This window comes from Phocoena sinus, chromosome 5 (assembly GCF_008692025.1).
Source record: "Phocoena sinus isolate mPhoSin1 chromosome 5, mPhoSin1.pri, whole genome shotgun sequence".
Classification (NCBI taxonomy): domain Eukaryota; kingdom Metazoa; phylum Chordata; class Mammalia; order Artiodactyla; family Phocoenidae; genus Phocoena; species Phocoena sinus.
The window spans coordinates 70,509,493-70,797,850 of NC_045767.1; the positions used below are offsets into that span (position 1 = coordinate 70,509,493).

The window sequence follows — 288,358 nt, forward strand, 5'->3', positions numbered from 1 at the left end:
ACAGTTTCCCTTGCTCTTTGGAGTTCTCATTTACAAATGAAAAACAATGATTATTAATTAATCTCCAGGAGGTACATCAATTGACTCTGACTCTTATTAATCTCTCCTACCCAGCTTGTCACCAGGTGATCATACTGCTTCCGATTCCTCACACTCATCTAGCAGTTTCCGGCTTTCATGCCTTTGCTCATTAGCTCTGTCTTCTCAGTGCTCTCTTTTTGTAGAGCTAACAGCTTCTCCTCCAACCCTCAGCTCAAATGTCTTTTTTTTTCTAGGAAGTGTTGCCAGAATCCCAAAGGTGCTTCCTCAAAGCACTATTAACACCCTGTGGATTTCACTATCAGAGCATAAATCTCTTTAAAGTGAATCCATGTCAATATTCTTGTTTTAACCACTATGTTACAACTGATTCGAAGTCAGATTCTGTGTCTCATTCATTGTTACATCAATGAATTTATGCAACAAATTTAATGCTCAGGAAGGCATTAAATAAATGTTAATGTGGCTGTTTATTTTGGTGTAGGGATGTTCTATCCAATACATTCATTCAGAGAATCTGTAATAAATACCTGCTGAATACCTACCAGGTGCCTGGTACTATGTTGAATAAAAGAGCACACGTTTTACAAGCAAATAAAATAGTTCAAAATTATTATGATGGGGTAAATGTAAGGCACACCTGCAGCACACAAGAGATATTTCTAATCAGTTTTGGAATACAGGAAAGGCTTTGACAAGAGGGAAATATTGAAGCTAAGGTTTAAACTGTAGTACAGTTCATGATCCCTTTTCTGAAATCCTGTAATCAGATGCATTTCTGACTTCAGAATTTTTCACATTTTAGGAAGATAATATGGTGCATACTTAATATATTATGTAACATCTCTAGTGAGATTTGGGGTAGCACACCAGTATTCAAAATATTTATATTTCAGCAAAGAAATGAAAATATACACTTTAATTTTGTAAACAACATAATAGTATCACTTTAGTTCAAGTCATATCTTGTATCCAGATAAGCACAGGGTTAGGGTTGATTTTCTTGCCAAATAAATTCCAAAACTCTTTGTTTCTAGAGCTTTTTGTATTTTGTAATAGGAAATAGATAATTTTGGACCAAAAATAAGAGCAAACATTTATCAGGTTCTTACTTTTTGCCAGGCACCATTGCTTTATATGTTTATGATTGAATCATGGTTACAGTCTTATAATGAATGTACCTGTACTACTTTATGAGGCAGAGAGGTTAAGTTCACAGAGAGACTCAAAGTCACACTGCCAAATGACTGAATCAGATTTGAAAGAAGGCAGTCTTGTGCCAGAGTCCTCCATGCCTTTAACCATACACTGAAATGTTTTCTGTAAGTTATGTAAATGAAGGGAGTTGACAATGGAGAAGCAGGAACAGGAAAATGAATGAGGAGAGAAAGTAGGGCAGAGCACAGTACATATCAATATGCCCCAGGTACGGCACAAAAGGTTTTCTTTATAAGGCAGGTAACAGAGCTAGTATCTTGTAATTTATTTGGCAATGAATAGGCAAAAGGGCAAAGGAGTGTTAGGAGATAGAGTGTGGAAGAATTAGCTCTATTCTGAACATTGTGCATTATTCCAAGGGATGTGTTCCTACACAGTTGAATAAGTGTGTAGCTTGGCAAGGGGTTGTACGGTGGATTTGTAGATATGAGGCTATTAACAAAAGGATAGAAATTAAGCCGTGTGGTTGAGTAATACCTAGGAAAAATATACTAAGAGAGAGGCAGAGAGAGAGAGAAAGAATGAAAATAGGAAAAATAATAAATTCATCAGGAAACAATTATGTAAAAGAAGATCAGAGGAGCCTAAGAATAATGCAAAGAAAGGAAAATGATAAACTAGAAGACTGTGATGTTCTGGAAGACTGAGAAATACAGCACAATACAGTAAAAATAGGAGTTAATTTAGTAAATATTAAATAAAATCTAAAGTACATAATATGAAGGTGTTAGATATATCTTCTTTCTTAATTTAAAAAAAGAAAAACTTTGGTCAAAATAAAATCCCTAAAACTGCAGAATAACTAGAATGTACTAACAAAACATTAAGAAGCAAAATTGTATAAGGCTAAAGAGTACAGTGGAAAATCCGTAAAAAAAAAAAACCTATTTTTTATCAAAAAGTAATATTATATTGGAATTTTGAAATATTCTAAAACTGATTTATAGTGATGAATGTACAATATGGTCAAATCAATAATTGTTGAATTTTTACACTTGAAATTGTGAATTTTATATGTAAAGTATATCTTAATAAAATTATAAAACAGTAATACTATGATGAAGTAATAATGTAATTATTATGAATTAATATATTATTAATATAATATTATATATTAATATATTAATATTATATGAGCTAAACATCTAACTCAAGAAATTGGAAAATAAAAAACCCACAAAACCAGAATAATATTAAATATGAGCATAAATTAAGCAATTAGATATATAAAATCAGTAGGCAGAAGTTAATCTCAAGGGATATTTCTTTTTTTTTTTTATTGCAGTACGCGGGCCTCACGGCCTAAGCCCGTGAGCCATGGCCACTGAGCCTGCGCATCCGGAGCCTGTGCTCCGCAACGGGAGAGGCTGCAACAGTGAGAAGCCCGCATACTGCAAAAAACAAACAAAAAAAACACAAATATTTAGATGTGTCAAAGAATTAATGCACAAAAGGCAAAAAGAAAAAAAATACAGGAAATAAAGCTGTAAAAGCACTTGAAAAAAAATACACTAACCATATATATTGTTCTCATATTATTAGAATCAGGAAAGCTTAATTAAACAAGGCACAAATCCAAAAGATTGAGAAAATTGAGTTTACCTAAAATATTAGTATATCTTTAGAAAAACCTTCGTGAACAGACTCAAATGCAAACATTACACTGAGGAATCCTGGGAGAATTCTGAGATGGCTCCCATGATTCCCTGCTCCTGATAACCACACAGTTGTATAATTCCCACCCCTTAAGTGTGAGTGGAATTTGTGACTTGCTTTTAACCAGTAGAATGTAGCCAAGGTGAATTAATGTTACAGGTATAATTAAGGTCCTAGATGACTGACTTTCATTAATCAAAAGGGAAATGAACCTGTCCTGATTTTAAAGGTGAGCTCTTTTATAAAAGATACAGACTTTCCCTGAACAAAAGAGACACAAAGCAGCAAAAATTCTCCTTCTCACCTTGAAGAATTAAGCTCTCAGGTTGTGAGAGGACCTGGGAGAGAGCCATGTGGCAGGGACAATGGGCAGCATCCAGGACCTGAGACTGAAAATTTTACTTTGGGAAATGGGACTGAGACTCTGAGCTATAATTAAAAATTCTTTTAACCTGTTTGAAATGTTTATCATTGCATATATTACTTTCATAATGGATTTTAAGAAAACATACTTGAAGAGGAAAGTAACTAGAGTCAGTGCCTATGGACAACAGTGTGAGGAGACTGTGAAAAGAAGATATTAGATAAGGCAATAATAAGATAGAAATGAGAAATTGAGGGTTTTCTTTATGAGATATTTAATGCTGTTAGAAAAGATACAGAAATTTAAATAGTTTGGACATAAAAGAAAGTAGGAAATGATATAATGAGAGCTCCAAGAATGAAGAAAGTAGTGGGTATGAAAATACAGTTGACCCTCGAACAACTTGGGTTTTAAGGATGTTAACCCTTTGCACAGTCAAAAATCCCCTTGTGGGACTTCCCTGGTGGTCCTGTGGTTAAGAAGCCACCTTCCAATGCAGGGGATGTTGGTTCGGTCCCTGGTCGGGGAACTAAGATCCCACATGCCGCGGGGCAACTAAGCCTGTGTGCTCTAGAGCCCGCGTGCCACAGTTAGAGGAAGCCCTTGCACCGCGACGAAGAGCTCATGTGCCACAATGAAAGATCCCGCATGCCACTACTAAGATACGACGCAGCCAAGTAAATAAATAAATATTTTTTTAAAACCTCATCTGGGTTAAAAAAAACAAATCCACGGGCTTCCCTGGTGGCGCAGTGGTTGAGAGTCCTCCTGCCGATGCAGGAGACACGAGTTCGTGCCCCGGTCCGGGAAGATCCCACATGCCGCGGAGCGGCTGGGTCCGTGAGCCATGGCTGCTGAGCCTGCGCATCCGGAGCCTGTGCTCCACAACCGGAGAGGCCACAACAGTGAGAGGCCCGCGTACCGCAAAAAAAAAAAAAAAAAAAAATCCACTTGTAACTTTTGATTCCCCTAAAATTTAACTACTAATAGCCTACCATTGACCAGCAGCCTTACCAATAACATAAACAGTGATTAACCCATATTTTGTATGTTATATTTACATGTAATTAACTATTCTTACAGTAAAATAAGCTAGAGAAAAAGTATTAAGAAAATAATAAGAAAGAGAAAATACATTTACAGTACTGTACTGTCTTTATCATTACAGTAAGTTTATGTCATCTGTTTACAAGATGAATCACCTGTCAATACCTACATCAATATTGTCTTATATGATACAAAACACTGTAGATGTTATGCATATTACTAACACTAGACATTAAAAATTAAAAGACAACGTGAAAAATAAATTAATATTTATTTACAAGTATAACAATTCATGCATTTACAATATAATGAGGCAGCAATATGATTACTTCATGGCTGCCTAGTATAATTGATGTGATTGCTTCACTGTAGCCTAGCCTATACACTAATAAATAGGTCATTATAAAATTTTTATGGCATACAGTATCACAGTCATATTCATAATAGAGTATTAGAAACATTACATTTTTAAAAAAATACTTATTTTGATGGTAGACTGATATGCATTTTCTCTAATTACAAGACAGAGACACATACTGTACAGTAATGTAATTCTTTGAAAGCAGAGTTATAAAACAGTAAGAAAACTTACACTTTATTAATTTTATATTAAATATCACTCACCTTATGCCTATGTAAGGATAGGCTCTCCACTTCAACATGAGTCTTGCACACGATGGTCTACATGGTAAATACTTTGATGATAATGATGGTGACACCAAAAGGTCTCATAGAGTTCTTGCTGTACAGTTATTAGATTTTCACACAAAAACACATATGACACAACAGATAAGTTTATTAACTGTAGAGCATGGTGACAATTTACTCTTCATTAGCTGAAAGTGGATCATCATAAAAGTCTTCATCCTCGTCATCATCTTCACATTGTGTAGGCTAAGGAGGAGGGGAAAGAGGAGGGGTTGGTCTTGCTGTGTCATGGGTGGAAGAGGTGGAGGGGGCGGAAGAGATTGAAGGGGAGGCAGGAGAGGCAGGCACACTCATTGTAACGTTACTGAAATACATCATAATTTCTGTCTGGATTTTTTTCACTTTTTTATTTCTCTAAAATTGTTCCTAAATGTTATCAAGCCCCTCATCTAGAAGCAGAATTAGAGACATTGTGATTGGGGGCAAGTAGATCAGTTCAGTGTCTACAGGGTTGAACGCATGGGGTTCTGGGTGGCCAGGGGTGTTGTCCAATACCAAAAGAACTTCAAAAGGCAGTCCCTTACTGACAAAGTACTTCCTGACTTCAGGGGCAAAGCATCAATGGAACCAATGCAGAAAAAGGGTTCTGGTTGTCCAAGGCTCCTTGTTGTACAACCAAAAGACTAGCAACTGGTGTTTATCTTTTCGCTTCAAAGCTCGGGGCTTAGCAGCTTTATAGATAAGGGCAGTCCTGATCATGAACCCAACTGCATTTGCACAAAACAGTAGAGTTAGCCTATCCCTTCCTGCCTCAGATCCTGATGGTTGCTTCTCTTCCTTTCTAATAAGTGTCCTTTGTGGCACTTTTTTCTAGAGTAGAGAACTTTTGTCTGCATTAAAAAACCTGTTCAGACAGATATCCTTTCTCTTCAATGATTTTCTTAACGGCATCTGGGAACTTGCCTGCTGTCTCTTGGTCTGGAGAAGCTGATTTTCCTGTTAACGCTGACACTTTTTAAGCCAAATTTCTTTCTGAAATTATCAAAACATCCTTTGCTGACATTAAATTCTCCAGCTTTAGATCCTTAACCTTCCTTTTGCTTTAAGTTGTCTTATAATGACTTTGCTTTTTTTCAAATAATATTAGAGTCTATAGGTATGCACTTGTTATAGCAATCGTGCACCCATATAAAAGTTTCATTTTCATTGTGAGATAAAAAGGTATTTGAAAAAAATGTTCAAGGCTATTGCACCTGCTGGCATAGCTGCAGTGATGGCTTCTTGAATTTCCTTTTCTTTTTTTTACAATGGTCCTTACACTGGATTCATTGATCTTGAAACAGCAGATAACCACAGCTACAGACCTGAATTTACAGTACATATCAAGCAACTTGACTTCTTCTTGTAATGTTGTGACTTTTCTCTGCTTCTTGGGAGCACTTCCAGCATCACAAGTGGCACTTCGTATGGGTCCCCTGGTGTCATTCAAGATTTGCAAAGTTGCACTAAACGTGGTGAAAAACACGGGAAAACCTCGAGAGATGACTTTTTACCTTGATATGCGATTTACTAGAGAGAAACTGCTCAGGCAGAGATGATTACATGACGTTTTAAGCAGATACACACAGCACTTGTGTTCACCACAATAGGAACAGGAGGTGGCTACAAAACTATTACAGTAATACAGTATGTACCACAGTTAATTTTATGCAATTATGATTTAATACTGCATCTTTATGTTTGTTTACCTTTCTCTCAACTGTGACATGTATGGTCTGTGTTTGTGTGTGTAAGTTTTGATCAATTTAACTTTTTTATAATAGATTTGTGTGTATTTTATAGTAGTCAATGATAAGATAGACTAGTACCTACATATATTTTATACATTCATGGCATAACCAACTTTCTCTTAATTTTTCTATATTTCTAGGCTACTTGGTTCATCTGTAAGTTTTTTCAAATTGTTACAAATCTCCAAAATATTTTCCAATATTGTTATTAAACAAAATCCACATATAAGTGGACCCACGCTGTTGAAACTGGTGTTGTTCAAAGGTCAACTGTAATTCAGTGCTTCATCATTTGGCAATCAATCTTACTACTCAGGGGAAATTCATAAGACTTGGAGAGATTAAACCAATGACACACTAAACCATCAGAAGACAATATCTTTAAACTATTTTCCAGCATTTTCCTGTATGCCTTTTTTCCCCTAACAACGTCATTAATTTCTTCCCAAAAATCATAGCACCGAATCAGAAAGTAGCCTAGAGAGTATGTAGTCCGGTGATTTCCATGCTGTGTTGAAGAAGGAGACAAAGAGACACAGTGATTCTCAAGTGAGAAGAAAGGTCAGAGGGCAGAGTAACAGAATATAGTTGTGGGGAAGTGCTCAGCAAGAGAGAAGATATTTCAAAGAGCTTTCACATTTATAATCTAAGTTTATCCTTAAACGTCCCTGAGGCAAGTAAGCTAGGGCTTATTATTTTTATATTTCAAAGGAGGATCTGAGGTGCCAAAAGGTTAAGTGACCTTGCTATATGTCGTTTTCTGCACATAGTTTGCTGATTTCTATCTATAACACCACGTGAAAATGAAGGGGCTTCAGTGGTTCTTCTGATGATCAAAACACCTTTTGATTGTTTTTGAGAGCTTAAAGGGTTTTATACTCTCTAAACTTTCTTCTCTCTTACCATTAAGTGCAATTTTGTTTTGTGATCCAAAGGTTTCTTGACAGTAGTTATCTCAGAAAAGAAGGGATTATAAATGATTTTTTATTTTTCTCATCTTCATTGTACTACAATAAGCATGTATGAGATTTATAATCCCTAAATTATAATTGTTATACACTTTCAAAATTTATTTTAATGCATTTAAGAGACTTCCTGACTAGACAACCATGTTTGATTTATCCTTAAAAATATATAATGCGACATGAAATAACTTTTTAAAAGAGTGATATATTTCTATTGAGGACTAGAGTAAACATTTAAAACCAGAGAGGATGTCGCTTAGAGTATGGGTTATAAGCACGGTCTCTGAAACCAGACCCTTTGGGCTCCTATTCAAGTTCTGTGTAACGTAACAAAACTCAGTAAACATTTGCTGCTGATGACAATTAGGTAAAATGGTTAAGGTGCATAAACTTTAGCATCAGTAAAATTTGTAATGAAAAACTGGCCTCATCATTCTTGAATTTATTACCTTCTACAGAGTACTGAAGCTCAGTGTTAATTATGTGTAGAAGAGGAAATATAGCACTTTGTTTACAAAGTTCATTGAACCAATAATGATTGCTATTCATTATTAATTAGATTGTCGATAACAATAAATTATTGCTATCTTTAATAACTGCAAAGCCTAATTATTTTATGTAACATAATGATACTTATGTAGAATAACTTTCATTATGCTGACTAGGTGATTCTCTGAACCAGCATAATGAAAATCATTAGAGATGCCAGGGATATAAACATAATTCTACCAGGATCAATTAGATATTGGAGAGAGAACAGTTTCCTTGGTGAGCCACGTAGGTGCCTTACGTATTTTTTTAGCTTTGATGAGAAGATCCACTGTCTTCTATCCAAAGGGTATTTCAGGGGAAATGTTGAGTTCATTGATCAATTTCAGAACTAGCTTACATACTAAGAAGGACAAATATCAGCTTCTCTCACCCACATATCATTACTGTCTTTTTCATTCAACATATATTGACTGTATACTTACCATATTCCAATCATTGTTGTTGGGCCTGGAAACACATCAATAAATGAGCAAGACAGACAAGCTTACTTTCCTTGTCAAGCGTAGAATACAGGGAGGAGAAAAAACAAATATGTAAATAAGATCATTTCAGATAGTTTAAGTACCATGAAGGGAAAAAAAACCAAACAGATAAATTAATAAACCATAATTTGATAGAGAGTGACTCGGGCAGGGATGAAAGCAAAATATTACACAGGATGGTCAGGAAAGACTTCTCTAATGCAATGACATTGGAAATGAGATCTGTATGACAGAAAGGAAAAACGCATGAACAGATCAGGGACAAAGAACCTTGCAAGCAGAAGGGAATACCATAAGCAGTGTAGTGAATGAGACTGAGAATGGTATGTAGTGAGATTGTAGCAGTAAACAATGCCCAGATTCTGCACAGCCTTATGGAATTGGTCAGGCCTACAGGTACATTTTCCTTTGTTTCTGAGCAGCTTTGGGAAGAGTTCGCCTGTCAGTGGTGGTAACTAGCAGCTAGGGAATTCCACACTGGCTCTGATCAGCAGTGCTGTAGGGACAGGACACAAATCAAGTACAACCACATGCATTTGTTTGAATCTCAGACTTTGCTTTTTAACTGCTGTTATAACTAGTTTAAAGATGTCAGATATTTTGCACTGCTTACACTTTATTCTAAGCAAAGTGTATTATTTTAAAATTCAATAAATAAGTAGCTAATGATCTCTCTTAAACTAATTTTGTAGGTTAATGGCTCATTTTGAGTCTAAAAAAGAAATTTTATTGTTTTCCTAAGAATCCCATGATCAACTATACTCCAATATGAAATAAAAATGAAATTAATTTTTAAAAAAGAACCCCATATTTGTACAATAAATATAATATTAAAAAATAATATACTCTCTCCTCCTATGTTAGGGATTTAAAATGTTTCCTTTAAAAAGTACTAAATCTTAAATTTAACTCTTTAAGAAAGATAGATTTACCTGGAATGCCCCAGGAAAAATCAGAAGAATATGGTATAGAATACCATCTCTTATTCTCTATTTTATGATCCATTCAGCTGTGTCATTCAACATAAGCACTAAGTATCGTAGCACTAAGGCAAGGGACTATTCATTGAAATGTTGGGGGAAAACAAGGCAATAGCAGACTGATTCTTCCCCTCCCCACAGTTTCCCCAATCTCCCAAGGCAAGAGCCTCTTGAGGAAAGAACATCATCCCCTACAATGGTGTTTGCCAGCAGTAGATGCTGGGGCTCTAACACATTTTGACTGCTGCTAATCTCTCATTAATGAAATGAGGCTTGCTGTATGTGGATAAGTTTTCTTCCTCTAGTTATAGTAGGAAAGCATGGACTAATCCTATTCTAATTCTTTGCCCTTGACAGTTTACACTGTAATTTGAGTTCAAGAATGTGAGAGTGATTGGCAGTCTTACTTCTCTTTCCTTGCATGCTTGTAGACTATCTTTCCTAGTTTACCTTGCGGATAGAGTTGGCAGTTTCACATATTGGTAGCCATGGAATGTAAGCAAAAAGTGGCATCTATCACTTTCTGAACTGACCTATAAACATCTCCTATGTGCAGCTGGCCACACTGTTGCAAATGTCAGATTGATGAAGGCAAGCACTGCAGACCTGAAAGCCATGTATTGAAGATGGTGCAGCCACAGGCGAAAAAGCCTCGACCCCAAATCATCTCATGGAGAGCCATTGCTGGTCTGGAGCTTCATGTGAGTCAGAAACATGTTTCTCTTGTGTCTGAGCTATTTTCTCATACATTGGTCTTGACAGTTATTGTTACCTTAGGGAAACAACAAGTATTTTAATTCAGAGAAAGAAGATATGGAGAAGTTAACTCTTTTCTGCAGCATCAAATGAAGTGGTGTAAACGAAATCAGAAAGTATTTCTAAGAGGATTTGAAACATCTAACATATCAGACACATAATCTTTCAATGAAAGCCTTCCTTTAGGAATAACAAATCTTCCACACTTGCTGGAAAGCCATCTTATAATTATCAGGCCACTGATTGTTGAGAGATTTAACAAGAACAGATGAAATTGGGTTATCAGAAAAGAAAAAGTAAAATAAAATTATTAATAACATTTGTTTGACTAAATAAGAGAAATATGTTCACATTAACTAAAAAATATATATGTTTTCCTTTTAACCTATGTCTAAATTCATGGAACCATGATTTTACATTTTGGGATAATAAGAGGAGTTTAAGTCACGTTTATCTCTAATTATATTCAATAAAAATATTGCATGTGATATTATAGGCTTTGCAAGGGGTGTTTGTGATATTCAGTGGAGCACATTATATAAGTGCTTACCTATTTGGCCTCTGAATTGAAATTTAGTCTTAATTTACAGCCACACACACTTCTATCTAAAAGCTGATATCTTATATAAAGGCAATGGAATAACATAAAAAAATCAATAAAAAGAATGAAGGTTACAAGGGGATTAGAACCATAGACTCCAAATCAGGCTTTCTGGCAAATATACAGATGTAATATGGTTCTTCTTTTCTAACTAGCATGTCACAATTTCAAAAAATAGAAAATTAAATTAAAATTAAATTAAACAGTAATTCCACTACATCAACCCTATTCACACCACAAAGAGCATAATCGATTGACACAAGATTGTATTATTTTATTTGGGAGAAGGATTGGTGAGGTAACAAAGCATAGCATAGTTATTAACAAAGTTTTGAAATTTGAATGGTCTAGATTTATTCTGTCCTTTAACAATTTATTTCACATCTTTGGATTTTACTAACCTCATATGTAATATTGACTAGAAATGATACATATAATACCTGTGAGATTTAACAGATAAAATGCCTGCATGATACATCACACAACATTTGGCACGTTGCAAGCTCTCAATAAATGTTAAACATATTTTCTAAATAATCTTTATTATTCTTTTTTTTCTAATTACAAAGTAATACAGAAAACTTCATACAAGATGGGGAGTACATAAAAACACAATACAATAATAGCAATGAATCCTTGTTGAACATTTTCAAATTACCAGGTTCTTTTTAAAGAATTTTCCATGTTTAATTCATTTAATCTTTAAAAGACATTCAATACAAATAGTATTCACTTTGCATCAGTGAGAAAACTAAGGCTCAAGAAAGGTGAAGTACATTGAACAAAATCACAAAACTAGTATCCAGATAAATTTAAATAATTTTCAAGTGTAAGCTTTTAACCAACACACCACACAACTGTTCTCCATAATCCCAGTAACCAGAAATCTCACTGTCCACTTCTAAACCCTCTGACTAGAAATAAGCGCTAATATATTTGACATATGTCTTATTAGTATTTGTTCTGGTCATATTGTTGATGATGATTTTTAACATACCCTTTGTACTAGTTTCCTAGGGCTGCCAGAACAAGGTACCGCAAACTGGATGTCTTAGAGCAATAGATATGTTTTCCTCTCAAGGTTTTGGAGGGTAGAAGTCCGAAATCAAGCTGTTTGGTGGGGCCGTGCTCTCTTGAAACCTCTTGGGGATGGGGGATCCTTTCTTGCCTCTTCTAGCTCCTGGTAGCCTTAGGCATTCATTGCCTTATAGCAGCATAACTCCAAACTGCCTCAGTCTTTACATGGCTGTCTTCCCTCTGTACCTGCTTCTTCATATGGTGTTCTCTTTGTGTATTTCTTTCTTCTCTTCTTATAAGGACATTAGTCTATTGGATTAAGGGCCCACCTCAGTTCCTTATGACCTCATCTTAACTAATTACATCTGCAAAGACTCTTTCTCCAAATAATATCACTCTCTGAAAAACTGAGAATTAGGACCTCACCATATTATTTTGAGGAACACAAGTCAACCCATAACACCTATAATAATAACAGAAAGTAAACTAGTTTCTTAATTTACATACTTTTAAAGTGCTATCGATCATGTATCTGTTAGGAGAGTGAAAAAGAAGATTCTAATGTTTAGGAGATTGTTTTAGACCAAAAATATGTTTTGTCCTAAAATATACCAGAAAACTGTAAACTGTATTAGTGTATGGATATTTTGATTTCCTATTTTCATGAGTTATCTGGATATATACTTTGTTTTCTCTTGGACTGTCCAGGCTACAGACTTTTGCTAATAGAATGGACTAGAAATGAAACCAAAACAAGGTAAATTTCTATCCCTTCGGGTATGAAATTAGATATTAATCAGATTAGAACATAAAAATCCTAGACACCTTTCTTCAGCCAAACCAAAAGTTGCTGAGGAAAGAGAAAATAATTTGAAAGCATTTTTACATTTGTGGAAGTAAGAGAAACAGGTGATAAGGCTGTTCATTAAGTAAGAACTGGTGAGTCAGCATTTTCAGATCAGGCACACTTTCTGCTCTATATTTCCTTTGTAACTTCGCTGAGATGCTTCCATATAATTGCTGTAGAACAGGAATATCACAGTAAGCATGGAACCTTGATTTTTATATATCTACAAACGATGAAGGATCAAGAGTGTCCTTCCATTCACTGTCAATGATTCATTAAAACCTATTAAGCATACGGCATTATACTAGGTACAGGAGGTGATTCCAAAATTAAGAAACTTTCCTAGATCTTAATAATCTAGGAAACAAACTGAGTAAAATTTCAGTCTTGTATCCATGTAATTTCATAACTCTGTAGATTTGTTTAGTTTTATACCAAAAAAAGGATTTATGGAACTCTTAAAATACATATTGTGTAGTAATATTTTTAAAAAATAGTCTTTGGAAAAATAATCTAAAATGATAGAATTTGAATACATTTTAATGTATCACAAATATTCACATGTTAACTATTTCACAGATATTTTTGTTACAGGCTCTAGAGCATAGATTATCAAATGTCTTTCCACTAAAATATAGCCATGCATATTTTTTTCATTTCTAGAACAAATAATAGACCTGGAAGTGATTATGTTTTGAAAATTAACTAGTGCTTAGTATTAGAATATTTATTAAAAGGAAACAGCCTACCAGTGATTTTAGCTTTGGTGAGCATTCATTACTGACTAATGGGAAAGCATATTTCTCAAAACTCATCAATTTTATCATTTTTACCTATCTTTAAAATAAGATCCATACATCCAAGATATTGAATATGTATATGTATATTTCTTTAATGTAATTTTTTTCTGAAGAAGAATATACATACAGAAAAGCACAAATCACAAGTGTACAGCTCAATAAATTTTCACAAGTTAAATACATCTCTGTGACCAGTAGCTAAGCCACAGAGAAGACTAACAGATGCTTCATATCCTTTCTAATTTATAATCTCACAAGTGTAAATACTTTTAGCATAATGGGTTAGTTTAATCAGGTTTTAACTAATGAAATCGTATGTATTTATCCATAGTATAGGATGTAATTTTGTTATTCTCAATCTATATATTGCTATGTAGTGTTATTCTCAATCTATATACTGCTATGTATTTTGTATATATTTGCTATATGTACAAAACATATACATTATAATACTACAATTATTTTATCCACTCATATTTGAGTATTGAACATATTAGACTTAACTCTCACAACTCTGATTTTTAAAATAGTTTTTAAAAGTTAAAGATATATATTTAATGAATACTCTTAAAAACCATGAAAAACTTCATGTATGATTTAAAATATACTCAGTAAGCAAATCTATTGTAAATAGTGGAATGAATCTTGACAAATCAGTATTTTGACATGTGGAAATCAGAGTTCTGTTGTACAATCTTCTATTTCAAACTTTTAACAAATAATTGTAAAACTTCTCCAAGGTATTACAGCTTAGAAATTTGCTTGACTGTTTTTTTTTTAACATCTTTATTGGGGTATAATTGCTTTATAATTGTGTGTTAGTTTCTGCTTTATAACAAAGTGAATCAGTTATACATATACATATGTTCCCATATCTCTTCCCTCTTGCGTCTCCCTACCTCCCACCTTCCCTATCCCACCCCTCCAGGCAGTCACAAAGCACCGAGCTGATCTCCCTGTGCTACGCAGCTGCTTCCCACTAGCTATCTACCTTATGTTTGGTAGTGTATATATGTCCATGCCTCTCTCTCACTTTGTCACATCTCACCCTTCCCCCTCCGCATATCCTCAAGTCCATTCTCCAGTAGGTCTGTGTCTTTATTCCTGTCTTACCCCTAGGTTCTTCATGACATTTTTTTTTCTTAAATTCCATATATATGTGTTAGCATACGGTATTTGTCTTTCTCTTTCTGACTTACTTCACTCTGTATGACAGACTCTAGGTCTATCCACCTCATTACAAATAGCTCAATTTCGTTTCTTTTTATGGCTGAGTAATATTCCATTGTATATATGTGCCACATCTTCTTTGTCCATTCATCCAATAATGGGCACTTAGGTTGACTCCATCTCCGGGCTATTGTAAATAGAGCTGCAATGAACATTTTGGTACATGACTCTTTGAATTATGGTTTTCTCAGGGTATATGCCCAGTAGTGGGATTGCTGGGTCATATGGTAGTTCCATTTTTAGTTTTTTAAGGAACCTCCATACTGTTCTCCACAGTGGTAGGATCAATTTACATTCCCACCAGCAGTGCAAGAGAGTTCCCTTTTCTCCACACCCTCTCCAGCATTTATTGTTTCTAGATTTTTTAATGATGGCCATTCTGACTGGTGTGAGATGATATCTCATTGTAGTTTTGATTTGTATTTCTCTAATGATTAATGATGTTGAGCATTCTTTCATGTGTTTATTGGCAATCTGTATATCTTCTTTGGAGAAATGTCTATTTAGGTCTTCTGCCCATTTTTGGATTGGGTTGTTTGGTTTTTTGTTATTGAGCTGCATGAGCTGCTTATAAATTTTGGAGATTAATCCTTTGTCTGTTGCTTCATTTGCAAATATTTTCTCCCATTCTGAGGGTTGTCTTTTGGTTTTGTTTATGGTTTCCTTTGCTGTGCAAAAGGTTTTAAGTTTCATTAGGTCCCATTTGTTTATTTTTGTTTTTATTTCCATTTCTCTAGGAGGTGGGTCAAAAAGGATCTTACTGTGATTTATGTCATAGAATGTTCTGCCTATGTTTTCCTCTAAGAGTTTGATAGTTTCTGGCCTTACATTTAGGTCTTTAATCCATTTTGAGCTTATTTTTGTGTATGGTGTTAGGGAGTGATCTACTCTCATACCTTTACATGTACCTGTCCAGTTTTCCCAGCACCACTTATTGAAGAGGCTGTCCTTGACTGTTAAAGGGCTTGTTCTGACATCTTATTCAGTGATGCTATATTATTCATGATATGTGTAGAATTAATTTTCTTTGCCCTGGGGGATTTTAAAGAATCATGCATCATGACTGAAGAGAAATTGAACAGTTAAATCCTTAAATACATGTGACAAGAAGTAAGACTACTCCTCTACATTATCCAGGCTATTTGGCTGGCTGCCAGTGATGTTCAAACTAGAGGGAGACCTCTGACAAGATGCACTGTCTCTGAATTAGAATGTCTATATTATAGCTGATGATGAAAACACAAATGTCAGTTGAAATGACCCAAGTCTTAGAAACTGCTGACATTACTTTTCCTTTATAATTCAAATAAAATTAATATCTCTTCATCCACTCAGTTGGACATCCAAGACCCTTCTTTTATCTTCAGGATGCCTGGCTGCCTACTGCAGACTGAGGGGAGGAACTGTTTTTCTTCTCATCACTTCTGGCCCCACTTGTCTCTCCTTTTAGGCCAAATTGGGTGCATCAAAGTATTTTGCTTAAACACAAGTACATTTAATTTAAAAGGAAAGAACACTTTGCATTTGTCCTGAAAACTGATTACGTCAGTTGTAGTTTTAAATTGCCATTTTTCTTTTTTGCTTCCTTTCTCCATTGCATTGCTTTTTCATAATCCTTTATATTAAACAAAAATCTATAATATAATTCAAATTTTGCCATAAATGTATTTACTACTTTCTTTTAAGGTTTGTTTAAGACCTATCTCCCAACCCCAGGATCGATTAACTCCTGTGGGGATTTAGTTCTGTGCAAACTTCAAAGATCTAAGAACTCCTAGAATTGTTTCCAAAATACTGTAGTAAATGTATTATTTTTTAAAATTTTTATTTGAGTATAGTTGATTTACAGTGTTGTGTTAGTTTCTGCTGTACAGCAAAATGTATCAGTTATACAAATACATATATCCACTCTTTTTTAGATTCTTTTCCTATTATAGGTCATTACAGAGCATTGAGAAGAGTTCCCCATGATGTATAGTAGATCCTTATTAGTTATCTATTTTATATGTAGTAGCGTGTATATGCCAATCCCAATCTCCCAGTTTATCCCTCACCCCCTTCATTCCCCCCTGGTAACCATAAGTTCGTTTTCTACATCTGTGACTCTATTTCTGTTTTGTAAATAAGTTCCTTTGTACAACTTTTTTTAGATTCCACATATAAGCAATATCATATGATATTTGTCTTTGTCTGACTTACTTCATTCCGTATGACCATCTCTAGGTCCATCCATGTTGCTGCAAATGGCATTATTATGTTGTAGTAAATGTATTATTAAAGAGGTCCATGATCCTGACATAACGTACTTGGATTGAATGTCAGTTTTGCTCTTTATTAGCTGATGACCTTTGACAGATTATTTAAACTTTCTTCCTTACCTAAGAAATGGAAATAATAATAGGATCTATTTGATAGGGCTGTTGTGAGTTGATTTATGTAAGTTACTTAGTGCTTGGCACATAATAAACACTTGTGTGTATTGATTATTATATTAATATTATAATTATTATTAAGTGGTCCTGAAATTCCATGTAAAAATATTAGCTGTGAAATTCCAAAGTAAAAGAAAATCAGAGTAATGTGGTCTTGGAACCAGAAAGGTTCTGAATCCTACCTCCTTTACACCTGTGAGACTTTAGGCTATAACATAAGCCTTTTGGGCTTCAATTTCCTAATTTGTAAAATGGGCACATTATTCGCACCTTAAAGTGTTGTTTCAGGGATCCAATGATGTAATTAGAGGCATGTTCCAGCACGTACATACAAAACTCCCAATAAGTATGCTTCCTTTACTCATTCTGTTTGCTTTGATACCTGAGTGGGGCTTGTTTTTTATAGCCTACAGTCACTTGACAAGGGTAGAATAACCAACGTTCAAGGGGTGGGTAGATTACAGGTAGAGAGACAAAATGAATCATCCCACTCTCACATGTCACATTTTATTTCATACTCCTGCTCAACAAAGCAACAGAAAATCACAACAGTATGGGATCTTTAAAAGAATGAAATCTATTACACAAATAAAACATGACACATTATATTCCTGACAGTTTCTCTACCACAGCAAGATTTATTTTTACATTCAACCAAAAAGATAGATGTAACTCAGGTTAAGATTTACAAGCACTGTGAGACTGGATTAAAATAAAATTTAAGCAATGACTTGTAATCACAAGGATTAAACTTATTTCATATTAGAAAAAGATAGTTGAAAATATTATTTGATCTTCCAATTATTTTCTTTACTGATAGTTGCAGTTGTTGTAAAAGATATGATTGGAGAGAGCCAAAGAATGGTAGGAATTCAAAGCATAGTATTTACTTGTTCTACAATAATATTTTTTTAACTAAAAAAATATACATTTCTAGATATTTCAAAACTTTTATATATCTAATCATTTGTTGGTTACTTACACTAATGGAAAAGAGGGAGAATTATACCAAATTTCATCTAAAACCTCATTTAAATATTCATTTTTTGCAAGAGAAATAAGAGGATAACCAAATATTCACAAATACACATTTTTGATATATAACAGACAGATACAACTGAAAATCAGGCTCTGTTGTTTTTAAAAATTCAAATAAGTGAATGAATAAATGAATGAATAAATATAAGCTAAGAACCACAACACTACCTATCCCTTTAAATTTCTAAAACTATAGCTAGTGTCATTTCTAAATGAGAGAAACAAAAGCAAGAATTAGCTTTGGGGCTCTGAAGTTTCTGAAGATTTTGAATAATGAGAAATCTTTACATATATGTAACATCCATACAATACATCATTTTTCCTTGAAGTATTTACCACCAAATGTAATTGTCATTCAGATATCTTCAGATTGAAACTCATCTGAGCTTAAAATATAGAAATTTGACTGCCTTGATTCTCATGTATCAGGGCACCAAACCAATTTGTAATTTCAAACTAATGGGACTCTTGTGTTCTAAAATTGTCCTAGATCTAGGTTCTTTGGAGTTGAATCCAACATATAAATTCCATTTTCTGTATGTCTTCCTGAAACTAGCAAAATTAACATGTTTGAGTAGTATAATTCTAGAACCAATCCACCCACCTAGGGGGAAATGTCAACTCAAGAATGTTGGGGAAGTGGAATAACTTTACTATCTTAAGATTTTTCTATCAACAATACATTTGTAAAAGACTTAGTGACCACTCTCAGTCTGGTTTTTGTTGTTGTTGTTATTAGGAGGCATCTATATTTATGTCCCTTTTGTAAATAACAGTGTTCCCCCATGTTAGAACTTGAGAATTCACTTCTGTCTCTGACATATCTTCTGATGTCATCCACGTCTACTGCTTCAGGGAACATCCATTTTCTGATTATTTCCAAACCTCTATCTCTAACTAAGATCCTTCAGACCCTCACAGACCTCAAACTCAATAAGACCAAACTCATCATTATCTTTCCCTTCCAACCTACGCCCTACTCCAATGTCCTTGCCTCTAGGAGCCCTTTCCTGAATATTGTTCTCCATCATCCACATCAAAGTCAGTGGTACAAGAGCAGAGTGGGAAAGTTCAGTACACAATTTGCCTTAGAGGGCTATTGCAAAGTGATTAAAATGACTGCCTAAATTTACTGTAAATAGAATATAGCTAAAGAACAGAAAAATCTTTCTGCAACTTGAATTCAGTTTTATCATAAAGTACGATTTTGCTAAAGAGGAGTCACCATTTTTTTCAACATACCAGGTAATAGAACACTTATATGATTATTTAAAGTGAATCAAATATCATTAAGGCTGAATTACTTGAGGAAATATATATATATATATATATATATATATATATATATATATATAAAGGCAGAGATGTTAAGTTCTAGCTATTATTTGCCAGATTGGTTTAAATTCCAACTTCAATATTTACTAGTACTATGAATGTAGGAAGTAACTTTTTTTTTTTTCTTGCGGTACACGGGTCTCTCACTGCTATGGCCCCTCCCGTTGCGGAGCGCAGGCTCCGGACGCGCAGGCTCAGCGGCCATGGCTCACGGGCCCAGCCGATCCGTGGCATGTGGGATCTTCCCGGACCGGGGCACAAACCTGTGTCCCCTGCATCGGCAGGCGGACTCTCAACCACTGCACCACCAGGGAAGGCCAAAAAAGGGATAAAAATTTTAAAACAAAATAAACCAGGAAGAAATATTTAGAACACAAGTAGCAGGCAAAAGGTCAGTTTTTAAATCATAAATGTGTCATTCAGGTTAGTAAGAACAATATAGTTATGTAAAGAATGAATAATGCATCAGAAATATATTTAATATGTAAAATAGCCAGCAAAAATTGAAATTTTTGGCATATGCTATGCTGGAGTACTGTGCATTATGCTTTACAAACATTACTTCCTTTAATTCTTCCAATAATCCCATGAGGATAGATATCATTATTAACTCTATTTTGTAGAGGAGGAATCTGAGGAACAGAGAGGTTAATGAATTTGTTCAACATTAGATGACTTTAGCAGTAAGCCTAGATTCAAACCAAAAACTGTCTGAATAAAAGATCTAAATTACTATGGTAGATTGACAATTCCAAATTAGGGAAGTTTATAAAGGAAAAAAATACAGTTTTAAAGAATGTCCCTCTTTTCTGTCGTTACTTTGACACACTTACTTGGGAATCCACAGCTGAGTTAAATCCAACCCTCCACCTGCTCTACTCCTTAGCTTGTGCAGCTGAACACATTCCTATCAACATAGAAAATGATGAAATTTCTCCCATCATTTCCGATTAGTTGATGCCTCATTTATTGGTACTTTTTTTGAAACCAAACTCTGAAGATACTCTTTGTATCCAATTTCTTCTTTAATGTTTCTCTCATAAATTTATTTATCCAGCTCTGACTTTTCCACTCTTCAGAAACTACTCTTATTCAGGTTGACCATGACCTTTACTTGGCTAAATTCAGTGGTAAAGTTCCAGTCGTCGCCATATTAGACCAATCTGTAGCATTTAAAAGAGAAAGGTACTCCTTTTCTACATGAATTTTCTATACAGACTTGGCTTTCAGGATACATCACACTCTTGATTTTTCTACTGCCCCCAACATTATTTCTTCTAATTCTCTTTTGTTGTTTGTTCTCCTTCTTATCACTCACTTAATGGTTGAATGCCCCAGGGCTTAGTTTGGGAGCATTGTCTTTTCTATCTAAATTCAGTCCCTTGGATATCCCATCTAGCCTCATCATTTATATGCTGACAACACCCAACTTAATATTTCCAGTCTAGACCTCTCCCCTGGATGCCAGATCATATAAAACTTCATTATCTTTACTGAGATATCTCATGGCTTTTCAAACTCAACATACCTACAACTCAAAAACAGTGATACCTTCCTTAATTTCCATATCAGGTAAAAGGAATTATATCCTTCAGTTGCTCAGATAAAAAAATCTCAGGGTCGGGCTTCCCTGGTGGTGCAGTGGTTGAGAGTCCGCCTGCTGATGCAGGGGACACGGGTTCGTGCCCTGGTCCGGGAAGATCCCGCATGCCGTGGAGCGGCTGGGCCCGTGGGCCATGGCCGCTGAGCCTGCGTGTCTGGAGCCTGTGCTCCGCAACAGGAGAGGCCACAACAGTGAGAGGCCCGTGTACCGCAAAAAAAAAAAAAAAAAAAAAAATCTCAGGGTCAGATTAATTCCATTCTTTTTTTTTTTTTTTTTTGCGGTACGCGGGCCTCTCACTGTTGTGGCCTCTCCCGCTGCGGAGCACAGGCTCCGGACGCGCAGGCTCAGCGGCCATGGCTCACGGGCCCAGCCGCTCCGCGGCATGTGGGATCCTCGCGGACCAGGGCACGAACCCGCGTCCCCTGCATCGGCAGGCGGACTCTCAACCACTGCGCCACCAGGGAAGCCCCCTAATTCCATTCTTTAAAAATTTTTTTGGTATTTGTTTTATTATGTTAAGAACACAACATAAGATTTACTCTGAGTGTATTTTATCAGTGTATTTATTGTTAACTATACTTACAATGTTGTGCAGCAAATGTCTGGAGCTCATTATGCTTAACTGAAACTTTATGCCTATTTATTAGTAATTTCCAATTTCCCTCTTCTCTCAGCCCCTAGAAACCTTCATTCTACTCTTTGATTCTATAAATTTAACTATTTTTGATACTTCATCTAACTGGAATAATGCCAGTATTTATTTCCTGTGACTAGCTTATTTCAATTAGCAAAACATCCTCAAAATTCATCCAGATTGTCAGTAATTGCAGAATCTCCTTTTTAAGGATGAATGTATACATTCCATTGTATGTAAATATCACATTTTCTTCATTCAGCTGTTGATGGACATTTAGGTTTTTTCCACATCTTGGATATTGTGAATAGTGCTGCAATGGCCATGGGAAAGTTAATATTTCTTTGAAATCTTGATTTTGATTCTTTTGTATAAAAACCCAGAAAGAAGTGGAATTGCTGGATCATATGGTCCTTAACTCCATTTCTCTCAAATCCCACAACCAACCTATCAGGAAATCTACTTTAGCTGTACCTTCAAAATATATCTGGAGATTTGGGACCTGTGAATTTACAATTTTCATCAAATTTGGAAAGTTTTCAGTCATTGTGTCTTCAGTTTTTTTTTCAGACCCTCTCTGTTTGAAGTTATCCCATAGCTCTTCTTCTCTTTTAATTTTTAAATTATTTTTTCTCTGTATGTTTTATTTTGCATAGTTTCTACTGCTATGTCTTTAATTTTGCTAAGCTTTTCTTCTGCCATGCCTAATTAATCCCTGTTATCCATTAATGCCCTTAATCCCATTCAGTGTATCTTTCATCTCAGTCATTGGAATTTTTATATCTAGAAGTTTGATTTGGATTTTATTTATACCTTCTGTTTCCCTGTTTAACTATTTGACAGTATGTAACATAGTTATAATGTCTCTTTCTGCTGATCTAAAATTCATTTCAGTTTTTATTGGTTGATTATTCTCCTCATTGTAGGCTGTGTTTTATTGCCTTGAGTAATATTTGATTGAATGCCAGACTTTATGAAGTTGTTAATCAAAATTTCAGAATCAAAGACCTGATCAAAATAAAGAAGCATTTATTTGGGGTTTGTAAGGACTACAGCCTGGGAGACACGGATTCAAGAAACACTTGAATTATGTTCTGCTGGACTACAAAATGGAGAAAACTTATAAAGGCAAAAACCCTAAGGTCACACTTAGTTACTTGAGTTGTTTATAAAGAATTGTAACTGGAACTAGCAAGAATTAAGAGTGCTTGTTAAGCAAGGATTGGTTGGGGCTTAAATGGTTGCATAGTTATAAGAGGCAACAACCTTGAGGCCACAGGTCGAAGCTAGCAGATGTTCTTTTAAAAACGGTTGGTAGTGTCCTTGAGTTTGGTACACTTCACAGAAAGTTGGAGTTCTCAGTGGTGCAGGGACATGTCTGAGACCAGATGCTCAACGGCCATCCAGCTCCATTTTGTATGCCCGAACTATGATTACTCCATTATGATTTCAATCTGTCTAAATTTTACCTTGTAGAGTGCTGGATTTTTTTATATTCCTATAAATCTTAAGCTTTGTTCTGGGTTGTAGTTAATTTATTTGGAAACAGTTTAATCATTTCAGGTCTCGCTTCTATGATTTGTTAGGTAGGTCCTGAGCAGAGATCAGCCTATGGCTAATTATCCCCAAGTACTGAGCCAAGACCTTCCTGAGTTCTCTATTCAATGTTCTGTGAATTATGAGTTTCTCTAGTCCAGCTCCTGAGAATAGACATTGAGATCATCTCTGTGTGAAAGCTGGGAAGTGTTCCCTCTGTCTATTTGAATGGTTCTGTCCCTAGACTTGAGTAGATTCCTCATACATTTACTCTGATGAGTAATTCTCAGAATACACCAGACTACCCTCTGCAGATTTCCAGAATTCTCTCCCTCTGTGCAGCTCTCTCATTTCTGGTATTCTATCCGATGAACTATAGTTAGCTTAGTTTCTCTGGAAGCTCAGCTCTTTCTCCTCAATTCACAGAATCCTCCAGGTTCAGCTTTAGTGGTGCCTCCTGTACTACGGCCTGTAAACTCTCTCAAAGCTATAGAGGTCACCTCATTTGCTTCCCGTTTCTCAGGGATTACAGTCCTCCATTGCCTAATGTCTAATGTGTTTAAAAAAATGTTGCTTTATGTATTTTGTCTGATTTTTTTTGGACCTTTCAGATATGGGAGCAAATCACATCCCTGCTACTCCAGTTTCAACAGAAGCAGAAGTTACCTTGTGACTTTTGTAAAAAGAGAAAATAAAAAGAGGGATATAATATTTTCAAATATAGCCAAATAGCACATATATGTGTTTCTTCATACAATACTGACTTCTTATACATTTTTAAACTATTTCATATAGCTTCATTTTCAAAGTTATTCTTACAATGTTTATATTATTTAAATTTTGCTGAATTATATCAAAAAAGTTACATTCTTTGAATAAGTTATAGTAAGTTAGAAATAAAAACAATTACATTTTCTTACCTTTATTGGATAGACTAATTACATTTGCTCCTTAAGGATAGAAAGGAAATATGTTATCACTTGCAATCTGAGATATTTAGATAGAAATAGTTTTTGAGATAATTAAAATTAACCTTCATCAAGAAATGACTCTTGTCACCTAATCTAGATATCTAATATTGCATGGCATTTGGGCAATTTACCAAAATCATGCCCAATTTAAATTATTTTGTCAAATCCCAGTTGATACTGATATGGACAAATATGAAAAAGGATTATTAATTTTAAATCAGCAACAATACTCCAATGTCTTGCTTCATTTGGCATGTTATTGACTCAGAAAAAAATTAAAAATGACTTCAGATAATTTCCTCATTCTTATGTAAGACTGTCTGAAAAATTATAAAAGAGCTAAACAATACAGGCAATACAAACAATACAAGAAAATGAAAGTTAATTACCTACTTTGATTGGTGTTGTTCAAACAAATTAATATTTTATGAACTAAAAATGAAGTGCTTTCTGGAGATTCAGTGGGAAGTCCACTTAACTTGGAAGAGAAATATAAATTTGGGTACAGCATGTGTTTGAGCTTTGGCAGATTACTTAAATATTCTGAGCAGAAGTATCCTTATCTATAAAATCACATTAACTGTTTATACAAATTTGCTGTGAAGATTAGATGAGGTAGTACATTTTGCAGAGCTTTACACATGCACATTGATATAATCATTTGTATTATTAAATATTTCAATATTTATATTATAATATAAAACATTAATTAATCATACTATGAGTCATAGCAGCCTGAAAGTTTATCTTCTCAGTGAAAGATTCACTTTAAATTCAATTTCCCTAGTTAAAAACAATTCTTTATGATATGAAGATTCAAATGTCATTCTTAGTGTCAATGAGTATTAAAGTACACATGTTGTTCCAGTATTAAACTGTCATTCATAATTTAATAAGTAAGCAACCAATGTTCAATATTCTGCAGTGTACACAGGAAGTTATTTATGTATATATACGATTTATACCACTATAGACTGTAATATATTTTAAGTTATTGTTGAATGTTTCTAGATGCTAAAACTACAAACTTTGCTCAAATAGGAATAAGGACTTTAAAAAAGAAATCATTCACAAAAGACAACCAATTCAATATGGGACAAAGTTGCCTGGGAATATGATAGGCTAGGAAATCTGAAGGGAATCTTAATATAACTAGATCTTACATAAAATATTTTTTTAATGTGTGCCTGGGCTCCCAAGAGGGAAGAAAATCCCTATGTGACATTTTCCCTGCTTGAAAAGCAAACACAAATAAACAAAAACCAGTAAGCTAAAAGGTGAGGTAGCCTAGAAGAAATACAAACTCAGAGATTCAACTTGAAGCTGAGTTAAAGTGATGACATTGAACCTATGTATCCTCTATTTAGCATCTTTAATAGGACCAAGGTTATTGCAGGAAAGTAGTACACTTGGAGGCCTGCAGGACCAAATACAAATTTTCTCTGGAAAAAAGGATACCCAACATGGTTTCTCTGGATTTCCACAGATTAAAATGAAAATTGTTGAACTCATAAACAAGATCACCAAACATATAAGAGAACATGGAACTATCAGGGTCAGAGAAACAAATTGAAGGAATATTCCTAATTAATTTACATCTTCTATAACACTTCAGATAACAGAATATAAAATAGGTAATAAAAATAATTATATAGATATTTTAAAAATATTTTAATTAATTAAATATTAAATATTTTAATTAATTAAAAAAATATTTTAAAAATATTTTAAAAATAAAAGATAAAAATCACACAAGAAGTAGGAAACTAGTAAGTATAAAAAATTCCCAGAGAGATATAAAAATGAAATGAGAATTTGAAAAACATAACCCATAAATATTGATATAAAAATATTAATAGGTGAGTTAAAATGATACAGTTGAAGAATGATTTAGTGAACTGAAAGATCTGAGGAAATTACCCAGAATGCAATGCAGAGAGGTTAAGAGAGGAAATTATGAAGGGAAAATAAAAGAATCAATATAAAGAATAGAGTGTTGTATTCTAATGTATATCTAATCAGCCTATTAGAAAGGAGATTAGAGAAAATGGGAGAAATCTGATATTTAAAGAGAAAATAACTGAGTAAACTCTACTGATGGTGAAGGATAAGAATCCACAGACATAGCACAAGATATTCTAAACAGGGTGAAAAAAAAACATAAAAAACCTGTATAAACTATAGAACATTAAGTACAAAGAGTTGATCCTGGAGAAATAAGTAATACTGAAGTCAGACTTCTTACCAGAAAGAGTGTAAGCCAGAGAACATAGGAAAGATTATAAAGGTTTTGAGAAACTTCTTTTAAGGAAAAAAAATATACTATTAGAGTAAAGGTGATAATAAGTATACTTTTGGGAAAGTTACTACCAACAGAAATATATGAAAAGACATTCTACAAAATGTAGAAAAAGAGGAAATAAATTTGGAGAAGATGGGAGATACATAGATAGAAAGGATAGATATCCACTAAAAGAATAAAAATAGAATGTGTAAGGAAATAAAAGGTATAACCTCTAAACATATAAAAAAGAAAAAATATATGAAAAAAGAAAACTTCAGGTATTGCCCCCAAAAAAGAAAAGGGCAGAAAAGAAAAAAAAAGCATAAAAAGGGAAGGACAAATAGGAATCAAAAGAATTCACATAGAAATAACTCCAAATATATTTTTAAAACTCTCAATAAACAAAAATGAATTAAGTTTAATATTTAAGAACGAATTGACAAAACAGATTTAAAATATCCAGATACCTGCTGTTTTAAAGCAACTTATTTAAAACATAAGGATAGTTTAAAGTATAAAGTAAAAAGAAGAAAAAAGTTAAATCAGGAAAAACTATTTACACAAAATTATATTAAATTCAGATAACATATTTAAAAATAACCTTTATTAGGGATAAATAGGATCATTACAAAGTTATGCTTATTTTACCAAGAAGATACAATATTTCTAAATCCATGTGCCTCTAATAAAATAATCTCAATTACAGAGAGAAAAATTGATAAAACTAAAGGGAAAATTTGTAAATGCAGTGATAATTTTCTCACTTATTCTTAGATCAGGCAGAGAAAATTTTTTATAAATATTTATAAATTTTGAATAATACAAGTAACAGTTTTGTTTGAAAAGGTTGAACTCCCCATCCAGTATTTAAATAACAAACATTCTTCTTACACGCTAAGTCATAAAGCAAGTATCAACAAATTTAAAAGAAATCTGTATTAAACATAATATATTTTTCCTTAACTTGTTAGAAACCATTCCCCATTATTTTGTAAATTTTTAAAAAGTATCCTTCTTAGTAATTATGAGTAAAGAAAGAAATCATCCTAAAGGAAATTTAAAATTAATTATAATGGAATAATAAAATTATTATACAGAAAATTTGTGAACTTCAGTAAAAGCGATATTTTTAAGGTAATATATGACCATCAATGTTTATATTAAAAGAGTGGAAAACCTTAAAATTAAGAAGTCCAGTGTTTAAATGAAGAAGGTGACAAAAGAACAAAAGAATAAAACCTGAGAATCACTGGGAAAAATATTGAAGTTAATACAGAAATTAACAAAAAAAAAAGAAATATAGTCGACCCTCCAGTTTCGGCAGATGCAGAACCCCAGATATGGAGGGACAACTGTAGGTATATGCATATAAAGAGATATCTTCTCCAAAGCCAAAAGGTATTTGTTCTTATAAAATATTAATAAAATTAGAAAACTCCCAGTTAGATTTCTATCGTATTAGAATCCTCATTACTGGCTCGGGACTTGGTTGCCTAGAATAACTGCTACATTTTTCAACGTCTCTGGCAGCTAGTTTTGCCCATGTGGTTAAGTTCTGAGCACTTAGACGAAAGCGGAATCTTCCTTATAAGGCATGAGCCACATCCTTTTTCTTTCTCCTTTTTGCCTTCCTTGGGCTGGATGGAAACTTGATGGCTGGGGATGAAGGATTCTTAGTCCGTGAAGTGCTTTTGGGAGTGGAGACAGAGGAGTGAATAATGAGCTAGAAGGGGATAATGCCTATAGACTTGGGGAGCAAAGCCCTTATATCTGTGCTGATCTACCTGCCTTCAGACCTAAACAGAAGTAAATTAATATATTTCTATCTCACTTGAGCCACCTTTACTTTTAATCATTGCTAATTTGCTGAAAAAGAATTTTGCAGGAGGAAAAGACTCTCACATGAGATACCTTCTATTACTTTTTCAATTAAAATAAGGTGAATGATTAATTGAGAATTAATTGGGTTGGGGGGATGAAGTTGAAGTTGTGATCAGAGAGGATAAATAATCATTTCAGAAAGTAAGCATATCAGGAAACAAGTTAGTATTGTCGTCCTGGTAGTGGTGACAGTGATTTAAAATTGTACCAATTTGCTAAGTAGTATAACTTTTCTCCAAGATGTTTCAAATGTTTGGGTTGAAGTACAGAGAAGGGTGATAGTTGGAAAGAACCAGGTATGGGTGTTGCCAGGAGAGTATTAAGGCAAAAAGTTGAGGGTGTTTTACAGATATTTATTATAATAAATGGGGCACAGGACCTAGATCAGTCAAAAGGAAAAATAAGTGAAAAGTGAGGAAATGATGGATCTTAATGCATTTTAAGAATTTTGTAGATAACTCAGGAAGAGATATGGAAGTTTTGAAGCTCATTGTCTGAGAGTGAAATTATTTCACTCACGATGTTCTAACTTCTCTCCAAATGTTCAGTTCAAAGACCGTTTTTTCTACACTGTAACTGGTAAAAACAGGACTGGATGAAAGTTGGGAAAAATTGCCTTATGCAGTTACAGGTAAAGGCAATGTTGTTTAATGAGAAAATTTTAAACATTTAAAAAAAAAAAGAAAGAAAGAAAATGGTCTTCAGAGAACCCCATTTCCAATGGCTATATATAAGATCTTCATGAGGTATAGAACCACTCGTGCCCTAAGAATTATCCTAGAAATTAGTATGAACATACAAAATGCTAATAAAAATATAGGCATTCTCATTATCCAAACTCTCATTAGGTGAACTAGATTTCAATGTACTTTTTCAGATTCTTGTGGAGAAAACCATATCCCTTACCATCTAAATTCTTACTACTTGAACTCTCCTAGATATTTGAAATGGGAAGCCAAATATATCCTCGTAGTAAGGGAATCCACTTAGGTATATATGTTACATTTGTCTTTCAATCTTCAATCTAACGTTTTTATTCCAAATAATTTGGACTGTGTTATTAATAAACTTTATAAAAGATTTTAACATTGTTCTCCACAGTTTTTTGTCACCACTCCATTTCTTATACCTGATTAATTCAGTGATATCCTGCTGGCTTCAGTCTTAAAAGTTTTCTACCTCCTCAAAAATTTTTAAGCCATTTCACTTATATTCTTCATTAGGGTTTTTTTAAAAAGGCAATCTTGAAAAAAAACATTAAAAATACATAGAAAATCAGTTTCTGAAATTTTTTTATGCAAAACAACTCATCAGATTCCAAATAGCCACATATGTCAGAAGTCATATTCAAAGAGTGGTGTTCAATGTTCAGAGGTGGTCAGGCTTGGCTGAGTTTGCTACTATTAATGGGTCTCTTTTGTATTTCCCAGGTGGGGTCCACTAACATTACCAGTGATTTAAATTGGAAAGGTTATAATGAGCATAATTTCAGAGGGTTGAAAGTCGGCAAAGGAAGATCATAAATTGTAATATATGACTGTGGGAGTTAATTTCATTCCAAGTGGAATCAAGATTCTTGAAACAGACATAAGCTTTAACCTTGTGTTATTTCCGTTAAAAAGAGAAGTTAAAAAAAAAGCCATATCAGTATAATGTAAAGATCATGAAGAATTATGGATTTTAAGAATTTATTAAAGGCATGATTTAAAATGAGCTACAGAAATCACAGGCCTCCATAGGCTCTTAGCCTCGGACATATTAGACAGAGCCTAAAATATAAAACACAGGCCATTATCACTGATGAACACAGATGCAAAAATCCTCAACAAAATACTAGCAAACAGAATCCAACAGCACATTAAAAGGATCATAACGCAATGAACAAGTGGAGTTTATCCCAGGAATGCAAAAGGATTCTTCAATATACGCAAATCAATCACTGTGATATACCATATTACAAACTGAAGGAGAAAAACCATATGATCATTTCAATAGATGCAGAAAAAGCTTTTGACAAAATTCAACACCCATTTATGATAAAAACCCTCCAGAAAGTAGGCATAGAGGGAACTTACCTCAACATAATAAAGGCCATATATAACAAACCCACAGCCAACACTGTTCTCCATGGTGAAAAACTGAAACAATTTCCATTAAGATCAGGAAGAAGACAAGGTTGCCCACTCTCACCACTATTATTCAACATAGTTTTGGAAGTTTTAGCCACAGCAGTCAGAGAAGAAAAAGAAATAAAAGGAATCCAAATCGGGAAAGAAGAAGTAAAGCTATCACTGTTTGCAGATGACATGATGCTATACATAGAGAATCCTAAAGACTCTACCAGAAAACTACTAGAGCTAATCAATGAATTTGGTAAAGTAGCAGGACACAAAATTAATGCACAGAAATCTCTTGCATTCCTATACAGTTATGATGAAAAATCTGAAAGAGAAATTAAGGAAACACTCCCATTTACCACTGCAACAAAAAGAATAAAATACCTAGGAATAAACCTACCCTAGGAGACAAAAGACCTGTATGCAGAAAACTATAAGACACTGATGAAAGAAATTAAAGATGATACAAACAGATGGAGAGATATACTGTGTTCTTGGATTGGAAGATTCAACATTGTGAAAATGACTATACTACCCAAAGAAATCTACAGATTCAATGCAACTCCTATCAAACTACCAATGGCATTTTTCACAGAACTAGACCTAAACATTTCACAATTTGTATGGAAACACAAAAGACCCTGAATAGCCAAGGCAATCTTGAGAAAGAAAAGTGTAGCTGGAGGAATCAGGCTCCCTGTCTTCAGACTATACTGCAAAGCTACAGTAATTAAGACAGTATGGTACTGGCACAAAAACAGAAATATAAATCAATGGAACAGGATAGAAAGCCCAGAGATAAATCCATGCATATATGGTCACCTTATTTTTGATAAAGGAGGCAAGAATATACAATGCAGAAAGACAGCCTCTTCAATAAGTAGTGCTGGGAAAACTGGACAGCTACATGTAAAAGAATGAAATTAGAACACACTATAACACCATACACAAAAATAAACTCAAAATGGATTAAAGACCTAAATGTAAGGCCAGACACTATAAAACTTAGAGGAAAACATACACAGAACACTCTATGACATAAATCAAAGCAAGATCCTTTTCGACCCACCCCCTAGAGAAATGGAAATAAAGACAAAAATAAACAAATGGGACCTAATGAAACTTAAAAGCTTTTGCACAGCAAAGGAAACCATAAATAAGACGAGAAAACAGCCCTCAGAATGGGAGAAAATATTTGCAAATGAAGCAACTGACAAAGGATTAATCTCCAAAATTTACAAGCAGTTCATGCAGCTCAATATCAAAAAAACAAACAACCCAATCCAAAAATGGGCAGAAGACTTAAATAGACATTTCTCCAAAGAAGATATATAGATAGCCAACAAACACATGAAAGAATGCCCACCATCACTAATCATTAGAGAAATGCAAATCAAAACTACAATGAAGTATCACCTCACACTGATCAATAAGAATGGCCATCATCAAAACATCTACAAACAATAAATGCTGGAGAGGGTGTGGAGAAAAGGGAACCCTCTTGCACTGTTGGTGGGAATGTAAATTGATACAGCACACGGAGAACAGTTTGGAGATTCCTTAAAATACTAAAAATAAAACTACCATATGACCCAGCAATCCCATTACTGGGCATATACCCTGAGGAAACCATAATTCAAAAAGAGTCATGTACCACAATGTTCATTGCAGCTCTATTTACAATAGCCTGGACATGAAAGCAACCTAAGTGTCCACCAACAGATGAATGGATAAAGAAGATGTGGCACATATATACAATGGAATATTACTTAGCCATAAAAAGAAACGAAATTGAGTTATTTGTAGTTAGGTGGATGGACTTATAGTCTGTCATACAGAGTGAAGTAAGTCAGAAACAGGAAAACAAATACCATATGCTAACACATATATGTGGAATCTATAAAAACAAAAACAAATGGTTCTGGAGAACCTAGGGGCAGGACTTGAATAAAGATGCAGACATAGAGAATGGACTTGAGGATATGGGGAGGGGGCAGGGTAAGCTGTGACAAAGTGAGAGAGTGGCATGGACATATATACGCTACCAAATGTAAAATAGATAGCTAGTGGGCAGCAGCCTTATAGCACAGGGAGATCAGCTCGGTGCTTTGTGACCATAGGGGGTGGGATAGGAGGGTGAAAGGGAGACGCAAGAGGGAGGCGATATGGGGATATATGTATATGTATAACTGCTTCACTTTGTTATAAAGAAGAAACTAACATACCATTGTAAAGCAATTTTACTCCAATAAAGATGTTTAAAAAAAAAAGGTAAATCGTATTCAGACACAAAATGAATATACTTCACATCAGTAGGCATAGTTCTATGCTTTTAAACATAATAAAACTTATTTAATTTAAAGTTCTAATGAGACTCAAAGACAAAAGTAACTCTGGGAAAATGTAAAAATAATTCACAGAAGAGGCTACAGGCAAAACTGTGTCTTGAAGTCTGAAAAGGGTTTCAATAGGCATAGATGGATGGAAGGTAGGGCGCATGGCAGGGGAAAAGGAATCCCATACAAAGTCGCAAAGAAGGAGTACATACAACCCATTTGGGGGTCAGGAAATACTCCACTACAGACAGAGGATAAAGTGCTTAAAGGAAAGAGCAAAGAAAAATAGTAAAAAAAAAATAGGGTCTGTAATTTAGGATATGGTCATATTATGAAGGACCTTCTATGCTTTGAATTTTTCCTTGAAATGATTAGCTACTGAACAGTATGCTGGTGCGATTAGATTTGGATTTTGGAAAGAAACCTCTGCTGAGGAGATGGAGTGTGAATAGGAATGGAGAGAGACAAGGCATGAAATTTGTTCAAGAGACAAAGGAAGGAGAGGCCTAAGGGAGGCAGCAGCATTAAGGGTGAAGAAAGGGGAAGGTCCAAGGGGCACTTCAGCAAAGAAGCAACAATTTCTTTCAACTGGACCCAGGGTATTTTTGTTGACAAGAACTGATGAAGGTTTGAACATGAGGGTGGGGAATAAAACAAGAAAAACAGGACTATAAGCATTCCCTTTTGACCAGTAGTGTGGGTGCGGCCTCCCAGACTGTCAGTAGATCAGTACCTCAGATACCTTTCTGAGTGGATGGGTGGTACACACAGGTATTTGTATGGTGGTGAGTATAAGAATTTTCTGGATGTGAAGGTGTTAATGCATATGTTTCCACAGAGGCTTTCAGATGCCATTCTCTTTGAAATGGCTTCTTAACAGATAACAAATGAGACTAAACAAAACAGAAAATAAAACTAATTGGGGAGAAATAGAGTGAATTCAAAAATCACTTTACGTTCACTGGCAAACCCTGGCAGTCAATCACATGTTGTTCAGGCAAATCTATTTTGTTAAATGGAGACATTGGCTATAAATATAGAGAACTTTAATATATATGATTTCCCTCTAACTCCACCACTATTACTTTATTAACACAATTATTTCTAAAACGCTCACCTGGATATAAAATATTGGGGATTGATCACATAAGTTATACAGACTACATCTTCCAGAGACTACTAAGGTGAATACACTTATGAAAGAACCAACAGCCTTCTGAAGTGTTTCTCCTCAGTGAGTTTGGCACTATTCACCTGGCATTTATTAGTGACCATGCTGGAGGTGGACATTTTTTGGTTGATTTGTAAATAAGGTACCTCATGTAATCCATATCAAAGTTTACTGATCCAAAATCAAGATGTCAGATCAATTATTGGCACCATCTTCACAAAACCACAAATCAGCTCATTATTTTATGATCTTCACCCATTACGTGAACTCTGGAAATTACCAAAATGATAGTGCTACAGAGTAATGCAAATATCCCTTGAGAAGGAGATGTCTAATGGGTGAATCATACACCTCAAGGGAACCACAAATACCCTTAGCTTATTAGTCATTGCTTTATAAGCAATTGTGTCTCTGTAACTTACAAATGATTTTTATTGTATACTGGAAATTTTTCTCTCTTTATACTGTAAGATGATATTCATGAATATAAAACACAAAATTAGATCATCATATTTACATTTGTTCCCAGGTTTCCTTAACCTCCATATATGTGTGCAAATAAATCTTGAGAGTCTACTAAAATGCTTTTTCTAAGAGGAAAAGCATTTTAATAACATCACTACATTTTTAAAACAACTTCCAGTGTACAGCTAAATAAGTTAGTCCCATCAAACAGGAGCACTTTGTTAAATATTTATTAAAAAGGAAGACACAACAAAGATTATACATTAATCAGGAACTTAGGCAAATCAGTAAAAATCAGAATATTTTATATATTAAAATTATTCAATAAAGAATTCAGTACAATATGTGGTTGTAAGAATCTAGTATATTAAGTTGTGATTGAGTTTTAACTTGAAGTATTTATCCTGGTGTTTTCTGTACATACTTCCTCTCAGGCATTTTCCCTTGTACCCGTTATATATTAGTAGAGTTTATGTATTCACTTCATATGCAGTCACAAAGATTGAAATCCATGTGTACAGAAGTTTGTGTACAGAAAATCCAAGATTTTCCACCCTCAGAAAATAATCAGTCAGTGCTGCATGATGGTAGAGCTGGTACTGAGGTCCCTTTACCTCTTCCTGATCGTGTGACACTGGGAAGCTATTTAACTTAACTGTGCCTCAGGCTTCCTACTGGTAAAATGGGCATAATATTACTACTTGCCTCAAATTTTCTATGATAATTAAATGAGTACATTCATGGAAAATTATTTGTGTAAGTGACTGCTAGAGTGAATCTAGCTTAATAAATGTTAGCTACTGTTGATAAGTATTGAACTACAGAGGAAGGAGAGAAAATGAGATAGCCTAAAAAGCAAATAATGGAATGGATAACTTCCTATTAGACCAGGAAGACCTCTCCATCAATACTACCTGAGAGCAGAATAGGAAGTCTACTCAGGGCCAGTTGCTTGAGGAACTCATTACCAAACCAGAGCCTGGAAATCAGATCCTGTGGATAGCCAACCATGTGATGATGGAAGATACCCCCAAACACTTTTGATCAGTGCATGATCCTGGTAGAGGATCATGGTACATTAGATCAACTTCATCCTGTGATCGAAGTAGGACTAGAGATGAGCAGATAGAGATTTCCCTATGAACATGAGCCAGGTCAGCAGTAGACGCCTCACTTCTGTTACACATGGTTGTGATTTGCATGGTCTGACACAGTTCTTCACTTTTCAATTTGGATATCAACACATTTACACACAGTACAAAATAAATAAATAAGTAAATTTTATCACAATAGAAAAGGGTCTAACAATTAACCTGTTGCTAGTCTTTAAAAGGCATTTTTGCTAATTGCAAGGATGATAGAACTTTATTTTAAAATAGAACATGGACCATTTATACAAGTCTGCCTGCCACCTGAAAGCAAGACCATTTTTTCCTCTACCACTGATATCTCCTCTGACTTAGAGATAGAAAGTCTATACTAATATTATCTGTCTGTAGAGGAACTCCCCAGAAAGTTGGTTGAAAACTGGGAAATGGAAATGACCCTTGTACATTGCACCTTGAAAAACTTAATTCCCAAAACTTAACTGTTGTGGATGAAGAGAAAAAGACCTGTTGTAACTGTCCCTTCTGGTGATTGGATTTAAAATAATAACAATAACCATAACAATGCCAGTGATTTCTAACATTTATTGAGCAGTCAATATGTACTGGGCACTGTATGTTACCTAATTCAGGGAGTATATGGTAATGAATATAAACTGGATTAAATGTACTGAGGAAGTACAAGGAAGAAGTAATGGTATTGTGGTTAATCTCAACCTGGGAGAGAATAAATGTGTGACTGTTCTCTTCCTGATACAGTGATATAGAGGTGGGGGAAGTCCAGTGGGCTTTCCTCCAGAAAGGACTCAGGATTTCCACGTACAAACTTTGTAATTTACCTATATCCAATGTCTGATTCAGAAATAAGACATTTCAGCAAATCATTGAAAGTTCTTCTCTTGGTGACAGACTCATAGTAATCTAAATGTGAAAGTGATTTATAAAATCAGAACAACCATGATGCTAATCTGTAAAAACAAAAACTATTTATAGAGGCAAGAACATTCCTAGTCTATACACCTAGCACATTGTCTCACTGTAGGCAGACCTAAATGAGAAGCCAAATACTGATGAAGAGTTAGCTCAGTGTGTAAGTGTGATATTGTGATGTATAAGAAAAATATATGTTTGGTCTTCAGATGACCAAAATATATTTCTCACATATATTTGGTCTTTTCCCATGGTTCCTGACTCACAACCAAAAACCCTTAGAATTTCCTTAGTGCTGTGCGCGACAGATGTGTCTTTTGTTATGTTAATGAGGTGACCTAAGGATGGGAGCTGGTTGCCAGGGGAGCCAACCCTGTGATTAGAGGGTTGGAACTTTCAGTCTTATCTCCCTGAGCTCCTGGAGGGGAAAGTGGGCCAGAGAGTGAACTGATTGCCAATGGCCAAAGCTGTAATCAGTAATGCCTATATAATGAAGCCTCCAAAAAAACCCCAAAGGAGAAGGTTCAGAGAGCTTCAGGCTTGGTGAACACATGGAGATTTGGGGAGAGTGATGCCCTAGGAGAGAGCATGGAAGGTCCCTGCCCTTTCCTCATAACTTGCCTTGTGCATCTCTTATATATCTGGATGTTCCTGAGTTATATTCCTTTATAATAAAACTGTTAATCTAGTAAGTAAAATGTTTCTTCGAGTTCTTTGAGCTGTCCTAGCAAATTAATGGACTATGTGGAGGAGGTCATGGGAACCTCTGGTCTATAGTCAGTTGATCAGAAGTGCAGATAAAAAATGGACTTGGAACTGGCCTCTGAAGTCCAAGGAGGGGGTCATTGGAAACTCCAATCTATAGCTGGTCTGCCAGAAGTACAAGAGATAACCAGAGCTTGTGATTGGCATCTGAAATATGGGGACTGGGTAAGGGGGTAGTCTTGTAGGACTGAGCACTTAACCTGGGGAATCTGAAACTATCTCTGGGTAAATAGTGTCAGAATTGAGTTGAATTATAGGACACCGGCTGGTGTACCAAGTATTGCTTGAGGGTGTGTGGTGAAACCATGTCACCGCTAGCACACAATTTGGAACTGGTACCAAAACACCCAATTTAGTAAATAATCAGAACACAGGGATATGATAAATTGAATATTAACATAAATTAGGCTTACTTTGCCTGATGCAACGATCTGACAGTAGGGATGATTTTGTCCATACTCAAGGACCAGGGTATTCTGATGTATTTGCTTAGTCTCTCTGTTCTGGGGCAGAACTAGGATGGACACTGTAGGTGCTTGCTTCTAAGAATCTACTTTTGTTAGGCTTCTGTGGCCAGCCAACAACACTCTGATTGACATTTGTTATTTTGAAATGTTACAACTTGTAATCAAGTTATAATCTTGTCCATATGATCTGGAAGATATTTTGTCTGCTAAATATGAACTTGAAACTTCCTTTTTGACTTTAGGGTTTAATTCTCAGAGAGAAAATTTAATTATTTGATTTCTAGTATCTAAGAAGTTGGCATACATACCTAATTGAGTTTTTAAATTTTTGATGCAAAAAAATCTGGACCTAAAATAGAATATTAAGTCAATCATCTAACTAGTAATATGCCTTTCAACTGAGAAGTTTATTGTGCCATATGTGAGTTTACTATGCAATTCTTAGAATAGCCTAAGAATAATAATTGCAATCACATAAAAAGTGAAAACACATGCAGCTGTGATCTGCTTCCTTAGAAGCTTAGCAAGACAAATCCCATTTATCTTGACTTTCAGTCTACAATTGTTATACCATAAATAACTTCTCTTTCTTTGTACATTAGCTTTAAATATGCATATCCAATTCATCCCATTATTCTTAACCTGCATGAACAGCTGGATTCATTACAAGAACAGAACTTTCTCTTTCTTCCACCCAGAATGAGATGAGAGAATAATTTTAAACATTTACAACAAGATTTGAATGAAATGGCAAATAGGCAGGATGCGGATGCCTTTCCGGGCTTTCTGTTCCAGCAGCTACTTGTTTTCCAGTCAGCAGAGTGCTGTGCTCTTTTTAATGAAACCCAAGTGTTCTGTATTGCTTGCCCTATAATTTTCTGGACTGAGTGAGCTGTTGTCTGTGCCAAGAAAGAACTACACACTTCATTATCTTTTCAATAGACCTGAAAATTATTTGTTTAAAAATATTTCCCACTGTCATTTTTAGAGGTGTTTGCAAGAGTGATTGTTATAGAGGTCCCAGTAATTATAATTTAAGAGTTGCTTCATATTTATTCTCTCCTATATTTCAATAAGAAACAACGTGAGATTTAAAAATCACCTGTCTTCCATGGCTTTGTTTCTTTTCCCAAGAGTTGTCCGTTCTTTATTCATCAATATTTTGATTCACAAACTACTCCCTTCTCATGAATTCATTATTCCCTTTTCATTCTCATGAGAGCACTTCACAGTACATCTTCTAAGGGACAGATTGTACCATGCCCTTGATTTCTCTCTTCACTACCCACAAAATCATCACATAACAGTGCTGGAAATTTATCTTGTATGTACAGCATTTCATTGCTGATGTTTTTTGAGCTTTTTTCCCCACATTTTCCCAGTGTACTTTTCTAAGGTACTTCATAACTCAATTCTACAAACATGTCTACCATTTCAAGAGTTTTATAGAAATTCAACCATGGTCTGGGCTAGTTTTAAAAAAACTAGCCCAGAGCTCCCAATTCCCTCTTTATTCTAGATCTACATAACTGCTAATGACAAAGCCAATTTGAAATACTATTGATTCCTGACATTGTCATATTTTAATATCCAGTACATTACTTTTTTTTCACCAGATAGATTCCACTTCCTGCTATTATCCTTTCTTTCCTAGTCTTTCCACACAGTGGCAGATAAAAGTTCTTGTCCCTGCCTTAAAGAATTGGCATACATCATCTCAAATCACTTTCTTTTTTATACCAGTTTACATTAAAGAGCTCAAAGGCAATGCCAAACTCACCCATCTGCATTAGGAGTAGCAGGAAGGCATCAGGAAATGAGTAGAGATGTAAGTGAAATCCTTTTTCTGCTGCTTAACAGCTTTTAATTAAAAAAAAGACCTATTTGCATGTAATTGTGATTTTTTTTTGGTCTGTTTTGCGGTACGTGGGCCTCTCACTGTTGTGGCCTCCCGTTGCGGAGCACAGGCTCTGGACACGCAGGCTCAGCGGCCATGGCTCACGGGCCCAGCCACTCCGCGGCATGTGGGATCCTCCCGGACCGGGGCGCGAACCCACATCCCCTGCATCGTCAGGCAGACTCTCAACCACTGCGCCACCAAGGAAGCCCCTGTGAGTTTTTTAATGTCATGTTTTATTTGGAGCAGACTTTATACTATATTAAAAATTAATGCTTTATCAAGAATTCGGTGGAATGGTTCTCAACAGCTACTCTACTATCTTCTGAGCATCTTCATTTTCAGACTCACCTGCAGCTAGAGTTCTAGATTTGATTTAGATTCAGACAAACAGATAAACTCACACAAGAATTGAAAAGTGAAAAACAAAAGAATGAAAGGCATCTTCTGGCTCTGCTCTTTACTCCAGTGAAGCACAGTCTAGGAGATGTGGAGTTTTCTACAGTAATATTAGCAGTAGTCCCACTCTTCCATCTCCACAGGACTTGAAAGCAGGGCACAGGTATTTTCCTGATAATGATAATGATAGTGGTAATTAATGATAATGGCAGTTACTTGGTTATGATGGTTGATTGTGGCAGTGGTGTTAGTTCTGGCACTGGTAACTCTCTGATTATACAAGAGGTAACAACTCCCTTGACAGCTGTTCTGCAGCACATATTTGAGAGAATTTCCTAACCTAGAGCTTCTTTCTGCAGTCTTCCAATGAGTCTCTATACAATTCATATGGTATAAGAAATCCATTCTTGTTTTCTTTGGTCTGCATCTTAATGATGATTTTTAAAATAACTGATGGCAAGATTGTTTGAAAGTAATAGATTCTTAAGAGAATGAAAATTGGAATTGATTAGATGACCTGGTTTAGTTTTAAGTTGGCAATGTTTCTACTAACATGAGATGGGCTATGGGTAGTCTATGACATGCAATGTTAAATGGGTTACTTGAATTATGAGAGATAGTATATGAGATTGGTTGAGGTCATAGACTTTAGAGATTTATGGCTTATGATTGAATTCAGGTTCTACCATACAATTAGCCATGTGGTCTTTGGCAAGTTATTTAATTTATCTGCATCAATTTCCTCATCTGTATGATAGTACTAAATTAAAACTTTGTATGAAGATTATACATATATATATCTACCTAAGTGCCTAGAAAGATGTCTGAAAGGGAGTGCTTTTTTGTTATTTGTAAGTATTATCATTACTATCATTTTTGGTAGTTGTTATTTGTCAAGAACTGTGACGTCTAAGATTATATCCTACATGTAATCTAACAAGTTAGCCAGCCAGGTTTTCTGAATACTGGCAGGGGACCTGAGATTCCTGGTCAGAGACAGCTTTTTTACTCAAAGCAATAGCAATAGCCAGCATATCATGATGTTTGCATATATTTCTTGAGCCCTAGTTCCTACAGAACAACAAAAAGAGTTTCAAAAAACACCTGCTCGATGGGTTACATTATAAGAGAGGAACTTCAAGCTTAGAGAACCTGAATTTTTTATAATGGGCAATAAAACTACCTGACTTATGCCTCAGTGAAAGACATTATCATTATCATACTGGATTGTAAACAACTAGACTTTGCTGCTGTCTTTATCTTCCAAGGCTGTTTGTTATACAAATGTATTTGAAAAGAGTCTGGGACAAAGGCAGCCAGTGCCTTTGCTGATGAGATGTACAGAAATTTGAGCAACTCATGGAGAATTGTTTCAAAAAGATCTACCTCTTATTCCTACACTATCTTGGCTTCTGGTGAATTTTTCCATGAGTATATGCCACTTTATTGATTCTTCTGGTAAATCTGACTGATCGAGGCTTGGATTATATCTGTTCAGCTTGTCTCGTACATCATTTAACTAGGGCTATCATCAATTCCTACTCCAAGACGGAGGATGAAACAAACTGCACTATTGACCATAACCATGGTCTCCGAGGTTCTCACACATATCCAGCTGAACAAATCCCATAAAACACCAAGGCCTAACTTAAGAAGCCAGGAATTTTTCTCTGTAAATCTTTGTACTAACGTTTCCCCTTGTCCTGAGCCATTAATCTATGTAAAACAGAGTGTATTAACAATCACAGACAATGGCCTAGCCCTCAAGGAGGAAATCTAGGATGGTTCTATCATTCCTAACATCTCTGGCCAGTGAGTTAAAGATTATCTGAATGTCTTCATGGGTCAAGGCAGTGTCATTTACCATTTCAGATAAAGTTAGGAAAAAAATTTCCTACCACCCTTTCTGATTGTATGACTCCCATTATAGGGATAAACTGTCCTCAGGATATCTATAAATAATGAGTCAGTTATCCCTGCAGGAAGTCCCCCTGAATAATCAAGGATAACCTTATTTTGGAAAGAGCTCTATAATCTGAGGGCTAAATGATCTACTGGCAATGGTTCCTTAAATACTTGAAAGTCTCTAAAATGCAATTCACCATGTTTCAAGCAGGAAAGGAAGTTAGTGTCTGGTTTCCATGCAAGAATTACAGTCCTGAAGCACATTTGTTCCCTTTGAAAAGAAAGTGTTATTTGCAATTATCAGGGCCCTCCAACTGGGACCTATATAAATTGAGGGGCACAGGTTGCAATGTTTCCACTGTGGCTGAGAAGAGGAAAAACATGAAATTGTTAGAGGAGGAGAAAAGATATAATTATGAAACATAGCTTCATCATCAGTTGGAAAACAATGGACAGAAGTGTTTACTCATCATTTCTCCCTTGCCCTATTATATATGGACTTTTTTGCTTTTTTTCTCTTCCTTTTGTCCATACTTCACATAGCCTATGGTTGTAGGCATAGGCTTTATGTCACCATAGAATGTCAACACAGAATTGTGATTATACTAATGAATATTGAGACTGAACACCTCCCAGAGAAAGATTCTATGACTGCTAGAATTTGTTTTTGTTTTTTTTCCCTTTTGGAGAATTGCTGAAAATATTTTTACTGTTCAGTGATGGTTTAATTATGTTTAATATTAGCTTATTGTTATTTCTGTTGTGGGATTTTTTTTTTTTTTTTGGTAAATTTAAGTATGGAAAGAAGGGTACTTGTGGAAATACAGTAGTCAAATGGGTAAACTGACAGTAGGGTGACTTCCTATATTTTGGAAGTTTGAAAGATAAATATTATATAATTCAATTTCTGGCTGATTTATGTTTGACCAATCAGATGCTATTCTGTGAGATTTGAAGACCGATGCAATCTGAAGACTGTGCTTCTGTTGTTTCAGCTGTTTCTGCTGGTAAGGGTGGTAATGGCAGTTGATTTTACTTTGGCAGCGTTAGCAGATACTCCAGTCACTAACCTCATAGATATTAAGAAGAAGGACACAGCATGAATCTTCCATTAAAGACTGTATGTGGCACAATGTGGTTCGGGACCGAGGAACATCATACTAGCTTCCTGATTGGGGGGGGTCTTCTTTTTTTAACATCTTTATTGGAGTATAATTGCTTAAAAATGGTGTGTTAGTTTCTTCTTTATAACAAAGTGAATCAACTATACATATATCCTCGTATCTCCTCCCTCTTGCGTCTCCCTCCCACCCTCCCTATCCCACCCCTTTAGGTGGTCACAAAGCACTGGGCTGATCTCCCTGTGCTATGCAGCTGCTTCCCACTAGCTATCTATTTTACATTTGGTAGTGTATATATGTCCATGTGGTTGTGGTGTTACAGATCTTGGACCAGTCATTCCTTAATTATAGAAGAGAACAGCCTTGCTGGCCTGGTCCACAGTGAAGATATTTTCCTGTAAATTCATCCCATATTCTATTTTACTAACCTTCCTAACAATTCTGTAGGCTCTTTTTAAAACTCTGTAATAAATTATTTCCTGCTTAACATGGGTATAGTGGGCTGTTTTCTGCAACTGAAATCTGATTGATATAGTACCATAGGTTTACTCTATAAAAATAATTATTTTTTATGAAGTAGACAGCTTTAATGCCCTATAAATTGTGAGCACAACTCATATAAGATAAATTCCTTCAAGTTCCTGTATATTTTCTTCTAAAGTAATCTGTAGTCATTCTAATTCCTTCGGACCTAAAATCAAAATCAATCCGTTTACATTTGACTGCTTTGAGTTACTGTATTATGCAGGCACTGGATTTTTTTTTAATAGTTTCTTATTTCAGAAGTATGCACAATGTTTCCAGAGACACTTGCAGCTTTTCCATAAGTAGTTAATTACAAAGAATTTTTTAATAACAAATACTAATACGATGGCCACAGCTGCATCTTGATGTATGCAATCTTAAGATGTTTTCTAGGCACTTATCTCTTTAATAAGGTGATTCTGTTTTATTATTCAGTTGAATAATAGAAGATACAATTATCACGGACAATGATGGAAGATTGAATATTGTCACCACATTATCAAGATGAAGTCATTCCCCTTTGAGCTTTCAAGTAAAATTTGGCTGAAATCAATTGCCAGATTTTCTTTTTAGAAACTCATTCAGTCAGGAAATCTGTTATACGTGTATTGAACATTTAGTGTATACAGAGAACTGAAGTCTGCAATAGAGCACAGGAAAAGCAATTACCAGAACATTATTTTGAAATGGGGACACTCACTTGCCCATGTTGTTTTATATGACTGAGACCACATGCAGAAAATTAATCAAACAGAACCTCAGGGGTAGGATCTGAAGACATCTACTCGACTCAGATTCCTGGGGTTCCTTCCCTACTGCTCTGCCACAGAGCATGGAGTTTCATCCTGGAACTTCCCAGTGGATTAACACGTGATTTTTGTAAGGTCTTACTAAATATCTAAGTAACTTATATTAATTCCTTTCAAGGCAAGATAATTATAGAATTTAATGAAAAGACTATGCAATTTGAAATTCAAAATATTATAAATATGGTTTTAGGAAAGTTATTTAGCCTTAGCCCAAAAGAAATTATCCAGAATGCAGCACAGAGAGTTAAAGGCATGGAAAACATAAAAGGGAGGCTAAAGAACATGGAGGATAAAGTGGGAAAATCTAACATATGTCTAATGGACGCTCCAGAACAAGAGGGGGAAGAGAATAGAAGAGAAAGAATGTTATTTAAAGAGAGAATGATTGAAAAGTTTTCAGCACTGATAAAAGAAACAATCCACAGATTTGACAAATCTCACTGAATTTCAGTCAATGCTGTGAAGAAGACGGGCATAATCCCCATAAGTAAGAATATTATAGACTAAAGGGGAAAACAAATATTGAGTAATCCTGGGTCACATAGGAGCCCAGTGATGAGCACAGCACATGCAATCAGGTACAGGTTTTCCACAAAGGTGACTCGGATTTTCATTCAGAGTCTAGGTCAGTGGGAAGGATGTGGAAATAGTACTAGCTTCACTAGATAAAGAGTTGGGTATGAAACAGGACTTCTCTTCTCCAGTGCAGTGCCTATTAGTGGGATAGCTGAGAAAGGCAAACAAGAAATGATGTGGAGCCTAATTCTGCTCAATATAGGTTTACAAAGTGTTATCAAAGTTTGTCTATGCTTTGCTTAAATCAAATAATAAATTATAAATTATTATCTAGTGTTCAGTTCTATTGTTATTACAAAATTAGCTATAACTCCCTCAAATTTGAAGTACTGAAGTTCAATATTATAGAAATTATAATAATGTATGTTCAATAACAAGTCATTAATAGTGACATCCTGTATAAATAGAACTTCATCCTTTTGTGCAGAAAGTGAAATTATAAAATCATTCTTTCAGAAATTAGTACTGTACTACCTTGAAATACACTAATCAGATAAATTAAGCTTATATTAAACATGTAGGATGTGATCACTATTCCTGTATCAAAATTTCTTATATGGTATAAAAAGCACCCTAATTATAATCTTTGAACAAAGAAGCAGTAATATACCAAATACACATTTAGCTGTAAAATTTATATTAAGGGTAAATGGCAAGTCCTAGTTTGTGGAAACAGGGAAGACCAAGTCGTCAAATCTTGATTGCTACTTATCTTTTCTCAAATTCCAACTTTATTTCATTTTTGTCTATTATACCTATTACTACTGTTACCCAGCATGCATTATGAGCATAACGGGTAATGAAGATAGGAAGATATTCTAGTTCCATTCTTGGTCATCAACAGGGACTTGATTTCCATCATTTATAACACGTGTTCCAATTCCACATCAGTTCTGCTCTTCTCTTCACCCTTTTGTTTTGATCTTGTTCCTACAGTTTTGAATCTGTTGATTGTTTGTAACTGTCCTGGAATATTATTTGCCAGAATAATTTCTGTTTGACATTAATCCTCAGTCTCCTTCCAGTCCTGGATCATTTAAGATAGGAAACAAAGAAAGTAGAACTTCTAACTCCATAGAACATCCTTTGGAACCTCAGTTCCTCCATTTCTGAATCTGTTAGAGCAAAGGTGATGTAAAAATTGTCTTGTATTTGGAATCTAAAAAAAATAAAATAAAAAATTTAAAACTGAACTTATGGTAATAGAGAATAGAATAGGGGTTACCAGAGGCTGGGACATGGTGGAAAAGGGGAGGTGAGACAAATAAGAGTGATGGTTGCCAGGGGTGAGGGGCAAGGAGTCATGGGGAGTTATTGTTTAATGGATCCAGAGTTTCAGTTTTGCAAGATGAAAGGAGTTCTGGAGATGGATGGTGGTGACGACTGCACAACAGTGTGGATATACTTATTACCACTCAACTGTACACTTAAAAGTGGTTAAGATAGCAAATTATATGTTATGTATATTTGACGACAAAAAACGAGGAAAACACGGACACTTATGGAATATTCCTCTCCTACATCTTGTGATAAAGACATACTTTGTTTTCACTTTTCTAATAAGAGGCACTTTTTCTATCAGAATATAAATTCTAATAAATTCCTTCGGTGATAAAAAAAAAAACAGTTTGTCCTCTAGGAGGACCCAACTTGTCAGTCATGACACATTTACCTGAGCCGCCAATCAAATTACCTCCATACTTATTGAGACACTGTGCTGATGAGGCAAACGCGAATGTAGTAAAGTAGATGGCCTGTCAGCTCAGTGTAAACTAGACATGAGTAACTTTGATGATAAAGATGTATATAGCAAAATATATGAAATACATGTGCTCTTTGGGCTTCTACATGTTAGTTTGTCTTTTTATGTTATATACACTATACAGACCTATAAATACTAACAGTTCAATTATAAATTATATCATCCTTTAGTCGTTGAATTCTATCAAGTGGAAAATACAGTCACTTACATGAGTATTGAGTGTGATACTCTTTTTTCCCCTCTTTTTTATATATTTTTAAATTTTATTTTCATTTTTGGAGATTTTCAAAGTAAAAAAAAAACTTGCTTAAATGTAATAGCCAATGTTTTGAGGTATATGCTGAAGCTTTGCCTCTCTTCAATGGGCACAGCCTCTCTTCCTGCAGAGAGGTGGGCCCAGCAACTGTGCTTATTATCTTTTTTACTCTTGATCATATAACTGATTGAATGAAACTGATCCTATCAAATTATTTTACTCAAGAATTTGAATTAAACTGCATAGGCAGTGAGTCTTGTTACTCCAGCACATTGGTAAAATCCAAAAGCCAGTCCTAACTTCCCTGAGCTCAGGGGCTTTATTGCTCACTATGGGACATCTTATATCCTTTCCCTGAGTTCCTTTTGTGCTCAGAGTAGTTGGAAGTTGCTCATGTTCTTAGTCAAAGAAATTGTGGCTAAGATACTGACTGTCAGTAAGCAAGATACGATTTTCAGTAAAATACTCTATCTTAACTTTGAAACTACCTTAACTTACCTAAAAAAAGTTCAATATAATTACTGGATAGGATACCAGAAAATGAAAAAGAGGAATGCAATGATCAGTATGAGGTAAAGTTTTTAAAAATTAGAGAATTATAAACATGTTTGTCCTCTGGTACAGATTCAGTTGTCTGGAATGGATTGGACTTTGAGAGAAGCCTTAGGGTGACCCTATACACACTCATTGTGAAATCTTCCTGTAAGCTGGTTTAGGGGACAGGCATAATGACTTTAAAATATTGATAAACTCTTTCATTTTTCTATTTATCTGGCATTCCATGTGTATTTTAGTTAGAAAGTAAAACTAGCTTTCAAACAGTAAGTTCAAGAGCAATTCAAAATTGATATGCTTCAATTATTAGTTTACATTTTTTCATTATTCTACATCTTAAGACATGATTTAGAAATTCTCCATAAGATTATTTTTATTGATTCATGGAAGAAATGTTATAACATTTCAAGCTACTTATGGAATAAGCTGTTCCACAGGAGTGAATTTTCCAGGTAAATGAACCCTAAGTAATTAAGCTCCAATTTTTAATTAAATTTTAAAAATACCCATTTCCCTGATTTCTTAAACCAGAACACTGGATATAATTCAACATTTTCTCAAGAGGCAATTGAGGGATTTAGTGCTATTTTTACTACTTGCATCTGGCTTCCCATTTTTCTAGTTTTCTATCTGTATCTGAGAACTTCCAAGAGTTAATATTGGCCCAAGAATATAAAACCTTTTCCATTTGGCAGTGCAACAGTCTTCAAGAATTACCATTTTTGAGTCTTACTGCTTTCTCAGCAGTTTCCTTGGTTTTACAATTTAAAGATGAGGCAAAACTTCTAATGCCGTAGAAAACCATTTGAAACCTCCATTCCTCCCTTTCTGAATTCTTCAGAGCAAAGATGACATAAATGCTTCCATTTATAGAATGCTTTCATTTACATGAATTTGACAAAGCCTGGACTATAAATTGATATTGGGGAAACTAGCTGAATGGTGCTGAAGAATGTGGCTTTGTGGCTATCATTTAACTGAGATGTGAATTTGAAGTGATAAATATTCACCTCATTATTTAAGTGGAATATACTTCCCTCCAGGCAAATAGTTTAAAAAATGTTAGAATACATAATTTTTTAAATATTTGATTAAAAAGTGTAGGCTGAAAATGACAATTAGAGTGTACCTTTTTAATACATATACTCACATTGTTCATAATTAATTGCAGGTCTATAGGGTAAAAATTAAGAGTAAGAGTAATTTTAATTAATTGATTAAATAGTAAAATTTCAAGAATGCATACTTTATTACATAAATTTGATAGCTTCACTTAAATTCACTATATTTTGTAAAAAACTAATTTGTTACATTCATTTAATTTTATGTTTGTTTCTTTTTTTCTTTACTAAGACTAAACTATAGACTAAACTAAGAGCTATAGGAAAAGCAAGCAGAAGTCTCCAAGAAAGAAACAGATTAGATAGAGTCCATGATAGGTTTATAAAATGAAAACATGTTGACACATGGCTGTAGAGTAGAATTATTGGGGGAGTTTAAAAAATTTCTCATAACCCCTCTTCTCTCAAGATTCTGACTAGGGTAGGACGAATGTTTTTTTTCTTTTTTTTTTTGGACGAATGTTTTTGTAAAGTCCTTAGGTAATTATAAACTGTGGCTAGGGTTGAAAAATACTATATGAGAACTTACCATGTTGATAAAAAATTGCCTTGTTATTATACCTTTTTGACATCCAAAAGCATTTAATTTCAGTGATATTAGCAATAATAGCAAAGGAACTCATGTCAACTATATTGCGTTAAGTTAAGAGAATAGATCCAACGAGAAAACTGCAAGATTTCTGCTTAATAAATAGAATGATGAACTTGAGTCTATCTAAAAAAAAGAAAATCTTGTTTATTTTATTTAGAAGTTCATGTAAATGTGACACTTTTTATGATAGAAGGGAGCTAATTTTCTGGGTGAACTTTTATATTTTCCATAGCACCACTTTCTTAAAGTGTTAAAGAGATCAACATTATCAATTTGTGATACCCCCCTAAAATTTCAGGGTAGGTTTGGACTTTTCCTCTCACCCTATAACCTTTTTATTTTAAAAAGAAATTTAAGAAACCAATAAAATTTAAAATCACTATTACAAAATATTAGTGTTATATCCCAATATAAAAAAAGTCACATTTACAATAAATTCAATTCTTGTAAGCAAACATGTAATGAATGATTAGAGTATAAAAAACACAATTTTCAGATCAAATATATTTAAATTAATTTTAATAAGTACAAAAAGATAATGGTTAGCATTAATCTGCCTGTGATTAATTAAGAATGTTTAAACAGCAAGCATACTGACACATTCAATGAGGGTCAAGTTATCTTACATACATAAAAAATGACTTTTCCCAATTACAGCAAGGTCACAAATTACAAATATAATTAGCTTCAGGATGATTTTTTCAAACAAGAAAACTTACCATACAAGCGTACTGTCACCCTGAAAATTTAAAATTAATGAATACTCAAAGTTTAGTTTTGGAGCTTTATCATGCATTATCTATGCATGTGATTGTATTATTAATGTGTAGCAAGAGGAAAACATTCCTTTCCTTTTTGTTTTTTACTTTTCTAATTTAGCAACAAGTATGAAGCTTTCTTAAGTTTCCATGCATGTGACCTCTAAAGGGAATATTTCATGAAAGGTCACATTCCTCTGTTTGGAGCACCCTAAAACCTGAATTTGTATCTGCTCAAGAGAATCTTGAAAAAAATGAGATACCAATAAACCTGAAATCCATTATGGAGCAGGCACCCAAGATCAACAATCAAGGACTTATCCATGGATGGCAATGTTTAATTCATGAAAACTGTAACTCAAAGTTCAGTTTCATTTAGGCCTTTCCAATCATACATTAAACGTGTTCACATATTATGCTGGGTTTAAAACACAGCCAACTGCTTCAACTACTGTGTTGAATATTTAAAAATAAATAATTGGGAACAAATCTTTAAGCCATTATCCCTAAAGTAATTCTGTGTCTAACACCTTTGTTTTGCTTTCCTAATACCATTTGTTTTCATAAATCAATTTTGTTGGAGTTACACTTATCTATCCAATAATATAGGCTTGCATTTGGCAACTTGTTGTGGTAAAATAAGTCTTCTAAAACAAAGCATGAAAAACAAATTTTTATACCAACTAAGCTAATTTTTATACCAACTAAGCTAATTTAACACTTACAGTGCCAATACTGGTATTTATATGGTGTCAGATTAGACTTCTTTCTATAAACAGTAATTTGCAACAAACTAATGAAATCAATACATAATCCTTGAAGTTCATGTTTTAAAAGTTATAAAACCAACAATATGGCAAATAAAAACAAAATCTCTCCAACCCCTAACACAAAACTGTCAAAAATATTTTTAAAGAAAAAGGAAAAATAAAATAAAGAGGGAAGTGCTTATTATTTTGTGTGCTTAATCAACTGTAATCATTTTTTATACATTATTATACCTATGGACCAAAGAAGAAAAATGTAATATATTCCCAGAAACTAAATTGTAAACAATATTAGTGAATAGCTAGTTTTACAAAAAGGGATTCTTGGTTGCTGTACAATTCAAAAAGATATAAAATTAACCAGAGACAAATATAGTAGATGACTTGGTATTTGCAAGTGATCAACAGGATATTAAATTTAATGGAGGCTTTCACAAACCTCCATTGAGAAACTTGGAATTCAAAGATTTTTCTATCTTACCTTATCAGCACAATTGTGATATCATTTTGAATTTAATGGCTCAAAAGAGCCAACCAGAAATACATCAGAAAAATGTTTACACCTTTGTAGGAAGGATATTTTTTAAGAATATACGGGGCTCAAGACTAAATTCCAACGAATAAATTGGTTGGATCTATTGAAAAAACACTATTCTATTGACTAAATTAATCACTAGTTTAATAAGAGCTATGTTTGGAATTAGATCCATTATAAAATAAATTGTTTAGATTTCATAAATTTCTCAAAATATTCTTTTATACCTGGAAAATACACACAGATACACACAGACACACACACACACCTACTTCTAATCAAAGCTAAGACCTTATTAAAGGTTCTTTGAAAGTATTACTTTAAACTGACACACAAACCTGTTCTTCGTTCTTCCCTACTGGCAATATTAACTGATGTTATGTATTAACTTCAACGTAAAGTGGTTTGAAGTGGGGTATATAATTACATGTATTTTAAAAAGTTCATCATAAAAACAGGCAAAAATACAATATTTTACCTAAATAAGGTTGAAAACTGTGGTCTAAATATGTTGGATAATTAAGAATTTTTGAGAAAAATGATATAAAATTCTTATAAGAAATAGATTTTCATTACCTTTCCCAAATGCCTTTCACATGAACTTAATCTATCTTAGTATTTTAATTATGATGCTTACCTTGATAGAATCATGACTGTTAAATATCTCTGTATATACTTATGTATGTATAATTTCTCACCTTTCTTAGAAATTAAAAAGGGGAAATGCCTCATTAGGTTTAACTAGCAACAGACATTTTTCAAGTGGGTTTTTCTCTTTGATTTTTTCCCCTGTTTTTGAAGTCTTGAATTTGTTTTTGAATTTGATGAAAATATGAGTGCATAAATATTAATGGAAAAGATTAGTATCTTTCATATAAATGTTGATAACACAAGATTATGGATATTAAGAATTTTATTAAATGCTGAATTTCATTTCTTAAAGCATGAATTCAATAGAGAAAAATATCATAATTTGTCTTGTCCACACTGTTATGATTTTGATTCAGTGTCTCTGGTTCCTAAGCATGCAAATGTTAAAAATAACCACACCCCACCCCAGTTTTAATTTTATGCTTCTGGATACTTTGGATTAAGAAAAGGTAAGCCCAAGCTTCCCATAAGACCTCAATTAAAAAGAAAATAAGTGCACTACAGGGTAGCAATCAGTCAACTCATAATTCTCTTGAAATTCTGAATCTTTTTATAGGAAAAAATCTGAGAATTACTTCAAACGTATGCAGATGGATATAGGAATGCCAGAAGACTAATAACAAGAACACCAGTATAATAAAGCTATTAATATGGTCCCAAATTTCAAAATAAGTCATAAAAATGTTGATGTTTCACAGGCATTGTCTGAGGGTAACAAGTATGAAGCATTTGAAAAAAAAATTCTTAATAGATAATGAAGAACCATGACTTTGCAGAAGGTGGACCTGAGCTACTTCCCTTATCCTCCCATTGGGATGATGACAGGCTGTGTCAAAGTACAACATCCATAGGCTCCACAGAGCTTCTCTGCCCTTTTAGAACCTATGATATTATGGCAGAGTTGAGTTCCTTCAACCAGCAATATGAAAAGAGCCACATCATAAAAACTTTATATATATATATACGCACACATATATATATATGTATATATACCAAAAACTGTGAGTAAAGTAATAGCTTTTGTGCTCTTTTTAAACAAACTATGAACTATTCAAAAAAACTGGAAATGTGGCTCAGGGGGATCATTTATCCAAACCTGAGATAAATTCGAAATAGAGAGATCCCTGAAAAGACTGCTAAACATGAAGATTGGCACTTTAAAAATCACTGAAGTTTAAAAAAAATTATTAGATGGTTCTATATTAGTTCCATTTTATATTCAAACAAATAGAAACATAAATAGAAGAAAAGAGCAGAACAGTCACCATCTTAGCACACTCGTGATCTCATAGCTCAATAAACAACTCTCAGTGCTAAATTAAGTTATATATTACATTTGGTCTTTTATTTAAAGTCTTTATAAGAATGAGATGCACTTTGATTTTCAACTGAATTCTGTGGATGTGATGTGAGTGGTAGTGACACCATCCAGATGGCATGGCTAATAGTAGGAGGTAAAAAATTTTTGTTGAACAAATATTACCTTAATCAGAGCAGTAACTATACAATAGTGAGATTATATCTCTATATATGTACATGTATTTATCTACATTTTGTACATACCATAACTCTTTATGTCAATATACAGCTGCATAAAATAGTCATAATATTATGGGCCAAAGAGACCATTGTTAGTTTATTAAAAATGTTTCCCAAAAGATTAATCTTATTTTAATAAATCCATGTAACTTTTTTGTGTTTTTAAAATGATTTATGGAAGGGAGAATAATTGTAAAGACTCTGCTTCTATAATTTAAAATCCTTTTCCATGGAGCATCCTCCCTCTCTTCAGCAAGATTAAAAGCTCCTTTCAATTTATATAAACTTTAAAAGATTAAGAAGTGTGTAAGAAAAAATTCCACGAAAGTAAGAGAAATAATAGAAAATCCTGATCCACATTATTGGAATATCTCAACCATCAGGATATCATTAGGCTCAAATTAGATTTTAACAGTTGAAAGTAAAAATAAAAATAACAACAATGATAACTTTTCTGGTCAATCTACCATAAATTTTAATAAAACAGGTACCATCAATGCAGGTGCAGCCTTTTGCCAAAGGTATAGATGAGTCTTTTCTGTTGTCCTACAGAAACTGCTATTCACAACTACTTTTACATATGTACATATTTATAAATTTATAATGTATAGTCACACATTAAGGGGGAAATGCAGAACTTATAAGAACAATATTTAAAGTGTCTAACAATACATACCATACAAAGCATTTTTTTATTGCTTGTCTTCAGGCATTGTGTACTGTCTTAGACTACCACACCCTTCCCTAAACAGCCCAGAAGAGCTATGATATATTTAAATGTGTAAGAAAATAGGATATCTTCCATTCCAGTGTATGAATAAAGTGCACTTTTAAAAACAATTTAGATGACAAAGAAGGTGCTTTTGGAAGGGAATTAAAGAAATACATTAATTGGCTCATGTAACAAATTTATTTTATTAAGGATTATGGATTACTTTTCGTGAGGGAATTTTTAATGTCAAGGCTGTCTTCACCGCAAATTCTGTTAATAAGATGCATTTATGACCTTGGTATTAATACAATCATGCAAAGCACATAACAGAATCACACTGAAACAAAGAAAATGAAAAAAAATAAAATTTAAACGAGGCAAAGAAATAGCAGTTTTGGTTGTGATTTTGCTTATTTCCATAAGATACTCCTTTTATTGATTTTATGAACATACCTATTTATGCACTATACTGAACTACTGTACAAAACTGCAAGAAATGCCACTATTTGACTACTTACGTTTCTACAAAAACACCATCATGTAGGTGTATCTATTAGTAAAAGTCAACTAATAACTGCTAATGTATATGTGAGTCAAAAGGATTTTAAGTTTGCCCAAAATGTTGAATCTAGGCATGAGACACAACTATTAATTTCTATTAGCATATTTCAGGGACATAAAGAGTACTTTTTAAATACTGAAAGGAAAATGAATTTTACTCATTAATAATTAGTAATTATATAAAATTGAAAATTGTGGTTTCTAATTTAGCTACATGTTTGTGTGTGTATCCTAATTGAGCTAATTGTGTGTGCGTGTGTGTGTGTGTGATGTCTGTGCATGTGAACTAATCCGCAATCTGTTGGTGATGCTTTAAAGTTTCAGTTTAAAAATGTTCAACTCTTACCAAAACCTCTTCAGGTATACAAAGCTGCAAATTTGAGTCAGAGAAATTTAAAGTTGCAATTTACAAAAGCAGATTTACATTAATTCTTATCTGAAAGAGCTGCTTTCAAGACAGAAAAATGTGCCAATTAACTGCCCTTTCCTTTGTAATTAGTGGCTTCTGAGTCCTGATGAAAAGAAGCCTTAAGGCAGAATTTGCAGTAAACAGGAAAGGAGAGAATCATATAAGTGCTTATATATATTCTGTGACACCTATGAATTCTCATTGATGGGAGTTTTTGGCACAATTTTCTAATCCAGTATGAATGTTGCTCCACAGCAGCCAAACTGGATGTTTTTTCCAGTCTCCAGCACCAAGAAAATTTAGCTGATCGATTTCAATACAACACATACTGGAAAGAGTAAGACCTATTTATTGTCTTTTTTTTTTAATTTAAGGTAGTTTCCAATGATTAAAATAATCTGTAGGATTTCAATTATTACTTTCAAATAAACTCTAATGCTAAAAATGTCATGTCCACGACATTCCAATAGCTATTAAATTCTAGGCATAATGAACATCCTGTCAGGGTGACTCATAATTATTTGAATTTGTCATGCTGTAATATGTACATGGCTATGGACACTATACAGGGTAATTAAAAGCTGATTTCAAATCTCTAGTTTTTCTTCTGATGTGTACTAAGCTTCCAATTATACTAGCAGGGATTCTGAGCACTTGGGAAGGGAACTGATGTTGCAGATATGAGGTTCTGTTATTTAGAGGAATTCATCTTGGAACGACAATGTTACCTTACGTTATAGTTAGGCAACAGTAGAAAATACTCCTGTGTAAGACCTAAATCAAAAGAGTCCATAAAATGTGGTGTAGGATCTCCATTTTCATCGCTGTTAGGAAAAGAGAAAATAAATCAGGTCATCTGAAATCCACTTTAAACCAGTTCCTAGGGTAAATCTTTTAAAAAGGCAATGGCTTTTTGGGCATGGGGTGCTTTCTGCCTGCAGTACCACAAGTTAGCAAATGCGTGTCTCTATTAGAGGTCTATAAGCTATGTTGCTATATACATACTGTACATGTTGGTTCACAAATTAGCAGTTATTAGTCAGACTGTACATGGCAAAACAAACCAGGTTTAATGTTGCTATACATCCCAAAGACAACCTGTGTCTAGATTCAAGGACTGACCCCTAATACAGGTTCTCTGTTTAAGTATGTAGCCCAGTAAACTAAATTAAATGTACCAAACAAAACTGGGAAAACTATTCTAGACATTCTGTCAATTTTGCTAACACTGTTGAAGGTTTTCTTGGCTTCAGCTGGCTTGTTTTCCGGCTTCTTGTTGGGTTCTGGCGTGGTTGCACTCTTGGAGATGGTGGAGAGAACTGGGTCTTTTGAGAGATTCGGGGCATAATTGGCAACTGCCACTGCATAAGCATTGTTCTGTATCATGACAGAGGCTTTTTCTTTTTTCTATTGAAAAATACAAGAATTAACAGAATGTGGGTTGAGACTGCTTCTTAATATTTTCCAAACTCCAGTTCAAATTCTGAAGTATCTTGATAAGCATCATTATCCATTAGAAAGAAGGAATTTAGGGAAATAAATGTAGTTTATTAAGTCCTAAAACCATGAGGGAGAGGAAAACCCCAGAGTAAATCAATGATATCATTTTCCTGGAGAACCATTTTCTTGTTGTTTACATGGAACACTGACAATCAAAAATACGACTTTAACAAATGACGCATTTTTGACTCTTACAACTCACTCAAATATTTGTTGAATGAATGTGTGAATGAATAAATGAAATGTAGACATAATTTAACATGAGGAATGATCATCTACAGTGAATGACCTCAAATTTTGAATTAATAATTTAATTTCTTTAACTTGATAACAGGATTTCTCCCCTTCATGTCAAAATCATACAGTAATGTTTTACTCAGATGGTAGGAAATTGTATCCATATACAGATGTTAGTGTAATAAATACTAAGAACATAGATGGAAGATGAAATACAAACTTTTGGATTTCTGCCTAGCTCATCCACAACATGTTTCTCCTTATACTTCCCAGTTCAGTTCTCACCCACTTTAGTCTGGGTCACAGTTTTCTCCTGCCTGGACCAAGCAGCATTCCTTTGTACTCTTCCACTTGGCTTGACCTCATCCAATCATTAGTCAAACTACAACCCCCATGGGGACTTTTTAAAGACATAAATTGGATGGGGTCACCTGTCTGCTTAAATCTCTTAAGTACCATCTCATGGAACTTAGAATAAAATCAACACTTCCTGCCATGGTGTCTTTTTTTGTTCATTATATACCAGTCTCACTGAAATAACTTGCATTTGGAGGACTTCTTTGTTTGATGCCTTTGGCTATGCTACTTCTGATAGGGCCAGAGTAAAGGGACAAAGTAGGTAATTAAATAGTTAATCCCACTAGGGGACTGTAAGTAAAGAAAAAATTATGGGAGACTCCTGTAAGTTAATGAACACTCTAGAAAGTAGGTTTGCTTAGCCACAAAACCAAGCAGGCTTGCTTAGCAACAAAACCATGAAACAGAAGCACGAGACATGCCCCAAAACAATAAAACAATGGTGGCATGAGACCCACATCCTGCCCAGTGAGCTCAGTAAATTAATGTTTCCTAGGACACATTCCTATATGGACACTAAAAACAAAAATATAAGGAAAGGTGACATACTAAAACCTGAGATGATTTCACATTTTTAGCACAAGTTACTGCCTTTTTGCTCATTTCCATTGAGGCATGACAGTCCCAGCTTGACCATGTAGGGACAAGAAAACCCCCCTGTCTGACATGGAGGAGGAATTGATGATAGAAGCATGACATCTACTCAAGAATGAGGAAGAAGGGGTTTTTTCCCCCTCCCACTGTTCCTTTGATTATAAAACTGTAGCCTGCTAAGTCCTTGGGGCACAGCACCCTCTGGCCTGCCTGCTTGTAAGCCTCACAAGCATCCTATTCTAATACATCACGTTTTATCTATCTCTTTGTCTCTCACTTAATTCTTTCTGCACTGAGACATAAAGAACCGGAGCTTGGAGTCCCCTGAAATGCCACCTAGTGGTTTCACTTCCTCTTCCTGGAATGGCTTCCCTGCATCCCATTTTCCACATGATCAATACCCTCTCATGTTGTGGTCTTGGTTGAAGTGTCATTTCCTCAGAAAGTACTTCCTAACCACTCTATCTAATGTCATCCTGGCTCCCCATCTATACTCTTTTAGAGCACCCAGTTTACTTCCATCATGTCATTTTTCAAAATGAGTAAATTCTTTCTTTAGTTGTGTGATTATTTGACTGACATCTTCCTTTCCTATTAGAATCTAAGTTCATTGAAGGCTGGTGCTATTTCTGTCTTGTTCACCATTATAATCTTAGCATGATTCCTTCCAGGAAGTAGGCAGGTAATATGTAACCAAATTAACGAAACCTGAAAATATTTACTCAACATTAAATAATAATATTTAATGAAACCTGGAAAACTATTTAACTGCACTTCTGTATTAATACAAACTCATTGCTAGTTATCTAAATGCAAACAAATTTGAGCCAGCAATGAATTATCCAAAATAGTGAATAGTGTAAATCAACAGATTTATAGGACCAACTGACCTAGAACAGAATTTCAAGTATCAGTATCTCACAATGTCCAAGTAAAATAAGATAACAAAGGGCCTCTGAAAGCCCAGGAGGGTCTGTAAACAGGCCCACATTTCCTGTCCTTCACTGACACTGGGTTTCTCCCTCACCTCTTTCCCTTGCTGTTAAGGCATTCTTCCAGAACTGGCTGGAGCAAAAAAGGAAAAGGGGTAAGGGATTACCATTTGTAGCTTTATGAAAGCTATAAAACAGCTTTTCCCATGTTACACATGGAGGGTAATCCTCAAGCATCTAACTGGTAGCAATGATAACTAACACCCTGTGAGCCCTAGGATGTGTCAGGTTGAGTGTTAAGCCTAAGGGTGTCATTGCTGACAAAATTCACTACTGGATAAGAAGTAAGTTCTATGTTGTAACCCCAAGTTACAAAATCAGAAACAGAAGCTAAAGAGGTTTTGTGACATGACCAGGTCTCCTGTCTACTAAATGGCGAAAAAAAGCACACAAACTCAAATGTGTGTGGTTTCCAAACCTCTGCTTGGAGCATGCCTCGTGACTACCTCTGAGGAAGCTTGTGAGTATCTTTTTCTCAAGATTTTCCAATTGAAGTTTATATTACTAGGTCAACCTTCTAAAAGGACTTTTTAACCCATAAAATTCTGACATATAGTGTTTATATTGTTATTATTTCAGTTATACCTAAACATCACTTAAACTGATATCGAATTGCAGAGATTGGGCAATGCAGAATTCCTAACAAAGTTCCTGGCACAGGGCAGGCTCAGAAAATGTTTGCTTCATGATAAATGAATGACATCTACTAGAATGATTACTGTGATTTTATATATATATATATATATATATATATATATATATATATATATAAAATGTATATAAGCATATAATGTATTTTATAGAATACAATAACCATTTATTAGATTAATAGAAATAGATTCTAATAGTGTGTTCTGCAATTCTATTATGTAATTATCCCGAAAGTCCTCAATTTCAACATCTATAGATGTAGGAGACTGAGAAATAATAAAATAAGCTCAACTGAAAAACATTGCTGCAGAATTTCCACGTTTGTGGAAACTGTTTCACTTGTGATTGAGACATATAAGAGGGAAGTGGGAAAATATGACTGTACACTAAAACAGCAAATGATTTATTTTTATACATTATCTGGGGAAAAAAAGTAAATTATGCTGCTTTAGAATCAGTGGATGCTGTTACTTAAGTGGAATGAAAAGGGAAGATAACCCATACTAATTAAACTTTCTTTTTTTTTTTTTTTTTGCGGTACGCGGGCCTCTCACTGTTGTGGCCTCTCCCGTTGCGGAGCACAGGCTCCGGACGCGCAGGCTCAGCGGCCATGGCTCACGGACCCAGCCGCTCCGCAGCATGTGGGCTCCTCCCGGACTGGGGCACGAACCCGTGTCCCCTTCATCGGCAGGCGGACTCTCAACCACTGCGCCACCAGGGAAGCCCTAAACTTTCTATTTTTTAAATGACATTTTATAAGAATCAGAATATTCTGAGGTTATTACTTTATTAGAGTGTCCAAATATATAATTAAAATTTTAAGTCTGGAAAATTCCTGATTACAGAAATCAAAACATCTTACATCATCGTGGCAAACCAGTTTTGGCCTTCTTGGAGTATTAGATAAAATGAAGTGTTAGTAAATTGAGCAAACGCTTTAGCTAAAATATAGACACCTAGTAGTGAAGTGACCTAGGATATAAATGAAAATAACAATCACATAGTTTCAGAGTTGGAAAGAATCTCAGAGACTGAATAAGGAAATGGAGCTTAGAATAAGGAAATGGAGCTCTCATAAATACAACACTAAATACAACAGTCTTTGGAGAAAACCCCAGGTTTACAAAGTGGCAAATTTATGCCCTTTCTACATACCATGTTGCTTTTTTACAGTCATTGTGGCTACTAGAAAGCCCATTACTTGTAAAACAACATGCTCCCTTGTCAGATGCTATTGTTAACTGTCTGCTAACCATCCTGACTGAGAAAAGTGATACTTACAGAAGATTGTTTGAAGGTTATACAGTCCATCCACTTCTCTAAGTACTCTAAAGTCTTTCCTTGGATTAAACTGGGCCATGAGAAAGCTATATACTTGGACCATATTAGCTTAGCTCCTTGAAGAATTGCCTTCACTGAGTTGTATATTAATGTAATGCCTTCAGCTTTTATTGAAGGGGACTACAAGAAACATCAATATAAAATTCATTACTGCTTTTACTGGGAAAATGTTGACATTACTTGCAATAGCACCCAACTTTCCCTAATATAAAACCCATATGATATTGTTTAAAAAAGATTTTTAGTATAGGACAGTCGTTCTTTCTGAGGAAATTTATACATCCATTTTTTGGTTAAAGAAAGATAAGTTTCCCCCATGGTTTACTCTCATAGCCAAGAAGCTCAAGATTTGAATCTCAGCATAATCTAGCTGTGAACTACAGTTCATGTTCTGGCCCAAATGGTGGACTTATTTGCAGTCTATTTTCCTTCATCCTGATTTTCTACTTCTATTTATATCTTATTATAATAATTTAAGTACATGCATTCTTTTGGTAAACTGGCTGAAATGCTTTTGGAACAAGGCATGATGTTTAAAAATGCATATAAATGAATAAAAACACCTGAAATACAATGTTTTCTATGAATTGCATGGAGTGAATCACAAAACAATGGCACATTTCATGTTAGTTTGGATATTGCGGTGCTATGCCTATATTTCAAGTAATTTAATATATAGTGTATTTCCAGAGAATATGCTTTTCTTGGCCAGTGTAGAACCACTGACTCAGATTTAGAAATAAAAACAATCTCGAGACAAAAGGTATTTTTAAAAATTTAATTCAAATAAACTATGTGCTAAATGCTATGTCAGGTATTGGCAGAGAAATAATGAATAAGACAAAACTATTATCCTCTTAGATCAGGTAACCTACTGTTAGAAACAGATTTGTTTATAATAAAAGTATAATTTAATGAGGTTACATAAAAGAAATTCATGCCAGGTACTGTAGAAGGATAATGGGGGGATGGCAATTAGATACAATTGGATAGATTTGAAGGAATAAGTAGTTCATCAGTTAGAAAAGAAAGGAGAGGGCATTTTAGCAAGAGGGCTGAACACATCTAATGCCATGGAGATGTGTAGGGGCATGGAATTGGGAGATGTTTTTAATGGCTAGAGGAAGCATATGAGCATGGACTTTAGACTTGTGTTCAATCTTGGATTCACCACTTATTAGATGTGTGATCCTGAGCAAGTAACTTTACTTGACCAATCTTATATTTCCTCATTTCTAACATGGAGATATTCCCAGGCACATAGTAGTAAGTGCACAATAAATTACACACACACAAAATTTCTTATTATTTATTATGTAAACAAATATATGAGAAGGCTATATATTTGGACCATATTAGCTGAGCTGCTTGAAGAATTGCTTTCAAAAATTCATTAAAGAGCTGAAAAATTAAATGAACAGATTTCTGTTTTAGAAAGATAACTCTGGCACTACTGTAGAGGATGGATTAAAGGGAGACATGATTTAGAGATAATGAGGAATAAAGAGTCTCAAAATAATGAGAGAGGCAAGGGCATGGTCTATGACATATAGGTAGGAGAATGGACATCATTCAATGACTGATTAGGTCTTAAGGGTAACTTCCAAGGTGTTGGTTTCTGAGATTAGGTTTTGCCATGAACTGAGGTATATATGAAAAAAAAAATGTAGGCATTTAGGAGATTTTTTGCTTGTTTGTTGTTTCTTTCACCTTTTAAAAGAGATATGTAAAAACTGAAATGTCATATTCATGTAGAAATGCCTAGGGAACAGGTTGGATATATGAGATTGGAAGTTAAAGGTATGGAGTATAGCTGTAGATAATAACTGTGGAAGGTAAGATAAAGGTGTTGGCTGTAGTTGTGATTTGGTTATACTTCATTAATTCATACCATATTTATTGAGCAACTAATATATACTAGGCCCTGTGCGAAGGGACAAGGATAAATGATTTATTAAAATAAACATGGTCATTGTTATCATGATCAGTGAAGGAGATGGTATATAAGCATGCAATTACAAACTGTGATAAAGAATTAAATGGAAAAGAGCAGGATACTATACACACTTATAAAGTGATCTAATTATTCAGGGGTGTGGGGAGCAAGTGTTCAGAAATTTCCTGAGGATTGGTATATGTGCCGAAGATGAGTGGGTTTTACCTATTTGGATATAATAAATAATGAACAGTGTGCTTAGTGTTGCTGACATTCCTACAAGTATTGTCAGTAAAATCCTTAAAGTGAGAATCACATATGAATAGTAAAAACAAAAACAGAAAATAAATGTAAATGACTATTTTGGGGATAAACAATAGCAGATGCTAAGGAGATTGGATCTACTCTGAACTCAGGCAAAGACTCTCAAAGAACAGAATGAATAGTGGTAGCTGCCAAGATTTGAGGAAGGAAGTTGATATTCTAAGGCCTGTTTTAAAGGCCTAAGAGAAGAGAAAAAGTTGCTGACTTGGACCTGAAATGGAACCTTGGAGTATAACAGTATTCAATGGATTCAATGGGGATCCCTTAAGAATGGAAAATTATCTTACCTGAAAATGTAGAGGTCGTTGCTGTCCTTCAGTTATAGGACAATGAATGGAAAGAATTACAGTGAGCTGAGAATTAAACTAGAAGTGAGAACATACACATTATAAGCAATGTTTTCAAAAAGCTTGAATGGAGAAAAAGAGGGTGGAATCTGATAATGGGGAAATGGATGACATACAATCTGGAGAGAGTTTTGGTTTTGCCTTTATGATAAATTAAACATATTAAGCATCTTCAGAAACTTAAAGCAAGGAGACGGTTGAAAAGGAGAAGATAGCTTTGAAGAAGTAAGAGAAGAAAATAATAACTGATGCTTCAAGATTGAAAAAGGAACAAGAAGAAAAGAATCAAGAGATGGGGTGGAAGTCTTGAGGAAGTGGAAGAACACTGGGTGTAAGAGAAGGTTCCGGAAGAACTTGGGGGGTTGCATAAGTAGATATTTTCTTATATGGAAGGGCATAAGTGTTTGCCCTTCCATATAAGTTAGATTATTTGATCCACCACTACATTTTTAGAATGATAAAATTTTGTTGACTAATTTCACACCTTAGGCTAAAGGTATAGTGTACACACTTGTGCAAGATCACAGAGCAAGGTAGGCTTTGTCTTCTAATAGAGGGCTCAAATGTGTCTTGAATATGAAGTGAGTGGATTTATTTATTTATTTGCAAAAACTAACGTTAAAGATCAACAGAGCACAATCTACATGAAAACTGTATGTTAAATACGTATCTCTTTCTTTCAAACATATAATATTAATATGAATCTCTGAGTGATTATTCTTATGAGACAAATGAATACTTGCCAGTTAACAAACCTTTAATAACTTTTCATATACTCTTTGGATTGACAGATAATTTAAGTGCATCTACTTATGTTTACTAACTTCAAAAAAGAGGACTTCCTCCAGTCTGGTTAAACTGAAAGGATGCCAATTTGGCTGATGGATAAAAACTTTGTATTTCAGGAAAATTATTGTTCTCCACTTAATTAAATCTAAGGATAACTAAAGCAGAGGTAAATTGCACTGAAATATCTTTTTTAGGCATATGTGCTAGTTTGGGGCACTATACTAGATTTCCTTTTAGTTCTAAGGACCTGGTTACTTCCAAGGTAGGTTTAGGAAATACCTCCCCAGATTCATTTCAATCATGAAAATGGATTGAGTACCCATTGATAAATTCACCACTGTAAAGTTTTAAAAGTCTTTCCATGAAGGCAAAGAAGTCTTCTCATTGGTATTACATTGCCAGATCTAATATCAGAAACTTATTTATTCTCTTATTCAACAAAACTTTCTGAAGTGCCTACTAAGTGACTGGCACTGTGCTTGGCACTCTAGCTGTGGAAAAGTGATTAAGAACAAACAAGTTGCCTGATATAATGTTCCCTTTAACTTATCCACTGAACTTGAACCACTTATTACTGAAATAATACAACTTTGTTAGTTGTTTTCCTGCAAATTAGGTTGGAACATAAATGATTTCAACCTAGATTTAGCTTCACTATGTGTGATCTGCTATGTGGGTGGAGTTAAATCCAGTATTCACCAGTAGTAGGTTATTGCTTTTAGAATGCATTATCAAGAATGTGTTTTTCGCATTTATAGGTACTTCTCTTTTCCAAGTTCAGGGGGTGAGAAGGCATATTATTTGATATGCCAAATCACAATATCAATTTGATTGACACCCTCATCGCATTAAAAATAATATATCAGTATATTTCTACACAGGGCATTTACACTACAAACCACTATTTATCTTTTGTGACATATTTACAAAGCATTTTATCTTCAAAAAAAGTTAGTATGAAAGTGCATGTGTAACTAATATAAAAAGAAGTAATTGCATAGATAGCAATGGAAAAGCAGTATATTTTATGGGGAATGACAACATCAATCAACAGTAAAATGCAATGGAAATGGTAAAATAACCTAGAAGTTAAGCATGGAAAATTAATCAGATTCCCTTTAATATTTACTCATTGGCTATTAGTATACAAAACATAGCTTATAAAATGAAATAAACCAGCAGTCTTATGAGAACTTATACAGTTTACAAAATTAGGGAAAAAGAGCAAGACTTTTAAACTATAACATCAACTGTTTGTATGCTTTAACTGCAATATTGTCATAGAAATTTGAAAAAAAATTTATATTCAAATAACTGAAAAGGAAAATCAGCAAGTATGTTATTCCAAATTTAATGGAAGGGTATTCAGGTAGATATTTTATTAAAAAGGAGCCCTCCAAGTAGAACTTTTTACTATTATTAAGACTACTTTATATCTCATTGTGACATATACAAAACCTCCTCTTAAGACAGATGAATAATAATCTATAGACTAAGAAAGGAAATGGCTATTTATCAATGCACAAAACTCCCACTTCCTTCAGTACTTGAAACCTAAAAATAGACACCTGAAATAATTACCAAAGAAGTTAATCTTCAAAACAAATACTTTTTCTCTTATAGACTGCAGGAGCAACTTAAAATGTCTAGGCATTCCTACCTAGTTACTTATTCCATACAACATGGGAGAGATTACGATGCTGCCAGTCTCTTACATCCAAGCAACAGAGATGCGGGTAGGTGAAGAGTAACTCAGCCCACTTGATAGGGCCTAAAATTCTATAACTGGGAAAGTTAATGCCCACTTTTCTTTTCCAAATCTTTTTCCTATAAACCAGTGTGGTTAAGAGCATGGATTTAATGGTCAGGCAGATCTGGGTTTAAGTATACTTATTAACTTGTGTGAGCTTGAGCACGTAAATAACCTCACTAAGCCATCCATAGCTTCTTCATCAGAAAAAAATGAGAATTAAAAAGAAACCCTAGTTATAAAGTTGTAAAGATTACATGAGAGAACATATCTAAAAAACTTAGCACAGTGCCTGACACACAGAGCTCAAAAGATGCTAGGAAGTGGTTTTAACGGAAGTAATACTACCAGCACTCCTAAAGGATTTCAGGCAAGAGCGTACTTTGAAAGAAATCTTTTATGTTTGAATGTTCTTAATGTCAGTTTTGAGGAACAGTATCTGTTGCAAGCTAAATCTGTTGGAGGATTCTCTTAATCACGGTGAGAAGGAAGTTCTCACTTACCTTGTCATTTACTACACTCTTTCCATCCCAAGCCCATCCTCTTTTGGTGAAGTAATTAACAGTTGCAAATTCAATTAGGGCAGAGAACACAAATGCATAACAAACAGCAATAAACCAGTCCATGGCAGTTGCATAAGCCACTTTGGGGAGAGAATTCCGAGCACTGATGCTTAGAGTTGTCATTGTTAGAACAGTTGTTACTCCTGCAGAAAGATAGGAAGCAAAAACATCAACAAATACCAGCAGGGCAGCATTGGAACTACTTTTTTTTTTCTTTACCAAAGGTACTTTCAGTGCCACCTCTAGCCATTAAAAAAGCAAACAAAAATCTTCAGAAAGAAAACAATGCAAAGTTAATTATTGTAAATGATTATTATACTTTTTGAAGTGATGACTCTGAAATGCTTTCATTTTCCATTTTTGTTTTTTTTTTTTTTTTTTTTTTTTTTTTTTTGTTTGTATGAATCTCCTTTTTCTCTTAAATACCGTTGAGGTTAGAAAGACTGGTGAAACTGAAATAGAATTTCCTATGAGGAAAGAAGGACTTGAAATTGACCCATTGTCCATTAACATTAATTTAAAAAAAAATCTTTCACAAAGCCGCCTCACATTAATTTGTTCATCATTTATTTGAATCATTCTAAGCAGACGACCAATCATCCACACTAGTAGTCACAATAGAACTATGATTAAGAAGTTCTTCATTCTAAGTATAGCTACCTAAGGATGAAATTAATTCTGGATTGCCTAGCATTGTGAGGACATAATTTCTTTCATAATGCAGCTTAGAATCTTCAGAAAATAAAACAGGCATCTAAATCCCAAACCTTATAAAATTTAAATCACTAAAAAGGTATATTATATACCTTTGTTGGTTTAATAAATAATTTCGTTCCTTGCATTATAAAGCTTTTCTGCCTATAGTCTGGGAAGTCACAATGGTTAAGTAAAAAGAAAGCAATAACTCAGAAGCCAGTCACAGTATCAGCAGGTCAAAATGTCTACAATTACCTGTTTTATCAGAGATTCAAGAGAGGATTAGTTATATACATAGGGGATACATTAAATTAAAAGACAATTGAAATGTTAAAGAAATGTTCATTCATATACTGAAATTTTTTATATTTTATTTTTTACTTTCCCTTAGGATAAATAAAACAGCCTTTTTTCTCACTTACCATAGAGTTAGAAGTTCAAAATAGCAATAATTCTATTTAATCGTGAGTGAATGCATCTGGGAATATGATGGTAGCAGTAGGGATAAAAAGTAGAAAAATAAATTTATCTCACCTGCTGCTTGAGTCAATATTAAAAACCACATTTACAGAAATACATTGTGTTTGCATGCATCAAACTGTGAAAGGTTTTAGATGGTGTCTTCTTGCGAGAATTTGGTAGAGCACATGCCAGATACACCCACACATACCCACAAACACAACCATATCCACCTGTACACACACACACACACACACACACACACACACATATATATATACATGCCAATGCAAATGATGAATCAATATATGAAACTATATTTAACTTCACCAGCAGTCAAGGAAAAAAAAATCAATAATGAGATACCTTTTCAAAACAATATTATCAGCAAAATGTTAGCAAAACCTTAAAAGATTGATACTATCCTGGCATTGAAGAGGATGTGGGGCAATTGACATTCTCTTTAATAGGGATTACAAATATCTAAGAGACTGTTGCCTAATCTGAGGTCATAAAGATTTAGGCCTATATTTTCTTTTGAGTTTTATAGTTTTAGTTCTTACATTTAGGTCTTTGGTCCTTTTTGAGGTGATTTTTGTGTATGGTAGACGTCCAAATTCATTCTTTCTCATGTGGATAGCCAGTGGGCCCAGCAACATTTGCTGAAAAGACTTTTCTTTCCCCATTAAATGATCTTAGCACTGTTGATGAAATCAATTGATCATAGATATATGGGTTTACTCTGGACTTTCAATTCTATTCCATTAATCTACATGTCTGTCCTTATGCAAATTTCACAGTTTTGATAACTTACAGCTTTAGAGTAAGTGCTGAAATTGGGAAGCAGGAGTTCTCCAAATTTCTTATTCTTTTTTCAGTTTGTTTTAGCTTTTCAGGGTCCCTTACACTTTCCTATGATTTTATGGTCAGTTGCTCATTTTTTCAAAAATGGTCGCTGGAGTTTTGATAGGTATTGCATTGAATCCCTTGTTTGGGGAAGTATTACCATCTTAACTACATTAATTAAGTCTTCCAATTCCCAAATATGGGATACATATCTATCCATTTTAATCACATATACATATATCATCTCCATTTATTTAGAACTTTAATTTCTTTCGGCAACATTTTTTTTTTTTTTTTGCGGTTCGCGGTCCTCTCACTGTCGCGGCCTCTCCCGTTGCGGAGCACAGGCCCCGGACGCGCAGGCTCAGCGGCCATGGCTCACGGGCCCAGCCGCTCCGCGGCATGTGGGATCCTCCCAGACCGGGGCACGAACTCGTGCCCCCTGCATCGACAGGCGGACTCTCAACCACTGAGCCATCAGGAAAGCCCGTAAACTGGACTTTGAATACTGTAATGTGGCAATTCTGGAAATCATATTCTTGCCCTCTCCAGGGTCTTTTGTCAATTGCTGCTTGTTGTATTTATTGTCTCTGTTTGTTTAGTGACTTTTCTTAACTAATTCTGTGAAGTCTGTATTCTTTTCATTTGGGACCACTTAAGTCTCTGTTTTCTTAGCTTAGTAGTCATCTAATGATTGCATAGATTTTTGCTGAAACACTTGAAACCAAAAAAACTCTCAGTCTTTGTCAGGTGATTCTGTGTGCAGGTTGGGATATGTCTTCATCATTCAACCAGGCAGTTTACAACTCTGCCTTCGCATCCACTTCCTGCTTGTATAGAGGCTCAAGGTCAACAAGAGGGGAGAGCTTTCGGCTTCCTCAGTGTTTTTTTGTGTATTCACATAGCTCTATGTATGCGTGTGGCCTTCAAGATTCCAGGAAATATGTCAGTGCTTTTCAAATCACTTATGTACAATTCATTCACCAGCTTTTCCTCTCAAACCTTTTGGTCAGCCCATTGTTTGCCCCAGATGTTATCCACTGCCTCAGGCAGAAGCAGCTAAAATATTTGCCTGGAAATGCTTTCAGTAGGCATCCTTCAGGTGGTAGCTTTGGCACTGGGGGAATTCTGAGTCAAATGAAATAAAAACAAGCTTTTTGAGAAGATCTTCCAGGGAGGCATAATACAGATGAAGTAATGACAATTCTTTTTGGATGAGCTCCATTTTCCTCCTTCTGGTACCAGGAATTCAGGCTTTATTTTCAAGATTACCACTTAGGTAGGGAGTGGGTATGGGACTAGTGTAAGTTGCAACACCATAAAGATTACTATTCTTTACCAAGATTCTACCATTTTTCTTGAATACATGTACTCAGGGTTGCAAGCTGTTGGCTAGTTTCCAAAGTTCTGAAAAAGCTGATTTTAACAGTTTTACCAGTTTCTTATTGCTTTTATGAAGATGTGGGATTTTAGTATTTCTTATTCCACAGTTTTTGGTGATGTCACTTCTAACATTTTGAGGGTCTACCCTGAGACCTAGGAGTTATCTTTCTAGATAAGCCAGGGCAGTATAAAATATTGGATACCAGTATAGATATTTCCTCAGAAGGCCTTATCATCAGATGGCTTGAGTTTGAATTCTGGCTCCATTACTTGCTGCCTGTGTGATTTTGAGCAAGTTTCTCAACTATTCTCATTATGTTCATCTTCAAAATAGAATTTTAGACTATATCTACTTCAGAAGAACGTTGTGAAGGTTAAGTATGCATTTACCACAAAGCCTGGAACATTGTAGGAATTTATTAAATGTTACTTATTTTACTTCTCTTTTTCGTTGTTATTACTATTACGTCTATCAGAAATCTACTTTACTTAAATGATAGCAGAAAAATATTTAAAGGTAAATGATACACAAGGCCCTTTACATGAATACTGCTTATAAAAGTAAGAAAGTGGCAAAAGTGGCATAATCAGTGTTTGGTAAATAGTTTAATAAATTGTTGAATACCTACATTAGTAATACCAATACAATATTGAAAATAATAAAGTTGGGCTATACATTGATGGCAAAAAATCTACAATACATTTTGCTTAAAAATGTTTCATGATTCAAGATTCATGAAAATATACACAAATGGATTTGTGCATCAATATAGATATACTGCATGAACTGAGTAAAAAAAAAAATCAGAAAAGACACTCATCTTAAGTTACCACTTTGGTAACTTTAGGGGAGAAGATAGCACATGGTTTGGAATGATGAAACAGAACTGGACTTGTGACTGATTTTTCATTCTTTTACTTTTTTGGTATTTTATCAGGTAAATATAAAAGGACAAAATCTCTAAGGATACAATCTAAGACAATAATATTAGTTACTTTGGGGAATTAACATTGAAGGAAAGTCATTCTTAAAAATTTTTCCTGGAGTGAACCTGCTTTGCTTCTGTGATAAGAAAAAATACAAAATTTTTGGTTTAAACAAGAGACACTTAATGACTTTCAATCTTTTCTAATTCAAGTGTGAATTCCTGGGAACGACTGATATATACATTAGTGTTGACTAACTTAAAGAAAATCTACAAAAAATGCATGTTCAAATTATGGCCAACTATAAATTTAACTATGATTCTAAGTCTATACTGCTAGCTTAAAATTAGATTTGAGTCTAGTCATTCAAGCCAATAAAATGTTATAGCAATTTCAATATGAATCTACTATGAGGCTCTTTTTCACCATATTCAAATCTTCCCTATATCTAAATTTTATTTTCTTTCGTCTGATTGTGGAAAACTTGACATTAAAATTGTTAACATGAACTATAAGCTCCTTCCTCCTTCCCTCCCTTCCTTCCCTTTTTTCCTTTTACTGGAGGGGTAAGATTCTCATATGTCAGCTTTTCTGCCTGCTAGTTGAGTCTAGCCTGGTCCCATTACACTGTAGATAGAAGAGCTAAGAATTAAAGAGCTGCACTTAGCTAGAAACCTCACAAACCTTCCACAAGCCCATCTCCCAACAATGGGCATTCTTCTATACCTAGTAGGGCCTCCATAAATGAATGTTCCCACAACATTAACAGACTTGTGTCTTCCCTTATCACCTCTGTGTGACCACCAAATCCCAATGCTTCTTTGGGAAGCCTAAGTTGCTTTTTCAGTAAAATAAAAGGTAGGTATTTTAAAGTGCTTTCAGCACTAAAATTCTATGCATATATGTGAAAACTATGCGACCATTTCCCATACACAGACAATATCTAATGTATAGCTATTTTATATTCTGATTTTATTCTGTGTAATATTTATTTCAAGGTGTAGGTGCCAAAACCTCAACTCATAGTAGCTGAGAAAATGGTGTCAAAGTAAAGAAATGCTAAGTATTGAGTGAACATATGCACTGAAAGGAGAAAATCAAATCAGGGGAAATGATTTCAGCACAGAGACTGAGACTGTGGGCTCCAAGGCCAGATGCCTGAATTCTAATTTTGTGACCTTAGGGAAATTTCCTAGCCTCTTCGTTCCACAATTTCCTCATTTGTAAAGTGGGGATTAGGTATAGTGTTTTCCCATCCTGTTGTTATAGCAACCAAATGAGTTACTGCATGCAAAGCAATGCCTCTGTTATAAAAAAGACACCTCAGTGTGTGTGAGAAAAAATAACATCACTCTGAAAGCAAAGTCAGGGCATATTTAAATCAGAAAAATAAAATAAAATACTCCTTGAGACCTTTATCCCCATCAAATGCTTGTTTGTGGTTAGGGTGTGGGAAGTTAGGAAGTTAGGAAGAAGTGTCAGAAACCAAACAGGCACAAAAACTGCAATAGAACAGAAATGTAAAATTGTTTGATACCACCTGCTGGCTACTGCTAGAAATGGCAGAAACAACAGACATCCTGGAAACAAAATGGTGGATTCCCCACCCCACCCCTGCCTACCCCTTCAGCCCAATGGACAAAGCAATAATCGCCCCTTTCCCCGAAAAATGATAATAATAACATTTACAAATACAGTATAAGTGCAGTATGAAAGGTTGTGATTTTAGTTTAATTTTAAGGTTGAAATTTTAACGTATAACTGTACTACATCTGAATAACAAAAAAGTTGAAACTTCTATGTGTTAGAGACAGAAATTAGAACTTGGAGAGCATATCATTGTCCTAAAACCTAATTATCTCAAATTCCACTAATTTAAAATTTGTGAACTATTGATTATAATCTAGAAGAACATGATCGAAAGGTTAATTATAATGTAGACAACACTGTGAGGGATTACAAAGTTTTCTTTATGATTACCTGAATACATCATGGATTTAATAAATCAAAACTCATATCCCTTTCCCCAAACCCTTTGTATCTTGATGTCCCTTTCTCAATGAAAGGCCTCTGCGATCAGAATGAAGTCATTTTCATATTCTGTCAGTTTGGGCAACACATGGTTTCCTCTCCCTAGAATCTTTTCCTTGTCACACATCCTTCTTTTTTACCTAGTTAAATCCTATTTCTTCTCTTAAATTATTGAGTACCTACTTACTGCAGGTACATTTTGTAGGCACTGGGAACATACCAATGAACAAAATAGCAGAGATTCCTGCACCTAACGAATGCACATTGGACTAATGCTGCAGTACACACAGCTCAACTTGTTCTTTCTGCAGGATTTCATCCATAAAGGAAAAAAAAAATAGGCAACTATGACCTGGTCCTATGCATACCTCCATAGGTTGTGTCCTTTTTAAATTTTCAGTTGGTTTACATGACTGTATATCCCCAATAAACTATATGGATTACAGTTTGTTTGCCTTCTTCTCCCCAAAATGTAAAAGTGTGCATAACAGAGGGTAGGAGATCATTAAGTAGTTTTTAAATTAAATAGTTTTTAAATAAATAGTGCATAGCAGAGTGCAGGAGGTCGTTAAATAGTTTTTTAATTGAAACTACTCCCCCAATGATCTGTAATTGATAAGCCTTTATTTATTAGGATAATGGCAAGAAATCTCTTCCTTCTTTTATAAAGCAAGTAGGCACTGAGTTCCCGTTCTGTGCTGGGCTCTGTGGAGCTGTGAATGGAATGCGAGCCAAACCAAATCAGCTCTCTACGAGACATTTTTTCAAAAGAGCACAAAGTGACATAACATCACAAGTGGGTAGGGTCTATGATGAACTGTAACGGGGTTACCTACCTAGACGGGAATTTGGGTTAGACTTCCCCAAGGAAATGAAGGGATAAGTTAAAATGGCCACCAGACAATGGAAGATAATACTAGACTGAGGAAAGACCCAACCACAGACATGGGGAAACACGGCATTGCGAGGCATGGAGAGAATCCTGCAAGGTGGGAAGGCAGAAGAGAAGGGTTTCGTGAAGAAGAGGAGAGAGGGGGAGGCAAGAGCCAGACTATCCAGGGCCTGTTTGATGGTGTTCAGGTGATATAAATTCTTTTCAAGAGCAATGGGAAAGCTTTACAGAGTCCATTTTGAACTGGTTAGTGACATGGTCAGTATTTCTTGTTTAAAAGATTACTCTGGCTATTGTTCCTCTATAGTTAAGGTGGTTGCTATTTTCTTTATTTTTCTCCAGCATTTTCTGTTTGCCTTTTATTTACTGTAGTTTGAATACAATATGACTAGGTATGTTTATTGTTTGTTTTGATTTGTTTTGTATTTATCCTTCTTGGTGTCCTCTGAGCTTTTGGACCTATGGTTTGGTCATTAATATTTGGCAAGTTTCAGCCTGTTAATGTCAAATATTTCTTCTGTTCTTACTGTCTTCTTCTTCTGATATTCCAATTATGACTATGTTATACCTGTTAAAATGGTAGCACAGTTCCTGACTGCTTTGTTGTTTTGTTTTTGTTGTTACTTATTCAATTTTCTTTTCCTGTTTGAATTTCGGTCTGTGAGGTTTCTAATGATCTATAGACAAGCTCAGCCTTATTGAGTTGATCGATGAACCCACTAAAGGCATTTCTGTTATTGTGTTGGTTTTTTTAAAATTTCTATCATTCCTTTTGATTCTTAGAGTTTCCATCTCTCTGTTTATATAACTGATTTCTTCTTGGATGTTGTTTCCTTTTTCCATTAGAGACATTAACATATCAATCACAGTTATTTTAAATTCCTTGCCTAATAATTCCAACATCCCTGGCATGTCTGAGTCTGGCTCTGTTGTTTGCTTTTTCTTTTCCAACTGTGTTTTGTTTTTTATTTTTCCTTTTGGCATGCCTTCACAATTTTTCCCCAAGTTTTATTAAGATATAATTGGCATGCATCACTGATAAAATTTGTTGAAAGCTGATCATGTTGATTTGGGTAATAGGAACGGAGATAAATAGACCTTAAGGGTAGGATTTATGTTAACTTGGCTAGAGGTTGGCTGTGTTTAATGTTTGCTGTCATTATAGGTGCCACAGGATTCAAGGGTTTTTTTTGTGTTCTTGCTTTGGCTTCCCCTTTTGACTTTGGACTTCCCTAGCTACTCCTCCTCCCAGGGAGTCTGTGTCTTCAGCTCTTTCTGCTGTAAGCTGCTGCTCTTCTACGGGCGTCACCTTGGCGTGGCGGTAAGGTGTACGGGAGGGAGACTGGTCTACAATCTTCGAGTAGATCTCAGGCTTTTAGGCAGCCCGTGTCTCAGCCTGTAGCTTCGCGAGTGTTTCTCCACTTGTACAGCTTTCTTCCCCATTCTGCTTACTCCTTGCAGTGGCTGTAGCATGCCCAATCTATTTCCTTGATGCTCTGATCTCTGTTGATAGTATTTCATTTCCTCAAACCTCCTTAGGTGAGAGAGTAAGACTGGCCTTCTGTCAGCTGGGATGAGGCTCTGGCCAAGTCCCTTCCCCTGGACACGGGCTTTGGCTATGGAGAAGGCTCTGGGTATATTTCAAAAAGCTTCTTCTCCCTTACCCTTTCCTCTGCCATTGTCAAGAATGGATATTTCTCAGATCTTTCCCTTGAGAATTTAGTGGGGTTCCGGGGAGGTAAAGCCCACGAATATGTGGGAATCCCCCATAAGATTGTGGTCTTAGGAGTTTCTTACTTTCACATGAGTACACGCTCAGTTTCTAACAATTCATGACAATGACCATTCAAGTGCCTCTACCAGATGCTTAAGCAGCATCTCTTTCAGGTAAAAAGAAAATCTTAGCTGTGTCTCTCAGTGTGTCTGCCTCTTCACAATTTGGGATGGCAGTTTGCCTGTCACCTTGATTCTTGTATGAATGCAGTAAAAGCCCTTAATTTTCATTTGTTTAGCTTTTTCATATTGTAAGGATGGGAGTGACAGCTTGCAAGCTCTTCACATGTCAGTGCTGAAACCTGAAGCTCAGCGCCTTGATTTTAATACATGATTTTTTATAACTTCCCATGTTATTAGTCATACGTATATTTTTTCTCTTCTGGGTTTCTGGTTGTGTCTGGGTAGTTGAGTTTGACAGTTAATCAGAAAAGCTAGGTAATATTTAGCAAGGTAATGAATCAGTATAATATAGACAACCTTCTGGAAGTAAAGAATGAACCGATATCAGCAGATGACTGATAGTCAACAAGGCAAATTCATAAATCTCTGCATTTGGCCAGCACAATTAAATTTGGAACAGATGCTCTAACAGTTCCCTGTGTTCCTGCTAACTGCATCTTAAAAGAAGAAATTTGAAGACATATAAAAATGAATTAAAATGAATTATAAGGTCAGAGTATTTTTATATCACTATATTAACATCATTTAAAAATAACTTGTTAAAAACAGGAAAATTCAAGAAATCAACCAAATTTTTAATCATATGTACCTGATTTATTCAATCAGCTTGCCTAATATTTCTTCCCCCACTAACTGGCTTGATTATATTTTTGGCAAAAATACTACTTGTAAAATCTGGCCAAATTATTTAATGCTTCACTACAAGCATAAGCAAAATCATATTTTAAGATTGAAAGTAAGAAGAAAATTCATACAATAATGTTACTGACCTTAATTTAACATCTGTACACACTAGTTGTTAAATTAATAAGATATTAAGAACCTTCCTGGGTACAGACTGCAATTTATTTGCAATCAGTGTATGTGAAAGTACATATACATACATGCATATGAATATTCAGGAACTCTGGGGCATCAGTGGTGGAGCCTCAAGCGATGAGGATCAATTAATATACCAGGTCTGTGTTGAGTGCCCCTTCCAGGTTATCAGAGAGCACCCTGAATATTCCCAGAACATAACATATCATAATATAAACCATTGTTTACCTTCCCTTCTCCTCAAACAGACTGTAACCTCTTTGAGTGTAGGAATAACATCTTTTTTGTTTACCTTGTGTTGCTAAGGTCTAGCAAAGTGTCTGGCACATATTTTCTAACTGAATGGGTTAATAAATATAGTTTTGAAGCAAATACACCTATTTGTGTGGATATAGACATATATTATAAATGAGTGGGTATGTTTGTGTGTGTTTGGGGTTAAATACATAAATACACAGAAACAGTCTGATACTAGCTATTTTTTTCCCAGAATTCAATGACTAGGGAAGTGGATGCCTTGGAAGATTTGGGATTAAGAGATGTCCGATCATTTAAACAGTTTTAAGTAAATATTTTATGTGCTCCATAAGTCTAATCAAAATATTATATATGTAACATTTTATATATATATATATATACACACAAAAAAAATAGTGTGTACATATATGGTGTACTATATACTAATGTATAATGTATATATATAACATATATAGTTATACATGTAATATATACATATGTAAAATTACATAAATATACTAATGTTATGGTTAGTTCTTAGAAAAGTTATTAAGCTAAGCACCAACTAAAGGCTGTTCTCTGGAGTGAGCAAGTAGGAAAGCAGACAAGATAAAATGAAAGTACCGCCTCATCCTCTCTCTCATTTAACAATTGTGGTGGAAGACATCCAAGGGTATGATTGTTGTGGTATCAGAGACCTAGGCTTCCTCTTTCTTGTTTCTCTGCCATTTTTAAGGTAGTGCCCATGTCCTTGAGGTTGAAGAGGGCTTGCCAGCACTTGGCCTGCATTCCAGCAAACAAGAGGGGAGGGAAAAGGAGGGGCACATAAAATATTTAGGTTCTTAATATCTTATTAATTTAACAACTAGTGTGCATAGATGTTAAATTAGGGTCAGTAACATTATTGTTTGAATTTTCTTCTTACTTTCAATCTTAAAATATGATTTTGCTTATACTTGTAGTGAAGCATTAAATAATTTGGCCAGATTTTACAAGTAATATTTTTGCCAAAAATATAATCAAGCCAGTTAGTGGGGGAAGAAATATTAGGCAAGCTGATTGAATAAATCAGGTACACATGTCCTTGAGAACTTAGTCATATGGCCACATCTAGCAGTAAAGGAGGCAGGGAAATGAGTGGGTGTGTACATCAAGTCAGTGTAGTGTTCACTTGATGTACACAGCTAGAATTGAGACTTCTAATGTTCTGTAAGTTATTAGGGAATAACTAATCATCTCTGACAGATGGAGGCCTGTGATGCTTTAGGCACAGACTATATAAATTATCTGAAAAATTGGGAAAGGAAGAAAGGAGTGTTTTATATTAACCCTCTAACGTATCAGACTACGTACTAAAGCAAAACTCTGCATACCTATGTACGCTGGTCTCCTGCAAGTTATTCCAATGGGCTTGATTTGCAAATGCAGCTTTGAGACAGTCCCAAGGCCCACTTCCCAATAGTTTGGTCCTATCGAAATAGAGATTCTAGACCTACTATTTCCATGCACATTCTGTCTTTTGACCACTCTCTTCTTTAGTTCTCTGTAGGCCGTTTGTTACCACTCGTAGCTCGACTGTTCAGATTCCACAAGGTAACATAATTGCTCTTCTACTCCTCTCACTTTACTGTTCTTTCTGGGCAATATAATTTACTCTCATTTCCTAACCTGTTCCTACATGACAAATATCTTTAAGGATGTATCTTATGAACTCCAGTGCCAAATATCTCACTCTGGCCATCTTCTGGATATCTCTAATGGGCTCAATAAAAGTTTATTGAGCTTCCTATATGACATTTTTTTTTTAGATTTTAAAAAAGTAATTTATTTATTTTTATCTTTGGCTGTGATGGGTCTTCATTGCTGCGCGTGGGCTTTCTCTAGTTGCGGCAAGCAGGGGCTACTCTTTGCTGCGGTACGCAGGCTTCTCATTGCAGTGGCTTCTCTTGTTGCAGATCACGGCCTCTAGGCACACGGACTTCAGTAGTTGTGGCATGCAGGCTCAGTAGTTGTGGCTTACGGGCTCTAGAGTGCAGGCTCAGTAGTTGTGGCATATGGGCTTAGCTGCTCCACGGCATGTGGGATCTTCCTGGACCAGGGCTCCAACCTGTGTCCCCTGCATTAGCAGGTGGATTCTTAATCACTGTGCCACCAGGGAAGCCCGATATTAGTTTTTTTTTTTTTTTTGCGGTGCGCGGGCCTCTCACTGTTGTGGCCTCTCCCATTGCGGAGCACAGGCTCCGGACGCACGGGCCCAGCCACTCCATGTTATGCGGGATCTTCCCGGACCGGGGCATGAACCTGTGTCCCCTGCATCGGCAGGCGGATTCTCAACCACTGCGCCACCAGGGAAGCCCTAGTTTTTTAATTAAAAATCTATCCAGTCTACTACATGTCTGCACTTTGTTATACATGAGTATACAAAAATATGAATTATATGCTCAGGGAGAATATAATCTACTGGAAGATGCAGATAATCAATAGGCAAATTTTGCAGATGGTGTAATAAATAACAGAGAAAATATGGGGTGCTCTGAAACTGCCTAAAAAGTACTTGTCCAAGATTTTGGGATCAGAGAAGGCTTCCTACAGGAAGTGATATATAAAAGGAAATTTGAAGAGTCTGAGGAATATGTTCAATGAAGAAAAAACATGTTCCTGGGTCTAATGTAAGTCAGTGTAGCAAAAGGTACCCTCACAACAGGTTAGGTTGGGGAGGCCCATGAAGGCCACATAAACATGGTAAGTGTTTCAGTCAATGGCTGTAACATACAGTCATGGAAAAGTTTCATGCAGGAAATCATGTGACTAGATTTGAGTTTTAGGAAGATCACTCTTGCCACAGTGTGTAGAATGGAATGAAGAAGAGTAAAACTAAGGACAGAGAGATCAGAGAAACCTTTTATAATAATCCCACACTGTTAAGTCCCATAGAAATCTCAAGTTTTAAGCCTTCACAACTGAATCTATAGTCTAAGCCAAAACCCACCACATCTCCCATAATTCTCTATTGTAGGGAATGACGTTACATTTATCTAGTCACTCAAGTAGAAATCTAGGAGTATTCTGCAATGCCTAATTTCTCTCCCCTTCAGATTCACCATGTCCTGCATGTTCTTCCTCCCTAGCTTCTCTCAGATCTATAACTCTTTCTCTACCAATATTCATTGTCCTATTCAGGCCTTCATTATTTCTCACCCAGATAATATCAATTGTCTCTTAACTAGTCACCCTCTATCACTAATACCATTTCAATCTATGTATACAATATTCCCCATAATGGTCTTCCCCTACACTCAAATGCCTCCAGTTTACTCCCTCACTAAAATACCCTTCAAGCCGTTTCCATGGCTTTAGCATGGAATGTAAGGCTGTACACGAACTGGCCTCTGTCTAACCATCCTTACAAACAAATGAATCCCATGCCTGAGATACACCGAGCAGTAATCTGCTGTTCTTCATATGCTCCATGTTGCTTTTGATAATTGCGCACCCTCTGCTTAGAATATGGCCTTTTCCATTATGCTAATTTGCAAGGCTTGAGTCGATTCTTCTTTCCTTGGGGTTTCTCTGACTTCCTCAGATTTAACTGCTTCCTTCTTTTTGCTCTTACCTTATTTTGGAATATTTCTCTCCCAGCACCTATGATCCTCTATACCACTTATTTATTTACATGTCTCTCTCACTCCTCCATACTCTGAGCAGCCTATAGGCACATGGAAATGCTACCACCTCATTCAGATTCTGGCAAGGGTAAATCCTTATTTTTTGTTGATTCATCAAATGAAATAATTAATTTAAAAATCTGTGAACAGTAACACTGGGAGACCATATTCACAAATTCTATAAGAAGGAACATACAGGTTAAGAAGCTAATAAGCTTTAGAATGAAACAGAGGTTTAATCACAACACTGTAATATAAATGGAATATAAAAATAGTGTAAACTGATGCCTTTTCCACTTAAATCGCATATTCTTACATTACTCCAGATAGGATTAAAAAGTATCATTTAGAAGCACCTACTATATGCCACATCTCATTATAAGAACTTTTCATGTATTAATTTGTTTAATTCTCATAACAACCCTGTGAGTTCGGTATTATTATCATCCTCACTTACAGTTGAGGAAACTGAGGCTAAGTGAGGCTGACTACCTTACTGTAGATCACACTGTTAGCAAGTAGTAGAGGTGGGATACAAACCCAGGCAGTCTGCCTCAGAAGTCCACACTCTTCACTAAATTGTACTGCCTAGGGCTTCCCTGGTGGCACAGTGGTTGAGAGTCCGCCTGCCGATGCAGGGGACACAGGTTCGTGCCCCGGTCCGGGAAGATCCCATATGCCGCTGAGCGGCTAGGCCCGTGAGCCATGGCTGCTGAGCCTGGTGCGTCCGGAGCCTGTGCTCCGCAACGGGAGAGGCCACAACAGTGAGAGGCCCGCGTACCGCAAAAAAAAAAAAAAAAATTGTACTGCCTAGTCTATAAATGATCTTCTCTTTCAAAGCGAATTATATGTCCATATAGTGTCTTTTTCAAAATCATGAACCTAACACTTCAGCCCCTAAGCTCTTTATACATTTTAAAGTTATATCGTGTATTAAAATGTTTCGATTGCTTGAGAAATGGCTTATACATAGAGACAATGTGCAGTAAAATCAGGCACAGATTTGGATTCTGCTTCTGCCACAGCAGCTCTGTGACCTTGCTAAGCTTCATTTCCATCTGTAAAATGTAAATGATTTTTTTTTTGGTGGGAGGGGGATTGTTGAGAGGATAGAGTATAAGCATGTATGCCTGGTACATAGAATTGTCCAACAAATGTTAAATTATCCTCCTTTCTCTCTCCCTCTCCCTGCCACCTTCTCTCTCTCAGCCTCAGTGACTTTATCTCTAAAATGGGAATTATGATATATTATAGTATAGTATTTTATATACTTGAACATTAAATGATACATGCAAATGTCCCATTTGGAACCTGTCAAATAAAAAGTGCTATAGCTTCCCTGTTATTTCTGAGTTGTTTAGGCCCCCAATGTGTAGATAAAGCAGCTAAGAATCCAAACCAAGGATGCAAGAGTCCCATCTAGTGGTGGTTTAAGAAAAAAATCAAGACACCTAAGGATTATACTGCTTAAATGGTTGCCTAGAAAGCCTTGGGCTATTTTGTTTTATTCATTTTCCCACCTTGAGAAATAATCTAACGTGGCTCCCAGGGAAAGAGAAAGGAAAGCCTTGAACTGGATTCTTCTCTGTTCTTCCATTGTTCCAAGAATGTCCAAAATCTTTTCAGAATGGATCCACAGATTTCCGGTCTTGTTAAACTCATTATCTTCATTGCTGAACTACTCTATTCCTAGATTTCTAAAAGGATGTGATTCAGCTCCTCAGTTAGGCATGATTTGATAGCCTAATGCTATCATATGGATTCAGCAGTGTCGTTATGACTTAAGACCAATCTCTCGCAAGAACACCCATCAGTCAAAATCTATTACATTTGAGAGGTGACTTCCAAGAAGTCTAGCATATGGTTTACATCTAATCTCAAATGATATCAGGAATGAGGTGGAAGTTCTGGTTAAGGTAAGGCTAGATCTAAAGATGGTTGAAAACAGCCTTTCTGGGATCCCTGCACCTCTGCTCCATTACCCAGGGAAGTTCAATCCAGCGTAACTGCTAAATACCACAGTGATTGTCATGAACTAACTGCATGTTTGTGTTCCCCCCAGATTCATATGTTGAAATCTAATCCTTGATGTGATGGAGGTGGGGACTTTGATAGGTAATGTGGTCATGATGTTGGGGCCCTCATTAATGAGATTAATGCCCTTATAAGAAGAGGCCAGAGAGTTAGCTCACTCTCTTTCTGCCACGTGACGACACAAAGTCAGCAACCTATAATGAAGGAGAGGCCTCTCACCAGAACCCCACCATGCAGGTGTCCTGATATCCAACTTTCAGCCTCCAAAACTGTGAGAAAGAAATTTCTGTTGTCTATTAACCACCGAATCTATGATACTGTGTTAAAGTAGCTTAAACTAAAACAGTAATATTCTGATTTCATAAGTTTAAAAGAAAATAATATATTCAGTATGATGACAATAAGGCAATAAAAGAACAGACCACAGAAAACACTATCTTGTATAAACTCCCCACTGTTATCAAATCTTTTTATTATTTCAATCTTGTAATTGTATTGTCATAAAATGCAAGGTGACTGTTCAAATATTAATAGTTTTGGTGGTATGGTGGTATCTTATAGCTCCCTGAGGTGATCTAACTAGGGAGATATTATGTTGTTTGTGATAAATAATGCATTATTAAATAATTTTTATCAGAAAAAAGTCACCCAAGTAGAAATCATTTCCTTGAAAGACTAGTAGGTATTGGAAAATAAACAATAGTTTTAATTTTTTTGAGAGTTTAAAAACTAAGAATAAGGCTTCCCTGGTGGCACAGTGGTTGATAGTCTGCCTGCCGATGCAGGGGACGCGAGTTCGTGCCCCGGTCCGGGAAGATCCCACATGCCGCGGAGCAGCTGGGCCCGTGAGACAGGCCGCTGAGCCTGTGCGTCCAGAGCCTGTGCTCCGCAACGGGAGAGGCCGCAGCAGTGAGGGGCCCACGTACCGCAAAAACAAAAAACAAAAACAAAAAAAAAACCAAGAATAAATATGCACTCAAAATTTTGCTATAGTGAAAATAAATATTTAATGATCTAAACCCGTTTAAATAGTCAAATAATCAGAGTAGAAAAATCTATTATTTTCCACTTCGTTATTTCAAGGCGTAAGTGAAGAAAAAACAACTAAAAAAAAAACTAAAAAAAAAAATCAAAATGAAACAACGACAGTAACAAAAAATCCTGCTCTTGAAACACCTAAAATCTCCCTTATATATTCTATAAGGTTATCAAGCTTTCACAGATGAGTTCCAAGACAAAGTACATTATAAGAAATGGTTTTACAGAATGCAGTCAAAAGCAGTCATAGAATTCTCCACCTCAGATTAAAATTAAACAGAAGTTTCTAAGGTGAACCTATTATAAGTACCTATACTTTGAAAGACCTGGATTAACTAGGTTAATTTTGCTTAAAAATGCAGAATATGACACCAGGACAGGAGAGAACGTTGAAAAGTCATTTAATGCATTAGTTACTATACCATGATGTGACCGTATCAACTTCTGGGCAGGAAATAGGGCAAGGAATCTGAAATACTTCAATAAGCAGCTGCTAATGCCAAAAGTTAACTATTGTTCAAGTCTGAACATTCACCTCTAGTTCTGATCTATGTTTAGTAAGCCTGACTCTCAAACAGAAATTACCTATGTTTGAAGCAATCACCCAGGAGATTTCTGATTTCAAGCTCTAAAAGAAAAGAAAACAAAACCGAAAAGAAAGGGAAAAAGTAGTTTGATGGCATAATGGTGCAGTAGAAAAAGTGAAAAGATTAGAGTCAGAGAGTGTGAGGTCAAATTCTTTCTTTGTTACTGACCTGCTGTCTGATAGCGGAGTAGTCTCTTGATACTTTCGGACTTCAAAATTCTTGTCTGAAAAGGGGGGATAATTACTTTCCTAACTGGGGATATATTTTTTTCAGAATTAAATAATGATTAAATTTGAAGTTTCTAACACAGTATATAACCCATAGAGGTGCTCCGAAACACGCTTTAAAATTTTTTCTCATCACTATGACCACATAGATTTCAGTGTAGGAAATGGGATTGGATAATCTGCCCTCATAACTTGAATGGTTATAACTGTATTGAAGTGACATTGGCATGTCCTGAAAAGAATCTAAAAAAAAAAAAAATTCACTGACAAAATAACAGCATACACTTTTAATTCTCTTCCTGTGCCCTTACTAATAATCCATTCTCCTCAATCAAACTTAAGCACCTATATTCCCGAAACAACTTCTAAACCTGCCCCTAGACTTGGACCAGCAGAGCTTTCTAATCTTCCTTGCCATGGCTTATTAACGTATCTTGCTTCATTCACTTTCCTAATTGGCAGTGGCTGACTGGGATGAGTCTACCAGCAGGGAGGAGTGTGGCTGGTGGGCTGGCAGCTTGCTGATTAGCGTGTGCTGCCTTGTGCCAAAGTCAATTCTGGGATGCCAGGTGTGCAGCCTGTTAGCGCTCTGCAGCCCATGCCTTGTGGAAGACAGGGATTTGGAACGAGGTTTGCAGAGACTTTTTTTTTGCCCCGCACAGGCTTTCTGTTCATTGCTTTCATGTCCTGCTACCACCCAGACATTCTACTCCTGCTGGCACTTTCTCCATACTTTCCAATTAAAACCGTCCATGTCTCCTTCTAAGGCTGCCCTGATTCTTTCGCCTAGATAGGCTGAAGCTGTATCCAGGTGATTTTCTGATTTTCTCTCTCTTTTTAAAGTTCTTTTCAGCTTGATTGTGGTAAAATTGGCAAATAAAATTGTAATATATTTAAAGTGTACAGTGTGATGAATTGATATACATTATGAAAGGATCCCCACCATAGAGTTACTTAACCTCATCTCACATATTTACCTTTTTTCTTTCTTTTTGGTGAAGACACAAGTTCTATTCCCTTAGCAAATTTCAATTACACAGTACAGCATTATCAACTAGAGTTACCATGTTATACATTAGATCCTCAGACCTTATCCATCTTATAACTGAAAATTTGAACCGTTTTATCAGCCTCTCCCTAATGCCTCACACCCAGCCCCTGGCAACCGAGATTCTATTCTCTGTTTCTATGAGTTCAACTTTCTCTTTGCTTGGAATTTTTGCTCAATTCTTATGCAGTGCTCTTTCCTATCTCTTCATGCCTTCAGCCATAGACCACTTGGATTCACAGAACATTCGACAGTATCCTTGGTTCTCAGAAAATACTCAGGCTTGCTATTTGTTGAATATATAAGACAGTAAAAATGTATGTTTACTTTAAGACTTAATAAAACCTGTACACATATTGTTTCAGGGATCCTCTTAGCATCCTGATGAGGTAGACAGCATAAGTTTTACATCTATTCATAGTGGAGAAAATCTAGACTTTACAGAGGTTACATGCTTGCTTAATCTAGAAGTGGAATCAGAACCTAACAGAAGCTCTCTTCATTCTTGGTGCAATATTCTTTCAAACATGTAGTTAAATGCTCAACATTATTTGCTGTTTTATTTAATAATTTTATTTATTATTATTAGTTGTTTTATTATTATTACATTTGTTACTTCAGATCTTGATTATCTCTTTATTAAACTACAATAACCTCATTATTAAGGGACTTTCTGCCCAATAGGTGACTGGTTTCTCAAAAGTTGAAGTGGAATGTTCTTCTTATCTGCCATTTTTATGATCACCTATAGTATGTGTTTCATGTAACGGGTACACAGAGCCCACTTATTATATAGCTTTCCTGAACTAAATGAAGAAGCATGTTTTTCACTCACCAATTCCACTGTAAAAAAGATATTTCTAATATTAAATAACTTGTCAGACATGCTGGTGGAGGGGAGAAATGCTCCAGAGTAGGACTAATGTTGAGACCTGTAGGGAACTAGACAATGATGAGGGCAACAGGATAAAGGGAAGGTAAGCATGAGGGAAGGGAGGAAGACTAGTGGCAATATTGAGAAAGGTATGAAGAAATTGGTAACTCAAAATGATAGTCTAATAATTAGATATTTAATATTTGATTTTATAATGTATACAGTTTACATAATATAGAATTTTAACCACACCCAAAGAGAGGTCAGGCCTTTGCTCTCAGCTTCTGGGATGTGATTTCTAGGCCTGGAATGTCACACTTGATAAGAGTGGCTTTGCCTGGGGGCTTTGGTGCAGCTCAATAGTGACAGTTGAATTTAGGGTGGGAGTTTGGGAACATGCCATATCAGCTCTACCTCCCTGAGCAGCTGGAAACTGAGATCAGCCACAAGACCAATCAACCATGCCCATGTGACAGAGCCCCAGTAAAGCCTCTGGACACCAAGGTGCAAGTTAGTTTCCTGCTTGGCAATATGTGCTGCCACGTATCAGTGCCAGGAAAGTACTGCTGTCCCTGGCTCCATGGGGAGAGGCCAATGAAAGCTCTGCATCTGGTACTTTGCCTGGACCCGACTCTATGTGCTTCTTCCCGTGGCTGGCTTTAATCTGTATTTTTTCCCTGTAATAAACCATACCTGTGAGTGTAACAGCTTTCACTGTGTTCTGTGAGTTCTTTTAGTGAATTAACAACTCTGAAAGTGGTTTCGTGAACTCCCTGAACCTACAGTTAGTGTCAGAGTGACTGCAGCCCTCTGCCCTGTGTTCCTTCTAAACTTCACAGTTGGCTAACCTATTGCAATGAGTAAGTTTTATTTGCTTATTGTTTTTCCCTGTATCCATGCAACCTTCTTTTGGAAACAGCACTCTGATTCCCTAATTTTAAAAATTAGGAAAGTACCCCACTTGACACTTTTAGTCTCTATAATTTTGCTAACCTAACTCTCGTTGAACTCACAAATGTGCTTATCTATACTATCTATCTATCTATCATCTATCTAAAATCATTTTCCATTTACTTATTGCCTCAGTTTAACCTACTTAATTGGCCATCAGCTTAAAAAGAGGTAAAAATAACTGCCCTCTTGAAATTTAAATTCTTGTCGGGGAGGCAGATTAAACAAAAGTATATATTTTTTCTATAAAATATTGGAAGATGATATGTGCAATGGAAAAAAAAACATAGAATAGGGCCAGCGGGAGCAGAAGATTCAGGATTGGGAAGCAGTTCACGATTTTAAGTTAGATTGTCAGGTAGGTCTCTTCAAGAAGATGACATTTTAGAAAAGCCTGAAGGAAATGAAGGAGTTAGCCACACAGATATCTGGGAAAAGAGAAACCCAAGCAAAGGGAAAAGACAAACCTTAGAGGTGAATGGCTAGTATATTCATGAAATAAGAAAGAGGCCTGAGTGGATGCTAGGGGAAGGGAGGTCATAGGAGGGGTGTGAACCTGTCCATGATGATTGTATCAGGGATAAGAATGTGACCCATGTCTAACCAATAAGACTCAATTAGGGGACTTTGAGATGGGATGCACATCTAAGATGTTGTTTCTTATGGATATCTGTACAAGCTCATGATTAATTAAGAATAAAGTTAACAAAGAGGCTTAAGTCCGCTGGACTTGAGCTTCATTTGACATAACAAAGGAGACTCGATTAAAAACTGAACACACACTGGCGTATTTCACTTAAATACAGGAATATCAAGAATTCTGAAATTCCCTTCAAACAATTGAACACTGATGATATGAATATCAAAGAAGTTGGATACCTGCCCAGGTACGTCTTACCTAGAGGTGTATAGAGTTCATAACTCCCCAAATATGCCATCTTGGGATATCCAACCTAAACTAAAACAAGATCTGACCACTCTTTACCTATTTATTGATAAGAAAGAGAGAATTAAGTATTAGATAATAAATAGTAATAATAATAGCAAACGATTACATAGAATTTACTATGTGCCAGAATTGTTCTAAGTGTTCCATGTATCTATGAATGTATGTGTGTGTGTTGATTCCCTAAAATACCTAATGAGGTAGATATTATAATCCCAGTTTTACAGAGGGAGGAAACTAAGGTACAAAGAGGTTTAAAAAGACTTTCCATAGCTTACCTAATTTGATCATAGAAGAGCCAGATTTTGAACCAAGATACAAACATCTCGGAGATATTACAGGTTTGGCTCCAGACCAGCACAACAAAGTGAATATCACAATAAAGCAAGTCACATGGAATTTTTGGTTTCCCAGTGCATATAAAAGTTATGTTTACACTATGCTATAGTGTATTAAGTGAGAAATAGTATTGTCTTAATTAAAAAATACTTTATTGCTTAAAAAATGCTAAGTATCATCTGAGCCCTCAGTAAATTGTAATCCTTTTATAATAGTAACATCAAAGATCACTAGTCACAGATCACCAAAACAAATATAATAATAATAAAAAAGTTTGAAATATGGTGAGAATTACCAAAACGTGACACAGAGACATGAAGTGAGCAAATGCTGTTGGAAAAATGTCACCAATAGACTTGCTTGATGCAAGGTTGCCACAAACCTTCAATTTGTAAAAAATGCAACATCTGCAAAGCGCAATAAAGTACAGTAAAACAAGGTATGTCTGTGCTCTGATTCCAGAATCTGTGCTCCTAATCATTTCATGACCTTCATAGCAAACTGCTATTTTTTCTTTTTTTTTCTTATTGTAGTAGAAACCACTAGCTGCCAATCCAACATTTAGTCAATCATAATATTGGAACACTGAATTTATTCAGGGTGGCAATTTCTCAGACTCTCCGGTTATGAGACCAAGTTAGGCTAATAATATATAAATAGAGATTGCCTGAAGGGACTTCTGGGAAAGTTCATTAATGGCAAACACAGAGCTGGAACAGGTCTTTTGCCCTTTTTGCTTACTCCTTCCTGTTCCTGGATATGAATGTGATGCCTGGAGCACCAACAGCCATTTTGGACAATGAAGCAAAACGCCATGCTAGGGATATAAAAGAAGAAAGATGAAAAGAGACAGACTGCCTGATGCCCATGATATTATCATATTAGTCTTGGAGGATATACTTGAGGATTTTTTTCACATGAAAAAAAAAAACAACTCATATAATCAAGCCACTATCTTTTGGATTCCCTAACATAAGCAGTCAAACTGAATCATGGAAATCTGTGATCTAAGTAGAAAAATGAGCAATCCAAACATATCCCTTCTGGGGTTTTAGTTACTTCAAAAATATAAGACAAGCAGGTAAGTCGCTTGCAAATGCAATGAACTTTGTATATACAAACTTGGCAGTATAAGGCATTTGAACTCCCTGTACTCTTTTACCAGACAAACATACACCCTAACAGATGTTTGTTATTTGGTTTTAGTTCTTAATAGAAAAAACTCTCTATTCCATAATGAATATAATATTAAGACAGAAATACCAGTACATATTTCTTATATATAAACTTATTCATGTACTCATATGTTCATATATTAATGTGTAGTAATATATTCATAAATAAACTTACTCATAAATTTGAAAAATGATTTGGCTTCAAGTATGCAAACAATAATTGGCAAGCTCGTTATCACTATTCTTATTTATAGGAAGTTCTGAAGGATGTTAAGCAACTAAAAAAACCATAAGCCACAATTTCACAAAATAAGCTATATGTTTATACAAACACAAAATGAGGTTTGTACACTGCAAATACATTGTTTAGTCACAGGAGGCTTGAAAGCACAAAACCTGAAGTTTAAGGTTAGAAGTTTCCCAAGTGCTTTCTTGTACCATTGGCAACAGAGAACAACTACCTCATCATAAGGGTGTTTGGTTTTGTTCAAGGACATACCCCAAGTATCTAGAACCACGTGATACGTAGGTGCTCAGTAAGTATTTGTTGGTGTTGAATGAACTGGATGTGAGCACTCAGAGAAAGTCAAAGGAGGTTTTCCTCATCTATCATTGCAAGATACGTAGGCAGCCCCTTTGAAGAAATATCTTTGAAATATCAAGCTGCCCCTACAACCACAAAATAAATGCAATATAAAAAAAACTGAATAGATGAAACCTAATACAATGGAACAAAGTTTCTAATATCAAAGGTGCACATTCTAATTTCAACTCCTCTGCCTGCTGTCTTATTTGCTCTGTTTTCTTATTCTATTGACAGCATAAAGTCAGACCTCAAACGCTGAGAAATTTGGCATCTGTGTCCCAGGGCATATTACTTTCTTAACTGTAATAGTTGTTATTGTTGTTGTTTTAACTTGGGGGGTTACCCACCACAGAAAGCCTCTGAGGCAGTAGGAGGGCAGATGATTTAATGATATATTGTAGACCTGATTTAATGGTAATCAGCTTGTAGACCTGACTGTGGATTCAGGGAGAGAAGTTTGGAGAGGGTAGAGACTTTGCTTAGGTAACTGCTGTGCAGCGGTCAGAGAATGATGTTAAGGAGGCAGAAAACAGTGAAAGATAGAATGGGGGTGGAGAATAAAGAGGCTGAGCAGGTTTCAAATCTCATTCCACACGGGATGTAGGATTTTTAGCTTTTACTTTCACACACATATACACATACACTCACATGGAATTATATTTATTACAAACGTTACACAGAATAACTTGTAGAGATAATACTAAGAATGCCTTTACCACCTAACAGTTTATATTTACATGACAATATGACTTTTGGGTCCTTAAACCTGTATTGTGAATCATTCATACACAAATGAATTTACACATTCAAGTATAGCCTGGATTTTTAACTTTGTATGTGTTATTTTTATAATCAGTCTTTAGAAACTTTTGTACATTTGTTATAGTTGAACCTAGCAGCCTAGATACTAACACATTCTGTTGATTCACTGTTAAATATTTATCCATCTATTTATCTCTCCTTATACTTAGGTAGTCTTCTATTGGTTTTTTTTGAAAACATATTCCTCTCTATGATTTATGCTATAAAATCTGTCTTTATTTACCTCAATGCGATATTCTGTTTTCCTTACAACCTTTATTAAGCAAATACTTCATCATTTAATTTTATCTGATATGCTATATATTTATATATAAATTTAGATCTTTCTGGAATATCAACTCTGTCCTAATCATTTCCTTTCTGTTATTAATTATTATGTACTTTTCCTTAAAACTTTATTTTCTGTACTATTTGTGCTCTGAAAATCATGTAACCTTATTTTTCAAGTCATTTGAATGGAAGTTTTGTCGTATTTTTAGCCATGTCAGTTTTTTTTGTCTTTGATTCAATAATCTGCAAATTTTGAAATAGATATCTAAGAAGATTCCTAAATCCTGGGAAATCCTTGGTGTGCTCATCAATTTTTTTTTTAAACTCGTGACTTAAAAATTATTTTACGGAGATGAAATTCACATAATATGCAATGAATTATTTTAAAGTGTACAATTCAGTGGCATTTATGCATTCACAGTGTTCTGCAACCATCAGCTCTCTCTAGTTTCAAAACTTTTTTATCTCCCTAAAACACCCTGTTCTTACTACAAAATCACTTCCCATTTTCCCCTGCATCCATCTACTGGCAACCACTAAACTGCTGCCTGTCTCTATGGATTTGCCTATTCTGTATAATTCATATGAAAGCAATCATACAATATGTGACCCTTTTCATCTGCCTTCTTTTACTTAGAATGACGTTTTCGAGATTCATACATGTTGTAGCATGTTATCAGTATTTAATCCTTTCTATAGATGAATAATATTCTACTGTAAGTATATACTACATTTTGGTTATCCATTCATCCACAGAAGGATATTTGGGTTGTTTCCATCTTTTGACTATTAGAAATGATGCTGCCATAAATACCTGTGTACAAGTTTCCATGTTAACATATGTTTTCATTAATCTTAGGTAATACCTAGAGATGGAATTGTTGGATGATATGGTAATTCTATGTTTAACCTTTTGAGGAACTGCTGAACTGTTGTCCACAGAAGCTGTACCATTTTATATTCCCCCAGCAATATGAATGTTTCTATTTCTCCACATTCTCACCAATATTTATGTCCTTTTGTTTTGTTAATTATTATGGCCATCCTAGTATGCATAAAATGTACTTTATTGTGGTTTTGATTTGTGTTTCCTTAATGTACAATGATATATATCATTTCTTGTGCTTGTTGCTATTTGTATATTTTCTTTAGAAAAAAGTCCATTCAAGTTCTTTGCCCATTTTTTAAATTCAAGTTTTTGGTCTTTTCGTCTTTGAGTTGTAAGAGTTCTTTATTTATTCAGGACATTAAACCCTTATCAGATATATAATTTGCAAATATATTCTCCCATGCGTAAGTTGTCTTTTGACATTATTGATAATGTTATTTGAGATACAAAAGTTTTCAGTTTTAGTGAAATCCAATTTATCTGTTTTTTCCTTGTTACTCATGCTTTTGATGTCAAACCTAAGAATACATGGCTAGATCCAAAATCATAAAGATTTATCCTATATTTTCTTCTAATAGTTTTATACTTCTAGATTTTACATTAATGCTTTGTATCCATTTGAGTTAATTGTGGTATCTGGAGTGAGGTAGGGGTCCAGCTTCATTCCTTTGCACATGGTGGTCATAGAGCTGTCCCAGCACCATTTGGTGAAAAGACTACTATTTCCCTACAGAATGGTCTTGGCACCCTTGTTGAAAATCCATTGGCCATAGTTGTTTGTTTGTTTGTGGACTCTCAATTTTATTCCATTGGTCTATATGTCCATTCTTATGCCACTACCACACTGTTTTGAATAATGTAGCTTTGTACTAGGTTTTGAAGCTGGGAAGTATGAGTCCAACGAATTTTTTTTTTCTTTTTCAATATTGTTTTGGCTATTTGGAGCCCCTTGCAATTTCATATGAATTTGAGGATTGGAATTTCTGCAAAAAAAATAAAAAGCCACTGGATTTTTTACAGGTATTGAATTCAATCTATAGAGTGCTTTGGGGATAATTCTATCTTAACAGTATTGTCTTCCTCTCAAAAAACATGAGATGTCTTTCCATTTAATTAGGTCTTCTTTAATTTCTTTCAACAAAGTTTTATAGATTTTAGTGGACAAGTCTTTCACCTATGTGGTCAAATTTGTTTCTAGGTATTTTATTATCTTGGATACCATTATAAATGAAATTTTTTTAAAATTTCTTTTCAAATCATTCTTTGTTAGTATTGAGAATAAAATTGAGTTTTCTCCATTGACAATAAGAATAACCAACAGTTATATAGCACATATTAAATGCCAGGCATTGTTCTAAGAGCTTACACATGTCTATGGTCTCAAAACACTATAGTCTATAAGATAAAGGTACACTATCTTAGCATGGCCTACAAGGACTTCCCATTAGGCCTCAAGCTATACTTCTATCTGTATGTATATCAACTGACACTGAAACAGCTCACTGTCACTGAATACACTATGTTCTTTCATCCTTCAATGTCACTGCACACTTTATCCTTTTTTGGCTAGGATTCTTGTCCCATATCATCTGTCTGGGAAACTCCTACTTATCCTTCAAGAATTAGCTCGAATGTTGACTCAGCTACTTAATCAATCCTTTTAGGGAGGATCCATGCCCCTGTCTTTTTTAATGGTTTATATGTGCCTCTTTTATAATGATTTCATCTTGTGTTGCCATTATCTTTCCTGCTTATTCTGATGCCCTCCACTGTACAGAGATAGTTGAATGCAAGGACTGTATTTTATATGCTTTTGCACCTTTAGGGCCTGATGCCATATCCAACTTAGTAGATTCTTAATACAGCTTTCCTAGATGAATGAGTGGACCAAATACACAAAGGTGATCTACTTTGTCACAAAATGTACTCATCCTAGTTCATATATCCAAAAAGCAGTAACCAAATTCCCCTGCATGGTTTAAATCAAGAAAATTAACTTTGTTATTAAACACACTACTGGTAGCGAATGAGGGAGTCTTTTTCTCCCTCTCTTTCCCTTCCTCCCTTATTCTCTCTCACTTAAAGTACTAAGGTCATTTTTGTTCATCTAAAAACCAAACAAAAAAAATGAAATGAAATAAAATAAAATAAAATAAAATAAACATAGCTTAGAAATATGGTACTGTTTTACTTTACATTAAAACCTCTAAGAATATTCTCCTTATACTAACATGGAAAGAAACGTTGATAAGCAAAATGATTTAACAGAAAGAAGACAATGTAATTCAGAAGATTTGAGAACTTCTTATATTCCTTTTCAAGAGTGTGACACTGACTCTGTATTGTACCTCTCTGAGCCTCAGTTTCCTCATCTATAAGGCAAAACAAATACTCCCTGCTCTGCATACCACAAACTACTGGGGTGAAGATCAAGAGAGATAATGCTTTTGAAAGAAAGTCATGAAACAAAATGTGCTGTACAGCAAAGTATGTAGTTATTCACTCACCAAACACAGTTCTTGCAGGCACAGATTCTCTATTAAGCCAGAATGACACTTGGGAGAGAATGACAGTCATGATGCAAGGCAGATATGTCTGAATCACAAAATACCCAATTTTTCTTTTCAAGTGGAAATGAGCTGTCATTACGGTATATTCACCTAGAAGAAAAATTTAAGAAGCTTAAGAAACTGTAATAGTCAATAGTTTGAACATTTTGGAAATGGAAGGGATTAGGCAAAGAACAGTCCCTGATTTAAAAAAGGAAAGAATTTGCCCCATATATGACATGGAAAGTATATAACATTAAAATGCCCACTTAGCATAGCAAGAGTATTTAAAAGAAAATTTTCATATGACCAAAAAATTTGAACGGCATGTGTATCGTGTGGAATTTGTTTTTCTCTCTAGGTCATGCTTACTGACCAAGGGATAGAGGATTCATAAATGCTCTGACCATGGATTATCTTACTCGCACAGGTTCTCATCCCCTTTGGTCCCAACCTCAAGCCTCTGTTTTGACTGTTTCCAGTCCAGCCCTCTCTGGCTCTTTAAAGTATTGATCTCTGGCCACATCTCCAAGACTGATTTCCTGGCCCAGATTTTCTACTTTTAATCTTGTCACCAATTCTGAATTTATGTGTTAATGTCTGCTCTAATATAGTGGGGTCAGTTCCATCTGATGCTCATAGCTACCTTCCTTTCTGTTCTCTGGGTTTACATCTGCCAGATGTGAGATCATTCGTTCATACAGCTGCTTTTTCTTCGAAAGGGCTTTAGCTTTCCCACACAGACCAATAGTAATTATCCACAATCAAGAGTTGAAAAGTCATAGCTTATCCAGAATAGGGGGAAAAGAATTAGAAAGTGAGGGGAATTGTAACACTGTGTGAAGGTAAAATTGGCTTGTCTCAAAAGACACACATGTTTTGAATTGGGAGCATAAGTTAGACTACTGTTTTTTAAATTTTAATGCACACCTTGGTATCTCCTTGAAATGTTGTTAAAATGCAGATTCTGACTTAGTAAGGAGTCAGGCCTGAGATTCTGAATTTCTAAAAAGCTCCCAAGCACAGTCTGCTGCTCCTTCTTAGGGCACAAAAGGTTTTAAGCAAACTGACACATTTCCAATGACGTTCACCCATTAATCTTCTCAGGAACTAGCTTTTCTTTAGACTCATTTTACTAACCTGTACTGGATTTAATTGTCTCCTTCCCAATTGATTGGCCCAGCAGATCATACTGATTTAACCTAGAGCCATCAGGAGCAACTTGTACAGAATCAGATGCATTGTATGTCCAAATGTAAGTGACCTCCGAGGTTGTATACGCATCTGTAGGAAATCAGGAAAAAAATCTTTTTAAGCATTTTAGTAAGAACTATCAATAACATCCAGCATCAAAGTTCGCATATTTCATAGAATTACTGTTTACTATAAAAATTGATATTTTTTAGGGCAAAAAAGTGCCTTTGAAATTTACAACTTCAGTATGAAGGGTGTGAAGCAGACCAAGAGAGACAACCATGACCACAAGAGTATTTTCACTGTAACCACTTTGAGAGATGAAGAGCAAATTTCTCTTTAGAGCCTGCAAAAATCACTGGGCCCTGAGATGGTTAAAACATCCTCCATATTCGCAAGGTAGTAGATGACGGCATTACAGTAAACAGGTTATGAATGCCCAAGGCCCATTTAACCAGTTAATTTAGAAATAATAATCACTCATGAAAAACTTATGTCCATGTGAGAATAATGATATGTGTTTATTTTAGGTATTATTTTTGTAGTTAGTTTTGTAGGTTTTTCTTCAAAACGTTCACCTAGTTAAGAATTAAGTGACTTGGGCTTCCCTGGTGGCGCAGTGGTTGAGAGTCCGCCTGCCGATGCAGGGGACATGGGTTCATGCCCCGGTCCGGGAAGATCCCACATGCCGCGGAGCGGCTGGGGCCGTGAGCCATGGCCACTGAGCCTGCGTGTCCGGAGCCTGTGCTCCGCAACGGGAGAGGCCACAACAGTGAGAGGCCCGCGTACCGCAACAACAACAAAAATGAATTAAGTGACTTAACTATCATAGTACAATGCATTTCATTAGAAGAATGAGAATTTGGCAGAATATGCAAAATAATTCAGAATGCTATAGTTTCGCAAGTTGAAAACACTTTTTAAAACCTGTTCATTTTAAAATTAATTAATGCACACAGATCTCACTGAACTATACTTGCATAGCATCCTAATTAAGCTATGGATTGGCAGGAGGAGACAAATCATATACAGACCAAGTATAATTTTCTGATTTATTTGGCCAAGGATACAGAACTAAGCAGAAGTGAGATGACTCTAACGCTGGAAGGCAGGCAGCCTATCTTGTCTCAGTACTTCTCTGGCCCTGGCATTTCCCTTGTGCCTGTAGGGGGAACAGCTGACCTCTCCATGCGGGCAGAGTCTCTCCACAGTTGAATAACCAGATAATTCCAGCTGTACTACTGTCCTTTCAAAGAACTTCTATGCACTTTTGCTCAAGGGAATGTTTAGAAATATTAGTTACTCCTGGTCCTTGAGCAAAACTCAGCATCACAGTCACATTTTCAGTTGAGGGAGAGAAAGAACCAGCAATATCTCTGCCTCTAGCTCTCCAGGACAATGGAAAAGCTCATTTACCTGCCATCTAATAGATTTTCTAGGTTAATACCATTGTTCCGGGGTGGTTCTGGTACTTACCTTGATCTAAAGTCTGTGATCACAAATCCATTCCCACTTAAGCATTAGTTACAATAATGTGAATGCTGTGTCTTATTCACTGTGTGGTCTTTTAATGACATACTACAGTGTTGTCTGGTTTTCAGAATGTTACTAGTAAATGTTAATATCAGTGAAATACATGTATACACCTACACCCACAAATAATTATATTATGTGAAACAATTTTTGAAATAGCATTCTAAAAAAGTATGTATGTATGTATATCATTATACATACTTCATATCACTATATGTATATATATATATGTATTTGTTTTAATAGCAGATCTATTCCTACAGCTTATGAATGAATTCAGTTACCCTAAGGTCTAAATTTTTATTAATTAATTTCAATTAGTTAATCATTGATGATTCTGCTGTTACATATAAATAAGTAACATGAGTAATGTATATAACTAGCAATGCATTTGCAGATCATCAAGTGGCCTTCTCTTCAATAAAATTTCAAATGACACAGAATTTAATAAACCAAAAAGACATCACATGCTCCAGTTCATATTAGAAGGCCTCAGAGTACTCAGTAGTTGTGGATCTTAATAAATTATGAGGTTTTATTTTAAGCAATTATAATAATTCTACTTTTGAATTTTGACGTTTACCTTTAAACATAAATAAGAGAAGATGAAACTCTACAAACGTAGGTGACATTTTAAAGAAACTAGTAAGAGACTAATGGGAGGGACTCTATCTTACTCATCTCTATACTTCTTGCACCTGGCACAATGCCTGTCATGAGGAAAATGTTCTTACTTCATTCTTGCTAGATTAATCAATAAACTCATAATATTTTAATTCTGTTATTTACTGTTATGAAAGATGGAAATCTGGATAGAAGCCTAAGAATATGTTAAAGAAAATGACTGATCCTGCCCATTCTTTTATAAAAAAGCAATTATTTACTTTCATTTTTTAGGCAGGAATGTTTTTTAGATTGGGGGTCTGATGAGAGAAGAGAGAGCAGAAAGTCATGCAATGCAGATAAGAGGCATTTCCTGGCCTACCAACACATATATAAACTTGGAGACTATTGTGATTTTTCAGTGAAGTATAAAAGGAGAGAAAGACAAATTTCTTTATAAATTCCATATCTAGATTAAGTTTCCATTAAATAATTTTATTTAATTTTATGCAGTAATCCATTTTGAGTCCTAATCTGCATTAAACATCAAATGCATACTGACCGATTCTTAATATTTGATAACCAAAACAATCCCCAAATTATTTTTATCCAAAAAGAAAATTTATAATTTCTTTTGGGATAATGCCCAGAATACTCTTAGTTTTCCATTCAGGAAGTTTTAAATCAAATTAAACAGCAAAGAATTATAAAAAGATGTGAGGCAACGGGAATAACGCAAAACGAAACTGAATTCAAAATTTAAATTAGTAGAAAAGATGCTTCTTTTATTTGAGAACAATGATAAAAAGTTCCAGAAATTCTGTCATTTGTGGGGACATGAGGGAGTTTTTTAAATAAGTGAGGAGTAAATGACTAGAAGAAAAAGTCATGGCTGCTTCCGCTAAAATTTGTTATGCCAGTATTTTAAGTTTTAGGTTGGCTTGTTAGTCTATACACCATGCTCGTGTCCATACTATTAACACTATGTCTCAAGTACCTACTATTGGCAAGGATAAATGAAAGAATATACAACTTTTTTACTCAATGTGTCAGAAAATAAATATAGAGAAAACTAAATAAAAAAAATTACTTCAATAGAAAATGCCTAACAGTAAGCTCTGTGTGCTGCCTGAAACACTTCTAGATACAGAAAACCATATTCTCAAATGTACAATATTACACTACTCTGAAGATGCACTCTAAGGGATTTTAAAATTTCATTTAAAATATTTTCAGGTGTATTTATTTCAAATTCAGAATTGAGACATCATACGGCATTTATATTTGGTATCTTAATGGCACTAACTTGTCCACTGAAAAATGCCTTTCCTTCTTAGACCATTACTGCATCTTGAATAAATCCTTTCTTTGGTATGAAGGCTTTTCAGTTTTCTATTTAATGCCATTTATGCAATGCAAATGAGTTTTTCTCTGCTGCAGTTTTTCCAGCATCATGTTTACTTTGTATAACAAGATTGACTATCTTAAATAATCTTCGAAAAAGTGCCAGTATTGAAGTGATAGTTTCCGTGAGAAGAAAAAAGCGTTTATTGTTAAACAAAGGAGAGATTCTCAAAGAAAATAGAGAGCTGACACCTTTCGTAAGATTGAACAGAACAAACAAGATTGAACTTCTCATTCCACAAAACTACGGCCATCAATAAAATTAGAGGGTTTTGCATTCATATTAGCCACCATTCTTCTCTTTTCTTTCACTTGATACAGTCTGTGGGGAGAAGGCATATTATTCAGTCATACATATTTGTATCAGGTGAGAGAACTGCATTTCTATGCAAGAGAATGAAAAGTCAAAACTGCCCAGAATGGACAAAGATGAAGGTGCCAGAAAGAGCAAAGGTTTCTGAAAAGGTCAGGCTATGGAACACACTCACAAAAGAGAGAAGCTGCTTAGCTGTGTCCATGAATTTATCCTGAACCTGCCCTGAATGCCTTGTGGGCCTAGGGAGATGATTTGACCTTCCCTCTTTTCAATTATTCTGGGAGAGCTAATGCTTCTGCTTGACATATAAGATACAACCTCAGTGACCTAAAGAACAGCCAAACGCACAGAGGCTTTTCTGAAATATTTTATGTACACAGAAAGTGCCCACATGTAGCAATCGAGTTACATCATCTTCTTCAAATTTATTTTAGAAAGAAACTTTCCTTCCGTTATTAGAGAGTAGAAAGGTAATTAGAGATCCAGCTTTTTTTTTTTACCTATTCTCCGTTGCCATTTGCAACAGGTTGATCACTACTTTAACAAATAGAATCTATCCTTAACATTTCATTCTTAGTTGAAAAAAAAGCCGTTTATTTAGCATTTTTAATGGGTTAGCACTTGAAAAAGAAGGTAAATGACATAGTCCTGACCTTCAAGGAGCTCCCAGTCTACTTTTTCACATTGATAAAAACGCAAGGTGTTCTTTATTAGCAGTAAAGCAAATGACAATTAAACACAATGGTTAAGATATGATATTTGAGAGTACAATAGGGCTAGCCAATTGATTACTTGAGGGAAATCAGTATGTTTTTTATTTCTGCATCTTATTGGGCAAGTATTAAGCATCCCATCATATGAGAAGAAAGTACACAATTATGTTGTGCTGCTGCCTATCCCTGATTTTATTGACCCAAAACATGTACCTTCATCCCCATACTTACAGCTGCCAAATTTCAGAGGACATGAGTGGGCATCCATTGGAAAATCCTCCAAGTGCATTGGACACTCAGCTTGAACTGTAAGCCTAAAAGTCAAAATTCCACTCTTTGTTTACGTAAATTTGCAAGTCAAGATAAATCACTGCTTATTGTGGTCAACAGAATTAATGATGAGGTAGGACCCTCATTAGGGCATCTGATTAGGCTAATTCACATTTAAATATGCTTTTGTTCTTTCACATTTAGGTGATCCTTCAGAAGACATTTGCACCTACAAAATCTGAGCTCAAGTAACAATATTTATTTAAAAATATACTTTAAGCACTTTGTACTATATGGTTAGTTAAGAAGAAGTTATGTACACATTTTTGAAGGTTATTTTCCCATTAACTTCAGTATTAACATTTGAAATCTTGAAGAAAAAAATGAAAAACAAACCTCTGTCATAAAAAGAATGCTATTTTCTCCCAACATTCCATCATTGATATAGGAATTCAATAATGCCTCAGAGAAGCACCCTTCAAAATTATGTAAATTGTAAATGAATATCATATACTATATATAGATACATATATATAAATATAAATATAGACATAGTTACATATATAGATATATCTCCTAGAAATATCTTGTTGAGACTGGACTATTCAAATCACAGACACAGGTTATGAATGTTAAAGAAATAGTTTTTTTGTATATACGTAATCATATTAAAGAGTAATCATAGCAAATTTGTTTTAAAGAAAATTATCAACTATTCCATTTCAGACAAAGGTAAATTATATAAAATAGGGACTAAAGTGAACTTACAGAAGAATCTCTGACAATGAGCAAAACAAATGTAACCAACAATTTAATTATAGCTTATATACTTCCAAGAGAGTATTTAAGAAGAACCCTACACAATATTTCTCCAAACCCCAAATTTCCAATCATTGTCTTAATTCACAGGACTAATTAGCGTGTAAAATCAAGGGGGATACGGCATCTATATTGCAAGATTCAGAGAGAGAAGCAGAAAGAATAGCTAACTTCCATTTTAGGCAATGGTCATTTAGCAATGAGAACTTAAAGAGTTTTTTTCTTTAAAGATCAAGACTGTATTATTGTCCCTTCTTAAATAACTTTCACAATTGAAACCCAACACTTAACATTTCATATGAAATAATACATCAAATGCTTCAAATACACATCTGTCTATATACAATGCTGATGAAGGTTATCTATGTTTTAAAGTCTTTATCAAACATTTACCTTTTAGATTATACACCATTTTATTAGATTTGTGATTGTTTTCTTTGTTATGTAATATAAGTAACTTATTTTAAAAAGATTGATTCATGAGAAGAGTTCAAATGGAACAGTGATTAGAGTCAACAACTGTATATTTCTTTCGATAATTTTTTAAGATTGAATCATCTGAACTTGATGTCACATGACATCTCTGAGGTTATAAAAGTATTTTTCTCCCTTCATAAGAAGGATTAAAATATTAAATTAAGTGAAACTTGCTTAAAAATCATTTAAAAATTTGCTGGGATATTTCATGAGATATTAAAAATAAAATTATGTGCTTGTATAAAGAAAAATTTAAATCATACTATTAAAGTTGTATGTAACTAAAATATAGTATGAAAAGTAAACTGCCCAAAAAAATCAATTCTTAACAGCTAAGGCAATTTTTAAGCCTTAACACACTAAGATGAGTGTCAAACTCATAACCTTTATTTTTTAAATATCAAAGCATTTATAAAGCATAGTCTGGTTACCTCAATAATCTGTTATGAAAATGTTCAACTTGCTAATACTTGACAGCTAAGTTGGCTGGTTGGTTAATACACAGATTCCTCAGTATTTAATGACAACATATCAAACCTGAACACATACCTCATTGTGTATAGCAGAGTCCCGTCATCCTGGATTCGAAGAAGCTTGTTTGGCATTGTCATATTATGTGCTACTGATTTTTTCCCGTTGTGGAAGAAGGTATCTGGCGTCCAGATTTTGCTGGCCATTAAATTGTTAAGTCGAAGGATGTTCATAGGACCTTTAAATTTTAACCGTTCATCTTTCCATTTTTGTCGAAAGAAAACATCTATTGTATATTCCTGAAATATAAAATAGAATTATTTTGAAAATAATAAATGTTTTAGATACAAAGACACTATAAAATTTCAACAAAAATAATAATATAAATAGTTGAAAAAGAAAGCTATTTTGAGAAGTGAATTTTGAAAGATCATTCCTTTATCTTATCAATAAATGTTGCCACTTACAATAGGATAAAGCATGTGTACTTGCACAATTAGCTACATATTATTATGAAAAGAAAATAATAAATTTACTTTCTCTGGTGTCTTTCAGTTGAACAAGGTCTTAGGCAAACTGCTTTACTACATTGTATAGTTTAGAACCACTCGGAAAAGGGGCATGCTTTGGCCGGGTCTGGGTGGATTGTCCCAAATCATTCATCTCAGGAATGAGTAAGGAGGAAAGCAGGCAGCCTGATTCTCAGTAGAAAAAAAGGAAGAAAGGAAAAGAAACAACTATTAAATACACACACTGTGGGATCTATATGACATCTGCTGTTGCCAAAGAAACTATAAAAAAAATCTTACTGCTTTCTTAATCCTAAAAAAATGGTGAGACGTCATACCGTTAACAAGAATGTATTGGGGAAGATGATTTCAATAAAGTTTATTTAATGAAATTGTAGTAAAATACTTTGAAAAGGTATTGGAATACTTAAAATATGAATATTTTGCCAACAAACACCCTCAGGTTAAAATGTACTTTTAAATATTCATACAGACCAGCTAGTGATCAATTCCCCTATTATCATCCTCCAATACGTTAAAAGTTGTTTTATTCAATCTCTCTGTCTCTCACCCTCTCTCTCTCTTTTCTCGTTCCCCACCTCCCCTCTTTTTTCATTTTCTCTCTGTCTTTCTTAGGATAAGAGGATGTATACATTTTAGATGAGATGTACAATTCACAATTATGATTGATACTGACAATTTTTCGATATTAAAAATTTTGGTCAGTGTATGTTTGTGCAGACACTTCCATGATAAATAACTAAAATGTTCATTTATGCACCTGAGATTGGAAATTCAGAAACTGTCCTTTGTGCATAAAGCCATAACCATCACATGTTTGAAAATAAACAACTTAGCAACTGGCAATTTCACTCAACTAAAATTATGTGTTTAAAAAAGGACATTAAAAAGGCCACATACTTATGACAATAACAAATCATTTATACCAACCTTACTCAAGTAAATGAAAGTAAATGATTCCCAGCAATCCCTCAAAAGTTGAATGGATGAAGATAACAAGAAATGGCCACAGGTAATGACATATGGACAGGAAGTAAAGAGTGGCTCTGGGCTCCTAACCCTTAGAAGAAAATATCGTCATCTAATCCACCCTCACTCTCTGTGGTTTAGTCCTTGTTTTTAAGTTCAATTCTATATAAGTGTAACTCAATTTTTAAAAAGAAGCTGGATTAAGAGATGAGTTTTTGCTATCTGACAAATTTTTATGCAAATGTTTCTTCCAACTGTGGTTCTCCCAAATCCAAGCCTGATGTGAACACATTGGACATTTGCTTGTTCAGGCACACTGAATATATTTTACAACTTTCTGTAAAACTTCAAATTCAATTTTTCCATTTCTATAAAATTATGAGATGTTTTATCTGTTTTCAGAAGCTCTTGCTATAGCAGCAAATATTTCCTACAGATCCATCACATAGGGAATACTCAAGGTTTCCAAACAGTAAATTACAGGTGAGCTCTTTTTAAAAAGTGTCCCAGGTATGCTCTGCCAACCTCTGCAGAGTGACCTATGCCTTTTTCTTCCCCTCTCCGCAACCAGGTACATTCATGTTATGCTCTGGGCAATTTTAGCAATCCGCATCCTCGCTATTCATCAGATAAAGTAAGTTCCCTACTTGTCTGGGCCAAGAACTGTACTCACAGCCATGCTCCCAGTCCCTTGAACATCTGGAAGAAACAGTCAGCTGTCTGTATCTTTACTACTCATAATACAGCTTTCTATTACTAAAGATCGTATACTGCAATTATACCTTTGTTCCTCTGCCTTCTGCTAGATCTGCTAGATCTTCTAGCAGATCTTCATAAAAGGCACTATGGCTTTCATTGTGCATTATTTTACTTTGTCTTCAGAGACATAAGAGAGTGTAAAGAATACTACAAACACTTTGTAACCATCACCAGCAAGAATCACAAATATTATTGAAGCATTCTCTCTCCTGTGTATCCCTCCTCAATCACATTCCCCTACTCCATGAGGAAATAATCATCTTGAATTTGGTGTTTATCATTCCCATACATGGGCTTATGTATTTACTATATAAATGTATGTGTTCTGTGTCACATTTTTAACATTTCTATAAATGAGATCATACTGTGTATACTTTTCTGACAGATTTTTTTTAGTTACATTGTTGAGATTTATTCTTAGCAATATATCTAGTACTTTGGTTCATTTTCATTGCTACCTAGCATTACCTTGTAAGAACGTTTTACAGTATTCCTCCTTTTTCCATGTTCTTTAATATTTTTTCTATTTCCTTTGTTACTATTGTAAGCAATACTGTTATGAACATTATCAAACAATGCTTTAAGGTGTAAGAGTTATTTTAGACCAGAGGTCGGCAAACTTTTTCCATCAGGGGCCAGTTAGTAAGTGTTTTAGGCTTTGCTGGCCATACGGTCGGTATCACAACTACTCAGCTCTGCTATTGTAGTCTGACACAGATAACACTTCAATGAGTCAGAGTGTCTATACCGCAATAAATCTGTGTTTACAAGGAAAGGCGGTCAACAGGATTTTGCCCGTGGATCATGGTATATCCATCACTGCTCTAGAGTAAATGGAAAAGTGGTGATACAAAATTTATTATATGTGCAATCAATAACAAGATATTGTCAAAATGAAATTGTAAGACGTGTATACGTTGCAATAAATAACAAGATACTGTCAAATCTTCAAAAATAACAAGATATTGTCAAGTTGAAATCCTAAGAGATGTATACATTTATATCCCCACTAGGTTCTCTACAACTTGGTATAGACAGAATATTTCATTTTAACCATTATGGTTGGCGTGAAATGGTTCACAGTGCTGCCATTTGGCTTTTTCTATTAACTAGTAAAATTTAACACATTTTCATATGTTTATTAAATGCTCTACTTTTTTATGGATTGTTTGCTCATGTTATTTACTCAATTTCCTTTTAGGTTGTCCTTTTCTTATTGAGTTATAGAAATTCTTCATATTTTCTATATACATATATTTTTAAAAAATACAGAACTCACTAAGAATTATAATAAAGATCATAAAGGTATACAAAAGATCATAAATATACCCCTGTATGTTTCTCTTAAACATGTCAAGTTCTGCTTTTAACATTTAGGTCCTGGAATTACTGTGTATCATATGAGACACAGATCCAAAATTTTTTTTCAAATGGAAAACAACTTTCTGGTACCATTTATTGACTGGCCTATCTTTCCCCACAGCTCAGCAATGGCATTTCTTTCATGTATCTAGTGCTTATATAGGCAGGGATCTGTTTCTGTTTATATTTCAGTCGAAGACATTTTATACTTCCTATTACGGCTTTTTTCTTCTTTATGTGGGAGATATTGTGAAGTATGTTTTTATGATTCCAAATATATCGGTTTCTTTTACTTATATTTTTGTCACTGATGTTTAATTTTACTGCTTTATGATAAGAGATTATGCTCTGAAGATAGCAATAATTTTCAATGTACTTAAAATAGCTTAAGAAAAATTTTTGTTGAAACTGACCATTTCCATCTTTTAATGGTAAGACAATTCAGTCCATTTGCATTTAATGTGATTACTAATATATTAGGTATGTCCCCAGGCTATACTGTTTTTAGCAGTGACAAAATGATGAGGATAGATGGGATAACTTATTTGGATGTTTCATGATTAACTGATTAAAATAAATAAGAACTCTAGAAAATTATGGAAGAGGAATCATAAAAGAACACAGATACATGCACACATACACAATGAGTAGAGGGAGAGAAAAGTATCAAACTAAGAGAAAAGAAATTTTAAAAAGTATATAGAGATTAACAGTGTCAAATAGTGGTGAAAGATCTTGAACGCTTAGTAGAAAGAAAGAGTTCAGAAACCAAAATGCAATGGGTTGAGGAGTGAACAGAGCATACAAGTGGGAAAAAGTAAAGTATAATGTACTCTTTGCCACTCCTGATTTTGTAAAAGCCATTAAGGGAAATCAGAGTTTAACCAGTAAAATCTAGAGACTAACTTATACCATTTAGCTATTGCCATGTTAAAAGACACCTAAAATGCAGTAGTTTAAAATAGCAGCCATTTATTATTAGCTCATAAGACTGAAGGTCAGCTGATCTCACCTGGGCTCAGTTGATCTCAGCTGTTCTTGCTCATGCATCTGTGGGTTAGGCGGCCATTGGCTGATCTGAGCTGTTATTGTGTAGAGACACTGGGGCAACTCAGCTCTGCTCCAAGTGTCTCTCATCCTACTCCAGCGACCACTGGTCTACCCTGCGCTTACATTTCTCATGATGATGGCAGAAGTACAAAAGAACAACCCCCAATGCACAAGCCCATTTCAAGCCATTGCTTGTGTGATGTCTGTTAACAACCCATTGGCCAGAGAAAGTCACATAACTGAGTTGAGTGACAAATACTTTAGCAGGTCACCTCACTCTCAGTGGGAGGGCATTACGAAGTTAACGAAAAAACATGTTGATATTGAAAGGGGTGAAGAATGGGTGCCATCATTGCAGCCTATCACACTAGCCCTCTGTGAGAGAAAAATAAAAGATTTTTGTGAATGAAATGAGATGTTTGAGAACATCTGAAACTTCATCATGTGACTCCAATGAAAGTTACATGGGTCTAATATCAGGGGGCAGGTTGGTTATAAGTTAGTAAGTATAACTGTAATCAACTGTATTGTACCTCAATTAAGTGTGGGCCCGTGAGCAGAAGCAAGATTATCAGCTTAGAGCAGTAGCTTACAAAGTGGGGTATGTACATCCATTTGGGTGTAGGAAGAAAATATTAGAATCTTTATGTCTATATAGAATTCTTATCTAAATACAAGAAGTAAATTAAGCTTTACTAATAATATATGGAATGATATTGGCACTCTCACTATGTCCATAAGTAGTAGATGATGGTCATGCATGAAAGGCATGCTATGGGAAGAGAAGAAGCCACAACAGGGAATGGTCAAGTGATGCTGAATTCATTTGCATTCAGTGTACTGTGGTTTGTACTCAGGTGAATTTTCAAGTTATAATAACTAGTTTTGATTAAACTAACTCTAGTGAAAATAGCCAATTGGCTTAAAAATTATTGCTAAATGACACCATGGATCGAAGAAAACACTAATAATTACACAAGCACAAGTGAAAAATAGGAAAAGGGGATATCACTTCTATGCCTAATATGAGTTCTTCATTAGCCACATAAAGAATGATGAACTAATAAACTCTACAAAGAAATATGCAAAAGCAAATTCATAATTTTCAATAAGGCTACTTAAAATATGGGTTTATACCCACTGCATTTAATGATGAGCTTCATCTGAAGCATATGTTGTGCCATGAAATACTGGTTAATGATAGCATAAGGACTATAAATAGTAAGTTGTTTTGAAAGTAAGTTGTAAATAGTAAGTTGTTTTGAAAACCAAATATCCAGAACATGAAGATGAACAGCGAAACTTGGTAGATGGGTTTTTTAAAAATTGGCATGATGGTTCAGTAATCCGTAGCCAATGATGCACTTCTTAAATTTGCCTATCTTTTTCATCCATGGCAATTATTAAGACAAGTATTAAAATAGTATAAATTTAGAATCAGACTTTTTTTTTTTTTTTTTTTTTTTGCGGTACGCGGGCCTCTCACTGTTGTGGCCTCTCCCGTTGCGGAGCACAGGCTCCGGACATGCAGGCTCAGCAACCATGGCTCATGGGCCCAGCCGCTCTGCGGTAGAATCAGACTTTTGATTGCTATATTACAAAATATTAAAGAAACATATTTAGAAATAATAAAGCACAATTTAAACATATTAAATGCTAAAATATTCTCAGGAATAGAAATCTTAAGTATGAGTAAAAATAAATCTATTTTAATAATTATTCCTGAAAATAGTATGTATTTTAACTTTATCTCATTCCAATTTCTGCTTTTGTGCTTCTCAGAATACCTCAATATATTAGTACAAAAGCATATAGATACATAAACAAATAAATACAGCTGATTCACTAGTTTTTATGGTTTTGCTTTCAAGATTAAAATAACAGGGAAAGGAGACATTTCAATCAAATAATATTCATGTTATATCCGCTAAGTTACTACAGGATTTCCAGACAGATTATTTGCATGTGATTCTTTTAAATGCATAGATAACACACATTCTCAGTACTTGAAAAGAATATTTTTGAAAGGTTTCTTAAAATAAAACTCAAGTCTGTCATGAGTATATACTAATATAGTAATTATTTGATTTGTGTGTTACAAGAAAATTGCCAGAAAGTACAAAACAATGCAATTTCTTCATACAAATAAGACCTAGTCCCTTGAACCAAGGTTCTAGAAGAAATAAATAATACCAAGATCAACTACAAAATCGCTCAGAGAATACACAAACAACTAAGGAGCACAATTAGAAAGAAACAAAAAAAATTCATAAGGACCTATCAGCATGCATCTATCCTCTGGCCTGTGTATAGGACACATGAGGCTGTTAACTGAGACTGAAAAGTTGAAGAATCCGTACACTTCAAGATTTGAAACACTCTTTGTGGGAAATTTAATCCAACTTCTCCTTCTTATAGATGGGATTATAGATAAATGTAGTGACTGTCCTGTTTCCAAGCTTGTAAGGGGCAGAACCCAGACAAGGATGTGACTTCCAGCCTAATGTCTTTACTACCACTAAGTGTTATTTCCATAAAATGTATTGCTAACAGAGAAATCACTCTCTATTACGCAGTTTATTGAATAAACATGATTTCAAGGACACATTAATTTAGTGAAGACAGCATATTTTTTAGTGCCTGGCTACATTAATTATAAGTCAGTGCTTGTAGCCAATTTCTGAAGAATTAGATCTACTCACAAAAACATAACCAAATTGCAGGACTGCTCTTGGAGTGATTTCTCATTTACTTTGATTTACTGAGTGTATTTCTTTTTCATTTTTCATTTAATTTAATTTAATTTTGGCCATGCTGTGCGGCCTGTGGGATCTTAGTTCCCCGACCAGGGATTGAACCAGAGCCCTCAGCAGTGAAAGCACAGAGCGCTCACCACTGGACTGCCAGGGAATTCCCTCCTGAGTGTATTTTAAAGTACCAGATTTATTTCATTATACCCTTTTGCTATTAAAGGTTAGTCTCCTCTGAGTAAGTTCCTATCAGTGTGTTTCTTCAATAACGAAGAAAAATGTGGTTTATGAAGCATGTATGTAGCAACTGAAGAAATAATACCCTGAGACTGTACAAGAATGGGTAAGATCTAACACTTTCAGTTGGTACTCAAAGGAGCGTGAACCAGGAATTTAGTCCAGTATTAGCATCGCAAAAATTGCAAAAAATGAAAAGCTTAAGAACAGATCAGCAGTGTCAGTAAACCCAATTAGTGCAGTTTATAAAATCTTATTATGCAAAGACGCTCACACAAACAGACTGCAGACCACCACAGCGACTGCATGTTCCGACTATTGCACAGGTGAGATGCCTGGGCTTTCTCTTTGCAACTAGATGCCTGGCAGGTTTACAAACAAATTAGAAACTGATACTAAAGGTTCAGATTCTAACAGTAAATTATTAAAATATATCTAATCAAAATACTTAAGATGATTAATAGAATATGTTAATTGCAATTCACTTTGATACAATTTATTATTTAAAATTCATAATAACCTTATTAAATATAGAGAACTATTCCCATTTCACATATTCATTAAAAAAAAAAAAAGAGGGCTTCCCTGGTGGCGCAGTGGTTGAGGGTCCGCCTGCCAATGCAGGGGATACGGGTTCGTGCCCCGGTCCGGGAAGATCCCACATGCCGCGAAGCAGCTGGGCCTGTGAACCGTGGCTGCTGAGCCTGTGCGTCCGGAGCCTGTGCTCCGCAGCGGGAGAGGCCGCAGCAGTGAGAGGCCCGCGTACCGCAAAAAAAAATAAAAGAGAGAAAGCCAAAATTTGAACTCAAACCTTGTGTTTCCCAACATCATGTTCTTTCATTGTACCATATGTAAAAACAATCCTTGGAGGTGGGACATTAAAGGGAAATTTCCTTCTTTATAGACTAAAAAATAGACACTAGTCATGTATTATGGAAAGTTGCAGGCTGAGACTGAAGTTTTGGAATCTCTGTCAAAGTCTTCTTTCCACATTTAAAACTGACTCAAACACAAGATTGAGGGATAACAGCAATAATAATAAGTTGAGTAATGTGAAATAGATGTTAAGTGCATTCAATCTTAAGTCAGATAGCATAGGGTACTGGACCTTTAGCAGGTCACTTAATCTCTCTTTATTTCAGCTGACATATCTGTAAAATGGTGATAATTATACAACTTACTTCCTTTAAGGATAAAGTGATATAATACCTGTAAAGTTCTTAGAAACAATTTGGACATCAAAGAAGGTAGCCTGGTATGAATCACCTTCAAAGTGTCCTTCTCCCCCCATTCCCCATACTCAAGAAGGTGGCCTGGCAAGAGAGGGACACCCAGAAGCAAAAGGGCACAAAGTAAAGTGCCAGGGGAAGGAGCTAAGTAGGATGCCACAAGAGGCCCATGAAAGAATAAACCAGCTGTGCATCTGGTGTTTTGGATAATAAAGAGGTCTTTGAGAAAAAATCACAGGTGTGCCCCATGAGAGGTCCTGTATTTATCTACTGGCCATTCAAATGTCATTGATTGCCAGGAGAGAACCACCAACAGAATAAGCTAAGTAAAAAGGAATTTCCCCCCCTTTTTATAATCTCCTTTTTTCTTGCTTCAACTCTGGAAGACCCAGAAAGAGGAGAAGAAGCGTAGATCGTGGCCTCTCACCAACTGTGCACCCCTTACCTGTGACCGCGGCTAAGAAGAGGAGAGAAGCTCTAAATGGCATACGAGATTGAAGTTAAAATTGGACTGGACTGGGCTCTTTGATGTGTGAAAGTGAACAGAAAGCTACAAGATGCACCCCAGATATTGCCATGATATGGCAAAAGAAGATCCAAAGAGTGAAGTGCTGCTGAGTTTGATGAGTTGAATTTCTAAAGCCTTGGAATGAAGCCCAAATGCTTTCTCACAGCCTCCAAAGCCCTGCAATGACCCCTCCCTCCCTTACTTCTCTAGTCTCATGCTTAGCAATTCTCCATATATGTTGCCTATAGCAATAGTGATACTGCAGGGCCTCTGGCGTGTCATGCTTCACCTTACTACCCAAACTCATTGATCTCCCTTGCATTTGGCAACTTTTACTCCACATTGAGAACAAGTACAAAGACCACCTTCTTCAATGTATCAACAGTATCTAGCTGCCCAGAACATAGGAAAAAAGCAATAATTAGTCCATGAATAAACGAATGAGAGGAACCACTGGAAATTAAATATAGTAACAAGGATTCTGGGCCATAACAGCTCAAATGGTGCACAAGGAGAAAGGCATCAGCAGAGGCAGACGGTAGAAAAGCTCTCAGATATCTTATCTCAGTCCCCTGCATGCAATACCCTAATCCTTAAATTCACAAGTGTGAAGTGTGTATGTTTATGTGTGTGTGCGTCTGTGTAACTATATTAAACTAATCACAGTAGGCTTTTCTTTTATATGATATTTACTTTTTAAAATATATTGACACATATAAAAAAGTCAGGCTATAATAAGATCTATGGTAACAGAAATCTATGTTTTAAGTTTTATTTGGAGATGCTTTTATGGTGTTTTGGGGCATTTGGCTACAATGCCATTCATGATCTGATTCTAAGTTATTTTCTAGCTTCATCTCCCCCAAAATCTCTAAGAGTATTCTGGGCTGCAGTCACACTGAACTTTTACATTTTACTAAATTCAACAAGCTCTTTCACTTTGTGCTAAAACACTTTTCCCATTACATAGCCAGCCAGTCCTTGTTTGTCCTCCACTATCTTCTTTTCCTAGAAACCTTCTCAGATATAGATATCCTCTACCCACATCTCCTCTGCCACCATATTAATCCATAAATACTTCAATAAAAACATGACCACACTTTTAAAGTGGATTTTTTTTTTTAATCTTAGCTGTTCCCCACTACACTGTGAACAACATGAGGGCAGCAACTGGGTTATACTTAAGTATTTCAGCTCCCAACACTGTGACAGACAGAGTATGTACTTAGCAAATCTGGTTGAAAAGAACAAACACAACGCATGCCTTCTAGTAACTCAGACGGCAGTAAAGAAGAAAAACATGTTCAGATTTTTGTAATCTAGCGTGCAAAGTCATAAAAACGTGTGAAAGCCATGTGGTGGAGCACAGGTACAAGAAGGACTGACTCTACTTGGAGTAGCCTAGAAAAACATCAGGGAAGATGAAATGGAGCTTGGCTTTGAATAAATGAAAGCTCTCCAGTTGGCCAAGGAGGAGGGTAGGCATAACAAGAACAGGGAAAAACATCTGCAAGGCCAGAGAGTTGTTAAAGATAACGGCAGGTTCCCAGAACAGTGAGAAGTTCAACGCAATCTTTAAAAATAAAAGCCTGTCTGATAGTTATAATGCCTTGCAGCTACTGCCCCCCTGCCTTGCCTTCTCTCCCCGACCACGCTGCTTAAAAATGTTGCCTCCACTCTTTCTCCATTTCCTCACCTCCCACATGCCTCAGCCCACTGCAATCTGGTTGCTTTTACCACAATCAACAAATATCTCCTTGTTCTAATCTAATGACACATTTAAATCCTTTTCTTGGCTTTACCATAATATATGACACCGTTGTTTTCTCCCTACTTTTGTAATGCTCTCCTGCGTTGGCACTAAAACCACAGTCTCCTGGTGGTGTAGTTAACTCTCGGGAAAATGCTCATCATGGGACCTGAGACCTCCTGTGTCTGACAATAATCTACACGTAATGGTATCTCCTGGAGAATGTATGGGAGTAACACCGGTGGTTGGTTTCTATTATTCCTCCTCAAGACATACAAGTTCTGCATAGTTTTCCCCAAAAGACGGTCTCACCCTTGTAACCTGGGGAAAGAACTTGCAACTTCTGCAATTTTTATTTTAAAAATCACTTCATATTCAGAAATCCTAGCTGTTTTTTATTTAGTTTTTACAAAAGAATGGAGGAGTGGTAAGGAATGCCCTCCCCTGAGGCAGCCAAGTGAGCTATGACTAGATATATGTAATTCCTACAAGCCTCCCTCCTGCAGAAAGGTAATGGAGCGAGTCAAACTAGTTCAACTACCTTTATCTGCACTCTTTTATGGAACTATTAACCCACTCCCTGGGTGAGATTTCACTGTGGGCACAACCTATGGGTTCATCCCATTACTAAATGAATCATACTTCCTTCAGGATACAGAATCCTACCTGGACAGAGGGCCATAAATTATACAGACACCTGACTACTGAACATTGTTGCATCTGATAAGGAGGGAAAAGCAGTGGTCTCTGATGTTTGTTCTTAAGGATCAGAGCACAGTCTAGTCAGAGAAGGGAATGCACCTCCATTTGGGCAGACATCCATGGTTACTCCTTCTCAGATTCCTCTGCAATCTTTTCTATCCTCTTCTAGTCTAGAGCTTCTGTCAGGGTATGATTACCATCTCATCCTAATCTCTTTCCTTGCACAAGTTCATGTATGCCTTCAACTACCATCAGATGGCTCCCAAGCCATCTGCACTCTTGAGCTCCAGGTCTATTCCTGCTACCTAGACATCTCCAATTAAATCTCTCACAAAGACCCCAACTCAATACATCCAAAATGTAAATACTCATCCCCTAGACACCAAAACAAAAGCAAACAAAACTTTTCTTCCTGTGTTCCATATCCCAGTGAATGGTACCACCATCCACCCAATGCCCCCAAGCCTTCATCCTATACATCTCCTTCAACCTCTACTTCCAACAGATCACAAAGGCTTATCATTTCTGTCACATCTCTTAAATCTTTTCAGTTCTTTCTTTCAGGGTAGTAGTCCCTCTACCCTGACCCAGTCTACAATCATTTCTTGGCTGGCATATATCAGCTTTCAAACAATTTTTTCCTTTCCTTGTCCTCTAATATAAATTATTGGATTGCAGAAAATCTGACTCTTCACATTCCTTCTGTATTACCCCAGTCATCCACCAATCCTAAGATGGTTTTTGGCTGCCCTCAGCATAAAGTCAAATACCTCAACCCTGTTAAAAGGCAGACTGTCATGCCCCACAACAAGCAATTATGATTCCACAGATCGTAGAAGGAACCTAGAAAACCACTTTTTAAATAAATACTCCAACTGATCCCAACACAAGTGTCTATGATTCTCATTTTGAGGAAAATTATTAAAAATTCTAGGAGGGTGCTGAAAAATATTGGCTGAATATTAGCTAAGTCTAATTCCTATCCTTCCAAAATATCAATAACTGTCCAGTAATCAACTTCTACATTCTGACTTGAAAGTGAGGAAACATTAACAGACGGCAACTTCTGATTAAGTGTTGACAGCTTAAACCCAGTGTTAATTTTCGGCCAAATATCAAGATCTAATAATTCTCTAAAGCTCCCTATGATGTTAACTACTGAACTACATAATATCCCAATAGCTTCTGGGGTTTCTAAGAGTTAATGCACTCTGTGTTTTCATAAGATAGACAAGTACTAACTAAGGGGATTGATATGATCCATAAACCAAGGTCACCACTTACCTGGCTGCCTGTTTCTTAATAGCCTAATGGTAAACTCTAGATCAGAAATCTTGAGATGACTTCAAAGTGTTCATCATTCAAGATCTAACCCTAACACTTAGCAGTGCAAGAGGTAACCATTTGGGCTGAGTTCTTAGTCTAGGTTTCAGTGCAATAGTTGGTGGCTATACCACTTATATCTGAAGAATATGCTCACACAGTGAAAATGCTTACTAGAATGGGAAAAGACCCCCTATATAGACCAAGTAAAAAAGTAAAACATACACACAGAAGAGCTATAAATTGCTTAAACGTGCAGTCAGCTACTACCAACTTTGTCAATTAGCTGCTAGTACATCCCCAGGTTTACCTTCTTACTCATGAATTTGTTTAAATCTTGAAATTAAAAAAAAAGCTGTACTTAATTGCAAGCACTGTAGTTACAATCTTTAATTATAATTTAGATCTGCAACTTTCCTTGGACAATTACACTAGTTAATGATTCTGAGACAGCAGTGTGTGTGTGTGTGTGTGTGTGTGTTTGCTCTTTTGCTTCTTAATTCCTTTTGCTAGGCTGCTTTTTCCTCTCAGGCTAATGTCAGAACAAATCTACATCACTGACCTGCACAGAAGGACTGCACAGGAGGACTTAGGAGTTTAAGTCTTGCTACTGAGTATACACACTGCATAGCAATAAGGGTATTAGCTAAGCTACCAAAAGTGAAATTAAATTTATTCTTTACTGTTTTCCCATTAACAAATTGCTCCTGTAAGACATGAATTAGATATCTTCATATCCACTTTTATGTATAGGTAATAATAACGTGGGTATCTTGTACCTCTGAGTCATACTAAATTTCTTTCTCTTTCGAGTCGCACATATAAGTTTCATTTCTTGACCTGGCCATCCACACTAACATATATTCAAACTTGTCCTCATTATTTGTTTTGCCTTCCAACAAAAGTAATATCAAGATTGGAAATCACTCCACGTGAGCACCGTGAGGTCCAAGTCATTTCTCTTCACAAAATGTATACATGTTTTTAAATTGAGCTCTGTCTTCCCTGATATATTTATAATATGAGTAAGTGTGTGTGTTTGTGTGTGTCTGTGTTACATGTGTATATGAATTACTCAGCTTTCATTTTCTCCTCTAGATTTGGACACATATCAAACAGCAGCTGTTGCATGGTCAAACTACCTCTTGACTCTCCCTCAAAATCCTCCTCATATCACACGTTATTATGTACACCTATTATTAGTGAATTGCCTCTCAGCTCCAAGTCCACCCTCCTTCCCCCTTCTTTGTGACACAGGAGAAGGGCTCTGTAAACAGTGCTCCTTCACCAGTTCACACAATTTTAGGCTTTGCCATTAGAAGGTGCTGGAGGGATACTGCCATGTCATAGCAAGGGAAGAGGGCTTTTCTTTCTGGTTCTCTTCCTGGTTCAGGCACACTGTCATTCTCTGACACAGCTTCAAAGGACTGCCGAGCTGTGAGTTGTCAGCCAGCAGGCAGGCTATTCCTCTGACGAGCTTCAGCATGTACCCTCATATGTTTCTTCACCAGCAGGAGGTGCATACGCCTCTAACCATAAAGTCCTCTCCAGTGAGCTCTAAGTCTTGGCCTTAGGGGAAGGACTCCTTTACAATTCCTGAGTTCCTTCCTTGTTCATGATGCTTCACCCCAGAGGCAGATGCAGCCCTCTGCATCTGCTAAATCTGTATTGCTTAGAGTCTTCTTTTACATTTTTATTTAACCATCTTGTACTAATCTATAATTCATTCTATGAGATTTTCCCTGTTCTGATTACCGTTATGGATCCTTTCCTCTAACTGGACTCTGATGATAGAGTAAGTAACCCAGTTAGTGGTCTTGCAACTAATTAGACTCCCCCCAACCCAACTATTGGTAAGACTGAGTAAACAAGGTGCATAAAGATGGAAACAAAGTAGAAAATTTGACATGACCAAAGAGAATTCTATAGGACTATGTTAGGCTAGGTGATTCAAAGAAAATGTGTATTTTAGGAAAAAATGTCTAGGGCCTTCAAGCATCTCAAGAGCCTAAGAGATGTTAAATATGTATTTCATTTTAGGGAATTTCTCAATATACAAGTGCATGTGCTCACAAACATACACACACATAATCCAAAATACATAAAGAAAACTAAAAAAATAAAAATAAGTGATTTTTTAATATTTAAATGTTGCCAAACACAATTCTACTCAAGTTAATTCAACCTATATGGTTTGGAATATGAGTGCATTTTCATATTTAATATAATGTGTGGTAGTGTCCCCCAAAATAAGAAAGCCTAACTGGAGCCTGTTAACATTTCTTTAAATTCTTGGGCTAAAGTCACTGAAGACACCGACATTCTGAATTCAGTTCACAGATGAGTTTAAATTTGCTCTATTGCCAACGACTATATGCCTAACATGAGCTCCCACCTTTTTATTTTTATATATTTATTTTTGCATATAGCTTATTAATATTTATTTCAAATTTATTTCAAAATGACAGCAGCAGACAGGACACACAACTGCTAGACACATTATTGCCTGATCGTGACTGCTTCACTCAGACACGGTCCTGTCCCAGTTCTGGGACTTGTTGCCCTTAACCTTGAGTGTTCAGCTTCACACATCAGCATTCCCTGCTCTGCGCTGCAACTTGACATCCGTGGATTCCTTATGCTAAGCTTTAATTCTTGCAGGAGAATTATAATGCTTTTTCCCATTTTCTTATTTGATTTTTCCCAGAATTTAGGATTTGTAAAAATATATAAATTTCCCATCAAATGCCTGGAAGAAATTCCTACATGGAAACACTAACTAAACGATCACAGTTTCTTTTTATTTTCCTTTTCTTAAAAAAAAAAAATTCAGCTTTATTGAAGTATAATTGACAGAAAAAAATTTAAGGTATTTGGAGCAATCATAGTGGTGATTTGATATACATAGTGAAAGGATTCCCTCTGTCTAGTTAATTAACATATCCATCGCCTCATATCTATTTATTTATTTTTTTGTTTTTGGCAAGAACATTTAAGTTCTACTCTCTTAGTGAATTTCAATTATACAATACAGGGTTATCAACTGTAGTCACCATGCCTTACATTAGATCCTTAGACCTTATTCATCTTGTAGCTGAAAGTTTATACCCTTTCACCGACCTTTCCTTATTTTCCCCACCCTTCAGCAGCTGGCAACCACTTATCTAACATCTCTTTTTATGACTTTTTTATTCCACATGTCAGTGATACAATGCAATATTTGTCTGGTTTATTCACTTAACATAATACCCTTGAGGTCCATCCATGTTGTCGAAAATGCCGGGATTTCACTCTTTCTCATGTGATATATATATCACATCATATTTCCATATCTTGGCATTGTGGAAAATGATGAATAAAAAAAGGAGTGCAGGGAATTCCCTGGCGGTCCAGTGGTTAGGACTCGGTGCTTTCACTTCGGGGGGTCCAGGTTCAATCTCTTGTGTGGGGGAACTAAAGATCCCACAAGCTATGCAGCACAGCCAAAAAAAAAAAAAAACCTGTAGTGCAGATTTCTCTTGGGGATCCTATTTTCATTTTGAATATACATTCCAGAAGTGGATTACTGAATCATATGAATGATAGTTCTATTTTTAATTTTTTGAGAAACCTCCATACTGTTTTCTATACTGATTACACCAATTTACATGGCTGCTAACTGCACAAAGGTCCCCTTTTCTCCACATCATTGACAACATTTATCTCTTGCCTTTTTTAAAAACTATTTTTATTGAGGTGTAGTTGATGTACAATATTATATGTTTCAGGTATACAACATACTGATTCACAGTTTTAAAGGTATACTCCATTTATAGTTATTATAAAATATTGGCTATAATCCCTGTGATGTGCTCTACAATATATCCTTGTAGTTTATTTATTTTACACATAGTAGTTTGTACTTCCTAAACTTGTACCCCTATCTTGCCCCTCCTCCCTTCCCTCTCCCCACCAGTAACCACTAGTTTGTTTGCTCTATCTCTGAGTCTGTTTCTTTTTTGTTATATTCACTAGTTTATTTTATTTTCTAGATTTCACATATAAGTGGATAAGTGATATCATACAGAATATCTTGTCTTTTTGTTGATAGCCATTCTAACAGGTGTGAGGAGAGATCTCATTGTGATTTTGATTTACTTTTCTGTGATGATTATTGATGTTGAGTATATTTTCATGTACCTCTTGGTCATTTGTATGTTTTCTTTCAAGAAATGTCTATTCAGTTTTTATTCCTTATTTAAACTGGATTGTGGTTTTTGTTTTTGTTTTTAATATTGAGTTGTACCAGTTCTTTATATATTTTGGTTGCTATCCCCTTATCAGATACATAATTTGCAAATATTTTTTTCCCATTCTGTAGATTGCCTTTTCATTTTATTGATGGTTTTTTGCTGTGCAGAAGCTTTCAGTTTGATATAGTCAGTCCTACTGGTTTATTTTTGCTTTTGGTGTCAAATTTTAAAAAATCATCACCAAGACCAATGTCAAAGAGCTTACTCCCTATATTTTCTTCTATGAGTTTTATGGTTTCAAGTGTTACATTCAAGTCTTTAATCCATTTTGAGTTGAAGCTACCAGCTTTCTAAATTTTTCAGTGATCCCAAAGAATGGTCAGAACAAAGAAGAGGAGGATTAGTTTAATCCATTATCACCAGTGGAAAAAAGTCTCTTCATATATTTTGCCAAAGATATAACTGTTTGTCTAAAACCCTCAAATAACAAACAATTGCATGTCTAGAAAAAGCATATATGAAGATTTGTTTACTTCTGAATTTTTTCAGGTAAAAGAACTCACTCTGCAACACGAACAAACAAAAAAACGTAAGCATAGTAACTCTTAGTATTAATATTCACTACACAAAAATCTAAAACATTGAAAACTTTGCTATTTTGGGGTCCTATATCATTTGCCTTTCTGTTTTGGCTGGTGATAAAACACCATAGCTAACCATCTAAGAACCATAATTTATATAATATTCTGCTAATTTTTCAATGTCGTGCTTGACAAAATTCTGACTCTCTGCACTTGACTCCACATAGAGGTTAGGTGCTCACTCTCACGGTCTCTAAGATAGCATTTATTGAGACAAGCTTCACAGAAATATTATCTTTACTGCCAACCAATAATGTTTGGGAAACACACTCTTACTAAAAATATGTATCTGTGCTCTTTTCAAGTTTGTGTACACTGAAATTAACCTATGGAAAGAGGAGGATTAATATTTCACGTCATGATATAGGATACTGCAAGGGAGGAGGAGAGTTATGTTGAAAAGTGGAATTTTTCCTGTTGTTTCAGAATTGTAGCTAATGCCTGAAGTTGGGGAACAAAAGCACTTAAATCGTCACATTCTAATTTGAAAGAACTTCAAAGATCAGCAGTGTTTGGTATCAACCACCTCCCCAAAATTGGGGGTCATCACCCCTCTTCCACTTTACATCTTCAGCCATCCAAGTTAATGTAAAAAAGAACTATGAGGTCAGAGAAATGGCTCTGGGTGGAAGAAAAACTGATTTTTTAGTGATAAAACCAGCATATCTGCTCCCTAAAGGAAAGGTAGGGAGGTCCCAATAAAATGGATAATTATGGGAATGTAAATTGGTACAGCCACTAATGAAAACAGCGTGGAGGTTCTTCAAAAAACTAAAAATAGAGTTGCCATATGATACAGCCATCCCATTCCTGGGTGTATAACTGGAAAAAAACAAAAACTCTAATTTTAAAAGACACATGCACACCAGTGTTCATAGTAGCATTATTTAGAATAGCCAAGACATGGAAACAACTCAAGTGCCTGTCAATAGAAAATTGGCTTAAGAAGATGTGGTATATAAGTATACAATGGAATATTACTCAGCTGTGAAAAAGAATGAAATATTGCCATTTACAGCAACATGGATCGACCTAGAGAATTTTATACTTAGTGAAGTAACTGAGACAGAGAAAAACAAATAATGTATGATATTACTTACATATGGAATCTAAAAAATAATACAAATGAATCTATATACAAAACAGATATAGAATCACAGACATAGAAAACAAACTTAAGGTCACCAAAGGTGGCGGGGGGAGGGCAGGAGAGGAGAGGTAAATTAGGAATATGGGATTAACAGATACAAACTACTATACGTAAAATAGATAAGCTATAAAGAGTTACTGTATAGTACAGGGAACAGTATTCATTCAATATCTTGTAATAACCTATAATGGAAAATAATCTGAAAACAAAATAACTGAATCACTATGCTGTACACTTGAAACTAACACAATATTATAAATCAACTATACTTCAATAAAAAATAATTGGCTAATATTGTTAGCGAGCATCTGCAAAAAAGGAAAACCTTTAGTTTTGTGTGTTTATCCAGGTGGAAAACCTGCACACTTATCCTTCCCCTTGGGGTATCAGATAAAGGGAAGAAATTGGGAAGAGATGACATGATGGAGAAAGGCCAGGCAAAGCAGGGTCAAGGGCATCTCCTCTAATTCTCATTCCCTGACCATAAGGAAGGTGGATGAAAAATAATTTTTACAAAAAAACTTCTATAATAGAGCACTGTAGATAGCAGTAGAAGTGGAAGATGGATTACTAAAATTCTTATGTTTAACCAAGGATTTATCGATGATGTATCTAGCCCACTGATTTCTAACCCAACAGACTAATTTCCCTCTTCTACTGATCTCATTTTAAAGAAAAATAAAGACCAGTTCCATAGAATTCAAGAATGTTAAGATTCTAGTTTTCTTTAAATTAATTTATATGTATGAGTGTATGTAGTGTATTTATGTAGCTAGGATGACAAGAAATCCACCTTACTCAATGTTAATAGAAGGTTTCCATTTGTAACACCGACCATAACCACAATCTGTAAGAAGCAGTTATCTATGAAACTGCCCCAGACGTATGGAAGTCAAGTAGGGGCCTTAATTGAACAAAGTGGTTTGGGCTTCCCTGGTGGCACAGTGGTTGAGAGTCCGCCTGGCAATGCAGGGGACACAGATTCATGCCCCGGTCCAGGAAGATCCCACATGCCGCGGAGCGGCTGGGCCCACGAGCCATGGCCGCTGAGCCTGCGCATCTGGAGCCTGTGCTCCGCAACAGGAGAGGCCACAACGGTGAGAGGCCCGCGTACCGGGTTCTCAGTAATATCATTATTTTTATTTAAACAATTGTTTGCCACACTGCAGCTGGGTAGAAAATTTTAAAGATAATATAAAATATGAAGGGTTAATCTGAACACTCAAGTTAGAATGGCGCACACAGATATAAGCAGATTGACAGCCTTAACTCTCCATGTATTTGGGCAGACTAAATAGGCATGAGACAGATCCAGAATCTATAACACTAAAGATACCCCCAAACTTCCCATTACATGAAGTAAAAATACTGTTTAATGAAAAACTCACCATATCTGTATCTGAGACGGGGCCAAAACTGGTCACATAGATGTTAGTGAAGACTTCAGTAATACTGTCTGGTGTAAGAAAAAGAGATTGAATATAGACATTATATAATGAGAACCACAGGAGAGAGAAGGGGTCAAGTACATGGCATGGTTAGAAAGTTCTGTGATATTTGGGAATATTTCGTTTTTGCTTTCTTTTCAACGTTCACAACCAACAAAAATAGCTGTATTACTTAATTACTTCATAGGGTCTTACAATCCTAGATGCTAAATGCTTAGAAGGATTATGACATTCTTATTTGGAAACTATACCTGACTAGAGCATTTTGTTTTCAGCACACTGCTCAGAATGAATAGTTTCTCAGAAACTATCTTAAATGTACCACCAGTATGGAAAATAAAGTACAGTTGGTATGGTTACTGTTTGATACAGTCCTGTAACTGACCATTAAATGAAATATTTCAAATGGTATTTCATGCTGGTAGAGATTTAGTTTGTAAATTAGTGTATCTTCTCAATAAAGCACAAACACATTGTTAATCATTATAAATAAACATAATTCATATTTTATAAAAAGCTTTATCGTTCAGTAACATAAAAATAAAAGCAAATAACATTCATTAATCACAAGGATTACTTCCAAACAAGCTTGCCTTTACATGTATCTAAGAATGCCTAAACCGCAAAGATTAAATTGAATTAGATTTGAAATTTATGTAACTTATAAAGTGTAGCACAATTAACTGGATTGCTTTATTAACCAGGTGATTTAGATCTTTGATTTTAAATAAGCCAAATGGCAATGGGGGGAAAGCTCAAAGGAAAAATTTAAAACTTAAACCCCTTCAGTATTCTTATAAGAAAAAAGTACATCATTAATTTCTACCATCATGAACTTAATGCCTTAACTGCTAAGTGTCAAGTGTGTAATTCTACACAAACAATATCATGAAATATTTTAATATTATACTGAACATTAATTCACAACCATGAAAGAGACAGTAAACTGAGTCTGGAATATTGTATCCACTAAAGCAAAAAAAAAAGTAAAAGGATTTTGAAATAACAGAGTAGACTGAATGCTTACTCTTAAAAGGACTTGAAATGTAATAATCTACATGAGAAATCTATGAGATAGATTCTTTGTTATCATCCCAATATATGTGTACACTGATGTATGGGAAGTTAAGGAAATGTGCCCCATGACCCACACTCTGTTGGGTGGATAGAGCCAGGTTTTAGGAACCAAGCACTCTGGCTCCTGAGCCCTCAGGGTAAACAAAGCACTGTACCACAGTCAAGAATAAATTTAAAACTAAAAGTGTTTCCTTATCAACTACATATTTCTATTTACCACAATACTCTGTGCCAAAAGCACACTTATGGTGTTCCAAATAAATATATTCCTTCAACATTGTTATTTTATATACTATTTTATTCCAAAAAAAATGGTATTTGTGAAATTTTGTTGTAAAACTCATTTGAAACTCATTTCTAAAGTTAATTCTCAGCTGCCACCTGCCCCCAAACACCTGCACAGGGTCTACTTCATAGCTATACAATTTGTGCAGTCACATGGGTCCCTGTGCTCAGAAAAGTCCCATGCCTGGTCTAATGTTCTGTTTTTCCTTCCTTGAAATTCTTCATTATGTTTTGCATAAAGGGCCATGCATTTTCATCCTGGACTGGGCCTCACAAATTATGTAGCTGGTCCTGGATCTGAATTATATATGTCTTTTTCCTCTTACTCATACAAAATCAATCGTGCTCTCACATTTATTCAATAAACAATTGAATAAAACGTTAGTCACTATAGATATTGGTTTAAAATGTTCCAAGAGAGAGAAATTAAAATGTTATGGTAGTCTTCACCCAAATAGAGGCAAATGGAATTTATTCTCCTTAATCTGGAGTTGTAAAGTTAGAAAAGAGAGTTGATAAAAATACATGAATATATTCATGCTAAGGACATGAAGAATATCCACTTACACACCAAACGGCAAGTAAAGCGTAAAGGAGAATATGATCATCCTAGTGGCTGCAATGAGGTGCCAACTAAGAATCTAAAGAGAGAAAAATAAAATTACCCTCAAAGCTCTAAACAGTAAGAGCAACACCTCAAGACAGAACAGAGATAGGCAAAGTTACCTTAAAGAAAATAATTTCAAAGTTTATGGACTTCATAAACACAGTTAAAGAATGTATGCATTTCAAGGAATATTCTCCTGCTATGCATGTTCAGAAAAAGTAGAGGAAAATAAAGTGTCCCTAAAGCTAGAGATTATAGTGTTACAAAGGCAGCTTACACCCCTGTGAAGAAGTGAGTTGCGTACAGTCACTGCTGCTGAGAGATCCAGTAATCTGAAGTCTGGAATATTTACTGAATTTAGAGACATGGGAGCCATTAATAAAGTAATGTGTGCAGAGGCCAGCTTGAAGTGAGGGAAGTGAGAGAAGAGGAAGAGCCTAGAGTGATTTTAAACAACCTTTGAGAAGTTCGACTGTGAAGGGAAACAGCAACAAGGGAAGGTGGGGGAAAAGAGACAGTTTTTGTTTGCTTGTTTAAGGTGGAAGATAGTTAAGGATATGGCAATGCAGATGGAAGGGACTAAGGGAGCCGCTGAATATTCAGGAGACAAGATCAGTGAAAGAGGAATATTCCTGAGTAAGCAGGTAGTGCATTCATTAAAAGAGATTGACATTATATACATGGAGGGAAGAAGGAGGAGGGAATATCCTTAATTATATCGGGGCGAGAAGACAGAATGTTGAAATAAATGGAAGTAGGTTTTTAGGTCTAGTGGCAGGAAAGTTCCTGGAGAGGAGAGAACTTCTGAGTTACGTGCAAAATATCTGTGCATTATTTTTATTATAATAGATGATGATTCCAAGTAAAAAATTTGATAGTATAATTATATTAATAACATCTACAATAGTATACATCCATAGAAGACCAATGTAGCACCTGCTGCCAGTCCTTTGTCCACAGCCCCTTGACAATCATGATTCCTCTACATCAGGGGTCCCCAACCCCCGGGCCGTGGACCGGTGCCGGTCTGCAGCCTGTTAGGAACCGGACCTCACAGCAGGAGTTGAACGGCGGGTGAGTGAGCGAAGCTTCATCTGCCGCTCCCCCATTGCTCCCCATTGCTCGCATTACCTCCTGAACCAACCCCTCACCAGTCCATGGAAAAACTGTCTTCCATGAAACCGGTCCCTGGTGCCATAAAGGTTGGGGACAGCTGCTCTACATGCTGGGAGGTTCTGCTGCAAGCTCCTGTGATTCTCTGCCTGAGGGCTTTTCCTGGCTGTGCAGGGCAGAGTGTAATTGCAGAAAAGTTTGTGTTCCTGGGAACAGCCATCAACCAACGATGGAGGAGAGTTGGAGGAACTCAGCTTTCTCTCCCTCTCAGTGGAGACAACTCTAAGGCATGCTCTACACCATTTCCCAGATGACTTCAGGGAGGAAACTACAACTGTCCTCAGCAGTAACCTGCTCACCATGGTACCCTGCTTTGGCTGTCCTCCCTTCCCTGTATCACTTTGACCTCCCTCAGCTAGTGTCGGCCTGATATCCCTTCCCAGATGATTGTGTGTCTTAGAGTCTGCTTCTGTGAGAAGCCAAAGCCAACTACAAACATCATTCACATATTCTAAGAAGAAAAAAAAAGATAATAATTAAGGAGTCAGGAAAGATATTAATTGTATTAAAAGACATTAATTAATTAATTGCAGCTAACCATCCAAGCAATAAGCTATATCGTCTTCACCCCTGTAATTTAGATATAACACTAATACTAATAAGGGCACACACTCATAAGATGGAGAGTAAAATCAAACTGTAAATGACATCCCTTCAAGAAGCTGAGGATGCTAATAATTTTGCTCACCATGTGTCATAAATAGGATGTCGTGCACATATTTTAAGACAAGTTAGCCAGTGCTGTTTTGCTTTACTCTCTCAGCAGCAACAAAGACATTTTGCTTCCTGGGATGATTTCTGTTAACAGCTACATGTGCCATTTGTCATCAGACAAGTTCAGTAAAGTCAACAAATACTTAACCGACTTTTGTGTATATGGCACTTAGTGTTCCCTATTAAAAGTTGAAAACTTGGGCTTCCCTGGTGGCGCAGTGGTTGAGAGTCTGCCTGCTGATGCAGGGGACACAGGCTCGTGCCCCGGTCCGGGAAGATCCCACATGCTGTGGAGCGGCTGGGCCCGTGAGCCATGGCCGCTGAGCCTGCGCGTCCGGAGCCTGTGCTCCACAACGGGAGAGACCACAACAGTGAGAGGCCCAGGTACCGTAAAAAAAAAAAAAAAAGTTGAAAACTTGCAATCTGATCATATAATTTGTCACCATTCCACCACAAAAGAATTGCTGCTGCTTATCCAATATCTTCCTCCCAGTAGACACTTAACACCTGTTTGATAAATATAGTGCCCATAAAATCAGGAAGAGTTAAGACCAATAATAAAACCAATATGAATTGTGTTTTCTTACAAGCATTTTTCATGATAGTTCTAAGTTTTGGACTTTGATTCTTTGCAATGATTTGGAAACATGAAATATAAACATATGTTGAATACATGAAATTTCCTCTCAGTGTGACTCCTGGTGCTTTTAAATTTTTGAATCTTTGTATATTGTTTGTTCTTGTAGTTTTGTTTATTTACTTTGATTTTTTTTCCTACTAATGAAAATGCATTGATTTAAAAAGTATAGCACATTTGGGGATCTGAAACAAGAATCACGATGGCTGTATGTTTATGGACAGGACACAAAGTCCTCAAAGGATAAACTAAACAGACCCCATCATGACAGTCACTGATTATGGGTTACAAATGAATCTGACTTTGAAATCACTGGAGGGTCTATCTATCCCCCAATAAGGTTTGGGACTGTTCTGGCCCTGAGAACCATCACCAGGTAGAAGATTTGTAGTGCCTTCTCTTTCTTTGAAATGTCTTTCTTCAGTACCTAATGGTTCAGCTGGCTCTGGTGAGGAAGCTGAAGACAAACCTCTCTCCCCAAAGCACTAGTAAAGGAAATCAACTAGGAAAGGGAAGAGGAGACTGAATGCACATTGATTCCCATGGATTTAGTGGGACCGTTTGGTTCAATTAACAAATAGCTACTAAGGGTTTACTAAGTATTGTCCAGAGACATCCCCTGCCTGACAGACAAGGGAGAGAATGTTTTCAAAGGGAAGCTGTTAGTGGTGCCAGAAGCAATTTATGTTCCTCAAGGTAATGTTTCATCAAGACTTCGCTACATGCTCAGTGTGGGACTCTGACAGGGGAAAGAATGAAGATGTTCTCAAAGATCTCACTTTTACTATCACAGGTTAGATTCTCTTTTGAGGAGATTCTAGTGACCCCATCCCATTTCAAGTTGTTAAAGATGGCATCCAGAGCACATGGGATACCCTAGAACACTAAGAGTTCAAAGTTTAGTATGAGCACAGGCTATTACATATCTAGTATCCCTGGGTTAGTTAGAAACTTGGAGCTTGTTAATCACCAACCTGAAATCCTATGCTGTTGTCTAACTACTGATAGAAACAAGCTTAACAACGAAGTTATGAGAATTTTAAAATAAAAACTATGCTGATATAAATTTACATTTTGCTCCCCAAATACATATTAATAAAAAATGATTCTTATGTCCAATATATATAATGATAAGCTTTTACCTTAAGATAATGAATTATTTTATAAATCAACATAAATTGAGCATTCTTAATGTGCTAAGAACTACAATTCACATATATATGTGTGTGTGTGCATATATGTTACTAATACAAAGAATTGAAAAAATTCCACTGTATTAATTTTCTTTCTTATAAAAAAAGGTGCATAAGTTAAAGCTTGCTAATTGACTCTTTCTTTTATGACCTTTTCACCATCCTCACAAAATACTGCTGTGGACAGCGATATTTCCATTTACTTTGCAAAATAATTTTTCAGTTCTTTCTTTTCTATTTTGTAGAAGGAAAGCATTTAAATGTAATAGAAGTATAGACATTGAAAACACTAAATTTAAAAAGCTCATATAGGCCATGGCTTCAAATATTCAAATTTCTGCCTCCTCTATTTCTAGTCTTGGTAAAAGCCACCATCATTTTGTCAGTTGTCAAACTTTTAGTCTCAGGCTGAACTTCTTACTCATATCCAGCATTTTCATTGTTGACTGGGTTCTGTTGATTATATTTCCTACATCGTTCTTGACTTTCCCTTCTCTCTCAATCCTCACTGGCAATGACCTCTGGAATGGCCTCTTTTAGTTTTCCTGCTTCTAGTCTCACCAACTCCTATACCCTCCATGACACTGCTAATAATAAATCATGTGATGTCTCTTCTCTGATCAAATTTTTCTCAATGACTCTCCTTTGCCTAAAGATCAAGTTTGAAGATCACAGCATAGCACATCAGACCCTTCATGATCTTTGTCTCCTTTCCATCCTGATCCAACACTGTCCCACACTGTATACCTTAGCCATACCCAACTCCATGTTATTCTCCTTCATTCTTTTTCAGGCGGGGGGTGGGGGGAGGTGCTTTCTCTTTCCTCTACATAAAATGCCCTCTCATTTAATCCTTGTTCTTAAAAAATAAGTTCAGGGCTTCCCTGGTGGCGCAGTGGTTGAGAGTCCGCCTGCCGATGCTGGGGACACGGGTTCGTGCCCCGGTCTGGGAGGATCCCACATGCCGCGGAGCGGCTGGGCCCGTGAGACACGGCCGCTGAGCCTGCGCGTCCGGAGCCTGTGCTCCGCAACGGGAGAGGCCACAACAGTGAGAAGCCCGCGTACCGCAAAAAAAAAAAAAAAAATAATAAGTTCAAATAACACTTCCTCTTTGAAGTTGTCCTTGCCATCCCTGAGTATTTAATTAGTCTTTCTGTTGGTTCCAGAAATGTTTACTTCTTCAAATGAAATAATCAAATCATATTGTAACTTCTAATGCATGAGGAGTTGTTAAATGGTTGTGTGTTACCCCACTCTACTCACCACTCAACAGTGCCCAGGACTTTGTTCTATGTGCATAATATGGAGCAACATAGATTATCACAGAAGATTATGGTCAAGGATAAGGCCCTACCAATCCTGTCATACTCAAATATGAGATAAAGTATTATCTTTACACTTATGGATAACCTGCAATAAATTACATGTAGAAAAAGTATTATGATGGTAAAGTGCTGAATTACATTAAACATATAGGGAAAAAATTTAAGGCATGGTTTTAGATTCAGATGCTAAAAGCATAAGATCATTTGCCTTTATTTCTAATAGAGTTCAGTTATATTCAGCAATCCAACATTTTTCATCTACAACATCCTAAAGGTAAATGCATGAAGAGCCTTGTTGGCAATATTACAAACCTTTGCTATCTTTCCCTGAATCTCTTGGATCAGCTTCAAAAAGAAATTCTGTACTTATAAAATGGAGCTAACTGATATTCTAATTTGATGATAGTATCAATTTCTTCTTAAAAATAAATTTGGCCCAAATTAGTATAAAAGGAATCTTTTAGTATATTAGTCTAAAAGGAATCTTTTAGTATATTAGTATAAAAGAAATCTCCTAAAGTAATTAACTTATCTCCCATCACTGGATGCTGTTTCCTGACAGTGTGTATATTGGAAAATGTTATGATTACTTTATACCTAACATGTAATTAGGAACTTTTAGAAACTTCATGTAGCAACCCTTAAATACTTGTCTTATCTGTTGAATTCCCATTGTGTGATAGTAAAAGGAACTTATTACCTATTAAGAATTTACTATATGCATGGACTGGGTTAAATTTTTATATATAATTTCATGATCACCCTGTGAACTGTGCATAATTATATTCATTTTATCTCATCCAAATTCAACAACTACTTAGAGAGCTGTACTGAAACATTTTTTGTCACTTAAAAATCCCATGCTAATAACTATTTCAATAATAAAATGTCATTCAAAAACACAACCATTGGAAGAATTTTTCATTTAGTTTAAGATTATTTGGTATCTTTAGTGCCAGTATAGTCACATCATATATATATTTATTACACACTTGCCATGCACCAGTCTAAAGTTATATATCTGAGGAGATAAAATAATGTAGAAATAATAATAAAGAAACCTACAGTCCAGTTAAATAGTTGGTGCTGGTTTTATAAAACATGATGTCATTTCAACTTTTCATTCCATCATATACCTGATGTAATATGTATATGTTACATATTAGTATGTATTATATATACCTAAATATATATATATGTATGTGTGTATATGGTTTGTTTATATATGTATTATATATTGTTGTGTGTGTATACATATATATAATAATATGTGATTTATATGTATATATTTGTGTGTATGTGTATACACACACCAATATATAAATTTTGGTGTTGAACTGTCCCACATTTAAATCAAAAGCCTTGGGCTTCCCTGGTGGCGCAGTGGTTGAGTGTCCGCCTGCCGATGCAGGGGACACGGGTTCATGCCCTGGTCCGGGAGGATCCCACGTGCCGCGGAGCGGCTGGGCCCGTGAGCCGTGGCCGCTGAGCCTACGCGTCCAGGGCCTGTGCTCCACAGTGGGAGAGGCCACAACAGTGAGAGGCCCACGTACCGCAAAAAAAAAAAAAAAAAAAATCAAAAGCCTTATATGACTCTATCTTAAATCTGGAACTTCTGAAGAGGGCTACATGTAGAAAGATACTGATAAACGGATAAATAAATTTTCTTTCTTTCCTCCTTTCTTTCCTCTTGTTTTTCTTCCTTCAAAAAAATGATAATTGAGGGACTGATTGTTACACTACATAATACACTTAGGTAAAAGACAAATAAAGAACATAGTATGTAGCCATCATGGTCTTTGAGGGGAAAGAAACAAGTAAATAGATGACTGTCTACAAAGCATGTGTAAATGGTAAAAATAATCAATCATGCCAAGCGGTGATGTCAGGAGGTAGGAGGTGGCTGATGGTAAGAAGAGGAGTGACTCTGAACCAAAACTGGGGTGTCAGAGAAGGCTTCTCAAGCCATCCTTTTATTTATAATGCATGCTTCTTTTTACATTTTTTAAAATTTTAAAAGTTGTCTTAGTTTGCTCTCAGAACCTTTCCCTTCTATCATTTCAACTCATTTGATTACATGGTCTCATAGTTGAAAGAAAGAAGGAAAGAAAGAAAGAAAGAGAGAGAGGGAGGGAGGGAGGGAGGAAGGGAGAAAGAGCTAGCTAGCCATTAACTGTAATGATTATTAATTCTTATGCTACGCCCCCCCTTTTTTTTTTTTTTTGGGTACGTGGGCCCCTCACTGTTGCGGCCTCTCGCACTGCGGAGCGCAGGCTCCAGACGCGCAGGCTCAGCGGCCATGGTTCACGGGCCCAGCCGCTCCACGGCACGTGGCATCCCCCTGGACCGGGGCACGAACCCGTGTCCCCTGCATCGGCAGGCGGACTCTCAACCACTGCGCCACCAGGGAAGCCCCTGATAGGCCCCTTTGATGCAATTTTAGGAGACCTAGACTTCTAATTAGGGAGAAATCTTAAGAAAGTAGATTACAGCATAGGGTTTGGACCTCAAAGTGAGGGCAGAAACACAGCAGAAGGAACTTAGAAAAGATGCACTAGATGCAGGAGATAAATGAAAGGTTGAAAAAAAAAAAGATAACTGTGAAATTAAAGTGATAGAAGAATTCTTTGGTGGCCTTTTAAAATTGTTTTGGACGCTACACCTAGATCTGGTCAGAAAATTCAGTTTAATGCAAGTTCCCAAACTCAGTCTCCTTTGTGATTCATAACATTATTTTACTTTGTTCTAGATCTGTCCCTGAATCCTAATTATGTCTATATATTTTTCAGAACATTAAAATATTTTTATTTTAGACATTTACTACTATATAAGAAGTAGAGATATGAGAAAAAATTTTTACAGTCAAAATTTTTAGTCAGAATATTTGAAAAGATATATATATATATATAGGTAATAACATTCAAGACTCATGCATGAAAAAACTGTCCTTTCAAGGATAGTGATTACAGACTGTATTTGAAATAAAAAATTAAATTTACTCTTTTTTAACACCTTTATTAGAGCATAATTGCTTTATAATGGTGTTAAATTTACTCTTTATTAATCTATAGTATACTTTTAATTTCTCAGCTCTGATCATATATCTTCCATAAAATATTTCAATGCAAATAATCACGTTGCTTCATTCCTTTTTTGATTTGCATTTAAATTTTATCCTTTTTCCTTCTCTGCTCTAACACACTGTTATGAGCATTTGATTTTTCCCCACTGTCCTAAATTCAGTTTCCAACACCACATCCTATAACAGTATTCGTTATATAAACTTGTAGGTTGATACAGTTGGGGTTTTACCAGAAAATGATTCCCACTTTGTCCACCCTTACTTGTTCCTGCCATTCCTGGTAGTCTTTTAAACTGCTGTTTCAGCTCTCCAGGCAGTTTTAAAAGGCAGCTGTTGTACAACCCCAGCTAATAGATCAAGAGATTCACCCCATGTTTGCCTTCACTGAGCTCAGAACGTGGAACTCTCAGCCTTTTGCTATAAGGGCAGAGAAACGTTGATGAATGAGCCTTTATACCTCATGCAAGAAAAACACATCCAGTTTATAGTCACAGGGACAGTTGTAGCTAAATCAAGGTATTTCACTTGTGCCCAATACGTCTCACCCCCAGCTCTCCTGTTTGTAGGGAGCTGACACTATGTGTCTGAACTGTTGGGTCTCAGTAGTTTGCTTTTATTTGTGACTCACTGATTATGATGAAAAAACAGAAATAGTAAGTAAGCTATATAATTGATTTTTCCTTTGGTCCTCCCAGAAATAATAATGTTTGCTTCTTTTCTCAGTGTGGATGTTTTTATGAATCCCATCTGTAAATGTTCACAAGAATATAAATCTAATACAGAAATGAAATACATCATTTCCAGAAAATATTGTGGCCGCTCTCTTTAGTTCCTTAAGAATATATCACCACAGAAAGAGAAGAACTGAGACTGCCTTTTGCCCATGTAAGAAAAATTCTAGACAGACTTTTTAGACTTATTTAGTCAGGTAATTTCATCCATTGTCCATTTCCATTGGCTGCACAGTACTTGTCTCTGTGTGGCCAGAGAACAATGAAGCCAGATCACTACTAAGGCTCCCTAACAAGGGAGACAATTTTCTGCAATCAAGAAGGCTGTGGGCATCCATACTGATTTTGGAGAATGGCTGGAGCAGAGTGCCTGGATCAGACAATTTAATGGGGAATGCATAGGCAGAGCCAGACCTAGATCAAGCTGTAAAGTAAAAGAAGTTTTTCTCTGAAAGGTCATATTATCTTTTCATGCCTTACTATTTTCTTTGACCAGTAGAGTTGTCCCCATAGCCCTCAAAGGTTCAACAATCACTTATTCAGCACCAGCTGGGTGCATATCGTTTTCACAGTGCTGTGGAGGTTACAAAGAAGTATAAGGGAGTTCACTGTTCTTTTTTGAGTGCATAAAACAAAAAGCCACAAATTGTAAAATAATAATACTCATTACATCTATTACAATACTTGCTGGTGCTTGGGCTAAAACCTTGTAATTATCTTTGCCTTTTCTCTTTCACACCCACATCCAATCCATCCGGAAAACTGTTGGTTCTATAATATATCCAAAATCCTGCTACCTGTCAAGATCTTTACTGCTACCACCTTGGTCTAAGCCACCACCATCTCTCACCTGGATAACAATGGTCTCCCAGCTTCCACTTCTGCCCTCATACAGTCTGCTTTCATTATATCACTGAGACTGGGTCTTATAAAACATGAGAAAACGGAATCATGCCATACCACCACTTGGAATTCTGAAAAAAAGCCCCATTTCACTCAGAGTAAAACCAAAGCTCCTATAATGACCAACAAAGCCTTAAGTGATGTAAGCCATCCCCTCTATTATATATCTCACTTCATCTCTCTCTATCAACTTGGCCTCCTTGTTCTAGACATACTCCCACCTTAAAGCCGTTGAACTAACTGCATCCCTCCCCATCCTAGAACGCTATTTTCCCAGCCATCCATATATGTGACTCCTTCTTTAAATCCTCATAGAAATGTCAACATCTCATCTTGCCTTCAGTTTTCCCAATACTCACTTCCCTGCTCTACTTTTATTTATTTCTTTTTATTTTCTCCATAGCATTCATCACTTACTGTCATACTACATAATGTACTTCACTATGTGTATTTATTTTTGCTCTGTTCACAAAGATGTAAACTTAGGGGCAAGAATCTGTTTTGTACACTTATAATGTTCCAACGGATTAGAATTATTGTTGACACATACTTGGCATTCAATGAATGCTTATTAAAAAGTAAATACATTTAGGAAAAAATGAATAAAAACAGCTTTTACCATGTGTATACTACATGCCAGGACTTTGCTACGTGTTTTGCATATATTATCTTATCTTCTCTCATAAAACACTGTGAGCTAGGTATTACTCCAAATGCAGAAGCTGACATTTGGAAAAAAAATGTGTTACTTGTCCAAGGTTAAAAAACAGTTAAGTGACAGAGCCTGAACAGAAACTCACGTCCAACTAAAACTTGGAATATTAACCACCATGACATGTTGCAAGTAAACCCTTGTTTCACTACACAGCTCTGCATAATCCTAAATTCTGTTATGTGTAGGAAAGGATTTAAGCTTCCTAGATTGGCAAGCAGAAAGTAATTGTCAAGAGCTTTGTTATTCCAGAGTCTAATCCTAATTAAGAAAAATTTTCAAAGATACTGGTTCATAATTTCTATAGAAAACGGAAAGAAAAACAGAGGGAACGTGTGAATTTTAATGTGTTCTTTTATTTCATTTCATCATATCCTGATTCTCAATTCTTCCTGGGAATTACTCCTAAGTTTCTCTAATGCTTGAACTCTCTTCTGGACCTTCGATTAACACAATACCCAAACCATTTGGTAAATTCAGCATTTTCAAATAAACTAGGTGACTTTTTAAAAAAATCATTCAAACTGCTTGTTTGGAATAATGCAAAGCAACCAACCAGTAGAACCACAGCTGCTCTCAGTGGTTTCTCTTGAATTCAGTTATGGTCTCAAGAATGAAGACACTTGGTCCCACCTTGGTGAAGCACGGTAATCCTTTAACTTCCCTCACTCATGGCACCAGTGTATACTCTTGTGCACATTATCTTATTTCAGATATGAATCTGTCATCTAGTCTTGCCCCATGTATGTCAGACTTGGCACCACCTGTACCTCAGATTCCAAGATTCTTTGGGATGAGGCCTGGATATAATTATACACACTAACTCATTTTATACACACCGTACAGGCAGCCATGAACTGACTAGACTCCTAATATGCACATTCTGATAAAAATATCCTAGTCTACTCCCTTCCGAGGCACCCTCCACCCACACCAACACTTCACTTTCTCATTTGCCTGGTGAGTCATATCAGTGCTGGGAATTTATATTAAATGCTTCAATCCCAATTTCTTATTTTGTTTTTTGCCAGTATTCTCTTAACCTGAATAGTCCTTATAAATGCAATTGTTCGCTTCTTACAGTATAACCATGGGGGAATGTGTAGTAATCAATAGAGTCCTAGCATTTCGATGTGCTGAACAATATGTTTTAGAATTAAACATCCATCATGCTTTAAAAATACTCCAACAGATTGTCTTTCTAAACGGTGCCTTAAACAGCAGTTGTCCCTCTCTCTGCAAGCTCAGTGAAGATAATATATCCTTTGGGGTCAGGCAATGCTCCATTTCCCCCCCAGTAGACCTTTTAACTGCAAATAACTTTTCTTAAATGGATTCTCAAATTTCTTATTATTAAGTCAAAGAAAACAAGAGAAGAATTTTTATGTGCACAAAGCATTCACTTTAGCACTTCCTGCAGGATAGCTCATTTAAATGTGGAGGATTCCTGATACTCTCATGGCCAAAGATCCCCCCAGGGCACAAGAACCTTCAAATAATCAGGACTATGTTAGGCACAGCACTACCAGAGCATGATTGGAAGAAAATACATTACAGTCTAATATGCTACACGTTTTCTGTCTTGTTTTTATTTATTTATATTTTTCTGCATTACTTTCAAATACGACTAGGTCAGTTAGAATGGAAGTTCAGTTGTAAGACTCTTTCAAGCTCTTTCTAAATATACACTTCATCAGCTTATTAGACCACTGGAGCTAAATGTGGTTAAAATAGTTTTGTTTACATTCCTCGTCCGTTATTCTCATAATGGTGATGTATTATTACCTGTTCCAAGAGTCAAGAGCCCTCATCTCTGTCTTCATTGAATCTGCTGAAATGTGACATCTCTTGCTTCTCATCAGGGACCAAGATCATATCCCTGTTAAATGTTAGCTGGATCACGGCACTCAATGCTCCCGCCAACATCGTGCCTCGTGAAAGAACACCATTTCCCTCAAATTCATCCTTTAAACTCCGAAAATCGCTTTCTTCAACCACTGCTCTACTGTGTGCCTCAGAAAACCTTAATAATTCTGGAGTTCTCAGAAAATCAAAATCAGCTTTCTACTGCTCTGCTTGTAATCTCTTCTCCGAAGACTTCTAATTTTATTCTCCTGTCCAGTCCCTCTCTACGGACTTGCCAAAGTCAATCTACTTGTTGATTTTTTGACTTTCTGGAAATCTCCCGTTCAAGAACCCACTTGCCTCCACCTCTTCACACTCTGGCCCAGGCACAAATCAGCGTGGCAATTACTTAGGAGGTGAGGCAAACTCACTGAGCAGAAAGTGGCCACTGCTTTCCAGCTTCCCAAATTTATGGCATCTAACAGCTCCTCTCCTTGAAGTTCATCAAGCAATTACAGGATTCATGGCAGCCACAAGTAAGTCAGTCTTTGAGGAATCTAGAGTCTGCATATCAAAATCACTTCTGAGACTCACATAAGCCCTGGGTCTGCAGAGATTGTCACAGGACAATCAGGAACAAATTTAATGGTTTCAGAGTTAGCGTATTCTATTTTCCTAGGGAGGCAAAAGGAACTACCGCCCTGTGGTGGTTTGATCTAGTGTTAGGGGGAACCCTTATTCCCCAGTCCTCACATTTTCCTGAGAACAGTATTGAAATAACACTTCCAGCCCCATTCCCCACTCATTCACGCCTCCCCTGAAAGAGAACTGTGGCGAGATTCGGAGAAGGAACTGAACACTTTGTTGGGTTAAGATCTACCTGCCCCAGGAGTGCTGTGTCCTGTGTTCTTGCTTCCTGTGATAAGCATGCAATATCAAGCATAAGCTTTTCATCCAGAGACAGAGCTGAAAGTGTCCCTTTCTGGCTACACTACCGGGGTTCCATACATATGAAACAGTGACTACGAGTGTGTGTGTGCCTATCTACAGGCCCCAATATTTCTGGACTGAAGTATTAGGAAGCCTGACCATGATCACACGTGTAAGCCATTCTCCAATCCAGCTTGGTCAGAAATAAAACTGATATTCTAATCACCGTATGTCTGCTTCCTATGTCTACGTTTTCTGTGAGTTGAGGAGGGGAATAAAGGAGTCTTATTACTGGCCTCATAGACCTTCAACAGCTAAAGAGAAGGAATTACACGTCTTTCACCCAAAATGTTGAGTTTCAGTTGATTAGGACTGTGTGAAGTTTAAAGCCCTCAATTTGAATCTGAATTCTGTCATTTACTATCTTTATAATATGAGCAAGTTATTTAATCTCTCAGTGCCTCAGTTTCCTCGGTTGTGGATTCAACTAAGATTTTTTTTTTTTTTTGCGGTACACGGGCCTCTCACTGCTGTGGCCTCTCCCGTTGTGGAGCACAGGCTCCAGAGGCACAGGCTCAGCGGCCATGGCTCACGGGCCCAGCCGCTCTACGGCATGTGGGATCTTCCCGGACCGGGGCACGAACCCGTGTCCCCTGCATCGGCAGGCGGAGTCTCAACCACTGCGCCATCAGGGAAGCCCTCAACTAAGATTTAATGAACACATGGTCTGTGCCAGATACTATTCTAGGATCTGAGGACACACACACAAACAGAATAAAATGTATTCATGGAGCTTTCATTCTGTAAAATTGGAAGAGTTCTACAACATAAGGTCAGTATAAGGATTAAACGAGTTGGTATATAAAACGTACTTACAGTGGTACCCAGAGCATAGTAAGCACTCATCAATTAGTAAGCACTCTATAAGTGATGGTGATGATGATGATGGTGACGATCTTTGCCGCATTTAGGGAAGCAAAGCCAACTCTAAATCTTGCTATTTATGCAGTTCTTTCTCTGTGATTGTCTCTGAGCTTCATTCGAGATACCCCATGATGCATTGATGATTCTCACCAAAAAAAATGTCATAAATTCCGATTTCTAAACTCCACTCTCAAACCCTACACTTAGCTACTAAGAGGATACTGTTATTTAATATGCTATGTTATGTCAGAAGGAATTGAATTTTTCTGACTTTGAAAGTACAGGGGTTTCATTTTTGTCTGTGTTTTGTTTTGCAACATTCAACTAAAACATGCTTTGCATATCATACTTTCAACTTGATTATGGTAGACAACATTGAAAACATTTTCTCATGGTCTTCAATGTGGCAGTAGGGCACTGCTAAATAAATACATCTGTGAAGTCGACGAGAATGTGGACAAAACAGAACTGCCATTTCTTTAAGAATATTCTAACCCTTTCTCAGTTTCACACACTGGCTAATTAGGAATTCCAGGTGCGCATGCTTGCTGGGTTGGTTCTAGTATAGATGTGGCTACACTAGCACACTCCTGCCCCTACGTCCATGCGTAACCACCTTCTGCAATGCAACTGGTCTGGATTCAACTCAGAGGGAACTCTCTACACACTCTTCTAACAGAACCCATTCATCTGCATGCCATGCCATTTATGAGGATCTTATGTACTAGCTTTGTTACTTGTTAGAACTGTCCATTTTAATTCCTACCTAAAAATACGTGACAGATCCATTTATCTTAGCCACATTAATGTTCTCTACATGAGGACTGATGATGAATTGTTTTCACAGGTAATGGATAACTCTCAAACACAGCTCCTTGTCTTAATACATTCATTCAGCTATCAAAAGACATGTCTATTATTTACAAATGCTGTGATCTGCAATTCTGTCTTCATTTTGAAACAGGAAGTGAAAGCCTGGAGAATTTAAATATAGTGTACATGGAGTCATAAAGATAATAATGAGTAAAGGCATTAACTAAAATATTTTCCTCCTGACAAAGTCTGTCAAACTATAGACACTGGTTTGCAAAAGTTGACCAAAATTTGCCCGTTTATGTTGTAAAGTCTAATAAAAGTCACTCACTGCAAATTTAAGCAGATATTCTGAAACAAAATCCTTATGGGATTTGACATTCTCAGGCATATTCTCTCTACTACTGTTGTAAAATCTAATGCAAATCACTCACTCCAAATTTAAAGAGATAATCTTAAAATAAATCTTAATTGGACTTAACATTCTCTAACAATTTAGGGCTCACCTTCAATTGTGGACACTCATGATATCCATGACAATCACTGTAGAAATGGCACTGTCAGCCCCATCAATTATCAGATGATTGAAAGGTGTCATACCTTTCTTTCCTCAGTAATGTGTTGCTAAAACAACACATCTACAATTGCCTGTTTCTAATATATTTTTAATGTACCAAGTAATATTTTTAAAAACTTTTGGTAAGTTCTCTAATTGTTTAGAACTCTAGTTTTTAAAAAAAATAATTACTTTCAACAAGGAACGACCCCTCATGTAGTGATTTTTATTTTTGTATTACAATACAATGATAAACGAGAGCATGAAAGGTCTGTAAGAGCAGCAGTGGGAGCTTCACTCACATCCCTGAAAAGAGAGGAGCAGAAAGAAGAACATGAATGTCCTGATGAAAAGAAGAGTCCTTTCTCCTGTCCTACTAGCTCTGGGAGCAGTGAAACCAGATAAAATGCCTTATGGTTCCTTGGGAATCTGATTTGTTCAGGAACTCCAAAAATAATAAAGACAACACTCCTTAAAGCTTGAAAAAAGAAACTTCATTAAAAAAAAACACTGCTTTCCATGGTACAGGTTAACTTACATTCCATCCAACAAGAAAAGCACAGTTTGGAAACAGAACTAGAATTTTTTTAAAATGTAGATGAAATCATTATAATAAACCATAAAACGCTACTAAGTAAAAGATTTAGAATTGTCTCTAAAATTTTAATGATTGGTTGTAAGCATCTGCCATATAGTTGCTGGTCATTATTAAGAGGAGAGAATATAAGCCTTAGCAGACTTACGTGCAGTAAAGCAATGGTTTGCAAAAGGACAACAGATGATAAAGTTAAACTGGTTTATTCGATTATTAAACATTTACTGAGTGACACTCTATGCAGGACGCTGTGTTAAGTGCTGTGCAGATTAAACAATCAAGATGACTTAGTTCCTATATTCAAGAAATTCATAATCTACTCAGGAAGCTAAGGCATGCACAGAAGTCACGGTAATTCAGATCATCCCTATTTAAGTAAAATTAAGCAGTTTTTACCCATTTGCCTAAGTCAAAAACCTTTGAGATATCCCTGATTTTTCGTCTTCTCTCACCTCATCTGGTCTAACAAGTTTTATTTCCACTACCTGCAAGACATATCGAAAAACAGATGTTTTTAAAAAATGAATAAAGCTGCAATAGATAACGCAGATGATAAGGGATGGATAATAAATGTAGGGAATGAAAAGTAAAGTATTTCAACAAGACAGAGAGGAGATAAGTGGCAGGGGGAGTATTAAGAAGTAGTGGATACACACTATTATATATAAAATAGATAAACAACAAGGACCTACTGTATAGCACAGGGAACTATACTCAATATCTTACAATAACCTATCATTGAAAAGAATCTGAAAAAGAATATATATATATATACTTATGTATAACTTTGTCGTACACTTGAAACTAATACAATATTGTAAATTAACTATATTTCACTTAAAAAGAAGAATTAGTGGAGACAACTAATCAGTAAGCATTAATGGACAGAGCTAGGAGATGTTTACACCTGCAGAGGTAGAGCGGGCATGAGGTCTCTAATCTAAGAAAAGACTTTAGAAAAATGCACACAAGGGCAGCTAACTCCTGGGGAAAGATGAGACTGCCATCAGGAATGAAAATGTAAGCAAGAAATATTTCCATGTATTAAAGGAGAAAGAAAGGAGGTCATCAGAGAGAAAAGAGGCAGAAACACACTAATACTAACCAAAAAATATGACAAGATAATGGCCTATTTGAGAATATATAATGACATAAAACTAATTTAAAGAACAATTTAGCAATGGAAGGCTTAAAGAAAAAGTTAACTTTATTATATAGAATTTCTAATGTGTAATAGTTTAGCCTTTCAGCTATAAAGTTAGTATTCTGAGAATACTTCATAAGACATTTAATAAAGATATCAAGAACATTAACAACCCTAAAATGGTTTTAAAAGACATCTATTCAATATAGGCAAGGGTGATCAAAATAAAATTAAATGTTATGAAAGTATTAATAATGCACTTTAAAAGTCAGTCATTTTAGAATGTATAATTTTATTTATATTAATGGCAATTTTGAACCATAATTGACACCTAAAATGCATTGTTGGATATAATTCAACTTTTCCAGGACAACTGTAAGGAAAAAAATGCGTTCACATACAATGGTTTAAAACTACAACACCCACAACTGGTAATATTGTCACATAAAAACTAAAATGAAATTTCTTTATCCCTTGCTAAGGGTTCATAAATAAGATATTCTGTAGATCAAGCGTCACATCAATGTCATATCATCCTGTAGATGGCTTGTCATCACCTCCGTGAAATGTTCATTCCTACCCAATTAAGGGGCATGTAAGATGCCAAAACTTGGAATTAGAGAAATCTAAATTCAAATATGAGTTATATACCAATAATCTTGTAGCCCTGTGCACACATCTTAAATTGTGCTGCCGTTTTCTTACAGATGGGGCTCAGAATGCTCATCTGACGACGTTCTTGTAAAATGAAATGAAATGATGTCTGTAAAGTGCACTGTGCTTGGCACAGGCTAAATAGTAAAAAAAAAAAAAAAAAAAGGGTATATTTTAAGTTGGTAATAGAAATTATATTAGTTTTATATTGTTTAACAAATGATTACAAACTTAACAGCTTGAAACAGCATCCATTTAGGAAGTCCAGTTTGGCATATGTGGGTTCTCTGCTCAGGGTCTGAGGCAGAAATCACGGTGTCAGCTGGGCTGTGTTCCCTTCTGGAGACTCTGGGGAAGGATCAGCTTCCAAGCGCGTTCAAATTGTTGACCTTGCAGCTGTAAAACTAAGGTCCCCATTTCCTGCTTGCTGCCCTGTCTCATCTCCTTGAGGCTGTCAACATTCCTTGCTACATGGCCCTCTCCAGCAGTGGAGAATCTCCAGGTCAAATCCCTTTCCTGTTTCAAATCTCCCTGAATTCTCTATTTCTGACCATCTCCGACCTCCAGAACCAGATTTAAAGGGCTCATATAATTATGTCAGTCCCTCCTGGATAACTTCCTTTCCTTAAGGCAAAGTGCCATATAACAAAAACCTAATCGTGGGATTGATGCATTCACAGTCCCAGGGATTACAAAGGACTTATAAAACATGCAGCAGGAATCGTGGGAGATATCTTAGAATTCTATCTACCACAGCATTGTGGCAACAGTCTTAATAATTATCTACTGTATAACACTTTCAATCATTTTAAAAACTTATCTTTTTTAAAGTTTGAAGAAATCATAAGTAATTATGATTAGAAACCTCATAAAATCCCTAAAGTTGTTATATCATTAATGTTTAACTATATTTACACACAGGAGATACAACATATTTATGGGAGTTTGAATTGCTAAAGAAAATCTAGAAGAAAGTAGATTATCATTTACTTGCCTACTCATGCTTTCTCAGAGACACCTTATTCCCCTGTTTTGTTCTGCACTTCAATAAACGTAACGTTGAAAACCAGAAGTGACAAAAAAACACCATGCAATTCACAGATTCTGACAAACTTCTGAAGTTTGATTCTGCAACAAGCTTCTACTGGAAAGGCACCCACAAAAGGAAAAGTTTAATCATAGTTAACCCTAGGGTAAGTAGTTAAAGATCATCCAATTCCATGAATTCTCTTAGAAAAAATAACTACTCGTGTCCTGTTTTTAAAGGAACTCTCATTTAAACTCATTATTTCCTAAACTGTGAACAAACCTCCACATTATGACATATTAGCAAGAATCAAAGGGCAATTGGGAAGCTGGCTACTAACAAGCATCTACCATATGCCAGGTACTTTTATGGTTACATTACACACATAATTTCATTTAATCTTTTTAACATTCTTAAGAATGTTGGTTATTTTATACCTATTTTACCTATGAAGAACCTGAGGCTCAGGGACAGTAACTAATATGTGCAAAAACCATAAAACTAGAACGTGTTAATGCCAGAATACAAACCTATGTTTAACAGACTCCAAAGCCTAATCTCTTTCCTAGGTACACTACACTGCCTGGTAAGATTAACATGGGTCAAATGGGCACAAAGGAAAATGCATCTAGGAGACAGGGTTCTTGCATTTAATATTCCTTCATTTCTTTGGTTTTTATCGACTTATCCTTCTTTCATGTGCCATGTTCTTCAAATGTGATTTACAACAAGCCAACCAAAGCTGAAATTTATAAGACTGATTGCATCATTGCATTATTAATTCCACAAATAATCTAAGTACTAATAAAGCAATGCTGAAATGATCTACCTAAATGACATGGTCTTCTTGTGTCCTTCTCATTAGCTATTCTTGAGCATAATAACAGCAAAAGCTGTGATTCACATCAAGTAAGGAGTAAAACCAGCAGAGTGAGAGGCAAAGATTCTGGCTTTAATTCACCAATACCCTAAGAGATTGTACTACTAATCAATTTCCTTTCTGTCCCTTCATATCTGAACCCAGATCCAAGTCCAGGGTATATGTCAAAGTCAAGGCTGACCAAGAAATGTGATAAGGAGACCCCCTAATCAAATAAATGAGTGGGATTGCAAACCATCCTTCACCTTCCAGAGGTACTTACCCAGAGGGCCCTAGAGCAGAGATATAATCATTGCTATCAACTATCTCTGTTGCATTTGGGGGTTCTTAATTCCTGATTTATCAGATAAAAGCTCTGGAGAAACATGCATGGGTCAGAATGCACATTCTATCACAACATAATTATGTGATAAAGGGCAAATAAGTGGTCTCTTGCTCTCATTTTCTTAAAGAGAGAAAAAAGTGGAGATCATCAAATTACTACCTTGTGGGACTGATAATGAGTATTAAATCATAGGTGAACTGCTTAGCATATTACCTGACACTCAAAACATGTTGGATATCATTATTATTAATTTATTATGATCAGCATCATTTTATAATGTAGCCTCTGCAGGACGACCGCAAGGCCTCTGTAGACTTATAAGAGAGCCTCTGCAAGACAACTGAAAATTTTCAATCATCCATATGAAACTAATAATGGTTCTGCATAATTTCAACATGGAAAAACATTTAGACTTATGCTACTCGGGTTTCTGAAATATATTTTTGTAGTTTTGTTTTTGTTTCTATCACATGCAACTAGTGGCTCTTCCAGTGCTTCTGTTTTGGAGTTAGAATGCGGTGCTGGGTGCCCTATAGACAACAGAACCCATGGGGCCTTTGGTTCACAATCATCACTCATATGGTTCGCCCAATGCAGCAACAGTGAAGGCCACAGAATTAGTTCTTTTGCTATATTAAATCCAAGCTCATCCTAATAGTTCTAATTCTATGTGCTATTGGATTTAAGGTCCAGCACAGCAACTGAACCTATATGTCAATCAGCAGTGTTTCTAAGTAGAGTGACCCATTGGAAGAAATGTTGGAGGTCAAAATCACTAATATTTAAAAATAAAACTCGAGACAGCCTCATCCACCAGAGGGCAGACAGCAGAAGCAAGAAGAACTACAATCCTTCAGCCTGTGGAACAAAAACCACATTAACAGAAAGATAGACAAGATGAAAAGGCAGAGGGCTATGTACCAGATGAAGGAACAAGATAAAACCACAGAAAAACAACTAAATGAAGTGGAGATAGGCAACCTTCCGGAAAAAGAATTCAGAATAATGATAGTGAAGATGATCCAGGACCTCAGAAAAAGAATGGAGGCAAAGATCGAGAAGATGGAAGAAATGTTTAACAATGACCTAGAAGAATTAAAGAACAAACAAACAGAGATGAACAATACAATAACTGAAATGAAAACTACACTAGAAGAAATCAATAGCAGATAACTGAGGCAGAAGAACGGATAAGTGACCTGGAAGACAGAATGGTGGAATTCACTGCTGTGGAACAGAATAAAGAAAAAAGAATGAAAAGAAATGAAGACAGCCTAAGAGACCTCTGGGACAACATTAAACACAACAACATTCACATTATAGAGGTCCCAAAAGGAGAAGAGAGAGACAAAGGACCAGAGAAAATATCTGAAGAGATTGGAGTCAAAAACTTCCCTAACATGGAAAGGAAATAGCCACCCAAGTCCAGGAAGTGCAGTGAGTCCCATACAGGATAAACCCAAGGAGAAACATGTCAAGACGTGTAATCAAATTGGCAAAAATTAAAGACAAAGAAAAGTTATTGAAAGCAGCAAGGGAAAAACGACAAATAACACACAAGGGAACTCCCATAAAGTTAACAGCTGATTTCTCAGCAGAAACTCTACAAGCCAGAAAGGAGTGGCATGATATACTTAAAGTGATGAAAGGGAAGAACCTACAATGAAGACTACCCTACCCAGCAAGGATCTCATTCAGATTCAACAGAGAAATCAAAAGTGTTACAGACAAGCAAAAGCTAAGAGAAATCAGCACCACCAAACCAGCTCTACAACAAACGCTAAAGGAACTTCTCTAAGTGGGAAACACAAGAGAAGAAAAGGACGTACAAAAACAAACCCATTACAGTTAAGAAAATGGTAATAAGAACAAACATATTGATAATTACCTTAAACATGAATGGATTAAATGTTCCAACCAAAAGACACAGGCTTGCTGAATGGATACAAAAACAAGACCTATATATATTCTGTCTACAAGAGACCCACTTCAGACCTAGGGCCACACACAGACAGAAAGTGAGGGGATGGAAAAACATATTCCATGCAAATGGAAATCAAAAGAAAGCTGGAGTAGCAATACTCATATCAGATAAAATCGACTTTAAAATAAAGAATGTTACAAGAGACAAGGAAGGACACTATATAATAGTCAAGGGATCAATCCAAGAGAAGACATAACAATTATAAATATACATGCACCCAACATAGAAGCACCCCAATACATAAGGCAACTGGTAACAGCTATAAAAGAGGAAATAGACAGTAATACAATAATAGTGGGGGACTTTAACACCTCACTTACACCAATGGACAGATCATCCAAAATGAAAATAAATAAGGAAACAGAAGATTTAAATGACACAATAGACCAGATAGATTTAATTGATATTTATAGGACATTCCATCCAAAAACTGCAGATTACACTTTCTTCTCAAGTGCACACAGAACATTCTCCAGGATAGATCACATCTTGGGTCACAAATCAAGGCTCAGTAAATTTTAGAAAATTGAAATCATATTAAGCATCTTTTCTGACCACAACACTATGAGATTAGAAATGAATTACAGAGAAAAAAACGTAAAAAACACAAACACATGGAGGCTAAACAGTACGTTACTAAATAACCAAGAGATCACTGAATAAATCAAAGAGGATATCGAAAATTACCTAAAGACAAATGACAATGAAACTACGACAATCCAAAACCTATGGGATGCAGCAAAAGCAGTTCTAAGAGGGAAGTTTATAGCTATACAAACTTACCTCAAGAAACAAGAAAAATCTCAAATAAACAATCTAAGCTTACACCTAAAGGAATAAGAGAAAGAAGAACAAAAAAACCCCCAAAGTTAGCAGAAGGAAAGAAATCATGAAGATCAGAACAGAAATAAATGAAATAGAAACAAAGAAAACAATAGCAAAGATCAATAAAACTAAAAGCTGGTTCTTTGAGAAGATAAACAAAATTGATAAACCATTAGCCAGACTCATCAAGAAAAAGAGGGAGAGGACTCAAATCAATAAAATTAGAAATGAAAAAGGAGAAGTCACAACAGACACCGCAGAATACAAAGCATCCTAAGAGACTACTACAAGCAACTCTATGCCAATAAAATGGACAACCTGAAGAAATGGACAAATTCTTAGAAAGGTATAACCTTCCAAGACTGAACCACAAAGAAGTAGAAAATATGAACAGGCCAATCACAAGTAATTAAATTGAAACTGTGATTAAAAATCTTCCAACAAACGAAAGTCCAGGATCATATGGCTTCACAGGTGAATTCTATCAAACATTGAGAGACGAGCTAACACCCATCCTTCTCAAACTCTTCCAAAAAATTGCAGAGGGAGGAACACTCCCAAACTCATTATATGAGGCCACCATCACCCTGATACCAAAACCAGACAAAGATACTAGAAAAACTGAAAATTACAGACCAATATCACTGTTGAATATAGATGCAAAAATCCTCAACAAAACACTAGCAAACAGAATCCAACAGCACATTAAAAGGATCATACACCATGATCAAGTGGGATTTATCCCAGGGATGCAAGGATTCTTCAGTATGTGTAAATCAATCAATGTGATACACCATATTAACAAATTGAAGAATAAAAACCATATGACATCTCAATAGATACAGAAAGAGCTTTTGACAAAATTCAACACCAATTTATGATAAAAACTCTCCAGAAAGTAGGAATAGAGGGAACCCACCTCAACCTAATAAAGGCCATATATGACAAACCCACAGCAAACATCATTCTCAATGGTGAAAAATTGAAAGCCTTTCCTCTAAGATCAGGAACAAGACAAGGACGTACACTCTCACCACTATTACTCAACATAGTTTTGGAAGTCCTAACCATGGCAATCAGAGAAGAAAAAGAAATAAAAGGAATACAAACTGCAAAAGAAGAAGTAAAACTGTCACTGTTTGCAGATGACATGATACTATACATAGAGAACCCTAAAGATGCCACCAGAAAACTACTAGAGCTAATCAATGAATTTGGTAAAGTTGCAGGATACAAAATTAATGCACAGAACTCTCTTGCATTCCTGTACACTAATGATGAAAAATCTGAAAAAGAAATTAAGGAAACATTCCCATTTACCATTGCAACAAAAAGAATAAAATACCTAGGAATAAACCTACCTAAGGAGACAAAAGATCTGTATGCAGAAAACCATAAGATACTGATGAAAGGAATTAAAGATGATACCAACAGATGGAGAGATATAACATGTTCTTGGATTGGAAGAATCAATATTGTGAAAATGACTATACTACCCAAAGTAATCTACAGATTCAATGCAATCCCTATCAAATTACCAATGGCATTTTTACAGAACTAGAACAAAAAATCTTAAAATTTTTATGGAGGCACAAAAGACCCCGAATAGCCAAAGCAGCCTTGAGGGAAAAAAACAGAGCTGGAGGAATCAGACTCCCTGACTTCAGACTATACTACAAAGCTACAGTAATCAAGACAATATGGTACTGGCACAAAAACAGAAATATAGATCAATGGAACAAGATAGAAAGCCCATAGGTAAACCCACGCACCTATGGTCAAGTAATCTATGACAAAGGAGGCAAGTTTATACAATGGAGAAAAGACAGTCTCTTCACTAAGTGGTGCTGGGAAAACTGGACAGGTACATGTAAAAGACTGAAATTGGAACACTCCCTAACACCATACACAAAAATAAACTCAAAATGGATTAGAGACCTAAATGTAAGACTGGACACTATGAAACTCTTAGAGGATAACATAGGAAGAACACTCTGACATAAATCACAGCAAGATCTTATTTGATCCACCTCCTAGAGTAATGGAAATAAAAACAAAAATAAATGGGACCTAATGAAACTTAAAAGCTTTTGCACAGCTTTTACCATAAACAAGATGAAACCATAAACAAGATGAAAAGACAACACTCAGAATGGGAGAAAATATTTGCAAATGAATCAACAGACAAAGGATTAATCTCCAAAATATATAAACAGCTCATGCAGCTCAATATTAAAAAAACAAACAACTGAATCCAAAAATCGGCAGAAGACCTAAATAGACATTTCTCCAAAGAAGACATACAGATGGCCAAGAAGCACATGAAAAGCTGCTCAACATCACTAATCATTAGAGAAATGCAAATCGAAACTACAATGAGGTATCACCTCACACCAGTTAGAATGGGCATCATCAGAAAATCTACAAACATCAAATGCTGGAGAGGGTATGGAGAAAAGGGAACCCTTTTGCACTGTTGGTGGGAATGTAAATTGATACAGCCACTATGGAGAACAGTATGGAGGTTCCTTAAAAAACTAACAATAGAATTACCATATGACCTAGCAATCCCACTACTGGGCATATACCCAGAGAAAACCATAATTCAAAAAGACACATGCACCCCAATGTTCATTGCAGCACTGTTTACAATAGCTAGGTCATGGAAGCAACCTAAATGCCCATCGACAGATGATTGGATAAAGAAGATGTGATACATATATACAATGGAATATTACTCAGCCATAAAAAGGAATGAAATTGGGTAATTTGTTGAGATGTGGATGGGTCTAGAGACTGTCATACAGAGTGAAGTAAGTCAGAAGGAGAAAAACAAATATCGTATATTAACACATATATATGGAACCTAGAAAAATGGTACAGATGAACTGGTTTGCAGGGCAGCAACTGAGACACAAGTAGAGAACAAACATATGGACCACAAGGGTGGAAAGCGGCGGGGGTGTTGAGGTGGTGGTGGGATGAATTGGGAGATTGAGATTGACATGTATACACTGATGTATATAAAGTTGATGACTAATAAGAACCTACTGTATAAAAAAATAAATAAAATAAAATTCAAAAATTGAAAAACTACCTCCAATCACACTATTTAATATTAAGGCTAATTATCAATTATTTGAAATCTTTAAATTATTGATAAAAAAATAAAGGTAAAACTCATTGTTAAATGCCTCAAATGTATATGAGAAGCCCAATTAAGGAGCTACCCAAAGTACCAACAAGTCTATGTATTTTTATGTATATGGGCATTGGATTCACATACATAGTCAATTGACAGATAGTGAATTCTAGGTATTCTGCCAGGCACTGAGGACACAGTAGCAAACTAGAAAGACATGGCCTCTGCTCCTCATGCATTTAATTCCACTGTCCCTGGCAATTACTGTCACAGAGGTTTGAGATTGCAGGCTAACACTTCAGACTATCTCCTCTTAAATCCCTGCAATTTGAGCTCTGGCTTCCCAGCCCAAACGGCAAAGCTCTTTATGCCTGGGAGTTGGGGAAGAAGGTTTTGAAGGTGTATCATACGAATTTGTCAAAAAAGCATAACAATGAACTCATAAACACACTAAGCATGTTACCCACAAAACATAGTTCCTGAATTATATCTTGAAATAAGATATGACTGTATCACCAAGCAGTGCATATTGTCACTACTGAAGATGAGTTACACCCTGAGAAATGGGTACTAGGAATGGTAGTCATTACGCTGCCAAATATCTCCAATTCTTCTATTCCTGAGTTAATGGTAGAGTTGCACTTCTCTGACCCCTTGAAGTTAAGCATGTTTATATGCCTTCCTTTGAGCATGTTTATATGCCTTCCTTTGAGCAAAGAATCTGAGCAGTGACATTGTGTCACATGTGGGCAGAACTTTAAGTGACAGTTGCTCCTGATCACATGTCTTTTCCCTGACACGGTGACCAGCGATATTTTAGATGGTGGAGGTCCACCAGCCTGAGACCCTAAGGGATGATGATGGATAGGTGAGCCCAACTCTTACATACCCGTCGCACCTCAGTGGACAGTGTTGTGTCATGAACAAGATAAATAAGGGAGAAATAAAACATATTTTAAACTGAGAGTTGTTACTGCAGCATAAGTCAGTTAATTCAGACTAATACCTTAGTAAGGAAACGTAGGTCTCTGACCCTATAAAATTGACAGCCATCTCAGAACAGTGGTGCACAAAAGCTCCTCTTTGAAGTTATTGAGGAAAATGCTAGCCAGACTCATCTGGTGACAGACTGATCTTACTATACACATTTATTTTTCCTTTTTAATTAAAAGGTTACGAATAAAGTCCTATGAGAAAAAAGAGGAAAACACCATCATTTTTAACCAGAAACTTAAAGATAGATAATTCAGTCCAGCACTGGGACCTCCTGCATCAGAATCAAGAACATTTGATGAAATGCAGATTTCTGGGCTCAAACCAAAACTGACTGAATTTTTGAGAATGTGTTAAATTTGCATTTAACAAATTCTCCAACTGATTCCTTCACACCCTTCATGAGAAATCTTGGTTTAGGACTGGGGCCTGCAAACTAATAATACTCAGGTGTGTGTTGTTTGCGTTACACAAGATTTTGTTTTGATTAGCATTAGAATTGGTTGGTCTTTAAAATTAAGAAACTTCCCATGACAACTGATATTTCCAACAACTTGTGAAAAATAATTGGAGTATCTAGCAACTCTAATCTCAAACACTTATACAGCAATAATCAGATAAAACAACCCTCTTTAAACAAGGAATGTACCTGCTCCAGTTCTTCAGTTGTCATAATGTCAACCCATTTTTTACCTGACCTGCCCAAGAAAAGCATTAGGGTTTGGGTCCCCTTATTCTGGTTTCTGGAAGCTATGTTATACAGACTGGAGGTTATGCTCTGGAAAGTGGGGAGAAAAGAAAGCCATCGGAGAGTATTGAGCAAAAGAATTACACAACCAAATCTAGTTAAAAAGTAAAAAGTAAAAATCAATATAGAGAACAGGGTAGGGCTAGATTTATATACACAAGTGTTTTGGGGGACAGCACATTATTTACTTGCAAGGCAGGTAACTTAACTGAGTGACATGAGCTGAATGAGATCTCTGGCTAAAGGTGGAGGACACACCTCCTGTAATAGGGAAAGCCATTACTTAGTTTCAATTGCTGTCATCAACTCAATTTCAATTTCAATTTCTGGCATCAGGAATTTTGGCCTAGGATCCCCAAATATGCTATTTTTGAAAGAGAAAGAAATCCACACTTTTATTGGAAATTTCCTAATTTTTAAATGTTTTAAGCTAATTATTTATTTAAAAATAAGTTAAACAACCAGGTTAATATCTGTATATTTGAGGATTGCAGAATTGGAGTCAGGAGACTGGAAAAGAGTAAAGAGAATTTGAAAACTCATTCTCAGATGGATTTTTAGCTCTTGTAGCTTGACAAATGTAGATTACCATTAGCCATGAAAGAGAACCACAGGAAGAAAAGAAGTTTCAGGTAGAAAATTATGAATTCAGTTTCTAGAAGTTTGAGAAATGTATATATGAAAAGGCATAGCTCATCAGTAGTCTATTCATCTATTCAACAATATTAATATTATTAATATTATTAATTCATCTATTACAACAAATATTATGATTACTATCTACCTTCTAGAAGCATTACACATAGAACAGGGGCTAGAACAACAGACAAGGAGTCATAAATCTCTGACTTTAGGAGACCTTAGATGCCAATAGGTAAAATGGGAGTTACAAGAAAGTATGTTAATTTTATTCCAAGTATAGTAATGGGTGATTTGTTCAACAGAGACGTGTGTGTGAGGGGATGATAGTCATGTAAGGTTACTAGAAAGTATGACGTCTAAGCTGGAACCTAAAGAAAGGCAAATGTGTTCCCAGTAGACTCAACAGCCTGTATAAAGGCCCTCAGGCTAGAGAAAGCCAAATGCATTAAAAACTGAAACAAGGTCAGTGAATCTAAGCCACTTCATGCAAGATAGCGATAAATAGTGAGCAATGAGGCCAGAAAAGTGAACAGAGGCCAGAGACTGTAAAGTCTGCTACGTTAAATGCTCTGGACTTGATCCTAAAAGTAGTGCGTGGTCATAAAGAGAGTTCATCTGGGCAATAACGAGCAAATTTACATCAGAAAACAGCAGCAGGATGAGAGAGAATCTACATATAGGTTAACATTTGAGGCTATGGAATTGAATGAAATTCTTCTGGGAAAATCATGAAAGTGAAAAGCAATAAGAGTTAAAAGGACAGGATCTTGGAGAGCACCCATATTCAAGAAGAGAGACAATAAAAAGGGACCAAGGACTGAAACAGATGAAGAAACGTGGAGAGACCAAGAGTCAGGAAAGAAGTGGTAGATCTATGTTACCAAACAGAGCAGAGAAGCCAAAGAGGGTGAGCTTCGAAGAGATGTAGCCATGTACATCACACACAGAGAGAGAGATATTGTCCAGCAATGTCTAGAACACGGGCAATTATAATTTGGCACATTTATCACTACCTCACTGGTACCAACCACTTCCTAATCAACCTTGCTCGGCTTTAAGAGAAGCTCTTAATTGGCACTTTTGTGCACTAGGAGTACCTACTTTTGTACAAACTCCTAATTGCTAGGAGTTGGAAGACCAAACAGCCTTTATTCTCTTAGCTGGCCATACTTTATAGAGGCCTAGCAGCCTTATTATGCTAGCTTGTATTCAGGCCCATACTCTGTCTATTTTTCTACAATGAAGAAAAAATTGGCTTCAGATTTCTGTTCCAAGAACCTTATTTTCTACTCTATTTGTCTTGAAATAAGCCACAAAAGGATGGGAGAAATTTTAGATGGAAAGGGCATTGCAAGTCATTGCTACAGTCTCCTTACCTTCATGTTTTGGAAACTGAGGCACAGAGATAATAATTGGCCTTTTATAAAAAGAAATGGGTTTTTCATAGATAAACTAGTGTTTTTTTTAATGCTCTCGTACACTGCTTTGCCCTCATAGCCTTTTCTGATGAAAGCAAAGGCCCCTTCCCCTCTTCGTGTCTTTAAAATAAAAATTTAATCAGTTATTTAAGAACTTGGATCCTCCGGGTTTATAATCTGGTCTCTGTCAGGCACCCTCATACAAACCATGTATAATATTTTTAAAAGGAAATTACAATTTTCATCTGTCCAAAAAGAAAATTTTGGAGCAAGTTAAATAGAACATAAAATAATTTAAAGAGAGAGCTCTATTATTTTTCTGCCCTCAAGATTACATATGTGGTAAAATTTTATTTACCACAATACAATATTCAGAATTAAATCAGTTTTATAATCAATTATTTTATAATTTTATAATCAATTAATCAAATTGTATAATCAATTATTTATACTGGATTAATTCACAAGCTCCATGTCAATATTTTCTTTCCCACAACTAGCTAACTGTAATATCCAACAAATCTTTTGAAGCAGAGTTCAAATATCATCATGGTGTTATCACAACATAGCTTTAATTTTTTTAAATATATATAGAGATAGGGATATGTTCTTATTTATATAGAATGTGACAGAATTAGAGTGTACTGATAGCTGGATAGAGAAATTGTATTTAACATACACCATAGACCTTAATGGTCAATCTAGTATTTACTGGCAATTTTGTAAAAGTGTATCATAAGGAATAAATTTATCTATGATTATACTCTGATAAAAATAAGATTTATCACTGCAACCTTTAGAAACATAAATTATGAATTCCTAATTATCAGAGTAAACCAGAGGCAGTAATGATAATAATAATAATAATAATAATAAGTGAACACTTAGCCTCTTCTTGTCATTGCATTATATTCTGTATGAATGCCCCCTGAGGTTGTACAGCATGGCAGCCCTAGCTGAGTACTTTCTTGCTACTGAAAATGTGACCCAAAGACCAGCAGCATTGGCATCACTTGAGGGCCTGTTAGAAACCCAACATCTTGAGATCTACAGAGATATATTGAATCAAAATCTGCATTTTAACAGTCACCACCCAGGTTATTCATATGCAAATTAAAGTTTAAAGTACTTTAGGTATATTGACCCATCATTGGAATTAATATTTTCTATTTTACAGAATAGAAAATTGAGGCACAAAACGATTAAGTAACTTTTATTAGCATTAGTAAATGTGGCAGGCATTGCCAGTAGCCTACTGAATAGCCAACACATCTTCCTTCTTTCTAATAAATCCTCAGTTTTATAAGGGCAGAAATGTGCCCAACCCCAGGTAGGGCACTCATTTTCCCAGATACTCTCCTAGCTTGAAATAACTATGAGATAAATATAGAAATCGGCTGCAAGTGCTGGAAAGGATTATTTTTCTGATAAAGGGAACTAATGGAACTGGCACCATCCCTTCGTTTCATTCCAGCCTTAACCACGGATATGATAGCTGGAGCTGCAGCAGCCATCTTGGGATCAGAAGGTAACAACATAAAGGACTGAAGTCACACTAAGGAAGAGGAAGTGGAAAAATAAAAAAAGTCTCAGTTCTTGATGTTCTTGATGGCATCACTTAAGAACTCAATACTAGGAGCCACCTACCTCTAGACTTCTTGTGAGAAAAACTGATTCCCCACTGAAGTCACTGCAGATAGATTTTTCTGTTGCTTTCAGACAAACGCATCCTTAACTGATAAAAGCTACCATGAGGGGGCTTCCCTGGTGGCTCAGTGGTTGAGAATCTGCCTGCCAATGCAGGGGACACGGGTTCGAGCCCTGGTCTGGAAAGATCCCACATGCTGCGGAGCAACTGGGCCCATGAGCCACAATTACTGAGCCTGCGCGTCTGGAGCCTGTGCTCCGCAACAAGAGAGGCCGCAATAGTGAGAGGCCCGCGCACCACGATGAAGAGTGGGCCCCGCTTGCCACAACTAGAGAAAGCCCTCGCACAGAAACGAAGACCCAACACAGCCATAAATAAATTAATTAATTAAATTTTTTTTTTAAAAAAAGCTACCATGACATTCTTCTTTCATCTATGTTTTATTATTTTATTCCAATGTTATGTTGTTCCAACTGGCATTAAATTTGCACTATAAAAAGCCACTGGGGATTATGATATCCTCTGCTAATGTCTTCTTCAGACAGAAGTATGTAAAGTGTCACATCACCCTCTGTGAGTGGGTGGGGGAAATTACAGAAATGACAGGCTGCAAAACAGTTCCCTAAAGGGAAAGGATTTGATGAAGAGTCACTTTCCGCCCCACTAACCTTCATATCCACTCACTTAAACATGAACCTGAGCACTTTTCCTTATCTGCTGATAGATTTTGCTTAACCTCCCAGCTGTTCCAAAGCGGCAGCAACAGTGGCAAAGATTGCAGCTGCCCCTACAAATGGTAGCAGTCAGATACCTGAGAGTGAAATGCTTGTATTAGAAGCTGTCACCAGAAATGACAAAGACTAAATGGGGTGTGGCAGCAGCTAAAGGACAGTGACAAAGGCAGGCAACATCCGTGTAACAAGCAGACCTCCATCTACACATAAATAGCTCCATCCTGAATCAGCAACTGGGCCCCACGTGACTTCTCATCAGCCCCGTATTTCACAGATAATAATGGAAATGCTCAACGACCATCCCTGCTAATGCTATGAGTCAGATCATCAGTTTGATGGCAGCCAAAAACACCTCCAGGAGTTCTGCAGATTACCTGGGGGAGCTTGAAAGAATGAGAGTGGGAAGGAATTCTTCTGCTACAGAGATATTCTCCTCACTACTTCATCTGCCTGGTGTTCTCCTTTAAGAATTCAGACACTATTATTCAGATTTATAAGTTTTAACAAGTCAATTTTTTTTTTTGCTGTACGCGAGCCTCTCACTGTTGTGGCCTCTCCCGTTGCGGAGCACAGGCTCCGGACGCGCAGGCTCAGCGGCCATGGCTCACGGACCTAGCCGCTCCACGGCATGTGGGATCTTCCCGGACCAGGGCACGAACCCGCGTCCCCTGCATCAGCAGGCGGACTCTCAACCGCTGCGCCACCAGGGAAGCCCTTAACAAGTCAATTTTTGATATGTAATCTATTTTAAATGGCTACATACTGTAATATAGACACTACTGATCATACAGCTCAGTGTATAGCTTTCCTGTTAGTTCTCTTTGATCCTGTAATTTTGTAATCATTACTAAAGCAAAAGCTACTCAGGATGATAAACGGATACCCAGTTTTAGTTTTTAGTTATCAAGGGACTTTGTTCTCTTAGTAATGCTCTAATGGCAACTCCCTTTAAAATCGCTGGACACTCACCCCCATTCCATTATAACATTTTCACCACCTAAACCCACCCATTCACTCTCTTAAGACTCTAGAGTTTCTCTTCCTCTAATAGCTGTTGGATGATTCCTTTGCTATTCTCCAAAGCACAGTCATCAGCTTCACATTTTTTGCTTCGATGATTATCCTCTCACATGCCCTAGATAACTAATTAAATCTACCCTCCCATATTCCCCTCTACCCGACCTGAACACCAGCCACGCAATTCCATTTTCTTTTAATTAAGACTTCCTCTCTCTTGGTATCCAAAACTTTAATCTTCCTTGTAAACCTGGCTAGCATTTTAGCTCACTATTTCCTTTCTTGAGAAATTGCAGAGTTTATGCAATCATGCAGCAAAAATGAATTTGTTCCATTTACCCTAATTCTCTGCCTATGGCTGATTTGCTTATTTCTCTTGTAAAGGCTTCAAAAAATTCATATAAGTGAAAATCTGTGGACCCTCCAACCTATATGGATGAGTAGTAACTCATCATTTTTAAAGCTTCAAAATCTAAAATCTTCTCACCAGTAAATAGGAGTAAAACGGAAGCCTCTCATCTTTTTCTAAAACATTCCATGACGTTTGCCTTCCTCCTCCAAACCACTCCTCCAGTTTAAGTCTGGAGCTGTCTTCGTCCAGGGAAGTTTTTAACACACACACACACGCACGCACGCACGCACACACACACACCATTCTAAAAGCAGCTGATCCTTTTACGTTCTTAATGGAAGTCAAATGCCTTCCCAGTACTTACTAAAATATTTATGTACCACTACAAAACATAACCTAAACAATGGGTTTGGGAATGCTCTTAGGAGGCATTTATAATTTTTATCCTCTCTTCAACCTTCCTTAACTTTGTGGCATAACTCTATTCCTCTACTCAATAGACAAGATCCAATTGTACTACTCAATATGTGATATTCCTCAAATATTCACAGAATTTATGAATTATTAACCATCTCCACAAAATAGCTGAAGATAGCAGTATCTTCTTTTTGACATATTTTTTCTCTGGATACTATATCAGAAGAAGAAAACTTTACCTTTTCTTTTATTATGTTTCAAATCAACTTAGTAATATTCCGACTGAACATGTCCTCTTAAGAATCCTGCAATACTTTAATACAGAAAGAATAATGCCACACATACTACTGGGACAATCTTTGTGCTACATTTTGCATTTATTCCCCTAAAAAGGAGCTACCATCCTGAATCTTAACAAAGATATTTATAAAAAGAATGCTCTTATAACGAGTACTGTATTTTTGAATTTTGTGCAAAACCATTTTTTATGTTCTTAATGTGCATGTTTTAAATATTAAAACAAACAAAAATTTAAAAAATAAAAGTTGACATAACTTAATTCATATTAAATTAAGATGGAGATGGAGTCATACTTTTCCATATGCTAGTTTTTTCATTTGTTAAAAGGTATAATAATAACATACAGAGACATCAAATCTACCTTAACGTAAGCTACTTAAAATGCAAAAACCCAATGGAGAATTTGAAGGGATTATATGTATCTTATAAGTTGATATCCTCAACTTGATGAGTTTCTATATGAAATCCCTTTAGATTTAAACATTAATTTTATTCTTATGATAACTTACTCCTAAATGAGAAGATCTAAACCTTGAGGAATGAGGGTATTTCAAATTAGAAACAAGTTTTCAGAATTCTGTGTTGGGTCAGAAACATTAAAACTCAAAGGAAATACACTAAATCCTCATGATATTACAACTCATATCATTAATTTTTTTATTCCACAGTTCATGTCTAGTTATTATTTAATTCATCTGTAGCTCAAAACAAATTAAGATGAGGCAGAAAATAAGTTTTCCTTAGAAAGAGAACTGAGGAGTATCCAGAAGTTTCGACTGGAATAAACACTTCCCTTTCTACCTCTAGGAATGCCACTCTTACCATAAATACTCTCAACACCCCTGCTACAGACACAGAAAGACATGCCCTCTGGATGTTATACTCTTCTGTAGATATCACAGTTCTCAGCCTGACAGTAAGTATATCAGAAATCTCTCTTCTTTTTATGAGAAAAGACTTACACTTCAATAAAGAAAAAGCATACAATAATTATACAATATTCTTAATTAAGGAGAGAAAGAAGAAACCACTGTTAAGATAGTTGAAAGGCAGAAAGAGCCAAAATATGATATGATATGAATTTCTGCAAGACTCAGTCCTGTTCGGCATAGTATTTGCAGCATTTACAGCAGGACCCAGCAAATCCTTGGCCCTTAGAAAGAAACAATGGAATGAATGAACTAGGCTTATAGAGACAGAAATTGGCTAACTCCAGTTGTATGATGCAAGTAAAAGTGATTTCTTTTCTTTATTTCAATAGCATGTTCTTATAATGGAACATGTGTTGTACTGTTTCGAGTCATTTTGAGAATCACACTGTACCTACATTATCTGCCCTCCAAGGGGCCTCATCCCCTGGAGACCAACACTACACCTTGTACATCTTTATATCCTGCAGAGTGTCTGACACGTCATAAGTCTTCAATACACATGTGTTAGGGAACAAACTACTAGAATAACTTCATTTGACTCTTTTCAGGTTAACACATCAAAAAGTAATGAATTGCTGGCTGGCCAAGCTGTGCACTTGGCCATCTCCACTACCAATATAGATTTCTACAAGATGATTGGAGATGTAGCAATCAAAAAATAACACTAACACAAATGGATCCGTCATGCCTATGGTACAATTCATCCGCTGTGTATTAAGGAGTGAAAAAAAGAAAAATGTTGATTGCACCTGAGCTTAAAAGCTGGCAGGAAAACAACAGAGTGAGTGGGGTGTGCTTGTGCCAGAAAACAGCAAAAATAACAATCCCTCAAAAGTATGACTAAGGGCAATGCCTCTCTAGCAGCAATGGTTGAGAGAAGAAGCTGCTATTTACCAAAACTGTTTTAAGGTGAAAAAAAAAAAGCCTTAGCGTTAGTTCATTGAAACATGGGTAGTATTCTCTGGGTCACTCACTTCAGTGATGCTCCCTTGAATTTTGCAGGAGATGCTGTTTGGGAAGAAAGTGCCACCATCCAGTCTAACGCAACCCATTGCTGCCGTGGACGCACTCAGTCTGCCTTTCCTATAAAATAATCACAAGCTATATATACAGTTAAAACATCAAACTGAGAAAGAGTTCTGCAAAACCTCACTCTAACCATTTCTGAAGAAGCCGGTCTTAGCACCACTCCCTAAGAGGGTAGGCAAGCAACACACAGCTTTAGAGTGAGGGTATACAGAAACGCTAAGATGTTTCTTAGTCGGCTTGTAATACTAAAAAGAATCCAAAAGCCTGCACATAACACGACTGCGTTTCTCGTTTTAGTTAGCATGCGCTGTGAGGAAGCCCGCACTCTGAAGGAAGCCCATGTCCAGAGTTTCCAGCCTCCCAAACAGCAACCCACTTCAGGCACCTAGTACCTTTCCGCGTTCTGTTTCATGCCTCCCACAAAATAATTTTCAATAAAGAGGAAATGAAAAAAACTTGATATCCATTATTTACATATTTACCCAAAGCTAATTACACACTTCTGTGAAGTCATCCCAATTTATTTTTATTTTCTCGCTCATGAAATAATCAAACTCGGTGTTTCCTGTTTGAAACACCTTTTCGCAAACGCAAGTGGGTGGAGAAGATCTGGTGGCAGAGAGTGAAAAGGGTTCTGAAATCTTCTTATGCCTAAGAAGGTTAGCCCACTCCAGGTACACTGGGGGACCTCAGAAGACCTAGTCAGGAGGGAAGGGAGAGTAGATTCTCTGCTGCCTCCTGCCTCTTCAGGAGCATCAGCCCCAATCACAGCTGCTGAATGAGGAGAATGCCAAACATCAGAGCTGCTGAGTGGAGGACCAGTACCTGAAGTTTACCCCGCCTCCACCTGAGACAAGAACTTCTTAAGGGCTCAGCTGCTTCCTTTCTGCACAACCCACTTGTCCCCTGCCCCTTTCAATTCCGTATAGAGATTTCAGATCATTCTCAGTGTGTTATCTCCTTCCTGATGCCTATACCACGCCTCACCTCATAAGATACTGTCAAGCATCAGGCACGCACCCGGTAGCTGCAAGACCCAGAGCTCGTGCCATTCAAGTTCCCGGCACATCCCAGGCTAGGATGGTGGACACGCTCAGTTTCATGTCCCTAAAATCATCCTCTGCATCTCATAGTGAGGTTTTCATTCTGTAAATATGATTTTGTTCTTATAGGCAAATTCAGTATCGTGAACTGGTGATGCCCAATTGTTATATGTTACAATAATCTGACGTATTTCTTTTGTGATTGGCTTTGTTTCCAGAGATTCTGTACATATACAAAAGTGTGCTACAAAATGAAACTAATAGCATGAGAAACATACAAATATATTTTTCTCTGTGCCACACATTTATCCTTTTTTAGAAGTCACAGCTTTTACAAATTAAAGAAAACATTGAGTGATGGACTCTATTGCATTCATAGTAGAAGTAGTAGTAGAATCGACAATAACAGCAATAATACCTACAAGTATTGAGTTCCTACTCTGTTTGCCGGACGCTCCAACATTTTTTTTTAATTAAATACTTAACAAACCAATAAGTCACATACTTTTAGCCCCCCCATTTTACAGATAAAGAAACCAAAGCAAGGAGAGGTTGAGTGAAAAGTTTGTAGTTCATATAGTATGGCAACAGAATTCAAATTCAAAGATGCTGGTATTCAGAGGCACTGATCTTAACCACTTCTTTATAAAATAATACGATGCTATTTTGAGGTCAGACTCCCTCTTAGGTTCTGGGAGAGATCAGATTTTTTGTACTAATTTTTGCCCACCGAATATCCTATATTTTATTTTTATAAAATTGAGAGTAGTAAAATTCATAAAAACATGTTATCATCCATCTCTCTACAGCCTGAGGAGAAATATCCAAGAGTGAAGTTGGAAACTGACCCTCATACCCTAAGTCTATAATCTGACATCATGTGTTTCATGGCTTTAATCATAAAGCTGCTTCAAGTTTTAGAGGAAAAAACAAGAGCACTGTGTACCAATTCTATCTAGACAAGCTCCTTGAAACAGCTTTTCAAAATGCAGCTAAGCACAGTACTCTATCTAGATTTTCCAGACTGAATCTATAATTTAGATACCAAGCCTTGTCATGTCTAATAGTTGTCATTGTTGAGCACTGTGAATGTTAGCTGTTATAAATATACGAGGCCTGTCTACACTTTCCTTTTCTTCAACGACCTTCTAAACACAGTCCGAAACGCAAATGTGGCTCCTTTTATTCAGTTAACAATTTGAAAGCCTCTTATGGAACATCAAAATCCATAGGTGGTACCTGAGTTGTGAGCTCCAATGACTAAAAGGAAGACTAAAGGAGAAATTGATTCAGTTATAAGCTCTAGCTAAGCTGAACATATGGTCTTGGTAGATACATTTCCAGACTTACAAGGGACTAAGCCAACCAAATGCAGAAGACCTACCAGTATTTTCTTGGCATGTTTTCAAGGATACTACCTTCTAAGATGATGTTCTTGAAGAACTCTTCTCTGCTATTCCTAACGGTCCTAATACCTATCAATGCATGCCACATTATGCTTTCTTATTTACTTGAACCATACCATATTATTGTGAGACAGACAGGGTAAGTAGAACCTCCCCTCCAATTTCACAGGTAAGTAAATGATGTCACAGATGGGATAAATGAATCATCCCAAATCCCCCAAATCACACAGTTAGTTCAAGGCAGAATCACATCTAACATAAGCCAGGATTTGGAATAATTGTAGTGATTGTTTCCATCCACCAAGAAGTCAGCCTAATACGCTGGTGCTAACAGTGAAAGGCCAGTACAGTAATTAAATGATAACTGCTCTGATGATTTTAAGGATAAGGTAAGTTCTATAGTTGATTCTTTTCATGGGAGCATACTAAATAACATAAAATAAAATAAATGAATAAAATAAAATTCATTCAAGAAATATTTAATTCCATGCTTACTCTGTGCCAGGCACTGTTCTAGATGCTTGAGAACCAGACAACAAAACAGACAAAAATCCCTAACCTCAATTAGCCTTCATTCTAGCAAAAGAGACAAAAGTAAGCAATTGACCTAATGATTTAAAAATTATCTTGTATATTAAAAAATAGTAAGTGCTAAGTAAAAACAGAAAAAAAGGCGTAAGAAGGAGCAGTATTGCTAAAGGATGAACACATAGTATTTATCGCATTGTTCTGGGTAGGCCTCGTTGAGAAGGTGAGCTCAGTGGGTATCCAGGGAAGAGGGAACAGTTGGGGAAAAGCTCCAAGGAGTGTGTGTGTATCGTGGTGTCTTCATGGAACAGAAAAGAAGCCAATGTGACTGTAGCAGTCTTAGCAAGAAGGAGAGTTGTGTGAGGTGAGGCCAAAGAAGAATAGGGAAACAGATTATGCAGGACTTTGGAGACCATTGAAAGAAATCTGTGTTTTATTCTGAAAGAAGTAGAAACCATTGCAGGATTTTGAGCAGCTGAGTAATGTGATCGGGCCCTCAGTTTAAAGAGGACCCATAGGTCTGTACACCTTAAATGTTTACAGTGCTATATGTCAATTATACCTTAATAAAACTGGAAGAAAAAAAAGAAAACCCATAATTAATTATTAAATACCTTAAAATTTTATCATTCGACCTATTGTACAATCCTTTTCAAGTATAGAAGTCCCAATTTATCTTCCTCCTCTCAGAATAAAATGCTAATATTCCCATTTTCCCTAAGAAGATATCAAGGCTCAGAATGTCTAAGTAACTTGTCTGGGATAAGAGCTAGTAAGTTGAAGAGCCAGGTGAAAAGAATAATTTTTCTAACTCTTAATACAAAACTGATTGCTCTTTCCTATGTACTCATTTATACTAACGTTACAAAGGAGAAATAATAATAATTGAGATTAATTATTCAGATTATCCATCAATAGAGATGTTCAGTTTGATATATTAAATTGAATCAAACCCATTTTTCCCCTTATTATTAATTTCTGGGATATAATGATACAAATAATTTCCCTGAACTTTCTATTTGAAATGACATATGAACATTCAGGCTGAGAATTTTGGACAGAGAAGAAACCGTAATAATAACTGAAACTTACAACAGTGTATTTACAAAGGTTTTCAAAGTCTTCTAGTTATTGCTATGTATTAACTCTCTACTATATGCCAGTCATGTGCTAAATCCTTTGCATATATCACTGTATTTAATATTCATCAAAAACCCTAAGAATAGTAATAGTAATCCTATTTTACAGATGACAGATGTAGCCCCAGAGAGGTAAAGTACTGAAAGGCCACAAGACTGCTCAGTACTCCATCTAGAATTTTACCTAAATCACCACAGTCTAAAGTTAGGTTCTCTTCACTCAGCCACACCACCTTCCTGCAGTAGGATGCACAAAGTATCACCTCAACATTCCCAACTAAAAGGTCAGCCAGATGTGAGTAGCTCCATTTTCCAGATGATTAACTGGTCATAGAAAAGTTAATCAAGTAATCAATATATTTTTTTAGAGTCACCATATGCAAATCAATATTTAGGTAGTGACAGTACAGAGTATTTATGATACAATACCTTGCCTCAATAAGTTTACGCTCTTGTTAAGGTAACAAGAGACACATAAAAAGGTAATAAATAATCCAAGATAGCACATAATACGTACCAAATGAGATACAAAGCCAACAACAGCCAAAGAAATTCAACAGAGGGAAAATTGAATCTGGGTGCTTCAATTCAGTTAAGAAAGGTTATTACTGAAAAGGATCCACATTGAGGTGGTCTTCACAAGAAAAGAGAAAATGAGGAAGAATAATTCCAGTGAGAGGGGAATATTTTCCCCTCAAAGGCTAAGGGAGCAGATGTGAATGGATTATCAAGAGAAAATGAATGTGTTTGAAGTACAGGATAGATGGGTGGCAAAGTAAAAATTAAGCCAGAGAAGTAAATTGTAAAAACCTTGATTGTCATGTTTGGAACCTATGGGAGGAGGGAAGGGATTGTGTTTAACTGCTAGTATGTTGCGTGTACACTGTAGTTTATGTACTCCTCTCAATTTAATTTTGGGAAGGTATAGTTGATTTACAATGTTGTGTTAGTTTCAGGTGTACAGCACCTGAAATTTTGGGAAGGTATAGTTGATTTACAATGTTGTATTAGTTTCAGGTGTACAGCAAAGTGAATCTGTTGTACATATACGTATATCCACTCTTTTTTAGATTCTTTTCCCATATAGGCCATTAGAGAGTACTGAGTAGAGTTCCCTGTGCTATACAGTAGGTCCTTATTAGTTATCTATTTTATATATGGTAGTGTGTATATGTCAATTCCAATTTATCCCCCGTTTACCCCCTGGTAACCATAAGTTTATTTTCTACATCTGTAATTCTATTTCTGTTTTGTGGATAAGTTCATTTGTACCCTCCTACATGGGAAAGGAAATAGTCACCCAAGTCCAGGAAGCACAAGACTCCCATACAGGATAAACCCAAGGAGAAACATGCTGAGACACATATTAACTGAACTAACAAAAATTAAATACAAAGAAAAAATATTAAAAGCAGCAAGGGAAAAGCAACAAATAACACACAAGGGAATCCCCATCATGACCATTTTAAATGAAAGGAAACAGCGATTACCTGGCCAAGACACAGTTTTGGGTGTGTAGATGGAGCAGAAATTCTAATCTAGATCCATCTGCATGCAAGGCCTATATTCCTTCCCCCCTACCTCCTCATCACCATCTACAGAAAGCAATGGGGAGCTATCACAGGTATTTGATCAAGACAAGAGAGTAATATATGAAAAGTATTGACTACAAGAAGACCAATCTGACTGTGAAATATTAGCACATGTCCACTATCAGAGAAGGATTGGGGAAGGAAGACACTAGGCAAGAAAAGCCACTTTGTCTATTGCATTAACCTACAGAATGAGTCACAAGGATCTATATTAGAATGCTGATGACCAAAGTAAAAAGAATGGAAGAGATATTTTAAAAGAAATATGAAGAGATAAATGGCAATATCCATGTCCTTTAACAGGTAGTTTTTACTTCCCAACTATACACCCACTGTGTAAACATTTCTCTTAAAATCTCATAGACAAGATCTAGCTTAAATATCTTAAGTCTTTTAGGCAGCACATGATTTATTAAAAAATAATAAAATCTAAGCCTTGGGAAAATATCTGCCTTAGTGCAATCTACCTCCCAAATCACCATCATGAACTATGACAGCCTCATGCTAGGCATACTTCTGTTGTATGAGTTTGACATTAGCTCCTTGCTATATATGCTAACATGGACGGTAATGCCTTCTATTCATGGTCATTAGAAATGTTAATTACTAAGAAAAGATTCTTTTCCTTTAGTTTTTCCTTATTTTAACTTTTCTTTTAACTTTTTATTTTATATTGGAGTAAAGAACTTATTTACAAAATGGAAACAGACTCATAAACTTGAGAGTTTTTCTTTTAGTAGACTAAGTGTATATTAAACAATTGAATTATCTCTGAGAGATACAATGCATCATACTTCTGAACATTATTCTTCCCCATCACTTCTCTCTTGAAATGCAAGGTACCACTCAGGATTCAAGTCCAAAACCACTATCAATTAAATGGCATATTATTTAAAAACAAGTTGGGTCTTTTCCAACCTTTTCTGACTCCTGGGCAATGCAAACCATACAATTGCCAAATATGTATAGAATTAACAACCACTTACATTTTTCAAAAGACAGTATTGACAAAACATCCAGGTGTTTAGTCACTACACATCTTTCCAAGCAATTTAATATTGCAAAGTTGCCAACCTGGTAATAATCAGGCTAACTATATAAACCTTCAGTCAGTACCAAGCATTCAACTAATTCATCTTAACTTTGAATTAGTTATTAAACTGAACATCCTAATTAGTATAACATACATTTGATAAATGTGTGCATGCAGATATATACATACATACATACATATATATATATATATATATATACATCTCATGTTAGAATTAATAAGTAACAATATTTTGACTCAGAATCCTTTCAGGAATTACACACCTACCTTACTTGTGCCTAATCTCTTTAGTGTCACTCATCTATGCTAAAGGATAATTAAAATTTAACATATTAGCCAAGCCTAGTTTCCTTTACCTTTATGGATAAAAATAGATCTGTTTTTCTGAGTTGAGAATGAATGTTTAAATTTGAAATCAAACTGTACCACAGGTCAATAAATTAGGCCTACAGCTGAAGTATACCCAAAATGTCTTTGAAAGTTTCAAGAATGCCAAACCGGTGCTGTATTTTAGAAACGTCACATGCACGTGTAAAGAAATATCATCACAGAATCCTGTGATGATTGCTAAAATTTATCTGGTTGCTAAAATTCAACCCAGATACTCTTTTATATTTTTATGTTTCTCGTTTCTATATATCTGTACTAGTGTGAAAGTAGGCATCTGTAAAATTCAATGAAGGAAACGAAAGATACTATACAAGCATATCTGCCCAATAATGTCACGCTTTCACATAGTCTAAGTTTGAAAAACTTAGCCATTATAAATAAACTAATTTAAAAACTATTCATGCACAAAGTCTGGGCTCTATATGACTTTAGGTAGTCTATAAAAGGTATGGTAAATACATTATGTCTGTATAAAAGGAATCAGAGATAATGTTTACTTCATATACCTTATTTTCTATTACCTATGTTTTTTAATATGTGACAATGCATTCATGTATAAAATGTATTAAAATATAAATATTACCCTTAACTTTTAAAGGCATTATTTTGTGAGCATTTAAGAAAAGGAAAACTATTTTTACCTCCCAGTCCTGGTCTAAGCCGATTATCGTAACCATCCAGAAGTCTGTCTAGAATTCTTGTAAAGATGGTAATGTTATTTTTAGCCTCATCTTCTTGGATGTTAGCCAGCACCAACCTAAACAGATAATTTTACAAGCTGATATATATACATACGTGTGTTTTGCAAGTGCCAACATGCTCTTCCTCCTTGATTTGAATTTTAAGGCTCCCTGAGCTATTAGTGTCACTAATAGCTCCTCCTTTTTTTTTTTTTTTTCCCACTCCTTTAAATGCCAGTATGTCTATAGGGAAGGTAAACATGCTGTTGGAAATAGATAATAAATACTAGCTTATCAGAAAGTTTGATGCCAAAATTATTTCAGATTTCTATCACTTCACGTTTTGTGTAACCTATTCAATTTTTCTAAAATGCACTCCCTAGAATATATTATGATGGTAGATTATCACATGCAGATACTATTAGTAATGTTGTTCTGCATTTGGAAAGGTACAAAAACCAAAGGGACTACTGAAAGAATTCTTCAGTGATTTGAATATTAATTGGAAAATAAATTGCCTCCTTGGAGGCACAGAATTTTTCCATCTTTCTCAGAAATGTCTTTTCTTTTTATGTCTTTTTCTCTTTTAAGCCAAGATGATTTTCTAACTTTGGGTATACCTCCACCCAATGGCCAAGTGCAATATAGACATCAGGGAAACTCCGCTGGCTGTGTTCCAGACTCCACTGAAGTCAGGAGGTGGAGGTGGGCTCTGAAAGCATCAGCAGCACAGACACAGCTGCAGAGAGCCTTGGAGGAGTACCCCTCCTGACTGGTCTCTGAGGAGAGCAACAGAGGTCATCCAAAGATTAAAATGCCCAGCTACTTTGTGTGTGTGTGTGTGATAAATTTGAGGAAAGAATAAGTGGTCTTAAAATATCACCAGAAGAGGGTTAGAAACACTGATTTTCTCCATTATTTCTCCATCAGAAAGCCAGACACCTGGTTTTGTGACATCCAGCAATTTGGTGCAGAAGCAACTGGATGTATAAAACAGAATGTCCCTTTTCGCTGCCATTTTTTTCCCCAGAATGATTCAGAGATTTAAATTACTGGTCCAGAAAAAGAATCATTTATATAATAGAATAAAATACTGGCATGAGCATTACTGGTCAAATATAGAACAGAAAACTAGTAGAAGAAAATATGGTTAAGTACTGAGGATTTTCAATGATTATTAATGGACCACAGTTTGTTCACTCCTCTAAAATCAAAGATTATATGTAATTGCATTCTGATCAAGGTGTACTGTGTGAAATATCATTGACAGAATTCATTTGCATTTAAATGATTACACAGCTAGTAGCTAAAAATAGTCATAATACATCGAAAAATCAATAACCAACTTCAAGCAAATATCCTCTTGGGAGAAGAGAAAATATTAAAATATTGATATAAAGATAAACATTTAAAAAATTATGTAAGCAAATTAGTTCATACCTCAAGCCTCAAAAGTTTTTATGTTGCCTTAAGCTAACTTTAAAACCAATCACTAAGATGGTCATGAAGTTCCACTTAGAGATTTTCACTGGAAAGCGTTTTTTAATCACATGTCACATTTTCTTTCTAAACTCAATATTAAGATATTAAATGAGGAGTTACTTTCCAATTAAAAATAAGACTTCATAAAGAGATTTCTTCTCAGTTCTAGAAAGTATTTTCAAACTTTGACAAACTTTCATTTTACTGAGACAGGGAAATGAAAAATTTAAAGGGAAATAAAGGTATCATAAACACTAATTTTTTTAAAGGAATAATTACATGGACATTATTATGAATCATATTTTAAGTTCTCTGGCATTTTGAAAACCATACCCTAAATTTAGGCAATTAATAAAAGCTGCCCATTGATGATAAAAAAAAATCAGAAAAGACTACAATTAAGATGATGCTATTGAAAACAACAGAAATTAAATTTGATATTTGTAGAATACAGGCAAAACAGAATTTGTTACATTTTCAAAGTACTTTTTATGACAGTACCATTTTAGAAGTAAAAATTTCTAAATCAATAATATGAAAAGTTGATTAATAAATCAAGCTTTTGTTTTATTTGTTTGTGGTTGTGAAGTTGTATAGTACCTCCACCTAGAGGTTTCAGATCCACACATTATTTAGGTTTTCTATGTTGACTGAAAGAGCCAAGACCAAAAGGAAAGAAAGACAGAAAGAAAAAGAAAAGAAAAAAATTAACACTCAAATCATTTTAGCTTATGCTTTTCTGTTGGGCTTAAAGGAAAACCGATGGTTTCTTTACTGAACTTTGGTGTTATTATAATCGCATATAACAACCACTTCAATACCTTGCAAAAATATGCCATCTAAAGGGCACTCTTTTCTTCCGTGATTTATTTTTTTAGAAAATGTTTGTATTCCCTTTTATATTTTATCGCTAAAGACAAGAAGCAGCGAACTTTTAATAGTCTCTGTCATTGAATAGTTCTGTTTCTTGGTACAATATGTTTTCATTAGAAATGATCCTTCAAAATACTTCAGCTTCTGAAAAGCCACCTCTGCATTGATAACATTCAAGAAACACACCTTCACCCTGAATTTAAAATGGCAAATACAGTAAATAATTGTCTCACCTGGCTGGGTCCCACACCAAGAAAACAAGAAGCAGCAACTGCGTGTTGCAGATGTGCAGTTTCATCTTCATCACCACTCTTTGTAAAGTCATGGAAGAAAAACAAAATACACTTAAAATTACATTCAGTCCCACCGTCCAAACAGCCCAAAAGAATGTCATTTCAACTGGGAATTGGAGTTAAAGATATAGAGATTATTCCAGTGGAGTGTGTGTAGGGTGTGATGACTGGAGGAGGGTCTTTTCTTTTCTTTTCTTTTCTTCTTTTTTTTTCCTTTCTTTTTTTTTTTTTTTTTTTTTTTCTCTTAACAGAATGATGACCAAATAATCAGACTTTGCTCTGCCAGGAACTTCCCTCAGCCACATCGTCAGCAAACACTGTTTTGTGGACACACACGTATTAAGGACACACGGGACCCTGCACTGACATTTGAGCTAGAGAAAAGAATGGGTTGGAGGGGAGAGTGAAAAAGGGGAGGAGAAACGGGTATTTCGTGCCACATCCCCTCAACCAAGACCGCCTCCGCGACCACAGCGGGAAAAGCAAGGGGCAGCCAGCCCACTTTTTTCGATTATTCTTCTTTCATTACAATGAACTGCAGTCCTCACGTCTTCACTACTTCAGTCCTTTTAAAATAAAATAAAATCACCTCCCTCCCTGCCCAACCACAGTTGCCCAAGACCACGTCTTGGAGGCAGCCGGGTTCGGATTAACTGCTGCGAAACAACGCGTTTGACAGCTGTTCCGGAGCCGAGGACCGCAATCCGAGCCGGAGCGTGAGGCTCCGGGATCCAGCGGAGGCAGACAGGCAGCGGCGATCACAGCGTGCAAAGTTAAAAGACTATAGAAGAGCCTGGCTAACGTGCTGCCGGGCGGGCGTCTCGGATCTAATTGTAGTTGCAAATAGGCTTCTGGTGAGGAGTATCGCAATTATTTTTTAAACATGCTGGGGAGGAGGGGGCGACCTGAGCCGCTTCGGTTTCCAGGGACCTCGGAGAGTGAATGGGGGGAGATGAGCCATGCACGGGAGGCAAAGGTAAATGGGGAAGCAAGGGTCCCTGTTGGGACCAACGTGTGCGACCTTACCTGAAACGGCAAGCAGAATTGGGTGTTTTCCTCCCTTTGCCCTGATCTAGAGGAGATAGGAAACTTGAGAGAGAGAGAGACAGACAGACAGACAGACTGCAGCAGCCCGGCGAGCGGGGAGCGATGGGCTGGTAGCAGCCGAAGGAGAGCGCGAGGAGTGGCGGCGGCGCGAGGAGTAGAAGGAGGCGAAGGCGTCCGTAGTGGCGGTGATGGGCGGAGGAGGAGGAAGAGGAATAGGGGGAAGCGTTGGCAGGAGCTGGCTGGGTGCGGGGGGGACGCGAGCAGAGGCGCGGTGCGCGCAGGCAGCGGCGGGCACGAGCCCCACGCCTGGAGGAGGAGGAGCCAGGCCCGAAAGGAGGGCTAACGAGGTTCTCGGCAACGCAGGGACTCCCCCCTACCCCCGCCCAGATACCGGGTAACCGCCCACCGCCCGCCGCCCGCCGGGCACCTGCCAGGGCACATCCCTAAGCGGCGGCGAGCACCTCTCCCCGCGCCCACGCCGCGCCGGAGGAGCGGAGCCCACTCGCCGCCCGGGATTGCGCCCCGCGGCCGCCCTCAGGGACTCCCTAGAGGCCCCGAGGTTCCAGGGGGCTGCTGGTGGGTGCTGGTGCGGCTTCGGGGACGCGGTGTGTTTGTGCGGCCCTAGATCCCCGGGACCTCTCCCTGCCGCCCGCCCCCCAGCGTGCCCTGGCTCCGGAGCGACGTGGCTGCCGAGGAGAGGTACAGCTCCCGCTGGAAGGCGAGGGGACTCATCACGCCTGTACTTGGTCATCAGCGCATCCACGCAGGACCAAGTTCGAGGCATGTTGCGTGGAATCAGACAGCAGGAAGTTTCTCTGATTTCCTGAGCCCTTCTGATGTACCACTCATTCCTTCACACTCCTGCAATCAGGACCAATTTCCCTTCAAAGCTCTGAGGGCTGGAGACTTCCCTGGAGCTGGTCAGTCAAGTCATCTGCAAATTATTGGGAAACCCGCTCACTCTCAGCAATTCTTTCCCCCAATATCTTTTCACAAACGTCCTCCCTACCTGGAGGACAAACTCAATCAACCGCTCCAAAAAAGTTTACGTACTCCCCACCCTACCCACCTCCACCCCCAGCAAAAAGGAACCTGCCGTGCTTCTGCTACCTCTGCAAATTCTTTCCGCAGCGGGGCGGGGTAGGGGCGGGGTATGTAACATGTTTTGAGGTTTTCCCCCTTTAGGGGTTTTTGCTGGTGTAGAGACCTGTTGTAATTTCAGTCCCATCGTACACTTTCAGCCTTGTGCTTAATTTGTCTCATTTCTCTTCTACTTTACCCGAGGCGATAAAATCCAAACGTGCAACTTGAACAACAAAAAGAGAGACATTTTCCTCTTGGTACTGCAGGTAAGACAGAACGTTATGCATATCCTTCTAAAGCAAAGCAGAACGGGTGTTTGTCTCTTCAAGAAGTTGTAATAAATGGTAGACATTTTAAACGAAAAAACAAAAAGTATGCTGATATGTTTCTGTCTTTTTGCATTCAGAGTCAATATATGCCAAACACTTCAATTTTGTTAGATATGAGCCCAAAATTCAGATATTTTTCCTAGATGGTACAGTTTTCATAACAACAGGCACTTCTAATCGCCGGTAAATTTTAGCTTTGCTTTGAAGATTATGTGAGGACAATAAAACCTTTACATTGCAAATTTTTCAAGCTGTTCTTTTTAACCTATTAATCACCACTTTCTAAATGAGCATTTAATAAGCTACAACCTAAACAAACATTTGCTCTACTTAGCTGCCTCTGTGAAGAATGGAACACCACCCAGCTTTCTCCTCCATCATTAATATTCCCTTCCTGACTTGCCCACTGCAGAGTCTAATTGAAATTCACAAAGATAAAGGCATGCCATTTAAAACCTTGCAACTAGGGAATCTAAACATCTTCTACTTAGTGTGAACACTTCACTTCCTACTGTATTTTCCTATTTTCCATTTCTATGAGTCAATCTTTATTAAGATCTCTAACACTTCGCCATTTATATTACTACTAAGTTGTTTATATTTTGATAATGAAAGTTGAACAGCCCATGGTTTCTTCCCAACCTTAATTGCTATGCTAGAAAATTTCTCCTTCATGGATGTACAATTTTTGTAAATATCTTCATAGATTATTTGCTTACCACTATAGTCTTTTCCTTGGGTGCTAATGACGAATTATGGATTGTAGCTTTAATTGTTTTATCTCAAAATTTGTATTTATTGGAATTTGTTCTCAAAAAAAAAAACCTCTACCATTAGCACCCTTAATAAATTTGTAATCTCACTGCCGTATGACCCGTTTATGTGGAAGTTCACAAAGTTCAAGCTGTTTTGGATGATTTTCACCATTTGCTTTTTAAAAAACTATGTTAGAACAATCTATAGATTTGGATATACACTTACTTGAGAGAGACTCAGTAAAAGCTAGATTCAAAAAATTCATTATAAAACCATGATTTTTAGTTCTTCCCCACAAAATGCTTTGCAATTTTATTGAAGTCGGATAGCTGTGATTTAAACTTCAAAGTACATTAAAGGAAATGGAAATCAGAAAAGCCGATTGCGAGCACCGGACCTCTACTTTTATTGCTATATCTTCACTGATATTTCGCTGTGTTACTAGTCCAGTCAAATTTCTTCTAGGATTGTCCAGCTTCCACAAATATCTGAAAAATCCAGCCTGATATCCTTCTTTCCTCTCTGTGATGGAGTGCAGCGAACTGCCTGTGATTTGAGAGCCAGCCTGCGTAGGTCATGACTAAGCTCTTCCTACCCACTCCTTGTGGAGCAGGTCCTAAGGCAACCAATCCTGTAGAAGAACTGACAACTAGTCGATGACCAGTAAATCCAATCCCACCCAGGCTAAAGCAGTGCAAAACCTTCTGTTTGAAATTGTTTGAATTACTCTCCCACAAATTGGATTTAGGGGGGCGTCACTTCTTATATAGTTCCCATCCCTAACAACCAAGTCCCTAAGGAGATTTCCACATGAGGACCAAGAAAAAAAGAAAATGAAGAATTGGGAGATCATGATTTTGTCTCCTGATATCTCACAATATTGTATAGTTTTAAAATTCATTTAAAATTTAAATTTCACAAAACTGTTTGTGTTTTTTAGCAGATATTTTGTAGAGCTTCCTTTTTTAGGGCTCAGTTATATTGAGACTTGGTACCACTGCTCCAGGGAACTACTACTCCATAATCTATATATAGGGGACCTAATGAATCTTTAGGTTCTATAAGATGTGTATATAGGTATATATAATATATGTACATATATATTATATACATGCATACAGATATACAGATATTTATCTGTAGAAAGACAGATACCTGAACTAATAAAATAGGCATAAGGATCTTAATGAGAATAGCATTTATATAATACATTTCTACAAAATGCTTTCAGTCTCACTGTCTTAGTGAGTCCAGTCATCACTGGTCTTAGTGATGTTTACATACCTTGAAGAGAAGTACCAGAATTACTTCAACAAGAATAGCATCTCACCATATTTACAAATTTTTAAATATCAGCATATATTTCATATAATAAATTTATATACACTTTACATTCTTATGAGTCATTCATTCAAATGAGAATATATATTTGTGAAAAAATAGAAACTAAAGCATAGATTATCCTGTTTTCACAGAATTAAATATTATTCTGTACTTTTCCCCAGAATACTTTACTAATTTCAAAGTATGCTTGGAGTGCAAGTCTGTTCTCACATATTCACCACATTATCATTCAAAAAAAAAAAAACTGGAGTCCACTAGGCTCCAAGATTTTGCAAGAAGAGACAGCTGGAAAGTGGGAGTAACTAGCCTTATAAACAAATAATTCCAAAACTACTCTGTTACATTAATGTATCTAGGTCACATTTCATTACAGCTAAATATATCACATACACTAACTTGGATACACTAATGCACATTACCTTCTTCAAACAGAATAACTCTCTGTTTATAAAATAATTTTACAAACCCTTATCCAACTTGCAAATCAAATATATCATGCATTCTAGTGCATTTCTAAGATATTAAAAGCTTAAAAACTAAAATCCTAGTGATTTCTAAGATTTTAAAAACTACTTACATCAAACACATATGCAAAGTAATTTGAAAGGAAATCCTTTTGCTATCCTACTTCGTGAAATTATAGGCAGAATATTTTCACGTCATTCAGTTGCTTCCTAAAACAAAGAGAACATTTCAGTAATGCAAACCAAAAACTCCCTCACTGCAAAATACACTGTGCATTTCATTGAAGGATAAGCTGCTACATGATTGGCAACTTTTGCCTGTGAGGCACGTTCCCTAAATAATAATCATTGTAATGAAAACAATAAATGTAAACCTATAATGTCTTCATTAGTATAAAAGCTTAGACCCCATTCTAAATACTTTGCACATATTTATTTAATTAATCTTCACAAGCAAGAGGTTATTATTATTCCTATTTCACTGATGCAAAACTTGAGGCGCAGAAAGGTTAAGCTAGCTCAGGTATTCCAGTTGGGGAGCCAGGAGTAGAGCCCAAGCGATATGGTTCCACAGTCTCCATGTTTATTATTCTGTATTACCTCTACATTATTCCTTGAAAGCCAAAATTTTAGCTTCTCATGTGTAGTCTCACTATTGAAACTTTGGACAAAACATTTAACTGTTGATGTCTTGGTGTCGTCTGAGTAGTATAAGTCTGTTAATAACAGCCGTATATTCATTTAACAAGTCTTATTTAGTGTCTGCTGTGTATGTACAAGACCCCATTAGATACCACTACTCAGGATATAATTATGACTAAGGCATGGTCCCTACCCTCATGGGAGCTTATATCAAATTGAAAAGGCATAAAATAATGTATGTTGTTAATTGTAAACAAATTAACGACTGAAGCCTATACATGTACCCTAAAAACTTTGTTTCTACAACAATACTACTTTTACTAAGGGTAACATACAGCATAAGAAAAAGAATGAGACATAGGGAGTGTTTCCTTTAATAATTTACAAATCTAGATGTTACCATGTAACAATTAATAAATGGATTCTTATTATTAAGAACATGATTAAGTACCTTCTATGAAACAAAAAAAAAACACCTAAGCCCCTAGGCCCAGGAAAATTTTATATCCAGAATAAAAAATAATCTATTTTATGGGGATATTTTCTGAATAATAACACCTCATCAGGAAAAATCATGCAAAAGAAACCACTAACAATAACAACAACAAAATCAGAGGACAGAGGAAGTCCAGGACCTAATTTGAGCCTATGTACATACATCTCAGGTAGGATAATATTGGTCTCAACGAAGGATTATTCCAATATCATTATTTTTAGCATCAAAGCTCTTCCATCGTGAGAGGAAGAGAGAATATACATATTGTGAAGAAATAAGTGAAATACAATCAGGCTATGAGTATTTCATGGTCAGTCAGAGAGACATGACAGAGAAAATAGAAACCAATTATTTCTAAGAAAAAATGAATAATACCATGGCAAATTAAATATGGAGACCAAATAATTTAAAATAATAATATGTAGACCATTTCTACTTTCTAGAGACCTCTTTTATTTGCCAGAGTGACCTCCTCATAGATGCCCAGTAAATAATTGCTGACTTCTCTGTAGAGTTAAGCACTTTGGAACACAAAGTGGGAGCCTTGGTTCCAGAGTTTAAAATATCATGACCTTTGGCAGTCACAGCTGTGATATATGGTAACTCTTGAAGCTCTCACCATCTCTCACCACTCCCTATACATCACAGGAAGTCACCTTCTTTCCTCAAAAGGTCTCTTCTCTGGTGTCCTCTATCTTACCACCATCCTCCCACCAAAATTCTGAAAAATGGATTCCCCGAACACACACACATTTACTGTTGCTGAGAAAATACCTCCTATCTATCCCCATCATCTGACCCATTCTACCCATTGCCAGTCCCATCTCCTGAGCTCTGTCCTCATTTGGGCTACTGCAATGCCAATACATAGTAGCCAACTGGTTTCTCTACCTCCAATCTCAGTTTTTTTCAATTTGTTTTCTACAGGACCAAGAAAAGAGTCTTCCAAAACCAATTCGATAGTGTCTGTCAATCATTTAAAATCTTTTGTTGATAAAAGTATAAGGTGCAAACTTTTACACATCACATATGATCCCTGTTTATATCTCCAGCCTCAACTGTGATCTTTCCACGGACACCTTGTCACACACACGCACATGCCAGCATGTGTGCGCACACACACACACACACACACACACACACGCACACGCACACATATCCATAATTAGCATTCATTTCTCAACATCATCCCGTTCTCTACACTCCCTACAAAGGAAAGTGTTTACATTTCTGTTTCTCTCAACAGCCAGTAGTTTCATGTCGCTATGCTTTTGGTTATCATTGCCCCTTCAACTGGAATGCCATCTTCACATTGTCTATCTGGTGAGTACATCACGCCTCAGCCCTGTAAACTATTTCTTACCCGTCTAGATACAATTGTTCATATTGTCCTTTTGTGCGCCTGCTGAACTTAGCACAGGCATTTAACATGAAACCTGGACTATCCCATTTAACTTATTTATTAACTTTTCTACCTCACACCTGTGAGCCTCATCGTAATCATCTTTACCTTCCTGGTGCCTAGCATAAAACCAGGCATATATAATCTTTCAGGAAATTCTTGAGGAATTTATGGAAGAATGAATCAGTGAATGAATGAACAACCTGATGAATAAATAAAAGAACACATGAGCCTCTATGCCTTCATATGTATATGAGAGACAATATTTCTTCAGAGGAAATGAGATGCAAGGGAGTAGTGGTTAAGTGCTCAGACTCTGGTGCTAAGCCTTTCGGTTCAAATCCTGGTTCTGCGGCGTAATCACTAGGCAACCATGAATAAATTCCATAGCCTCACTGTGCTTTAGTTTTCTTACCTATGGAATAAGGAGAATTGTAAAAGCAACTTCACAGGTCTTGTGTGAGTGCTCTGAGTTGACACACGTACACAGAATAGCGACTGGATCACAGACAACACTGCAGTGTTTGCTGGTATCACTGACATGTTTGAAAGCCCTTAGTTCACTGCCTCGGCATTTAGTAGGTGAGATGAAGTTACACTCCTCACCCTTGAATTTATTGCATGTTTTAGTCTTATCTTTCCACTGTATGTTCCCCATCCACTTTTTCTCACTAACATTCAGGTTCCCACCTTCACAGAATAATCAGGTAGAGCCCTCCTCTTATACCTACATTCTCTTATGTTGCCTTATTTTTGTTCTTATGAATACATGGTTTCCCTCATTCTCTCTCTTTTTTTTTCTGCTCTTTTTTCCCTGTCCTCCTTTTAGTACACCATGCCCTCCTTTTTATTCCAGATCGGCCTGCATTTCCATCTTTTGTTAGTTCCCTAATGTCCCCTTTTCCTCCCTCTTTCTTGATATTTATATATAGCATAAGTCTGCTTTTGTGCACACACTTGTCTAACATATGGATGCAGGTGTGTTTATAAGAGTGCATACAGGCAGGGAAGTGTCTATTTTGTCCAGTGGGAATGTGAGTGTCTCTGCTACAAAGGTACGGGCAACCCTGTCTGTGTTTCTGTCTGTCGGTCTCTCTATAAACCATGCTATTAAATTATTCAAGTGCATTGTGTGATTCATTATAGGAACTGAATAGAAAAGTCAAGTGACTTTCTCTTTTGAACTGGCTACTGGTTTTCCTGCAATAAAGAGATTGCCACATGTTGGATCATTTGTTTAAAAGAGGCCCATATCTGTAACATCCAGAGAGCCAAAGACACTGATCAATGTAGAAGTTTTCAGCCACCCTGCCAGCCATACCCTAGATTAAAATATGATTAGAAGTTGCTATTCCTTTTTTGTGACTTCCAGGTCTCTAATATTCCCATGCTACTCAGCTGGAAGAGAAAAAGGTAAGAGACATTTTTGTGTTAGGAGTTAGGCGTTAACAAATTATCTTTAAAGAATATTTTTTGGGGGAAGCTATTGTAAAAGTGGCTTATGAAAGACATTAATGCTGTCTGGCAAATAGGGCCAGTTTCCAGCCTAGGTGTATGAATAGACAGAATTTCATTACTTTCCTTGAAATTAGAGGCGACAATGGAACTTTCTCTGACCAGTGAAAGTTGAGCAGGAGGGACACAGGCCATTTCCAGATGGAGGCTGGGTGAGCCTGTGTTCATTCACCCTGCTGTCTCCTCCATCATAGGTCTCGTAGCCAGAGATGCTCCAAATGGTACCTTAGTGGTTCCTTGAGGAGGGCATCCTCTGAGCTAAGATCAGAGCTCCTAGCTGACCTGCGATGGACATACAGAATGAAATAGAAATAAATATTTGTAGTCTTAAGCCTCTAAAATTTAGGATGGTGTTTAACTTGGCCTCTCCTGACCACTGAAGGATGAAGAGAAAAGGAAGTTTTGTTGTGTTTTCTTTTTCTTTTAATTTTTATTGGAGTATAGTTGATTTACAATGTTGTGTTAGTTTCAGGTGTACAGCAAAGTGAATCAGTTATACATAGACATATATCCACTCTTTATTTTAGATCCTTTTCCCATATAGGCCGTTACAGGGTATTGAGTAGAGTTCCTTGTGCCATACAGCAGGTTCTTATTAGTTATTTATTTTATATACAGTAGTGCGTATATGTCAATTCCAATCTCCCAATCTATCCCTCCCCCACCTTATCCCCTGGTAACCATAAGTTTGTTTTTTACATCTGTGACTACTTCCATTTTGTAAATAAGTTCATTTGTACCTTTTTTTTAATTCCACATATAAGGGATACCATGTGACATTTGTCTTTCTGTGTCTGACTTCCTTCACTGAGTATGACAATCTCTAGGTCCATCCATGTTGCTGCAAATGGCATTATTTTGTTCTTTGTTATGGCTGAGTAATATTCCATTGTATATATGTACCACATCTTCTTTATCCATTCATCTGTTGATTGTCACTTAGGTTCCTTCCATGTCCTGGCTACTGTAAATAGTGCTGCAATGAACATTGGGGTGCATGTATCTTTTCAAATCATGGTTTTCTCCAGATATATGCCCAGGAGTGGGATTGCTGGATCATATGGTAGTTTTTAAGGAACCTCCATACTGTTCTCCATAGTGGCTGTACCGATTTACATTCCTATCAACAGTGTGAGGGCTTGTTGTGTTTTCTTTTTAATATGAAATATTGAATGATGGAGTGGCATACAAAATATTTTCTGGCAGGGAGACTTTCTTAAACATCCTGAAATCACAGCATATAAATAGTTGCTTACCGAAGTCTGAACCAATGGATTTCTTTGATTTGGGGTAACACTTGTTCTTTATTTCCATCTCTTAACAGTTCTTCGCTTTCTTTCTCCACCTAAACACCCAGAGAGGTTGAGACAAAGTCTAAGGTGGTTCCTGACAAACAGTTTCCCTGAACCTCTGCTTCGTCCTGCCCCACAGCAGCACAGACACTGGATGTGGTGCTGATGAGGACAGAGCATGGTATTCAGTGAGTGCCAGCAGGAACTCTGATAACCGAAACATCTGTCAGGTTCCAGAAATGGGATGGAAAAATGACAAAAAGAGAAGGGATAAGAAAAAGAGGATGACTGGGACAACAACTGTTAGATGTTAAAGTGAATGAGAGGTGGATAGGAAAACTGGTCCTGATGAGGAATTCATGTTAGGAATATGTCTCTGTGTCTCTACTACATAAAGAAAAAACAAAAGAAATTGACTCTGACCTAAATATAGTGAGAAAATTTTAAAGCCATTTGCAGGGATTTCCAACCAGGTAGAAAAGGCAAGTTAGTCACGAACTTTCATTCTATTGTTGTCATTATACAATTCACAGGAGCAAACATTTCTAGATTCAAATTTCTTTTAGCCAATCAACTTCATTCAAGTACAAACCATTGCAACAATGTAACATGAGAAGAAAAATATACTTGTCTTGAATAAGCTCTTGAAAGACCCAGAAACTATGATTTATCTCTCTTCTTATCACTCACTGTAGTTCTCATATTGTAGATGCTCTCTTAAAGATGTTAATAGAAGATGTTAATAGAAGAATGTAAGGCTGTGTCAAGGAGTTCATATATGTTGTTCACTGTAGCTCATCTGTTCTCCCCTGATCCATTTTGACCCTCACCAGCCTGGTCTCCATGCAGTAGTCTGAGTTGTCTGTCCAAAATACAGATCTGTTTGTGTCACTGCCTAACTTAAATTCCTTCACATATTTCCTATTTCTCATAAGGTCAGGACCAAAATCCTTATCATGGCCAAAGTTAGTCCCAGATGCCTTGACGCCTGCCTGGCCTTGAACCATTGTTTCCTTTGCTTCATCAACCACAGCCTTCTTCAGTTCTTGGAATGTACCAGGCTTCCTACTGCTATTTCTCCTCCTGCCATAGGTCACTGTAGTACCTATCTCCTCTGCTGGAAAGTTCTTACCCCTTCCACTCACCTGATTTGCACCAATTCATATTCATATAAAAAAAATAGGAAGCTCTTCCTCAAGAAGCCTTCTCTGACATAGCTTCCCCACTTGTCTCTGTTAGGTTCCTTTGTTATATGTGCTTTCTCTTAGAGAACTTGTCTCAGTTTTTTTTATTGATATATGATTGTGTGTCACTATTTGGTTAAAATCTATTTCAGTTTTTTTTATTGATATATGATTGTGTGTCACTATTTGGCTAAAATCTATTAACCAGTCATGCTGTATATTCCATGAGCTCAGGAGCCATGCTTATTTTTACTTAACGTTGTACCCCCTGCAATTAGTACACTGTCTGACAGAGATAGTTGTTGAAACAAATAAAGGGATAAACAGATGTGTAACAAACACAGGATTAGATGTATAAATGTTGCTTTCAAAACTAGCATCTCATATCCTTATACATAAATCTGCAGTTCAGTAACTTGGATTGTTGCCACATTCATAAAGAGTCTATGGAGAACTAATAGCTGAACTTCAGGTCACAGCCTCTCTGCATTTATGAAAAATGAGAAGGGACACAGTGTTGGGACTGAGAGGGGAAGCGGAGTGGCTGGGAGAATTAATTCAACCAAGGCAGGCCAGCAAGAGGAAACGATAAGAAAGATAATGGTGTATTGGTTCACAATGAGGAAAGTTGTTTCTGCTCATCCAGTAGCATTTGGTAATGGTGGAAGCCAGTGGATTCCTTACGTCAAAGAATAAGACATCAAAGAATGTGCAATACCTAGGTTCCGGTCTTCAAGAATTCATCATCCCAACTTATCTGGCCTTAGTATATTCTGCCTGGAATGGGGTGATTTATCCTTATTTAGTTTGAATGCAGGACTAATTAGCAACCCCATATGAACTATCTGGATGTGGGATCTATAAGTATTCTAAAAGGAATTTTGCCATATAGGAGTTGTAGTGGATGGAATATAAGATACCTTTTATTTCTTATATATTCTTATATCTTGAAAACTCTGCTTATCTACTAACAGAATAATTTCCCTAGGAATTTTATTACAAATGGGAATTTTCTTTTTGTATCAGTTATTCCTAACTCTTAAGTCAAATGAACTGTTTATCTGTCCCATATCCCTATAAATCCAAGTGTATGCTCAGAGAAATGTATTTTACATATTATAAATATAAAATGAAATTAATATTTGCACATATATATATATATTTATAGCCCAATCTGAACTAATCAATTAAGACTCAGGGGTCGGGGCTTCCCTGGTGGCGCAGTGGTTGAGAGTCCGCCTGCCGATGCCGGGGACACGGGTTCGTGCCCCGGTCCGGGAAGATCCCACATGCCGCGGAGCGGCTGGGCCCGTGAGCCATGGCCGCTGAGCCTGCGCGTCCGGAGCCTGTGCTCCGCAGCGGGAGGGGCCACAGCAGTGAGAGGCCCGCGTACCGCAAAAAAAAAAAAGACTCAGGGGTCAGTAAATTAATCAGCTGTTCACAAATCTGCCCTGCCACCTGTTTTCATATATAAAAGTTTACTGGGTCATAGCCATGCCCATTTGTTTAGGTATTGTCTAAGAGCTGCTTTTGTGCTACAATGGCAGATGGAGTAGTTCAACAGAGTCTATGTGGTCTGCAAAACTTAAAACATTTCTATCTGACCCTTTAAGACAAAAAGTTTTCCAACCTCTGAATTAAGTCAGAGTTGCACATACGATCTGAGCAGCAATTTGGAAAAATTGGGCCATATAACAGGATGGTTCTTACATCCCTTCCTTAAACAATTTCTATTTGGGAGGCACCTTTCTAGCTCCTATGGGAATATGTTCAATTAGTATCAAAAAATGCCTTGGTGAATCAAATAGTTATATTTTTTTCTGAAAGAATTGAAAGATATTTTAATATACAATTTATAGCATGTAAAGCACTACCCTAGGTCCTATTTAAAATTAAAACCAGAAAAAAGCAGGACTTCCCTGGTGGCGCAGTGGTTAAGAATCCGCCTGCCAATGCAGGGGACACGGGTTCAAGCCCTGGTCCGGGAAGATCCCACATGCCGTGGAGCAACTAAGCCCATGCGCCACAACTACTGAGACTGCGTGCCACAACTCCTGAAGCCCGCATGCCTAGAGCCTGTGCTCTGCCACAAGAGAAGCCACCGCAACGAGAAGCCTGTGCACCACAACAAAGAGTAGCCCCCTCTCATCACAACTAGAGAAAGCCTACGTGCAGCAACAAAGACCCAATGCAGCCAAAAATAAATTAATTCATTTAAAAAAAAAGATTCTTAAAAAAACAAAACAGAAAAGAACAATATGAACACCCTCAAGAAACAGTTTGATAAAAGAACATGAGATCTGCACCAAAAATCTAAAATAAGAGGTCTTGTGTGCATCTTCCATTTCGGTGAGTGTTCTTCCCCTGTGCTCCCATACCATCCTCTGCTTGCCCACACTGTATTGCAAAAATATGTTCACCTGTCTCCACAAGTGGAATGTGAACTCCTTGAGGATAGGAGCTAATGATGTATTTCTGTACCCCCTTCTGGGTAGCACAGTATTGAGTTCTCAATAAAAATTTGTTGAAAGAAATGATAAAATGAAATATGGATAGATGGCTAGGTCAAATAAACATCGTTATCCTGCATGATTATACCAGTGATTGGTCATAAGATACTGAAGCAGGTTGAGCTAGAGAGGTGAAAACGTGTTTTGTGGAGATAAACACCTTCTTACTAATGATTCTATGAACACGCATGTTGATGTTACCTGTTCTTGTTACTTAGCAGAGGAATTTCCCAGTGTATCAGCACAGTTTATGTCACAGGATTGTCCTAAACATTTCTACTATTTAACTCACAAAATGTACTGAACTAAACAACCACAGATAACAACCACAACTTACATCCATTGACGTTTTATCAAAGTACCTGAAAGCAGAGATAAATTGAATTTAATTAAGAAGAAATTGGATTCTTTATTCAGGTATCATTGCCTGCCAATGATCAAGCAATTGTCTACAAAATCAAATTCTAACGTATTGGTCTCTCTACAGATGATTGTGAACTCTTGGGCACTGACTTTTGTACTATTACTTGGTAGAAATTATGGGTATCTGAACAAAACATGGAGGTGGCTCTGGGAAGAGAGAGAGAGATCTCCTTTAAATGTACAGTAGGAACATTGATTTACTGCATGAAAATATCAGTGCAATGACTTAACTATTCTTAACACTAGTTAAGAATTAACAAAACTTTGGAGGAAAATAAAGCAAGATGGTGCCATTTTGTTCCTGTAATATTTTTTGTCGGTTATAACTGCTCCCAAGGATGGATCCCACCCTAAGCTCTGAAAATAACTAGAACAAAATAATGTAGAGTCTCCAGGGACCAGTTTAATTACAAGACCTCAAGTCAGTCTTGTTGGGGTTCCATTCTGTCTGTCTTTATAGTTGTAGTAACAGAGTCCTTTGGTTGAGATTAAGTTCCAACCAATTCTTGGTTTTGGTAAGTGGCATGGCACTTAATTCCTCCACACCTGACTCCTGCTCTGATTCCATCTTTAATATCCCCTCTCTTTAAATAATCAGTTACTGTTTCATTTCTCCTAGTGTTCCTGGGACCTCAATCAGAGTTGTGAACTTTGTCCCTCTAGCTCTGTTCTCATTTCCTTGTTTATTCTCTTCCTTTACATTTTCTTAGGGTTTTATCTAACAGTGAAAAAGGACCTGGCCCCTTAAACAGCACTATCCTGGAGAAGGCTGACAAAGTTTGATGGATAAAGAAGTGTTCTGACTTTAGATAATCATAGACTCAAGTGTTCACAAGGGACCTTAAAGGCCCTCTAAACCTATCCTCCCATCCCCTTCTACCTAGGACCATGACTGATCTATAAAGCTGAATAACTTCAAGATCCCATTGATTTTATCTATTAAGTCATCTAGGAAATCAGGGAAGAATCCTCTCATTACCACCACCCCAGAAGCTGGTTTGTTCATTATATTTTCTGGTTGTAATTAACTTTAAATGTTTCAGTATCAGTGGTATGACATACGTGTATGGACAAGTTAAATTTAACTAACATTCTAGAAGAAGTTAATTAGCCTAAGAAATGTCTCAATATGAATCAACCCCTTTGGGTTATTGATTTGCATAAGCCTTAGGAAAAATAACTTTTGTTGGTGATAGCAATGGGATTTGAGATATGCGAAAAGTTAAGAGGAGTTTAAGAGGATCCAATGTCCTTGCATGAACAAGATGCAAGAAGCTCAGCAGCAACCAGTGTCCATGGTGCAGCAGGCCATGTCTAAATCCTTTGACCTGGAGACACCTCGCCACTGGATCCACTTACAAATACTGCAGATACTGCCATCAGAACTTCCTGTGTCCCCTTCAGAGAGAGTGTTTTTCATGGATGATGCTGGTCTGTAAACTTGTGGGCAAAAGAATAAACCTCTCTGAATTGAACTAAAAGGAGTTCTATGACTGTGCCTGTTTATTAATAAATACCTTTTATTTTGGGCAGATTTTGGCTTAAGAATTACTTTCATTGTAACTTAACATCTGATAGAGAGGCTGCAGGGTAGGGTCTGCCTCTAACCAAGGGTGGTTACTGATGTTTGCCGGAAGAACCTGACTTTACTAAAGGACCAAATTGGTTCTGGCACACTTGGGTGATTTGAAACTGTTCACAGGAACTGTAGAGTTTGAAAATGAGAAAACAAGGAGTGAGCAGCTGATATTAAAAAAAATGTTGCCAGGGCTTTATATTTGGCGTAGGGTTAAAGGTAGCAATAGTGACACAGTTTGACTGGAATGGATACAGAAAGCTTACTCACATCTGAGCCTAGGCTCTTGAACTTGGACAAGGCCTCCCTGGGAAAAGAAACTTATAGTATAGGTAGGAGATCTTGGGGCAGAAAAAATGCCTTATTTCTAGAACACTTACTGATAGTGGAAAGCAACTCTTGAATATTGTTGTTGGTATATAAATCAGAGCCAGAGATATTTTAGGTCTTAGCTTCCTTCCCCAAAGAAAGCACACCATGCTAGCATGGGTACGACTGGAATTGAAAGATTACCGATTTATAGCCATGGATCAGAGCTCAAGAGAAAGATGATAGTTTAGCACGTCTAAAACTAGCCAAAAAAGTCATTAGATTCTATTAGATTCTCTACTAGGGGGAGGGCATGATTAATGAGTTAATAACCAGGGTTGGGAAGGCTAGAACATTGCAAGAACAGGAAACCAAGCACAGCCTTATACCATCTGGCCTTGGGAAGGTCTATACTGCCCCCACTCACAGATTGACATTTATATCAGAGCCTATTTGGAGAAAATTAACATCCAGTCCCCTCTCTCCCCTCATTCCCCATCTTCTCTTTCTCAAAAAGCAGCAGATTAAAAAAAGAAATGCTTCTCCTTCTTTCTTTTGGGCTGAAACCCTGCCTGCAACCACTGGGTGCCAGGGAAGGGGAGCTACCATGACAGACTTTATTTTCTTTAGTCAATTACTTTTCATAAGAGTTCTCTCACATTTAATATGGTAGAAGTAAAGAGTTTATAAACAGTCTTTTTTCAAGTTAAAATAAGTAGTCTATAGTCACACTTAAAGAATTTGGGGGAAAATGTAATTTTTCACTCATTTATAAATCATCCAAATTAAAAAAAAAATGTAAATGGACACCTAGCCCTTGTAGTACATGGGCTCTGCATAAGCGAAGGAACCTGGCTGTATAGCCCAAGATATTTCCATTTAATGGCTAAATAATTAAAATAAGCAGTTAATTTATTACATTATCAACTATCTTTACAAAGAACTTTTCTTACTGAATTTGACAAACCTCTCAATCAGCTTCATGCAGTAGCCATGTAGCGAGCATTGTTAAAAGAAAGTGAAAGAAAATGCGAGAGCGAGATCCTTAGTTCATTTTGGCTGCAGTAATGGAAGCAAGTTCTCCATTTTTAGTAAAACTTAATAATAACTCACATTTATCAAACCTCTGCACTGTGCATGACACTGCTCAGAGAACTTCAGATACAGCATCTCACCAGTCTATCATAACAGCCCTTTCAGATATTAGCTCTGCTTCAAAGATTAGGAGAATCAGGTTCAACCTGGCTAAGTTATTCATTTAAGGTGACAGGGCCACTCAGAGCTGTGTCATGGCTTTCAGAAGCACTAGACATTTTTTCCTTTGTGGGCCCCTTTGTAAAAAAAAAAAATTCAAATAATAAATTAAAATAAAAGAATATTTTGTTAATTGAATAAGTATAAAGACGATTATTACCCAGGCTGGATTCACTGTTACATGTTCATTATTCTTATATTAAGTTATTTCTTTCTGATTTTAAGAGAATTTAAAATTAAAATAGACACCATGCCTACTGTGCCGAAGAAGTAAGTTGGCCCTGCAGACAGAGGATTCAAACTCAGATCTATAGAGTAAGTTAAAAAAACTACATCCTAAATCACCAACGTCACCTACTTTTCCACTTCTCCCAAACTTTAAAAAAAATGTATATTAGTGTAACAGGCTTAGGCTAAATTCTATGAGTTTGTAGAATTCCAGTTTCTTTTCTTCCAAGATAGAACACTCCAGAATTAGTTTGGGAATGTACAAAGAAAATTGTCACCACATTTGTAATGCTGCAAAGTGAAAGGAAATGTTTTGTTCATAATCATATGAACTCTTCAAGCCATAAAGAACAAAGATGCTTAACCTATCTTTAACATTCATTTCTGTGTTATTGAACCAAAACTGCCTGCAGGTGCATGTGGCTATTTAAAGGGAATTGTAAATCGCTTTCATATCTTACTAATGTAGTGAGGATGTATAAATAGTTGCACATGGCAGATAATTAGTTTATGCCAACACATTATTGTGCTTATGAGCATCTGGATATCAACTACTTGGCAAAGCATCCAAAGGAAGTTATTGCTAACAAAATACTATGAAGTCATTTGCAAAATGCTGAGTGGTGAATATTCAAGTGACAAAAGGAATATGTTAAACTTGTGCTAATGTATATTAAGATTTAATTTAAATAAGGAAATTCAGAGAAAAAGTATGCTTCACAATCAGGAAATGGTGTACTTAATATTTCTTGGGACCTGTTTTCCTTTTATTATTTTCTTGTTAAATAAGAAGAGAACAAATGCATACATAAAAATACACATGTTATATAAATTGCACTTCTTCTACTTTACAGAAAACACTTAGAAAAACATTGGAAATCTTTATTCCTAGAAAAAATATATATACATACATATATGTGTTTATGTTTATTATGCCATACTCTTTAAAAATTCTAAAAGAAATTCTAGGATACATTGTCATTCTTTCTCTTGTCAGGCAGTCTGAAATCTGTCCACCCACAGAGAAGGCTAAATTGCCTAAAGCCCTTGTAAACTGTGGGCATTGTTTTCTCTTATACCCCATGTACCACTCAGCTTGGAGGTGGATAGGACTCCTATTTGGTACTCATTGCAACATCCAGACCATTCTCTTCCCTACTATCAAAAAAACCCAGCTTCTTTGAAGCCACTGTCTTCAGTATGTAGCCTCTTATCCAATTTTGCTGCTAATATTTCCTACCTTTCACCCCTTTTTATTAGTACCTCAATACCCATCATTCTGTAGGTAGGTAAGACCTATTGACACTGGAACCGTTTCACCAAACACACTCTTGACTTTTCTTACCTGACTCAGATTCCGCGATGCATCGTCTTATTCATTGCCCTACCTAGACCCCTTCACTTACCCCTCTCTTACTTTGTTGAACTAATTTGGGAAAACCCCAATCCTCTTTGAATCCAACTCTCGACAGACTTACTTGGTGCCGGCAACTGAGTAGCTGCATGTGCCTATAGAGAAACACAAAATGTCATGATCAAAACCCTCAAGTGGACCCATAGTGCACCAGGGTAATCCTATTGTATTTCTTTAGACAGCTTTCTCTCACTCTGCTGCATGATTATTTCATACCTTTTTTTCAATATTTTTATTGGAGTATAGTTGTTTTACAATGTTATGTTAGTTTCTACTGTGCAGCAAAGTTAATCATCTATACGTATACATATATTCCCTCTTTTTTGGATTTCCTTCGCATTTAGGTCACCACAGAGCATTGAGTAGAGTTCCCTGTGCTATACAGTAGGTTCTCATTAGTTTTATACATAGTTTAGTTTTATACATACCTATTTTATACATAGTATCAATAATGTATATGTCTCAATCCACATCTCCCAATTCATCCCAAACCCTCTTCCCCCTGGGTATCCATACGTTTGCTCTCTATGTCTGTGTCTCTATTTCTGCTTTGCAAATAAGATCATCTATACAATTTTTTTTTAGATTCCACATATATACATTTATATACAATATTTGTTTTTCTCTTTGTGACTTACTTCACTGTGTATGAAAGTCTCTAAGTCCATCCATGTCTCTACAAATGACCCAGTTTTGCTCCTTTTTATTGCTGAGTAATATTCCATTATATTTTTGTACCATATCTTATTTTCTTTTTTCTTTTATTACTTTTTTAACATCTTTATTGGAGTATAATTGCTTTACAATGGTGTGTTAGCTTCTGCTTTATAACAAAGTGAATCAGTTATGCATATACATATGTTCCCATATCTGTACCATATCTTCATTATCCATTTATCTATCAATGGACATTTAGGTTGCTTCCATATCCTGGCTATTGTAAATAGTGCTACAGTGAACATTGGGGTGCATGTGTCTTTTTGAATTATGGTTTTCTCTGGGTATATGCCCAGTAATGGGATTGTGTGGTCATACAGTATTTCTATTTTTAGCTTTTTAAGGAACCTCCATACTGTTCTCCATAGTGGTTGTATCAATTTACATTCTCACCAACAGTGCAAAACGGTTCCCTTTTCTCAACACCCTCTCCAGCATTTATTGTTTGTAGACTTTTTGATGACGGCCATTTTGACCAGTGTGAGGTGATACCTCATTGTAGTTTTGATTTGCATTTCTCTAATAATTTGTGATGTTGAGCATCTTTTCATGTGTCTCTTAGCCATATGTACGTCTTCTTTGGAGAACTGTCTATTTAGGTCTTCTGCCCATTTTTGGATTGGGTTCTTTGTTTTTTTAATATTGAGCTGCATGAATTGTTTATATATTTTGGAGATTAATCCTTTATCATCTGCTTCATTTGCAAATATTTTCTCCCATTCTGAGGATTACCTTTTCATCTTGTTTATGGTTTCCTAAAAGGAATCCAAATTGGAAAAGAAGTAAATCTGTCACTGTTTGCAGATGACGTGATATTATACATAGAAAGTCCTAAAGATACCACCAGGAAACTACTAGAGCTAATCGATGAATTTAGTAAAGTTGCAGGATACAAAATTAATACACAGAAATCTCTTGCATTCCTATACACTAACAATGAAAGATCAGAAAAAGAAATTAAAGAAACAATTCCATTCACCATTGCAACAAAAAGAACAAAATACCTAGGAATAAATCTACCTAAGGAGGCAAAAGACCTGTATGCAGAAAACTGTAAGACATTGATGAAAGAAATCAAAGACGACACAAACAGATGGAGAGATATACCATATTCTTGGATTGGAAGAATCAATATTGTGAAAATGACTATACTACCCAAAGCAATCTACAGATTCAGGGCAATCCCTATCAAATTACAAATGGCATTTTTCACAGAACTGGACCAAAAAAACTTACAATTTGTATGGAAACACAAAAGACCCCGAATAGCCAAAACAGTCTTGAGAAAGAAAAATGAAGCTGGAGGAATCAGGCTCCCTGACTTCAGACTATACTGCAAAGCTACAGTAATCAAAACAGTATGGTACTGGCACAAAAACAGAAATATACATCAATGGAACAGGATAGAAAGCCCAAAGATAAGCCCATGCACCTCTGGTCACCTAATCTATGACAAAGGTGGCAAGAATACACAATGGAGAAAAGACAGACTTCAATAAGTGTTGTTGGGAAAACTGGACAGCTACATGTAAGAAATGAAATTAGAACACTCCTTAACACCATACACAAAGATAAATTCAAGGGGCTTCCCTGGTGGCGCAGTGGTTGGGAGTCTGCCTGCTGATGCAGGGGACACGGGTTCGTGCCCCGGTCTGGGAAGATCCCACATGCCGCGGAGCGGCTGGGCCCATGAGCCCGCGTACCGCAAAAAAAAAAAAAAAAAAAAAAAAAAAAGATAAATTCAAAATGGATTAAAGACCTAAATATAAGGCCAGACACTATAAAACTCTTAGAGGAAAACATAGGCAGAACACTCTTTGACATAAATCACAGCAAGATCTTTTTGACTCACCTCCTAGGGAAATGAAAATAAAACCAAAAATAAACATATGGGACCTAATTAAACTTAAAAGCTTTTGCACAGCAAAATAAGTCATATTTCATACCGTTTTGTCTCTCCTCAGACATCCACAACTCCTTCCTGCCTTTCTCTCTGCTGATTATTTTGCTTCTCAGGGAAAATAGAAGTAAAAAGATAACAGGGAGATTTTACATGCTCTCACCAACAAATCTAAAATGCTATGTGTACTCATGTTTTCTACTTGTACACTGGCCTCTGTTCCATCCTGTCTCCTCAAGGGCACAACTTCGCTCATTTTCCCCATTTGATTCACAGCATGAATTTTTCCATGACTACAGGCTCATTCTCATTAGCAGACAAACATACTATAATATACTTCATTAAAAATAAACAAACAATAGCCAAAATCCTTCCCTTGAACCTGTATTCTCCTATAGCTACTGCCTAATCAATTTGCTTCTCTTTTAGCAATATTCCTCAGAAAAAATTCTATATTCAAATTTTCCACTATTTGTCTTCCAGTTTTTTTTCTTGGACTCATTTTGACCCCAGTTACAAAAAGCTCATGTTAATAACATCAATGGCCTGCATGTCACCATTTGTAAGGATCACTTACTTCTCAGAATTCACTTCCTTCCTCAACAGCATTTGAAACAGTGGCTCACAACCGTCTCCTTGAAATACTATCTTTACTTGACCTCTTGGACACCACTTTGTCTAGTTATTCTCCTACTTCTCTGGCCATCACTTCTTTGTCTCCTTTGCTGAATGCTTCTCATCTTCTCTACCTTCAAACTTCAGAGTTGCCAAGACTCCATCCTCAGATAGTATTTCCTTGCTCTCTGTTCTCACTCTGTAGGTAACCTCATCCATTCATGGCTTTAAATACCATCTATTCATACACTGAACCTCCAGTCTATTTCTCTACCTTAGAACAATTCCTGAATTCCAGACTCATATCTATGTGCTTACTTAACATATCCGTTTGGATATTTAGTTGATTATGGCATTAAAGACCTAAATGTAAGGTCTTTATATTACATGAAAAGTTGATCACATCCAATACTGAACTCCTGGTATTCATCCCCCAAATATGTTCTTCACATAGTCCTCTCCAGCTCCATAAATGGCAAGTTCATTCTTTACATTGTTCAGATCCAAACTGCAGAGTCCTTGTTGCCTCCTCTCTTTTACCCAATCTATCTGCAAAACTTCTATTCTTACCCTGAAAATATCTAGAATTCTTCCCATGCTCACTAGCTCTACTGTTTAGTCCAGACTAAACTCTGTTACTCGGACTATGAAAATTGCTGATAAGTGTTCTCTCTACATCTATCCTGGCCTCTCTACAGCCTATTCCCTACACACCCACATCTCTGTGTAAAAGGTGCTTCGGCTTTCCTCCCAGCCACTTGGAAGCTAAGCTAATTGTACAACTAGCCCTCAGGGGATAAGGAGTGGACCCCAGATCTCTCTCTATATATATATCATTCTGACCAGTTTTCAGCATTTTTCATTTTTTCTAAAGTCACTCAAAATAAATGGTATTTCCAGCCAGAGTAATATATACATATTTAAAACTCCAATATTAAAGAGATCTGTACTGAAAATTTAAACTCTGCTTCTCACCCCTAAGTTGCTCCATCTCAAAGGCAAAAATGTTTAACCCTTTAACTGATTTCTCTAACAGTTAATATTTCTCTATATTCAGGCAAAATGCATAGATTCATATTTTCTGGTTATTTTATTTCAAATATTATCTACAGAGTTCCTGCTCGGACGATTTTAGGTCTCTTAAAACTCAACCCAACTTTCTATCTCACTGGTCCTATTTAGTTTTTTTTTTTTTTTTTTTTGGTCATATTTAGTTTTATCACTATTTCTAGTTGAATGAATAAATATTGCATATGTGATTATGGCTAGGTAAATATTTTGCCCTAGAGAGCCAAGTAGAGTAATTCTTATTCCATTTTATTTCTTTTATAGTATTTTCTTTTTCCCTAAAGTTTTAATTATGTTACATATTCTTGACTATATCCTGAAATGTTTTTTCAATCACTCATGATGTCAGAAATTCTACTGAAGTCATCTCTCTACTTTTTTTTTTTTTTTTGTGGTACACGGGCCTCTCACTGTTGTGGCCTCTCCTGTTGTGGAGCACAGGCTCCGGACGCACAGGCTCAGTGGCCATGGCTCACAGGCCCAGCCACTCCGTGCCATGTGGGATCTTCCCAGACCGGAGCACGAACCCGTGTCCCCTGCATCGGCAAGTGGACTCTCAACCACTGCGCCACCAGGGAAACCCCTACTTCTTTTTTCTTTTTTTTAAAAAGTTTTTTAGGTGTTTCCAGTTTTACTGAGAAATAACACACATCACTGTATAAGTTTAAGGTGGACAGCATGATGGTTTGATTTACATGTATTGTGAAATGATTACCATAATAAATTTATTAAACATCCATCATCTCATATAGATACAGTAAAAAGAAGAGAAACAAGTTTCTCCTTGTGATGAGAGCTCTTAGGATCTACTCTCTTAATAACTTTCTTATAATATCATAGAGTGGTGTTAACTGAAGTTGTCATGTTGTACATTACATCCCTAGTACTTACTTACCTTATAACTGGAAGTTTGAACCTTTTGACCATTTTCCTGTAATCTCGCCTCCCCTTAACCCTTTTTTTCTCCTAAAGACCTCCCTGCTGGAGTCCTTATTCTCCTCATCAGTTCTACACTGATTGATAGGATTTTTGACAAAAATATTTATTTAAGTTTCATTTCATCACCTGTAACAAAGAGTTAGGACAATTTTTTACATATCATGCTGGGTTATTATGAGGATTAAATGAGCTATATAAGAAAATACTCTATCAACTACATAGAGCTAAAAATGCATGATAACATTACTACTATCATTATTAAAATTGCCATTCTCATGTTGAGTTATCAAACCAGCTTCACAAATACAAGACACTAAATTCAAGACTTCAGAGAGAAGAAGCTCTTCCATCAATAACTGCCTGGCCAACCCAGATTAGTATCTGGTTGGTAGGCAGCATAGTGTTTAAAGGAACACAGTTTGTTATGAAAAGACATGGATTTGAAACTTGGATTTTTCACCAACTGACATTAGTTAAGTCATACATTAGCTGTTGTAACAAACCCAGGAACATAATAAAAGTTCACCTCTAAATATTGTTTTTATTTTCTCTTGTGATTTGACTTGCATTTTAGATTGAAAAGCTCTGATTTTTTTTTTTTTCCAGCTAAGTATCTTGAAAAACTTTCTCATTTAGGACACTGTGGGAAACTAGAAGAAACACCATCTTTTGACATTGTGAAATCAGGCACCCAGGATGGGAATTTGAACATTTTCTTTTTTTTTTTAATGATTTATTTAATATATTTCTTATCTCTCTCCTACCTTCCTCTAGCCCCTCTGTTTGCTGAGATATCAAGTCAAAGCTAGCATGTTATGTTTGAAAAAAATTTATGAAGATTTATTTTATTAGTGAGTTTCTTGAAGGATCTGCTCTGGACAAATGTCTTAAGTCTCTTCTCAGGAAACACTTACATCCTATTGCTGCTCACACTGGTTGCCCTAAAACTCACTCCTGGGGTCCCCCATCTTCAGTGCTGCTCAGTAAAATGTCAGTTTTAATTACCCCTAAGACACTTATATCCGGCCATTCATTTTAACTTCTAATCCCTGGTGTTTTTTTGCTGCCAATAAAATCAAGAACTATTGAGTTCAGTGACAAATTTTAAAAACTAATTTATTCAACATTATTGAAAAAGACACTAAATTTTTGTTATCTCTCACTCAGGATTTTTTTTCCTATAGAAATCCAGGTTTTGTTTTTGTATGTTTGTTTTCAGGAATGTTATATGAATTTCCTCAAAGAGGCCACACTTTAATAAAACCGGGCATGTATTTTCAAAATAGTGTACCTACCTTTTACCTAATAAACAGTAAAATGACCCTCTGAAGTGTTTTTTTTTGTTTTGTTTTGGTTTGTTTTTTGCGGCACGCGGGCCTCTCACTGTTGTGACCTCTCCCGCTGCAGAGCACAGGCTCCGGACGCGCAAGCTCAGTGGCCATGGCTCACGGGCCCAGCTGCTCCGCGGCATGTGGGATCCTCCTGCACTGGGACACGAACCCGTGTGCCCTGAATCGGCAGGCGGACTCTCAACCACTGTGCCACCAGTGAAGCCCTGCAGTGTTCATTTTATCATTTCTTTTCATCAGGAATTTCTCCTGAACTTAGGAGGGAGAAGAAACAGCCATGCTTTCTGGTAGCTGGTCACTGGCCCCTGTTAATATCTGATTTGGGACTTATGCAACCTCTAGCTCTTCCCTTTTACAAAAGAAAGTTGTTAAGAAAGTTAATCTGATAATTCTCTGACCCACAGATAAGCAGCAGAAAAATGCATGTCACCTTGTTCAGCCCGATGGAGCCCTTGCTGATAGCATGGGCCATGACAAGACAGGACAGACTGGAGCCACTGGCCAGGACTGAAGGCTGAACACGACTCCATTTCTCCAGGACAAGCTCCTCTACTCAGTGTTTCTCCAACTCTTCTCCAACTTTTTTTGAAAACTGATAATAACAATAAACACTACCTGACATTTGCAAAGAACCAGAATTTTTTTTTCTTTCATTTTTCATTTCATTTGACCTACTCTAGGGAAGACAGATAAATTTACTCCCAGTTTACAGAGGAAGAAATTGAGACATGAAAAGATGTAGTGAGACAATGCAGGATATCTACCTGGAAGAATTGATAGGAGGATGAAATGGGATTAGTATAGTGCCTGGCTTAAATATTCAAAAATGCTATTTTACAGGAGACTCATGATAAAGCTCAGCTTAGAGCTGAACTACTCTCTTTTCACTAAATCACATAAAAGTTGGCTAACAGATTTTCAAATTAAAAAAAAAACTTCTCTACATGACTAGACACAAATACGTTTCATTTTGAGAATTTGAAAATGAAACAGGGGCCATTTATTTTTCTTTTAGTTCTTTCTGCTGTTTCTCTCTTCTTCTGAGTAGATTTTCTCCCTCTGTCTCTCTCTTTTTTTTTTTTAAAACTCAGCGGTTTCATTTTGTGTTTACCAAATAAGCACTTTAAATTAAATTATTTATATTATGTTTTTCAAAATTAAAATAAGAAACATAAATATTATTGGTTTTATACTGTTAAAGCCAAATTTGTAAAGTGTACCATACATATTTTAAAACTTTAGTTAAAAAAATATATAATGACAAGAATAGGATGAAAGGTTTGGAAAGATACGGGTAATGGATTTTTTAACTCTTTCATCATAATAAGTTATTTTTGCCTGGGTTCTTTTGCAGCAACATTGCCCTTTTAAAATAAAAAATAATCAGTTATTGTAAACCACAAATATATACATACACAGAAACACCACTATAATAAGAAAATCAGTAGTAGATATAAAAGTCAGTTTTATAGTGCATCTAATAAAAAAGATACATACAATTCTTAAACATTTTAACTTAAAAAAATACATGTGCATTTACTTGCCAATATTTTGATATAGAGAGGCTGATGTGGCATTTTCTTTGAATTTAAAGTTTTATATTATACCTCTAACATGAATCATATCCCAAATACACCATTTACAGTTCCAACTTATTTCTTTTTAATTTACTTATTTTTCTTTCTTTACGGATTTCATTTTGCATCCCTTCCTACTTCCCTCTTTTCCTTCCTCCCAATATAATGAGAGCTTGAAGAGGCAGGTAAAGCAATTGGATTCAAAACTTGATTACCATTCAGGACTTGGGTATAATCCTTCATTAATCTTTATATTTTCACCCTAGTTTTTAGTTATCTTGTTACTGAACTGAATTTGGTCTGCTTGCCTGTGCACAGCAAAGCCAATCTACTGACACCAATCTACTGGTTTTGGTGAAGGAAAGTACAGTGTTTATTGCAGGGTGCCAAGAAAGGAGAATGTGTAACTAATGCTCAGAAGACCTGAACTCCTCAGTGGCTTTCAGGGGAGGATTTTTAAAGACAACATTTGGAGTGAGAGTTACAGCTCATAGACTTTCTTCTCATTGGTTGGTGGTGAGGTAACAGGGTAATGTTTTGAGATCTTAATCATCAACCTTCTTGTTCCAACCAGTCTGGAGTCTACATGCTCATGGTCAGCATGTAGTCACCATCCTCCAACTGGGTGGGAGTCTTAGTTTCTGCAGAGCAACTCAAAGATATGTATCAGATTATGTCTATCCCTTGAAGAGAAACTAGGACTCTGTTTTATCCCTGAACTATTGTTTAAGCTATCATTACTTCACTTCCCGAATTAGTAACTGCTTGAAACTGCTCTTTGGAACTCAGGGAAGGTCTAGGAGAGTAAAGCCTTTTTCTACAAGAAACGGGGGACACAGAGGGATCTTTGTACCTGAGAGAGCCCAGCAAGGTCCTGTTCAGTTTCAATCCTCTCTTTTCTTTGATACTCCTCAATCCTAATGGGAACAGGGGTGAGACAAGAAAGGGAATAAAGTTTTGGGTAGAGAGGTTAATCATAAACTCGGCAAAGGAACTCAGTCTGGGGGGACTTGGTTACAATCTCTCCAACATCAAATTATCAGAATTATTTTCGCAACCCACGTTCATCAACACTTAGCAATGCAGTATATTCTGTTTTCATACGATATCAATTTACAAATATTTCAAGTTAGCTATTGCCCTGATAAATACAATTGGCACATACAGGTTGAGAACAAATGCTATCTTGAGAAGCATCTTAATCCAAGAAGGAGCAGAAGGGCACAGACATTATAAAGAGAAGACTATGGCTGGGAGCAATTGCTGACTAGGGTCATGAGTCAGTGCATTTTAAGGAGAGAATGGGAAACATTCAAGCCAGTTGTCAAGAGGCCAGATAAGAAGGAATTTTCTGTAATTACTTTCAAAGCATTTATAAATTTTTAGCAAAATTGACCTTAATAGGTAAAATATTCTTCAGAGACTGGGTTTGAATAAAGCTAACACACACAGTCCAAACATCTGGGCCATCCATGGTATAGCTCCTTACCTATGTTGTAAGGTAAGCTAAGTGTGGGTAAGTTAGCTAACTTCCCTGGTGGCGCAGTGGTTGAGAGTCTGCCTGCCGATGCAGGGGACACAGGTTTGTGCCCTGGTCCAGGAGAATCCCACATGCCGCGGAGCGGCTGGGCTCATGAACCATGGCCGCTGAGCCTGCGCGTCCGGAGCCTGTGCTCCACGACGGGAGAGGCCACGACAGTGAGAGGCCCACATACCGCAAAAAAAAAAAAAAAAAAAAAGAAATGCTTCCTGAGTTCCAAAGGTTTGTTGTTGAGGAAAATATACAAATGAATACAATGCACTGTAGTAAGTAAAATAGTAGGAATATAGCCCTATAAATGTTTCGTAAGAGTCCAAATTGGGAAGGGCTTATACTGAGCCAGTTACAGCTGAGTTGGAGAAGACTTCACAAAGGATTCTTGTGCTAAATTAGTCTGTTAGCTAAAACTCTATATAAAGTATGTCTTTTAACTTCTCAAAAGAGTAACTTGATGAAGAATCATAATTTATTTTTAGAAATTATAAATTATTCTGTTGAAAACTTTATCCTAATTAGTATTCCTTCTCCTTGACAGATTAGAGACAGATAGTTTTTCACGTTGGTCTATCCAAGGGAAATGTAGGAAAAGAATAATGTAATTAGTGAGGCACAATACGTGTCAGAAATCTGACATATTCTGGGTTAAAATTTTTTTTAATGTTTGCACAAAACTCATTAGGCATCTGAATAGTTCAGTGAATTTGGATGTTGTATGTGTAGCACTCGGCTCAATTAAGCAGATGGTATAGGTTGAAAGAGTTTTTAAGAAGGAAAAAATGAAGAGTGAAAATATTTTGGTGACATTACCTTTCTATAATCTTTGAGAAACTATTTTTGAGAAGCAGTCTATCACAAACAAAATTATTTCCAAGTAGCATTAGAACACCATCCTGTGTTGTTGTTCATATATATTCACCTTAATTACTTTGTCTATGCATTTGAAGGAAAACTATAAACTGATGGATGGAGATAGTATATATAAACCTAATTAGGATCACAATATAAAACATGCATTTTGAACTGTTTCTTCCAGTCCATCTCTCTCTTTCTCCTTCTCCCTCTCCCTCTCCCTCTCTCTCTCTCTCTCTCCCTCTCTCTCTCTCTCTCTCTCCCTCTCTCTCTCTCTCTCTCTCACACACACACACACACACACACACACAAATATTTTACCTGGTTAATTAAAATGTTTGCAATAGCTTTAATATTATATTGAGTAGTTTAGTGTGCCAGAAAACTGCTAAAATCTCAAGTTTTTGTACATGCTATCTTAACTGATAACTACAGTTTTGACATGTAAAATCAGAAATGCTTCTTTCTACCATTAGAAATTAATTTTTCATTCATATATTCCAGGTAGAGGAACACATGTTCAAACTCACCCTCCAGCATAGCTGACTGGCATTAGAACACTTCTAAGAGCAGGTTTTGACATAGCTTTGGGCTTCTGGAAGGTTTGAAGTCAGCTGGGTAGGTGAAAAAAAAGAACAAAAGGAAGAGGTGAGGATAACTGTGCATAAGATCTCTCTGTTTTATAAGGAAGGCTAAGGAAGGCATCTAGTCTAAAATTTATTACTTTAAAAAGTTACCCTCGAGAAACCTCAGGGCTTAGTCATAGCCAATATTGTAATGCAAACAATATATATAATTTATGGTCATTAAGACTATTAAAATGTTCTGGCAGAGGATTCCAACCACTAATGAGCTGGTTGGTATCCCCCAGAGTCAGAAAATGCATTAGCCTATTTGATCCTTTGAAAATATATAAGAGAGATAGGTGCATTGTGGCCTCTCCCGTTGAGGAGCACAGGCTCCAGACGCACAGGCTCAGCGGCCATGGCTCATGGGCCCAGCCGCTCCGCGGCACATGGGATCCTCCCAGACCGGGGCACGAACCTGTGTCCCCTGCATTGGCAGGCAGACTCTCAACCACCGCGCCACCAGGGAAGCCCCATTACTTACCTTTTTGAGAGGGGACATTGCTAATATTGTGTTTGGATCTAAGGCCAAAGATTGTTTCTTTGGCTAGCAGACATTTTCACTTTGAACATACTGAAAAGCCTCAGTCTTGTTCTGCTATCCATCCATTCATCTCATTTGACCAGAATTCTTCTGGAGCCAAGATAAATGTAGTAGTATTATCCTTTCTTCCATTTATTGCTTTAGAGGCGGGCATGTAATCCAGTTTCAACTAATAAGACACAAGAAGAAATCTGCTAGGGGCTTCTGGAAAAGACTTCTTCACTCCCAAATAGAGTCACCAAAGAAGAAATGATTCTGTTTCTCCCACTGAACACTTGTGGTATCTTCAACAAAGAGATGAATCTTTAACAGCCATTTTGCAATTAAAAAGAGACTCAGCCTGAGGGAATTACACTAGTATAGTAGAAGGCATGAGAACAGAAAGATAGAAGAAATTTTGCCCCAGATAACATCACTGATTTACAAATTTAACTAAATCTGAAACCATTCTATCTCTGAACTTTTCCTTTTTTTTTTTTCTTTTGGTATGATTGTTTCCTTATTATTGAAGCCATTTTTGTTACTTGCACCCAAAATCATGTTATCTGTATAGAATCAAAGGGAAGAATCATGCACAGCAATAGTTCTAAAAATGCATTATTAAATTACAAGGCGCAAAACCCAAGTTTATACACTACACTCAAACTGAGATTTCTTTATTCCTAGTTCTCACACCCAGATAAGGAAATGCATTGCAAACATGTTGCAGCTGCTGAATGACTCAGCCTGGCACATTTCCTGTCTGGAATTATGTGCTGCTCTGAGTACCTCTCATCAAACATTCACCCCAGGAGCATAAGTATGTGTATTCGACAGATATTTATTAGACACTCATTATTGAAACTAGCGATGATACGGAATACAGCAGAAGTTTAAGACATGGTCTTTGCTCTCATGAGGCTGACCATCGAGTTAAGAGAAGAAGGCATGAATAAGTAAAAAAAAAAAAAAAAAGACAAGAAAAGGATGTCACAGATAGTATAAAACCAAATGTTAAATAAATGGTATCAAAAATGAATCCCACTAACTGAAAAGGGAAAATTAACATAATCTGGAGCACTCAGTAGAGTCGATGGAGTTTATATTAGGCCTATTAGACAAGTAGAGTAGGGAGATTCAGGAAGGAAGAGGAAATATTTTTCACCGTTATTCTTTGTGCATGGTACCTTATGGGATTGAGCAAGGTATGTCTAGAGAACATAAAACAGAAAGGTGCTGTAAGAGAAGAGTCAGAAATAAGAGAAGCAAGTTTGGACACACTCTGGAAGCCTTGAACATCAGGCTAAGAAATCTGACCTTGACCCTGTTGGTGAGAAAATCATTGGAGGTTTTAGCAGGGAAGTACCATGGTGAAAACATTCTTCTTGAAAGAGAAGTCTGGTGTCTGGGTAAAGGATTGGAAGTGAAGAATTGAGAGCAGAATGTCAGCAAAGAGGCCATTGCAAAAGTTTCTTCTTATGAGGAAAAGCTATACTCATAATTCAAATCATTAGGCAACGTTGTCACTTAGAACTAAATTGACTTGAATGAGATTGACAATTCAATCTCAAGGAAACCTGGAGCAAGGTATTTGATACTATGGAGATTAATAACAAGATATCGAACGAATTTTTCTCTTTTGGAAACTATCATTATTTTGATAGAGCTTCATGTTCAATGTAGGAGTTTCCAGTTGATGCAAAATGAGAAATGGAGATCAGTGGCATATTGTCCCTCATTCCATTGTTGCTGTTAATTCGTGATTGTAGGATCTGCCCAGAGTAGTCAAGGGAAATGTAACTCCATTGTTCCATAAACAACAGAAATAACCTTCATTAGCCAAGTTGGAAAACAAGGATGTCACTTCTTCCTAACAAGATTTTTGTTACTACTTACAGTCTTTAATTAGGAGATTCATTTATTCAGCCTTTGATTATACAGTCTTTAATTATGAGATTCATTTATTCATCCAAGCATTTATTCATTCATTTATACTTGTATTCCACAAATATTTATTGAGCGCCTCTTCTGTGCTAGCTGTTCAGTGCTCATTACTAGAGATATTTAAAACATAAACAAGATAGCCTCATCCCCCTTTGGAGGCTGTAGTCTAGTTGGAGAAGGCTCCCATGAACTATAAAGTACTATAACCTACAACTGTAAGCTTTATGATGTGATCAATACAGGCTTCTTTGAAAGCACACAGGAAAGGAAATGAACGTATCCTAGAAGTCACAGCAAAGATGATATCTCTGTTCTAACACTTAACAGCTGTGTCATCTTGGGCAAATTAATTAACCTCTCTACATCACTGTCTTCATCTGTACAATTGTACATCATTTATGGGGCTATTGAAAGAGTAAATTTCATTCATATACGTGTGTGTATGTGTGTGTGTGTGTGTGTGTGTTTATAAAGACTGCCACCTAATAAATAACTCAATGAATGTTAGCAATTATTATCATATTATTGTTATTGTCATCATAATTATCATAACTATTATGCTGAGTCATGAAAAATGAGTAAGACTCACCTAGGAAAATGAAGCATAAGGAAGGGAGGTTATTGTGAAATGGAGCAAGGCCCTATGGTCCTTTCCCCCCAAGTCCCCCACCTGCCTTTTGCCTGTGGAAAAACTTGAGCCAAAGCATAAGTTTAATCAGAGAAGTGAGAAAATGCAGAAGCAAAGAAAAGCAGTCAAACAGGACAAAACAATAATAGTTTAGTCATTAAGCAAAGTTAAGGACATTTAGCTCCTCTTCATGGACTACAGCCATATCCTGTGAGCTGTAGATACTGAAACCCAAAGTTAACTGCATGATGACCAGACTGCAGTCATGACATAAGCTGCCACAATTTCGAGAACTGGCCTCAAAGAAATGGGAACAAACCGACCCTGGAACTGAAAATTAATTGTACTTAAAACAATCAAGATGGCACTGGTCAGACCACCACATGAACAATTTCAAAATGACAGTCAAAGCTGACTGTGCTGTTTCTGCATGTAGCCCCTCCCTCTGTCTATAAAAGTTCTTGCCCCCTGGTTGTCAGTAGGGGACAGTTGACCTTTGGACAGAAGTCTGCCCCCAACCCCCCACCCCATTGCTGGCATCCAAAATAAAGCAAACTTTCCTTTCCACCAACTTTGCCTCTTTTTTGGCTTTTGAGCAGCAAGCAGCAGAACCTCCACTTTCCGTTACAATTGCATGCAGATGTACAGAGGCTCTAACTGATGGGTGGAGATGGGGGAATTTAAGAGGCAAGGCTATGGAGGGAGGACAGTTCTTTCCAAGGAATCTGTTCATTATTTGTGTTGCAGCAGTATTTTCTCTCAGTTTGCAAGGGCTTGCTGCTATCTCCCCATTTGTCTCTGTGTTTCCTGTTCCCCAAGCAACAACCTCTGTGTCTCACCAAGCCCCGGCAACCAAAGGCATGCTTCATGGTGTTCACCATATAATGAAAAAGAAAGTGATTATGGTTCAAGGTTAAAACAAACTCCCATTGGGTATAAATCTGAATGCTCAAAGCCTTCCTATGTATTACTTTTTTGGAAAACTGAAATGTATTAACATATATTCATTTCAGATGTACAACATAATGCTTCACTATTTGTATATTTGTGAAATGATCACCACAATAAACCTAAGGAACGTCCGCTGCCACACATAGTTACAATTTTTTTCTTGTAATGAAAAATTTTAAGATCTAGTCTCTTGTTATGTATTAATTTTAATCAGACTACCTCCAACTTAAACCACAAACATCCCAAAATTATATGCAAATATCTGTCTATATCCACCTTTTAAACTTTTTCTCAAGAAGAATAAGTATTTTTCATCAGATTTTCAAAGGAGTCTTGACCCCTAAAAATTTGCTATAAAAGTTAATGATAACCCTGGGCCATCTTTTACTATAACTATGGATAAAGCATAATTTTCCAGCAACTTTAAAATGATTTACATGTCTTTTATACCTATTTAGGTTTTCAGCTTATGGTATCTTCTGGAACATTGAATTCCACAAGGATACTCTCCATTATAGAAAGTAATTATTTCTATTTTCTTGTACTAAAAAATCCTTCAAGTATCAAGCTACATCCACAAGTTCTAGCATTACAGAATCTTGGGAACAAGTCCCCAGTGAGAATCACTTTATGGCATTGCTTCTCAAATGATCAGTAAGAAAAGATCTTTTTCTCTTCTTCCCTCTGATCTGTTGCAGAGGTACACTGTTGTAAAATAAAATTTTTAAGTGCAGCAATGTCATATTTCTGTAAAAACGTCTAAGTGCATACTCTCAATTTTTATACTTACTTGAAATAAGTAAAAATAGTTCAGAGACTTGCAGCAGTTTTTGGACCACACTTTGAGAATCATATTATAGGATCCCGGAGATAGAATGCATTCTCTTCTATGGGCATTTTGTTTTATAAGGGAGTTGGTGAAGATTGAAAGGTCCACATGTTTCAGAGAAGCTATTTTTTTATTGTGGTAAAAAACACATAACAGGGGCTTCCCTGGTGGCTCAGTGGTTGAGAGTCCGCCTGCCTATGCAGGAGACACAGGTTCGTGCCCCGGTCCTGGAAGATCCCACATGCTGCGGAGCGGCTGGGTCCATGAGCCATGGCCGCTGAGCCTGCGCGTCCGGAGCCTGTGCTCCACAACGGGAGAGGCCACAACAGTGAGAGGCCCACATACCGCAAAAAATAAACAAACAAACAAAAAACACATAACATGAGATGTACCCTCTGAACACATTTTTAAGTGCACAGTACAGTATTGTTACATATAAGCCCAGTGCGGTACAGCAGATCTCTAGAAGTTTTCCATCTTGTGTGAATGAAACTCTATACCCATTGAACAGAAATTTCCCCATCTTCCCTCCTCTCAGAAACAAATTATTTTTAATGGTAAAAATTCAATTTACGAAGGACATAGGAACAACGGGCAAATTCCCAGCCCCACCTTAATGTGTTTATAGAATGATTAAATCAGATAGTACATGTAATCAGATGACAGACCTCAACAAGAATAATGAATGCAATAAAGTGAATTCTCTTTCTCTTTCCTTAGAGGTCTGAAAATACCACGATTATGGGAGTTGCTGTGTTTTTTGTTCACTTAAAAGATCAGCTATTACTTATATATAGCCTTCATTTTTATAAACTTTCTTATTAAGACACACATATGGCATAAAAGGCACATGAAAGGTTGCTCAACATCGCTAAGCATTAGAGAAATGCAAATCAAAACTACAGTGAGGTACCTCCTCACATTAGTCAGATGGCCATCATTAAAACATCTACAAATAACAAATGCTGGAGGGGGTGTGAAGAAAAGGGAACCCTTCTACACTGTTGGTGGGAATGTAACTTGGTACAGACACTATGGAAAACAGTGTGGAGGTTCCTTAAAACACTAAAAATAGAACTATCATATGAGCCAGCAATCCCACTACTGGGCACATACACAGAAAGAACCATACTTCAAAACAACACATGCACTCCAATGTTCATTGCAGCACTATTTACAATAACCAGGACATGGAAGCAACCTAAGTGTCCAGCAACACATGAATCGCCATAGTTTCCTTAAAAAACTAGAAATAGAGTTGCCATAAGCTCTATTTTTAAAATCGGAATCTTAATGCAACTCCGCTTCAAATACATTTCTTTTCATCCTTATCTTATGATCAATACTTATACAAGAATGCATGAAAAGTGAAGTCAAATTTCAAGGTGATTGCTGTGCAGCCACACAGGAAACTTAAAATAAATCCAACACAAGGCATTGTAGGACCAGCATCTCATGAGGCACATAGAAAATAAAAATTAAAGATGCTAAAGGGAAGAAGAAACACTTTTTTCCTAAGGGTTGGGATGAAGGTTAATGTAAATAACTTTTTATTAGTGTTGCTTCATTATTGAGTTATCTTCTGCATTTTCATCTTTGGGGGAAAATAATTTACTATTTTTTATTATGAGACACGTTATGCATGCGTGTCTCATAATAAAAAATGCACATATTATATGTGTGAAATGCACATGCTATGCATTTCATTGCATAATATGATTCAGAAATTATAGACCAGATATGTTAAGAGTAGAAGCAATGAGATTGAAGATGTTAAAATGAAAAGATAACTAGAGGACCAGATCTTGTAGTTGTTCTGGAACGGCACATTTTCAAAACATGTACCTTATAAATGGACAGAAGAGAAAATCTTAAAGTGAGTTATCTTAAAGCAGAGTAAAGATTGGAGATGAGAGAGATCACACCAATTTTCTTACATAAAACAGGCAAGATTGAGAAATCCACTTTAATTTCCAAAGGAAAAGGCAATGTGATAATCTGAAAGAGACAGGTGAAGGAATGGAATGGGGAGGTGGATGAAAAGACAACATTTTAGAATAATTGTTACAGTGAATGTGTTGCCAAATTACCAAGACATGAATAATGTAATTTTCATTGAGAACCCAGCTAGAGCCAAATAGCACAGTTCAGCTCTGGTAGTCATCAACACTGAGGAAATTCCCTGAACTGATTATGGGGAGATTCCCTGAGTCATCTTTAGTGTTACTAAGGTAACTGAAACATTTTTCTACAGTTGAAAATGCACAAAATTATGCCTGCATTTCTCTTCTGAATAAATATACAATATGATTATATAAGTGAAGTAAATGACTCAGAGTCTGTATGCATGAGATTGAAAGTCTTGGTTGTGAAAGGGTTTATCTCTTTGATTAGATTTTATTAAAGATACACTTAGATTTCTGTATCATCATAATGATCAGTTTCATGAAACCTATCCACTGGATAAAAATCAAAAGCAAAATTAAAAATAGTTATCTGATCAGATCTTGTCATAGTCTAACTATTTATAACATGGTGAGTTGGCAGCTTACTCCTAAGCACTAAGGGCACAGCTCTGCCTACTGAATAAGTGCTACCTGGACATCCCGTCAACCCTTCAAATAAAAGATAGAACAAAGCATTAGTTTATTATCTTTCCTTCTCCAGCTTTTCTGCTTCCTGTATTCTCAAATTCTGTTGATATCATTCGTATTCCAGGCATTCAAGCTAGAAGTCTCAGAATGATTTTCTATTCTTTCTTTTGTCTTGACATTCATAGCCAATATGCTCTCAAATTCATTTGATTTTGCAATAATAATAATGAAATGGGCAATTTTTCTTGAGCACTGACTATGAGCCAGACTCTATGCTAAAACTTTGTATGTATTGTTTCATCAAATTCTTATCCTCATACCAATCTATAAGCAGTAGTTTTGTTATGCTCATTTGTAAAATGATGTAAAGTGTGGAGCAATCGAGCAACTTGTCCAAATCCATGCACCTGGTAAGCAGGGGAGCTAAGATATGAATTTATGCTCTTACTAATATACTGTCTCCTTCACCTCCTTTCCACGCAAATACATTCTCCTCATTCAGTATTTTAGCACTTTTGTATTCCTTCTGAAGTTTCTCATATACCACTGCCTAGCTGATCTTTCTACAGCACTTGCTTCCTAAAATATCATAAATATATTTCCATTGCTTAATAAAAGCAACACAAATTTGACAGCTAAATTGTCAAAACTTTCATACTTTGGATCCAATTCATCCCTCCAGCCCCATCTTTCCCCATTTCCAGCCATACAACCAATATTCCAGCTGAATTATCTCTTTTCCTCGGGGGACTATGCACAGGCAAAATCTGGAAAGAGTTGAGTGTTTGAGGAAAGGAGAAGTCTTTCCTGCAGGATAATAGAGACTAGGCTAGAAACATGGTGGTGGCCAGACTGCAAGGGAATTTGAGTCTCATGCAATTAAGTTTGACTTTTGGCCTGGAGTCAAATGAGCTTGACTGTTGTTAGAGGTGGGGGTGAGTGGAAGGAGTATAAATTTGGGGGCACAGTGTCTGTTCTTACAAGGTTTTGATGATATTCTCTGAAGAAACAGCTATCTCTATTTCTGGTTTACATCAGCATGGTTGAGGATATTAGAACGTATAGCGAGATCAGTTAGTTTAGTTTGCTTCTAATAGCTCTACGGTTGATGTGCGCTGTGAGACTGTCTTGAACCAAAGTATTTGATTTTCTCAAGATTTGAAGAAGTAGCAGGGTGAGGGAAATGTCAAAAGAACTTTAAACAAAAGCTAGCAATACATAATTATGTACAAAAGATAAAAGTAAGAAATAAAGATTAACCTAGAAGTAGTTGCTTTGATGAAATCTAATAGCTAAACCAACCTATTATAGGGCACACAATACGATAGTGGATAATTAGCAGATAATTTCATTAAAAAATTTAGAAATATAACTTAAAAAGTTCTTATCATTCAAAAATGTTTTTGATCAATCTGATCAAAATCTTCGCTCAACTTTCTTAGAAATCTTCACTCTCTTAGAAAAATCCAAACGTAAGAGGTCTATCTTTGCACATATGTGTTATTATACAGGATATGAAATCAAACAAAAGATCAAAATATCTCAATAGGCAGCCTCACATTTTATATTCTAAACAATGACCATTCTTCTTTTAGGTTTTATAAAAACAATCTATTAAAATATTATAAACACAATAGTAGGTTTTGTTGACTTTACAGAAGCAAAAGAGCCAGTAATTTTACCAACAAAATGAGTTCTTTTCAGGAATAGCAGAGAAATTTCAATTTGGGACAAGCAAACTATAGGTAACCATAGACAAGTCCAGTGAACAGAGGAAAGGGTCTTGCTTTTACAGAGGGAAGGAGGAAATTGTGGAGGGCTATCGTGGTTCTTCATTGGTTGCAGGCAGCCGGCAGCTTGCTGTTGGGTCAGAGCAGTCTTTTCTTCCTGCTGGGGTCTGTTAGCTGCGGTGAAGGATACAGCCCTGAGAGCTCCCCCTTCAGGGGCTTCCCGACTCCATTTTAAATGAGGCTTCCTTTACTCATTTTCACAGTTTCATTAAAAGAACGCTTTCAAAGCACCAAATAGCTTCTATTGGGCAATTAAAAAATAACTTATATACATCAGAATAGCAGTCCCTCTCTTGCATTCCATGCATGTGAGAAAGAAGTCTGAAGCCCAGAAGTGCATGTAGTTGGAAGACCGAGAATTTGATGGGCATGACATTTTCTAGCCAGATAAAAATACACATGCATATGTCTGTATGACTCATTCCACACAACTCAAAATTGCTAGAGAGTGGGTGTAGCTATGAATATTACTGCACAATGTAGTTTTCAAAGAAAAAAAAACAAATTTGGCAGCTTCCAATCTTCCTGAGTAACTTTAGATTAATTGAAATTTTAATTAATAAAATGCCCAACTAAAAATGCATCAAAGGCATGTCAAGTGCTAAAGAACAAATGAAGAAGATGAATAATACAAACCCAAGGTGGTAATTGTTCTAGAAATGCACATCTTTTTTTTGTCTGTCTATCTGACTGCATCTTAACTAAGTTAGGCCATGTCTCAGCCAGTAAATTGAAATAAGCAGTTGATTTTCTCTTACCAGTACTTCAGTTTCATTGTATTTCATATCCAGATTGAAAGATCTGAATTGTCCAAATAACTTTTTTCAATTTCAAACATCTCTTTGTAAACTGTGACTTGATTATTTGTTGTGAATAAGCTAGGTTTAATAGATAAGAAAAATAATAGCAATAGTCTTGATAGCTATCATTTTCCCTTATATGTTTCCATAAGTGTTTCCAGTCACTCTGGAAAGTGACTTTACATGCATTATCTCTTTTAAACCTAAAAGAAAAACATATGAACTTCTTATTATGATTATCCTTTTTTTTGCAGGTGAAAAAACAAATAAATAGTATAGCATATTCTACACAACTAGTAAATAACATAGTCAGGATTCAGTCCCAGGTTTGTCTGATGCCAGATTCCTTCTCTAAACTAGCATGATACTGAGCATCTCTAAAAGAGGAGTGCTTCAATTTAACAAAGGTTATGAGGCCATCAATAGAAATTAAAATACAGGTGAAAGTGATGGTATAAAAGCATGTCCACAGAGGTTTAAGCATGTATGTGAAGATCAATGTATAAACAATTATATATTTACATAAATGCAGCTTATTCACTGCATATTCTCATTTTATATAAATTGTCTAAATAATTTACTGCACTCTAATGTAGCAAAACCAATATTATTTAATTTTTTACCTGAAGGCATATACAAACATAGTAGTGTACAAAAGTTGTGTAGGAAGCTTGCTGTTAAAAAGTTTATAAATGGACTAAATTTTATCCATAACAGAGTCCAGTGCACAGATTTTTGTCTTGGTAAATCACTTCATAGAAATTTTTAAAAACTAGATGGTTATTACAAATTCAGTCCAACCAGACCAATAGTGAATGAACCTACTTCATGAGGCCACAGCTGTGTGGAGGAGAGAAAATAGGACCAAGGTATAGAAAACAGCCTCCCTGGTTCAGTTCAATGCCAGTCAATGCTATTGATTATGAAATTGGCATTGTGAACCCTAAAGGCTTCGCTTGCTGTCCTGACATCCATTTTATTGACTTAGGCATAAGTGAGCTTCAATCAGCAGATATTTGCTTTGTGCACGTTGAATAAAGCAAAAAGCAAACAAGAAAGAAGCATGACTTTTCTCTCACATTGTCTGTGCTTTTTTTTTTTTTTTTTTTTTTTTTTTGCGGTACGCGGGCCTCTCACTGTTGTGGCCTCTCCCGTTGCGGAGCACAGGCTCCGGACGCGCAGACTCAGCGGCCGTGGCTCACGGGCCCAGCCGCTCCGCGGCATGTGGGATCTTCCCAGACCGGGGCACGAACCCGTGTCCCCAGCATCGGCAGGCGGACTCTCAACCACTGCGCCACCAGGGAAGCCCTGTCTGTGCTTTTTTAACCTAGCCTCATAGGCTTCATTCACAAATTCACAACTGTCTATACGTTTGCGATCTGCAGAATAGTTCACATTGATCTCACTTCTCCTGATTTCATATAGCCAAGTTAATCTAAATAATACGTTTAGATTTTACTATTAGTCAGATTCGAATTTTCCGGTTGTTTCACAGTTGTTCTTCTTTCCACAGATAGTAAATCCTCCCCAGATCGTAAATATAAGCTTATTAAGGGCAGAATGTGTCATATTAACTCATTTACTCAGGCATATAGGCATTATTTTATTCATACAAAAGGATTTATTATCATAAAATTATTCAGCATTAGCACATCCTTTTCCTGTTTTAAGCTAGAAAGAGTTACTCAACCATGCTGAGCATCTGTTTTCTCATCTCTAAAATGTGGATAATCAAAGTGAATTATAATGATAGTGAAAATTAAATGAGAAGATTTCTGGAAAGTGCCTCAAACATGGTCTGGAAGGAGGTCAGCACATGGTGGTCCCTGTATTTCCTTGAGTAAGGTCTTGGTGCATGCTAAACTGGATGCTAACATCTAATTTCATCAAAATAGTCAAATTAATTTTCGGTCTAGACATAGCCATTTATTTCTCTAACTCCTTCATAAAATTGGAGTTTAAAAATGAAAATAAATTTTGGTCACTTGATATAGTCAGGAAAATATATCAAATGCATTGTGGAAGATACTTTTGGAAAAGGAGAGAAGGAAGTGAATGAGGTTCAAGGGTGGAGGGAGTATAAAACGGGTGGGAGCTTGCACTGACCAGTGATAACTCTGCACCACAGCCTGAGAATTATGATTTAATTAACCTCTCATTCCTGAGAAATTGGGAGGGGAGAGGGAAAATAAACAACAACAAAAATACATTCAACTTGTTTGTAGGCACCAATAAAAATAAATAAATATAACATATCCATATGTGAGTAGAGACAGTAAGTACTATTGACCCTTGAACAAAAAGAGTTTGAAATACATGGGTCCACTTATATGCAAATTATTTTCAATAGTAAATATTACAGTACTACACGATTGGTGGTTGGTTGAACCCGTAGACATGGAAGAATGGTGGAGAGTGGACTATAAGTTATACACAGATTTCTGACTCCTTGAGGGTTAGCGCCGCAACCCTCACACTGTTCCAGGGGCAACTGTACATGTTTTTATAGAGTATATATAGTTTCTCTCTCTCTCTCTCTCTTTCTGGCTATTCATGTTACTGCTAGGTGTGAGTGATACAAGACAGTTAAAGTATGGTCTTCTTTAATTTGCACAGCTATTTTAGTCACATTGGCACTTATCTTCTACTTTTCCCTAGACTGCATATACAGAAGATAGACTAGCAACTATTACTTCAGCCTCCTCTAAACAATGATGTACATCAATTTTATTGAGAAAAGAAAAGTGATGTCTTCTAACATGGAATTTAAACTAGAGAGTGAAATGTATAGATTCCATTATAAAGGATCATTTATACTTAGATAAAATATTTTGAAATCCCACCAAAACTTTAAGATGGAAATACTTCCCTTTAACTCAGAAGTTTTAGTGGCATTCCATTATTTATAATGAGGAAAGCAAGATATCTTGGCAATCAGATTGGTGTGGGGATTGATTTAAGATTATTTTGAACAAAAAAGAATGCATTTTATGTAGAATATAATAATGATGCCATTTTTATATCTCTATGAAGAGATTTTTAAAGCCAAACATCCATGATCTACATTCTCCTATTGATAAAATTACCTCATTTATTACATTTATAGAAATAAACCTCCTAGATTTCTACTTTACTTAACATTATATAAGGTATGTTCTTTAGCAGAAAAGGACTATGTATACAGGCAGAGTAGTAGAATATTTCTGAGAAGAGTTTCCATCATAGCTTTTTTCTATGCTGCCTTTTTATCACAGAACATCTAGGAGACAAAACCTTAGAACAATGAGCGATGCTCACTGGTTTTCACATGTTAGTCAAAATGAAATCTTAAATATCCTCTTTTGGAGTGTAGAGAGATCACTCACTGTCCACAGAACATACCTTGAATAATATTCCTTTAAAAACATATTTAAAATTTAGAATTTTATATTGTGCCGACTCATTTTCAGGGAAGAAAGAAATTTAAACCAATGTCTTGATAAATATATAAAATCTAAGGAATGAGGCAAAGTTGTATGTGTTTTAATCCTTAGGTTATTAATCTTTTATAATCTCCTTTCTTAAAATCAAAAACAGACTTGCTAATAGGCCTCTGAATAATTTCAGTGAAATTATTCACTAAATAAAGAGAATGGATTTATACAGTGAACATATTGATTTGCATGGATTTGGGATTTACTTAAGTATAAATATTATAAAGAAGTTATTATACCACTAGATTAATAATAAGGAATAAAGTATTCCCTATAAAATTATGATTTATAATTTCAGAATTATGCTCTAAATAGCAGAGCTTTCTATTTTTAATATTTGATAATAAATTGGATAGGAAATTTTGCATCAATTTGTCCATGGAGTAGTGAGTTTTTATATAGTTGCCTGTAGTAAGGCAAGTTAGAAGGTGACATGTACTCAGTGGTCTAGGGACAATGCTCCTTCACGTGAATATGGGGCACAGATGCTTGGGATTCATGCATGAAGACCCCCATTCACCAGACCTAAATGCAGGACCTTCACCCAGATGATTCTGGCGACTACACTTAGAGAAATTGCTTTAGAGTCTGACTCTCCTCACAGACTGAGAAAGCTGAAAATATTTAAGTACAAGTATGGATCTATCAGTCTGGATCAGATGTTTGTCACCCAAGTGGACAGAAAGCAATATATATAACAAAATGCTAAAGTACACGTTAAAATGAAAACTGTAACTCATGCAAGGCGGTACGCTTAGGCTACTAAAGCAGGCAATTATAATCAGAAAGCTGCTTAGAAAATATAGACTCGAAGCAAGATAATCTATGGGATTCAAATAAAATGACATCAAGGTACAAATTGTTATTGATTTCACAAAAAATCCTGTAAGTTATGCAGAATTGTCTTTGCCATTTTCATTTTTATGAAAAATATGAATAGATAGAAACTTATAGAGGACACAATAATCCTTCACATTTCCATCACTCAGAATTAACAAATGTTAAAATTTAGTGTATTTTATTCTTAAATACTTGAATTCCTTGATATTTAGATTTACATAATTTATGTTATACATATGATAAATGCATATATTGTCCCTTAGCTTACTTAACATTGTAAAGTCGCTGGTGAAAACCCTTTAGTCCCTACTCTCATTTATAGTATACTGCAAGTTGTTTTCTTGAGTCATGCATGAGCTGTCAGAAATAGCGTTCATCCATACAAAAGTCCTGAGTGTCTGTTGCCATACTGTCACTGTCAGCTGTTGACTCACTATGCTGCTACTGTCCATTTAAAATGCATCCAGGGAGGGCTTCCCTGGTGGCGCAGTGGTTGAGAGTCCACCTGCCGATGCAGGGGACACGGGTTCGTGCCCCGGTCCGGGAAGATCCCACATGCCGCGGAGCGGCTGGGCCCGTGAGCCATGGCCGCTGAGCCTGCGCGTCTGGAGCCTGTGCTCCGCAACGGGAGAGGCCACAACAGTGAGAGGCCCGTGTACCTCATAAAAAAAAAAAAAAAAGGTTTTAAAATGCATCCAGGGATATTGACAGCATGCTTACTCAGTATAGCAGTCAGAAGGATATGTTATGTTTGTAGATACAAACCAATAATATATGAGGAAAATAACACATAAAGATAATACAACTACTAAGTCATTCCAAACACATAAACATAAACAGTAAGAATTAAGCAAATAAAGAATTAGAAATGTCACACCCCCAAAAGAAGTTTACATTTTAAACAGAAAAAAAAAGATTGACATATAAGAGGATATAAACTTTGGATGGAAGAATAAAAAATTTGCATGTCTACTATGGTTCTAAAATAAAAGAATAATAGCCTAAAATAGAGATAATTAAGAAAGGCTTTCTGGGAGAGTGGGATTTTGACCCAAATCACAATGATCATGGGCAAAAATTGGTGAAGAAAAAAATGGAGATACTCTTTGCTGAGAACACAGCATACACAGTCACTCAGTATAAATGAATAAGCTTGGTGTAGGCCACATCACAAGACCACCTAGACTATGGATCATGAGATGAGGAGGAGATTTGAAAAATGAGTGACCTACTTAATAGATTTTAACAATAGGCTTTTTTTTTTTTTTTTGCAGTATGTGGGCCCCTCACTGCTGTGTCCTCTCCCGCCGTGGAGCACAGGCTCCGGGCACACAGGTCCAGGAGCCATAGCTCATGGGCCCAGCCGCTCTGCGGCATGTGGGAGCTTCCTGGACCGGGGCGCGAACCCATGTCCGCTTGATCGGCAGGCGGACTCTCAACCACTGCGCCACCAGGGAAGCCCTAACAATCGGCTTTTAAAAATGATTTATCACAGGTTAGCATTTCTTTAATGGTGTCTTGTAAAACATTGGTGTTATTGCAGATATTAGATATTAACGCTACTACCTCCCTTCCCCTCCAAAATAATAAACTATTCTACTTGGGCACTGCTACCTACTCTATGCCCTCATGGTAATTTACAGTTTTACCATATTGTAGTTCTATGGGGTTGTGTAGCAAAGAAATGTCTTCACATTTGTTCACTTAAGACACTGAACTCTTTTTCAGATGATTCATATTTTTTTTTTGGTTTGGTAAAATTTGCAAAAGGTGGTGGGAATGTGTACAGATTCGTGAACAAGTTTGCATCATGGTAAAAATCATCCTTCAGAATCTGGAACCTGGTGGAGGAAATGTGTGGAGGTGGAGAGGGGAAAAGGGAATTGTATCAGGAAATTGGCAGGGTGGCCAGTGCCCTAGTGCAGGTGTGAGGCAACAAGGATGAGACCCTCATGGTACAGAGGAAATAAGAAAAAGCGCAATCTGTGATACAAGGAGGCAAAGGAAAAGAACATATTGATTGTTTGGATATAAAGTAATGAACAAAAGAGAGGGACAAAAACTGGCCCTTGTTAGTAAAATCTTACTAGCTTTTTCTCTTGATTATCTTTTAAAGGCAGAAAGGGATTAAGAAGTCAGTGGGGGCAAAAATAAAGTTCTATGAGTGAATATATAGGTGCTATGCAGAATAAAAGTAGAATTAATAAATTCAAAGAAAGTGGAATTTAGTTAAATAGGAAATTAATCAAGAAGATCCATGAAAGTTGCGTCATCCATTATATATATATATATATGCACTATTTACATATATCTAAGTTCACCTTATCTGTATTTTATATATGCATGTATACATATATATGTAGTATATACAGTCAACTTTCTATAGCCAAGTATTCTGCATCTGCAGATTCAACCAACCACAGATCAAAAACATTCAGGAAAAATATTACCAGAAAGTTTCAAAAAACAAAGCTTAAAATTTCCAGGTGTCCTGCAACTATTTACAAATCATTTGCATTGTGTTAGGTTTTATAAGTAATAGAGATCATTCAAAGTATACGGGAGTCTATGTGTTGGTTATATGCAAATACTATGCCATTTTATATAAGGGACTTGAGTATCCCCAAATTTTAGTATCCTTGGGGTGGGGTGGTCCTGGAACTAATTCCCCATGGATACAAAGGGATGATTGTATACACACATATATTAATAGTATGTTTAACAATATTTTTATGTTTTTGAACTGTAAGGACTGGAACTCAAAGGAGATTGAAATGTTGAGTTAAAGGACATATAAACAGAAAAATATACAAAAAATAAATATGGGAAACATATACTAAAATTTACAATTCATGAGTTCGTGTTCATAGGAGAAAATGACGTTACAATTAATTTTTCTTAAAGCCTGTGCTGCAACAAAATGAAAGGAAAAAATAGATTCTCTATCCACTGCCTATACTGGCGTCCTGTGGAATGACACAGTAAGAGAAGTCAGGCAATAGTAATTTCAATCACTTTCAAGATTGATTTATTTTCAGTTGCAAGTTCAGTCTGGTGAAAGGTGTTATAATGGCAGCTTGAGATTCTGGAAGTAAAGTAGAACATGAGAAGCAGTAATTTAAAGTGTTCTACACGTAGTCCTCTACCTTGACCGAGAGAATCACTGCAGGCATTCAATTATTGGACTCTTTTTTTGTTTACACTAATGCTACTTAACTTGAATTTTGTCTGTAGAGTGAAGGGTCCTTTATGTAATTTTTATCTATGCCTTTGGTAGATAAAATATACAGTGTCTTGTTCTCCAGTTACAATAATGTGACACTGGGCCATTGTAATTATGGCACTAGGAAATGTGAGGTATTTATGTAGATGACATTATCACCAATATGTAAAGAATTTTACCACTTTACAAAGTTCTCCACGTTGTTATCTCATTTGATGTTTAACAATAACATTATGTTTAAAATTACAAAAAATTGACGGAGTGCTTTCTCATTACTGGGCCAAGAGCTATGTAGCTATCTTCTTTACAGCAGGATTTTTCAACCTTGGATCAAGTGTAGCATCTTGTGTCTGTAAGTTCATACAGTACTATTTAAAAATTTTTTCTATGTCATTTTGTTAATAAACAATACACCTCTTCTGAATTATCTGAATGATCATCTTATCATTGAATACTGATACATTTCAGGTCCTGCTTTGGAATTTAAATTTGCAGTCACACGTTATTTACTAAGTGAGACCCTAAAGTAATAACATTTAATATTAAATGCAATACTTCTCACTGAAGTCCAAAATTGTGACATCTGTAGATATATTCTTGGAATGCTGAATACTTGGGGTTCAGGTTTCAGTTTCAGAGAGCAGAATACCCTGAAGCTCGTTTAAGCAGGAAACAATGTAGTATAGAGAATCATCAAATGATTTTCAGAATCCCTAGGAAGTCAAAAGAAATATGGTCCTGCAGGAATGATTCCCAAAGATGCTATAGAAATAGGAAGTCAAAGGGCATGCTGCTACTTCACCATAAAAGTGCTACCTGCAGAGCCAGCAAACTGATACTATAGCTCCTGGCTTGAGCAGAACACAGCCTTAGCTATAAGACACACAAGCACTTAAGTGTATTGTATCAGTGTATTGACAGTATCTTTGTGTGTCTAGACAGAGTTTGGCATGAGGGAGATAATCGACTAATAGTCATTGAAGAGATGAATGGGTATTTTTTTTCTCCTCTATTATACTACTCAAAGTCCATTTGGGCAAATGGCTACAGCAATTCAGAAAGTTAACTATGGCCATGGAGAAAAGCTGGACAGCAGTATTGTTAGACATATTGTTGCAGACTTCTTATATTATTTAATGTAATTAGTCACAATGATAAAACATAATTCCTGAAACTTCAGTGACTTAAGAGAAAGGTGGTCTATTTTTTATACTCAGGTGAACTTTACAGGCGGTGGGAGGAATGAGAACTACCCTGCTTGATAGCTCATTCACGGACCAGAGACACTGGGAGCAATGCATTGAAGATAGCTAAACCTGCAGCCTGGATCAACAACCAGTTGGTGTCTGGAAAGGTGAAGGTGTCAATGGTCCAGGCCTTGAAGTGGCCATAAAACTTTCATTCACCTCCCATTGACAGTCATCCATCTCCATCTGAGTACACTGAAGACGGAGTACAGCACGATTGTTTATTTTATCTCCAGGAGGAATAGAAAATAGGGTTTTGATGGAAATAACTGACTTTGTGACAGCGTTGGAAGGGAAACCATAGCATTTGGTTTATAAAAATCATTATGTTAAATTGTATCATGAATGCCATTTTTGAGAGACATTCATGAATATTATAGACAAAAACATTTTATCTGTAAAAGCAGTAAAGATAGGACTTTAAATATCTCTCTGTGACCACACAGTTGAGAGTTAATACATCCTTGGACAGCCAATAACAGTTTGTGAGGGGAATTCCCTGGCGGTCCAGTGGTTAGGACTCTGTGCTTCCACTGCAGGGCGCATGGGTTTGATCCATGGTCAGGGAACTAAGATCCCGCATGCTGCAAGGCGTGGCCAAAAATAAAAAACAGGTTTTGAGATATATTTTTTCCACATAACAGATCAAGGTCATTCCCATTGCACTAAGCATCTAAACATTTTTCAAGGGAAGCAAGTCACAGTTGCTGCCTCTCCTTAAATAAGGTATTTTGTGCTTCTTGACAAGTAGTGTATTCCTCCTCCACCAATTATTTGTGTTTCATGCAAGTGTTATTTAACTGACACCGATACAAAATTGTTATCTCTAAGTTGGACCCTTAAAAGAGATTTATGCTGAATCTAAGTGATTGTATGCAAAAAACAAAAATAATAAATAAGAATGGTGAAGAGTTGCAAGAAATGCAAGGGCATGTGACAGATGAAGACTTTTAGAAAAGGGGCAAAATTCTGTAGCTGACCTGAACAATACGGAATTTGCATCCTTCTATATATTCTCATTTTTCTCAGTGTCTCAAATCTAGTAAAATAATTTCTGACCATAGCTGGTTTTATATATTTTTAAATGTCATGTAAAAAAATAGTATAGAAAAAAATACACAGGAGTCAGAGACAATATTCCCCAAACTATAACTTGAGAAAGAAAATCAGATCTTACTCCTTAGGAATAATGCGTTATAGGAAACTTACTCTTTGATGAAGACATGGAATCTTATCTGTGCTCCTCCTAAAAGTAAAGAAAGTTCAGAAATGCCATAGGCAAAAGGTTAAGTTGCAAAAACTTTGCTTCAAGGATATGTAAATTTCTCCCATTAGCAGTTAAGAATTGAGAATATTGTACACCTGAAACTAACACATTGTAAATCAACTACAGTCCAATATAAAGTAAAAATTAAAAAATATAAATAAAGATCACACTTTTTAAAAAAAAACCACAGGCTGCAGAAGGACGACCCCACCCCAGACAGAGCGGAGATCAGGATTGGAAAGAATCCTGAAAACCTCATGGAATAGATTTCATGTGCTTTGGTTGAGGCAGGTACAAGTACGTTATAAATGCCCATGGGAGCACTATGGAGCTGTAAGATAAATGGGAACATGAGTGGAGAAAAAAAAAGGAATTGAGCATATTATTCTCATAACATAAGATATTTCAATATCTTAAATGTATGTTGACAACAAATGTTATCTCTGTAACAGTTATGTTTACATGTCTTTCTCCCTCATTTTCTAAAGATTTCTTGAAAACAGTAACGTTTTCATTTATCTTTGCACAAATTAGATGTCTAGTGAGTGTGTGTTGTTGGTACTGATTAGGCATAAGCACATATATTTTGTCCTTCTATCACCGGTATGTTGTCAGAAAAACAGCATTGTAAGTACACCCACAAATCATATGATTCTGCAAGGAAATTCTTAATTATTTTCACTATATTTGCTTAGTGTGCCACATTTACCTTCAATCAGCAATAAATCATGTCAGTTGTAAGAACCACTAACTTTTTTATTGTCACTGGCACAGTTAGATTAAAAATTCAAGTGTCGATAGATGACTAACATAAACTTAGGGATTTTGCTGAGCTAGAGAGACTTTCTCCAGCAGAAAGATTTGACTTTTCATTGGGATTGTGTAAGATATCAATGTGTATATAGCATTACACATTAATGTTATAATCAAAATGATTTTTATTCATTCAGTGTGTGTGTATATACACACACACACACACACACACAAATCTTTCACCATCGTTTCATCTTTAGCAACAATTCTCTGGTCTCGTGCTGGGTTGGAGGCCTCCAGAGAGAAAGCACTTATCTGGAACTAATGATGTAAGACTATTCTTAGGTATTCTACATGAGTTATTTTTATTAATTTTCCACAAATATGGCTATCATATCTATTCGTTTAGAAATTTTAAAAATACAAGAAAGTATAAAAGCTAAAAATGATCTTAAATCCCAAACCTACAATTAACTACTATGACGATTTTAGTTTTAGTTTTCCTAGTTATTTAGAGTAGAAATAAAAGTTTAAAACTTTTTTCATAAAGACTTAAAGAGTAAATATTTTAGGCTTTGTGAGTCATATGATTCCTGTCATGACTACTCAGCTCTGATGTTGTATCTGAAATCAGCCAAAGACGAATGTAAATGAAGAATCATGACTGTGTCTTCAATACAGTTTTATTTATGGATGCTTAAATTTGAATTTCATACAATTTTCATGTGTCAACAAATATTGTTCAACCTTGTAAATATTCTAAAGAGCATTTTTAGCTGGCTGGTTGTTCAAAAAACAGGCAGCCAGCCAGATTTGACGAGGGCCATATTAAGCTAGCCCTTAGTTTAGACACATAGATGTAGATACAGCTATATCCATCTGTCTACATATATATGCATAGTATAAACAACTAGTTTAAAAAACCAGGACCAAAAGATATTACCTGTTTTAGAAACTTTTAATTCTCACTAATTTTTGTCTTATTCTATGGCAGGCGAAAGGAATACATTTTCCACCTCTTTAGCAGTTACCCAGAACCATATGGCTAGTTGAGTTTACTGGGTGAGGTATTGAAAATTGGGGGTAAACCCTGATGCCTCAGACTGAGCTGGCAGGGCCACCACATAGAAGTAGATGAGGCCTTGGTTCACCACTTGCACAGCAGATGTTGCATGAATGAGAAATGAATCTTTATACTTTAAGCCTCTGAGCTTTTTGCAGCAGGTCCTAATCTAATACAATGTTAATTGTATCTAACTTTTAGCCTTTAATAATATATTCTGAAAAATCATCTTTGAAAACAGCACGTTTATGGAAATATAATGGTTCATTACATGGGTCCACTATAATGTGCATAACCAATCCTTTAATCACTTTTCAGACTTGAGTTCTTTTCTGATTTTTGCCCAATATGAACTCAGCTGTAGTAAAAAAGATTTGCAGGTAAATATTTATATTTTATTCTTATTTATTTACAAATTCTGGAAATGTAGTCATTGAGATAAAGTACTGAATATTTTAAGGACCATTGATATATAGTCACAAATTATTCATCATACAATTTGTGACATTTAAAACTCTTGCTGGCCATATATGTTCTACAATCATTTTATTACCATTGGTCAGTATGGTTTTTTACATCTTGCTTGATTAGATAAGGAAATAGTATTTCTTCATACTAGTTTGCATTTCTTAACTAGTAAGGTTGAATTCTTTCCATATTTTTATTGGTCTCTTGAGTTTCCTTTTTTATTAAAAGTTTATTCAGGTTCTTTCCTCCTTCTTCTACCAAGGTATTCATCTGTTTCTTACTTATTGATAATATTATTTTTTAATCAATAATGATATTTTATTTACCCTTTGCCATATCTGCTGCAACTATTATTCTAGGTTTTCCTTTGCCTGTTACTTTACAATGTGGTATATTGTCCCCTTGTATATAGATTTTTAAACTGGGTTTAAGACTGTGAGTCTCTTCTTTATGATTTCTTCATTCACTTTTATGCTTACAATATTCTTCCCCATCTGAAGACAGATTCATATCTGCTAGTATTGTTTCTTGTTCTTTTGTAGTTTTATTTTTACCATTTGTGGGAGATAGAATATGGCCTTTTAAAGTTGTCCATGTCTTAATCCACAAACCTGTGAACGTGTTATCTTAGATGGCAAAAGGGACTTTGCAGATGTGAAGAAGTGAAGAATATTGAGATGGGGAGATTATTTGGATTATACAGGTGGGACCAATGTAATCACAAGGGTCCTCATAAGAGGGAGGCAGGAGATGCAGAGTATGAGAAAGAGGTGTGCTGTTGGAAACAGAGGTCATAGTGATGTGGCCACTAGTCAAAGAATATAGGCAGCCTCCAGAAGCTGGAAAAGGCAAGGAACAAATTCTTCTCTAGAGCCTGTAGAAGGATGCAGCTCTACTCACAACTCAGTTTTCTCCTTCGAAGGTCTAGTTCAGACTTCTAACCTCCAGAACTGCAAGATAATAAATCTGTGTTGTTTTCAGCCACTAAGTTGGTGGTAACTTATTACAGCAGCAGTAGGAAACTAATACAGCATTTGATCCACTTGGAAGTTATAGACACAAAACTGAGAGTTATTTTTATAAGAGCAAGAAAACAAGAAGGGTCTCAGAAATAGCTTACGTACATATGAAAAACAAAGAGCTCTCTAAAAAGCTATGAGTGTCTGTTAAAGTATGTTTTTAGTAAGAAATACAGTGAGAATTTTGAGGTTCTGGGGTGTCTATACCCTGTAACCCAGTTAGACTGGTTCAGGGACTTTAGTCACAGTGATATGTTACAAAGAAAGAGAGAGGTGCCTAGGGAACCCCTGCCAGGTAAATTCAAGTCCCAACTTCTGTTCCCAACAGAAGTTCTACTTCAGGATAAAGTACTCTCAACTGGGGCCACTATGAAGGTGACCTGCTGACTCCTCGCCCTCTGAAATCCTTCCTTTATCCTTCTGACTACGGTTATATATTTCTACCAAAGGTTACCTATAAAAGGATCTAGAAACACTAGCTAAAAACAGAGAATTTTAGAAATATGCTTCAAAGCTCAATTTTATTATTTTGTGATATCCGATAACAACATCGGAAGCTGCAGAGGTTACTGTTATTGGTTTTGGTGTCTGTACTTTTCAACTTTCTTAACTATTTGAACGTGGTAGTTCTCCCTTCTGTTTTGGGGTGTGTGTGTGTGTGTGTGTGTGGTGTGTGTGTGTTTTGTGCCCATTCTTTTCTTACCTATGGTCCTCAATTAATTGAAATATTCTTCCTCAGCAAAGGAGCTGTTTGCAGTGGTTGAGTGGAGTTTTCGAGTCAGACTGCCTGGTTTGAATCTTCCTCTATCACTTAGTCTGTGACATTAGCAATATACTGACCCACTCTGAACCTCAATTTCCTCTCCTATAAAATGGAGACCATAATAGGAACTACCTCATAAATAATTTGAAAATAATAAGTGGGAAATATTTGGGCATTGTCAAATGCAAAGTTCCCACCCAAAGAATTTTGATTATTTATTCTTCCTTTCTCCTCATAACCACTTCAAACCTTATCTACCCTTCAATGCCCAAACTAACCATAATTCAAAATTTACTTCCGGCCACCGCATATCATAACCTTCTTTCACTCCTTGGAACTTGTATAAACTACTGTATTAAAATAAAAGTCAGATATTTTTACCTCATTGGATTCATAATAATATACTGCTTAATTAAAAAAATTTTTTTTACATCTTTTTAGTTAACAAATGTATGTTCAATAGCAAGCAATTGTTGGGATTTCTGTTTCTCAGTGTCCTACTATATAAAGTGGGGATATTAATATTGGGTTGGCCAAAAAGTTCGTTCGGGTTTTTCCATTATATGGTACAGAAAAACCCAAATGAACTTTTTGGCTACCCCAATGGTATTTACAGGCTTATTGTGAAAACTAAATGAGTTTATGCATGTAAAGTGCTCAGAACAAAGCCTGGCACATGGGAAAGGCTAAATAAATGTCAATTTTTACTAGAATTATTACACGCAAACCACTATAAAATTATTTAACATTATAAAAAGATACTTCTTAAAAAGCCGTCTTGCCTATGCCTTCTTTATAGTACATTGTAAGTTTTCAATAGATATCAAGTCAATGAATGTGAAATGCAAAGATGAATTGTGGAAAATTAATATTTGGATATAGAGTCATTTCAGGGAAGTTTTGAGGTGTGATTGGACACATGAATGTATATATATATATATATATATATATATATATATATATATATTTCAAAAGGAAAAAGAAAGAATGAGGAATGTAGAAACACCCTGTTTTTTTCTGCATACAACCAACTGAGAGGATTTTGGCTGCCTGCCCATAAAGGTGATAGAGATGAGGGCAATAAGAGCGACAACAACTGATCTATACAAGAGATAGCTAGAAATGATCTGAAATGCCACAGGATTGCAGGGTGTTTATTTGCACGCCCATGCTAACACTCTGCAACGAATTCAATAAAAAAGATGTGACAGAGCCGATAGGATTTGTGTGTAAGAAGGAATTTAGCTTGTAAAATATGAAAGAAGATCCCTTTTCTTACAATGTCATAGAAAAGCAGAAATTTCTTATAAACTGAGAAATTTGGCAGAAGTATAATTTGGGAAGAGGCCAGAAAGGAAGTTTTGTGCGATAACAAAGGATATCACTCAAGTGCATGCTAATTATCAGTGCCCGGCTATTTTTAGGTGACATTTCCTCTGGAAATTCTGTCCCTTTCTAGATATATCTGCCAGTCAGAAGCGGGGAAAAGAAAAAGAGAGCAATCCAGCCTCTGGGAAGTTCCCATTCTTACATATTCCAGTATATATACATTCTCTTGCCGTGTGAGATTTATTCATCTGAGTATATTATTTTCAAAATCACTCATTCTTTCATTAGTTCAACAAACACTTATTCAACAAGCATTGACTGAGCACTCTTTTATGACAGCATTGTGCTAGATATCCTGGGAATGTGTTTGTGACTAATAATAATGATAATAATAGTTATTATAGTATACTTTATAGAAAACTTACAGTGTATTTACTGTGAGTCACGCTGGGGATTGTTCTCAGCATTTGATTCTCACCAACAAAAAACTACAAAACAAGTAGTAATAATATCCATGATTTACAGATGAATAAATGAGGCACAGAGAGGTGAGCGACTCTCCCTAGTCCATAAGCTTGTAAATGTCACAGTTGGCATGACTCCAGTCTGCCCCCTTAGCCACCATGCTGAAGATGCTTCTGAGATGATCTGGTGCTCTCAGAAAACTTATAGACTGGCGTATTGTTAATATAAACAATGTATAATTATAAATAGTTATAATAAAGTGTGACCAGAGCTGTACAGGGGTACTTATAAAGTATTGTGAGAGCACATAGGAGAAGTGTCCAACCCAGGGAATCAGAGCAGGGAAGAGCTCATGTAAACTGAAGCCTGATGCAGAAAGTGAACTAATTGGATGTTGGGAGGTCCACATGTTCCAGGGAAAGGAAACAGTATGAAGTCCCTAAGGTGAGGAAGGGTAAGATCTGGTCCATTTGAGAAATGAAGTAAATTCACTAGACCTGGAGGAAAGGGTGATGAGAATGAGCCAGTGATTTCAGAAAAGAGTCAAGATAGTAGAGCTGCAGGTTTCATCCTGTTCATTTAGGTCTTGCCAAAGAGATGATGTCTGACTCACCTTCCAAAGCTGAACTTGTAATAAAGAGTGCATGCGTATTTTGGTGGCCTACTACTTTGTCAAGCAGAACCATTCCAGGCAGATTTAATGGGAAACTTGATTCTCTGCCTCAGCCCTTGGCCTTCTGGCAAATTCTCCTGACTGACTTCTCTTAGAATCAATAGCAGACAATCTTTGCTTTGAAAAGAGTCTATAAAGGTTTTTGTAGGATGATTTTAGAGCTAGAGGAATTAACTTATAATGGTGAGTAGAGGATGAGATGTTAGAACAGGGAAAACTTATAGGAGGATTGATTAAGGGATTGAAGTGTAGATGCCCTTTTATGATGTCAGAGAGTGATTGGAAAGCTAAAAGTGAGGTAAAGAATGATTTTAAAAGGTTCTGAATAAAAACAAGGCTTTCAAGAAGAAAGTCAATATTCCATAGGGCTACAGAAACATTTGGTGGAGAGAGCAAGAGTATTAAAAAAAAAAAGCATAAATTAAAGCTAAAATAACAAGATTCAAAATATAGGTGAGAGAAATTGTCTATCCCCTCAAGGTAAAAAGCATAAATATAAAATGTCAGACAAGAGCAAACTGTCAGATAGAAAACCGAATATAAAAAGAAAAGAAGGTTCAGATTGGTTTTAAGGTATTAAAAAGAGACAATAAGATGATACAGAAAGAGAAATTAGAAATCAAGGAAATGTCCTTTAAGACAAAATATTAGAAGTCACATAAAAGAAAAGTAATGTGTGCCAATACCGAGGAATTAGAGGTTAAAAATTATTCTACAGCAAACAAATCAACTCAAAAACTGTGCAGAGTGATTAAGGCAGAATTTGATATTTCTCTTGGGTTTGATATTTGATGGTTTTCTGCTGAGTTTTACAGCCCTTTAAAAAAGAAATCCAAAAAAGCTTTGTATTAAAGGTATATGAATAAAAAGTGCAAAGGCCAGCACAAAGGAAATTACCAATAATAATTATTAGGGAGAGAGGAAAAGCATTAGAATCTAGAGACCACCAACCTTGATCAGTAGATCACAACACTTATGTAGACATCTTGCTGCAAGGGTTGGCAAGCTTAGCAGAAGGCAGGACTCACAGGGCAAATGGTATGCCAGACATCCAGAAACAGCTGATTGTGAATTTCAGAGGCAATCTGAAACAGGCCAAAAATAAAGAGGTGGGAAAATTATTAATTAGTTTATTAAAAATATGGCTTTCATGGTTAACTATAATTCTTTTTCTAAATTTAGATCCAAAATAGCGTTTGCCAGGTTAGCTGCTGAAATAAGTGCGGATGTTATGTATCAAAGTGATCCACATTCAATGCTCGATGGGTGGGGGAAGAAACAAATTAGTGTGACAAGAAGAGTGAGGCAAGTGTACCCAGATGGTCCTATATTTTCATGTGTGCTCTGTAGACCATCTCAAAAGACAACAGAAATAAACTGGAGAAAAGACAAATGAAAATGATTTAAAAGAGAGATGCTATCCTAGGTTAATAAGCCTAGGTACCTTATGCAGATAGCATCCTCTTGACAATGCAGATAAACCAAAGATGAGAATATTTAAAATCTATAAAGCGTATTCCCAGAAAGCTGAAGCAAGAGGCACAGTGCTATAAAATGAGGCAAAGAGAGACATGATAATATTGAAGATATCAAAGTGCTGGCTGGGCCACTGGCAATGCTTAATTTGCTTTGGACAGGTGGAAGATGCAAAATGACATTAGGGCAATAAAAATAACAGCACAGAAGATTAAAAATAAACATAAGGGATTTGAAAAGTATTAGAATTCAGGATACATATAATTAAGCTTTGCCAAGTGCCAAATCGTATTTGCACATTACAGCTCCCACGAACTGCATGCAGCTCCTTCATTGATGAGTCATTTTAACATCCTTATAGAACAAGGGCAAAAAAAACTTGACAGGAGGCTCTTTATTTCTCACGAGAGGATGAAATGATCAATGTCAAAGCATTTTATCAGTCAATATTTTTGTCTTTCAAATACATGAAGGCAGAAGGTGGCAAAAACTGGGAGAGATGATGAAGCACAAGCACAGCACAGCGGGGAAAGCACCAGCTTTGGCAGGCTCAGAGCTCTTTGACATCAGGCTTTTAAATCATCAGCTGTAAGGCTGGACCAGTTACCCAAATGGAGTCTGTTTTCTTTTCACATGTAAAATGAGTAAAACAGTTGTTTATCAGTATTCCAAGGTTATGGTGGAAATTAAATGGAGTCATTATGTAAAGCGCTTAACACATAGGCACTCAAATACTGTGGTAGATTTTAGTAGAGGTAGCAGTTTTAGATCTAAAGGCTCAGGGTGGTGGTGGAGGGACAACACTGAAATACAATAGGTCTTCTACATCGCGGGTCTGCACTTGTGGATTCAACCAACCTTATATCCGCCGTTGGTTGAATTCACAGTTGTGGACCTGTGGACAGCGAAGGCTGACTGTACCACGCCATTTTATTTAAGGGACTTGAGCATCCCTGGATTTTGGTGTCCGAGGGGGTTCTGGAGCCAATCCCCTGTGGATACCAAGGGAGACTGTCATGAAACAAATTTGAAGAAATGGAAAAGGAGAGTTTTAGAAATGTTTCTATGTAGCTACTAGAAATCATTGTGATAAGGAATGTTTTGCAAAAAGAAAAAAAAACGAAAACACAAAAGACATCTCCTAAGCATGAGAAATGTGAGAAGAGGAGAAAAAACAACACGATGTGAGAGAAGGTATTTGGAGCCACTCGGCTATGGAGGAGGAGAGAGACAGGATGACATCCAGTCAGAACTACAGTGTTTATGGGACATTATTAAAAGCAAATAGCAAAGAGAGCAAACAAAGGTGGGAAATGCTCTCAAGGGGGAGAAGAAAGAGTGGAATATTATTCATTCATTCATTTATTCATTTATTTATAGATTTGACAAATATTTACTGTGCTAGGCATTAAGAAATAGTTAAAAGAAGAACCAACAGGGAAAAGAAATTACACAGAAAAAATAAATTGCCTAGAAAAAGAGATTGATGAGCACCACACACTTTTGTTAGCCTTATATTAAAAGATGATATGCTTGATGGTGATTGAGGCAGTATAAAAATCTACAGCAAGACAATTTGGTCACTACAGATGTGTTACAGCCTCATGTGAAAAACGCCTGATGTGAGTTTCACAAATTTGAGAGGAGGGTTTTCAAGAGTCTGACTCAACCCATAAGTTGCACTTGGGGAATAGAGGGAGGGAGGTGGGCTTCACAAATCTTTATCTAATAGAAACATTAAGAAAATTTTCTCAAAATTAAAAAAAAAAAATTGATTGGACAAAATAGTAACTTGTCAGCCAGACAGCATAGTTGAGCTAATCAAGTTACAGGCCACTTTAAAGATTTCTTCCCACTGCAGCAAAAGGAAACAAGAAAAAAATAAAACAAATATTGCCATATTTAAAATTATTCACAATGTCACATACAGTTTCTGTAGTTATAACGTTGCTATCACTCAGCGAGTGGCTGAATAAATTAGAAACAGAGCACAGTATTATCCATTTTTTAAAAATAACCCAACACAAAAAGTTGCCAAGATACTGAGCTTTTATCATCTCTAAAGCTTGTTCTCCTGGTTACTTTTGTTCTGTCTACTCTATGTGGCAATGTTTGTTGCTATAGTTAAATCCAATTTTCATTTTTAGTGCTGTTGCATGCTGCTAAGATGCACAAAAGATTAACAACACTGTCTTTAGGCAAAATTTCTCTATCAGGGTGCAACTGAAGTTTATTTCCCGTAGTAATTTTTAAAAGTCTAAATGCCATCAGGATTGCTTAGCTCGTGCTAAGATTTTTCCAGACAAAATATATTCTCACTTTTCTGGCAATTGTGTTATGGGTAGAATTCTCCTTTGCATCCTCAGGTATTTTTATATAATGTGAAATACTGACTGCATGTTGAAGTGCTGCCTGGTAGGATTTAATACTTAAAGGATCTTACCTTCACAGGCTTCATCTTTTATCATGGGTTTTATAAGCTTGATATAAAAGTGCTTTGAAACGCTGATATTACCTTACATATTCAAGGAACTTACAACATAAAGGGGGAAGGGCACAGAGAAATAAATTGTGATGATTATGTCTCAGAAGTGGAAATGGCAGGGAAAAAGGGAAATTTTTTTTATTATTTATATATACTTATATATAGTGCATTGTTAGATAAATATACATGTAATTCTGTGACATAAGTATATAGATAGATAGATAGATAATTAAGATCAAACGTGCTTTTCTATGCGTCCAAAATTTTCTCTAATAAATTGCTTTTTTGTTCCAGAAAAAAAAAATACATGTCAAAAACTACAGTTTGAAACTGGTATAATTGTGGTCTAAGCTGCTCTGAAGATAAATCCACCAATATTGAAAGAGAGAGTGCAAGGAATATTTCTCAAAGAAAGTAATATCTCAGCTAAAAGCTGACTTACCGTAACTCAGTGCTTTGCCTCCTTCTAACCTGCATGCCTTTTGCTAATTCCTATCTCCATGCGTTTCTTTCTTCCATCCTGCCATTAGAAAATATTCACTTTGTATTATTACAGTGTTCATTATCTTTCAAGCTTCAGTTCACAAGACACATGTCCATCACTGTTTCATGAGTCAACTGGAAATGCCTTTTTTTTTTTGGAAGACTATCCTGAGTATTCACATCCTATTATCAAATTCTGTACTTAGTTTTAAAACGAATCAACTGCAAAAATTTCAGGTCAGAGAAAACCCAGATTCCTATCAGTATTTGTGTGTCAAAATTGTAATGCACCTGTCAAAAAGTAATGCATCTGTGGGCTACATCTTAGGTCAACTTCATAGAATTGTAGGGCCTAGACCAAGGAAGATAATGGTGTCATTGGGCCCAAGATTTTATGATTACTTTTGAAGTATTATAACTAAGTGTCACAATGATGTATTTAAGCATTCATATAAGAGGGACCAAAATAATAATAATATGGAACTCTGAAGAAAATGAGAATATTTAACCCGAAGAAAAGAAAATTGAGGGCTTCCCTGGTGGCGCAGTGGTTGGGAGTCCGCCTGCCAATGCAGGGGACACGGGTTCGTGCCCCGGTCCGGGAAGATCCCACATGCCGCGGAGTGGCTGGGCCTGTGAGCCATGGCCGCTGAGCCTGCGCGTCCGGAGCCTGTGCTCCGCAACGGGAGAGGCCACAACAGTGAGAGGCCTGCGTACCGCAAAAAAAAAAAAAAAGAAAGAAAGAAAATTGAGATATATGATCACTTTTTTCATGTATTTAAAAATTTTTCATGTGAAAGAGGAAATAGAAATGTTATTTATGTCTCCAAAAGGAAAGTGTTAGGACCAGTGCGAGGAATTGATAAAAGATACGTTCTCAGCTCAACATGAAGGAGAACTTTCTACTAATTAGAGATAATGTTAAAGGAAAATTATTCTGGCACTTGTTAAAATGGTAGGGAAGGCTTTATTCAAGACTGTTACAACAGGGGAGAGAGACTGGGCTCAAATCCAAATATAGCAAAGACAGCTGAGGATTTATAGCCAATGAGCAGAGTGAGGGGCATCAGTAGATAGAAAATTGCTAAGAGGGGACATCAGGAATAAGGAGATTCTTACTAAACTTACTTAGGATTTTTACTGAAGATAGAGAGATTATATATCATGAATGGGGATGAGGAATTTGATCAGCTATCGAGGGTGATCAGATATCAAGGGTGGGAGATTCTCACTAAACTGACTTAGCAGAATTCTTGCTAAGACTGGGATTAGCAAGGATGGACACGGAAACCTAGTGGAGAAGAGGGCTTAAAGGAGCCTAACTAAAATTCAGTCAAGGAGACAGTCTCTCAATAATAGTAATACTAATAGTAGTCATAATATTTTTGTAACAAATGATGAAATGAAGTAACCTTCCCAAAGTCACTCAGCTAGTGAGCAAGAATTCAAACTCAGATGGGTATAACTCTAGAGTTCCAACTGTCATCCATGACACTCTTCCATCTGTTTATTAGAAGAACCTGCTTTATAAGATGGGGAGCTCCTTCTCAGGGTTAATCTTCAGCTACAGGTTATTTAATCAGTGATATTAAAGAAGAATTCCTAAAATGGATAGAAGGTGAAGTAATTGCTGAGGTTTCTTCTAACTTTAAGTGTCTGTGGTTTTATGATTCCATTCTGATGATTGTTTTAATTTTTAATCTGAGCTACAAGGAACCTTAAAGCAATCTAACTCCTCCCCACTTACCAACACTTATTTCTTGTCTTTTTTATAATAGTCATTCTAACAAGTGTGAGGCAATACTGCATTGTGGGCAGCAGGATGAATATAGTTAATAATACTGTATTGCATATCGGAAAGTTGCTAAGAGAGTAGATCTTAAAAGTTCTCATTACATGGAAAAAATTGTTATTGTGTATAATGATGAATGTTAACTTGACTTATTGTGATGATCATTTTGTAATATATACATTTTTGGAATCATTATGTTGTACACATAAAACTAATATAATGTTATATGTCAGTTCTATTTCAATTTTAAAAATCAGTGCATCTATACAAACCTAAAAAAAATCTAACTTAACACCCTCATTTTAGAATGATAAAACCAAAACTAAGAAACATAAGTTGAATTGGTCATGAAAATATAGTAGGTTTGTGACAGAGCAGAAAATAGGGAAAGTCCACTGACTCATGGGTCTGAAATCATGCTTGTTTATTATTTTGTAATGGTCTAATCCATACCCCAAACATCTTATTGACTAGTTTTCCTTTAACAGTATTTTTTACGCTTGCACAAAGAAGTGTAGTTGTTGCCTAATACATCCAGTACAAAGACTGCTTGACTTTCATGATCCTAGGAAGTTTGGTCTTTAACTGTCCTCATAGTGGATGAATTTTGTTCAATGTCAGGAAAAAAGGTAATCTGATTAAAAGATTTTTTCCAAATAAGGCATTAACCCCTTAATTGGTCCAGGATATTTGCATTTTAAAAGAGACATGCAAATCCAAATGAAACTGGAAGAGGAGTTTCTGTTGGTAAGACTTTGCTATCTAAGTGAAAGGAGCTATTTGGGGATAGAAGCAAAATGAAATAGCTCATCTTCCTGCATACACTCAAGTTATAGATCCAGAAAACTAAGAACCACATGCACCACGTTTTCTCTTCACAGCTGGCTCTAGGTAGACTGAGATAATTCCAGATTTTATAAGCTTTTCTCAATGTCAGCTCTACCTAGATTATTTTATTCTCCTGGGGGTTATGCTAAGCAGGTATGGACTGTTTGGGGTTCCAATCAACTGTTTCAATAGGATGCTGCTAGAGTTTCATATGCCATCTCCTGGGAAGTGAGCTAAAGTCTGGAGAACTGGACTATGGTCAGAGCAGACCTCTGTACAAGATGCTAAGCCTCATCTGCTTATGGATGTTTGCTTTTATATATTGCTAATCATGAAACCCAAACATCTAGGTTCAATTAAACAAACTAAGACTGCTTTTTCAATGTGAATTGTGGTTGTTTATGAAGCTAAATTATTTAGCTAGTCTTAGGGAAAAGAAAACAACTAATAACAATCACAATGAATTTCATTTTTTTGTATTTTTTTCCTAATAAATAATTTATCTTGTTTTGACCAAAATCCAAACATTTGGTGGTAATTTCACAGTGCTGGACTGAAGTAAGCAAAAATAATTTGTAAAGTGCCTACTTGAAGAATGGGACCTAAAATGTTATTTTTAATTATAGCTTAATTTATTCCTAATAACTTAAGGAAGAACAAGAACAATACTGAAGAAGCTTTTACAACATTGTGACAAAAGTTTACAAGTTGGGCTTTGTTAAAATATGTGACTCATAGGAACATGAGATAAATTATGCCCTTCCAGCCCCAGTGATGCTCAATTTCAAAGCTAAAATAGTACTTTGTATTTTGGATGGAATGATGAAAGGGCTACACAGGCACTTCTTTACTGCCTCAGGGAAATGTTTCTCAAAAGTAATAGAGACAGAAGCCTGAAGCATCCCTTATGAACAATCTATCAATACTTCTGTGTTCAAGGCAATAAGTGGACTTTGGGTAGGAATGAGGAAGTCAGGAAGCCAGTCCAGGTTGGAGAGTTAGATTTCTCTGATTCCTATATTATGCTCTCTTCAGGAATAATTAGAGAAACTTAAAGGACTTTATCAAATGCTATGCATGTACATATGCTGTTATTTACAAAAGAGTGTATGTGCTTGGTAAAAGATCAGTTAAGAAAGTGGCAAGAACACTGAGTTTGGAGAAAAAGGATAGGCCTGGATTTGAACTTCAGGGCTGTCATATTCTAACAGGGCACCTTTGATAAATTTAACATCTTCTTCCTCTACTCCTTAGTTTTTGCCATCTGTAAGAAAGAAAGAGAGAGAGAGAAAGGAGGAAGGAAGGAAGAGAAAGAAAGAAAGAAAGAAAGAAAGAAAGAAAGAAAGAAAGAAAGAAAGAAAGAAAGAAAGAAAGAAAGGAAGGAAGGAAGGAAGGAAGGAAGGAAGGAAGGAAGGAAGGAAGGAAGAAAGAAAGAAAGAAAGAAAGAAAGAAAGAAAGAAAGAAAGGAAGGAAGGAAGGAAGGAAGGAAGGAAGGAAGAGAGAGAGAGAGAAAGGAAGGAAGGAAGGATGGGGAAAGGAAAGGAAAGAAAGAAAACCAATATTACTTATTATGTAATTTCCTGTAAGAATCAAATGAGATACTACAGGTGAATCATAATTTATGAAGAGTTATGCTAAATCAGTTACTGGATTTTTAAAGTATTTATTTTATTCTGAAATGTCCTAGTATTTGAAATAGTAGGTAATAGAAGAGATATATGTATTTAATGACATTTTTAAAAGCCTGCTATTCTCCTCAATCTGCTTGTTGTAATGGCCATACCTAGTTTTCCTTGTTTCAAATTCAATTCATATCACTTTCATCCCAAATATAGTGGTTTAGGGTACTGGTTCTGAATCTAAACTTATGAGTTTGACTCTCAATTCTGCTACTTATTAATGACCTATGTTAATTCATTTTACTTTTCACTGCCTTTGGGTTTTTTTCCCTATAAATGGGAATAATGATAACACTTCTTAACCAATAAGTTTCTTTGGAGGATTAAATGACATAGTATATGTCAAGTTCTCAGTTCAGTGCTTCACACATAACCAGGACTCAATCTATGTGGCTATTTTTATTATTTTCACCCCAGCCCACAGAGTCAAATAAAGGAGAAACACTTATCTCACCTAGAGATCCCTTTACCTGTATCTAATTCCATCTACTTCTGGTTTGTGAATGACCTTGTTTCTTTTTACACTTATTCCCCCCGACTTTTTTTTCCTTGAAAATCTTTGATTTCCTTTGCTTACTGTGTGCCATCTATAAACCTCACAAATCTTCTCAATTCTCTTTATCACTAAATGACTGTTTAGACAGACCCTAAGAATGGATACATCGAATGAACTTTTTCCATCCTCCCTATTCTTGCTCTCTCTCATGCCTCAGATAATTCTAAAGAAGCTATCTTTGGGGAAAAATATCAATTTAGTAATAATACATATGTCTAGTATATATGCATATCTAACTTCATGATTCTATAGCTACCTGCATCCTTCTGACCCCTTAACCATGGCTTCTTTCTTAAATTTCTTTCATTTTCACTGTATGTTTTGTCTCAGAGGATGCATTCATTTTCTTGGCTTTAGTGATAACCCCAGTTCAGATGACTCACAAATTTCTATCATGCGATCTGATCTCCGATCCAGGCAGGAAACCTCTAACTTTTCACTGAATGGCTCATGTCAAGTATAAAAAACTAACATAACTACTCCAAACATAAACTTTTCACTCAAAATTAGCCCTCCCTTCTAGTTTACCTACCTCTGTCCATGGTATTTCCATTGCCCCAGCTCTTCAGATTTGGAACTGCACAGTCTTCTTTGACTCATTCCTCTCCTTTATTCTCTATATTCTGTAAATGATCTAGACCTCCATATTTTTACTTGTAAAGAATTATTTTGTTCTTAACCTTCTTCCGATCTCCACCATTATGGACCACATTTCCCTCACAATTAAATGACTATTACAGCACTTTCTTTAGCTTTTCCAGAATTGCTGTTCCTTCCTCACTCAATTAATTTTTCTGACTTATAACAGGCAAATTAGTTATCATTACATGTATTTTCATCTTGTGACCCCCTACCTAAAAGCCTAAATGTTCACCAATGTTACTACATCAAGTCTAAACTCCTATGACTAGTGTTCAGACTTCCCATCACCAAAGAAAAGAACGACATACAAATTTTCATACCTCACTTCTTTGTAACACTTATGTTCTGTTCAGGGCTGCCTTTCACTGGTACTCAAAAACATCTTGCATCTTTTCTTTACTTTACTTTCTTTACTCACATCTGTTATTGTTATATGAGGATGTGTCTCTTCTTCCACCAATACAGATCCTACCAGTCTGTATCAGTCTACAGATTCTTGTTGTAGAGGGCAAAAAAATCAACATGGTAGAGGCTATTAAAGCTTTTTCTCAGAATTGTAACATTTCACATCTGTTCACATTTCACTAGACAAAGTAGGTCACTTGGTGAAGCTTGATGTCAGTCAGGTGGGGATAAATTTTTTCCTCAGATGGAGAGGCACAGAATATCCCATAGCTAAGCCTGATGTCAACAGAACCGGGATGTATAATACGTCCATAAAGAGGAGCAGCTAATATTTTGAAAATTTATGAAGTCTACTGCAGTCCACTCTCTGTCACAAATATTTACTTTCCTCCCTTCTGCTTGCAAAATATACTCATTCCCTCTCCAAGGGAAACAACTCAGCACACGACATATGAGACCAAAAACTGACCTGATGATATTCTATATCAGGTCAGGATATAATTCCTTTTGAGTTATATATTTATGAACTAAAAAGACAAATTAAAAGCCCACAACATACCCAACCAACAAACCTAGCAAATATTCACATTCAGAAAGGACAAGGATAGCTGGCACATGGCAGTGATGGGTTGACAGTCATGCTCTAAAGTTGCTAGAGGGACTTCTGAGGCATGTTACCCAGGAGAGGAAGTGTGTTCTTAATCAGACCCTGAGTCTACTCCTTCAAAGCAGCTTCCTAGTCCACTGTTCTCCTATCTTTTCCAAAGCATACTGACTTTCCTCTTCTATAAAATAATTATTTCAAACTACCATTTTATGAATTTGTGGAGTACTAATATTTTTTATATATTTATTTTAGACATTCTGATATTATTTTATGTATTTAACATTATCTCTCCGAGGAATTTGTAAACTTCTTGATTTAGGGAGACTGAATATTATCAGTGTTTCCAAAAAATGCATTATTATGTATGTAACAGCAATTGGGACAAATTATTAAAAATACATTAATAAGGACTGTTTGATTCAGGCTAACACTTTACAAGGATAAGCAGGTCCACCAAAGGCGTTACAGTAATAACTTTATAAGAATTTTGTATTTAACCAAGAGTATGAGGGTTCATCCAATAGGTTGACATTCACAGTTACTTAAATGCAGCCATGGCCATATGGATAGTTTCTCGACTTCATGCATCTTTTACAGGCTTAAACTTTGTTTGTGTATTTATTATGGAAACATTATTGGCCCAGGGAAGTCCTTGGAGCATTCAGTAAAACACCAACAGACAGTTGTCCTGGTACCTGTCTGGCCTTCACCCTATTATGGGCCTTTGAAACCTGTAATAACTTTATCTAGGGCTCTATTTGTAGATCAGAAAAAATATGCTCTGCCCTTCACTGTTCCAAGGTGTCATGAGAATACCTGAGGTGACATGATCAACTGTTTTGAGTTTGTAGTAAAGAAAACTTCATTGCAATTATTAAAGTCATGCATAGATAAAGCCATGAAGTAAGCAAGTGTGCCTTGAAGTTCTTTTGTCTCTCTGCCCTTTCATGAAGTTAGAAAAGAGAGAAGATGGTAGAAGTAATTATCTTTGGTTTTGCTGGTGAGAGAGACAAGGGGGATTGATGACTTCCTCAAGAAGTCACTTATTGCCATGTAGATAGCAGAGAAAAATATCTCCCCACACAGTCCTGTGTGATATAGATGTTACGAATTATTAATAGTGCGAAGACCTAATATTGACAATTGGTGCCATACTATTCAATAGAATTTAGAGTGAAATGAACTGAAAGGCAGTTGGATTGTGACTCTAAATTTTATCCCTCTTCTTCATTCCAACTTGGAATCTTCATAAAGCTCATGTTTCCTACAGTTCTGTTATCTCTTAATGACATTCCTTAGTTTTATTCTGCTCTCTGCTATATATATGTACGTACATACATATATATAATGCCTTCTACTATGTTCTGGGTATTGCCACATTTTAAGAGATGGTCTGGGGACTTTCTAGTTTAGCATCTGACGTGGACAAGGCATATGAGAAGTGAAAAAGTTATCACGCTGGTCTATAACTGAAGAGTTTTTGTGTGTGCATATTACACATTGGGAAAATACATATGGACTTTAAATATTATGAGATGCCAAGCAGTCTGGGAAGATTGCGGGCTGTAAATTAATTGCTAGTACTTTAGATTCTGAAATGCTAATAAGAAAATAACACTCCCCAAGGGTTCAACATTAAAAGTCAGCCTTTTGGTTAAGGACTCTTGCTGTTTCTTATAAAAGTGATACTAATAATAGCTAACATTTGCTGAAGGTTTACCATGTGTCAGGACCAATTCTCAGCACATTGCATGCATTAACCCATTTAATCCTTATAATAGCACTATGAGGGATGTATTGTTATTATTCTTTTGAGATGAGAGACTGAAGCACAGAAAGATTAAGTAATCCAGTCAGGGTTATTCAGCCAGGATCCAATCCAAGCAGTTTGGTTTTATAGTCTGTGCATTGACCGCTATGCAAAATGGCTTTCCAAGGGATAAGAATTATTTTAAAAATAGGAGCAGAGTAACTGCTGGGAGCCTGGATACATATTGTAATGGTGGCCTGAAGCTCACTGTTATCTTAATGAAAATCTCACTCTTCACGTAAGACCTGAATCCACAGCCAGCCTGTTTGCAGGGGGCTCCAGGATTCATGGGACATGTAAAATTTCCCAGAGGTCTGTAAGCCAGACTGTCTTCTCTGTGTATCACTGGAAGCCATAGTATAATAAGGAGGCTGAATTTATGTGGAAAAAGTAGCTTATTATTAGATGAATTAACATTTCATTTGTTGAGACTTCATCATCTGAAATGTGTAACACTAAAAAATCTGTAGTTTTTTATTGTATACATAGATGGTGAAAACTCTGCAAGGCAAATTAATAGTGTAAATAAGGTTTTAATGTGAATATTTAACACTTAGAACAGTAATATACACATAGGAATTAGGGATGCTAGTGTTACTTATAGGTTGGCTAAAATCTTACTCTTGCCTCTCCAGATATTATCACTATTACCTGATCCCTTAGCCAATGTTCGTCCCAGACTTTTCATTTCATCATTCTAGACTCATCTAGCCAACCTCTCACTGTGCTCTGCTCACTCAATTTATATATGTTGCTATCTGGTAACCTGACATCCATCTTCTTTGTATCTCTGAAATATACACCTGCTCTCATTATGTTATGTCTATAACCCATCTCTTCTCTTGTTACCTATTAGTTTATACTTTGCAGCCAGATTTTGCTTCTCCAGCTCCTTCCCTTAAAAAATTCATTGAGAATGCCGAATGATATGATGCCCCTCAGCCATTTTCATATCAAGGTACACATAGGAAAAGATAATCTTTGTATATTCTAGGATCATTTAATGAGACTGCTTGTGTCAGAGGCAATAAGCCAGGGATTCCAGTTGCCCCAGGCCATGTCGGCTGACTACAGGACTGAGAGAATCAGTATAACATTTCACCTTTAATGTATTCTTGCACTTATTAGGAAGCGCTGATTTAGGGGAAAGAGTATGTTGTTGTGACCAGATAAGCCAGGGTCTGCATTTTGACTTTGCTATTCCATAGCTCTATGCTCTTGATAAAATAACAATATCCTCTCTTCCGCCTTCTAAGCTATAAAATAGGAGTAGTAATATTGAGAGGGAAAGGACACTTCTGAACCTTTTCCCATTAGTCCTAGTCTGCCTGCTCCTTTTCCAATTCTTTTCCAGAAGAGAAGTTGGTTGGCAGCTCAACTGGTGAGACTTTTAAGATGTTCACTGGATCATATTAATAGCAGTTGAAGGGAAAGGAGGGAAGAGAGGGGTAAATTAGGAGTTTGCGATTAACAGATACACACTATTATATATAAAATAGACAAACAACAAGGGTCTACTGATAGCACAGGGAGCTGTATTCAATATCTTGTAAACACCTATAATGGAAAAGAATCTGAAAAAATATATATATATGTATAACTGAATCACTTTGCTGTACACCTGAAACTAACACAACATTGTAAATCAACCATACTTCAATTTAAAAAAAATTTTTTTTTAAATAGTAGTTGAGGTCAAAGGGCAGGAACACATCCTCTGCTTCCTGCCTTCCAATCTATCTCCACCATGAAGTCAGGCTAGAACCTAGAAAGCTGTTCATGGGAGGAGAAAGAAACCAACTCAGAGGTCTCTTCCCCTTAAAAGCTTGCCTGAAAATTGCATTGGATTTGTTAAGAGATTACTCCTCTAAATGCCTTCTTTGTTGTAGACATGATTTAAATCATGGCGGATTAAAAATAATGAAATTCAGCTCTGTTCGCAATGAGCTTAGCATACAGCAAACAAGAACAATCATTGAAATAAAACTTTAAGTGCTGTGATCTAAGTGTGGGCAGGAAACCAGATTGGCAATGTTAGAAAAGGCATTCTAGGAAAGGAAGGCTACAACACCATTAAGGTGGCCTAGCATGAGCTTTTAATCTCTCCCCCCATTGATGTCTGTACCATATTCCAGGGTAGGAGATATTTCTGCTGCTCCCTCCAAAAATCTGAAATGAATAGAATTCTGTGAGGCTTAATGCCACCACTGATGCTCTCCTGGTACGGTGTCCTATTTCGCCAAGGATTTTACTCCAAGTTTACCTTTATCCTCAGCTATACCTTGGAAAGTGAGGAACACATTTCCTTCAGTCCCAGATTCTTCAACCTTATTTAGAGTTTTCTTGTGCTCCCACAGCGGGGAGGAAGGGTACAGGACCCCTTCTGAGAGTCATACACCAGCAGCTCCCCATCTCGCTAATGTTTCCACTTCCCATTTCAGGCAGCTTGGCCAGTGTTATCTTGTCCCTCTACTATCACTGTTCATGGCATGCACCTTGTACTCTGATTCCTAAAAACTTAATGATTGACAAACAAAAGGAAAATTTTAGAATTTGAGGTACTTTCAATTCTAAAAGCCTAATTCTCACAAATCAAAAAGCCGCGCTTTTTAAATGTCATTTTTGAAACTCAGGAGCATTCCTGTTATAAAGATATGAATTCTTCTTGAGATGTTGGAATTGGGGAAGGTATCATGTTCCAGGGAAATGTGGAAGGTGAGTTTGGGAGAGAACTTTGGTTGATATTCAAGCATCTTCTCTCAGACCCAAAATACACAAAATAGCAGAATTTACTGCTGACTCCCAGGAAGGCCAAGCCATGCTGAGCTTGACAAGTAAGTTTTTAAGAACTGGGAGGAAAAATCAATACAAGTGATTTTTATGGAAACCAAGGTAGAAGTAAGTTTCAAGGAGATAGTGTTCAGCAGAAAGAAAAAAAAAAAAAGAAAGACAAAGGACATAAACAGTCTATACACAAGAGAAGAAATGCAAAAGGCTAATAATCATATGAAAAAAAATTCATCTTCAGTAATAATGAAAGATATCAATAAAAATAATAATCAGGAATAACTTTTCCTCATCATTTTAACACTGTTTTTAAAACACGGCATTATTCAGAGCTGTGAAATAGGTATTCGTATTCATTGTTGATGAAAAAATATAGAAATACAGCTGCTTGAGAAAGTAACCTGGGTAAAATATGTCCAGCCTTAAAATGTATTTAACCTTTAATCTAATGTCTCTATTTTTAAATATTTGTAAGAATAAAATGACATGTTAAAAAAGAATTTCTGCATGAACACATTTATTTTTGTGACTTTTTATAACACTTGAAAAAAGCTATCATGTTAAAGTAAAAAAATCAATCATTTATATACACATATCAATTTCTATAATTTGCTTTATATACAACAGTTTAATGTATATTATATATTGCATAATGCATATCATATGAGTATAATATATACCATATAAAGCATTACGTGCTTATTATATTAATCACATATACCATGTACATATGTATAATGCACACTATGTGTGTATACAAAAGTTAATTAATTACTCCTATATGGTGTTTTTTAAACCAATTCCTTTATTTTCATCTTTAAGAACAATTTGTGTATTCCCCACATTTTCTAAAATGACCAAATCTTATTTCTACAGTTAAAAGTCATTACAGGGCTTCCCTGGTGGCACAGTGGTTGGGAATCCACCTGCCGATGCAGGGGACACGTGTTCATGCCCCGCTCTGGGAAGATCCCACATGCCGCGGAGTGGCTGGGCCCGTGAGCCATGGCTGCTGAGCCTGTGCGACCTGAGCCTGTGCTCCGCAACGGGAGAGGCCACAACAGTGAGAGGCCCGCGTAATGCAAAAAAAAAAAAAAGTCATTACAAAGAAAGAGAAAATGATGAGCAAAGTTTTTATATGTTGGAGTAAACGGAAATAAGGGTTAAAATAGTTGATTACATTTGACATTTAGAACATAACTGATAACTTTTTCCAAAGCAATTTCAAGATTCTGGCTAAATTTCATTGTTATTTCAGTCGAGGTGAGACGAGTTCATGTAAATCTCATTTTCAGTTTATTCATCTTTTAGGGTGCAATTTTAATAGGTACTTGAGCCCAATATCATGGAGGGGTGATTCTTACTTTTTCTCAATATCGATGGCTTTATATCCCCAGATTTTACCCCCCAAATCATGATGTCATTTAGCAATGTAAAATGCAATGTAAATAGATGAGGCACAACACGGCAACGGTTTATGTACAGACTGTCTATAGAAGTAGGCATGGCAGGCTACAGTGCCAGGTAGTAGATTAGCAAATTCTTTTGGAAGAACAAAACTCAGAGGAAGAAGATCAATGCCACTTTTCCAGGCAAACTGTTTAAAGGGAAGGAGAGAAGACCATGGTGTGAGGAAAAGAAAAACAGAGTTAATTTTTAATATTTTTGCCTAGGCAATTCATGTGTTATGTAACTTAAAGTAAAAATGAAGAAAAAAGTATCTAAGATTTTGTCCCCTTTTTTCTTAGATTTTTTCTGATGGAATTCATGTGTTTCAGAGGAATCAAGAACACAGGCCAGAAATTTCAGATATCAATACCTAAAAGATAGGAATTCAAGTGATCCACTTATGTCTCTGTTGGATTAGAAGAAAAGAAAACTTAAGCAGGGCATAAGAAGGAAACTGGCACATCTTCACCTGTGATGAGCAAAATGAAGAAACTTTAAAATGCTGGAAATTATTTGTATAGAAAAGGGACTCAGATTCATATGTCAGCTGATGGTTTAATGCTCTTATACATTTTAAAAGTAAGGTTCTTAATGCTATGCATTTGGCTAAGAATTGTACCTGATTTCATTCAGTCAGCAAACACTTTTTAAGCATCTGCTTAAAAAAATCTGCCTGTCTACCAGGTACTCTTCCAGCAAAAGAGTACATCATTTGCACAAGAAAATCCCATCCCTCTTTTAATTTAATCCTTTAAGTGAGACATAATTGTTCTTCAAAAGTACCCACCCTTTCATTAACGTCAGTTTGTCCACTGTACACGTTAAGTCTGCCACCCAATCTGGGGCTATGAAACAGGGAGCAAATACCACAAATTGCCTCAGTATCATGAAGTCGCTACTTTTGTCCAATTCACTTCTGACTTCGATGCTGCCACTCACAACTCTTGAGCCTTAGTGTGTGTCTGATCAAGTTCCTGAAGCCAACACAGCATCATCCCATGGCTGGTCAAGAATAAGTGGCTGTCATCTATGCTGGTAGAGGTATCTTGACAAACTGGAGTCTGGCAAGACCCCAGTATTTGAGAACACTTTCTTGACTCATGCTGTCTGCCAACACCCAGTGCAGTTGAACTTGAACTGAAGGAAAGATTTCAGAAGGATCAGATGCAAAGCTGAAAGAGATTGTAACAAACCTGAGTTGAAATTTCAGCTCCCATGAATTCACATTAAATACCAGTTTGTTTTGCCATTGTTTCTTATAATCAGTTCCATTTGTTCCCTGGCACCTATTCATCTGTTTTTTACCTTTACAGGTTGCATATTCTAGATATTTTATATAATGGAATCAAACAATATGTGGCCTTTATGTTTTTCTTTCACCTACATATAGAGACCCAAAAGTCAACAAGAGATGAGAGCTTTGGTCCTTCCCAGGTCTTGCCTCAGCGTACATCCAGCCATGAGTATGTGCGTGGCCTTCTGGATTTCCAGGAATATGTCAGAGTTTTTCAAGGCCCTAGGGCCCAAAACATCTCAATCACCTTCCTTTCCTTCCAAATTTTGGTTAGTCCATTGTTTGCTCCAACCGTCATCCATTTCCCAAGGCAACAACAATAAATATAATTCCCTGTAAATGTTTTTCACAAATGTCCCCTGGGTAGCTGCCTCAGCACTGTAGGAATTCTAAGTTAGGTGAGTTAATGAGTTTAATTCTAAGTTAAAAGTAAGCCCTGTGAACTGCTCCTTCAGGAAACCACCAGACAAGTCAACACAACAGCAACAACAAGAGAAACAAAAACTAAACACATTTCTTTGCAAATGAGGTCTATTCTACTTCCTCCAGCACCATAACTTATGGTTGTTTTCTTTAGGGCCAATTCTAAGTTAGGGAGCAGGGGATGGGGCCAGAGTATGTTAAAACACCACAAAGCTCACTGTTCTTAAGTGAGATTCAGCTGGGTTTTCTTGATAAAACATTTCACTGGGGACTACTGGCTTTTGATTAGTTTCCAAAGGTCTGAAAATATTTTTAGTATTTTATTGAAAATAAAACCATATTATATCCAAATTTATTTAATATGGCTAATAAATTTAAAAATTATACTATTAAAAGCTGATATTATAAGTTTCAAAACAATGATATTAACTTCCACCTTAAACTGGAATGAGAAGAGCAAACGAAAGTCAAGCTAAACAAAAGGAAGATAATATTAAGACAAAAGTAGAAACAATGAAGTTGAAAACAGAAAAGCAACATATAAAATTAATGAAACCAAATGCGGATTATTTTTTAAAAGTTCAATATAACTAATAAACATTAGACACATTGCTTAAGAAAAAAAGAATGCAAAAATATACAGTATTAGCAAGAAAGAGGGTGATATTCCTACAGGTCACCCTAATATCAATAAATTAATAAGGGAATATTATGAATGATTTTATGACAATAAATTCTGAAATTTAGATAAAATAGACAAATTTATTAAATGATACAATCTACCAAAGATTACTTAAGAACACATATGTTACCAGAAGACATACATTACCAGAATAATCCGGTATTTATTAAAGAAATTGAATTGTTAGTTAATAATTTTCTACCACAACTGCCAACAACAGCAACACAACAAGCAGAAATGATTTTAGGCCCAGTGGATTATACCAAACATTTAAAACACATAACATCTACATTATAAACTACTCCAGAAAGTAGAGGGGTAGAGAAAAAGTCTCAATGCATTTTACAAGTACTTGATTACACTGATACATAAGCCAGACAAAGATATTGCAAGAAAAGAAAACTACAGACCAATATCCCTCATGAATATAGACATAAAAAGCTTTTGAAAATACTACAAATCAAATCCAGAAGTATATTAACATCGTAAGTGGGCATTATCTCAGGAATTCAGGGCTCTTCCACATTCAAATATATGTAAATCAATTAAATTTGTCCTTTAATAAAGTGAAGAAGAAAAACATATAACCATCTCGATAATATAATATCTTTGATATGCTTCAAGAATTCATTTCTGATAAAAATATCTTCACAAACTAAGAAAACAACTCTCTCAACTTGATAACAGGCAACTATAAAAACAAACAACAACAAAAACTACAGCTAAATCATACTTCATGGTAAATGTGTAAGGGCTTCCCCTCTTACATCAGGACCAAAGCAAGTGTGTCTTCTCTTACCACTCCTAATCATCATATTAGTGGTCCTAGCCAGTGCAATAATGCAAAAAATATAAAGAAGAAAGAGAAAGAAAGAAGGAAGCAAGGAAGCAAGGAAGGAAGGAGGGGAAGGAAGAAGAAAGGGAAAGAAAGAAAAAGAAAAGTGACTACTTTTACATAAAACATAGCGGTCTACATAGGAATATCTCATAAAGACTACAAAAAAGCTGCAACTAGTGCCAATAAGTGAATTCAGGTATAACAAGGTATAGTGGCAATATGCAAAAATAGATTTTATTTCACATATAATTAATGGGAATTAAAAATTGAAATAACAATTATCATTTTCAATGGCACCAGAATCACTTAGATGTATCTTTCACATCTAAATATATTTATGCAATATATTCAAGACTTGAGTACTAAAACCTTGAAAACGTTGAAGAGAAATCAAAGACATAGCTAAACGGAGAAATGTACTGTGTTCATAAATTGAAAGATTCATTGCTGTTAATGTTTCAGTTCTCCCCAAATTTATTTACACAATTCAATACAATTCTAAATGAAACACAAGCAAAAGTTTTGTTTGGTTGGTTGGTTTGGAGAAATCAATTAAGCTGACATTAAAATGTATATGGAGAAGCAAAGGAACTAGAATAGCCAGAAGAAGGAGGAGGGGAAACAGGAGGAAGGGGAGAAGAAGAAGGAAGATGGGGAGGAGAAGAAAAACAAAGTTGAAGGAAGAATCACACTACCTAACTTTAAGACTAACTGTAAGTAAGGGAGTGTAGTACTGGCAAAAGCATAGACTCAGAAATCAAAAGAACAGGAGAGTCCAAAATATAGATACTCACATATATGGTCAGTTAACTTTTGATAAAAATGCCAAGGCAAGTAAATGGAGAAAAGATGGTATTTTCAACAAATGGTGCTGGACCAATTTGACATCAGTAGCAAAACAACCCACTTCAACTCATACCTTGTACCACATACAAAAATTAACATAAATTGGAAAACAGACATAAAAGTAAAAGGTAAAAATCTAGGTTTCTTGCGAAATATTGAGAAACATTTTTTCAACCTTGGGTTAAGCAAAGATTTCCTAGATAGGACACCACAGGTGTGAATCATAAAGAAAAAAATGATAAATTAGACTTCATCAAAGCTAACGTTCCTGCCCTTCAAAAGGCACTATTAAGAAAATAAAAAGATGAACTATAGACTGGAAGAAAATATTTGCAAAACACATCTCTTATAGAGGATTGGTGTCCAAAATATATACAGAATCTCTTAATTCAACAATAAGAAAACAAGGTCACAACTGAAAAACAGGCAAAAGGTTCAGACAGATGTGTCACAAAAGAAGATATATGGATGATAAAAAAGCACATGCAAAGATGCTCAACATTACTACCAACAGGGAAAGCAAGTTAAAAACCATGATAAGGTACCACTACACATCTATAAGAATGGATAAAAAAAAAATTTTAATGCAGTATCAGTTGTTGTGAGGGTACAGAAAAACTGCAGTTTTCATACATTGCTGATGGGAATGAGTATACATTTACTATCCAACCCAATGATCCTGCTCCTAAGTATTTATCTGAGACAACGAAAACAGTGTGCACTCGATGATTTGTATGGAAGAGTTATAGTGGTTGGAATCATAATTACCCAAAACACAAATTCCCTTTAGTTGGTGAATGGTGAACTGTGGTACCACTATACAGTGGAATACTGCTTAGCAAAAGGATCAATAAAAAGCAACAAACTACTGATCCATGCAATATAGACAAATCTTAAATGCATTATACAAAGAGAAAGAAGCCAGACTCAAAAAGTTGCATACTGTAAAATTTCATGTCTATGAAATTTAGCTAAGTAGTTGTCAGCTTCTGACTTTAGGCAGAGGAAAGTGACTACAAAAGGGCATAAAGACATTTTGTGGGTGATGGATATATTCTATATCTTGATGACACTGGTGGGCAAATTTATACAACTGTATACCTAAAAAGGATATATTTTCCTGTATGTAAATTATACTTCCATAATCCTGATTTAAAACAAACAAACAGAACAAAGGAACTTATTGGAAAAGAGCATGGAGAAACCCGTGAGAGTCAAGCTAAAGTTTGGTATGTTCCTTGACAACTTCAGAATACAGTTTTTATTGGTCGAAAGTGTGGAATAGTAAAACTGGGGCTTCATGTAGCTAATCTATACAGAGTTATGGTAATCATAAAAGTCAGGTTTCACTTACCAAAATCCAAGTTCAGTCATTTATTTGTCCTACTTTATCCCAATTTCTAGTGTCATTTTAAGTCTTGCCTTTCTTGAGGCATCCTTATTTATACCTGGTTTAATTATTAATAGCATCCTGTTTTCCTCTCCAAAGTGTCCATATTTTGGCAATAAATCACATGGTCACCCTACTTAAATATGTAGCCTGTTAGGCAACTGAAAGACAGGTAGAAAAATGACTTTCTCTGCATGGAGTTTCTGGGAAGAGGTTCACACTGAGTGCTCTTGAAAGAAAATGCTCTGTCAGACTAAAGTTTAATATTATCATTACAAAAAAGGAAATGTGCAGGGTTATGTACTCAGCATCTTTCATATGCTATCATACATCAATTAAAATTTGCTGAATACACTACAAATCTTGGTCAGCACTTTTTTTTTTTTTTAGCAATTTGGTTACTTTTTTAAATAGGGAAATTAAGCCATTAGTGAAAATGAAGTCTAAAAACATACTTAATGCTGGCACCTCTCTACTCTTATCCACAGAGCATCAGCAGAGAGCCAAAAAAACAAAAAAAGAAGAAAGATGAAGTCAATGATGAGCTCTTCTCCAGGATTTAATGAGATCAAGTTACAGATTCTTCCCTGTTCTTAGGTCATTCCTCCAAGGGTGGAAAGAAAATTCAAATTAGTGTGGTATTTAAACTATCTGTTAAAAATTCCATTGAGAGAGAGACATGGCCCCATTTTATATTTTACTCTATGTCTTAAAGAAATAAAATGAACTTGGAACAATTACTGAATTCAAATGAAGCTGTTCTAAGATTCACAGGGATGACAGAGCTGTTGTTTTCTCCCCACCACTAAACAGGTCCCAAAGACAAACACTAATGAATTAGACATTACTCTTCTGGTGAGTGGAAGCTAGATAAGGCAAATTGAACTATTGAGAAAATTACATTTTTTGGATGGATCCAAAAATGGGTCAAAGCACATTTTTAATGACTATTATAAGAAGTTTCTGTGTAAATATAAAGATACTCATTCCCTTTCCCTTCTTTGAGTTTTATTAAACCACACATGATAATTCACTTATTTCCTTTTCTAGGACATAGCAAATCATATTAGCATGAAAAATTAATTCTCCAAATTCCTGTGAAACATCTGAATCTTTCCATCTGTGGATCTAAAATAGCCAGAACTCAAACTGCAATTTAAAGAATTAAACAACCATCAGTAGAACAGTTAATACTCAGGAAGAGCTGGCATAATTCCAAAGCAATGTTCAAGTTGAAAGCTCCATTTGGGATATTTTACTCATTGTTCAGTTATTCTCAGCTGTGAAGTAAGAAAGGCAATATAATTTACCCCAAGAAATAGGTGAGTCATTTTAAGTAGAGCAGATATAGTAGTAGAGTGTTCCAGAAAAAGTTTTGAGGAAGCAGGATCTTGGAAGAAAAATATAATAGAAGCTAGATGGCTAAAATATGTGCTACTTCTATGAGAAAGCAGCCTTTTTTCATCACTTAGACTCTGATACCTACTTGCAATCTAACCTTGTGGGAAAAAAATTGGATTCTCTATTCTATAGGAAAATGCAGGGAATAAACCAGTAGTTTTTTGCCATGTCAGTTAAGGAATATGACAGCACTGAAAAGAGAATCAACATTCTTTCAGTAAATAAACCTTGGCCTTAAATAAGTTCTCCAGATACCAAATATTCCATTTTAACATAAAGTTCTTCCTAAAATGCCACCACAGGATTCAGTTAAAATATCATTTCATTCTTTAAATAACAACACAATATCAACATGTTGGCTAGACTCTTTCACATACCGTACATTTGTATCATTTGAATTTGTATATATGGCATTGTATTATTTCATTTTGGATTTTATTATTCTGTTATATATGCATCTTAAATTTTGTACTCTATTGATATATACTCTATTAAGCCCATCTTTGTAAGATATAGTTTTTTTTTTGTATTCAGTCAAAAAGAAAAAAACAATGAAACGTTGAAAAATATTTGAATAAAATAAAACGAGCAATATTTGTGCTAATTTTATAATCCCATCTATTAACTAACTAGGTCACCAAGTGAGTCTTTTTTTCCCCTCAGCTGATTAAATTACTACCGTAGTATTCATTTGATCAATATACAGCCATAATAATGAGGTGTCAGACTGTGTGTCAGTATATTCAAAGTGTATCAAAGCATCAGGTGATTCAGAAATCTTCTTAAAATACAAGATTTTGACAATTCGACTTCAGTTCAATGCTAGTTCTTTAACAAGTGACTGTGAGTATATGTGTGTATTTGTGTTGTGTGACTTGTGATTGAATGTTTTTCTAGACCTTACAATTTTCTGTATCAGGTAAGTATTATCTTCTTAATCCGATCAAAATAAACAAACATAAAATGACATGGACTCTGCATGTTGAAACCTGGGCTCAGTGATGAAAGGAACAAAATTAACTTCCCCAGGTCCATAAAAAAGTTTCAAGCAAGCTTCCAGCAGTAAATAAAGGCAGAGAAATCAGGCAGTATGGTGGAATATAAAAGCAGCCTACCAAGAGCTTAGTGTTCAAAGGGTGCAGCAGGAATCACGGACACAACATCAAGAATGGGTCTCCGAGATGACTCCATTTCTCAGAGGGAGGGAGGACTAGGTAAGCAGGTCCCTTGTCTCAAGAATTACCTCAGAACACCATACCCCAATCAAGATGGAAAAAATAAAATCAGACAGTAATAGGAGCTGGGCATGGAGAAGGAGAAGAACATTTATAAATTCCAAGTTGTTAGAGATAGACAAATCCCAAATCACCAAACGGCAGGATCATGTTCTAACTGAGCATACTCGAATCTCTACAGAAAAGACAAGTAACGTCAGTTCCATATACCTATGTAGAAAAACCCTGGAAGTGATGAGGAAACTGGCACTTATATGGAAGAATATTATTTGCTCCACTTAAACAATTTCCACTAGACCTATTCACTAATCTTGGTCTTAGAACTCACTTCTCTGAAATAAGAAGAGGTTATTCTCAAGTTTAGATCAGTGGACCTTGACAAGCATTAAATGCCCCCATCCTAGTACTACGGAGATTTTCAAGGTCTTTATTTCACACTGTAAAGATTGTGTGAAGTTATGAGAGAGAACTTCATGAATCAATCCAGAAGGGGTCCCAAGGGATATATAATATCAAGAAAAGGAGGACCTAAGATGATAATATCTGTTAAGCATTCAAAGAAATAAATTGGTCCCAGATCTTAGAGTAGGAGTTCATTTCTAGGTAGGGAGTAAATTGTTTCATCAGGGATAATTGGAACTCATTCATTCTTTCAATTATTAAGTCATTAATGAACAGGTATGTAAATGAAGCTAGGCTAGTTGGAAGGCTATTGCAGTAGTTCAGAAGATACATGAGAAAGGTGGAAATGGGGAGACATGATGACTTGCAGTGAGTGATAAGAGAAGTAAAAGAGATGAGACATAATAATGTTATTTGGGGAATTAGTATCAAGAAAGACTTCCATAATTCTGACTTGAGGACCTGTTTGGAGGTAACAGGAGAATGTGGAAAGCAAGAAGCATTAAGTTCAGTTCTGGCCATGTGAAACTTGAAACGTTTCTGAAAAATTCAAGCATAAATGCCAAGTAAGCAAATAATTGTATGGATCTATAACTCAGAAAAAAGTCTTGGCTGGATATATAAATATAAAAATGTTCAGCATGTGGATATTGACTAAAGTCCTGGAAATCGATGTGATCACATGAGGCTGCTAGGCTGAGAAGAGAAGAGGAAAATACTTAGGTCTTGAAGGAAAAAAGCCAAGAGACAAGGCTGAGTAGAAAAGAAATATAAGAAGAAAACCAAGAGGAGTGTATTATAAAGCAAAGGCTCGTATACTGTTGAAAAATTAACTTAGTGAATTGAGATCCCATAGGTTTCCTTGGGCAGCATAATTTTACAGAAGTGGCTCTGGCAATTTCAATTCATTAAATTGGACTGGAGTGGGTTAAAGAATCAGGAAATATGAAGAAAATGGAAGCTCTAAGCAGCTCTAGAGAAAAAAAAATTCCTCTATTTTAAACATGGGAAAAAGGAGCATGGCTGAGCATTCAGGGAGGTATTTATGTTTAGTGGTGGGAGGTTGAAGGAGTTCCAAAATACTGACTTTTATTTTCTATAGGAAGTAAAATACTTCTGAAACTCTGCTGATTGTGGTGAAGCAGAAGAGGCTGGAAGTCTGGGTGGAATAGAAAGATCTGAATTTGTTATTGTGGAAAGTAAGACAATTTGCTGAATAGGAAAATGTCCTTTGATATTTAAGCAGTGTTTATATTGTTGAAAAAAAATTGACAATAGTATCATTCCAATCTGAGTGTGTAGATTCCTTTGGCAATGCTCACTTGCCCAAGTGGAGATGCAGAGACTGGTTGGGATCATTATGATGTAGGCAGAGTTTCAGGTTTGGAAAAGATTGACTGAGATAGAGGAAAGTGCAATCTAAAACAGAAGGCAGTGAAGAGTGAAGAAAGGAGGTAATGATGGGCAATAAGAAAGATGAGAAATCAGAGTTTAAACTTCCAATAGGGTCAAAGAAAGAAAAGTTGTTATGGAAATGGTTAAACAAATAGTCTGGAAGCACAAGCAGTAGCGGGCTGGAGAATGGGAAGTTTCAATGAATAATTTTGGAAATGGGTGAGTTGGGGTGACTGCAAGGTCCACAGTGTGACTGTATGAGGGTATGATTAGATGGATGAGTGATACTGGAGAAGATGCAGTAGGAATGGAAGATCCTGGGGACCAGGCACCAAAGTCTGCACTGAATGTGTATTCCACAAGATGAGTTAATACTATCCAAAAGGAGGACTCTCAGGCCGTAGAGCTAGGAAAATAGAAAAAGGTTTCACAATCTCACAGGTGAGAATTAGTCTGAAGTGGAGTCTGTGTTTTGTAAATAATTTGCTTAATGGGACTGCAGAGGTAGCAGTGTCCACAGGAGAGCAAAGGGGAGGAAATAGAGAAACATAATGACTACCAAAATTGAGGCTGACCTCAAAGAGTTAGATGATTGTGTTGTAGCCGCAGGAAGTAGAATGTTCAACCTAAAGCATCTGAGTTTAATTTGCTATATTTAGCATTTGTTTATTTATACATTCAGAATATAGAATAACAGAGCCAAAATCTGTATAACTGTCAGAGACAAAGTAATCATGCAAATTTATGGAATTCCCTAATGAATGAATAAAAAGGATTTAAGTTTCAGGCAAAAATAATAATGAAAATTTTTAAAAAACCAAAAAACAAAAAGGCACGTGGAATTTAGAAGAAGAAGAAGGATAAAAAGAAAGAGAATGAAGCCCAGTTACCACGATTTCCTGTGACATTTCCTTCAAAACTAATAAGAATTCATTTCAAAAATTATACACATGCATTGACTTGACTTCTTTACCAGAATATATCTTTTTGATGTTTTACACACGTGTTTTTATTTCCAAGAGTATAAGTCCTCGCTTTATTTCACTAACACATTAAATGTACTAGTTGTAAAGGCAGGGTCTAATTGTTCTGTTAACTCTTTCTTCAAGTGCAAATTCTACTTGTTGAATTTGTTATTCTTTCATAAATGTGGATTTTCTTAAATATATGGTGATTAAGTTTATTGCAACATATTTTTGCAGCATCTTCTACAGTTTTTGAACTGCAGCTTTCTGAAGCAGCACCAGGTGACATCAGCTACCTGTATTGGTTGTCTTTTTCTAATGGTAGTCAAGAAGTACAGATGCTACTTCTCTTCTACTTTATCTTTTTGCCAGAGATTCATTTCAGTTTCTTGTTTATCGATACTTCCCTTGTCTTACTTTCAGTGTAATACATAATTATTTTTATAATAGTTCTATTGTTTCTGAGTTTGAAAGATATGGGGGGGTGGGGAGGAATGCAACATGAATGCTGTCTACTACTTTGGAATTAGAAATTTTAAGAAAACTATACCTACACCTGGAAATGATTCATTAAATATGATGAGAACCAGAGCTTCATAAATGCTACCTTTATTCATAATGAGATAAAGAAAATTATTACTGCCCAATTAAAATTAATTTTTATATTATATTATTTCCAATTTTCTATCATGGAAAACATGGTATGTACTTATTGGTTCTAAACTTCTGCTACTTATTTTTAAAATTCTAAGATCTTATTAGATTTTCTTTAAAGATTTGTTTTCCCGTTGAATTATACATTTGGTTTCTCTCCAAATCCATTTAATTGAATAGAATGTCTGGAATCACACTCTATTATAAAATAAAATAAAAGCAGCCTAAACTCTAGAGGAAAAACAACTTAATTAATTCATGAATATTAAAAAAGGATATTGCATTTGAACTTACTGGGTTGTGTGCAAACCAAAGAACCAAGCAAGTGAGTTTGTGTATACTAACACAAACAATATAAATCTAGGCCATAAAGTGATAATCTATGTTTGAAATTCTGAAGTGAAGATAGCATTTCAGTTATATTGATCTATTCAGGATTTGTCTTTTTCTTGTCATCATGATATTATATTTGTTTCAATAAAAATACCATTCTAGGAAGAATCACACAACACCATATCCTTCTTGAAAGATGCAAGACAGTATAACATTAAAATATTGGGATCATCTGGATTCTTTTATATTTCATATTTGAAATTCTGTTGTCATGACAGAAGGGAAGCATAAATGCTGAGTGTAGATCATCACCCAAAGTTTATTAAAACTAAAATTCATAACGTGTACTGAATTCTTCCCATATGACAGGCGTTTTGCTCACAGCATACATTGTCTTAGGAATATGGGCTAAATGGTCAAGTTCAGGGGTCAGGGCCTAATCTAACAGTTAGAATAAAATCTCACTGGGTGGTCCCCTGCACCTCAGTCCCAGGTAGGCTGATGCAGCGACATAGCTAATGGCTGAAAGTCACATGTTCCAGGATAGCAGGTGTGAGGTGACTGCACCCAAGAAATTGGAAAGTATCTGCTTGAGCAAACTTATCCCATGCATTGTCGAAATTCTCAGTTATTGTCAAGAGAGTGTTTTGCTTATTTATTTTGTTTTTTTGCACATATTATGGCATTCCCCTAGGTTCTGAGGCATGTTGAAGAAGTTTAAGATCACATTCAACTCCTTGAAGAGCTTAGATAAATGGTCTGGTGGGGGCAACAAAACACATTAAAAAATTACCAGCTGGCCTTCCCTAGTGACGCAGTGGTTGGGAGTCCGCCTGCCGATGCAGGGCACGCGGGTTCGTGCCCCGGTCCAGGAGGATCCCACGTGCCGCGGAGCGGCTGGGCCCGTGAGCCATGGCCGCTGAGCCTGCACGTCTGGAGCCTGTGCTCCGCAGTGGGAGAGGCCGCAGCAGTGAGAGGACCGCCTACTGCAAAAAAAAAAAAAAAAAATTACCAGCTATAGAGACCACCAAAATACACTAGAAGTTTATATAGAACCAGGTAGAGACACAATGCTGAGAGGATTAATTTAAAGAAAGATGTTTTGGTCATGTTGAGTTGAAATAAGATTTGAGATGGACCTTGAAAAAGTTGAAAATTTAGCCTGGCATGTATGAGAGTACCTACTTCCCTGGTGATTGGAAAGGCATAAATGATGTCTCCAGAATGAAATAAACAGGAAATGTTCATAGAATGTTAGCATACTTCAGTGTAGAGATGATATTAGACAGTATTTACAAATTTGTGTAAAGGATAAAATGTGAGTTAGCCATTTGAAGAACTGGATTATCAAACTGATGTATTTAAAATTGATCGATTGTACTGAGTAGTTTTCTTATATGATGAAAGGGGGGGAAGAAAAAAAGGAAAATGCTATTTTTATTTACTTTTCTGTATCAGACACTGTGCTAGGCATATCTGCTGCATTCATCTCAACAAATGTGAAAAGGTAGGCAATAATGTGAACTGACAGACAACTACTGGGACTTAGAAATGGATAAATTGCCCAAGGTTAAAGAGTGGGTAACGGTAGAGCCAGGATTCAAAGCCAGGTGTGCTTGCCTATAAAATCTTTTCTTCCCCTATAGCACGGAGCGCACAGTGGCCAAGTGTTTAGAATATTTCTGACTTAGGTTCTATATTTTAATAACAAGTACACATAGAGACATATATATATTTATGCCTGTGCATATATCTATATATGTCTCTCTGTATATCAATATATATGTATATACCCTCCTGGGAGTATATGTATGATTATAACTCTTCCTGTGAAAATATATACGTACATAGATATATGTATACATGTGTATATATTGGGTTGGCCATAAAGTTCGTTCGGGTTTTTGGTACACCCCTATGAAAACCCAAACGAACTTTTTGGCCAATCCAATACATTTATTCATTTAACAAATACATATTGAATAACTAATATGTGTAAGCAACTTGAGTGACTTGCAAATGTAAATCTAGCCCTATCCTTTCTGTTAGCTCAAAATTTTTATCAAAAATTGGGACCAACAAATCTCAATGCTAATCTTATGTGTAAGGGAAATCTCTGTTTATGCAAAGGAATTAAACATTAATATAGACCTAAATGTTGTAAGTTTTTGTTTTATATGTGTATCTTATTATAATTCTTATTTTACCTTTCTTCCAGGTATTTTTGTTTAGAATTAAAAGCAATACAACTTTTTTTTTACCATAAAATGTTTTATTGCTAATCCTCAATTAAAACTTATAAAAGGGAATAAAAAGAAAAACAATGTCAGAGATCCTTCAGAAGTCCATTCATGTACTATACCCAATTCTCCCCAATTATTACCATTTGCCTTCTTGCACAGAACATCCTGCAATATTTGCCAAGTACCTTTTAGAATCACAATCAAAGAATAAAAGTGAGCCTCAGTGATTTTTGGCTCGTGTAGATACTGTGTTCAGTAGCAGCTTGCGGCATTGATTTGCCCCAATGGAATGTTGTTTCCGGAAAGAGGGTGAATGAATCACTTTTATGGGCATAGAGTCTTTCTCTGCACGTAATCTTGCATTATTAATGGCTGATTCAATTTTGCTGGCTAGAATTAGAGTTCTTTCTAGGGTAAGGTTAAATTTAAGTAGCTGTCTTGTGATTTCCTGTATGACCAGCCATTAGTATTATTTAGGCCCAGAACATTACATTTTTCTTTTCCATATATTTGAATATGTTCTTAATTTCTATGTTAACTTCTGAAAATACTTTTAGCATTTGTAATGCAATACTTTAAGACATGGACTTTGGAGTCAGACACACCTGGATTTGATTCCTGGATCTATCATTTAAGCTTCATAATCTTGACGGTGTTACTATTACTAAGGCACATCTTCTTTGTTTCAGAAATAAGGGATGAAGTGACCTACCTAGTTAGAGTTATTGTAAGGATGAGAGAAGATAATAAAAGTCCCTAGTAGGCTTCTTGGCATTTAGTAAGCCCATAATAATTTGCCAGACACTGTTACATTAAGCAATCAACAATAAACATGGCAACCATTCAAAAATACCAACACAGGTCTAAATTATCATTGCATAAGGATTTATTTTCTTGCTCTTTCAAGTTGAAAGTTACATTTTTATATTTAGTGAACAGTTATTAATTGGACAACTGCTATATGTTTGGCAATATGCTAAATATTTGGGTGCATTGCAATTCCAATCATTAAGGGATTTGCATCTATCTGAAAGGGAAAGATCAGAAAACATGAAGGTGTGAATAATGCAAATCATAGATATACACATGTTGCATTGTGTGGTAGAGAGAATGAATGTACCAGAATTAAAGAAGAAGAAAATGGATAAAGATGAAAATTTAATATAGTCAGGAAAGGCTTGATAAAGGGCTTAGGAACTCAATTATGATCTTGAAAGGTAGTTACAATTTCTATAAACAGCTGGGAAAATGTACATTTGTATAATTTATGAAGGAATAAAGACATTTGTGTCTGACTCACAGAGACTTGGAGTTAAGGATATATACATACACAATTCCCCGCCCCACCCCAGTACAGAGACCCAGAAAGTTTATGTTGCTTGCTCAGGTACTTAACAATTAGTCAGTGGTAAATCTCAAATTGTTGTCTAGGTCTCCTGCTCCTGTTTCAGTACTTTTTTACTGCAATGTGTTGGGTGAGTAAGCCTTCAAAAGCTTCTTGAATTATTCATATAAAATATAGACAATCCTGTCTTATTGCATAAGGCCATTTCCATTTATAGATATTAAGACTTGTCTTGTTTTCAGCCTCTCAATGACTAATTCCTGCACCATCAATTTCAGTACTGTGCTGGAGCTGGATCCCACAAGTTCATGAAAGTCAACTATGTGCATTGCTTCCCAAGTCCATGTTCAGTAATGTCACACTGGTAGTTTGAAAACAGCCATGGTGGGAGTATTTGCACCATGGAAACGAGCAAATGTTACAAATTATGGGGTTTTTTTTTCCTTCTGGGGAGTCGGTTGATAAACATTTACCAGCACATCACTACATAGTAAATTCTATATAATTCCACTATTAATGTAGCTAAAAATATAAAATTATGTTTTCAATTTTAAACAAATGGACTTTAGAGTGAGATGTTGAAAGGTCAAAGAAATAATAGTATTTGAATGAAAGTAGCAAAAATAGACGAATTATTAGGTTCTACCAGAAGATTCACTCATAATTAAAGAGGAAAAGTGTTTTGGCATATAATGCATATGGAATTTGCAATTGTAAATTTTAAGTATCTATGTAAATTTACATAAACTAAATAGAAATAACCTACCAAGAATAGATAAATTCTGTCCCAGAAACTCAAAGCCATTTCTGTTTCAGAAAATCTATAAATCTACTCTGGTAGTAATCAGTTGGTAGAATATAAAAATAATGATTATTTCAATAAATGAAGATAAAGCATTTGATTATAAAATCTTAGTGATTAGGTATAATAGGATAATATCATATGCAAGCTACATATAGAAAAATACATGCTTTCCTTTATAAAGTACATAATAATTGCAAAATATATTCATTACATATGCTCAACAAAAATATGCTATTTTATATATGTAGACATAGACCTGGAAAATTATACTGAAAACATCAACCAGATATCACATTGTGTGTGATTTTTCCTTCTTTAGAATTGCCCTATTTTTAAAATTTCTCCACAGTGAAACATTTAGACTACATAGATGGTGAAAATTATGCAAATAAAATATAGAGATGAGACATTGCTCACAACAGCAACAAAAACTTAAAGTATCCAAGAGTAGTTTAAATGAGAAAAAAAAGTTAAAATTAGATAAATCCTAAATGTATAAGAATAAAAAGGAGGAGGATGAAAAGAAGGAGAAAAGAATAATCAGAGTAACAAGTATTTTATTAGTGTTGACATGGGAAAAAAAACTAGAAATAAATAAAAATACTTTTAACAGTAGTATCTTAGTGGTATGATTATATGTGTTTGGTTTTCATTCTATATACTTAAAAATTAATTTCCAATTTTTTGCAGCATACATGAATTATTTATTTTTAATATTTAATAGGAAAAGATGTTACATAGTTTACTTCTTCAAGTCTCTCAAGGCCTCTAGCAGGAATGCTCTCCAACCACATTGCAACCCCCAAACTTTTTGTACATGACTGATCTCCCCCATTATTCAGGTTTTGGAGGTGATCCTTGACTGTCCTACTTCATATGAACCAATCACAGTAGATACTTCAGCATTTTGTCTGTCCTACCACAATGATAAGTACATATTTATTTACTTACATACATGTCAGTGGTCTCTTTCTTCTTCACTTACCATAAACTCCAAGAGAGAAGTGATTGTTTCTGTTTTATTCACAAATATGTAGTCATTTCTTAGCACAATGACTGGCACACTAGGTTAAGCGCTCAATAAATATTTTTGAATAAATATATAAACCAGGAAAATGAAATTGTAACATAGGTTGAGGGTACAACTGAAAATCTATAGGTGTAAAATAAAAAGTGATTTGCAGGGACAAAACACAAATATGATTGCAAATTCTATCATCATGAAATGGGTCACTGGTGTCCAGACATTTTTTTTCTTTTTACCACTTTTTACTATTTTTTATTGAGATTTGCTATTCTCAAACCTGAAATATAGCCATATCACATAAGAAAAGAATACATAAATGTTTTTGAAATAATGCCGGCACCAGAAGCAGCACTTGGGTGAGGTGAATGAGGCTTCTAGGGCACACAGCGTAAGAAGACACTCAGTCCCCGGCTGGTGCAAACTCCAAACCTGAACCCGCATGACGCTGGGAATGAACGCATCCTTGAATTTTGTACTCCAGGGGTGTCACTTGTCTCGCCCTAGTGGCTCTGGTGATTGATCTATTTATTTTTTCTATAAACCTATCTTCGAAGGAGCAAAGGGGGCCTCTCTAGGTTCTCAGCTTGTTAACCATATTCATCATGAAGGCCCCTCCCTCTGTATACGGATTCCTTTCCCTCTCTTGATCTCCTGCCAAACCCACAGAACAAAACTGTGTTAGCTAGAGCTATCTGTTTCCTTTCCTCTAATATTTCCTCCAATATTGCTAAATATGGCCAAGTTTTTTGGCTACGCTGTAGGTTTCTGCTATCCAGCCTTAGCTGGCCCATAATGAGACTGTTGCTTATTCTTTTTAAATATTTTCCTCACTAACTATCAGACTAGAGATTGCGAACTAGAGGTCTTGGGTCTTAATTCAATGCATAGGCATTTTTCTTTTCTTTTATGGTGCTTAATTTTTAAGTACTTCCCAACATTAAAAAAAATGTCAATTTACATAAAAATTCAGATGCATGAAATCTCAAAAAGCAAAACCAAAACCAAACCATAAAAGGAAAATCTGGCAAGAGTACATTCTCTTAATGCATGGCTATAATAAGCTGGAACTTTCTTACCACTCTACTAAAATGCCTTTCTTAGCTGCCAATGAGCTTACTACTGACAAAAACAAAGGTTTCTTCCCAGTTTTCAATTAATTTCAGACATCTGCAGTATTTTCCAATGATACTCAGTTTCTATGCATTAAAACTCTTGTGGAATTTTCACAAGGGGACATGGAGACCTCCCTCTTCTTTTTACCAAATATAAGTTACTGCTCAACTCATTCCAGGAAACACGAGATACCAAACCCTTCCACATTATGACTGTAGATACATTTTAATGCTGACAAAGTGTCCCTCCAACATGAGTCACCCCTAGCACTAGTATTATTATTTTTATAATCCTGTAACTTCTCCTAAAAACTTCACGTGTCCTATCTTCCAAAATCTGTTGGTAAGTTCCCATGTATGCATCCCATAGAATTAGATATTTATGCATTCTGTGAATAACAAAGTATGATACTTAAATAAATTTGAGAAGATTTTAAACAAAAGTGAAACGATTTCAAAAGAACTTATCAAAGTCTTTAAAATACGAATTATGGGAGACTTGGAGTTAAGGACTCAAACTCTAGACCTGGGATTGCTACGTTCAAATTCCAGTGCCACTCTTTCCTATCTTTGTGGCCAAGAGTCATACTCATTATCTTTTCACCAAAGGATTTTTTCAGCCACATCCTTGATGTTTTCTCCAGAACGTGTTTTCTAGTATTTTTAAATATGGATAGGCTGAGAATTTTCTGAATCTTCATATTCTGTTTCCTTTAGGCTTAACAATTCCTTCTTCAATTCATCTCTCTCATCTTGCATTTACTATAAACAATAAGGAGAACCCAAGCCTGCATGTTCAACACTTAGAAATTTCCTCAGGTAATTATCCCAGTTCATCTCAAACAGGTTCTACTTTCCACAAAACACTGAAATGCAATTCATCCAAGGACTTCGTCACTTTATAACAAGGATCAACTTTTCTCCAGTTTCCAAAAATGTATTTCTTATTTCCACTTGAGACCTCATAAGAGAATCACCTTTAAATTTTAATTTTTCTACCAATAGTCTCTTCAAGGTAATCTAGGCTTTTTCTAACATGCACCTCCAAACTCTTCCAGCCTTTGCCCATTATCCATTTTTCCACAAAGTCACTTTCACACTTTTAGGCATTGGTTACAGCAGCACCCACTTCTAGATACCAAAATCTGTATTAGTTTCCTAGGGTTGTCATAACAAAATGCGACAGACTGAGTGGCTTAAAAAAAGAAATTTATTTTCTCATAGTTCTGGAGGCTGGAAGTCTAAGATCAAGGTGTCAGCAGGTTGGATTTCACCTGACGCCTTTCTTCCTGGTTTGCAGATGGAAGTTTCTTGCTGTGTCCTCACATGGCCTTGTTCTGTGTATGTATATCCTTGGTGTCTCAGCCTCTTTTTACTTTTATTCTTTTTTAACATCTTTATTGAAGTATAATTGCTTTACAATGGTGTGTTAGTTGCTGCCGTATAACAAAGTGAATCAGCTATACATACATCCCATTATCTCCTCCCTCTTGTGTCTCCCTACCACCCTCCCTATCCCACCCCTCTAGGTGGTCACAAAGCACCCAGCTGATCTCCCTGTGCTATGCGGCTGCTTCCCACTAGCTATCTATTTTACATTTGGTAGTGTATATAAGTCCATGCCACTCTCTCACTTCGTCCAAGCTTACCCTTCCCCCTCCCCGTGTCCTCAAGTCCATTCTCTGTGTCTATGTCTTTATTCCTGTCCTGCCCCTAGGTTCTTCAGAACCCTTTTTTTCTTTTTCTTTTTTTAGATTCCATATATATGTGCTAGCATATGGTATCTGTTTTTCTCTTTCTGACTCACCTCACTCTGTATGACAGATTCTACGTCCATCCACCTCACTACAAATAACTCAATTTCATTTCTTTTTATGGCTGAGTAATATTCCATTGTATATATGTGCCACATCTTCTTTATCCATTCATCTGTCGATGGACACTTAGGTTGCTTCCATGTCCTGGCTATTGGTAATAGTGCTTCAATGAACATTGGGGTACATGACTCTTTTTGAATTACAGTTTTCTCAGGGTATATGCCCAGTACTGGGATTGCTGGGTCCTATGGTAGTTCTATTTTTAGTTTTTTAAGGAACCTCCATACTGTTCTCATAGTGGCTGTATCAATTTACATTCCCACCAACAGTACAAGAGGGTTCCCTTTTCTCTACACCCTCTCCAGCATTTACTCTTTGTAGAAATTTGATGATGGCCATTCTGATTGGTGTGAGGTGATACCTTATTGTAGTTTTGGTTTGCATTTCTCTAATGATTAGTGATGTTGAGCATCCTTTCATGTGTTTGTTGGCAATCTGTATATCTTCTTTGGAGAAATGTCTGTTTAGGTCTTCTGCCCATTTTAGGATTGGATTGTTTGTTTGTTTGATATTGAGCAGCATGAGTTGCTTGTATATTTTGGGGATTAATCCTATGTCAGTTGCTTCGTTTGCAAATATTTTCTCCCATTCTGAGGGTTGTCTTTTTGTCTTGTTTGTGGTTTCCTTTGTTGTACAAAAGCTTTTAAGTTTCATTAGGTCCCATTTTTTTATTTTTGTTTTTATTTCCATTTCTCTAGGAGGTGGGTCAAAAAGGATCTTGCTGTGATTTATGTCATAGAGTGTTCTGCCTATGTTTTCCTCTAAGAGTTTTATAGTGTCTGGCCATACATTGAGATCTTTAATCCCTTTTGAGTTTATTTTTGTGTATGGTGTTAGGGAGTGTTCTAATTTCATTCTCTTACATATAGCTGTCCAGTTTTCCCAGCACCACTTATTGAAGAGTCTGTCTTTTCTCCATTGTATATCTTGCCTCCTTTATCAAAGATAAGGTGACCATATACGCATGGGTTTAACTCTGGGCTTTCTATACTGTTGCATTGATCTATATTTATGTTTTTGTGCCAGTACCATACTGTCTTGATTACTGTAGCTTTGTAGTATAGCCTGAAGTCAGGGAGCCTGATTCCTCCAGCTCCGTTTTTCTTTCTCAAGGTTACTTTGGCTATTCGGGGTCTTTTGTGTTTCCATACACATTGTGAAATTTTTTGTTCTAGTTCTGTGAAAAATGCCATTGGTAGTTTCATAGGGATTGCATTGAATCTGTAGATTGCTTTGGGTAGTAAGGTCATTTTCACAATGTTGATTATTCCAGTCCAAGAACATGGTATATCTCTCCATATGTTTGTATAATTTTTAATTTCTTTCATCAATGTCTTATAGTTTTCTGCATATGGGTCTTTTGTCTCCTGAGGTAGGTGTATTCTTAGGTATTGTATTCTTTTTGTTGCAGTGGTAAATGGAAGTGTTTCCTTAATTTCCCTTTCAGGTTTTTCATCATTATTGTATAGGAATGCAAGAGATTTCTGTGCATTATTTTTGTATCCTGCTACTTTACCAGATTAATTGATTAGCTCTAGTAGTTTTCTGGTAGCCTTTTTAGGATTCTCTACGTATATTATCATGTCATCTGCAAACAGTGATAGTTTTACTTCTTCTTTTCTACTTTGTATTCCTTTTATTCCTTTTTCTTCTCTGATTGCTGTGGCTAAAACTTCCAAAACTATGTTGAATAAAATGGTGAGAGTGGGCAACCTTGTCTTGTTCCTGATCTTAGTGGAAATGCTTTCAGTTTTTCACCATTGAGAAAGATGTTGGCTGTGGGTTTGTCATATATGGGCTTTATTATGTTGAGGTAAGTTCCGTCTATGCCCACTTTCTGGCAGGTTTTTATCATAAACAGGTGTTGAACTTTGTCAAAAGCTTTTTCTGCATTTGTTGTGATGATAATATGGTTTTTCTCCTTCAATTGGTTAACATGGTTTATCACACTGATTTAATTGCATATATTGAAGAACCCTTGCATTCCTGGGATAAACCTCACTTGATCGTGGTGTACAATCCTTTTAATGTGCTGTTGGATTCTGTTTGCTAGTATTTTCTTGAGGATTTTTACATCTATGTTCATCAGTGATATTGGTCTATAGTTTTCTTTTTGTGTGACATCTTTGTCTGGTTTTGGTATCAGGGTGATGGTGGTCTCATCGAATGAGTTTGGGAATATTCCTCCCTTTGTTATATTTTGGAAGAGTTTGAGAAGGATGGGTGTTAGCTCTTCTCTGAATGTTTGATAGAATTTGCCTGAAGCTCTCTGGTCCTGGGCTTTTGTTTGTTGGAAGATTTTTTTTTTTTTTTTTTGCAGTACACGGGCCTCTCACTGTTGTGCCCTCTCCCGTTGTGGAGCACAGGCTCCAGATGCACAGGCTCAGCGGCCGGTGCTCATAGGTCCAGCCACTCCACGGCATGTGGGATCTTCCTGGACTGGGGCATGAACCTGTGTCTCTTGCATCAGCAGGCGGACTCTCAACCACTGCGCCACCAGGGAAGCCATGTTGGAAGAATTTTAATCACACTTTCAATTTCAGTGCTTGTGATTGGTCTGTTTACATTTTCTATTTCTTCCTGGTTCAGTCTCAGAAGGTTGTGCTTTTCTAAGAGTTTGTCCATTTTTTCCAGGTTGTCCATTTTATTGACATATAGTTGCTGGTAGTAATCTCTCATGATACTTTGTATTTCTGCAGTCAGTTGTTACTTCTTTTTCATTTCTAATTCTATTGATTTGAGTCTTCTCCCTTTTTTTCTTGATGAGTCTGGCTAATGTTTTATCAATTTTGTTTATCTTCTCAAAGAACCAGCTTTCAGTTCTATTGACCTTTGCTATTGTTTCCTTCATTTCATTCTGATCTGATCTTTATGATTTCTTTCCTTTGCTAACGTTGGGGTTTTTTTTGTTCTTCTCTCTGTAATCGCTTTAGGTGTAAGGTTAGGATGTTTATTTGAGATGGTTTTTTTTCTTGACGTAGGATTGTATTGCTATAAACTTCCCTCTTAGAACTTCTTTGCTGCATCCCATAGGTTTTGGTTCATCATGTTTTCATTGTCATTTGTTTTGGTATTTTTGATTTCCTCTTTGATTTCTTCAGTGATCTCTTGGTTATTTAGTAGTTTATTGTTTAGCCTCCATATGTTTGTATTCTTTACAGACTTTTTCCTGTAATTGATATCTAGTCTCATAGCATTGTGGTCAGAAAAGATACTTGATATGATTTCAATTTTCTTAAATTTACCAAGGCTTGATTTGTGACCCAGGATGTGATCTATTCTGGAGAATGTTCCATGAGCACTTGAGGAGAAAGTGTAATCTGATGTTACACATTGGATGGAATGTCCTATAAATATCAGTTAAGTCCATCTTGTTTAACGTATCATTTAAAGCTTGTGTTTACTTGTTAATTTTCATTTTGGATGATCTGCCCATTGGTGAAAGTGGGGTGTTAAAACCTCCTCCTATGATTGTGTTACCGTTGATTTCCCCTTTTATGGCTGTAGCGTTTTCCTTATGTATTGAGGTGATCCTATGTTGGGTGCATAAATATTTACAATTGTTATATCTTCTTCTTGGATTAATCCTTTGATCATTATGTAGCGTTCTTCTTTGCCTCTTGTAATAGTCTTTATTTTATAGTATATTTTGTCTGATATGAGAATTGCTACTCCAGCTTTCTTTTGATTTCCATTTGCATGGAATATCTTTTTCCATCCCCTCACTTTCAATCTGTATGTGTCCCTAGGTCTGAAGTGGGTCTGTTGTATACAGCATATGTATGGGTCTTTTTTTTTTAATCCATTCAACCAGTCTATGTATTTAGCTTAGAGCATTTAATCCATTTACATTTAAGGTAGTTATCAATATGTATGTTCCTATTACCATTTTCTTAATTGTTTTGGGTTTGTTATTGTAAGTCTTTTCCTTCTCTTGTGTTTCCTACCTAGAAAAGTTCCTTTAGCGTTTGTTTTAGAGCTGGTTTGGTGCTGCTGAATTCTCTTAGCTTTTGCTTATCTGTAAAGGTTTTAATTTCTCTGTCGAATCTGAATGAGATCCTTACTGGGTAGACTAATCTTGGTTGTAGGTTCTTCCCTTTCATCACTTTAAATATGTCCTGCCACTCCCTTCTGGCTTGCAGGGTTTCTGCTGAAAGATCAGCTAACGTTATGGGGATTCCCTTGTATGTTAATTGTTCCTTTTCCCTTGCTGCTTTTAATATTGTTTCTTTGTATTTAATTTTTCATAGTTTGAATAATATGTGTCTTGGCATGTTTCTCCTCGGATATTTCATGTATGGGACTCTCTGCACTTCCTGGTCTTGTTTGACTATTTCCTTTCCCATATTAGGGAAGTTTTCAACTATAATCTCTTCAAATATTTTCTCAGTCCCTTTTTTTTCTCTTCTTCTTCTGGGACCCCTATAATTCGAATGTTGGTGTGTTTAATGTTGTCCCAGAGGTCTCTGAGATTGTCCTCAATTCTTTTCATTCTTTTATCCTTATTCTGCTCTGCAGTAGTTATTTCCACTATTTTATCATCCGGGTCACTTATCCTTTTTTCTGTCTCAGTTATTCTGCTCTTGATTCCTTCTAGAGAATTTTTAATTCCACCTATTGTGTTGTTCATCATTGTTTGTTTCCTCTTTAGTTCTTCTAGATCCCTTTTAATCATTTCTTGTATTTTCTACCTTTTATTTCCAAGATTTTGGATCATCTTTACTATCATTACTGTGAATTCTCTTTCAGGTAGAATGCCTATTTCCTCTTCTTTTGTTTGGTCTGGTGGGCTTTTACCTTACTCCTTCATCTGCTGCGTATTTCTCTGTCTTCTCATTTTGCTTAACTTACAGTGTTTGGGGGTCTCCCTTTTGCAGGCTGCAGGGTCTTAGTTCCCATTGTTTTTGGTGTCTGCTCCCAGTGGGTAAGTTTGATTCAGTGGGTTGTGTAAGCTTCCTGGTGGAGGGGACTGGTGCCTGTGTTATGGTGTATGAGGCTGGATCTTGTCATTCTGGTGGGCAGGACCATGTCCAGTGGTGTGTTTTGGGGTGTCTGTGAACTTATTATGATTTTAGGCAGCCTCTCTGCTAATGGGTGGGGTGGTGTTCCTTTCTTGCTAGTTGTTTGGCATAGGGTGTCCTGCACTGTAGCTTGCTGGTTGTTGAGTGGAGCTGGGGTTTAGTGTTGAGATGGAGATCTCTGGGAGAGCTTTCACTGTTTGATGTTACGTGGGGCTGGGAGGTCTCTGGTGGTCAAATGTCCTGAACTCGTCTCTCCCACCTCAGAGGCACAGCCCTGACACCTGGCTGGAGCATCAAGACCCTGTCAGCCACATGGCACTACCTCAGGATCTCAGCACAAGGAAACAGGTATCTTTGCAACAGCAAGGAACCAACACCAACACCAAAGCTGGGTTACTCTGGCAACAGAGCTCCCAGCAATTTCATTCATACTGAATCTCCAACTGAATGACCTGGTACAGGTTTCTTAACATCTCTGCAGCTCTGCTTTCTCACCTTCCCTGCATGGTTGAAGACAGCAGCAGAGGAGCCTTCACTTTTCTCCCTGCACTGGGTCCTTGGAGAACCAATAAGAAGGCCCATCTTATTGGATTAGGGCCCCACCCTTAAGACCACATTTAACCTTAATTACCCCTTTAAAGGCTCTATCTCCAAACACAGTCACATTTTGAGATACACTTGAGGTTAGGTCTTGAATATATGACTTTTAGGGGACATAATTTTGTCCTCAACACATGCTATTCTTTCCATGTAATTTTGAGAGCTCCCAGGAAAATGAGGCATCTGTTTACAAACAAAGCTACTCAAGTTCTTGTGTTCCACAGTGAGCACTAGCATCTAAAGAGGCACTTGAGAGCCACATACCACCAGTATCATTGACACTGCTGTTGCCCGACATGGCCAGCCCACAGTGGTGCCACCCAAATAGCTCCACAACAGATAAAAAACTTCTCATGCACAAAAGAGCACTATAGTCCTCCAGCCCTTACTGAGGAATGAATCCTGTGAAATTCGTCAAAAATTGGGGAAAATTTTCTCCTTTCATAAGATTCAGATCAGTCCACAAGGCTGGCCCAGGAAATTTGTGCCCCCACTTCATCTTGTCCCTGCGATATATTGAGCTACTGTTGTCATTTCTTCACTAGACTATATCTATATCCATCTACTCTACACTACATCTAAATCCATCTCCTGGTGGACAGAGTATATTTCCTATCCTGATGACATTAGGCTTGGCCACTTGACTTGCATTGACCAATGTGATATTGGCATAGGTAGCAGTGGCAGAAGACTTAAATGACCTTGCATGGTTTGGCTTGTCTGTTTTGCTCGGGGAATTTGCCATGAGAAGATTTTTTCCTAGTAACATGTCCCATTAACCTGTTCCCTAGCACAAACCACATGGAATAGATCTGAGCCCAACTGATAACCTGGAGGTGGGCTCAGCTTATCCACAGCCTGAAGTACACCACCCAATGGAGAAGCTTAGATCAGCTCAGACTGCATTCAATCTCTTGACCTGTGAGCATATGAATAAATGTTTATTATTGTAAGTCACTGTATTTTGGGATTTTATTATATGGGGTTATTGTTGATAATGGCCAACTGAGAGAGTATGTAGGGAAGGTGCATAAAATTTTCCTCCTTGAGGTCCCTTCCATTATTCATGTAACATAAATGAAGTCAATAAACACTTAGGGACATCTCACCAGTTCTTCAGACACACTCAGATTCAGGATTCCAGGGTAGCAGACTTCAAATCACAGTCTCAGCAAGGAATGCTGCTTCATGTACTTTCACTATTAAAGGTGGATTTCTTATTTTTCACAAATTCATACGTCTTATTAAGGCTAGAAGTCACAGTAAAGATCATACTGTAACTCTTCCCAATAGATGAAATATCAGAGGTCCAGGGAGGAAAATTATTTACATGAGACCACATTACAAGACAATGGCAGCCCCAGGGCTGGGTCTCTTGTCTCCTAACCCAGGATTCTTCTGTTGTGACTCTCATGATTTCTCAGCTTTATGAAAACTATTCTGTGAAACATTTTTCTTGAAAGCTTTCATAATGGCAACCAACTTACTCAGGAATTCCCTGATTAGATCATGTCGATTATTTTTATAGTTTTCTTCAAGGTCAATCTTGGATAATTTTGACCCAGATTTTGATGTCAAACTTAACTAGAAGGAGTATTTTAGTAAAAGAGAGTACGATCCATTAAATGTAATGAACCAGGCCAAATATTGAGACCTATAAAGTGCCTGGGAACCTCTGAACGGTCATTTACTTAAATTTGCTCATTCTCCTTGCTAAAGAGTAATCTAGAAAGATGCATTTAAAGGAACATTATTAATAATATTCCCTTGCTTTCCAGTATTCAGATTTTCAATTACTAAGGAAAAATGTTAGAATTCTGAGGGGAAATATCACTTATATTATTTGAAGGGAAAACTTAACAATACTTAAAAGCAAAATATGCATCCATGTGACAGGATCATTTGCTGTTATATTGCATTTTTCTACAAATTCTGAGCTTAAGTTTCTTGAAAACTCATAGTGGGATAAAAAAGTGAAATTTTTAAGAAATATCATTGTCTTTATAGGCAATATGACAGTTACAGTTTTGCATATCAGTTTTTGTTTTCCTCAGTGTAGGCACTTTTACACATTATTTTTTGAGCTCAGATTTTGTAATCATACTATCTGCATTTGACTCTAAGTTCTGTCAATTATTAGTTGAAAAATAAGTGAAAGTTGCTTACTTCTTTGTGCATCAGTTTTCTCACTTGCAAGCTAAAGATAATAATAATAATACCAATCACAGAGAGTTGTTTTAAGACACTAATTCATTCCATGAGTAAATTTTGTTGAGTGCCTACTATCTTCCAGACATTGTTTCTCTAGGTACTTGAGCTACATGAATGAATGAAACTGACAAAAATCTATGCTGTTGCGGAGCTTATATTCTAGAGCATAGATAGACAATAAAAAAGAAACCTAATAAATGAATAATATTTGGTATACTCGGCCATAAGTATTATGGCAACAAACAAAAGTTGAACAGGGTAAATAGAATCAAGAGTGTTAAAGGAAGGGGTGGGTTGCAATTTAAAATATATTAGTGGGATAGACTTCATTGAGAAAGTGTCTTTTCAGCAATGCCTTGAAGAAGGTGACTGCAAAGTCATGCATATATCTGAGGAAATCTTTTATGGCTGAGGGAACAACTTCAGGGGCCAATTCTCCTCAGATGGGAGCAGGAGTTAATGCGAGTGTGGAAACAGAAGCTCAAGAACATTAAGTGGAGAGGGCAGACAGCAGAAGCAGGAAGAACAACAATCCTGCAGCCTGTGGAACAAAAACCACATTCACAGAAAGATAGACAAGATGAAAAAGCAGAGGGCTATGAATCAGAAGAAGGAACAAGATAAAGCTGAGAAAAACAACTAAATGAAGTAGAGATAGGCAACCTTCCAGAAAAAGAATTCAGAATAATGATAGTGAAGATGATCAAGGACCTCAGAAAAAGAATGGAGGCAAAGATCGAGAAGATGCAAGAAATGTTTAACCAAAGAGCTAGAAGAATTGAAGAACAAACAAACAGAGATAAACAACACAATAACTGAAATGAAAAATACACTAGAGAGAATCAATAGCAGAATAACTGAGGCAGAAGAACGGATAAGTGACCTGGAAGACAGAATGGTGGAATTCACTGCTGCGGAACAGAATAAAGAAAAAAGAATGAAAAGAAATGAACACAGCCTAAGAGACCTCTGGGACAACATTACACACAACATTTGCATTATAGGGGTCCCAGAAGGAGAAGAGAGAGAGAAAGGACCTGAGAAAATATTTGAAGAGATTGGAGTCGAAAACTTCCCTAACATGGGAAAGGAAATAGCCACCCAAGTCCAGGAGGTGCAGAGAGTCCCATACAGAATAAACCCAAGGAGAAACATGCCGAGACACATAGTAATCAAATTGGCAAAAATTAAAGACAAAGAAAAATTATTGGAAGCAGCAAGGGAAAAAGGACAAATAACATACAAGGGAACACCCATAAGGTTAACAGCTGATTTCTCAGCAGAAATCGTACAAGCCAGAAGGGAGTGGCATGATATATTTAAAGTGATGAAAGGGAAGAACCGACAACAAAGATCACTCTACTAGCAAAGATCTCATTCAGATCTGATGGGGAAATCAAAAGGTTTACAGACAAGCAACAGTTAAGAGAGTTCAGCACCACCAAACCAGCTCTACAACAAATGCTAAAAGAACTTCTCTAAGTGGGAAATACAAGAGAAGAAAAGGACCTACAAAAACAAACCTAAAACAATTAAGAAAATGGTCATAGGAACATACATATCCATAATTACCTTAAACATGAATGGATTAAATGATCCAACCAAAAGACACAGACTTGCTGAATGGATACAAAAACAATACCCATATATATCCTGTCTCCAAGAGACCCACGTCAGACTTAGGGACACATTCAGACTGAAAGTGAGGGGGTGGAAAAAGATATTCCATACAAATGGAAATCCAAAGAAAGCTGGTGTAGCAATACTCATATCAGATAAAATAGACTTTAAAATAAAGAATGTTACAAGAATCAAGGAAGGACATTACATAATGATCAAGGGATCAATCCAAGAAGAAGATATAACAATTATAAATATATATGAACCCAACATAGGAGTACCTCAATACATAAGGCAACTGCTAACAGCTATAAAACAGGAAATCAACAGTAACACAATAACAGTGGGGGACTTTAACACCTTACTTAAACAAGTGGACATATCACCCAAAGAGAAAATTAATAAGGAAACACAAGCTTTAAATGACACAATAGGCCAGATAGATTTAACTGATATTTATAGGGCATGCCATAAAAAACAGCAGATTACACTTTCTTCTCAAGTGCACATGGAACATTCTCCAGGGTAGATCACATCTTGGGTCACAAATCAAGCCTCAGTAAATTTAAGAAAATTGAAATCATATCAAGCATCTTTTCTGACCACAATGCTATGAGATGAGAAATCAATTACAGGGAAACAAACATAAAAAACACAAACACGTGGAGGCTAAACAATATGTTACTAAATAACCAAGGCATCACTGAAGAAATCAAACAGGAAATTAAAAAGTACCTAGAGACAAATGATAATGAAAACTCGATGATCCAAAACCTATGGGATGCATCAAAAGCAGTTCTAAAAGGGAAGGTTATAGCTATACAAGCCTACCTCAAGAAACAACAAAAAATCTCAAATAAAAAATCTAACCTTACACCTAAAGGAACTAGAGAAAGAAGAACAAACAAAACCCAAAGTTAGCAGAAGGAAAGAAATCATGAATATCAGAGCAGAAATAAATGAAACAGAAGCAAAAATACAATAGCAAAGATCAATAAAACTAAAAGCTGGTTCTTTGAGAAATAAACAAAATTGATAAACCATTAGCCAGACTCATCAAGAAAAAGAGGGAGAGGACTCAAATCAATAAAATTAGAAATGAAAAAGGAGAAATTACAACAGATACCACAGAAATACAAAGCATCCTAAGAGACTACTACAAGCTACTCTATGCCAATAAAATGGACAACCTGGAAGAAATGGACAAATTCTTAGAAAGTTATAACCTTTCAAGACTGAACCATGAAGAAATAGAAAATATGAACAGGCCAATCACAAGTAATGAAATTGAAACTGTGATAAAAAATCTTCCAAAAAACAAAAGTCCATGACCAGATGGCTTCACAGGTGAATTCTATCTAACATGTAGAGAAGAGCTAACACCCATCCTTCTCAAACTCTTCCAAAAAATTGCAGAGGAAGGAACACTCCCAAACTCATTCTATGAGGCCACCATCACCCTGATATCAAAACCACACAAAGATACTACAAAAAAAGAAAATTACAGACCAATATCACTGATGAATATAGATGCAAAAATCCTCAACAACATATTAGCAAACAGAATCCAACAACACATTAAAAGGATCATACACCATGATCAAGTGGGGCTTATCCCAGGGATGCAAGGATTCTTCAATATATGCAAATCAATCAATGTGATACACCATATTAACAAATTGAAGAATAAAACCATATGATCATCTCAATAGATGCAGAAAAAGCTTTTGACAAAATTCAACAACCATGTATGATAAAATCTGTCCAGAAAGTGGGAATAGAGGGAACCTACCTCAACCTAATAAAGGCCATATATGACAAACCCACAGCAAACATCATTCTCAATGGTGAAAAACTGAAAGCCTTTCCTCTAAGACCAGGAAAAAGACAGCGATGTCGAATCTCACCACTATTATTCAACATAGTTTTGGAAGTCTTAGCCATGGCAATCAGAGAAGAAAAAGAAATAAAAGGAATACAAATTGGAAAAGAAGAGGTAAAACTGTCACTGTTTGCAGATGACATGATACTATACATAGAGAATCCTAAAGATGCTACCAGAAAACTACTAGAGTTAATCAATGGTGATTGATTTTGTCAATCAGATGCCACCAGAAAACTGCTAGAGCTAATCAATGAATTTGGTAAAGTTGCAGGATACAAAATTAATGCACAGAAATTTCTTGCCACCAGATGCCACCAGAAAACTACTAGAGCTAATCAATGATTAGCCACCAGAAAACTACTAGAGCTAATCAATGAATTTGGTAAAGTTGCAGGATACAAAATTAATGCACAGAAATTTCTTGCATTCCTATACACTAATAATGAAAAATCTGAAAGAGAAATTAAGGAAACACTCCCATTTACCATTGCAACAAAAAGAATAAAATACCTAGGGATAAACCTACCTAGGGAGACAAAACACCTGTATGCAGAAAACTATAAGACACTATGAAAGATATTAAAGATGATATCAACAGATGGAGAGATATACCATGTTCTTGGATTGGAAGAATCAATATTGTGAAAATGACTATACTACCCAAAGTAATCTACAGATTCAGTGCAATCCCTATCAAATTACAAACTGCATTTTTTACAGAACTAGAACAAAAAAATCTGAAAATTTGTATGGAGACACAAAAGACCCTGAATAGCCAAAGCAGTCTTGAGGGAAAAACATGGAGCTGGAGGAATCAGACTGCCTGACTTCAGACTATACTACAAAGTTACAGTAATCAAGACAATATGGTACTGGCACAAAAACAGAAATACAGATCAATGGAACAGGATAGAAAGCCCAGAGTTAAACCCACACATATATGGTCAACTAATCTATGACAAAGGGGGCAAGGGTATACAATGGAGGAAAGACAGTCTCTTCAATAAGTGGTGCTGGGAAAACTGGACAACTACATGTAAAATAATGAAATTAGAACACTCCCTAACACCATACACAAAAATAAACTCAAAATGGATTCGAGACCTAAATGTAAGACTGGACACTATGAAACTCTTAGAGGAACACATAGGAAGAACACTCTTTGACATAAATCACAGCAAGATCTTTTTTGATCCACCTCCTAGAGTAATGGAAATAAAAACAAAAATAAACAAATGGGACCTAATGAAATTTAAAAGCTTTTGGAAAGCAAAGGAAACTACAAGTAAGACGAAAAGACAACCCTCAGAATGGGAAAAAATATTTGCAAATGAATCAACGGACAAAGGAGTAATCCAAAATATATAAACAGCTAATTCAGCTCAATACTAAAAAAACAAACAACCAAATCCAAAAATCGGCAGAAGACCTAAATAGACATTTCTCCAAAGAGGACCTACAGATGGCCAAGAAGCACATGAAAAGCTGCTCAACATCACTAATTATTAGAGAAATGCAAATCGAAACTACAATGAGGTATCACCTCACACCAGTTAGAAGGGGCATCATCAGAAAATCTACAAACAACAAATGCTAGAGAGGGTGTGGAGAAAAGGAATCCTCTTGCACTGTTTGTGGGAATGTAAATTGATACAGCCACTATGGAAAACAGTATGGAGGTTCCTTAAAAAACTAACAATAGAATTACCATATGACCCAGCAATCCCACTACTGAGCATATACCCAGAGAAAACCATAATTCAAAAAGACACATGCACCCCAATGTTCATTGCAGCACTATTTACAATAACCAGGTCATGGAAGCAACCTAAATGCCCATCGACAGATGAATGGATAAAGAAGATGTGGCACATATATACAATGGAATATTACTCAGCCATAAAAAGGAACAAAATTCATTCATTTGTAGAGATGTGGGTGAATCTAGAGACTTTCATACAGATTGAAGTAAGTCAGAAAGAGATAAACAAATATCATATATTAACGCATATATGTGGACTCTAGAAAAATGGTACAGATGAACCTGTTTGCAGAGCAGAAATTGAGACACAGGTGTAGAGAACAAACATATGGACACCAAGGATGGAAAGCAGTGGCGGGTGGGGGTTGTGGTGGGATGAACTGGGAGATTGGGATTGACATATATACACTGATGTGTATAAAATGGCTGACTAATAAGAACCTGCTGAATAAAAAAATAAGTAAAATAAAATTCAAAAAAATCATCTCTGTTGAGACATTATTGATGGTTAGCTTCAGAGAGGACACGTTTTCAGGTGACTTCATCTTAAAATTCCTTGTGTTTCTGATAACATGGCCCAAACAAAAGCATTAAAAAAAAAAAAAAAAAAAAGGAACATTGAGTGAGGGGCTCAAGTTTGGATGAATCTAAGTGAAAGAGTATTTTGCAGGCTGGAAAAAATATGTTCAGTCTTTAGCAAACAGACATACTCGGTGTCTCCCAACACACACACACACACACACACACACACACATATATATATATATATGTATATATATATGAATGAACTAGTCCTACTCAGGAATGTTTAAAATAATTTGAGATCATGAACACCTCTATGTTTGAATTTCTCAATTTTTAAGTCTTCTGGGACAGAACCCAAATGCTCATGTATATAAATGTTCAGCAGCCCTTTGGGTCCAATAAATAGAGCCTCCAACTGTAGCAGAAAGATTCTAAGATGGCCCCAACTATCCCCACCTCCTGATACTCACGCCCTCCTGTATCCCTCCCCTTGAGTATGAGTGGGACCTGTGACCTGCTTCCGACCAGAATACAACAAAGATGATGGAATATGTGTGATTATTTGTACATCATTACTTTATATAAGATTGTAACATCCATCTTGCTGTAAGAATTTCTTGCTTGCTAACTTTGAAAAGGTGATCTGACTTCTTGAGAGCTGCCTTGTAGAAAAAGGCACAAAGAAGGGCCTGAGGGTATAGTCTCCAGTCAACAGCCAGCAAGAAAATGAAGCTTTCACTTTGACAACCTGTAAGAATTTGGATTCTTCCAACAACCATATGAACTTGGAAGCAGGTCCTTCCCCATTTGAGCCTCAGGTGAGAACCCAGTCCAAGCCAACACTTGAATTGCAGCCTTGCAGACGATCAAAGTAAGTTGTGCACAGACTCTTAACGCACTGAAACTATGAGATAATAACTATATGCTGTTTTAAGCCACTGTTTGTGGTAATTTGTTACACAACAATAGACAACTAATTGACTTACCCACCTTACTATAGTCCTATTTGAAGTAAGTAATATAGAAGGGAACTGGGGTAGTCATAGGTGGGTACAACTCAGATCTGCTTAAAAAGAGATCGGCTGCAAGGAGTGTAGTTAACCAAAAACCTGCAGCTGCCACACTTTTGGGATCCACTGCGTTGCTCTCACTACTCTTCTCTTTCCCATCTCCCCCCACACACCCCCACTCCCCCAGCCCCTGCCACCCCAGGCTCTTCTCAGCTAATGGCTGAATAATGCCTGGTAATATTAGAGCTGAGCCATTTCTGCACAATATGGGACTCCTCTAATGGTTAATCTTTACTCTAAGGTACTCCATCAACCTGATTGCCATTTTCCCAGAAATGGCAATCAGAGTCTCTTCCTCCTTTTCCCCTCTCTCCTTCACAGTGTCAGACTGACACTGTGATCCAAACAACACCCCCCTCATTTTTTCTTATTCATTCTTCATGGCACCTCCCCTCAAAAATCCCATGCCCTTTTCATTGTGTCTTGGCATCAGCTTTCCAGAGAACTAAAATTGACACAGGGACAGTTTTCCTTGTCTGGGACTTCAGCCTCAAGCTAGGCCAGAGAGGCAGTCTCATATACAGAGAAACACATGAATGGTCAGTAGAGCTGCTTGCAGCCACAACTCTGCTGCTACAAATAATCCATGTTGACTCCGAGCCTGTCACTGCCTCCCTGGGGCTGCTTTGCTTTTGTTAAAATTAGAGTGTTGAATTAGATGATCTTTAATATTTTCCTTTTTCTTCCTACCGTCACTAAGTGTAAAAGGAGAGCAGGTACTAAAAATGACTTAAGACTAAACAAAAATAATGAGGGGTTTAGAAAAGAGAGAGGGGATGGAGAAAATAAAACCAATGGAAGGACCCAAGAGAAAAGAATCATAATCACATTTTGGCCATTGCAAACAGTTTCTTGTTTACATCCTGGTATTTTTCATTTTTAAAATTTTGGATGGTCTCGATTTAGCTGGCATAGTTAACAGCAGGTTTGCTATCACCTTTCTAGGGATTTCAGATTGTAAAATCCCCTGGGCCACATCTAAGGTGAAGGCCAGTTTCCTGTGCTTTTCTTTTCCCCCGTGTAGTCTCTGTGGACCCAGACTGCTTTTTTTTTTTCCTCTTTAGCAGCTGATGCTACACAGCCTTTCTCTTGGGGCTCCTTTCCTTCCCACATTTGCCTCCTCAGTGGTTTATCTTTTCTCCAGTTCAACGTTTTCTTGGTATGTTCAAGGACAAATACTTGCCTTTTTGGCTTTAAGGTTCTTACTTCAAATCCTTCTGGGGAAACAGTCAGAAGAACATAACAACAAACACAGAGACATTCAAAGTTTTAAGAAATCTTATGGCATTCTTAGAGTCACTGCTCCTTGTCTATATTGCCTGCTGCTGTGACATTTATGATACCAGAAGGCACGTTAGACTCCAACTTTCTTCTTTGGTATTTCGTCCAGTAACCATTTCCCTCAGATGCATCTTCTTCTCTAAATATGAAGACCCTCTTCTCCACAAGGCCTCTTCTTCCTGGTGAAGAAGGTGAGATCCCAGGCAGAAATACAGAAATAAGACCTATCCATTCAGATGTCCCCTGGAATCAAATATGTGCTTGCATATAAATAGGAAAGGTTGACAGATAATATTTTCCAAAGGTAACTATAACATCTCCCAATCCACATGGTCGTCTACATTAATAATTAATGCTGCCACCCTACCTTTGAGAAATGGAGTCTTTATCTTTTCCCCTTGAATCTGAATGACCTTGTGACTAACTCAATCAATAGAATACAGCAGAGATGATGTTATATGACTCCTAGGTCATATACTACTAGGTCCCAAAAAGCAGTGAAACTTCTGCCTTCTTCCTTGAGACATATGTTATGACACCTTGAGTGGCCACATAAACATTCTGACCACCCTGAGGCTATCATGGAGAGAACTTGTGAAGATGCTTCAGTTGACAAGCCCAGCTGAGGTCCCAGCCTACAGCTGACAGCAACTGTCATTTGAGAATAAAGGTGCCTGCCAATAATTTCAGCACTCAGATATAGAGTGCCTCAACCTATTGTTAAGACTTTCCAGCTAGGGTTTCAATGTTAGGGCCTCTGTCTGGATTCCTGACATGCAGACTCCATAAGCATGATAAAATGTTTTTCAAGCTCTTAAGCACTGGCACACTTTTTAATGAAAACATGATAACCAGAACATGGTTGGAGCCCATTCAATTCAAATGAGATGCTCAGAGGTGACTGTCCCATGGAAGCAACTTAAATGTCCATCAACAGAGAAATGGATAAAGAAGATGTGGTACATATGTACAATGGAATATTACTCAGCCATAAAAAGGACTGAAAATAGGTCATTTGTAGAGACATGGATGAACCTAGAGAGTGTCATACAGAGTGAACGAAGTCAGAAAGAGAAAAACAAATATCATATATTAACACATATATGTGAAATCTAGAAAAATGGCATAGATGACCTTATTTGCAAAGCAGAAATAGAGGTACAGATGTAGAGAACAAATATATGGATACCAAGGGGGAAGGAGGGGGTGAGAGAAATTGGGAGGTTGGGATTGACACATATATACTATTGATACTATGTATAAAATAGATAACTAGTGAGAACATACTGTATAGCACAGGGAACTCTACTCAATGCACTGTGGTGACCTAAATGGGAAGGAAATCCAAAAAAGAGGTCAAGCCTATTACTTGGCCATACATGAGAAAACTGAGTCACAGTGGGGTTAAACAACTAGACAAAACTCACATAATAAGTTGTGGAGAGAGATTCAATTCCAGGAAAACTGAGACCAAAACTCACATACTTAACAATATATACTATGTTCCCTTACAAAGGATATAATCAGACAGGTGAATAAGTTATATGGAGAGAACAGATAGACACGTAGACAGATAGATAGATAGTTGAGCTAGAAGTATATAGACGTTCATTGCTGTGTTGTTTATAGTAATCCAAAATTGGGAAAAAAACAGCCTCACTATAGAGGATTAGACAAATACATTATACTATCCTCATTAAAGGCCTACTATGCAATCAGCAAAAATGATGACATAAAATGATTTGTTGACATAACATATCCTTAATGTATTTCTACAAGAAAAATGAAAAATTATAAACTTTTTACATCTTATTAACTTATTTTTATAAATATATGCCAAAAAAATAAAAGAGTCCTGGAGTCTTAGAAGCTGTTTACCATCAGAACTATCAAGATCTCTGGGTGTCTAGGTGGAAAGATCATTTATTTTCTTAGTTCTTTGTTCATTTTTATTTTTCTGCTATGGGAATTGCCATTGTCAAAAACTCAATTACTGACTTTCTTAAAATAATTAAAACAAAAATATTGAATTTATGGTAAAATTTATATTTAGAAACTAATTCCATGCCTTAACATTTTTGAAGAATATAATTAATAATTCAACACAAGATGTTAGAAGAAAAAATATTTTTTAAGAAAAAATGAGTAAGAAAATTATAAACATGAAAGGAGAAATCAATACATTTGAAAATAACATAAACAAAGCAAACAAAACATAAGCAAACAAAAAGTATAGAATGTATAATTTCAGTTGTAAAATATAAACATAAACCTGGTTTTAAGAAGGAAAATACTACAACAAAAGACATTTGAAGGAAAACATAAAACAAGAGGTATACAGTATGGTGGTTAAGTGTCAACATGGGTGCCAATTATGTAGGTTTCCATTTAGTTTCAATTTATACAAAGAATGTGATTTGGGGTATTTTCTTAACCTAATTTTTCTTCAACTATATAACAGGGATAATAATAATACCTCCCTGATGAGGTTGTTTTGAGGATAAATTGAGATAATATGAATAATATTATCATCTATGCAAATAACTTGGCAAATCTTGATGAAATAATTGATTTTCTGGAAGAAAACATCAAGAAACAAATAACCTACTTTTCAAAGATGAATTTATTCCCCATCTTCTTGATAAACCCTTCCCTTAGCAACTTGCCCACATGATCTCTCTTCTTTCTCTGAATCTTAATTTAAGTTTTAGTTTTTAAACTACTTTTTCAGTAGTTATGGTAGGCAGAATAATGGCCCCCAAAGATGTCCATGAACTAACCCCCAAAACCTGTGAATATGTCACCATACACAGCAAAAGGGACTTTGCAATTATAATAAATGTTAAAAACATTGAGAAAGATTACTTTGGATTATCCAGGTGAGCCCAATTTTACCACATGAGTCCTTAAAAGTGAAGAACCTTTCTCCTCTGATGGCAGATGGAGATGCAATGAAGGGGGAAGGATGAGAGAGAAATCCAATGTTGTAAACTTTGAAGATAGAGTAACGTTGCTCCCAGCAGATGAATATGGACAGCTTTGGAAACTGGAAAAAGCAAGGAAACAAATTCTACCCTAGAACTTCCAAAAATGAATGCAGCCTTGGAGATTTCTTGATTTTAGCCTGTTGAGACTTCAAAGCTACAGATAGACCTGTAAGATAATATATTAGTGTTGTTTTAAGCCACTGTTGGTGGTAATTTGTCACAGCAGCATTAGAAAACTAATACAGCATTATACTGTGATGTTCAATTAAAAAAACATATGCATAGTCTTGCCTCCTTGCTAATACAGGCCCTCTGAGGTCAGGCAGAGCTTTCAATATCTCTGTCTATAACCAATAGCATCTGGTATGTTGCTTTGCGTATAGTGAGAAGGGTTCAGTATTTATTTGATTGATCCGATGATCTTCTTACAGTATCATACTCTACCCATTCTCCTTCTTCTCTCTATATTCAATGAGTCTCAAGTAGTCTGTAGGAAAAGTCATTCAGGTTCATACTGGATAAATATAGTCTGGATTTTAGTTACGGGGTTTGGGATTAGCATATGCATCTAAAAGACGGAGTCTTTCCAGAAATAGCTTCCTTTCAGACAGATTCTGCCACCTGAAATATTAATACAACAAACATCTTTTATTCTAGTCACAAGCATTTCCTCCTAATAACCCATGATTACACTAGCTGCTTGCTTTAATTACCACATATACACTATGCACCACAAAGAGACAATAGGCATTGCACATAGACTACATCATTTCCTTCAGAGAAATGCACTGCTGATTGATGTCAGAGAGCCATTATTAGATACCATATTGGCTGGACTCAAAAGATGGACTATTTATAGAAAAACAAATTACATATATTTTGAAAGAGAAATGTAAGTGGCAAATACAGACACTAGTCATAGAGCTTTGTGGTGTCTTTATATTCATCTTGAAAAAGGTTTGACAGTCGTTTTCACGTTAACATTACATATTTTTGAATAAAATAGTCACTATTATAAAAATATTTTAGAATTATTTTTAAGTTGTTTTTAAATAATAAGACAATTTGAAGATAGTTATAACATTGCACAGTAGTGAACTTGGAAGGTAATTTTGAAGTAATTCCATACAACCATTCAGCTAATACAGAAATTCATTTTTTAATATCTTGACTCATTGACTTAAGTTATTTATTTTTAGTTTGTTTAGTTTTACAAAATTCCAAAAACTTGGAAATATGAACCATCCTTAGTCGTTCAGACTGAACACAGGGATTGAAGAAGTTCAAAAATAATTGTTGTTTTTTCACTTTCAAGAAATTTTGTTAGGAAATATAGGGAGGGGAGAACATAGTAACTAGACATGAACTAAGAGTTAAAGAAGGGCTGGGGAAGGTGTGAGACACTTGAGAACACTTACAGCAGGCAGGAGAGTTTGAGGTCCATCTCTGTTACTTATTTGCTGTGTGACATGGGGAAGTCACTTATCTTCCCTTAGTTATGAAGTTAGAAAAAAATTAATAATGGAAGTAAAATAACTTTATAAACACAATTCATCTAAATTGGAGTAATTTCTCCAAGATCTTTTCTCAGTTGTTAGGGTATAAGATTTACCTTTCTTCGAGTCACATTGGTTTAAACTATTTAGTTTCTTTCTGAGTGATAAAAAATACTTTGCAGTAATTACACTAAAAGTCTGCATTTCTTTTCAAAGAAACAATTTTAAATTCAGCATTTAGAAATCCTATATGTGATTTCCTAGAGCTTTTCTGGAAAAGAATTAGTGAAATAAACCTTTATAATTTATTCTTTGTTTAGTTTTTAATTGTTTGGTAGGGCTACTACATTTGTGAATGAAGAGGTTTCCATTTAAAAATAATCTATAGAATTTTAGATTGATGACAATAGTTATAGTAAATTCAAGGCATTCCGAATATTAGCTACCTTAAAAAATGATCAAAACTTTATCAAAATATGGTGGTAAAGGTGAACCCACTTGTTCATATCTACATTCTCGTTAAGGAGAATGAGAAAATTTGGAACAAAAAAATAATCTGTTTGGTGATACCAAAGAGTTTCCAAGGTAGAGAGGAATTGCAAGGCCAAGATCTAGGAGAGAAGAAAAGGAAGTACCATGGAGATAAGCCCAGACTATGGGGCTATATATTTCCCAGGGGCAAATGACAATTAGAGAGGAGATTACTGAGAGACTGAGAAGCCAAGCAGAGCATTTGACAGGTTCATGTACAGCAAGGACAAAACTTGGACTCCAGAGCCCACTAAGGATGAAAGGCTGTGGTAGGCGCTCCAGGATTTAGTTCAGGATCCAAAAGGACTACACTTTAGGAATGAGAGAGAAAAGGAAATAGACCTTCTGACATTAAAAAGAGAACTTAAAAGAATATAGAGGGAAAATACTAATGATAAGATACATTAATAAGATAGAAAATAAAGATGCATTGGAGATAGATTTATAATGCCAAGATCCTACAAATACAACATTGAGCAAAAGAAGCCAGAACCCAAATAGTGCATAATAGATGATTCCATCTCTACATATTTTTTAAATGGACAGATCCAATCTATGATTTTAGAAGTCAGGATAGTAGTCTCTTTGGGAGGAGGGAAGGCATATGATTGGGAGAGGTCACAAATGGAGTTTCTGAAAG

The 288,358-nt window shown here is 36.1% G+C and overlaps 1 protein-coding gene across 5 annotated transcripts; it reads right to left on the minus strand.

Moving 5' to 3' along the window:
• Positions 1-53,276: 53,276 nt before the first annotated feature.
• On the minus strand, positions 53,277-174,205 carry GABRA2 (gamma-aminobutyric acid type A receptor subunit alpha2). 5 transcript variants are annotated; one of them, XM_032632661.1, is made up of 11 exons: positions 173,400-174,205; positions 172,314-172,389; positions 169,687-169,802; positions 123,521-123,588; positions 103,019-103,239; positions 101,135-101,217; positions 96,281-96,424; positions 95,099-95,251; positions 66,835-67,037; positions 61,126-61,305; positions 53,277-56,920 (listed from the first exon to the last, which is right to left on the minus strand). In XM_032632661.1, exons 2-11 carry the CDS (start codon positions 172,382-172,384, stop codon positions 56,624-56,626), a joined length of 1,536 nt encoding a protein of 511 aa, XP_032488552.1. In that variant the 5' UTR covers positions 172,385-172,389; positions 173,400-174,205; the 3' UTR covers positions 53,277-56,623. The 5 variants fall into 5 exon arrangements, with proteins under 5 accessions (XP_032488552.1, XP_032488551.1, XP_032488554.1 ...); XM_032632660.1 differs by lacking the exon at positions 173,400-174,205 and adding an exon at positions 172,903-173,077 and having other exon boundaries at positions 172,314-172,391; XM_032632663.1 differs by lacking the exons at positions 61,126-61,305; positions 173,400-174,205 and adding an exon at positions 172,903-173,077 and having other exon boundaries at positions 172,314-172,391.
• Positions 174,206-288,358: the final 114,153 nt, after the last annotated feature.

Bases quoted from the DNA above. Each gene is read 5' to 3' on its own strand.
- GABRA2 (XM_032632661.1), bottom strand. From the start codon at position 172,384: ATGAAGATGAAACTGCACATCTGCAACACGCAGTTGCTGCTTCTTGTT. The intron at 96,425-101,134 runs GTAAGTATGGGG...GATTTCCTACAG, and splicing joins TCCTCTGAAATTTGGCAGCT to ATGCGTATACAACCTCGGAG. The intron at 61,306-66,834 runs GTAAGTGAGAAC...TGTTTCTTGTAG, and splicing joins AGAGTGTAGTAAATGACAAG to TCCCCTTCAATAAAAGCTGA.